This window comes from Panthera pardus, unplaced genomic scaffold, assembly GCF_024362965.1.
Source record: "Panthera pardus isolate Hobbes unplaced genomic scaffold, ASM2436296v1 HiC_scaffold_20, whole genome shotgun sequence".
Lineage (NCBI taxonomy): Eukaryota > Metazoa > Chordata > Mammalia > Carnivora > Felidae > Panthera > Panthera pardus.
Genome location: NW_026526766.1, coordinates 39814383 through 40051792, shown reverse-complemented (window position 1 = coordinate 40051792; position 237410 = coordinate 39814383). Strand labels below are relative to the sequence as shown.

General features: G+C 41.1%; 1 protein-coding gene across 21 annotated transcripts; it reads left to right on the top strand.

Moving 5' to 3' along the window:
• Positions 1-32523: 32523 nt before the first annotated feature.
• Positions 32524-232227, top strand: FREM1 (FRAS1 related extracellular matrix 1). Of its 21 annotated transcripts, XM_053907943.1 has the most exons (38): positions 65641-66004; positions 93304-93821; positions 98377-98471; positions 100594-100895; positions 102248-102444; positions 109137-109460; positions 111581-111689; positions 114711-114842; positions 117122-117466; positions 118085-118227; positions 125794-125987; positions 126680-126770; positions 129893-130060; positions 135398-135606; positions 138559-138652; positions 141784-142036; positions 147163-147357; positions 148456-148641; positions 155518-155714; positions 160029-160251; positions 164496-164640; positions 168482-168623; positions 171457-171652; positions 176247-176511; positions 184473-184887; positions 190926-191127; positions 191853-191997; positions 202558-202687; positions 205566-205638; positions 211490-211639; positions 213387-213625; positions 214712-214759; positions 215037-215201; positions 215386-215538; positions 215948-216063; positions 226943-227028; positions 228839-229056; positions 229166-232227. In XM_053907943.1, the coding sequence occupies exons 2-37, from the start codon at positions 93549-93551 to the stop codon at positions 229042-229044; spliced, it is 6606 nt and encodes a 2201-aa protein (XP_053763918.1). In that variant the 5' UTR covers positions 65641-66004; positions 93304-93548; the 3' UTR covers positions 229045-229056; positions 229166-232227. The 21 variants fall into 21 exon arrangements, 19 of the variants coding, with proteins under 19 accessions (XP_053763921.1, XP_053763931.1, XP_053763928.1 ...); XM_053907946.1 differs by lacking the exon at positions 65641-66004 and adding an exon at positions 32524-32614 and having other exon boundaries at positions 228839-232227; XM_053907948.1 differs by having other exon boundaries at positions 65640-66004; positions 176328-176511; positions 228839-232227.
• Positions 232228-237410: the final 5183 nt, after the last annotated feature.

Genomic DNA, 237410 nt, shown 5'->3' with positions numbered 1-237410 from the left:
TCCTATATTCTCCTTACTCCCTCCTCTCCACTGCTGTACCCTTGCATTGCTTTTATTATTTTCACTTTCTTCGCCCACCCCTCCGCACAGTTTTTTAACTGCCTACAGAGCTAAAGAATTAGTGAAATAGAGGTTTATGGTTTGTAACTTAAAAAAATAGTTTGAGGAGAGTGTTTACTTTTCCAAGGAAAAAATTGTGCTTTGCTTTTTTCTGATCTTCGTTTTATTCCCTAATGAAAAGCACTGGAATAAAATCTGGCACAGAAGAACCAGTACCTTAAATCTTAGCAATTAGTATTCCCTTGATTCAGTTTTCCCCTTTGGATCAGTTGACCTTGAAAGAAGAAGGATCTCCTGTGTCTTCTCTAAACAACTAAAGATGGGCAGTTGCTGTTGCCTCTATAGGTGCTCTTAAAGATGGAGTGTCGCTGGTTTCCCAGCTCCCTGTTTCAGTGTGTCGTTATTATCATGTCTACCCGAATTTTCTTGCCGTGTAGTTTGCGCTCACGTTCTTTTGGTTGAGCCTTAGCAGAAAGAGCAAAGGGACAATGACCTCCCAGAGGTAACAGTTCAAGTTCTAGAAAATGGCTTCAAGATCACCTTTGGATCTTTTATAGCACAGTCCATGGACAGAGCATGGGCTCTGGAGCCTGACACTTGGGTCCCTGGGCGAGGCATTTACACCCTCTCTGCATCCGATTCCTCAACTATTAGAGAACATTCAGGGGACTGTTGTGATAACGAAAGGTATGTAAACTGTCGGAACACTTAGCATGGCGCCCACATGTGGTGAGATACTGAGAAATGGGGGCAGACACCTCTGGAACCCCCACAGTAGGAGGCTCTGGAATGCTCCTGATTGTCCCTCCTACCTCTACATGACCCATAAACAGTGAGTGTGATCTGAGAATATTAAAATCAGAGAGATCAAAGAGCATTAGATATTGAGAGGAAGGGAGAAGCAGAGATAGCCAATTGGCCTCCATACCTCGTGCCTCTGTGCATAGGGACCAACCCCCTCTTTGGTAGATGTGTGACTACACTTGGGAGCTTCCCAATATGGATGTAGGAGAAATGGTGGACCTGTCATTTGCCGAATTAACTTTTTTCAAAAGGGCTATGGAAGAAGGCCTGCCCCTGGGGTTGCCCCTCCTCTGCCCCACCCCGAGGCATGGCACAAGTATCTGGTTGGTGAAGAAGCCCAGCAAATGTGATAAACTGACTTGCAGTTTGTGGTTTCGGCCTGTGTCAGATTCTGTGCTGACAGCTCAGAGTCTAGAGCCTGCTTTGGATTCTGTGTCTCCCTCTCTCTCTGCCTGCCCGTGCTGTCTCTCTCTCTCTCTCTCTCTCTCTCTCTCTCTCTCTCAAAAATGAATAAATGTTAGGGGTGCCTGGGTGGCTCAGTTGATTAAGCATCCGACTTCAGCTCAGGTCGTGATCTCACGGTTTGTGAGTTCGAGCCCCACGTCAGGCTCTGTGCTGACAGCTCAGAGCCTGGAGCCTGCTTCAGATTCTGTGTCTCCCTCTCTCTCTGCCCCTCCCCCACTCACGATCTGTCTCTCAAAAATGAGTAAAAAATGAAAAAAAATGAATTAACATTTAAAAAATAACAGAAAGAAGAAAAGAAAAAAAACCTGACTCTCTTTCAAGTGTAAGAGTCACACAAGACAATGTTCTGTGTGTTTGTGTGGTGTGCACGTGGGTGTGTGTCATAAAGCTCATAGAATCAAATTCTTCTCTTAGCAATACTTGAAATGCTTCTAAGAGTTAAAAAATCTCAATTACAATTTCTTGGTACTTTCATTAAATTAACCTTAAAATAGACCAAAACCAATGCAGTCAGGAAATGTTTTTATGGAAATTTATGTTGGCTAAACTCTGAAGGTTTCAGTAGGTCTTTTTTTTTTTTTTTTAATATTTATTTTTGAGAGAGAGAGTGCGTGTGCGTGCAAACAGGGGGAGAGGTGGAGGGAGGGGGAGACATAGGATCCAAAGCAGGCTCTTTACTGACAACAGAGAGCCCGGTGCGGTACTGGAACCCATGAACTGTGAGATCATGACCTGAGGCAAAGTCAAGCGCTTAATCAACTGAGCCACCCAGGGGCCCCGAAAGCGATTTACTTTCTAACCAAATAAACGGGAATGAATTCAAAAATTTCTCTATAATGACATCACTTTTACTTGCTTTTATTATGCTTTCCTGGGTAAAGGAAGGAGAGTTGTATTATGACTGGTGGCTGGGAATTTCCCCTGACCCAAGATGTGAACGTTATTGGTCGCAGCTATCGTGAACAGTTTCTATGAAGATAAAACTGCAGAAAATGGAATGCATTGGGCCAGTGTTGATTCCAAAGTAGAGCCATAATGCTTTCATAAATCGATGTTCTGTTTGCTGAAATTCATCTTTCTCAGAAATGCTTATGGATGTAGGGTCTCGATGAGTGACAGAGTGAGAAAATGGATCTTTTGAGGGATCTGTATATGGTGTAGTACAAGATCATTCTAGTGCTGTCAAGACAACAAGGAGATAGAAGTTAGACACCAAAGGGGGGCATATTAAAGCCGTAGAAAGCTAGTCTTTAAGGAAACCAAGAGAGGATGATACTGGTCCTCAGAATCCGAAATGGTATAAGAAACTGAGTTTGAGGGGCTGTCTTCAGGCCATAGACCTTAAAGATGTGATGAGCTAGGCTGGGGGAAGGGTCTGAGTCCATTCACTGGTATTTCCTTTGCCTCACAGTTTTAGGAGAGAAAGGAGGGTTAGGTAAGAGAATGGGATAGTGAGAGGAAATAATGGGAGACATAGTGTCCGTAGTTATCCTGTACTCCTAAACATCTTGCTGAGTAGCCCAAGAACGCAAGGCCAACATCACTTTATACCCAGCCCATTTCTCAGGACTGTGTTTGCACTCAGCAGCCTTGAGAGATAAGTAATGTCTGCCTCTGGGACAGAGTGGAGGCTTGCTTCCAATGGAATGATGAGTTCCACAAGTTCTGTGTTCCTTGCCTTTAGTGCCACCAATGTGTGCAGCAGTCCCTCTGGGACCTCTGTCCCTCTGTCCCTCTGTAGGATTTGGGAGACAAGTGACTAGTGCCAAATACTAATGCTCATACTGCATGCTTTGCCATGAGTAAAGTCCTTTGTCTCTAACCCAGAGATCTCGTGTCTTCTTCCAGCATCCTGGAAACAGTAATGAGCTTATTTATTATTTTGGAGATATGTTGAAATCAAGCCTCAGACCTAATGGAAAGGAATACAAATGTTTACAGAAAGGTTTTTTAATTCTTTTTAATGTTTATTTATATGAGAGAGAGAGAAGCAGAGTGTGAATAGGAGAGGGTCAGAGAGAGAGGGAGACACAGAATCCAAAGGAGGCTCCAGGCTCTGAGCTGTCAGCACAGAGCCCAATATGGGGCTCGAACTCACGGCCTATGAGAACATGATCTGAGCCGAAGTTGGATGCTTAACCAACTGAGCCACCCAGGTGCCCCTCCAGAAAAGTTTTGAAAGAACTTGAGTCTTCACTAATGTATTCTCTTTTTCTCTGTCCCTCATGAAGTTGTTCAACCATCTTAAAAAAACATTCATAAACTCTGAGGTTCTTGGCAATGCTATAGATAGAATTCTTGGACTCCTTAACTTTGACCTCCAAAGTCACTGAACTTCCTGAATTCTTCTGAGGCACATGAAAGACTTGATGAGAGCACTGATGTTTTTGATACTAGACTGATGGGGTCTTGGAGGTGGTCCAGCTATTCTTGCCTTTAGGCTATACTGAAATCTGGCTGTTTTTCCAATATCTCCACAGAATGAGTGAGTTTAGCCACATACCTTCAGGATTTTTTCCCTCTTAGGACATTTTTCTGCTTTATAATTTAAATAGAATAAAAAGAATGAAATGGCTTATCATTTAAAAATTTTCCTTTTGTGGCCTTCTGTGGGTATTTAGAAACGGATCATACCCTGAGAGAAAAAAAAAAATCTTGAAGTTCACTGTCATTGTCTTTTCTCAAGGCTGAATGGTGTTCCAATTTTCTTTAAAAATCTTTCACTGTGAATCTCATTCCTGTAACTATTTTCTGCTGGGTTCCTCAGGGAAAATGGGAAAAGAGCTTTACTTGTATGTGCTCAAGATCTTTTGATCTTGCTTAACCCTTACATACATTTTTGTTCTGCCAGAGACTTCTGTGAGTACCATTTTCTAGGGGTTGTATTAAGCTGATTCTTCAGTGGGATCATTGAGATGATTAAGTTCTAAAACTACTTCCAACGTAAGGTTTTTGAATTTATATTATTTGGGGATCCTATATCCCCAGTGCGTGTACACTTCTGTAGAGTATCATCATCCTCTATGACCAATTTGCCGTGACCAATTGGCATGACTAATTTGCCATGGTTTGTCTCAAAGACAAAGTGCTTCCAAAGATGCACTTGAACAGGAGACCCCGCCATTTCTACAAGCTTCCCTTATAGATATGCCTTGTCTTGTGCTTCAGTTTCTGGTAAACTCATTACGATTGATATTGTTGCAGTTAAGAAAAATCAGTTTTTATTTTAAAGGTCAAAAAGGAGCTCCTGTGTGGCTTAGTCAGTTAAGCGTCCCACTCTCGGTTTTGGCTCAGGTCATGATGATCTCATGCTTCATGAGATCGAGCCCTACATCGAGCCCCACGCACTGTCAGCGTGGAGCCTGCTTGGGATTCTCTCTCTCTCTCTCTCTCTCTCTCTCTCTGTTTCTCTCCCCCTACCCTGCTCATGTGAATTCTCTAAATAAACAAACAAACAAACATTTAAAAATATATTAAAAAATAAAGTTCAAAACGGAGCACATATGTATAGGGTCCCATGTATTAACTTTCCACCATAGTCTGATAGAGAAATACTGAAACCAAATTCTTTTCTCTCCTTTTCCCTTGAATTTTTCAAGCTGTGCAGCCAAAAACAGGTCATGGTTTTCCTTTTGACTTTCTCAGTCATTCACTCATCAGTCAACAAATGTTTATTTGAGACTTAGCTTGCACAGGCAGCTGAGATTTAATCATCTGACTGAGTATAGTAACTGATCGTGTCGTTGTTTGCCATCAATTCTTTATTTTTTCCCTTTCATTCCTTAGTGACCTTTCTGTGGTATAGGATTTCTTGGGTTAGTGTGGAGTTAACATGAATAATTATGCAAGCATGGCCTTTGAGACTATCTTGAGAGAAGATCATTAAAACTCTGCTCAATTAGCTACTTAGTCAGGAAGTTTTTTTTTTTTTCTATGAATTTTATTTCTGCTCTTAGAAACATTACTTTGGCTGTTACTGTAATCAACAGTTTTAAGAGTTATAGCTAGCAATCTACTGACCATTAAAGCATTGTATTTTGCCTGCAAATCATATTTAGCTGAACTTTAATAGCTTAAATGGAGTCAGAAAAATGATGTTGTAGAATGGCTTTTATTTCTATGAAAAGATATTTACCAGTGATGATTTTCATTTTCTTCCTCTGGCTCATATTCATTTTCTAATTGTTTTATTGTTAATGCCTATGAAACTGATGTGGAATCTATTGCTTAGAGTTATGGGTTTTTTTTAAAAAAAATTTTAATGTTTATTCATTTTCAAGAAAGAGAGAGACAGAGCATGAGTTGGGGAGAGGCAGAGAGAGAGGGAGACACAGAATCTGAAGCAGATTCCAGGCTCTGAGCTGTCAGCACAGAGCCCAATGCGGGACTCAAACCCATGAACTGTCAGATCATGACCTGAGCCGAAGTCTGATCCTTAACCAACTGAGCCACCCAGGTGTCCCTAGAGTTACAGTTTTTAATTGTTGAAAGGGTCAATACAATCCGATAAGGCTTCCTGTGATCTTGCCATATTTTGAAAAAACCCAGTGTCACTGATGTTAATATTGGAGTATGTGAAAAAACCACATTCTTGTTTATACTTTAAATCTTCTTGGCCTCCATGGCCACCGTAGAATCAGGTGACCAGATGTGTGTGGACTTCGACCAGCTTCCTGCAGGTACAGTCTGACTGCACCTCACCCAGGCCCTGTGCCACATGCCTCTCACTCTCTACCCCAGAGATTCTCTGAGACTGCAGCCTGAAACACCTAGCAGAAGCCCGCTGGGCATTCATGTGTATGTATGGTATCTGGGTGAGGGAGCTGTTGCCCCTAGAAATGTGACCCAAGGTTGATCCAGTTGGGCATGCCAGCCTAGGACTTTGACTCTTTCTTTTTCCCCAAGTAAGTAGATCTCATTATTTATTTAATTTATTTTATTGAGGTATAGTTGACCTACAATATTACATTATTTTCACATATACAGCATAATGATTCAACAAGTCTCTACGTTATGCTGTGCTCATCACAAGTGTACTACCCTCTGTTACCACACAGTGATATTACCATTGCATTGACCGTATGTCGTCTGCTGTACCTTTTATCATCATGACTTACTCATTACACAACTGCAAGACTGTGTCTCCCACTCTCCTTCACTCGTTTTGCCAATCCGTCTCACCCCCCTCCCCTCTGATAATCATTAGTTTGTTCTCTGTATTTATAGGTCTGTTTCAGCTTTTGTTTTTTTATTTATTTTTTTGATTCCTCATATAACTGAAATCATTTGGTATTTGTCTTTCTTTGGCTTATTTCACTTAGCATTATACACTCTAGGTCCATCCACATTATAGCATATGGCAAGATCTCATTCTTTTTTATGGCTGAGTAATATTCCATTATCTATCTATGTATCGATCAATCTATCACTATCTATTTATATCTATATCATCTATATCTATATCTCATATTTTCTTCATCCAATCCTTTATGAATGGATACTTGTGTTACTTCTATAGATTGGCTATTGTAAATAATGCTGCAATAAATGTAGGGGTTATATATCTTTTCAAATTAGTGTTTTCATCTTCTTCGGGTAAATGCCCAGTAGTTAAATTACTGGATCATATGATATTTCTATTTTTAGTTTCTTGAGGAACACTCATACTGTTTTTCATAGTGGTTACACCATTAGGGTTTCTTTTTCTCCATATCCTATGTTTTCTTCTAGGAGTTTTATGGTTTTGTGTCTTACCTTTAGGTCTTTAATCTGTTTTGAGTTTATTATTGTGTATGACGAAAGAGGGGGGTACAGTTTCACTCTTTGTTGCATGTAGCTGCCCAGTTTTCCCGGCAGCATTTATTGAAGAAACTATCTTTTTCCTGTTGCATATTCTTGTCTCCTTTGTCAGAGATTAATTGACTGTAGGACTTTGACTCTTGAAGGCATGGTAGAGAGATGCCAGGAGAGCCAGTGATTATTTATGTGATGGTGGATGTAAGAGTCCAGTGGTGTTAACGATGAGTGTCCAGTGTTGGTGCCCCCAGTGGCAGAGTCCAAAACCGTTCCCACGGAATGATTTTGATAGTCTCTCAACTGGTTACTCCCTTGGTTCCTGCCCGTATTTTCAGTTTTGCTTTTTACTCTTCATCTTAATTCTGTGAGCTATCCAATAGCTTTCCAGAAAACAACTTTTCTGCTTAAATAGTTTCTACTGTTTGCAACCATGAACTCTAACTTTGTAAAATGAGAGAGTTGGGCTAAAAATGACCTCTACATGATTGCCTTCTTTTCCACTCTATTATTACGTCGCTTCTGTTTCATCAATGTGTGTACTGTTGTGAAGTTTTTATTCTTCTTAATAAATAAAAGCAATGTGATATTCAGCTTAAATTTTTAGTTTTTCTTGGGGTTGTCTTTTGGAAAGATGAGTGTAAAGGGCAGAGAACTGTTAAGTATCAGTATGATACTGTTCTAGGATTTGATGCTTAACGGCCATGGGGCTATTTTATGGGTGTTTTGAATTAATTGTATGAACTAAAACTCAACTGGGTGATTTATGATAAAGCTACTGGAGTGCCTTTCTTTCTGTCCCTTCCTGTGGGTCAGTTAGTTCTGGGTGTTAATGAGCACAAAGGCGGAATGTAAAAATTTCCATATGTGAACAAAAAAAAAGGAAGATTTTGTTGCTGTTTTGTTGTTATATACTATTGACTCAGTTCACACACGGTGGCAGAAGGATCTGATATTTGCTGGTCTTTCCCAGACTGGAAGACAGCAGGAAGGATCTGGATGGATCTAAATGGGTCTGGTTAAATGATACAGGGAGGCCCAAAGGAAAGACCCACGGCCAGGTACTGCAGTCTGAGGCTGGAAGTCTATGTCAGGAAGGATAGAGAGGTGACCTTTGGATGGGAGCTCAAGATGAATTTTGGAGAAATGGAGATGTGTAATGGGGATTTTTGGAGAGAAATACTTTGTGTGTGATAGAAACCATCTCCATCTCCCCCAAGACATCACAAAATCCATATTGCTTCCTGATGTCTATGGGGTAGATAATCTCTTCTTCGTGGAGGAGGTGAAGTATAGGGTGAACAGGGAGACAGCATGAAAAGACAGTCAACACTTGGATGATAGAAATCAGTTTTGCAAAATCTTATAAATGTTATTTTTTACTGTCCTTAACTGGAGCTCAGTTGGAGCTGAAAAAGATTCATGCCCGAAGGCTCTTTTCTTATGTTAGATCTATTTTCACATATATTTAGTTTATTTCCATTAAGGGAGGACTAGCATTTCCTAAGGACCTACTGTGCTCCAGTCACTAAGCCAAGTACATACCGTGGTGGGGGAGTGGCTCAGTGGGAGTTCCCTACCCTGGTGGGAGAAGTATTGGGTAAGTGGGTTCATTTAGAATCGTCTGTGGATTATACTAACAAAAGACAAGTTGACTTTTAGTCAGTTTTATTATTGTTTCTAAATTCTCTACGGTAGTGTATCAACTTTTTACCTATACCTGGGTGAACATCTCTTTTCAGTACCCACCCTGGTATGCCACTGCTTTGAACTTTTCATATATTATCTATTTTACTTCTTTTTTAAAAAAAAATGTTTATTTTATTTTTTGAGAGAGAGAGAGAGAGAGAGTGCGCTTGAGCAGGGGAGAAGCAGAGAGAGAGGAGGACAGAAGATCCAAAGTGAGCTCTGTGCTGACAGCAGTGAATCTGATGTGGGGCTTGAACTCACGAACTGTGAGATTATGACCTGAGCTGAAGTCAGATGCTCAACCGACGGAGCCACCCAGGCGCCCCTACTTCTTTTTTTTTTATTATTTTCTTTTTTTTATTTTAGACACAGAGAGAGGGCACAAGTTGGGGAGACTGGCAGAGGTGGGGGGGGTGGGGAGAGAGAGAGAGAGAGAGAGAGAGAGAGAGAGAGAGAGAGAGAGAGAATGATTCCCAAGCAGGCTCCACATTCAGCACAGACGCCCGACCCAGGGCTCATTCCCATGACTCTGTGATCATGACCTGAACAGAAATCAAGAGTTGGGTGCTCAACTGACTGAACTACCCAGGTGCCCTTATATATTATCTGTTTCACCACTTAGAAGGATCCTACAAGGTGTTATCACCCATGTATTATAGATGAGCCTTGAAGGACACTCAAGGCTCACTCAAAGACATTGATGGACAAGAGCAGAGAGTCAGTATTTCAGCATATTAGGCATGCAAACCTGTGCTGTCCCCACTACATTGTCCTGTCTCCTCAAGGCAGCCTGGAAAATACATCAGGATGCAAGTTTTTTTCTGTTCTAGGATTTGGCAGATTACCTCTGCTCTCACTTTAGCTTCTCCCCTCATGGAGGGTAGTGTACCGCTTTGGGCAGTGTCCCTGATGACAAAATACTTTGGTTGTCTTTGGTGTATAAAGCTCTTATGATGTCAGCTTTGATTGTGAAAAGAACCATATACAAGCATTCACTAAATTCAGAACTACAAGACAGTACAGCTGTCCTACTTCCCTAATGTGCTTGGCTCACCCTCAGGAAATAAACATAAATAGCATTGTGACTGCTTTGTGATTAAAGGCAAGTCTCTTGCATGAAAAAATTTATCTCTTAAAAAGTGGCTTGAAGTAATCTAAGTATCATGATGAAGTATCAAAACTAATTTACTCTTAATTACAATGTGTCCTTTTTACATGCCATAGTGAAAGGATGTGTACACAAGAGCAGTAAATTAAGAGTTCAAAGCGGTTGAGAATGTTTGCTTTGGATGGAATTAAACATTCTGCAGCTATAGAAAGATCTGTCTTGACTGCTTTTGAATTGCAACATTGTTTTTCTGTTTAGCCCCCTGTCTTCAATTCTGAATATCTATTAAAATATATTTACCAAAGGTAGATTTGTTTCTCTTTGCTGTTTTTACAGTAAAAAAGGTTTTTCTTGCTTCTATATTAACACTAAAAACATTTTTGACACAAGTCTAAACAAGACAAATGTATGGATTAGATTTGTTCTGAAATAAACATGGCTTTAAGGCTTGTCTGCGGTAGTGGTAGCATAGGGAGAGGGAGAGAAAAAGGCATTTTGGCCTTTTCTAACATCCAAACACTTAGAAATATTTCTGGGTTAGTCACACACTCCTACCCAACCTCACCCCACCCCACCCCCCCCCGCCCCCAGCAGTACAGATATCCTCCTTCTTTGAACAATCATGCCATTCATCTGGAATCCTGTAACTCTTGTGAGTTGGTGGGGGAGGCGGCGAGAGGCTGGTGAAAACTTTCCTGTTTGCTTTCCATCTCCCTCCCACTCTCCGGCCCTCCATAGTTTGGGATGCAAGTTAGCTATGGGCTATCACCCTCTTAATCTAATTTTTTTTTTTTTTTTTTTTTTTTTTTGCCAATTAAATTATGCCACTGCCCTTAGTTTCATTTTTGTCCAAGTTTGGGCCATAGACCACCTGCACAGGCATGACCCAAGGTGCTTATTAGAAATACAGAGCCTTTATGAATCCATATCTTCATGGGTACAGCTGAGGGATCTGCACTTTGGCAAAATTTGTAAGCGCAGTGAAGTTTGAAGTCTTTGTGACCACTCAGCATTAACTAAAGGTTTAGCCATGTTGAATTGTTAGGCGACGACATCTTGGAGCTATATTTAGGTGATAATAATTTTAGCACTGGCTTAAAGTTTCGGTTCCACTAGGGTTTATTGATTCCTTATATTTGTGCCAGGCTTCTTCACGTACATCCTTTCACATGACAGTCGTAAGTTGTGTGGTGAGGTGAGTATTTTATCCCATGAGTAAAGATGAAGGAATTGAGATTCCCAGATATTAAGTGACTTGACCACCCAAGTTTATACAACTGGTTAATGGTGAAACTAGGATTTGGATCAGGTTTCTGACTCCGTAACCCAACCTCTTACCTTTCTCCCATGGTTGTTCTTTTGCTGAATTACAGGTGTTTGTTGAGCTTCTGCTATAGGACAGACACTGTTCTGAGTGAAAGGGGATGAAAAATATTTCCCCAGATCACATCTGAAAGGGAAAATGTAGACAATAACAGCTCAAACAGCAGTACCCATATTAAAGCAAATGCAACAAATGAAGATTCTAAACCAGAAAAATGACATTCTTACAATCTTTATTGTTACATAAAATGAAATTCAGACATTATTAGTCTTAAGGGCTAACAACGTCCTCAGTTCTATCTAGCAGAATGTGAGAATTGTCCATAAAATATTAATTACTAAGGATTGTAACAAGGAAATACGTCCTCTGGAAATTCAATTCTATCTCATAAATAGTCTTGGCTATGAACAACAGGTCAGATGGGAAAGAATTTTGAAGCTTTTTAAGCACTTAACCATGAGACACATTAAGCAAACATTCTTCACCTATCACCCTGAGCATCTCAGCCTCCAGATACATACAATGGATTCGGAAGAGAACAGAAGTCATTGTCTCCACTCTTGGCTTAGGTGATGGGGCTACACAGGCCTACTGCTCAGTATATTTTGAAACAAATGTCTTTCTGACATTCACCAGAGAGCGCATTTATTTATTTGTTTTACTTCGATGGTGGTTCTGGCCCCTCCTGGAAGCAGAATTAAAATGAGTGACTAGTGTGGAAAAAAAGAGAGACCGAAGTTTCTAGAACCCCCATGTCTTCCCTCAAATCCAGTGAGGTTACTTGAAAATAATGCTTGAAAACAATGCACTTAAATTTCCTTCACTTAGTTCCCCGTAGAAGTACATCCTTTGGGATTCACCTCTGGAGGCTTTTGAGGGAGTCGATGAAAGAACCAATCATGTGAGGATTATTTCTACATCCTCTCCACATGGCTTTAGCATCACTGTTCCTACTCTCCTAAGCTGTTCTGAGAGTTATTTACACCTAATGTTTGAGTGGTTTTGTTCTCCTGACCAACGCTGCCTGGAATGTCTTTCTCTCTGGGAATGCCCCGTTGACCCTCTGTGCATTGAGTTCAGATGTCGCTACTTCCTGGCCCCCTTCATTCCTGTCCCCCTTCTAAGGAGCTAACCATTCTGTCTCCCCTGCCCAAGCTCTGCGTCTCGAACCTAGCTTCCGCAGCTGAATTTTGTACTCTTTCCTTGTCTGCTGCTTTTGAGTTATCCTGAGTTATCATGAGGGTAATATTCATGACTTAGCCGTCTCTTGGTCCTTGCATTTGTCACAAGTGGGAACCACGTATAACATTTTTTAAATTCAGTCGAAACTGGTGTAAGTTTGAGATCAGTAGCAGGAGTATAGGGAATAGAATTCAGCCTTTAATACTGAAAAGGGGTTGTTCTAATCCCTGAAAGTGACTGGGAAGGTATGGAATCTGTCCTGGATGTCACTAAGGGATGTACCACTCAGTGTCAAGGGGGCTCAACAGAATTGGAGGCATCTACTGAAAGAAATCAATCTATTTCCTGCTTATACTGCCAAAGCAGTGGTAAATTCATCCAGGTATAATTCAACAGTCTCTTTATGCCTGGGTCTATTTATAACCTCTCACTGACACCCTACCCCATGCCCCTTTTTTCCTACACTGTGGTCAAGATTATGTATAGCTGAAGGTTAAGGCTCATCTCTGGACCATGACTTCACCAATACACTGCTAGACTAAGATGGGCCACCAGGTCCAATGTTTTGGATGTTTCCAAAGTCACCTCATCTTTGAGGTAGCTAGTGGAAGAGGAAAAGGTATCTGGAGCTTAACCTTCTCGCTTTACCTGAGTTTTCCCTTCTGTTCTAGCCCTTCATCTAGGAAGGACAGATATTTCTATGCTCCTCCTCACCACCCCCCCCCCCCCCGACTGGTTGGGACTTTGTCTCTGTCATTTTCTCCTCCTTCCCAGCCTCATGGTTTATTTACCTTTTATGATAAAAAGCGATCAGGAAGAAAAACTAGCTTCTCCATTAAGGAACAAAATTAGACAATTAAAAGTATTTGCTATATTTGTCCCTGCTTATGAGGCAGAAGCCCCTAGAATAGGTAGCATATCAAGTCACATCATTAATTTTCACCTTAGCAGGAGCAAATGAACAAAAAATTCCTCTTTTTGAGGGTCGTTGAAGTCAAAAAGTATCTCTGACCAAGAAAGGTACAAGCAAAACGGTAGGGAGATAAACATCACCCACTTCCCATGAAGATACTGAATGGGCCTGATTGACTGGTAAACTTATTCTTTTCACCTTGAGATTCAGACACAATGTGGGACCAACCTTCTTCATTTATTGACTTATGACTGTGCTCCATCCTGGTATTTGGAGCTAAGTCAGGAGATTTTATTCATCTCCTAACATGTCATTGATAAGAACATTTTGTTTTCCTGATACTGGTTTTCACAGGCATTTCCATGCTGTGCATCGCCTGGTCTGGCTTTTGTCAAGAAAAGACAGTCCACTCCAGCCCTTGCCAAATGTAAGATAACGATGGATGACCTTCTTTATGCTCCTGGGGGCTTGCACTTTGAGAAGAACTCCTGGGGGAGGCATGTGTGTGTGTGTGTGTGTGTGTGTGTGTGTGTGTGTGTGTGTGCGTGCCCACATACACGTGGTCACACATGTGAGGCCTTTGGTTTCTGCATTCTTTAAATCTCATAGTAATACTGTGGTTGGGGAATGAGTGTGGGACTTACCTGGTCATCCGTAGGAAGGGCGAGGAGGCTGGAAAAGCAGTCTTCGTGTGCGTGGGAACAAATGAAGTTCTGGCAGCTCTTCGTGCACTTAGCGGTGGGTTGTTTTTTTCTGATTGAGAACACCACTACTGGTGGAAAAAGCCCTTGTCTTACCAGTGGGTAAAAGCCATCTTTCTCTGGGAGGAAAAGGGAATGATGAATTGCTTTGAAAAATGTGGGGTCATGGCTATTTCTTGTCAGAGGAAAAAGGCGTAGTCTTTGTGGTCAGACCTGGATCTCAATCCAGGCTCCGTTCCATGCTAGCTGCATGATTTGGGGCAAATAACTCACCTCCTCCGAGCTTCAGTTTCTTCATGAGCACAAAGGCAAAAATAATACGTACCTCGCAGAGTTGTAAAATAAAGGGGGGGGGGGGGGTAGTTACAGAGCCTAGTACGTATAAGGCGTTCAGTGAGCTCCCTTTCTCCTGTAGATGTTTGCTTTTACACCCAGAAAATTAGTAAAGACAAACTCACAAGAGCTGATTTTTCTCTTACTAATCACCCACAGCAAATGGCAGGTGACTATTTTCGCAAAGTAAGGAAGTTTGTTTTATGAATTCCCCTCCTAAATAATCTTGAAGTGGTCTGTCCAAACATTTGGTGGGACACTTCATATCTCATAGAAGCTAGTTTTAGCAAAATGCCAAAAGTTACAGCTTGTATTAAAAAGGAAGAAAATGCGGGGCATCTGGGTGGCCCAGTCGGTTAAGCTTCGGACTTTGGTTCAGGTCATGATCTTGCAGTTCGTGGGTTTGAGCCCCACATCAGGCTCTGTGCTGACGGCCAGAGCCAGGAGCCTGCTTCAGATTCTGTCTGTCTGTCTGTCTCTCTGTCTGTCTCTGCCCCTTCCCCGCATGTGCTCGGTCTCTTTCTCTCTCAAAAAATGAATAAACATTAATTTTTTTTTTAAAAAAGGAAGGCAATGAGAAGCACTGGCCTATACATAAACATGGTGTCTTAGTTCAGGCTGCTATAACAAGATACCATAGACTGGGTGGCTTATAAATGGTAGAAATTTATTCTCACAGTTTTGGAAGCTAGAAATCTGCAATCAGTGTGCCAACATTGTTGGGTCACTGTGAGACCCCTTTTCCCAGTTGCAGACTTTCATTTTCTACTTCTATCTTTACATGGCGGAAAGAGAGCAGAAGAACTCTCTGGGGCACCTTTTATACGCACTAATCCTATTCATGAAGGTTCTGCCATCGTGGCCACGTTACTTCCCAAAGGTTCTACCTCCTGGTACCATCACATTGGGGGTTAGGATTTCAACATGTGAATTTGGCAGGGGGCGGAAAACACAAACATTCAGTCCATAACAAGTGGTGATTTCGTAACAAACTTGTCCAGATATAGTCATTTCTCCTTGGAAAGGAAACCACCAATAACAGAACATCTACTACATGCTACGTATTTTCATATACATACCTTCTAATCTATATGAAATCCATACAATAATTTTTTAAGCCTTGCCTGTGATCTTTAACAAGAAATACATTTTAATTATGTCTGTGTATATACTTGTATGTAATATACATAGATAACATAATTATACGCATATATAAAATGGAAGAAAAATTCATGAAACAATGCTTATCTTATGAATCTTGTAATGGACCCTTGATATTTTCTGTTCTATACTCTTTCATTTTGTTAAAATGTTAAGTGTACCTCAAAATGATGTTATGACCTGCTAATGTATAACAACTTGCATTTTGAAAAATTCTGTCCTACCTTCTAGGTACTGTTATCTACATTTTGTTTTTTACATCGGAACTGGACATTCAAAGAGCATGTGACATGTGTCCAGGCCATATAGCCAGGAAGTGTTGGGTTATGGATTTGAACACAGCGTTTTGATTCTGAAATCTGTTTTGCTTCCGTCACACTCCGTGGCCTTTTGTGAAACTTTCCTGTCTTCTTTTTTTGTGTGTGTATCTGTCTCCCAAACATTCTTAGCTGTTCAGAGGCCATGAAACCATTAGCTAGGGCAATCCTGGAAGCAGTTAAAATAATTGCACCAGACATGAAAGGTATAGCCTCTAGAACCCTCTTCTTTGCCGGGTTCTTGCTGAGTGCGCCCTGCATGCAGAAAACCTGGTCTCTTTATTCAGATGTGTTAAAATATCATTTTGTTTTTCCTTTCCAAAGGGAAGCACAAGCTGCTGGTTGAAACTGAGGAGAAAAATGCCTATTTACTGTTTGGCTTTCCAGTTTGCACCCACTTGGCCTAGAGAATGAACAAAATGAAGGCAACATAAAGAAGGCAATGTTGCACCCCTGGATTCATTTTGATGATTTTTTACCAACACCTTAAAGCAGACCAGAGAATGTGACACAGCCATGTTTTATAGTCTATCTTGTTTTTCCTGTGACATGTTGCTTTCCGGAACTCTTAAAAATAATAAGCTTTGCAAATCCAATGTAAAAAATAGCTAGTGTGTTTAAAAAAATCTTTTTTTTTAAGAGGGGGGTGGTGGAGAGGGGCAGAGGGAGAGAGAGAGATAGAGAGAGAATCTTAAGCAGCCTCCACGCTCAGTGCAGAGCCCAATGTGGGGCTCAATTCCATGATCCTGGGATACTAAGCTGAGCCCAAATTAAGAGTTTAAAGTTCATCCAACCCAACCAAAGGTTTGACGCCCCTATTTTAAAAAATCTTTTATTCAGAGAGTCTGGAAAGACCGTTACATGGCCTTGCCCCCATTTGCAGTTAAATGGAGAGAATTACCTTATCTGTGAGATTTTTCACTGAAGAACTCCAAGAGTCTGACAAGCCAAAGCCTGCCAATGCCTCAGACAGCAACTGCTTAGAATCTCAGTTAAGTCCAGGCCAGAGTTAAGCCTGGTTAAGTCAGGCATGTATTTTGACATTCTAATACTAAGCCTTCTTATTCAAATTGCCAGAATGTATAAGTGATTACTACAAAATTCTGTAGTTTTGGTTTTTTTCTTAAAGAACAGAAGAAGAAAGGAAGAAAGAGATTGCGGGCATTGATAGAACTCAACGGCCACTAAGGATTGGACGACTGCCCAGAAGACCAGAAAAATCTCTATTTTGACCGGTAAAATCTCTATTTTGACCGGTCGTGCCTTCAATCAATAAATATGTATCAGGTATTTACTGTGCACTGGATACAAAGGCAAGCTGTTTTTCTCAGGAAGTGTACTCATTGCAAAATTAATTTCTTTATATGTCCTCTGTTCCGGAAAGCATTTGGGTGACTGGGCGCTTCCTCTGAGCCAAGTTTCTGGTTCCAGTGCTCTGTGTAATGGCATCTCACGGAAGGTCACTGGAGGCCGAGTTGCGGGGATGGCAAGAACTGGGGTTGAGTGGTCGCATGGGACTTTGTTTAATGGGTAGTTCTTGGGGTTATGGAGACACACATAGTTTCCTCCCTGCATGTTGCTGAGAACAGTGACTACTACAATTGACTTTGTTCTGTAGAATAAGAGCCCTTTTCTTAGACTTATAGAACTCAAAGAGGGCTTGGGATTATGGTGATAAACTAAAGGGGCTCCTGATCATTTATGGCCTCTGTGTGTGTGTGCGTGTGTGTGTGTTCGTTTATTTATTTAAAAAAAAAAAAAGCATTCGTTTACTTATTAAAAAGAAAAAGCATAAAGCTGAAAACCAAAACAAAATATCCTTGCCGTCAAGGAGCATCCATTAACTTTTGACGCATTAGTGCCTAATCCAGGGTCTATGTTCCTTGAGAAGATTAATTATTTCCTAGGCTTCTTTACAGACTTGGTTTCTCTAGAATGAAGCATTCCAGAGAACTGTGGGCTCCATGTAAGAGAGCCCAGTGGGGCTTTTTAACAGTCCACTGGACTAACCTTTGTGTTGCAAGTGAGTTTTGGGGCCAGGATCAAGAACTCTTCTTTTAAATAAAAATTTTGTTGGGCACTCGCTTTGTCTGAAACAGACTCTACAAGGGCATCGTACCTGGAATACAACAGAAGCCCAGTGAATATATTTTGAAAAAAACGTAGGGATGGTTAATTCTTGGACCCCATCTCAGTGAAACTTGAAATCTAGTGTTGTAAGCAGACACTGATTCTCAGCGAATCGTTTATTCAGCAAATATCTATTAAGTGTCTGCTACTTTACAGGCACTCTCTGGGCTCTAGACAACAAGATCATGGTAACAGTGAGAAAAGTATTGCCAAGTTGAACCCTCAGTGTCAGAGTAATGATAGTAATACATGACTACTATTCAGTGCTTATTATGTACCAGCTACCATGCTAAGTGTTTTGCATAATTATCTTACTGAATCCCCCATGATACCCTTGGGTGGTATAGTTATACTATTTTCATTATTGCCTTATGTTTACAGTTAAGAAAACAGAGGCTGGGAGAGGTGAAGGAACTTGCCCAAAGTCATAAAGCAAAGAAGCAGCATAGCCAGGATTTCGGTCTTTGTGGGGCTCTCATCCCTCTGGCTTCTCACCTAAAAGTTTAACAATAACCCTTTGTCGTTAAAAAAGTAGCCCAGTATTCTTTTACTGGAAGGATTTCATAGGAGGAATGAGCCACACATCAGTTGATGGTTTATCTTGCCCAGGCTTATTTATGTGGGATTCCTGTTCAGGCCAGTGCCCACATTCAGAGACCTTGGGTAATAAGTACTGTGTATTTTATTAATGACTGTTCTTTACTTAACCCTTAGGAGTCTGTGTAAATCTCATCCTGAATGAGACTTGTTCTGAAATATTTCGTGGTTTTTATGGTACTTAAAGGCTTTTCCTGCCAAATCTAGAGCTTTTAATTAAAAGTGCAGTGCCTCGGAAAGGATGAATGCTCTCCCGGGCCCTGCTCAGACCCACTGTTTACCCTCTGGGTGGAGGAGAGGGCAGCCATGCAGCTGTCACAAGCGTCACTGCTGATCAGAGAGAAATGGCTTTCGTTTCCTTCATTTCCTACTCCTCCAGTCCTCGAGCACACACTTCCACTGCTGTGGTGGCTACAAAGCACTGCTGGGGTTGAATCTACTCAATGGTGGGGGCTGATAAGGGAGGCCGGTCTAACAAGTGGGCACAGTATTGGGACCTGCAGTGGTCTTCCTTCTTGAGAAGCAGAGCGAGTGGATTACTAATGCTCATCATCCTCTGTGCCGAGCTGATAATTATTTCCTGGGTCAGACTCTCGGAAGCCACTTCCTCTACCTCAATCCTTCGTTTCCCTGTCAAACGTCAAAAAAGAGAGAAAGGTCCCACTGAGTTTTCATTTGGGATTGGTCACAATGCTTCTTGTCTCCGTCTTCTGTCTCTCTGCCTCTACCTCTAGACTCTCTAGAGTCTAGGTACCAGACTCTACCATCAGTCTCTTGCCCCCACCCAGTCAGAGCAAAACCTTCCTTTGTTCAGTGCTCATGTCTTGTCTGTGTAAGTATCTACCTCATGCAGCTGCCATGAGAATGAAATGAGATAAATTAAATAATAAGGGAAGAACTTTATAACAGTTCTGTGGGCATCACTCCTAAGACTGATGTTGTGGGTGTACGACCTGAGCCTCTGTGCAGGGACCTGTGCTTAGAAGAGCCTGCACTTGCTTTAATGCCCTGCTGTCACTCTCTGGAAATTATTATTTTTTTAATTTTTATTTAAAAAAATTTTTTGTACATTTATTTATTTCTGAGAAACAGAGTGAGACAAAGTGAGAGTGGGGGAGGGACAGAGAGAGAGGGAGACACAGGATCGGAAGCAGGCTCCAGGCGCTGAGCTGTCAGCACCGTTCAGACGTGGTCTCGTCTCAGACCCGGTCTCAGACCCGACGCGGGTCTCGAACCCACAGACCATGAGACCATGACCTGAGCTGAAGTCGGACGCTCAACCGACTGAGCCACCCAGGCGCCCCTCTCAGGAAACTCTTAATAATTCCTGAACAGGGGGATCCTCATTTTCATTTGGCACTGGGTCCCCCATATCCTGTATTGGTTCCTGCTTAAGCTGCAAAGAGGCAAGACCATGCTTTTCCCTAGTACTGTCCTTCAGCGCGATCTTTGTTGCCGACGATAACATGGACACTTAATATCCCAAAGATTTACCTCTGGGACCATATGTTAGGATGCCAAGCTTTGTTTCCCTCTCTTGCCCCGATAAGAAAGCTAAAAAATAGTTGCCAGCTGGTATGCTTAAGACATAGCTGGCTTTCCCATACCACAAAGAAGTGTGAGCTCCTTTAAAAATCAAAGGATCAACGTTATTAGGGGATTTACAGCATTTTCAGAAAACATGCCACCAATGTTCACCTGCTTTTCTGATTCCTGGGGCAAAGGAAATTCTGGAGAGAAGCAGTGAGATCCTGTGCTCTCACATTTCAAAAAGAACTATTGTAGACTGTCATTTTTTTATTTTTTTTTACTTTTTTATTTTTTAAAATGTTTATTTATTCTTGAGACAGAGAGAGACAGAGCATGAACAGGGGAGGGTCAGAGAGAGAGACAGACAGAATACAAAGCAGGCTCCAGGCTCTGAGCTGTCAGCACAGAGCCCGATGTGGGGCACGAACTCACAGACCCGCAAGATCATGACCTGAGCCGAAGTAGGACGCTCAACCGACTGAGCCACCCAGGCGCCCCGAGTGTCATTTTTTTAAAGTTTATTTATTTATTTTGAGAGAGACAGAGACAGCATGAGCAGGGTGTAGGGTCAGAGAGTGGAGTGGAGAGACAGAGATAATCCCAAGCAGGCTCCACACTGTCAGCACGGAGCCCAACTTGGGGCTCAAACTCATGAAATGGCAAGATTATGACCTGAGCCAAAATCGAGAGTTGGACACTTAACTGACTAAGCACCTGGAGTGTCATCTTTATTCATGAATCCGTAAATCCCACAACTATGTCCACGGTGCCTATGAGGGTCTAGGCACTCTCTTGCTCACCATGAACATCACAAACCTGGCCTTTGCCCTCCTTAAGCTCCTGGTCTGGAGGGAGAGATCAGATGTTATAAGAAGTGCTGTGTACTGAGTACTGTATAGGCTCATCAGGGAGCATAAGGCAAATTGGGAATCCAGGGGGATTCTGGAGGAGAGGACTTCTGAGTTGATGCCTGAAGAATAAAAGGAAAAGAGGAATATGATCTCTTTAGCTAAAGTCAGCTAACTTTAGTGAGAGGTGGCCTATGGGTGTGAGAGACTTTGACTAGAGCTACACTAAGGATAGCTTTTAGGTCAGGTTGACCTGAGTTTGGGTATTATTTGTGTTGCTAACTAGCTGTGTAACCTCAGAAAAGTTCCTTAACTTCTCTGAGTCTCTAGTTTTCATCTGTGAAATGGGGATGATTATGAGTCCTACTTCACCTGGCTGTGGTCAAGATTGAGGAGTTGATTTCTCCCAAATCTAGCACAGTGCTTGACAAGGGGTAAGTGTGAAATGAATATTGGCTGTAATATTTCAAGACATAGTAGCCATTTTCTCATTTAAGACATGACATTCTGGGGCGCCTGGGTGGCTCAGTGGGTTAAGCTTCTGACTTCGGCTCAGGTCATGATCTCGCGATCCGTGGTTTCGAGCCCCGCGTCGGGCTTGGTGCTGACAGCTCAGAGCCTGGAGCCTGCCTTGGATTCTGTGTGTCTCTCTCTCTCTCTCACCACCCCCCCCCCTCAAAAATAAATAAAGATTAAAAAAAATAAACATGATATTCTGAAGCAATCCTGCAGAGACTGATTTAATAATAAGCTTGGTTTCTTGTCACTTATAGTTTGGCCAGACATTCACTGCTCTTTAGTGCCTCATCGTATCTGAGCAGCCTTTCTACTCAGGACGGGAAGCAGTTCTCACTTGTCGTCGATGTGGGAACAAAGCAGCCAGGTACCTCAGTGAGAGGGTCAGTGAGGACGTGAGATTTGCTGTGATGAGGGAGCCAGAGTTCTGAATCCCATCCATTGTGTTCAGTTGAGCTGCCAAGAGGAAATGATGTGGTCGATCTCATAGGATTAAAACCAGAGATCCTTATTAATATGGATATTCAAGAAGTTGAAGTCATAGCCCTGAGGAAGGAACTGGGGACCCTTGTAATCGGTTATATGCAATATTTTTGTGATCATAGCCGATAGCATCTAGAAGATGCTGAAAACATAAACCCCAGGGCTCACCCCTATCACTTGTCTCCTAATTACTGCCATCTGTTCTCGCCACTGAGTTCCCTGTGACACTGTCATACTTGCTCCATGATGCCCTAACCAGGTCAGCCTGCACAACAGCAAAATCCGTGACTGTTGTTTGTGGCGCTTTGCCTAACAGTCTGCCGATCGGAGAGTCGATTTCCTCTCAGAAATAGGACGCAGGACTGTTTGGTTTTTCTGGCCTGAAGTTTAAAGATGTTCTGAGCATGGGGCCAGGGGCCTTGGCTCTGATCTGGATCATCAACTTTGCAGAATTCATTCGGAAATAACGCTTTCTTGAAGCCCTCTGGACTTCTGCCCATAGCTTTGTTTGCCTCTCAGATCTATCCATGGATAAGTAATCAAAACCGCCGCCCAAAGCACTCTAGAAAAAGGCGGCTCTAGTCCCTGCAATCAGGGGAGTTACAACGTGATTGCAGAGCTGCAGCAAGCTCATACGAGAGCTAGATTTGTGTATCTGTGCCTGGTATGTGGGACGTCAAACCTCTGTGAGGAAAATGGAGGACGGCATTCAGGCTGCAGCTTTGATTACCATATGCAGTCCTCAGGTATCAATGGTCTAGAAGCCAAGAGTCTTATGGAAAAGCATGATTCGCCATTTGCTGAGTCAGAGTGAGTGCTCACCAGTGGCGATGACGATGGTGATGCTGTGTAGGGCCCGCTTGTTACCAGTGCGCATCTCAGAAATGATACGTGTCGTCTTCCCGACGACACACACATACATTATTGTTCCTTTTCACCGACGAAGAAACCATCTCGGAGAGATTGAGTGATTCACCCAAGGTCACACAGCCGGAAAGTGGCAAACGCGGTGTTGGAATTCATGACTACCGGTCGGCGATTTGCGGAATGTGTTGCTTCCTCTCTGTGTGATATTGCACGTGTTGCAGACATCTTAAAGCCTGTGTTTCCTTTTCTATAAGATGGGATAAGATGATAGGGTTGTTACAAGGATTAAAGGAGAATTAATAGATCAAAAAGGGCTTGGAAAACTGTAGAGTACTATTGCGTATTTTGATAGGATAAAGAAAACTTACAGATAATTTTCCAAACTTGTCCTGGGCTGTTTTATGCCAAAGCGGGCCTGGGATCCCTATATTAGAACTTGCTGGTGATACAGCTCTCCACATGTCCAACTTTTGTTATTTTTTTTTATTTAGTTAAAAAAAATTTTTTTAACATTTATTTATTTTTGGGAGACCAAGTGAGACAGAGCGTGAGCAGGGGAGGGGCAGAGAGAGAGGGAGACACAGAATCCGAAGCAGGCTCCAGGCTCTGAGCTGTCAGCACAGAGCCCGACATGGGGCTTGAACCCACAAACCGTGAGACCATGACCTGAGCTGAGTCAGACACTTAACCGACTGAGCCACCCAGGCGCCCCTTCTTTTGTTATTTTTACCACCAGTTGACTAGGTCACTCGTTTAAAAAACATTTATTGAGCTCATTTGTGTGTCAGGCAAAATGCTGGGTCCTCCCTATATGACAGGACATATGTCATCATGACTGCCACCTCATGGAAGTCACAGCTCTAGGGGGAGACTAGGATGAAATACATAAACAAACAAAAAAATATATAATTGAAAATTCTGATGCATGCTCTAAGAGGGAATAATGTTGTTATGAGAGAAAACCAAGAGTGTAGACATAATTAAAATGGGCCAGGAAATAACTTTTGAGGAAATGATTTGTAAACTGAAGGATGAGTAGGAGTTAATTGGGTGCACAGGCAGAATGCTCCAGGCATAAGAAAGAGCAAATTTTAAGGCCCAGAGTAAGGAAATAATAATACTTAATTATAGTAATTATAAACGCTAACATCTAGTGAACTCTTATGTGCCAGCAACTATATCAAATGTTTTACCAGTATTACCTCATTTTATCCTCAAATGCCCTCTGAGGTAGGTGCTATTTTTATTCCTAATCTACAAATGAGAAAATTGAAGCTAGGGAGATTAAGTAACTTTACCAAGGTCATATAGCAGCATGTGAGTGCTGGAACAGGGGTTTAAATCCAGCCAGGATGATTAAAAACTCACATTCGAAACTCAATCTTGGTTCAGCTAAGTAACTAAAAGTTGGTCAGTCCATCTGTTAGGGTTCAGTTGCCAACAACAGAAACCTCCTTAGCTAGTTTAAGGAAGAAGCGGTTTGTCAGGTACTCAGCAGTTTACAAAGAGATGTTCGGGCATACAGTCCAGGAAGAGCCTCTAGGGACAACGTCTGGCTCCCAGAACCACGTTGTTTCTTCTGTGACTGGGAAACTGCTGTTGACTGCAGGAAACCACCAAATCTGGAAGCCAACGACTGTAGAACCACACCAGTTCTGGCCCAGTCTGCACCAGCAAAATGGATGTTTCATCCTCTGTCTCTCCCCTCCTTTAAAAAAAAATTTTTTTATTAAAAAAATTTTTTAAATGTTTATTTAATTTTGAGAGAGAGAGAGAGAGAGAGAGAGAGAGAGAGAGAGAGTGGGGGAGGGTCAGAGAGAGAGGGAGACACGGAATCTGAAGCAGCCTCCAGGCTCTGAGCCGTCAGCACAGAGCCTGATGTGGGGTTTGAACTCACAAACAGTGAGATCAGACCTGAGCTGAAGTCGGACACCTACCCAACTGAACCACCCAGGTGCCCCCCAAAATAAGTTTATTTATTTTGAGAGAGAGAACCAGTGGGGGAGGGGCAGTGAGAGAGGGGGACAGAGGATCCAAAGAGGGCTCTGCTCTGACAGCAGACAGCCTGATGTGGGACTTGAACTCATGAACCATGAGATCATGACCTGAGCCAAGGTTGGACCCTCAACCGACTGAGCCACCCAGGTGCCCCCAATCCCATCCCTAACTGAGGTCCAAAGTCAAGTGCTTATGATTAGCAGGAGGAAACCACATGCTGGTCTCTAGTCACGAGGGGCATCTGGGAAATGTAATTCTTAGCTTTCCTGCTTTGCAAGGGAGTAGATGAGCATGGGTAGACGGTCCACAGGCTCCACATCATGCAGTGGGGCTAGAGTGCAGATAGAGATAGGTGGGGGGAGATGTAGTCAGGACCAGATCTGGAAGGTCTTTGGGCCATGTTAGGGAATTTATTTTCTATACAGAATACAATGGGAAGGAGGGCACCAGAATAATCAGGTATTTTTAAAAGAAGATCAGCCCTGGGGCACCTGGGTGGGTCAGTCGGTTAAGCATCTGACTCTTGGTTTTGGCTCAGGTCATGATCTCATGGTTTGCGGGATCAAGTCCCGTGTTGGGCTCTGTGACAGCATGGAACCTGCTTGGAATTCTCTCTCTCTGCCTCTCCCCAGCTCTCTCTCTCTCAAAATAAATAAATAAACATTAAAAGAAATAAAAGAAGATCAACCTAGCTGATGTGTGGGAAGTAGATTGGAAAAGACAGGAATGGATACAGGAAGATCATTTAAAGTCTATAAGATATAAAGAACTTGAAAGATTTAAATATGTTTTGGATATTTAATCAATAGGAAATGTCGTTGTGTTATGGGAATTCGGGAAGGAAAGATGTCAAGGATGACTCAGGTTCAGGCTTGAGAAACTGGGAAGATGGGGAAGAATTTACCAAGGCAGAAAAGTTTGGGGAGTGACTTGGTTGGGTGGGTGGGGAAGAAGTGGAAAATCATGAGTTCTGTTTTGTAGATCTCAAGTTTGAGCTATCTCTTAGACATGCCAGTGGGTGTGGTAAGTGGGCAGTTGTAGATGACTCTGGAGAAATATAGGAGTCATCAGCAGATTTATTTAAAGTCAAGAGACTGGGTGGGATCACCCCTGCACAGGGTACAGTGTAGGAAGAGAAGGGGGCTTGCACTGAGCCCTGAGCCGCTCCAACCAGTAGAGCTTGGCTAGAGCAGGTGGGCAAAGGAGAGTGAGAAAGAACCAGAATGGCAGGAGAGAAACACAAGTGAGTATGTAGAAGCAAGGGAGAGTATTTCATGAAGGAGAGTGTGGTCTTTTTAAGATAATGGTTTACTGGACTAGGCAGGATGGACATTTTGGTAACTTGGTGTTTTGGAGAGGGCTGAAGTGCAGAAAAGGTCTGCAGGCAACATTTCTGAGTCTTGGCTAAGAAGGAGAACAGCTGATGTCCGTAGGGGACCGTGACATCAAAGGAGGGGAGGTTGTGTTGTATGTGTTTTCAACCAGATGATACCAGAGCCTATAGAAGGTTTCTGGGAATGGCCAGATGAGGAGCAGCAAAGTGAAGGACTGAAGTTCCTGAGAGGGACAGAGGGGGCAGGGTCCTGGCCCATAGTGCAAAGTGATCTTGGACACTCTCTCCTACCAGGAATGAGTTAACAAAGGGGAGCCACAGCCACAGACAGCCTGGGGATTTGGTGGTGAGAGCATGTTGGAAGTCTTGTCTGTTGGTTTCTGTTTTCCCACTGAAGCACGAGGCAAGGCTGGGGTTTCAGTGACTGGGAGGAATCATGGTGCATCTGTCCAACGAGTCAGAGCCTGGGGTCTGGCACAGTCCCAGGGGCTGCTTACAACTTCCCAGCCGGAACAACGTGCATCCCTTTGTGTAATGTTTAGGTAACTAATGGACCATTCTGGTGCCTGTCCCCTGTAAAAGGATTTCTATATCAACATGAGTTGTCCTTTCCATCTTTGGAAACCAAAATCACCCAGCAAAACCCAAATAGTCATTTCCTTGCCATAATAAAAGAATATAGGTTCTTTTCATCAGACACACCGGTCTACATGTGACATGTATTTACTACGGACACTGAGTGCTCCCATTTGGGTGGGGAGAAACAGGAATAAATAGAAGAGTACAATACAGAATGAGAGGTCCTGAAGCAGGAGCGGGTGAACGTCAGGCATCCAGAGAACAAGGAAGAAGCCCAGCCCATTTATTCGCAAGCATATTTTGGCCCCTGGTTTCTGTGTTCTTTGTAAAATCTCCAGCTGCATTATTCACATCTTCCTTCTGCTTTCCTGCTGGGTAGAGATACTTGCTAATGAGAAATACTAGAATATTCAGAGCAGAAGGTGAGCATTACAGAGAATCTCCTGGCAGTGGGTCCTAATAGATGGCATGCAGTGTCTCGAAGTGGAGCATACAAATATCACATCATTGGAGGCATTTCAAAGGAAACAGAGCAAGTAGCTAGACTATATAGGATGGGGGCACCCTTGTCTGGCCCCAGACACGATGTCCAAAGGACTGTTTCCGATTGGAAGTTTCCAAGACACTGATTTAGCGCCTGTTAAAGGGCCCATGTGAGTGTGATTGAATATGAGATGGGACACATGGTTTGCTTTATAATCCATCTGAAGCCCTTACAAAGGCCAAATGTTTTGGAGGATGGTTAATGTTCTGGCGAAGGTCACAAAGCTTTAATGGGCAGGAAGCTCAGGCAAACTTTATTAAAATAGCTGTTCTTGTTTCGTTCCCTGAGCGAAACTGCGGGAGCAAGAATTGGAGGAACCCAGGTAATTATATTTCATTGCTTTTTCCGTTCTCTTCCTTTGATTTAGTCATATTTTTTAGACATTGCTTCCGCTATTATGTTAGCAGTTGGCTTGTCCCCTTAGCAACTGGTAGTGGAAGACATCTCACCTAAGGCTGTCTCACTCTGGATAGTTTCGTGTTTTTTTTCCCTCCCCTGCAACATTTGGCATCGACTTCTTTGCCACTTTTCAGAAGATGCGTCATTGTTTGGTATGTGGGTTTGAAAAAAAATTCCTTTTGCTTTTTTTTTTTTTCAGTCTTTATTTATTTCTGAGAGAGAGACAGCATGTGAGCAGGGGAGGAGCAGAGAGGGAGACACAGAATCCGAAGCAGGCTCCAGGCTCTGAGCGGTCAGCACAGAACCCAATACAGGGCTCAAACCCAAGAACCATGAGACCGTGACCTGAGCCGAAGTCAGACGCTCAACCGACTGAGCCACCCGGGCGCCCCATGAAAAAAAATTCCTTTTACTTTTAAGTGTTCCTTTTGTGTCTCTAATTATTGCTGTCGGATATCTCTATGGGATTCCTAGTTTTGCATGTTCCGCCTTTACAATTCATCTTGTGTAGGTTTCCATTGAGCTGAAATCCCCAGAAACTGGAGTAGAAGAAGATTGCTTTTTTGGTCTTCTTTTCAAGGCCACTACTTTGTCCTTCTTTGAGCTTGTTCTAATCAGTCCAACTTTATTTCAGATACTCCGAACATTTCGTAAGTGGTATATCGGCCACTTTTTGCCATCAACTGAATTTGTTTTAGCACCAAGAACCAAGGGGCTTTGATTATCAAGGTATTATCCATCTGTATAGATATTACCTTTTTTGAGCCAAGGAACTTTCTAGAATTCTCCTAGAAGGTTAATCAGGACTTTAACTTGGGACAGGGCACTTTGTAGAGTCTCTGTGGGGAGAGGATACCCTTTTCCAAGGTACTCCTTCAGCAAGGAGAATTTATGGTTGAGTTCAGAGTTTGCTTCACAACCTTGTTTCCAGGCCTTGCTATGTCCATCCCAGGGTCCTGCTCGATGATATTCCTCAAATCCCTTCCCTGCAAAAGCTCCCCCAGCTCTGCATCCAATGGAAAGAGGCTATGTTTTGTAACATGCAAAAAGGTACTGTTGTAAGGAAAATATTCTTTCCCATGATCCTTTCAGATATGGGCTGTCTTCTGGCAGATGAGAAGAGGGACAAGGTGACCCAGGCCATAAGACATTCTTCTGGCCCTGTCTTTGAACCCAGTTCTCCTGTTGTGGCAGGAGAGTAGCCTGAGTGCCATTTGAAGATCCATGGAGACTTCCTTGCCAAGCTGTAAATAGCATGTGTCCCTTCTACTCCAGGTTTGCCCTGCCTTCCCTGTCTTGAGGGCAGGTAGAAGTTCTCCACCCACTCAGGGCGGTTGGAGGTTTCTCCTTACTCTTCTGAACTCCGGCCCTCCGAATTCCCAAACCTCCAGTTTTGTTTTTAGGGTATGGGAGGTTCTCTGGGGCTGAGAGGGTAATTCTTGGCCCTTTGTTGCCTGTATAACCATGCCCACTGCACCCCATAGCTGTGTGACATTCAAGACAATGAGGGAGCAAAGGAATGACTGATTGTTCTAGGTCTTGGGGTCTGGTCTTCATTGACTTTTCCCATTGCTTAAAACTGTGAATGTTTATAAAGTAGGGTATTTGTGCACATGCATATGTTTTTATAATAGCAGTACTAAAATTACCAATTTTGAAAATCGGGTATCTCCACAGTTACAAATGAAGGTCACATATGCTGTGCCACTGTCAGACTTCCTCTTGGGGCCTGTTCACCTTCAGGAAGCCAAGGCTGCCTCTCAGAGCTGAAATAAAACCCTTGTTTTCTCTAAGCCTGAGCTCCTGGAGTTCCTAAACCTTCCCCCAAACACACCACAGACAGAAGAAACAAGTAACTAACAATGGCCTGAGAATAAACACTGCTGGACAGGGGAAACACAGACCATCCTCTTCAGAGGATGTGGTAATGGGAGAACGAATTTATTTTCTCTAATTGCATTTTTTTGAGAAAAAAAAAATTGCTGGAGGTAGAATATGGAGGAGAATTTTCTGGCTGACCAGAAGAAACATACCCCCAGAGACAGAGTTTAGCATGCTGGTGAATATGGCCTGATGGCTGGGGTGTCCTTGGTCTGGGCTTTCAAGGCCTAGCTGGGGACATAAGCTCCTGGGGAGTGTGGAAAGGGGTTGCCTCAAACACAGTTGCTTGTCTGGAATTGTGTGTTTTGTTTTGTTTTTTTTTTCTCTGTGACCTGCATATTAATGCTTAGGGCGTTCCGAGCGATAGGTTCTGCTCGAAGGCTGTGGGATGTAGTCCTCAGCCCTACCTTTACTCGGGGAAGAAAGGATCCCTGTCATTACAGGAATTTGTATATTTGGCTTTTCTGGGTCCTTGAGTTCCTCCTCTAGTGGACTCTCTTTGCGTGAGCTCCACAGACAAGCCCCAGTTTCTTTCTTGGGATCTGGCCCGTGATGGACTTGTTCTTTGGGAGTTTCAATATTCTCTTTGCCCACAGAGGCAACTCTACTACCTGGAGGGCTTGGGCTCTGCACAGAGGCGGACACTCTTTAGGCTTGGAGCTGTAGATCTTTTTGTCTTTTCTTTCTTTTCCGCGGATGAAGCATCTGCAGCAGCTGCCTCCTGCTGTTTTAAAATTTGTTCTTTGATAGAGCCTCTGGAAGGACCTGGGCATCAGGTTGGGCTTTCCTTACTACATGCCTCTCCTTGAAGGCCTCTGCTTTCTGAGGATGGCCTAGGAACTGGCGTCCTTGGTCCTGGTGGCCCTGGGACCTCATGGTGGAGAGATATAAGTTAACCCTCTTGGAACTGGGGGTTGAAGAGCAGAATCTTTCCTTTTCAAGCTCCCATTTTGTTCTTCCTGCCTCTTACATTGATGCTGAGAGACAAGAAGAATGAAAATCTGGGACCCATTTTTCCCTCTCCTCTTTCTAAGCAAGTTGAAGATATTCATTATTGAATGAATTCTGTGACTTTCTGCATTGATTTAATTGTGACTTATTCTTTCCATGTTATTCGTTGTTAAAGTGGATGGCTGTATTTTCTACTGATCCTTCCTCGAAAACTCAAAGACGTTTTCTGTATGTGATCATCATTGGTATTTCAGACAGCAGTCCTCTACTGAAGAAGGACACAGAATCTCAGATCTTTAAGAACATCTGTGCTCCATTCTATAGGATTCTGCTTTCTTAGTACAGATGCAGTAATATCTGATTAGAAGCTTGCAGGGGCTCAGCATTTCTTACAGATCAGTCCTAACAAAATGGGAAGGCTTGGCTTAGTGATACCTGAGATGGGAACACAGCTGATGAGTGATGTTGAGGACCTGTTTGCTTCAAGTGTTCCAGATTCTCCTAATAAGTCAAACTGAATCATGGTGTTTGGGGTTATTGAGAAGCCCTCTACCAGGTATTCCTTCACAGGTAGATGGTCTGTAAGCTTTGGAAAGAAGTCCTCATCACCCTTGCCCTGCCCAAGAGGCTCTCCTAGTCTAGCTGTCCTGATCTTTCCCTGGAGTTCCCATTCCAGGTGTCTGTCTGTTTCAATAATTGATTTAGAGAAATGGGAAGGAAGAGAAAAAGAAAAAACAAGAGTCAATCACTTTTGTGAGCTGGACCTATAATTCCCCTACTAGATTGGTGTCATGGTCTTTTTCAAATTTTGGACTCCACTGGAGGCAGTAACAAGACAGAAATAAGACGCCAATTCCACACAAATTGTAGAAGGTACAACCAAAGACCCAGGACCCACTAAAAGGCAGAAGAAATCAGCCAGGGTTCTCTACCATCTGAAGCATACTTATGTCTTGGGCAATGGGGCCACAAGTTTCCAGGCCCCTCATCAGAGGGTTATGGGGCAGCCACAAAGGGCTCTTGAGTACAGATGAGGGACAAAAGGGAGAACAGTGAACCTGTGACCTCTCTCCACCCAAGCAGGATCTACCACCTGCTCATGGCCACTAGATCTCTCCCCTCCCATGGTCTTTCTTGCTTTCGGTATATCATATATCAGTATATCATATATATGTATACACCTTTAGTGTAATTTTCTCCCTACCTCTCCCCCCTATAACTCAGATGTTAGCTGGTTCCCCTTTACTCTGTAGAGATACAGACTTGGACAGTACCACTTCCATAGCCTTTGGTGGTCTGACATTGTCTCCGGAATTTTTACCAATTCCCAGCGACTATTGTCTTTAACAGTTGTGATCCAATCATGTATAGAATCTATAGTGCATTTACTTGGAAATTGATCCTAAACATTAAATTTGAAAGGGTCTTGTATCCATCTTAATAATGGCTCTTTTTAATTTCCCAATTTCTTCAAAAGTTTTTTTCTTTAACATCTCCAACACTCCCCACCTCTCCAGACTTTTCCGTGATATGCATTTCTTTAATTAGAAAGACAAAACATTTTCTTCCAAGATAGTAAGTTTCCAGAAGATTTAGATATTATTGTTACATTTCCCTGGGTTGGGGATAGAAGTAAATATTTGCAGGTTGTGGAAGGAACTAGGAACAAATTGCTTTGTACAGATGGAGAAATGTCAAGGATGCATTCAATTCTTTCTGGAAGAAGGTGGACGCGCATATGCACATACATAAATACATATTGAGTGAAGTGGGGATATATGGCAAGTCGACATTTTCCTTTCCATGTTTTCTAACAATGTTAGTTCACAGACTCTGTTTTGTAATGAAAAGTATCCACCCAGATCCCATCAGAAACTAGCAGTTCTGAGTGCTCCCCAAACTCGTTACTACATGAAATCTTATGGGATGGGAAAGACTGGATTGTTCTCATTCAGGTGTTCACATGGTGTACCTTTGGCTTCTTTCTTTTTTTAGATGGTACCTTTTATCACTGAAAGACAAAACAATTAGGAGAATATAAGTTCCTAGAAACAGGGAAACCCTGTATATCATGAAAAGGACTATGAGCCAAGATCACATCCATCATCGTGAGTAAAATGTCTTTGATACTGTCTGAATAATTACGCACATGACTCGGGTTTATGATATTTAGAGATCAAATTACAGTCCTTGGCTACCCCCTTAATAGAGTTTTTGTTGTTGGCTCCATCAGAAAGAAAGTTTAAAGTTTGCGACTTGAATGCGACGTATTTCATAAATTCCACTAGTGATTTTTTTGTCAGTTTGGGTGCAGACCCAACTCTCACTGACTGAACAGGTTGTTCTGCTTCTGTTTCTTTGTATTTGTTGGAATAGGCAATGGCTACTAACTTCGCTCCAAGAAGAGTAATCTCAGTTGTAATTGCAGGAAAAATATTGACTGGTTTCTGGTTTTATTATGGTGTGCTTTCCAGTAAAAATTATTAAAACATGTAGATAATGCTTACCAGTGCTAACTCAGTAAGTGGAAAGTAACTGTTATGATTATCATTAAGCGAGGCATCTCCTAGTTTATTGAGCCGTTTTGGAGGCGGAGGCACTTTTCCATCTGTAACACCAGAAGCTATCTGGCCAATCAGGGCTAGATATAGCCCCGTAATGGACTGGGGATGCAGCAAAGGGTTTGTGCAAAATCGTCTGAAAGAATAACATAAAGGGCAGGTGAAAGCCCAGAAAGTCAGCAGGGCTCTGATGAACCCACAAAAATTGTGTTGGCTTTTTCAGGGCTTCTTCTATTGATGGCATTTATATCAAGAAAAAAGAAACATGCCAACAAAACAAACAGACCACCAAAGAAGAAACAAAAATAATAAAAAAAAAAAGAACCTACCCACACACATCCCTGCCTCCAGTGGGGACGAGGCACTCCTTGGCTTGTGGCCACCAGATTCCGGTGTCTGCCTCTGGTCTCACTGCCTGTTCCTCTTGTGTGTGAAATCTCCCTTTGTCTCCCTTTTTATAAGAGCATTTGTGATTGCATTTAGGACCCACCTGGATGATCCGGATAATCTATTTAAGAATTCTTAATTTAATGCCACTTGCAAAGTCCCTGTTTCCGTATAAGGCAACATTCATGGCTTCCAGGAATTAGGATGTGGATATCTTTGTGGGTCAGTATTCAGTCTGTCCCTCTACCTTTGTTCTCTCTTTCTCAAATACCGAGGAGTTGGATCAACTCTCGATTTTTCTTACATTCTCTCTCCTATTTTCCTCATCTGTCTTTGTGTCCTGCCTTCTGTATTTTTCACTCCTCAGTTATATTTTCTAAACCTTCCTTTTGAATTTTTAATATCTCCTGCCATATATTTAATTTCTAGACATCATTTCTTGCTTTCTTAATACTCTGCAAAATATAGCATTTTGTTCTTATTTCATGGGTATATAATTTCCTCAAACATCTTGTGGTTCCTGGCTATCAATTTCATTCATATTTAGGAGTGAGGCGATTAAAGATCTCTTATGTGTAGGCCTTGTTGCCAGGGAGGAATGTGCTAAGCCTTTATGGATAGTTTTCTTCAGCTGTTAATTTTCCCTGGAGAAGAAACCTCCAATAAGCCACGTGTAAGTTTCATTTACTCTGCTCTGTGACTCAGCTGCCATTTTCCGATTTGTTTGCCATCTTCTAAATTTTGTATTCATCTCTCATCTGGTGTTGTCATTTAAAAAAATTGAGATAAAATTCACATAATATGAAATTAACCATTGAAAATGTATAATTCCGTGGCATTCAGGACACTCACAATGTTGTGCCCCATCTAGTACTGAAACATTCTCATCATCCCCCGCAAAATCTCATACCCCTTAAGCAGTCATCCCCTATCTGTCCCCCACCCCAGCCGCTGGCAACCACTAATATGCTTGCTGTCACGATGTGTTTACCTCTTCCGGCGCTCTCTGATAAATAGAGTCATAAAATATGTGACCTTTGTGACTGGCTTCTGTCACTTAACATAATGTTTTCAAAGGTCTTCCACACTGTAGCATGTATTAGCATTTCATTTGTTTTTATGGCTGAGTAATACTCGATTGTATGGATGTGGCACATTTTGTTAATCCATTCATCAGTTGACAGGCTCAGCTGCTCTTGTCTTACTGATCTGGCTGAACAGACTTGTACCATTTTCTTCTTTGGTGACATTTTTGTCAGATTTGGGAGAGAAGCAGAGAAAAATATATGTGTTCAATCTGCCGTATTTAACCGGAAGTGTATGCCTTTGTTTTAAATTGATAGTGCAAATATATTTCGTTTCTCTTGGCTAACACGTATGTAAAAAAAAAAAAAAAAAAAATTGAGCATGTACATAACAAATTAGAACTGACCTTACCCTCTAACAGCAGTAAATAATTAAAAGCAATAAATAATTACTCATAGCGATTCCTTATTAAAAATTCATTTTCGTGTATTCTTTAATGTACTAAAGTTGGCTCTCCAAATGGCCCCTTTTAAATATTTGATTCTTATTTCTTTATTTGTACTATTTAATTTTCTTTAATTGCATATTATGTCTTGATTAACTCTCAAATTAGAGAGAATTGCCTCTAAAATTGGTCCTATCGAAGGAACTTCATGTACTAGAAGTATCAGAGGCTAATTTAAGAGCCCTACTTCCCCTTCGGCATAATTCTAGATGGTTTAATAGGGTAGGTTCTAGATAGAACCTCTTAGGTTCATTTCACTAGGAATACAACATTGGGTGATCTTAAAGATTTCATACTTATTGAGTCCTTTGTAATCTATTGTCAAGATAATATTGTAACAATAATGGAACTTCTGGAATACCAAAAAAAAAAAAAAAAAAAAAAAAGCCATCCACAATCACTCAATTGAAACTAAGGAGTTTTTAAATGCTGTTATCTAGTCCTTACATGTTTGCATTCCTGATGCAAACATACATACTATGTAACATACATACTATGTAACATTACATAGTTACAATCATTTAGATAGGTACAATTCAATATTCTGCTTTATTGAATACATTAGATTAGAAGCATTTGTTTTTATTGCTTTAAAATCTTCATAATCATCATTTAGTGGCTGAATTATAGTTCCTTGTGTGGGCACACCATAATTTACCTAATCGTTCTCCTAAGGTTAAGGTTAAGCATTTGGACGGTTTTCAGTTTGTGGAGTCACTGTGATACGTGAATGGGGGTACTTAATACACATTTAGGGAGAAAATGGCCCTATTTTATAGATCATAGGCTTTGTCTCAGACAAGCCTGGGTTCTGTTGTGTTGACTCAACTCTAAGCTTTGTGGCCTTGAGTCAGATTCCTCCTATTTATTGTTTAATTACAATACTTGATTGAGGTCTGTTTTACATGTAATAAAATGCACAGATCTCAAATGCATAACAGTGGATTTTTACATATGTAGACATCTATGTGACTGTATACCTGCCTCTTCCCCTTAGGTATAACCACTCTTCTGATTTCTAGCACAGGGATTAATTTTGTCTTTCAGAATTCATATAATGGAGTCTTACAGTATGCACTCTTTTGTGTCTGCCTTGTTCAATAAAATGTTTTTGAAATTCACCCATGTTGTATGTATCAGTCTGGGAGTTTGTTCTTCTTAATAGCTGAGTGGAATTGCATGGTGTGGGTATCTCACAATTTGTTTATCCTTTGTGTTGTTTCTACTTTGGGGCTATTGTGAATCGAATTGCCACAGTTGCTATGAATAATTTGTACAAGTCTTTTTTAGATGTAGGCACTCACTTCTCTTGGGAGTAGATCTCAGAGTAGAATTGACTTTACTTATTATCAAGTAAGCATAATTGGTGAGGTTGATAAATGTGAACAATATGGTGCATTCATGGGGTGGAAAGTATGTCAAGACCTGACTTGAGTAAATCTTTGAATTTTTCTGAACCTAGTTTCATGAATCTAAAGTAGAAATAGTAATACCTACTCTGAAGAGTTGCTGTAAAGATTAGAATATGTTAAAGTATAAAGTGCCTGGCATAGGATCTGGGGCATAGCAGAGTATTCACTAAATGGGAGCTATTATGATGATGGTGGTGAGAAGGTGATGGTAATATAATCTCTTTATATGCTCTGACGGGCTGACTTGTTGAGTTAAAATATAAGCCTAACCTCTTTCTTTTATCCTTGGAAGAATATTTGAAAACGTCCAGGAAGGTCCTTCTTAGATGCTGTAGACCTATGCTTCCCAAAAGGATTCCAGCATCCCGTCCCTGAAATTCTGATTTAATTTTCCAAGGGTGGGGGCCCAGTGGGGGCCCAGGCATCTATTTGCTTTAAATGTTCCTCTGGTGATGTTAATCTGTCGGGGTTGAAAGCCACTGCTCAGCAGAAGAATCCACTTACCTCTTGCCTCCTCAGACTTTGCCATTCTTCAGTTGTCTGAGGGTGCACATTGGTTGCATTCCTTGTACATTCTTCTCTGTGCTGAGAACTTCACCTTAGACCCTGAATCCATCTCTGAGATTTCCGTCTTACTGGTGAGCGCCCTCCCCTCCTTTCCTCTTGTTTCTCTGACGAATCTCAAGCCATTGATTGTAGAGCCTGTGCCTCCCATTTGCTGCTTGGTTCCAGTGTGAAAATTCGCCTTATCAATAGTTTGTTCTTGTGTCTCCCTCTGTTGTTACTTTTTTATTTAAAATAAATACAAATATGGCAAACTCCTACAACCTCTGACAGCTAGCAGCCTACATGCTTGGCTGCTTCCACCTTCAAGGTGCTGATTACTCTGGCAGACTGTTGAAAGTTGTGACTTAGGGAGAAGCTGGCTTTTCTTTTCTTTTCTTCCTTCCTTCCTTCCTTCCTTCCTTCCTTCCTTCCTTCCTTCATTTTAATTTTAGTGCATTTTCTCTCTTAATTATCTAGGTAATATATGTTTACTGTGGCAGAAGATTTGAAGAGTTAAGTCTAAAGCTCCAAACACAAAAACATAATTTTTTTGGTGCATTTTCTCCTCATATGATCAGTTTCCAGTTTCAGCTCCAACAATTGCTACATGTATATCCTTGGGTTATTTCATTTCCCGGAGTCTGTTGTCTCATATGTTAAAGAGGGATGATAACAAAAACTGGATAGAACAGTGAGCAAAAGACATGAAAGGTAACTCACCAGGAAAAGATTTAAATGGCCACTAAGCATATTAAAAACATAAGAAAAGCAATCTGCTTTACTCAGTCTGCTAATTTAAATGTTAACCACATCCAAAACACCCTCATGGAAATATCCAGAATAATGTTTAACCAAATGTGTGGGCACCCCATGGCTCGTCAAGTTGACCTGTAAAATCGACCATCACTGGGCCTATGAATAAAATAGGAATTGGAAGTTGATAGTGATAATAAATAAATGAATAGATAAGTAAGTAAAAGAAAATCTCTTCCTTAAAGGAGAAAGCCAGGAATGATAGAGGTCACCATTTTATGACCATTATAGTAATAGCCAATTCAGAACAACTATCTGTAAATGGTACAATAATAGATGAAAGTTGGATGAAGTGATGCATATATACACACTTTTTTTATTTAATTTTTTAAAATTTACATCCAAATTAGTTAGCATATAGTGAAACAGTGATTTCAGGAGTAGATTCCTTAATGCCCCTTACCCATTTAGCCCATCCTCCCTCCCAAAACCCCTCTAGTAACCTTCTGTTCTCCATATTTATGAGTCACTTATGCTTTGTCTCCCTCCCTGTTTTTATATTATTTTTGTTTCCCTTCCCTTATGTTCGTCTGTTTTGTCTCTTAAAGTCCTCATGAATGAAGTCATATGATATTTGTCCTTCTCTGACTAATTTCACTTAGTATAATACCCTCCAGTTCCATCCACGTAATTGCAAATGGCAAGATTTCATTCTTTTTGATTGCTGAGTAATACTCCATTGTGTATATATGCCACATCTTCTTTATCCATTCACCCATCAATGGACATTTGAGCTCTTTCCATACTTTGGCTATTGTCGATAGTGCTGCTATAAACATGGGGGTGCCTGTGTCCCTTCGAAACAGCACACCTGTATCCCTTTGATAAATACCTAGTAGTGCAATTGCTGGGTCATAGTGTAGTTCTATTTTTAGTTTTTTGAGGAACCTCTATACTGTTTTCCAGAGTGGCTGCACCATCTTGCATTCCCACCAATGCAAAAGAGATCCTCTTTCTCTGCATTCTCGCCAACATCTGTTGTTGACTGAGTTGTTAATGTTGGCCATTCTGACAGGTGTAAGGTGGCATCTCATGGTAGTTTTGATTTGTATTTCCCTGATGATGAGTGATGTTGAGCATTTTTTTCATGTGTCGGTTGGCCATCTGGATGTCTTCTTCGGAGAAATGTCTATTCATGTCTTTTGCCCATTTCTTCACTGGATTATTTGTTTTTTGGGTGTTGAGTTTGATAAGTTCTTTATAGATTTTGGATACTAACCCTTTATCTGATATGTCGTTTGCAAGTATCTTCTCCCATTCTGTTGGTTGCCTTTTAGTTTTGCTGAATGTTTTCTTTGCTGTGCAGAAGCTTTTTATTTTGATGAGGTCCCAGTAGTTCATCTTTGCTTTTGTTTCCCTTGCCTCCGGAGACATGTTGAGTAAGAAGTTGCTGTGGCCAAGGTCAAAGAAGTTTTTGCCTGCTTTCTCCTCGAGGCTTTTGATGGCTTCCTGTCTTACATTGAGGTCTTTCATCCACTTTGAGTTTATTTTTGTGTATGGTGTAAGGAAGTGGTCCAGGTTCATTCTTCTGCATGTTGCTGTCCAGTTTTCCCAGCACCACTTGCTGAAGAGACCGTCTTTATTCCACTGAATATTCTTTCCTGCTTTGTCAAAGATTAGTTTGCCATATGTTTGTGGGTCCATTTCTGGGTTCTCTATTCTATACCATTGATCTGAGTGTCTGTTCTTGTGCCAGTACCATACTGTCTTGATGATTACAGCTTTGTAGTATAGCTTGAAGTCTGGGATTGTGATGCCTCCTGCTTTGGTTTTCTTTTTCAAGAATGCTTTTGCTCTTCAGGGTCTTTTCTGGTTCCATACAAATTTTAGGATTATTTTTTCTAGATCTGTGAAGAATGCTGGTGTTATTTTGATAGGGATTGCATTTAATATGTAGATTGCTTTGGGTAGTATCGACATTTAACAATATTTGTTCTTCCTATCCAGGAGCATGGAATCTTCTTCCATTTTTTTGTGTTTTCTTCAATTTCTTTCATAAGCTTTCTATAGTTTCCAGTGTATAGATTTTTCACCTCTTTGGTTAGATTATTCCTAGGTATTTTATGGGTTTTGATGCAACTGTAAATGGGACCGATTCCTTGGTTTCTCTTTCTGTCGCCTCATTGTTGGTGTATAGGAATGCAACGGATTTCTGTGCATTTATTTTATATCCTGCAACTTTGCTGAATTCATGGATCAGTTCTAGCAGTTTTTTGGTGGAATCTTTAGGGTTTTCCATATAGAGTATCATATCATCTGTGTAGAGTGAAAGTTTGACCTCCTCCTGGCTGATTTGGATGCCTTTTATATGTTTGTGTTGTCTGATTGCAGAGGCTAAGACTTCCAATACTATGTCGAACAACAGTGGTGAGAATGGACATCCCCGTCTTGTTCCTGACCTTAGGAGGAAAACTCTCAGTTTTTTCCCACTGAGGATGATATTAGTGTTGGGTCTTTTGTATATGGCTTTTATGATCTCGAGGTATGATCCTTCTATCCCTACTTTCATGAGGGTTTTTATCAAGGAAGGATGTTGTATTTTGTCCAATGCTTTCTTTGCATCTATTGAGAGGATCATATGGTTCTTGTCCTTTCTTTTATTGATGTGATGAATCACATTGATTGTTTTGTGGATATTGAACCAGCCCTGCATTCCAGGTATAAATCCCACTTGGTCGTGGTGAATAATTTTTTTAATGTATTGTTGGAGCCAGTTGGCTAATATCTTATTGAGGATTTTTGCATCCATGTTCATCAGAGAAATTTGTCTATAGTTCTCCATTTTAGTGGGGTCTCTGTCTGGTTTTGAAATCAAGGTAATGCTGGCTTCATAGAATGAGTTTAAAAGTTTTCCTTCCATTTCTATTTTTTGGAACAACTTCAAGAGAATAGGTTTTAACTCTTCCTTAAATGTTTAATAGAATTCCCCTGGAAAGCCATCTGGCCCTGGACTCTTGTTTTTTTGGGGAGAGTTTTGATTACTAATTTGATTTCTTTACTGGTTATGGGTTTGTTCAAATTTTCTATTTCTTCCTGTTTCAGTTTTGGTAGTGTATATGTTTCTAGGAATTTATCCATTTCTTTCAGATTGCCCATTTTATTGACATATAATTGCTCATAACATTCTCTTATTATTGTTTTTATTTCTGCTGTGCTGGCTGTGATCTCTCTTCTTTCATTCTTGATTTTATTTATTTGGGTCTTTTCCTTTTTCTTTTTGATCAAACTGCCTAGTGGTTTATCAATTTTGTTAATTCTTTCAAAGAACCAGCTTCTGGTTTCATTGATCTGTTCTACTGGGGTTTTTTTTTTTTTTTTTTTTTTTTTTGGTTTTGATAGCATTAATTTCTGCTCTGATCTTTGTTATTTCCTGTCTTCTGCTGTTTTGGGGTATTATTTGCTGTTGTTTTTCCAGCTTTTAAGGTGTAAGTTTAGGTTGTGTATCTGAGATCTTTCTTCCTTCTTTAGGAAGGCCTGGATTGCTGTATACTTCCCTCTTATGACTGCCTTTGCTGTGTCCCAGAGGTTTTGGGTTGTGGTGTTATCACTTTCATTGGCTTCCATATACTTTTTAATTTCTTCTTTAACTTCTTGGTTAGCCCATTCATTCTTTAGTAGGATGTTCTTCAGTCTCCAAGTATTTGTTACCTTTCCAAATTTTTTCTTGTAGTTGATTTCGATTTCACAGCGTTGTGTTCTGAAAATATGCACGGTGTGATCTAGATCTTTTTGTACTTGCTGAGGGCTGATTTGTATCCCAGTATGTGGTCTATTCTAGAGAACATTCCATGTGCACTGGAGAAGAATGTATATTCCGCTGCTTTAGGATGAAATGTTTTGAATATATCTGTTAAGTCCATCTGGTCCAGTGTGTCATTCAAAACCATTTTTTCCTTGTTGATTTTTTGATTAGATGACCTGTCCATTGCTGTGAGTGGAGTGTTGAAGTCTGTTACTATTTATAGTATTACTATCAATGAGTTTCTTTATGTTTGTGATTAGTTGATTTATTTATTTGGGTACTTCCACATTTGGCACATAAATGTTTACAATTGTTAGGTCTTCTTGGTGGATAGACCCCTTGATTATGATAATGCCCTTCTTCATCTCTTGATACAGTCTTTAAAGTGTAGATTGTCTAATATAAGTATGGCTACTCTGGCTTTCTTTTGTTGACCATTAGCATGATAGATGGTTCTCCATCCCCTACTTTCAATCTGAAGGTGTCTTTAGGTCTAAAGTGGGTCTCTTGTAAACAGCATATAGATGGGTCTTGTTTTCTTATCCATTCTGTTACTTATGTCTTTTGATTGAAGCATTGAGTCCATTGACATTTAGAGTGAGTACTGAAAGATATGAATTTATTGCCATTATGTTACTTGTAGAGTTGGGAGTTTCTGGTGGTGTTCTCTGGTCCTTTCTAATCTTTGTTGCTTTTGGTATGTATGTATGTATGTATGTATGTATGTATGTATGTATATTTTCATCTTTTCTCCCCTCAGAGAGTGCCCCTTAAAATTTCTTGCAGGACTGATTTAGTGATCACAAACTCTTTTAATTTTTGTCTGTCTGGGAAACTTTTTATCTTTCCTTCTATTTTGAATGACAGCCTTGCTGGATAAAGAATTCTTAGCTGCATATTTTTCTGATTCAGCACATTGAATATATCCTGCCACTCCTTTCTGGCCTGCCAAGTTTCTGTGGATAGGTCTGCTGAAAACCTGATCTGTCTTCCCTTGTAGGTTAAGGACTTGTTTTCCCTTGCTGCTTTCATGATTCTCTCCTTGCCTGAGTATTTTGTGAATTTGACTATGATATGCCTTGTTGATGGTCAGTTTTTGTTGAGTCTAGGGGATTGTTACTTGCTCTCTGTTGTTGTGACTTTGGTTATTTTATTACCCTACTTACAGTAATATTTTGTACCCTCCACCAGATGTGCTTTGATTTGTTCCTTTGAGTAGCCCTATCTTTTTTCCAGCTTTCCCATTTTCTTCCTAGTAGATTCAGTCTCTTTTCCGCCTAGGCTCTGGTGTTCAAAGTCCTTTGGCTTTTACACTTCTTTGTTTGAGAGACATGGGACATATGGATCCTCCTACTTCTCTGCCATGTTGACCCTCTCCAGAAAGCAACAATAATCTTAATGATACTATAGTGATAATTTCATGTAAATATCCTCAGGTACTTTGAAATTTTTAATTTAATTCACCCCCTGTCCTCCCTCTCATCTCTTGCGACTTCTTTAGTTGATTACATTCACTTTCCTCCTGTCCGGCTCCAGCTGCAGGGGCTCCGTCGTGGTCACCTGGCACCTGCTGCCATCGCTCGTACCCAACCCCACATGCGGACACATAGGAGCGCAGTCACACGCGGCCGAAGGCGGGGCACTGAAGGCGTGCAGCTGTGAGAAGCTGCCGACACTGTTGCTCCAGCTCTTCCGGAAGCGCCCCTCTGGTTTTTGTTGAATCTAATGGGAGTCCTCTGTGCTTCCTGGATTTTGATGTCTGTGTCTTTCCCCAGCTTAGGAAAGTTTTCCGCTATGATTTACTGACATAACCCTTCTACCCCTATTTCTCTCTCTTCCTCTTCTGGGACCCCTATGATTCTGATGTTGTTCCTTTTTAATGAGTCACTGATTTCTCTGATTCTTAAATAGTGCTCTTTTGCCTTAATCTCCCTCCTTTTTTCCTGCTTTGTTATTCTCTGTAAGTTTGTCCTCTGTGTCACTGATTCTCTGTTCTGCCTTATCCATCCTTGCTGCTGCAGCATCCATTCATGATTGCAGCTCAGTTATAGCATTTTTTAATTTCATCTGGACTAGTTTTTACTTCTTTTATCTCTGCAGAAAGGTATTCTAATCTGTTTTCAACTCCAGCTGGTATTCTTATTTTCGTGATTCTAAATTCTGGTTCAGACATCTTGCTTGTATCTGTGTTGGTTAAGTCCCTGGCTGTTGTTTCTTTATGCTCTTTCTTTTGGGGTGAATTCCTTCCTTTTGTCATTTTGAAGGGAGAAAAGGAATTAATGAGGTAGAAAAATTAAAATTAAAAAATTAAAATTAAAAAAATATTAAAAGTAAAAAATTAAAAACACACACACAAAAAAATCAAATAAATGATGCTAGATCCTAGGTGTGTTTTTGTCTGGGTGTTGAAAGTGGCTTGATATATTAGAGAAAAAAGGGGAAAGAAGAAAAAAAAGAAAGGAAATCAGTTGAAAATTTGAAAAAATGAATACACTGAAGTAGACTAAAATGAAATGATGGAAGTAAACTAGAATTTGAAAAAATTTACACAGAAGTAAAAAATTAGTGGAAAAAAATTAAAGAAAAATATTTTTAATAAAAATTAAAAATAAAAATGAATTTTTTCTTTCTGTATTCATGAGAGAGAAATGAAAAAGAGAAAAAAAAGAAAAAAAAAGAAAGAAAAATGAATAGATGGACCAGCTAACTGAAATATGACTGAAATTACTTCATTTTCCCCTAAAAGTCAAACTATGAAGCGCTTTATAGTCCATAAACTAAGCAGGCAGTGTGACTTCTGTTCTTGAAGAGCGAGGTTGGCCCAGTTGGGCGGGGCTTAGTGTAACGGCTCCATTCTCCACTAGATAGCGCTGCTAGCCTAATGGGGTGGATTGTTGTGGCACTTGTAGGTGCATATGCACATGCGCGGAAGCGGTGAAAATGGCGTCACCCAGCTACCCAGTCTCTAGTATTGGAACTCTGTTCTCCCCGATCGGCAATCGTGCACCTGTCCTTTGTCTTCAGCTTTCGTCCACTCACTGCTTTTACACTGTCCGTGACCAAGCCCCAGGTAATACCTCTCTCCCGAGTTTTTTCTCAGATGTGGCTGTTTTCCCTGGCCCCTTACTTTTGAGTGACTGTGCCGTCCCTGTGCTGTCCCTCTGCAGAGGGTCTTACCGAGCAATGGCCCAGTGCCGGCCTCACCCAGGAACGTTCGCAGGACCATGCTGCTGCCAATGCCTAGAGACTGCGGCCAGGTGCCAGTGCACTCCAGGAAAAGTTCGCAAGATAGCGTGGCAGCAGTGTTTCAGGGATTATGGAAAATCACAACACACATCTGGCACTAGGCTTCACCCTTACCGACTTTGTCCCAGCACCAGCGAATGTGCCTGTTCTCTGGAGTCTGCCGGGCCCCAGTTGTCTCACAGCCTCTACCAAATGTCCTTCCGGCAGTGGAACCGCTTGTCCCTGTGTGGCCGGACAACCTCCCGGACCCCATTCTGCTCCTGGGGATTCGCCCTTGCCAGCAGAGCACCGCCAGGTATTGAGCTGCAAGACTGTGAGCTCCCCCTGTTTACAGTCTTAATGGAATTTAAACTCTCTCCTTTCTCCTTTCTCATTTCTATCTCCTTTCCCCCTTTTTAGTTCAATCCCTGTGGCTGTTTCCAATTTTCCACTTTCTCTCCAGCTGCTTTTGGGGAGGGGTGCTTTTCCTGTATTCTCCCCACTGTCTCCATCCTCTCTCCGTACGCAAAAGCCCCTCCGTGCCCTCCACAGCTTCTCTCTCCCCAAGTTCACCTCTCCGGGCCGTGTACCTGCTGGATTCTGTGGTTCATGTTGTGCAGATTGTTATGTTAATCCTCAGATCAGTTTTCTAGGTATGCAGGATGGTTTAGCTGGTTGGTCTGGCTGTATTTCATGGACGCAAGACACACAAAAAACTTCCAAGCTGTTCTGCCATCTTGGCTCCCTCTCCATGTACACATACTTTTAAGGAATCCAATCAACCAGTGAATCAATTAATCAATAAGTAAACAGGAAAGGTAACTCCACAGTGGAGAAACCTGACATCACCTCATGGCTTCGGCCACATTTAACATACCAATAATGTGATAAATCGACATCATGTATCTACTGATATGATGCACTGAGAAAGACACGATATCACCTATATAGTGTTCCATCAAAAGTGAAGACAAACACAAATTGAAGGGAAATCTACAAAATGCATGGCTTGTTCACTTAAAAAATGTCAATGCCATGGAAAATAAAGGCTGAGGAACTGTTTCAGATTAAAGGAAACTAAAGAGACGTAACATCTGAATGCAGTGAATGATCCTGGATTCTGGAAAAAGTGGCTCTTTAGGACATTACTGGGACAATATAGTCTATAACATATTGTACAAGCATAAAATTTCCTGATTTGATCATTATCCTGTGGTTATATAACAGAATGCCCTTGTTCTGAGGAAACACACAGTGAAGCACTTAGTAGTAAAGAGTCATGATGTACACAGTTTACTCAAGTTGTTCAGAAAATATGTATGTGTGTTGGGAGAGAGACAGACAAAAAGATAGAAAGAGACAGAAAGATAAACTAAAGTAAAGAAGAATTCTTTGTAGTATTCCTGCAAGTTTTCTGTAAGTGAGAAGTTATGTCAAATAGTTTAAAAGTTAAAATAAAGAGGGGAACCTGGCTGGGTCAGTCAGTAGAGCATAGATTTGACCCTTGATCTCAGGGTCATGAGTTTGAGCCCCACATTGGGTATAGAGGTTACTTAAAAAAAAAGTTAAAGAAGCAATAAAGCCCTTAAGTTATTGTCATGAGGACTAAATTAACCCCTAAAAAGATTTTAGTATAGGGCCTGGCATAGAAGGGAAAACTTAATTCATTGTTAATATTATGAAACTAATATGAGTGTAATATTAGCATATTAACATTTGATCAATATCAATTGATAAGTACTTCAAAGCCTTAATATCAACATATATCAAAATATTTGCTATCAATATTATATTAATATTTGATCAATATATTATATTTACTATATTGACAATAGCATTGCTACATTAATATTAATTACTAATATTCATACCAATATCAGTTTGCTAATAATTATTGCAGTAAATAATTTTATTAAAATAGCAATAATGATAATTATTATATTGTGGCTTGCTTTTTTCAGTTAAAGTATATAAGTAGCTTGGTTTTTAATGATGTGTGATATTTTATTGTTTGTATATACCACAATTTAAATTTTTTCTGGTTTTGAGTGATTGTTTTTCTTTTTCTGTTTTATTCTTTTATAAATAATATCTTGTTTATAAACTTATAAAATGATTTATAAAAATTATGAATTTCTGTCTCCTTTCCTGATTGTGTAAGACTGTGTCCTTGAAGTAATATTGCAAAGTCAAAGGGACAGACATTTTAAAACCTTTAGCTGCCAAGTGGCTTTCCAGAAAGACTTTCCCCAGTTTCTTTTGCTAGCAGGATATGAATGTGTCTGCCTTATCTCTCCCCACCAACATTGCATATTATCAATTATTCTACTGTTGAGAGAGGGCTAATTTTTAGGAATTAAACTGTGTGGTAGAACTTTGTTGTATTTCTGCATTGTACTTTTGTTTATTGCTTGACATTTTCCTAAGAATTACAAAAGAAAAACAGTGAAATAATTCTTTAAGAAAAAAAGAGATGATTTAGTTGGCCAAAGTAACAAAGGCACCAGTGTAGGTTGTATGGTTTCCATGTACACAAGGAAAATCATGCTGTCACCCAGGGAATTTATTTTTATTGGGTGGCTGGCCCTGAGATAGATTTCCCTTGAGGAAAACTGGTTTTGGGCATCAGGCAGACCTGGGTTCAAGTCTTTGTTCTTTCATCTCCTTGCTTCTGACCTTGGACAAGTTATTGAACCTTTGTAAGCCTTTTTTTCTACTGGCAAATGAGAATAAAAGTGCTTTCCTTTTGGTGTTGTTAGGAGGCTTAACTGAGGTAATGCTGGAAGAGTGCTTGGTAACTTACTATGTACTTTATAAATATTAGTTTTAAAAATTCATCATGCAATTACCTATGTTGTCAATTATGATCTTTTAAAAAAAATTTTTTTAACGTTTATTTATTTTTGAGATGGAGAGACAGCATGAATGGGGGAGGGTCAGAGAGAGGGAGACACAGAATCTGAAACAGGCTCCAGGCTCTGAGCTGTCAGCACAGAGCCCGACGCGGGGCTCAAACTCATGGACTGCGAGATCATGACCTGAGCCGAAGTCGGATGCTTAACCGACTGAGCCACCTAGGCACCCCAGTTATGATCTTATAATAAATAGAATAATGGGTATTGTGTGCTTATGCAGTGCCCTTTTATCTAAGTCAGGAGGAGAATATTGACAAAGGGCAATCCATAGAAAGCAAATTATCTGGGAGGCTAAAAGTTGTCCTGGGTTTAGGATCTATGACTCCAGTGACTCTAGCTTAGTAATGAACTGAACCAAGGGTCTGCATGTCAAGTGACCACATCCTAAATGTTTGATTACGTTCCTACACTTTCCCAGAAGGCCACCAAAGAACAGCTGCCTGCTAATTAGATGTGGAGCTAAGACTTTTAGATAGGAGAGCCTTCATTTGGTTTGATTCTGAAAGTAACAAAACCAAGTTTTGTTTGTATATAAAAATGCTGTAAAATGGTGTTTAGATTATTGAGAAATCAGACATGTTTGAAAAGATGTGGCCATTTCAAGTTTCTTTAAATCAGTTTTGCCTTGGGGGCAGATTGAAAAAAATATGTAATATATCCTGCCACCGAAAGACCTTTTAACAGGGAAGTCCTCTACTTTTGAGTGGATGTAAAGGAAATAACATTTCCCCCAGTGGTAGGTGGTTATCATTGTAAAACCAGATCATTAGTTGTAAAAATGCTGTTAATTTAAGGTTTAAAGGAATGGACATTGAAAAATTAAGTTTTTCCCCCTTATTTATCTCTCCAGGAAATAGTCATCATAAAATGCATTCCCTTGCCTCTTGATAGTTAGCAGATGCTACTATATCCCCACAAAACAGAGCCCAAGACGTCTAAGCCTATGTGGCAGAATCTGCCATAAATCTCTAAAGTTATTTACTTGGCCAAGACTTAAGTTACACATTGAAATTAAGTCTAATCTTAAAAGAAGTAATCCATATATTAATATTTAGGCTTACTAGTGAATAACTTGAAAACACGGGCTACAAATTCCTACTACAGAGTGGTAAGACAATGTGCTAAAATTATGCATTGATGCATAGAAATAGAGCTTGGATGGAAGAAGAAATTCCAACCCTATTTGTTTGTTTGTTTTAAGTTTGTTTATTTATTTATTTTGAGAGAGCAAGAAAAAGTGCATGTGGAGAAGGGGCAGAGAGAGGGAGAGAGAGAACCCCAAGCAGGCTCCAAGCTGTCAGGGCAGAGTCCGACGTGGGGCTTGAACTCATGAACCTGTGAGATCGTGACCTGTGCCAAGATCAAGAGTCAGACGCTTAACCAACTGAGCCACTCAGGTGCCCCCAGCCATCTTTGGATTTACCTTTTCTCTAAATTCCCATTTCAATCTGTGGAGTGTAGGGGCCATTAATTTACACTGAAGATAACTTTTTAATGCCGAGATAAACTCGGTGATGTCCGAGAATAACAATATGAAGGGTCTTCCTTTGCAGGAGTCTATGAAAAGGGATGGGGAGTTTTTTCAGCAGTGAAATTGTTTTTTCTCACCCTTTAGCTGTCCGGGAGTGCTTTATTGTGGCAGTTGTTTTGGGAGTGTTTGGAAGCACTGTAGGTCACATTTTCAAAGCTTGCTGTGTCTTTGAATTTTTTTGATGATCAAATGGTCCAGTCTGGGACTGTCGTGGTTTATGATTACTCTTGCTAAAGCTAAATTGTTGCTGGTATTTCATAACTTGCTTAGGCAAAAGTCCAATGTGGTGTTGAGTTGCCATTCCCTCACCATCTACGGGCACTCCACTTAGAGACTGAGGGATTTCCCCCTTCCTGTTCTCTTATTTTGTTCTATCATTCTGTTATAAAAACAGCTCCAAAGCATCAACATTTGGCCAATTTGTGATCTTCTCTTTTCATCATGATGGGGTGGCTTAATCCAGGATTCCCTAGTCAAGTTTAAGAAGATGGTTTCAAAAGAAAAATGATCCCACTCTCCATTCTAGCCCACAAACCCTGCCCCCTTTCCCTAATTCCACATAGTTTTCATTGTAATAAAATGACCAATATGATCTGAATTTTTTCAAATGTAAAAGTTGGAAACTCACACTTTAAGTGTCTGAGATTTTTTTGGAAGAGTCAAGAAAGCTCCTTGTTAGTTCAAGGTGTTGACGTATTTTTAAGGTATTTGCTTATTAATTAATATTAATATTCTCTCATATTTATGAATATTCATAGTCTTCCTAACAACCATGCTGTTCACCTATGTTAAAGATGCTTCTAATTACTTGGTTCAGTCACTTCAATTTATTGGTGCTTCTGTGAATATAGAAATAACAGAACTTGTTTTCATGATTTAAATCTCTCTTTTAGCTACTCCCAAATTAAAACTAAGATCCTTGTCTGCTTAAAACCAGATCACTTTACTCAGCAAAGAGAATTAAAATTTTACATCTGTATGCCATTTTTAACTGATTCCTTAAATTAAAAGTTAGCATGCCATTTATTTCAAGCAGAAATGGAAATATCAGGCATCATTTCACCATCCATGTAAGAAATGATTCAAGTCGTGGGGAAAACCCATCCAATTATACAGAAAAATATAAAGTTATCAGTAAATCACAAAACAACCATTCAACATCTGATCTTAGGAAATGGTGACAAAATGTGTCTTTCCTTTTTTTAATTTAAAAACTCAGGGATGCCTGGCTGGCCCAGTTGATGGAGCGTGCAACTCTTGATACTGGGTTGTGAGTTTGAGCCTCATGTTGGGTGTAGAGATTACTTAAAAATAAAATCTTCAAGAATGACGAATAAATAAATAATAAAAACTCACTTGGTTCTCATAAGGTATTTAGTATCAGTTTGTTGTGTTGAAGACAGCTTCCAATCCTTTCGTGGGTTACATAAGCTGACCTCTTAGTTCTGTCCCAGCAGATAATTTTCTAACCTAAATCAGACCATGCTTGCTTTTAATGAATGCAAAGACAAAATGGATGTCTGACTTTTTTATCCTTGAAAGGTAAACTTACTTCCAGAAATTTAGCTTCTCTTAAGTTACTTTCAGGTTTAGTGAGAATAAGTTTTAGAGAAAAGATGATCTTGACTTTTTTTTTTAATTCTTTTTTTTTAATTTTAAGTTTATTTATTTTTGAGAGAGAGACAGAGAGACAGAGAGAGTGAGCAGGGGAGGGGCAGAGAGAGAGAGGGAGAGACAGAATCCCAAGCAGGCTCCACACTGTCAGCATGGAGCCTGATGCGGGGCTCGAACTCATGCACCGTGAGATCATGACCTGAGCTGAAACCAAGAGTCGGAGGCCTAACCGACTGAACCACCCAGGCACCCCTGGTCTTGACTTTTTTGAAGGAAAAAATGCCAGGGAAATCATAACATTATGAATCATGGGGTTATAAAATACTCAGATTGAAAGTTAATTTGGAGATTATTTAGATTCGGTGCTTCCGTTCTGCTCCATGGAAAGCACACCAGACAGGAAGTTAGAAACATCTATGTTTCAATCCTAGTCCAGCGAGTTGGACTTGTGGTCATGGATCAACCACATAACTTCTTTGTGTCAGTTTCTTCATCTGTAGAATCTGAAGGATAATGCCTTTACTATTTGTCTCAGAGTTGTGAGAATTAAATAAAACTCTGCATGTAAATGCGGAATCATGAACTGTGACACTATTTGTGCAAACATAATAAATATATGCCTAGGGGCACCTGGGTGGCTCCATCCATTAGGCATCCAACTCTTGATTTTGACTCAGGTCATGATTTCCTGGTCTGTGAGATTGAACCCTGTGTCGGACTTGCCACTGACAGCATGGAGCCTACTTGGGATTCTCCCTCTGCCTCTCTCTCTCTCTCTCTCTGCCCCCCCCCCCCCACTGCACACACGTGCACTATCTCTCTCTTGCAAAGGAAGTAAACATTAAAAAAGAAAACAAAACAAATAGGGGCACCTGGGTGTCTCAGTTGGTTAAGTGTCCAACTTTGGCTGAAGTCATGATCTCATGGTTCATGAGTTTGAGCCCCACATCGGCCTCTGCTGTCAGCGTGGAACCTGCTTTAGATCCTCTGCCTCCCTCTCTATCTGCCCCCTCCTACTAGTGTGCTCTCTCTCGCACGCACGCTCTCTCTCTCTCAAAAATAAATAAAAACATGTTTAAAAACCCCAAATACATGCCCAATGCTCTTTGAGGAGAAAGTATGAGCCCTACATTCTATAATCCAGTTTTTGGCTTTTATAAGCCCTATTTTCTTCAATTCAGTCTTGGGCTAATATAATCATGGCTAAAGCCAGACTATTGTTCCAGAATTTGTTACACAAGAGGATTGAGAATGTCTCCAAGACATTTGCTTAGATCAGTAATTCTCAAACTTTTTGGTTTCAGAGTTGCTTAACACTCTCAAAAAATTACTGAAGACTCTAAAAAGCTTTTGTTTACTTGAGTTACATTTTTCTATCTATAGAGTATTGGAAATTGAAACCAAGAAATGTTAAAATATTTATTAATTTATTTCAAAGGAGCAACAATACATTTATACATGTTAAAATAAATATGTTGATGAAAAATAACCATTGTTTTGAAAACAAAAAATAATTTTAAAAGTGGTGTTGTTTTACATTTTTGCAGATCTCTTTAATGTCTGACTAAATGGAAAACAGCTGGATTTTCACATCTGCTTCTGCATTCAGTCTCTTGAAATACCACACATCATGCAGCCTCTGAAAGACTACCTTCTATACTCAGGAGAGGATATGAATAAATAAGAGAAAAAATGTTAATATTATTATAAAAATAATTTTGACCTCCTGGAGCCCCTGAAATGGTCTTGGGGCCCCCAGGTATTCCTGATTACTTTGAGGACTGCTAGCTTATTACTGAAAACATACACTGTATCCTGTGTTGTGATCCTACCCTGTACCTGATAGGATGAGGTACATCCTATCAGAATGACAACTGAATCTGATTTAGCAATCATAAAAATCTAGGCTATTGTTTAAAGACTTGATGAGTTAACGATAATCTCCCATGAACTTAACAATCATTCTTTTTGAAAAAAATGTGCTATAATTGAGATACAACGTTGTGTGAGTTTAAGGTGTACAACCTGTTGATTTGATATGTATTGTGACATGATTACCCCCATAGTGTTAGCTAACAAACACTTAACAATTATTACAGCGTAACATCCTCATTTGTTTTCAGGGGAACTGAGTTTTCTGTACTTCCCTTGTATAGGAAGGAATTAATGTATCTTTTTATAGTCAAAAAAGAAACAGGGCTCCTCCTCTGACTTGCTTCTCTACTGGCTTGTTTGTATGAGGGGTGCCTAGATTACAAACTTATTTCTTTAGACAACTTAAGAGGAACAATTTAGTTTGACACAAGTGGAAAATGGTATTATTATTGCAGGGGAGACCCAGGAAGGTAAGAAATTTGTCTTAGGTCATACAGTTGCCTGATGGGAAAATTGCAAACAGAACCCAATCTTTTGACTCCTTAGTAAGGCTTTTATCACAACTCATTTTCGACCCCTGGTTATATGCTCCCATAGGGACCTGAATGTCTCCTTCATAATACTTATCATGCTCTAATTTCTATTTCCTTGTCTGCCAGCCACCAGAAGGTCAGTTTCATGAAGGCAGGGTTCGCATCTGCCTTGTTTGTTACTGTATTCCTGATACATTGCAGACGCTAAATAATTCTTTATCATGTGAATGGCATTGTAATGAATGTGCAGAATTAGAGCAGGCTAGGTTTGGCCGGACTTGGAAGTTACTGTTAGTATTTGGAATCTCGCTTCAAAATGGTGTAGCTAAAATATACACTTCTTTATGACACAGCAATCTCACACTTGAAATACACCCAAGAGAAATTAGTCTATGGGTGCACCTAAAGACGTGTATCGGAACGTTCAAAGCAACTTTATTCATAATGGCCCCAACCTGGAAACAACTCACATGTCCATCAACAGAGAAATAGACAAATAGATAACTGATTATTCACACAGTATTCTATTTCACAGTAATGAAAAAAGAGAAATTGTTGGTGCATGAAAAACATGAATAAATATCACAGAACTTACGTTGAGGGAGATAAGCCAGATACAAGATAACGTGTACTATACGATTCCACGTATACAAGAGCAAGCAAAACCCATCTATAGTGTGGAGGCCAGAATCGGGGTCATTGCTGAGTGGCTGAGGAGGGTGTTGTCCTGGCAGGGAAATGAGGGAACTTTGGGACGCTGAAAATGTTTTACACCTTGATCTGAGTGGTAGTTACGCGACTGTATACGAGTGTAAATTCATCAAGCTCTACATGGAAGATTTATGTACTTTATGCTCTTTACTGTGTACATATTTTACCTCAAAATATGTTTTTAAGATATTCTAAAGCAAGTACTTTTTCTAGAAAACATTGTGAATCTGCCTTGTGGAGGAAAATTTACTACCCTCCTTTTTTTAAGTGTCTTGTTTTCTACATAGATGATAGGATTAATATTGATAGTTAACATTTATGGCAGATTTCTTCTGCTGTACTTAGCATGTGAGTGCTTTACATGCATTAGCTAATCTGATGGCATTCGCTCGTCACTTCAGAGGTTACAGAGGACTTTTTGAGCACATTGTTCCGTTCACCATTCATGTCAACTCCTGGAGGTGTCTAAAGGGTTCATCCTCATTTTGTACACCAGGTAATTGACGTTCTAAAAGATGAGGCCACTTCTCCAAGGTCACAATACTCATAAATGCCAAAGTTGTCCTGCTATCAGTAACTCGGTACATGGCTAAGCTACTCTGTTGTTCTTTCATTTCCACCATTAGTTCTGGAAACTTGGGCGTATCCCTGGGTTTTGAAATTCTCTTCTGTAAAATGAATACCACCACCAGTTCATTTCTGTCATCCCTTGAAACTCTGTGAATACACTCTGTGACTAGAAGCCTCAGAGATAGCCTCTTGCTACAGAAGCATAGCTGAAAGTCATTGCTTTTTCTGTCTGTGAGATGGACAGAATAATGTCAAAACTACAGTGTTTGACATGATCAAACAAGTTAATGTCTATGATATAGCTTTGGAACCGGAAGAAGCCTTTAGAACATTATATTGTGTGTATTATTTGCAATATTCACTTAGAATACTTAATGCTTATCTGAAGTCAGCCACATTGGGGTAAGTTAGAACATTCACATCTTTTTTTCTCTTCACGTGCTAAGTTAAAAGTGATGCCCATTGGATGCTGCTGTTTATGCATTTAAAATCCTAAGTAAGTGTCACTATAAGAACCCAGGTTATAATACACTTGATACAATACACTTTCTATTAAAGATGGTGAAGAACGGGATGCCTGGGTGTCTCAGTTGGTTAAGTGTTCGACTCTTGGTTTTGGCTCAGGTCAGGATCTCATGGTTTGTGGGCTCAGGCCCCACATCAGGATTCTCTCTCTCCCTTTCTCCCTGGCTCTCCCCTGCTTGTGTGCACATGCATTCTCTTTCTCTTAATATAAATAAACAAACTTAAAAAAAAGGGGTGAAGAATCAATTCTGGAGATGTCACTGTTTAATAAGATGAAAACACTTGACAAATACCCCTTGGTTCTAAGGTGCTTTTGGAGAAGTTGAGCCAGATAACAGATCAGTGGAAGGGCATGGGCCAGATAGCTGATAAATTCCTACTCCATTCACTATGGCAATGAGCACTGGTTTTGCTGATGTGTGGCTGGTCAGACGTTTCATGAAAAGAGTGCCTTAATAAATTTAGGTTTTGGGGCGCTTTGCTGGCTCATTCGGTTAAGCGTCCGACTTCCTCCACTCAGGTCGTGATCTCACGGTTGGTGAGTTCGAGCCCCTGTCAGGCTCTCTGCTGTCAGTACAGAGTAAACTTCAGATCCTCTGTACCCCCCTCTCTCTGCCCCTCCTCCTGTCTCTCTCTTTCTCAAAATAAATAAATCAAAACAAAAAAATAATAAATTTAGGTTTTGAGGTTTTCTGAGATGGAGTTTCTGGGATCCACTCAGATCTTTTTGATCCCTGGTAATCATCATTGTGCAGCCCTAGGTGTCATTTGTAGCATTTGAAGATGATAAAGTATCAAGAGTGTGTTTTAGGTTCAAACAATTTCCGGATGTTGTGTAGCTTAAATGTCCCACCACCTCAAAGTCCAAGAATTCTAAAAAGACATGCATTCCCATCCCTCATAAATAAGTGATTAAAAATTTTATCATACAAATAAATGATAAAAACTTATTTTTCATCCATGATTAGAAACTATTGTTAGTACTTGTCCCAGGCATCCAGTGCCTCCATCAACAACACTGATGCTAAAATGCTCTGGAGGGACCACAGTAAGAGACACAGAAGATGTCAGGAAATTCTCTGTCATTTTTCAGTGATAACATTTGTCAGAGGAGGATATTAGAGGATAGGAGAATACTGAACTGGATGCCTTTATCACTGACTGCTAAAACCCAAGGGAACAAGATAAAAGTACTCAGAGGCTGATAAGTAGGCTGCAAGAAACAAAAAGGGTGCCTGCTGGAGCCTGGGGCAGAATGTGAGAGTGACAGCACATTTACCAGGACTGAGAAGAGCGGGCAGCCCCCCCTTGGATTATCAAAGAAACATTCCCAAGGGCGGTTGATGGCGGCCACACATACTGGGTGTTTGTAGTATGTGATCAGGGATTGGAGGGGACTACTGAGGGCCTGCCATATCATACCAAAATCACAACAATGAGCCAGAGACAAGGACTCCTTCCGGTTTGGAGTGATCAATTGAATGCAAATCCAAGATTTGTTTAAACCGTCCAGTGGCTTTCCAATGCCTACAGCACAAAACCCATGCTCCTTGGCAAGACATTAAAGACTCTCGGAACTGTAAGCATTGCTTCCTACCTCGGCTTGAGCTCCAATTACCCTTGGCCTCATGCTTAAGCTGCCAGTGACACCCAACTTTGTGTAGTTTTCTACTTGCAGCAAATGACTCTCATCTCCATGCCTTTGGTCTTGCAGAGACTTCTTGTTAAAATGCTCGCTACCTCTTTCTATATCTGCCTTTTCCTTTTCATCCTTTTAGAGTCACCCCTGGAATGAGGTCCTCTGAGAATGCTTTTCTGAATGTTCTTCATGCACATCCTGGTTCAGAGCACGTCCTTGATTCTCCTGTAGTGTCTTGGATACGCATACTATCGTTTTACCTGCCATCTTTTAATAATTATTATTATTTTTACATTTGTAGTCCCTCTTTTAGATTCTAAGCTTCTTGAGAGTAAGGACTGTATTTTGGGGGAGAGACTTCTCCATGAGTGTCTTGTGTTTCTGCATGTCTCATGAGCAAAGGTATTGAGTGTCTTTATTTTGTACTACCCTTTCAAGGTTGTTTGAGCAAATAGCTTGCAAGGTAGACATAGCATCTCCTTCCAGAGCAGAAGGTAGAATTGTTTTTTTGTCCAGTACAATAAAGATATTGTCTTCTTCCAGGACAAAGGGCAGGCAGGTTTACTGCCCATAATAAAATATTCAGGTTCCCTAAACTGAAGGTTCCTCTTTTATAATGTAGATCACTACAGATGCAAGTACCTATATGACCTTCTTTACATCGTCTTGTGGGAGCTGAGTTTCAGGGAAGCAGTAAAAATGTTCATACACTGGCTATAGCTATTGCTACGAGTAATAAACTGTCCTTTGTCTCAGACCCATGAGTGTTCTGACTTCTACCAATATCCATGAAATTGTGGTAGGCTAACTTGTTAGTTGTCAAGGAGGATAGTATCCCAGACTCTTCATAATTCTTTACATGTGTTATACTCATTGTTATACTTCCAGCACTGAGCTAATGCCCAATATATGTAAGTGCTTAGTAAGTGTTGAATGAATGAATGAACTGACCTCATGCTAGAGAAAAAAAGCAAAACAGGGTAGCACAAGGTGATCCTTCCACTCAGATATCTTTGTAACTGCGTCTCTGCTTTCTGCTCAGCCACCTCCATTAAGCCTACAATGGACTTCCAACATGGCGCCCAGAATCTGTTGGTTTCCTAACTACGTTTTTGTTAATGTGAGGAGAGAGGGTCCAACCCTTCTGTGACATTGTTTTGGAGCATGTTCCCAAGTCATCATTGTCATCAATGCCATTTCGTACATGCTTACTGGGACAAGATACAGTGATAAATTTCATATAATCGAAGCTACATAATTTATATAATCCCTTTGAATTATCGGCCTTAAAAGTAGACAATATCAAAAGCAATGTGTATTACATATGCTCTGCAAGCCAGAGAATTGTACAGTGCAGGGATTCAACTAAGGAAAGACCATGCCGAAATACTTGTAGCCTCTTGTGAACGAGGCTTGATGTGTGTAATTTATGTTGGATATCCTGGAAGGGCTTTCTGAAATTGTGTAGTCTTACCTCATTCCCACATGGTATGGAAAATTTAGTCAAGAAGGTGAAAGAAAATGCATAGGGGCAAGTGCTCATAGCTAAGGAACCAGAGAAATTGTTGGTAGAAAAGCTAACTTGTAATTTTTTTTCAATGTATGTTTGTGTGTTTGTTTGTTTATTTATGAGAGAGAGAGAGAGAGAGAGAGAGAGAGAGAGAGAGAGAGAGAAACAGAAAATCCCTAGCAGGCTCCACACTGTCAGTGCAGAGCCTGGTGCCGTGCTCGATCCTATGAGCCACCCTGGTGCCCCAGAAAAGCTAACTTATAATTTTTTTGTGACTTACATAAAGCCAAGTTTATTTTGTGTGCTTGAATATCACATTTGCTCTTAAATATTACAGGCTATCAAGTGACTACTTTATGTACGAAATGTTTGAGGAGTGTGTTGACCTTATTTCAGAGAAGACCTCCAAAAGATTCCTAGACATGGGGCAGTGTTTCCAATTATTGAGAAAACAATTAATTTTAGAAAAATTTTAAATAAGTGCTCTTAGTTCTAAGATTCAGAAGTAGTGAGAGATAATTTGAAACTTTGAACCAAAGGAAACTATAAGAAAAACAACTTTTCATTATATCCTTTGCCCCCATCTCAAACGATTTGGTTGGGTGAGTTGATTGTAAGCAGGTTGGGAACCTGTAATTGAACTTGTCAGTAAAGATGTGAGGTTTTTTCCCCCTAAACAATAATAAAGAATGGTCATTGCATGATTAACCATTCTTCAAATTATGCCAGATCCTTAGTGATTTTAGGCTTGTGGGTTAAGAGTTCCTAGTGGATTTTTGTTTTTATTTATTTTAATGTTTCATTTATTTTTCAGAGAGACAGAGCATGAGCTGGGGAGTGGCAGAGAGAAGGAGACACAGAATCCGGAACAGTATCCAAGCTCTGAGGTGTCAGCACAGAGCTCAATGTGGGGCTCAAACCCACAAGCCATGAGATCATGACCTGAGCTGAAATCGGATGCTTAACTAACTGAGCCACCAGTAGGTTTTTTCTTTTTTTTTCAATCTGTGAAGAGTTATTCTTTTTTTAAAAAATCATCTTAAGTCATTTTTGAGTATACAGTTCAGTAGTGCTAAATATATCCACATTGTTGTGAAACAGATCTTCAGAACTTTTTCCTCTTACATATGAGAATCTCTTTCCCCATTAGATAGCAACTCGTCTCTTCCTCCTTCCTCCAGTCCTTGGCAACTACTTTTCTACTATGTGCTTTTATGAATGTGACTTCTTTGGTTAACCTCATATAAGTAGAATGATACAGTATTTGTCTTTTTGTGACTGGCCTATTTAACTTAGCATAACATCCTCAATTTCATTTATGTTGTAGCCTGTGACGGGATTTCCTTCCTTTTTAAGGCTGAATAATAGTCCATTGAATGCATACAGCGCATTTTGTTTACTCATTCATCTGTTGTTGAACATTTTGGCCGTTTCCACCTTCTGGGAACTGTGATAGGAAATATGCGTGTGCAGATATAGTTTCAAGACCCTGCTTTCAATTCTTTTGGATATATATGCCTTGAAGTGGGATTCCTGGATCGTATGTTAATACTATGTTTAGTTTTCATGAGGAAATTCCATACTGTTTTCTATAGTGGCTGCACCGTTTTCTGATTCCCACTGACAGTGCATAAGGGTCTCAGTTTCCCCATGTGCAATTCTTAATGACTGTCTTTCCTCCTTGAGAGATTCTCTGAGGATTGTGATCAGAGGCACCATTGCTTTTTTTTTTTTTTTAACTTTTGAGTTAAAAAAAAAAACCCATTTATTAGACTTTATTTTTTAGGTTCACAGTAAAATTGAATGGAAGGATACAGAGATTTCCCTCATACCCCCTACCTCCATATAGGTATAGCCTCCCCATTAACAGTATCTCCCACCAGAGTGTTGCATTTGTTAAAACTGATGAACCTATATTGGCACATCAGTATCACCAGAGTCTATGGTCTATATTAAATTTTAGTTTTAGAGTTGTACATTCTGAGTATTGGACAAATTTATAAAGATATGTATTTACCATTAAAGTTTCATACAGTGTGGTTTTAATGCTCTAAAAATTCTCTGTGCTACATCTATTCATTTCTCCCTACCCCCAACTTCTGATCTTTTACTGTCTTTATATTTCTAGAATGTCATATAGCTTGTATTAGTATAGTATGTAGCCTTCTCAGAATGGCTTCTTTGGCTTAGTAATATGTACTTAAATTGCCTCCGTGTCTTTTCCTGGCTTGATATCTCACCTCTTTTTTAAGCCCCAGAGGTCTTAGAGCAGTTATAGACAATATTCTATTATAATCATCGAACTTGCTAAGAGACCAGAGCTTAATTATTCCAAACCTCCAAAAGGAAGGATAATTATGTAACATGGTGGAGGTGTTAATTGTCACTACAATGGCAATCATATTGCAGTATATAAATGCATCAAATCAACATGCTGTGCACCTTAAATTTACACAGTGTTTCATGGCAAATATATTCAATTAAAAAACAACTTCCAGGGGCTCCCTACTGCTTCAAAGATCGAACTAGACCTCTCTCATGGTGCCTGCCTGTCCTGCCCAGCTGCTTCTCCATCCTCTCCCCGTGTTCCCATTTGGAAAAATGTCCCCTCACTCCACATTGTCCCGATGTGTCAACATCTAAAACTCCCACTTCTTCCCCAGTCGCCCTCGGATTTTTCTGCTAAAACTGATATGGAAAATTACTCTCTTCCTTTTGGATTCCAAGCCGTAGGAATGCAGGCCTGGGCCGCTGGCTGTCTTCTTTCTCATGAAAAAGCCTGCCCAACTACACGGATCAGGGTGAGCATTTCATAATATGTACATAAATGTTGAATCACTGTCTTGTACACCTGAAACTAATATTACATGTCCACTCTGCTTCAGCTAAAACAAATAAATAAATAGAAAAAGAAAAAGCTTGTATGAACCAGGAGAAAATAAGGTTAATATACAGAGTGAAGCAAACCAGAGCTGGTCAACGGAAGGAGACAGAACTGATATATAGTTTGAGCCCCTGGATCCACTCAAGGTATGAGAGTTGTCAGGATTAAATGAGTTAATAACTGCCTATATGTAAACATGTACAGAAGGGGGTACATGTTCAATAATTGTTAGCTGTCTTTAATCACATCCCATTATACAGTATTTCCCTATATTGCATTGTAAGATTTTTGAGAGCAGGCACTAGGTCTTACCCATCTCTGTCCCCCCCATGATCTGCACAGAACCTAGCTTATACTAAGGTTCAGTAATCCTTGGTGCAGATAATTTAATCGATCAGCTCATTCTGATTCATCTGAGACACATTCAGTGTGTGACTTCAGCCTCATCTTTCTAAAAAGTCTGGGATTTTGTTAGATTTGCGCCATTTACTTCTACGATGTGAGAAGCATCTTTTGCCTGTGGGTTTGTTGCTACTTTCAGAGCAGACAGTATTCTGACTTGGGCTAGGTTGCTGTGAGTTTTGTTTTGTTTTGTTTTGTTTTGTTTTGTTTTGTTTTGCTTTGCTTTAATGTAACAACTCTCTTTATTTTGATTCTTTATGATGCAAAATTCATCATCTTTTGAGAGAGCTGGAATTAGGAGGTTTTTTTTCAGAGTCAATAAGAGAAGACTCCCAACTCCTTATGTTATGCTTGGAAAGAGAAGATTGTTCCTGGTGCTAAGCTCTGAAGGACCAAATCACTCCCAAATCTCACAAAGATAGCTGAAAAGCAACACATCTTAAAATTAAATTGCTTATGTTGCCTTTGGTGCATTTTCCATTTTCCTATAAAAGTTGGACATAACAAGGATTCCTGATGATCTTTTCATGTTTTTAACGTGTGTGGGAAAATCCTAATCTCGGTTGACTTTAATGCTAGCATTTGAAGCCGTGTTCAAGTTAATTATTAACGAGAAAAATGCATTGCCTATTTGATTTTCAGTTGTGAGGCCACAGTAGAATGGAATGAGTCAGTTTATTCTGATTTCCTGCAGGAATTTGGTGGGCAAATGTGATGGACTCAGTAAAGCATGTGGTTTGAGTACCGGCGTTCATAAAATGAAAGGACCGAGATCATTAATTCTTTCAGATCTCCAGTGGGACTGTGGGCTCCAGACATAAAATAAAGTGCTGGGAGAAGGATTCCTTTGTTAACACGTGGATTACTTAGTATGTGCTCTGGAAAGTCTGTCCCTTCAGTGTCTCTCCCCTTGGGGTCACCCTCTTCCAGCACCCTCATTCAGAAGATCTTTAATAGATATTTTATAAGGAGACTCATATCTTTGACAAATAATACGGTTATTTTCTTTCTTGCCAATCCTCATGCCTTATTTTTCATTCTTGACTTACTGTATTGGTTAGGATTTCCTACCCAGTGTTGGATGGTGGGGAATGTAGCAGGCATTTTTGTCCTGCTCCTTCTCTAGTGGTTGCAAAATTTTTACCACGAGGCATAAGATTTCTGTAGATGTCTTTGATCATGTGAAAAGACTTCCATTCTATTCCTAGTTGGCTAATTATGGCTTTGGTTGTTTGTTTTTTAGTGAATGAGTGTTGAATTTTACCGAGTTCCACTCTTCCGCATTTATTAAGACAATAGTGTGGTCTTTTTGGTTCCTTTAATGTTATTAAACTACTAGATGTGTTCATTTTGAACCATCCTTGCAATGCTGAAAGGAACCATATTGGTTATAATATCTTTCAAAATACATAGCTAGGCTAAATTCGTAAAATATGTTATTTAGGATTTTGTACTTACTCTTTTAAATATTTATTTTTGAGAGAGGGAAAGAGAGACAGAGCGTGAGCGGGGGAGGGACACACAGAATCGGAAGCAGGCTCCCGGCTCTGAACTGTCAGCACAGAGCCTGATGTGGGGCTTGAACTCCCAGACCGCGAGATCATGGCCTGAGCTGAAGTCAGCTGCTTAACCGACTGAGCCACCCAGGTGCCCCAGGCACTTATATTTAAGAATGATATCAGTCTACGCTTTTCTGATTTCGCGGCTCTCCTGCTCTTCTTGCCTCGCTGAGGGGTTATTTCATTCCCCTTTTCAGTTTTGAACCCTGAGCTCAGCAAGCTGCTGCCTCAAACATCCTTGCTGGGTGGTGTTTCTGTTCTCTCCTGCTGTACAGGGTATTTTATTTTGCTTTGATTTTGTTTACGTTTTTGGTTTTAGGTTGATCTGTTTAAAGCGTGACCCTTCCACCCCTGGACTAAAAGTCTCGTTGCAGCTCTGCTCCCCATGGTCAGTGAGTTTTATAGACTCAGGGGAAAACCATTGTCCCAGGCAAGGTGCTTGGTGCCGTCGGGCAATGTTTAATAGCCAGACTCCTAATTCTCTTATGTAAGTTGTTGGTGCGGATGTTTGCATTCTTCTCAGAGAATGCTATATTCTAAACAGTTCAGCCAAAATTATACATGGTACAGTCCAAAAGGGTGTGCTAGTCTCCAACACGAGCTAATCTCCAAGGCACTTTATGTTTTTCACGTCACTCCAGCCCTAAGGTTAGAAATAGAATGAATTCTTTAAAATGCATTTTGTTTCAGCACAACAGCACATGCTTTTAGGAGAAGAGTTCTTTGTTGTTCCTTTGCCTGTTCTTTTTAAACCTTTGGCTTTGCGCTTCAACACGTTTGAAGAGTACTTCATTAAAGTTGATAATGGTATTATTTTAACAGCCCCTATCCATTTGTGGGAGATTTGAGAGAAAGAGTGACTTATATGTATAAGCAGGCACTTCAGATTTCAAGATATTTTGGCTAGCCTAACTCTATCTCTGTCTATTCTAGAAGTTCAGCATAAAGTTAGGCCAAGCATCATACGTATACTACTTAAACCTAAAGAAAATCGCATTTCCTGCAGACATTTTGAAATGCGTTTCCATCTAAGTTTGCTTGTTAGTTTTTGCTTAGAATGCTGCAGGTATTTTCTCCTCATCGGAGTGATGTAAAGCATTGATTTCTGTTTCTAGACTAATCCGTAAACTTTATTTAGCCCAGACATTAGGAGAAGCGTATGCACGCAACTACCTACTGCCATTCCTTTACCAAATGGATTTCGTGTCTCAATTAATAGTGTTTAGGATCATCTTCATTTCTTTGCAGTTAAGATATTCACAAGCTGGTACATTTTTAAATTCAATCTGAGAACCAAATTGTCTATCACACCGTGTTTCCTAACCGTCATCATTAATAAGGCATTTTATCTTGCCCTTTCAGGATTAGTACACGAGTCATACATTGTCACTATATTTTGTTTACTGATGGTGTTTAGCAAACACTGTTTGTTTACTTATATAGAGTTTAGTGTTTCTTCAAGAAGCTTCACCCATTTATTATCAGAGCAAATGGGATGAATCAAGAGATTTTTGAAGATTTTCGATTTCTAGTGACTTCACATAAGTGTATATGTATCCATAAAGTCTATGTAAAAGAAAAGAATTGTTTTTCCGTCTTTTGCATTTTTTCCTTCCACTCTTTCCTTCCTCGTGTAGTTTTCTGTCCTTCCTTTTCAATTTCCTTCTCTCTTCTTATTGTTCCCAAGGAAGGAGGCACGGTGTGGTGACCTTGTTAAGGGGAACCACAATCTAGGTTGGACTGGATTTATAGGGCCATGTGCTTTTGGCTAAAGTTTAGAATATCCAGACATGCCTCAATATAAACATTACCCCCAAAGTGAGATACTACTTCAACGTCTCTATTTATGGTCAATTTAGAAGTTAGGACAGATGGTATGCCATTACTTTTTTTTTTCTGGTGGAGATGAAATACAGGAACGCACTTTATTATGCAGTTGTTAGGGAACAAATTTCCACCCACCCACTGAACCCTGGCAGCTTTAATGAAATGAATTTCTGAGGGACATTTCTTGACCTGGGATCCAGCTGAATCGGTGGGGTCATGAACTCTCCGTAAATGAGATGAGGTTAATGGAATTTTGGTGAATCTTGAAAAAGAATCAAACACGTGAAAAGCCTTGTAGGCTGATGAACTAAGGTGGTGCTTCAAAACTGAAGCTCCTCTTTTTCTTTAAAGGCTGTGGCAAAAGTTAACCCCCCCCTCCCCCCCCCCCCCCCCCCCCCCCCCCCCGCCCTGTTCCCCTGCCTCCTCCTTTCTGAATGCTGAGCATCTTGTCTGACTTTGAATAAAAACCTTTCCGAAGGATTTGTTTGAAGAAAAGGGGTTCAGGAAAACACAAAAAGTGTCTGAAGAGTTTGAAGGGCCGGGGAGAAAAGTGTAGGAGTTTGCAGGTGGTGGGTGTTAGCATGTGTGCGTGTGTCAATATGCGTGGGGGTGGGTCTTAGCATGTGTGTGTGTGTGACATGTGTAAGTAGGCACACACACGTGTGTGAGGGCGTGTGAATATGTGTGCATGGACGTGAATGTGTCGGTGTGTGGGGATGTGTGTGGGCAGCCTGGGTGCGCCCGAGTGAGGTGTGTTTTGGGCAACGGGGTACATGTCGTATGTGTGTGTGTGTGTGTGTGTGTGTGTCCGTGCGTGTGCTGCATGTGTGTGAGCGGGTGTGCCTGTGTGCTGCGGGCGGGAGAGGCGGCTTGGGCTCAGCCAGTGGCGGAGCAGTTAGTACAGAACTAATAGTGGAAGGGGACGCTGGGGAGAGGGTAGGCAGAGGAGCAAGCGACCTGATTCACAAAAGCGCAGTTTTGTCCCCGCGGGGCCCCGACCAGCAGAAGGGACTGGAGAGCCGTGGCTCTCCGCCAGGGAGGTCGGGCTCCCCGCAGGCACCGCAGGCATCCTTTATCATGCCCTTCGCAGGGGGAGTCCTGAGGCTGGGCAGTCGGGAAGTTTCCGTAGCAGCAGCAGCAGCAGCAGCAGCAGCCTTGGAGAGGACCAGCAAGGACGGTGGAGTGAGTATGTGAACTTCAAGTCTCTATTTTCCTGTGGGGTGGGTTCATGGATTTTTAGCACAAAGAAAGCTCAAACTCAGCTGACCTGAAAGACTGGAATTTCAGCTCTTTCCTTTCCTGGGTTGTTGTCCTCCGCGCCCCCCCCCCCCCCCAAAACCCTTTAAACCAGAGATTACCAGGTCAGTGACTCTTACCGCCCGCCGGGGTTCGGGTTGGAGGGTTTCTAGCTTTTTAGCTTGGAAAGGAAAACCACTACCTGTAAGTATCTGCTTTATGTACTTCCTCTCAGCCTGACTGTGAATGTTCTGGTAGCAGAATGCCCCAGAGGTTGTTTGCGTGGTGGCAATCCCTTCCAGTAACCATGCGAGAAGTATGCAGAGTCGGCTTGCAAAAGTTTAATTCTCATGGAAACTCAGAAGGTGGCAGTTCGCACTGTTACAAAGCCATATGCTCAAGATGGGACTCTATTATGTAACATGGTTTATAACTCTCTTCTGAATCCATCCCAATGGCACTCACCAATGAAATCACCATTTTAAATTTTGTAATCCAGCCCCACCCCCCCCATCAGAATGTTTCTTCTCAGCTAAATGAAATGGCAAAGGGAAATGATGAAAAAATTAACACTGCAGATAATATCCTCACAGTATAAAGAGATAGAAATTTGCATGAGATGATTTTTGGATACCTTGCTTTAGTTTAGTTATAGTTGCATATATATTTTTAAAAGCATGGTTTCTATTTTTATGAGGATGAGAGGGAGTGTTGGAGAGGCAAAGAAATCATATTGTTCCGAAGTTTTGGACTGATTTTTAAGTTCTTTCTGCTCATTACCCAGATTTGGTCCAGAGACTTTCGTGCTATAGTGAATAGCTTCTTGTAGTTTTCATCTGGGTCACAGAAATAACTTCCCAGGCACTTAATTTTCCTTTCTGCTTTTTTTTTTTCTTTTCTTTTTTTTTTTTTTTAAACTCTTGTGCTCAGTCTTGTTGCCTGGTGTGAATTACAAAGCTTCAAAAGAGCATTTCCGGGGCTGGTTGGAGTTTATGGCCTGGGAATCTTGCTGGAGAGATTAACCTCTTCAGGGCTGCTTCAAAGACCAGACCTAGTGACCCAAATGCGCCTCAGGTTTCTGCTCTGGAAAACTGACACCACCATTCCTAGCTTTAGTTAAAGCTTGAAGAATTGCTTCCCAGTCCCCTGCCTATACTTGATAAACGCACCTTCAGTCCGATTCTAGGAAAATGTTAACCACCTTTGCTCTTTCTCTCCGCCAGGGATTCTCAGAGCTCAGAGTGCCACTTGGGTGCTTGCTGAAAGGCAGGTGCCTGGGCCACGCCCCCAGAGGATTTTCGGCCTGGGGAGGGGCTGGGAATTCACCTGGGTGATTCTGCAGTAGGTGAGATCATACTTGGAGAAGCGCTGGTCTGTGTTGTCCTTGGCAATTAAATTCTTGCCACGTACTTAGTTAATATTAAACCTCATAGCTAAATACTAAACTTGAGTTTCAGCTGATGTTGAATGTAAGCTATATGCAACATGGCTTTGCATGCTTGGCCGGTAAACCAGGGCTTTTAACCAGCCTTCCCACCACCCTTATCTTTGTTTCCTTGCTCCTCTTTCCATCCTTGCCTTTCCGTTCCCGTGAGTGAGGAAGGGAGTTGGGCAAAGGCGCCTACATGCCATGTTCCCCACCTCCATGTGTTGGGATGTGTGGTGTGACCTGACCCCACATGGCCAAACAGTGTTTGTCTTAGAAACTTTCAACCCAGTGCTGTTTTTTAATTCTTCTTCTTCTTTTTTTTTTTAATGTTTATTTATTTTTTAGAGAGAGGGAGAATCCACATGTGAGAAGGGGAAGGGCAGAGAGACAGGGAGACCGTAGATCTGAAGCGGGCTTTGTGCTGACAGCAGAGAGCCCAACATGGGCTCGAACCCACAAACCTGATCATGACCTGAGCCAAGGTCAGACTGGGCCACCCAGGTGCCCCTCTTCTTAATTCTTTACCAGCCTCCCAGGATGCTCTGCTTCTGGGGATGGGCTAAGCTGACTCAAGCTGAACTGAGCTGGGTTATTTCTTGGGACTGGTCAGGAGCAGTCTAATTCCTGGAAACTGAGTTTAGATTAGACCAACCAACAGGGATTGGGAGAAACAGGAAGTGATTCCTCATTCACGCGAAAGTCCTCATTTGACAACATCTGAAAGTGAGAACTCAGCCCCATCCTCTTCCCCAGTGACATTTTATGCCATTGTATGTTTGTAGTAAAAAGGAAATAGGACATGGCCATCAGCATCCCCTCCTTTTTTCCTCCCCTCTCACTCCAAATGTTTGCAGGTGCCTGCTTAGTGTCAGGTGCCCTGCTACTTTCCAGGGACTCCAAAAAGATCAGTGCATGGACAGAGCCCTTGTCCTCATGGTGTTTCGAGTGTTAGCTGTTGCTAGCCAGTCTTGGATGAGCCATCTAATCTCTCTAACCTTCACTCCCTCCATCAATATAACGAAAGCATTGAACTAAATGGATTTGAGTATCTTCCCAGCTCTGATATTCTGACATTGGTGGATATGTCTTTGCCTTCTAAACACAGGTAAGGGAGGAATGACATTTGCTTTGAAAATAGGCCCAAAGATTTGGCTCCCTGCTTCTCTTAAAATTCTTCAAAAATATCTTGTAAGTTTTCTTTCTCTCGTAAGAAACCAAGACCGCCGGTGTGGTGTGTTAGACAAATTTTACCTTTTCGGAGCGTGCAGCCCGTTCCTCACAATGGGGTCCTGTAACGCTCCAGAGAGGCTGTTTCCCTGGCCAGGTTACATAGGACAGCAGCCTCTTATCTTGTCTGAATCTGGTGTTGCTACCCTTTGGAGAGCTGGGTGGTCTGAACAGGGCTTGCCCGCTTCCATACTTGCACAGCTAGTAACCTGACCCTTTCATTCAAGTGATTTAATAGCTTTTGTGCTACCAGGCGAGAGAGGCTCAAACAGAGATCTTTGAGGGGCTGGGAAAAAAAAACAAAACAACAACTCCCTAATGAAATCTGCATTTTGTCTCTACTATAGTTTCTCTTACTGCCATAACTGCAACGTTTCAAAGGGTTCTCAAAGTTGGCCATCAAGATAAGAAAATATAGCTGTGATCTGTGTGTTTTTCTGATAAATGTAGCGTCCAGCTGTCTGAAGATACTATGTTTGGGTGGGAAACTACTCGCTGGAGGACAGAGTACAGGGATTTTGCAGAGTTGGGATATTTTCGTCACAACTTCTTGGCCTCTTGTTGGTGGGTTTAAAGGAGATGGCAAGATAGCCTTTGGTGTCACTCTTACCCCTCCCTATTTCTGGGGCTGCGTTTAGGATGTCAAAAATACTCCTTTTCTGCATCACGCAAATGCTTCTAAGACCGTATGCCACTCTTCACTCCCGATTTTATCCTTGAAACTTTTCTATCATTTAGAGGCCCGTGCAGATAACACTCTAGGACCCACTACACTCCATGTCCTTCTACTGGTGTCCCACATCCCCGGGAACCCATCTCTGCATTGTGTCAAGTGTTATCAGCTGCTCAGGGCTTACAGATGCTCCCTAAATTCTTCTTCAAAGAAATGTGCCAGGACTTTGTCTCGTGAGGTCACACGGAGGGCCATGGGATTTTCATTCCAGGGTCTACATTTCCTGTTAGCACAAACATTCCTCATTCAGTAAATTATGAGCCAAAACCATTGTGAGCCTAGGAGGATTTCAGAAAGGATGGTCGTTGCCAGATGAGAGTTTATCCCAATGTTTAAAAAGTTGCTAGGGGTGTCCTATCAAACCCCTTTTGTAGCCTGGATTTGTTTTTGCTGTTAAAGTGATTCTCCTCCTTGGGAAGACAACACCGTGGCACACAACAACGACACTTTAATTCTGTTTTCTGTAAATCTTCCTCTTTGTTTTAACACGGTAGGATGATTCTATTTCATCCAATAAGCATCGGTGATTGTTCTGAAACCAAAAGGTAGTATTAAGAGAAGAACCCAGAGTGGTGTAATAGAAAAAAAAGAATGACCTTTGGGGCGCCTGGGTGGCTCAGTCGGTTGAGCATCCATCCGACTTCGGTTCAGGCCTTGATCTCACGGTTCGTGAGTTTGAGCCCCACATCGGATCCTCTGTCCCCTCTGTCTCTGTCCGTTCCCCACTTGCACTCTCTCAATGGCAAACAGTAAAAAAGGAGGGTATGGACACTTACCGAATGTTCTTAAGGGCTAAAGGGCACTTGGAAAGCACCTAGCATGGTCCACAATGTACGATAAGTGCTCAATGAGTATTTCTTCCTTGGAAGAGGGCTAACACAGGTGTGAAGGCCAGAAGGAATCAAACGTGTCAAGCCACTCAGTTTATAGGTGCAGAGAAAAGAGAAATGGGAAACCAAGCTCTCTTCCAGATTTCGTTGCCTAAGCATAATAGATCTCAACCCACCACTTCTCTGGCCTTGGGTGTCTCATCCCAGACTACTTCTCACTTGATTCCTCCTCCAGGATGGTATAGACCCATGGAACAGACCCATGAGCGCCCACACTGTCAAAGCGATTAGTACAGAGAGAGCAAGAGCGACGTAAAAATCATTCTGCCTTCATTTCTTCCCGACCCTCCAGAAGTGAAGACTTTTATAGCCGTTTATGATAAATACATAAGGAAAGAAATCATTTTATTGTTTTGGCTGGGAGGAATTTGCTCCATTGTTAGCAGGCGGTCCGACGTCTAGGGGAAATGTTTGTTTGAGAATTTGAAACTCTGGGATTGCACCACGGTCAGCCTGTGAACTATCACCAAATAGAACGCCACAGCCGTTCAAGCATGCAGTGCTTCCCCCCCCTCACCCTGCCCCCACCCCTACCCCCACCCCCCAGATCTTTGTCTTTCTTCCACCAGTTTTTTTCTTATCGGCCCGGTGTTTGCATTGTGATAAGTGAGTCACTCAGCTAATATTTACTGAGCTTCTCTGTGCCAGAGAAGATGACCCGGACTGGAGGGACTTCAGTGAGCAGAACAATCATGGTTGTTATCTTCAAGAAGCCTACAGACTAGAGTAAAAGGTGGGCTTTTAATGAAATGACTGCGAATATACAATTAAATGCCTGCAGGTGTGCAGCGTGCGGTAAGGGTATTGCAGGGCTCTGGAAGCAGATAACGCTGGGCTGGGAGGCCGAGATCTGAAGGATGGATAGAATTTCGCCAGGCAAAAGGGAGTTTGGTAGAGGTGGGGAGATGGCATTCATGGCAGATGGAGCGTCATGGGCAAAACATATAAAGGCTCTGGGTTGGCAGCCCAGTGAGTTTAAGCAAGGAAGAGGGACTGGGTGACTAGCCTGTCAGTGGCAGGGAGGAGAATCGTGTGAGAAGAGGCCAGAGAGATGGGCAGAGGACAATCACGCAGGGAAATCCAGTCTCACAGTTGCAGGGGACCTCGGAAAGGACCGAATCCCACCCCCTCCCTAGGACAAGGATCCCTTTCTCTGGCCATCCCTCAGCTCTTGCCATTATCGGACAACTCTGAAGGAAAGTTCTTTCTAAAAGTAGGTTGCCATTCTACCCGTCGTCCCTGGTTCTGCACCCTGCAACCAGAAAATAAAGTCAATCCTCTTTCAAATAGTTTGAAGACAGACTTTTTTTTTTTTCCATAAATCTCTGCCAGAGGAGGTCTGCTCTTTCCCATTCATATGCACTTGATTTGGGAGAATGTAGTTTTACACGTGTGCTGCTGAAAGCGAACTTCCTGGCTTCCGTCCATGATTCTAGCCTCCGATTATTGAGACTGTGGGTTTTGATTGTGCCCTCAGTGATAACAGTCAACTTTTTTGGGATTTGCACTGTCTGTGAACTGGATAAGCTTGTCTTCTATATCTTTGTTTAGGAATTTGGAAAATTATTTAATCAGAGGAATGGAGCTATGGGTACCACTCAAGCAAGATGTTTCTCATAAGAGAAAGGGTGCCCCAACCTCTTTTTTTTTCTTTAAAAAATTTTTTAAAAATGTTTATTTATCTTCAAGAGAGAGGGAGAGACAGAGCTCAAGCAGGGGAGGGGCAGAGAAAGAAGGAGACACAGAATCTGAAGCCGGCTCCAGGCTCCGAGCTGTCAGCACAGAGCCCAACATGGGGCTCGAACTCACGAACTCGCAAGATCATGACCTGAGCTGAAGTTGGATTCTCAACCGACTGAGCCACCCAGGCGCCCTGTTTTTTTTTTCTTTTTAGAGAGTAACCTAGGCACAATATCTCCATAACCCAGACTCATAGGAGTGTTCAAGTTTAAATGAGAAGAGCTCAAAGATGTGAATGTGTGCTGGTGTCCTTGTTTTGACAAGAATGCTGAAGGCACAGTTCAATTCTATTTTCTGATTTCATTTATTGATACATGTGTTGAATGCATATCACTTGCAATACACAGTTTTGTTCTCCTTCCTTCTAAACACATAGATAAACAGCTACACCAACAGGTAGGCCCGGTGACAGGTTTAAATAAAATGTGATTCTTCTCCATTAGCAGGAAGGAAATCTTCCAAATGGAACGATCATGTCTTAAGGCATCTTGAAGGAAGCATTTCACGAGGTCTCAATACATAGGGATTTTAATAAGGATGGAAACAAAGACATTCCAAGCAAGGGGCAGACAAGAACAGGAGAACAGAGATGGGAAGGGTCCAGCAGGTCCTTGTAAGTGTGCAACTAGAAGCTATGGGAGAGGGTAGGGCTGTGGTTTGGGAATACATAAGCCTAGAGGTGTTAGCCAAAGGCTGTGGAAATGGATGTGTTGTGAGAAGCCAGCTGAGGTCACAGTTTTCAGAAGTGCCACATTTTTAGCAGTACAACATGACCCGGAGAAGATTAAAAAAAAAGACAATAGAAAGCAAAGGAAGAACAAATAAAAGAGAAGGAAGCAGTGGTTTGGGAGAGAAAGAGAACCGGGAGTACATTGCATGACATAGCCCAGGAGAGAGGCAATTTTGCAGAAAGTGTGGGCGGAGGGCACTGCTGGGTGCTGTTAAGGCCAGAGAGGATCGCTGGAGAAACATTTAAGTTGATCTATCAATTAGCAAGTCACTGGCAGCCTCTGGGAGCTATTTCAGTGGACTGGTGGCAGTCAACATCAAGCTGTCCTCTTGGGGAATGCAAGACGGTCGGGGGTGGATGGAGACAACTTTTCAAGGAGGTAGGCTGGTTGGTCCATATGAAGCATAGGATGGGAAAGGGGAAAAGAAAATGTCTGATGAGTAGTAGGAGTAATAGTCACAGCAGTAGTCGTTGTGAGAACACTAACATTTATTGAGCACACACACTGTGCTAGATGGCCACACAGGTTTCTTTTCATTTGATTCGCACAACACAACTACGCGTTGGTGTTTCAACCCCTTGTTGCTGGTAAGGAAACTGAGGCTAAGAGAGCTTAATTTGGCCTAGATGATGTCACCAGGAGGCGAAGGGACCAGCCTTCAAATCTAAGGTCGCCGTGTCCTCAAGTCTCACTGGGGTGGGAGCCTCTCTGTTTCAGGCTTGGTTTCTTCCACGGGGAGGGCCGCTGGTCTGCCGATCAAAGCCAATTTATCAAAGTAATAATGAAGACAAAAAGCAAACAAGGATGGGGATCAAAAGGGCAAATGCCCCTGAAGAACTGATTTCTACCAAGTATGGGCTAAATCTCTAGCTCATTTCCAAAATATAAAATAACAGTTTTTCACATAAAGTCATTGTCATTTAATATGCAGGACATAGTCGTGGTGTGGTGACTGGGTGTTCCAGGGCACCCGCAGTTCATTGCAAATTCCAGACCCAATAGCCTTTTCTCTTCCTTTCCTCTCCTTGCACTCTCCTTACTTTCTTCTTTTCTTGCAATAGTTGCCTCATCCGAAAAAAAATCCGACTCCTGCTAGCCACACGTCATGGCTCAGGAACTTTGATCTCCTCCCCAACTGTGGCCCCTGCTAAGATCCACGGACGTTCATACAGTAGATCAGAAGGAAACACCACAGCATTTTATAAAAATGATTTTTCTCAAATGTTGCAAAATGGTTGGCACCTTAAGCTCTTAGAATTCTTGAAACAACTAAAAATAGCTACTGCTGGAGGTACTGATTGGTGGTTAAGAGGTCACTGGAGGGTGAGTAATCAGTAGGAAAGGAACAGGAGTTGAGGGGCCGTAGGACTGGTCTTTCACGTTGGTTTTTATAGCCTCTTCAACTCTTGTTTACTATCTGTATTAATTTGCAAATGCTGTCATAACAATAGACTACAAACTTAGTGGCCTAAGCAACAGAAACTTATTTTCTCACAATTCTGGAGGCTAGAAGTCCAAGATCAAGGTGTCAGCAGGGTTGATTCCTCCTGAGACCTCCCTCCTTGGTTTGTAGAAGGTTATCTTCTCCCAGTGTCTTCACATGGTCTTCCCTCTGTACCCTTCTGTGTCCTCTAAATTTTTATTTTTATAAGGACACTACTTATATTGGATTAAGGTCTACCCTAATGACCTCATTTTAACTTAATTGCCTCTTTTATTTTTGGGAGAGCACAAGCGGGGGAAGGGCAAAAGAGGAGGACAGAGGATCCAAAGTGGACTCTGTGCTGACAGGCTGACAGCAGCTACCTGCTATGGGGCTCGAACTCACGAACCATGAGATCATGACCTGAGCCGGAGTCGGATGTTCAACTACTGAGCCATCCAGACGCCCCAACTTAAAGGCCTCTTTGAAGGCTCTATCTCTAGGGGTGCCTGAGTGGCTCAGTCGGTTAAGCGTCCATCTTCGGCTCAGGTCATGATCTCATGGTTCATGAGTTCAAGCCCCGCTTCGGGCTCTATGCTGACAGCTCAGAGCCTGGAGCCCACTTCAGGTTCTGTGTCTCCCTCTGTCTGCCCCTCCACTGCTTGCACTCTGTCTCTCGCCTTGTCTCAAAAATAAATAAACATTAAAAAAAATTTTTTTTAAAGGCTCTGTCTCTACATACAGTCACCTTCTGAGGTACTGGGGGCTAGGACTTAAATATATGAATTTGGGGGAACCAAATTCACCCCATAAACCTTATGCCACCACGTCAATCAAGGTCTCCTCCTGGAGGAGGAGGAGATCTTCCAAATTCTGAAGACATAACAACAGCAGAAAGAGAGAAGACCAAACCTGTGGTTTGATCACCCTGAGAAATCCATTTGTAATTCACTCCGGATTTAGAGCGTGGCCTCAGGGTGAGGTGACAAGGAAATTTCCTCAGGCAGGACTAGCTTGGCGCTTTCAAAACTTCTAGATGGAACCCACCTTATTTTTCTCATCGGGCTAAAAAGCCTGCGTAGTGCCAATTTAACGCTTCAGGTTAGGAGGGGGAAACGTGCTGTGTGTACCATTTTGCACTCCAGATGCTATGAGGCCTCGTACGTTGACTGTTGCTGGATTGCTTTACTGGGAACTACCAGTCTTTATTTACTCCCCGAGAAAGAGACATTTCCTGGGCTGGAGCTTTAGAAGTCACTCCGGTGCTAGGCTCCTTGTAGTGCATGGGAATCACAGGCTATGGGATTCATTGGTAGGAAGACGCAGGTCCTTGTGCATCCATTCCCCCACTGACGTGGCAAACGATGACAGCCACTCGACCTAATAGAGACGTATTCGGAGATCGTATGGTGTCGTGCAGCAGGCAGAACCTGAAGATCAAAGACTTCGAACTTTTTTTTTTTAATTTTTTTTTTTAACGTTTATTTTTGAGACAGAGAGAGACAGAGCATGAATGGGGGAGGGGCAGAGAGAGAGGGAGACACAGAATCGGAAGCAGGCTCCAGGCTCCGAGCCATCAGCCCAGAGCCCGACGCGGGGCTCGAACTCACGGACCGTGAGATCGTGACCTGAGCTGAAGTCGGACGCCTAACCGACTGAGCCACCCAGGCGCCCCAGACTTCGAACTTTTAAGACCTAGACTCTTCAGACTTTCGAAGACCAAGACTGAAGACTTTAAGACAATGCCGTGGTACAGAGCACACGTGCCCATGATGTGAGGGCAGTTGAATTTGTTAACAACAACGACAGGGGCGCCTGGGTGGCTCAGTCGGTTAAGCATCTGACTCTCGATTTCAGCTCAGGGCGTGACCTCGCGGTTCGTGGGTTCAAATCCTGCTCTGGGCTTCATGCTGACAGTGCAGAGCCTGCTTGGGATTCTCACTCTCCCTCTTTCTCTGCCCCTTCCCCACTTTCTCTCTCAGAATAAATATCATTAAAAAAAAGAACGACAACAGCAAATGCAATCTTTACAACGACCTTGTGAAATTGATATTATGGATTCGCCCTGTACAGATGGTGCCAGCAAGTCTGAGAAGGTTTATGTAACATTTATTCTGTATGTTGAGGTTTTTCTTGAAACACTAAGTTGTTCAAAGAGTGAATGGTTTGGTCAAAGGGCTTATCCTTAGTTCAAAGGCTTAATTGAGGTCTGCCTACAAAGAGGTGTGTGAGCTGAAGAATATGAGGTAAACGTGCAGTATTATCTGGCTTTTTCTGTATATAAAAAGAAAAAAGGCTCTATTTCCTTCAAAGGATCGATCTTTGTGTTTTCTTACTGAGTAGAAAAAGCCAAATTGTTTATCCTAACCAGAAGGCTGGAGGTAGTGAGATGGGCTTCAGCAGACAAGGTCAAGGTTCACAACTGTGTTAATAAATATTGTAGGAGGCATGAAATAATGGCCATTGTTTCACGGAAGCACTGACAAGAAGAAACTGGTACATTAGGAACACAAAAGGGAATTAGTCTTTGGAGTCACGTGAGACATTTTTAATTTACAGACCAGAAGGTCTGAATGTTTGTGCTTTGCGGCAGATGATTAACCAGATAGCCTCGAATTCCCTTCTCATCTGATCGATAATGACTTTGCAGGTAATGATTTTAGGGAGACCTATTACTTCCTGCCTAAAGCCAAAGAATTGTTTCTATCACAATATGAAATATACCGTGGGGGAAAAAAATCGTGGATAAATATTAGCCTTGTGGGTAAGAAAATGTATTATCGAAATACATGTATTTTACTGTGTCTTTAAAGACTCACAGCAAGGGAAAAGTTGGAATGCAATGGAAACTAGTCCTAGCACAAAATCTTACTGGTTCAACTTTATGTTAATTTCTTTTATTTTAGACTGTTTCCTTTCTAAGGAGTTTGCTAATTCGGGAAACCACTGCCTCATGTCTATACTTCTCATGCATGTGACTAGCTTCCTAGGAATGGTCTCCCAGTTAGGCTATTGGGAAAGGTTCCTTCATTTCTTCCCTGTCTGGGGCCATCCTGTCTCCCTCTCTTCTTCCCCATTGGTCCCCAGTCACCTTCAAACTGGATCTTGCCTTCAGCCTCTTCCAGGTGCTGGTCTTCTAGGTGGCACTCCAGCCCTCGTCCCACCACCCCACTCCACCCTGATGGTTTTCAGACATGCCAAAGGACCTACCTTCAGTCCTTGGGCACTAAAGCGCCCTTTACCTCTTCTACTCATAGGAGAAGAAAATCAAGTGTAGTTGTTTGCAGCAGTGATTCTCAATCCTGGTTGCTCATTAGAATCACCAGAGAACTTTTGATTTCAGATGGCTGGACCCCACCCAGATGAGTTAAATCTGAGATTGGAGATGATGCATGAGCGATCTTGATGTGAAGCCAGAGATGGGACCCCGCTGGTTTAGGAGAGACATTAGGGCAACTCTTTCACCTTGGTGTGTTTCTGGAACGTTGTCAGTGGTGAAGACCATCGTCAGCCCTCACAAAGGCTGTTCGCCTCCTTCCAGCAGTGAAATTTGGCTAAAGCCATGAGAAGGAAGTCTCTTTTGTAGCCAGTACTTTCCCTCAGACCTCAGGAGACATCGGGGTCAACCACCACACTGCGTAGCTCCGGGGGCCCCGTTTACTTTGTGGTCAGTGAAAACAGCACCACTGGGACCCCCGGAGCATGGTTACAACACAGATAGTGCCCTGGACTTTGGCGTACTAAACTGAGAAAAACCAAATAACCGAGTCTCAACTCCTTTGGCCAACACTTCAAAGGGCAGGTGTGTTAGTGTGATTTCCCCAGAAATATCTTCCACCGTGAGGAGTTTATGTAGTGCTCCGGGACATCACGGTGTGAACCGCATTTGTCAACTAGTCTGGACACGGTGCCTCTGGTAAATAGGTTCTAGACAAATGATTTGCAAGCCAACTTTTAAACATTAGTCTATTTGTGTCTTGGAGACTCCAAGAAAGTGTTTTAGCCAAGAGCCTTGTTTGCCCCCTATTTGTGTCTTTTGAAACGTCTCCCTGACTTGATGTGGCTTGGTAATTGTTATACGATGCCATGCTTCCGCAGTGCTGTATTCTTTTGCACCATGTATTCAGCAATAAGTCACCTAATCAGACGTTCAGATACTTTGTTTGCAGCCCGTGATGTTCACAGAGACTTTGGTTTTGGACTAGTACGGAAGCTTTTTCCCTCTCACTGTCTGAGAGCACTCTCCCACCCTCCCACTCACCAAAGCCCATCCCAAAGTCTGCCAAAGTAAGCGGATTAACGTTCTACTCTTCTTAACGCCATTAAGCTCAGCAGAACACAGACGCGTTAGGGACTCATGCATGTGTTGGAGAACTAATACTAGCACTGGGCTCATAGGTGGGGCGTCAGTGTGGGAGTGTCCTGTGGCCAGCAAGGCCTGATGGCGCTTGAGTAGCTGGATGTATGCAGATCAGGGAGGACAGAGCTCTACAGCATGGAGAGAATCACACTCAGTCCTGAACACCAGGAGGTGAGATGAGCAAGAAGTCACTGTGGTTTGCCTTGCTGGTTTTTCATTGTGAAGAGCCCTGCACTGGTCTATAGAAAAATTTCTAGACCTGTTGGGTGTTACTGGAGAGTCGATTCAACCTAATCATGGAACATGTCAAAGGATAGCTCAACTAGTAATTGTTTTACTGTTTATTTATTATTTTTGAGAGGGAGGGAGTGAGCGTGCACGCGCGAGTGGGAGAGAGGCAGAGAGAGAGGGAGACAGAGGATCTGAAGTGGGTTCTGCTCTGACAGCAGAGAGCCCAATGCAGGGCTGGAACCCAGGAGCTGCAAGATCATGACCTGAGCCAAAGTCGGTCACTTAACCGACTGAGCCACCAAGGCGCCTCTAATAATGTTTTTTAATTAATAAACTCTAGTTTCTGAGCTGATTTCGATTTACAGAAAAATTGAACAAGGTTCTCACGTACACCCCACCCCCTAGGTTTCTCCAGTCATTAACACTTTGTATTATCATGGTGTAGTTGTTAACAATTGATGAACCAATTATGATTATCTAAAGCCCATAGTTTCATTAGGGTTAACTTGCGATGTTGTACATTCTATGGGTGTTGATGTATGTTTAATGACCTGTATCCATTACAGTGGTAATTTTTCCAATAAGTTTTAGAAAAAAACTCTGGTTGGCCTGGGGCAGAGAGGGTAAGAAAGGGGACTGAGTTTCTTTGAGCCTTGCTCTGTGTGTGTGTGTGTGTGCATGTGACTGGGGGCTTTGGTTGGGCCATAATACATTTACATACATTACCACATTTAGCTATTTTAATGACCCTGAAAGGTATCAATTATTGTATAGGTGAGGAAACAGGCAAAGGAAGAATACAGACCTTGTTCAAGGAAGAAGTGGAACTAGGAGAAATCTGGTGGATCTGACTTATAGTTTGGCTTCTGTGGTTATCACTGTTGCATTTCCTTTCGTTTCAACTGTAATCCTAGAGCAAAGCATTAAGCCCTCCCTGCCCCCTTCCTCTTCCTCCTTCTCTTGTCCTATATTTACACAGTCATTTACAAAAAACAAATATGTGTGAAAAAAAACCCAAATATTTTTTTTTATTAATTTTTTTTAATGTTTATTTATTTTTGAGACAGAGAGAGACAGAGCATGAGCGGGGGACGGTCAGAGAGAGGGAGACACAGAATCCGAAACAGGCTCCAGGCTCTGAGCTGTCAGCACAGAGCCCGACGCGGGGCTTGAACTCACGGACTGCGAGATCATGACCTGAGCCGAAGTCGGCCGCTTAACCGACTGAGCCACCCAGGCGCCCCAAAACCCCAAATATTTGTAAAAAAAAAAAAGTGATATATAGATCACGGCTTAACATGCAAATTGTGCCAAGATCTTCAGCAGAGAAGAAAGGCAAGACTCATTAGAGTCCTGTGAAGTTTAATTATTTGTTGGTTTTAAGAATTGCACGTTCATTTTCTTGTAATGACCCCCATCTCCCAGAAGGACGGGTGCAGGTAGCTAGGCGATGGCAAGAGATGTTCACTTGAAGACCTTGTCCTGACTGAAGGCTTTGCCCACATGCTGGAAGGCCCCCTCCCAGGGAAAGTACTCTCGAACCAGCGTCTGGGTCTTCTCGCTGCCTGGATCTATGTATATCAGGAACATGGGCTTTGGAGCCTGTCTGCTGGGTGTGGAATGCCAGCTCAATCATTTATTAGCATTTGCCGTGGACAAATGACTTATCTGTTTCCTTAGAATAGAATCCGCTCCATAGTTGGTTGTGAAAATTAGATGCACTGAAACAGTGTCAGATGCCAAGTTAATGCCTAACACTTGATGGTGATCATGTTGGCAAGTAAAATTTGGAAGGAGAAGCTCCTTCCAACCCTAGAAGTCTGTGACTTTTGATGTAGTGGGACTTAGGCTCAAACGACATTACATCTTTTTTTTTTATCACTCATCACCTAGTTTCTGAGGTCATCGAAAACATTTCCATTTCAGCAGATCTTTTAACAAGACTATTTGTGATAGTTGGCCTCTTTTGTGCACCAGACATCCGTGAGTTTGGATTTTTATCATTAGCAATGGCATGCAGAGAGGATGATCAAGGTTATTGCAGTACAGCGCAAGGAGCGATGCTGGGTAGTCATTTTCTGAATGTCTGGGCAATCCTTTTCATGATGAAGTATTTCATCTCGAATAGTACAAGTTCTTTAAGTGTAACCTGCTGTGTTTGATAAACTCATTAGAGCATTTTGCTCACACGCTATTGTAGTAATGTCATTTTGTTTTTTAATTTTTTTTTAACCTTTATTTATTTTTGAGACAGAGAGAGACAGAGCATGAATGGGGGAGGGTCAGAGAGAGAGGGAGACACAGAATCCGAAACAGGCTCCAGGCTCTGAGCCATCAGCACAGAGCCCGACGCGGGGCTTGAACTCACGAACTGCGAGATCATGACCTGAGCCGAAGTCGGACGCTTAACCGACTGAGCCACCCAGGCGCCCCTCGTTTTGTAGTGTCAAGTACTTGATTATAAATCTCTCTCCTGCAGACCTCTGTTTCTCAAAGGTAGGGGTTATATCTCAGTTAAGTGTTAGGTGTCTGTTGCCTCTCCATTCATTTACACAACCGTGTTTCTGACATAACATCTACTTGGTGATTCTTTGACCGCATCACATTCTTTCTCTTCATCTTCCAACATGCGCCTTTCACCTTTCTAAGTCCTATTTGTTCTTTCTAATTTAGCTCCCTCCCTTTGTAGACCTCCCCTAGCCCCAGTCTCAAATGCCGCCCTCCTATTTATTCCTGTAGCACACAATGCAAGCCACCATTATAGCATTTACCATTCTTTTTGAATTCATAATTTATATGTCTGTCTCTCTCTATTACACTATAAACTCTCAAAGAGCAAGAGTTTGTTGTTTTTTTTTTTTTTTTGTCTTTGTAATCCTTAGTTTAGCCCTTGTCACAAATTGGGTATTGGACAATTGCTTGTACTACGAATGAAGAAATGAATTTGTCCTATTGAAACAGAGAACCAGGATGTGTTTTTAAAAAGGGAATTGTTCTCAGAAGATGACTTCTGAACGTGACTAAATGTGAATTTAAACAGAATCTTACTTTTGGGGGGCGCCTGGGTGGCTCAGCCGGTTAAGCGTCCGACTTCAGCTCAAGTCATGATCTCATGGTTCATGGTTCCAGCCCCGTATCAGGCTCTGTGCTGTCAGCCTAGAGCCTGGAGCCTGCTCTTGATTCTGTGTCTCCCTCTCTCTCTCTCTATCCCTCCCTCTCTCTCTCTCTCTGTCTCAAAAATAAATAAACATTAGGAGCACCTGGGTGGCTCAGTCGGATAAACGTCCGACTTCAGCTCAGGTCATGATCTCACAGTTTGTGAATGAGAGCCCCACGTCCAGCTCTGTGCTGACAGCTCAGAGCCTAGAGACTGCCTTGGATTCTGTGTCTCTGGCTCTTCTCCGCCCCGCCCCCCCAATTGTACTCTATCTCTTTCCCTCTCTCAAAAATAAATTAACATTAAAATAAATAAACATTTAAAAAATAAAAAAAAAAAAGAATCTTACTTTTGCACAACTGGGTGGTTCATTGTGAATTAGAAGATCCAGAATTCATTCAGGAAGAGGAAAACCAATTTCAGTCATGTGCACTCAGGTTGAGAAGGTCCTAGGAGTGAGTTTGGGTGGGTACACTGGTTAATCCCAGGTGAGGAACAGGTATAGCCAACCACAGTGAATGTGTTTTTCCTTCTGTTTAAGTTATTCAATTAAAACAAGCTGTTGTGAAAATTTGCATGATACAGCCCTCTGGCTAAAAGCAAAGTGAATGTAAATTATGGCCACTTCCTAATCTTCAAGGAAGTGCCTTTGATGGTTTAAGAAACTTCAATAGTCATTAAAAACAACTGTAAACCAAGAGCACAAAACCTTTTCCCTCTGCCATCCATTTTCTCTAGCTTTGAAGGTAGTTTTAGTGGAAGGTCTTTGTAGAGAAAGGCCAGATGTCTGGTTTGCAAAGAGTGGCCTGGAATTTGGATTTCTGATGTAGGTTCATTAAGTATGGATTTATCGGGTATGACCAGAAATTTTGGAGATACCATGTGGCCATTCTATATTTCAGTCCTTTTAATTCTCTAGCCTAGTGTTTCTTGAGTGATTTCTTAAAGAACCTGGGTTTTGTATGGGGGCAGGGAGGGTTTTCTATGTTTGCAGACTTTGTGCTTAAAGTTTTTTTTTTCTCTCCCCCTCAGGACTTCTTAGAGCCTCTGATATGTTCATATTACATTGTGAATCTTAAAACACACACACACACACACACACACACACACACACACACACACACACATACTTTAGCATTCTGTGCTTCAGATATATTTGGATATAGAAGACTTTTTTTTGTGAAAAAACTTTTAACATCTCCAAAATGTGTATTTTGAGAAACACAGTTTGCAAATGTGGCCTTTATTGGTGGGGTAGACAGTGAACTGTTGAAAAATCTGAGAATGGAAACCTAATGAGTTTGTGTGGTAGTCAAAGATCTATCTTTGCAACCTTGGTCTTGACAGCATAGCCTGAGGGAAGGCTTTCTCTCCACAGTTCTGGGAGTCTGTCAGGGTGTGCTGAGTTCTGGGAAGAAAGTACTGAAAGGGATATTTCTGGACTGAGCATCTGTGATTTAAGCGAGCTGCATGGGATAGTGGACATTGCTGTGGTCTGGATGTTAGCATGAAGATTCCAATCCAGGCTTGGTCTCCATCCAGATACCTGTGTAACCTTGGCGTTGAAAACTGATGAAAGGAGACGGTTTAGGTGATAGGAAACGAGCTTTATTTAACGCGCTATGAGGTGGACAGTCTTCTTTCAGAGAACTGCAAAATGGGGCGGAAGGCAAGACACTTTCATAGGATAAAGAATAAAGAACAGGAAGAAACACTTAGAAAATATCTGATTGCCTGGGCCACGTAGTCCGCCTCAATTAGGGTGAAGGCTCAGAATTGGCTTGGCCTTTGGGGGTTGGGGTGACTGACTATACTGCGTTTCTGGTCAAGCAGAGCATTTACAGGGACGCAAAAATTCTCTAAGTTTCGGTTTGCTGACGTGGCATCCTGGGCAGCAGAGGCTCCATCTTGTGCCTAGAAATTTCTTTCAACATTGGTAAAGTCACTTCTGCCACGGGACTTTCTTTCTTCTGTAAAACGAAGGGGCTCCGAGAAGAGAACCTCCAACTGGTTAATGGACATTAAAAAGAAAGAAATAAAAAGCAAAATGTCAAGTAAGCAAAGGAATGCAAGTTACATAGTGACAGGATCCCACATTTCACTTGGGAGGCGAGCACAGATTAAAGGGATGAAATGGACTGTGGGCAAGACTGGTAAGGGTATCAGATTAACACCATCTTTCTAGGAAGCGTGCACATCAGGAACTTCAAAATACATTTACGCCCTTTGAGCTTTTAATTCCACTTCTAGAAAGCTATCAAAAGGAAAGAACCAGAAAAATAAACTAATTTGTAATTAAGGATTTTTCATCACAACCTACTGACATGGTAACTTCTTCAGCATAACAGTGGAATGACGGTAGAAATCATAGCATATCCATGGCCTGGATATGGTGCACAGATGAAAAGTAAGATCACAAGGAATGTTTAATAATATGGAAAATGCTTAGACTAGAATGTTAATAGGAAAGGATGGGCCACGCTTTTTAGAGTATGATTTGAATTAAGTTTAAAAATTATATGTATATAGACATATATCTGAAAACCTAAGGATGTTTTCTTTGGGTGTTGGGAAAGTGAATTTTTTCCTTTTCTTTGTATTTCTGCGTTTTTATCCTTTAGTTAATACATATCTTTTATATTAATGGAAGAAGGTTATGTTCTTTCTTTGAAAAAAAATGCTTGTTTTTGAAAGAGAGCGTGAGCGGGGGAGGTGCAGAGAGAGAAGGGGACAGAGGATCTGAAGTGGGCTTTGTGCTGATAGCAGAGAGCCTGATGTGAGGCTTGAACTCACGAACCTCGAGATCATGACCTGAGCCAGTCAGATGCTTAACTGACTGAGCCACCCAGGCGTCCCAAAAGGAGGTTCTTAAAAAAAAAAAAAAAAGCAAATAAAATAAATAAAGAAACTGAAGGATATGGACTTTTTGATTTCTCAAGTTTCTGCTAAACCATACATTCTGCGATTTAGATTATATTGTAGGAAAAACTGCAAAGTGGAGGAAGCAGAATGTTATAAACAGAATCAACACATACTTTATTGATGTAATAGACTGGAATTTCGAGGAGGCCTATTTGCCTTGAGGTCTTTAAATTGTGCTCAAAGCGATCGGAGTTGGAGCACTAAGATGCTGGGAGACAGCTGCACTGCGCTCATTATCTGCTCTTAAAGTCACAGCTACTTCTTTGACAGAACGTTGCCTCCAGTGAAACGCTAACTTGGGCGGCAATCATCAATTGCTGTCGGGAACCATAAAGAAAATCGTTAAGGGTTGGCTTGCTGGAAGAAAAAGACCCCGGGGGAGGGGTGGTTAGTGAAGCAATTGCAAGGAATGTAAGATTTTGTTGTGATGTATAACAGTTGTTAAGCGCATAGGTCAAACTAGGTTATAGTCACAAAGACACAGACTCAAGCCCACGACCTTGGGCAAGTTACTTAACCTCTTTGCAGCTCCTTTTCCAAATCTGTAAAATCACTGTCTACTTCCAAAAAACGGTTGCGGAATTAAACAAAGATATATGTATTACTTTGAACAATGCCCAGCCCTTAATAAGCACTTAATCAATGTTAGTTCTTATTATGATTATTATGCCACTTCTGTAAGTCATTGTCTATGAAATCAGAAAGTCAAAAGTGCTTTGTAGGATTTTGTGAGAAATACGTGAAAACATACATATGTAAAGAATATAGCTTAGTGCCTGTATATAGTAGGTAATCAAAAAATGAGAAAAGGAAGATAAAAATTTGTTAAAGAAAAACAATCGTAGAAGCCACAAGCTATTTCTTTCTACTGCATGAGTCTGTTCTCCTTCTTTGAGAGAATTCTCTCTGGAAATCCTGAGTTGGACAAGATTGCCAAGGAGTTTTACTCTCGTGGGGTCGTTGAACAATTTAGAGCTCCATCAGAGTTCATGAGCTTCTCAGAAGAACCGTTATTAAGTCTGTGTCTTCCCAGCGCTTCTTTTGTGGTATGAGTCCACTGCTCTCTGTTGGAGAGAATAGGACGAGCTGGCCACGCACTGGAGGAAAGAGCCCTTCGCCAAGGACTCCAAGGGCTGATTCCCCCAGGCTCTCCTGCTTCCTTTATGACCTCAGGCAAACTCCTGGTTGCCTGTAACAAGAAGCAATTAGACTTCTCTCCCTCTCCCAGGGGGTGCTCAGGTCAGAGGAAGCAGTGGATCTGAAGACTTTGGTGAAGTCTGTGTAAGTCTTAATTTCCTCAACCAAAACGCAAAACAGCTGGTTGTTCTCTGTGGCCACAGTTCTCCTGACTGCCAGTTCATTGCTCCTCAGTGAAATCACTTGCTGTCACATATGATTTGGATTCAATTCAGTTGTCCTATGGATAATTATGTCCAGCTACAAGTTTTCACTTGAAACTTTTACATTCGATTTATATGGACTACTTTGAAAATTGATGTGGGTGAAAATAGTGATGATTAAAAAAAAAATCCATCAGAAAAATTCCATGATGGCTTCTAAGTTCATTCTGACTGGTATTTTCAAGATTGTAATATGAAGTAGAAGCTAGAAAAATCTCCTTGCCTTTCTTCAACATGCTAGGCAAGGATATCAACATCTCTCTGTTTGGGTGGGTGGGAATGGGTTGATTCTGAACTGGCTATTTTTAACTTAAATCCACCTTAATAGTTTTCATTTTGCACTCAGTTTCGTTATTTATTTATTTAATTAAAAATTTTTTTTTAACATTTATTTATTTTTGAGACAGAGAGCATGAACGGGAGAGGGTCAGAGAGAGAGGGAGACACAGAATCTGAAACAGGCTCCAGGCTCTGAGCTGTCAGCACAGAGCCCGACGCGGGGCTTGAACTCACGGACCGCGAGATCATGACCTGAGCCGAAGTCGGACGCTTAACCGACTGAGCCACCCAGGCACCCCTAAATTGAAGTGTAATTAACATAGAGCATTATTTTAGTTTCAGATGTACAATATAATAATTCACCATTTCTGTTGCTCATCACAATACATATATTCTTAATCCCCTTTACCTGTTTTACCCATCCCCCCCACTGATTTCTCCTCTGGCAACCACCAGTTTGTTTTCTGTGTTTAAGAGTCTGGTTTTTATTTGTTTATCTTTTTTTTCTCTGTTCTTTTGTTTCTTAAATTCTACATCTGAGCAAAATCATATGATATTTGTCTCTCCCTGATTGACTTATTTCATTTAGTATTGGATCCTCTACTTCCATCCATGTTGTTGCAAATGGCAAGATCTCATTCCTTTTTTATAGCTGAGTAATATTCCATTACTCAGTGTGTGTGTGTGTGTGTGTGTGTGTGTGTGTGTGTGTGTGTGTGTGTGTTTGTGCGCGTGCATATACCACGTCTTTATCCATTCATCTATCAATGGACATTTGGATTGTTTCCACACCTTGGCTATTGTAAATAATGCTGCAGTAATCATGGGGTACATATATCTTTTTGAATTAGTGTTTTCCTTTTCTTTGGGCTTATTGGGCTCTGTTCTTTCAGGTTTATTTTAATTTTTAAGGACTTGAGGGTACTTGTAAAAGCTAAAGCTGTGAATCAGGAGGTAATAGCCTCAAGTATGGGGAAGGCAAAAAGTTCCATTGTTTACATCATCTTCCCTTAATTGGTAACACTTACCTGGATCACTGAGAAGAGTATCAGGTTACACATAGGAGTCCCACAAACAGCAAAGCAAGCAAAAAAAAAGCTATGATGGAGTCTTGTGCTGGTGCAAGAGGAGGGAGGTACATCCCTTACCTTGTGTAGCTACGATTGCAACATTTTAAAGAGGAGCAGTGGTAAATATGATTCTTATCAGGCACATCATTGTCACTGATCACTGAAAATTTCCATTGCAGAGAGAGCCAGGGAATACAGGTAGGATCCATTCTTCTCTTGATGTGCACGGAATACCTTAGATAAGTGACAGGAGCATCCTGTTTTTTATTAACATAAAGAATACATGCTCCTCAGGTTAAACCCAATGTGTAATTATGAAGTAAATACTAGCTCACATTCCTTACCCCCCTCCACCAGGAAATGTTACTAAATTACTTTCTTCTGTTCAGGAAATTTACCAAGAAAGAAAGTTTGATTACAGAAACAGTTTTGAATTTTTATAAGGAAGCACTCAAAGCCAAGTGGTGCACCACTTTCCAGAACCTCTTTTCACCCCTTTTTATTGGCTCATACAGATATTATTTAGAATACCTGATTTCCACAAAAAGGAAAAAGGCAATGGTGAGACTCGGTCTGTAAGAACAGACTGGCTTTGCAGCCATGACATCAGGAGTTTGAAATGCTGAGAAGCAGCTGAACCACACAAACCAGCGGAGACAGGATTTGCTGCTATTGCAGGGTGAAATTAAATCTAAACTGGCTAAAAGTCAGTTTACAAGCTCCCTGGAAGAATTTAGCCACCTTTCTGCTTCTACTTTCGAGTGTTCCGATGGATTCCGATGGATTCCACTGCCCCAAGTGGGTGCTCATATCAGCAGGCTGAGCAGGCTGCGGGCAGATGGATTCTCAGGATCGGACTTGGCCCTATGCTGGGACCAGAAAATGGGGTTCTCAAGAAGAGCTATGTCAGGGTTTTGTCAAGTAAATGTTGGTTACCTCTGGATGTTGTAATTTTGTATCAGAGACAAGATAATTACTGCCATTTAATTTGGGGGGAGATTAAAGACCCAGCATCATCTGTGAAACCTTGTGTGATTCGGAGCCTTGGTTTCTTTAAAAATTTTTTTTTTTTTTACATTTATTTATTTTTGATAGAGACAGAGCATAAGTGGGGGAGGGGCAGAGAGAGAAGGAGACACAGAATCCGAAGCAGGCTCCAGGCTCCGAGCTGTCAGCACAGGGCCCGATGCTGGGCTCGAACCCACAAACCGCGAGATCATGCCCTGAGCCGAAGTCGGACGCTCAACCAACTGAGCCACCCAGGCGCCCCTAGAGCCTTGGTTTCTTTTGCAATTGTTCTATGGTTTTTGTTTGGTTGTTTGCTCTTTTCTTCTCCATCTGTTTATCAGAATCCTCTCTCTCCCCTCCTCTGCTGCCTTCTTCAAGTGAAAAATCAGAGCCGTATTTTCCACGGAATGTCCACGTGTTTGGTTTTCCCCAACCCCAAGAGAAAAATACAAGAGCAAAATTCAAATGTAAATAAAACATCAATACAGCATGCTCTTTTTGATCTTCATTGAGCCTAATTTTGCAAACTTCATTCAGGCCCCTTTGATTGAGGGATGTTTGGTTTTGAGCTTGGAAATTATTACTCTTGCACCCTTCATTTCCTCCCAGCTGTGTTGCTTCAGGTTGTTTCCGAAATATTGGAATTCAGTTTTTACTACTAGAGCGTGTCTTAAGATTATGAGGAAGAAAAAGAATAAACGAGAATGTGAGTAGAGCATACTCTGGCTTGTGCTGAGCCTGATTCTGCTGTCTTCACCAAGGCCCAAGTCCTGCCATTCTGTTTTTCTCCAGACAAGCTTTACTCTTATTCCTTTGATATACTTTGTAAAAATAACGCTACATTTGTATGGGGCTTAATAACTAGAATATTTCCACATGGGTTATTTCGTTTGGTCTCACTGGGAAACTGGAAACGAGAGGACGGATAGCTCCATTTTTCAAAGAGGAAACTGATGTTCACCAGAATCCAGCTTTGGGGGCATCTGCATGGCACAATCAGTTGAGCGTCTGCCTCTTGATTACCGCTCAGATCATGATCCCGGGGTTGTGAGATCGAGCCCCACATCTGGCTCCGTGCTGAGCGTGGAGCCTGTTTAGGATTCTCTCTCTTCCTCTCTCTCTCTCTGCCCCTTTCTCCCACTCGCACTCTCTCTCTCCCTAAAAAATTAAAAAAAAAAAAATAGTAAGAAAAAAATAACAGGATCAAGATTCGCATCTGTATTTTTGGAATTCAGGTCTATTTTCATATCATTGTGGCTCAGGGAACCACAGAAATAGATTTCCTCCTCTTTCTCTTATCTCTTCCTTATGGATAAACATTAGGATCTTGGTCTGTGTACTTAATATGATATAATTAGAGAATAAGCTATGGTCCCACATGCTATTAGGTGAGAAGACACAATATTTAGCTGATGAGTGACTAAATTAAATTAACAGAAAAACTTGAAGAATCAGGTGATTGACAGTTCAGTCATGAGTACCAAAATAAACCCCAAATAACAGTCGGTTAAATGAGAAAGAAGTTTACATTCTCTGCCATGTAAAATTCTGGAAGAATGGGCTGGTCTGGTGACTCTACTTTGCAAATGTCCCAGAGACCCAGGCCCCTTCTAGTCCACAGCTCTGCTAGCCTATGGTGTGGCCCTACTTCTTGTGTGCAAGGAAGCATCCTCAAATCTGGGCAGCAGGATGGAGTGAATCATAAAAATAGATCCATAAATAAAGATAAACATTCTCACCTTCATGAGGGAGACAGTAACAAAAAATACAGACAAGCAAATGAATTGTTAGATGGTTAGGAGGGCTAAGGTTAAAAACATAGCAGAAAAGGATGCTGGGGGTGGGAGTGTCATCATACTAAGGGGTGGTTAGGTGTGGTACGGTGCAAATGTGACATTTGATGGAAAACTGGAAGGCGGTGAGGTGGGAAGAAGGATATCTGAGGGAAGAATGTTCCAGAGGGAACAGCAAATGGGAGGGGTCTGGATGGGAGCAAGAGGAAAAGGCTAATCTTAATTTATTTGAGGAAAAGCAAAGATACTAGTGTGGCCAAAGCAGAAGAAGTGATGGGAAGACAGGAGGAGAAGAGAGGAGTAAGGGAGAAACGTTATATACATTGTTGCCTCATGGCTTTTATTTGAAGATGAGAAGCCATTGGATGTTTGGGGTGTGGAAATGACCCAAGTAATATTTAATAGGACCCATGGCTGCCACGATATGTTTTGAAGATGAGTGCATTCAATTTATATTGCGGTGTAAACAAATTCCTACAAATGCAATGGCTTAAAACAACACAGATTTCTTATGTCACAGTTTACATTGGTCAGGAGTCTGGTCACAGCTTACCTGGGTTCCCTGCTTCAGGCTGCATTCAAGGCATCAACTGGATGCCAGTCTTTTTTTTTTTAATGTTTGTTTATTTATTTTGAGAGAGAGAGAAAGAAACAGAGCATGAGCATGAGCGAGCAAGGGGCCAAGAGAGAAAGGGAGAGAGGATCCCAAGCAGGCTCCACGCTGTCAGCCCAGACCCCCATTTGGGGCTTCATCTCACTAATGGTAAGATAATGACCTGAGCTGAAATCAAGAATCTGATCTGGGCACCCCTGGATACCAGTCTTATTTGGAGGCTTGATTTGGGATGAATCTTCTTCCAAGCTAATTCAAGCTGTTAGCAGGATCCATTTCCTTCTGACACAGGAGCTCACGGAGGCTTGCTTCTTCAAGTTCAACAGGAGAGCCTCTAGCCCCAGTCTGCGGAGATTCTTACATTACATAGTGTAACCATGGGAATGACATCCCATCACCTGTGCCTTATTCTGTTGGTTGGAAGCCTCACAGGTTCTGCTGTCACTCAAGGGAAGGGAGCTTCTGGATGTTAGGAGGCTGGGATTATTGGAGGTCACCCTAAGGCGTGTTCACTGCGATGACAATAGGACTTTGTTACTATTGTTTGGATGTAGACCTAACACAGAGACAAAGGAGAGGAGAACTGAAAAAGTTGGATGCCATTAACTGAGATCCGGGAGAGGGAGGGAGGGAGGGAAAACCAAGAGCACATGTTTGGCGACACAAAGAATGAGATACCCGTTAAACGTCCCTAGGGAGATGTCGTATAGACAGTGGCATATGGAATCCAGAATTAAGGGAGGAGATTAGAGATATAAATTTGGGACTCATTAGCATATAAGAGGTATTTAAAGCCGAGGAATGAGATCCCTAGGGTGTGAAGGTAGGTAAAAAACATGTCCAAGGACTGGACCCTAAGCTCCCTGCATTAAAAAGTCAGGGGATCAGGGAAGAAGCAGTAAAGGAGAAGGGAGGTAGGTAATAGTGAGATAAGAGGGGTGCACAGAGCATGGCATCTCCCTCTTCTCTCTGAACGTGCTGCGTTTTTTGAGTAGTCTTGGTTGCCGAAAGTGCATTGAAACCGGGGTTGACTTTGTAATGAAGGTTCAACAACCGGGTTTGCGTTTGTGCCCAAATAAGCCAACCTAAGTCAGCCGGAGCGAGGCCAACACTGTCAGTGGGAGTGTGGGAAGTGTTTGAGTCAGTTTGAGACTGATACCATAAAAAAAAAAAAAAAAAAAAAAGCTGCTCTATAAAGTGTACACCCCCCTCAGATATCAGGTGACACATGTCACGTGCTACCTCAAAAGTGAAAGGTTTCAAACAATGACAAGGGAATGAATCTTCCCTTGATGTATGAGATGTGAACTTTTGGGTATGCCTTTTGATCAGACATTTATTTCAGTATCCATTGGTTCTGTACAGAAATTGATTGGCATCATTAAAATGTAAAGACCCCCTACGGGCATAAGAAACCACCATTGGTTCACCCAATCATACCCTGAACTTAAGGATATATTGCAATACATTGTACTTGGTAGAGTCTTGTCTGTTGTTAGGGAACACAGAGAAATAATCTTGAAATTCTAAAGCGGTTGAAGGAGAAACAAAGACCCCATTTGTGCAAATTCAGTACATTATAATGTAATTAGCATCATAGATAATACGAATATGCATGTATACACCGAGTTAGCTGTATCTATTGAAGCTATGTAACTTGATCCCTACTCCCTTTTACATGTAGACAGAAGTCCAAATGTTAACTTAGAAGATCGAATCTGTTCTCCAATTTCCACCCAAGTGTTTCTCAGGTGTCTCCTTGCCCAGCAAAGTCATAACTGTGGCAGGCGACAGATTAGGAGGCTTGTTTCTTATCTGGATAGAGATGATTTAGAATTAATCAGCTTTTAAAACAGTGTGCAAATAACCGACAGCTCTCTTGTACAAATTAGGCTGTAGTTCTCATTGAACTGACGAGGAAACAGAGCAGAGCTCAACTCCCTCTGAACGCGGTGACCAAACACTGCACTTGGGCCGTGAGGCTGGCTAGCTCCTGTTGGACCACACAAGTGACATCCCAACTGGGGCATGTCGAGCTTGGAAGCGGGAGTTACAGGCAGCGTAATGAAACGGCCTCCTTGCCTTTCAGATGGGCTGGAGGTCAAGTTCGTTTATTTGTTTTTAATTTAGCTGAACTTAGAGGCGGGTTGAAAGATGCCTTTGCCGGCAGGGATCTTTTGAATAGCTGCACAAACCTTTTGGTCTCTCTGTCGCTTCCCTCCAACCTCTCCTCTCGTTTGCAGGATTAGAAAAGCACTTGGGAGGCACATTCATCTTGCCGGCGTTGTCAGGAGTGATCAGCGAGTTTTATTAAAAGCCCCGGGACTGCCTGAAAAGCCTCCTTGTCTGAGTTTGAAATGAAAGGGGCATGTTAAGATCTTGGGGCACACTGTCGGGACCCCTTGCCCTGCCCCTTGGACTATGAGCTAACATCCCTGGGGGAAGCACAGAAGCCCTCCTTTGTTGAAGGGATTTCGCCGGTGGACAAATGGAGCTGGCCCCTGACAGCATGAGCTCTCGGAGCTGGGGAGGGCCCCGTGCCCTGCCGCCGCTGCTGCTGCTGCTGCTGTTGCTGCTGCCGGGCTGGGCCGGCCCCACCTTCGTCAGTGTTAACCGTGGGGTCAGGGTGATGAAGGGCAGCTCTGCCTTCCTGTTGGGGGATGACCTGAAGTTTGCCATCCCCAAGGAGAAAGATGCTTGCAAAGTAGAAGTCGTGATGAACGAGCCAATGACCCAGAGGGTTGGGAAACTCACTCCACAGGTAGGTTGTACCTGAGATTTTCTATTGAGTGTGTGTGTGTGCGTGTGTGTGTGTGTGAGAGAGAGAGAGAGAGAGAGAGAGAGAGAGAGAGAGACAGAAAACAAAGCGGTGACAGCCTTCCAAGGGCTGGAGTGGACAGTCTCTTGTGTGGTGTGATATGGTCAGTCTTTATGGGATTATTCCTGCCCCAAGTGACTTCATCCATTGCTAGTCAGGGTGCCTTTGGATAAGACATCAGGATTTCAAGATGTGTTTTAGGCCACACTTGTGACCGCAGGATAGCAAAAGTAAAACGTGAAGACATTTTCATCTCTGTCCATCACTTGAACGTTCCCTTAAGTAGGAGGACAGACGTGGAAAAAAGAGGTGAAAATACTTCACTTTAAATATTCACTATTCTTCAAAGTGCCTGGGTGGCTCAGCCAGTTAAGTGTCTGACTACAGGTCATGATCTCACGGTTCGCTTATGGCCCCGGTTTGCGAGTCTGAGCCCCTCATCCGGCTTGGAGCCTGCTTCGGATTCTGTGTCTCCCTCTCTCTGCCCCTACCCAACTCATGCTCTGTCTCTCTCTCTCTCTCTCTCTCTCTCTCTCAAAAAAATGAATAAACATTTAAAAAATTTAAAAAAATATTCATTGTTCTTTAAAAATGTCTGTCAAAAAAATATTTCCCTTTAGTCAAGACCTTGGAGACCTTGTCATTTAAGAGTACTCTATGCACAGTCCTTTTGTAGGATGAAGAGTTACTTTCTAATCCATTGGATTTTAAAAAGTCTGTGTTATATTGTATTTGCTTAAAGTAGGAGTTTATCTCTGTACAAAATAGGAAATTGCTTCTGGTTTCCTTACTTGTTCCTACTGTGGTTTAACTTCCATTGCAGACAAGTTTGAGAATATTCAGCACCGGCTGCTGCTGCTGCTTCTGGAAAAATACCCATTATTTGTGAACTGTGAACATGAATCTTCTTCTCCATTTGTCTAAAGAATCATATTGCAGGAAGTTATTCAACAGTGGTACTAGATGTTGTAGAGATGGGCTGGCGAGACTTAGATAGATGCTAACTCAAATGGGCATCTTTACTGCACTCAGAATACAGTCCGATTCAGAAACCTATCAGAATTCTATGGAGGGTCCTCACTTAGGGAGTATTCCTGAAGTGATAGCAACCAAATGTCTCTCTCCAATTTCCCAGGAGATTTTCTTTTGTAAGTCCGAGCATCCAATGGGCACCTGAAACCCGTCGGTACACAATAATGGCCCTCGCTCCGAAGGGGTTGTATTCCCAAGTGTTTGGTAATTGCAACATGACTTGCACTGTGGAAGTGTGTTTGATTGGAACTTACCAGTCGGGGAAGGAAGAGAGACCTGGGATAGCTCATATCCAGAGCTCAGATGTGCTTAATGCAATGAGTGGGTGACATGAATAAGTCAGCTGCAGAAAATGGAGTCCCAATTTCCAGAGTTAAAAGCACCTCCTTGGAGTTGTGGAGAGTAATGTAGGACCCTAATCCTAGAGCTGCACGGATATATGTGGGTGCCTTATAAAGACTGATGAATTCATCATTTGGAACCCTTCCAATCAACGTATTTTTAAAAATTGTTCAACATTTATTTAGAAGTGAGGCTGAATATCTTGTGGGGGAAGAGAAAACAATTCTTCCTGGTGCCCACTGGGGCAACCTGTGGTCCATCTGTATTCAGCTCTGGCCCCAAGCATATGGCAATTTGGGGAGAATATGCTGTTACTTAAGCCAGTCTCTGAGACGTATCCTCTCCCAGTCCCAAATAGCCTGTGACTTATACACACACTCATGTAGTACTTCCTCTGAAAGTAACAAAACTGTCTTCATTATTTATTTTTGGTGCCATTTTAATGGTCTTCACTCTTTGGCCGGCTCTGCGATACCAGAGGGCAAAAGGGGATCTAAGTTACTACAACTAGGTGAAACACTTATTTTCTCATAAGGATCGGAATAGTTCTCCAAGTCATCTCCATTCCAAACATTCTCAGATTTTAAGGCAAAAATCCAGTTACTAGGAAGAATATGGAGCAGAAACAACATGCCTGCCTGGTTGAGGCAAGTCTGGATGGGTAGGCTGGGGACGGGGCTCCGAAAAGCCCCAGGTTGTCCCCTCGTGTGCTGTGGCTTAGTGTAAGAAAATGTTCTGTGAGTGCATTTCCGTAGGTAAACCAGGCATCTCAAATGGATTTGAATGGTCTACAGAAAATGTGTGACTTACAGCTTCTAAAATTTATTGTGTGAAAAAAGAGGCCATTGAACTGTGGAACTTTATTATATTTCTGCCAAATATTGGAATTTTGTACCATAAGGAAACCTATATATCCAGAAAACTTTGTTTCTCAAATTGCCAGGTGATCTTCCCCGTTTGTGATGATACTTTCAACAGAAACCAGATTCCTAAGTAAAGTCTGGCTTTTTTTTTTTTTTTTTTTTGGAATATGTGCTTATTTTCAGCGCAGCCCTCCCCAGGGATTTATTTCTTATGGCGTTTTTGAAATTAAGCATAGCCAAATGCGTGTGCACACACACAAAGCCTAAACATTATTCTTTAATAGCACTTACCAGTAAGTCGAAAGCAAGGCTTATGTGAACCCATTTCTAGCAAGATGACTGTATTAACAACACCCCACTGTGTAATGAACGGTTTTATTTGATTTGCAGAGAAAATGTTTTGTTTAACATCTGTTCAATTAGTGTTTTCATTTCATTACTGAAGTTTGTCTTAGGACCAACAGGTTCATTTTCCTATTGGATATTTGGAAAGGGATTTCAACCGGCGCATGCTAGTACCTTCTGTTTAGATAACCCTCTTGATATAGTCAATTAGATAAGGTCGGTGGCAATATGTTTTCCTCATGTTTTAGGATGAGACTGCCTCATGCACAGCACTTCTCACACCTGTTTCAAAGCAAGAAATTTCCTGGGTGGAAAGCACCTCAGTGTAGAGCTGAGCTTGCTTTTTTGAGTAGGAAATACAGCAGTAAGAGAACATCTCTAGTTTAAACCAGTTTACTGTCATTAAAGTGAGTAATGAGTTAGGAATGTGTGACAATTTAATTATAAATTGTAATTGAAAAGCAGTTGAAGTGGAAAAAACCAAGGCTAGACAGTAATTAGAAAAGGATTTAGCTCTCCTTTGTTTTAGTTGGTAAATTTATGGACAATTATGGTTGTCGCCTTTTATAAAAGGAAAACATATTACGAAACATAAAACAGATGTTTCTTTTAACAAAGCAGATTGTCCCTTTATCACCATGACTATTTGTCAATGATATGGGGAAGGTCTTTCCTTTATCTCCTTCCTTGTTGTCAGTTAAAAAGAGGAACCAGTGATGTCTGTGGGAAAAGAAGATCATTGGTATTAGTAATAAAGTCTTCTCAGGGAGGATGATGTCTGTAAATGATTGAGCCTGTGACAAAGTATGAGCTAAACACCGTGAACTCAACAGTGATGGTGTGTGAATGCCTCAGGGGTATTTCTTAATCCTCTACCAAATGAGAGTGGGCAGAGCAAGAGTCATGGTGTGATGGGGATAGGAAATTCTTCTTTTAGAAATTAGGTTTCCCCAAACACAACAGTGAGCAATTTCCTGAATGGTTCTGAGTGAGGTGATACAGTTAATGATAATTTTATTTAATACAAGAAATTACCTTTAGTTTGCTCTGTGTCTCATCAACCATTTCCTCCATTATGTAACCAATAACACAGCCTTTTGCAAGTGTATGAGAAACACTTGTGGGTCGTGTTTGGCCCCGATCAACCCCAACGCTGTCCTTTGTCGGTGGTTCCAATTTTGAATATGAAAGTGCTCTCTGGAAAAGAAAGAAATGAAAGGAAAAGAAAAAATGCATAATATTTATAATACAGTGTATTTGAGGGGTAACACATGCTTTTTCATGCATACACCCAGGTAGACCTCTTTAACTCAATTGTTATGAACCCCTGAACATTGTGGGTGTATAATATTTTGATAAATGGAACCATATTTAAATTTTTTTAAAGCTTATTTCCTTATTTCGAGAGAGACAGAGAGAGGACGGGCAGGGGAGGGACAGAGAGAGAAGAGAAAGAGAATCCCAAGCAGGCTCTGGACCGTCAGCGCGGAGCCCGATGCAGGGCCGGGACTCGCAAACCGGGAGATCATGATCTGAGCCGAAACCAAGAGTCAGACACTCAACTGAGCCACCCAGGCACCCCAAATGGAACCATATGTTAAGTGTATTATAGACTATAAAAATCATTGTATCAAGAGATAATTACTTCTTAATATATCTGCTTAGATTTTCATAATTTCGATATTCTCAAAATAAGACACATTTGTATGAAAGCAGGATGGTGAGCGGGCACAGGGGTGGGTAGAGGGGCACAGTGGGTGGTGGTGGTTACAACGTGCACACACGCACACACACACACATGTGCACACCCCACTCACAGGCCATAATTTCCCCAGGCAGTATTCCACTGCCAGAAAAATCAAATCTTGTACCATTTTTTTTTCACAAATATTTATCCATTTTTTCACATGAACTAGGTCTTTGACTGCCATTTCCTTCCTAATGAAGTAAAGTATATTCACAATGGTTGCCCGATTCTTGATGAAGACACAGTGAAGCTTAGACTTTACAGGTAAGCAGCACACATAACCGTTCTGTGTACTTCTTAAGGCTTTATTTCTATAGATAGATATTATCATGAGGCTAGTTACTAGATTCCAAAGAAGACAGTCATCAGTAGAAATTGAGGACCTAAGTAGATGAGGCAAGAATTGTAGCTGACTTTCAATTACCTTGATTTGTATCATCGTCCTGGCGGCTTTTCTGCGGCACATTTCTGTCCTGCTTCCCTTTAGGGGATCACCTCCGGTGATCCACCTTCTTACTTCTGACAGGAAATGAAAATTGCAAAATACAGATTCCTAATGAGAAGTAGGAAAATGTATTCCAAAGCTGAAAGGTATTCTTCATTCTGATTATCAGCTGCTTAGTTCATAAGTAGTACAGTAGCTTCTAATTTTAAACATACTAAATGATAGAAGTGTTAAGAAAATCAATTATAAAGTACAGAGTGACCATGTGATCCAGCAGTCCTACTCCTAAATGTATAACGAGAGGAATAAAAACCTATATTTTCACTTGTCCACAAATCTTCACTGTAGCATTATTCGTGATATCTGAAAAGTTGAAATCCTAACTGATGAATGTATAAGCCAAATGTGGCATATCCATACACTGGAATGTTATTCAGCCATGCAACGGAATGACGATCTGATTCAGGCTACAGCATGGATGGACCTTGAACCCATCATGCTCAATGAAAGAAGCCAGACACAAAAGGTCACATACCTTTTTATTTATATGCAGCATCCAGAAAACACAAATCCAAAAACACAGATTAGTGGTTGCCAGGGGCTGGGGAAGGGCACATGGGGAGTGACTGTTAATGGCTATGAATTTCTTTTTGGCGTGATAAAAACGGTCTGGGATTAGATAGTTGTGATGGTTGCACAACCTTGTGAATATACTAAAAACCACTGAGTTGTATGCTTTAAAAAGGTGCATTTGAGGGTATATGAATTATAGCTCAGTAAAAAATTAATTTAAAAAGGAAGCTCATGGTTATGATATTACTCACTTCATAGAGGTGACTGACAATTCAGTAGATGGGATAGGCTTTTAGATAATTTTTTACTTATTTTTGTTGCTGTTATGAATATTTGGCTAAAATATCCTAGTGTGTATTTCCCTCAAGTACTACCGTAACACAAAGCGTTTTGTAGAGGACGCTGGAACAGTGAATCATCCTATAGACACTTATGATCACCTGCTATAGCTCACGGCCCTACGCTGGGCATAGGAAACCCGAAGGTGAGGATACATGGACCTAGCCATGCTCCTAGGCTGACCCAAAATAAGGGTAGATACTTGTAATGCAAAACAAGTCTTGAAAGAGAGGCTGGAACAAAATGCTGTGCTCAAAAAAAAGAAACAATACCCAAGGATCCCTTATAACCAGCACACTGGGTGGTTTGATCTTTCTACGACTGCAGAGTTAAAAAACGAACTTCGGACAGCTTGCCTGGAAGGGCTGGAGAAGCTGATGAGTTCTGACTGCCCCCACTCCTGGAGTTTCCAAGGGGCGGAGAGGGTGCAGGAGCAGGACCGGAGAAGGGCTGAGGCAGAGGAGCTGCTGTTGTTGGTCTCGAGGACATTCGAAATAGAATATTCAGAGGAGGTGGAGGCAGAAAAATCAGAGAACATGCTTGTTCCCTCCTCACCTCCTCTTCGGCCCCTTTGGCAAGCTACTTGACCTTTGTGCCTCGCTGTTCTCACCTGTAAATGGAATTAACAGTGCCTCTCGTGGGTTTCTGAAGAGCAAGAAGATGTTGATGCTGCAGAAACTCCTCACCCTTTCACTCCTGAATCGCAATTCGGCCCATAAACTGCACGAACTTGATACTCTTAAATGATACATGTGCTGGGAGTGAGATTCTGAGCTCCCAAGAAGTCATTACATATCAGTACAGATGACGGGTTTGAGAGAAGGTGTTGAAAGAAGGATCCCGGGGATGGAGATGGCGGGAAAGAGAGTCGACAGCAAGCTAAGGAGATGAACGGACGAGGACAGAGATTGGGAGTAGAAATCCAAACTCTTATAAAGGCAATCTTTAAGCTTCAAAGCAAGTCAGTTCACAGATACCAGAAGTATCTGAGCACCAGTACATACTGCCTTTGCTCTGTTCTCTCCACAGATTTACTGAGTCGGATACCTTCATGGAAACCTTTATCCTGCGGGTCTATCTCCTGGAACCAGACTGTAACATCATCCGTATGAGTAACAACGTACTGGAGGTGTCCGAATTCTATGGCCTGTCCCGAGCCATTGATAAGAACGTGCTCAGATTTGACTACGAGGGGGCGGCCGGCCTGGAGTGCACAGTCAGGCTGGATCCTGTGGGAAGCCGGCTGCCAGCCCACGGTCAGGTGGTCCTGCTGGAGCCTCGGCCAGAAAAACCTCGTGGAGATCAGCCGCACAGTTTTTTCCCTGAATCTCGTATGTATGTTTGAATACCTACCTGAATGTTATGAGAACTGATGTATCTGGAAATAGTCATTTTCCACTGGGACAAAAAGTTGGACTTGATCTAAGAACGTGTTGCTGGTTGAAACATGTCAGTTAGTGGGGAAGAGTATGCACTTGGGGATCCATACGACCTGGGTTTGAAAACTGCCTCTGCTATTTATTTCCTGGGTGATTTTAGGTAAGTTACTTAACTGCATCAAGCCTCTGTAAAAGGAGTAAGGAGAGTAGCTGCCTCACAGGGTTGTGGAAAGCTGGAGTAAATGAGACCCCGTGCGCAAAGTGTGGTTCACACCGTGTCTGGCTCACAGCAAGTGCTCCGTAATTGTCAGCTGTTATTATTCATGGTAGCAATGGCAGGGGTCGTGAGAGTAGTTGGTGTATTTATTAAATACTGTTTGATCATGAATAAGTCTGAGGTAGAGCATAGCGGTAGCCGTGGTTGAAATCAGGAAGAGTTGATGGACAATGTTCCTTCTGTTATTCATTTCATCAGTATATTTTGGGCACCTCCTATCTGCACAATAGTATTCTAGGCATTATGGGAAGGCCAAGAAATAGAAGGGATAATCACGATCACAGTAATGCCTTGAATTTGGGCCACAATTTACAGCTAAAGGCAGGCTAGCACACGAAGTGCTCTTGTTTAGGGTTCACAACCATCTGGTTAAGAAGTAGAATACTCATTTTGTACATCACTGGAAAAGTGAGTGGCCTATGTGTGTCATTTACCCCACAAGAGTGAACTATGAAGCCGGGCAGAGACAGGGAGACTATGGCAGAGATGATTATGGTTTTTAGTGGGAGAGATCAGGTTGGCTGAGGTGGTTACAGAGTATTTAAAGGGGGGGTTAAGAAAAGGACTAAGCGGACCTGGAAGGGTGTCTGGACTTGAGGGTGTGACGAGCACAGCAGGGAGAGAATTTCAGCGAGTAGAACAGCCTCAGAGAGACCACATGAAGAAGCCATGGAAGCGGATGCAGTGAAGGAAGGCCTGTGCTGGACGATGGGCGGCAGTCGTGACCCAGAGGCCTATCTGTCAAGGATATTCAAGCACCAGAACATGCATTTTATGATTTTTTTTCTCTCAGTGTGACTTTTGGTGGGCAAGGATCTCAGGAGACAACTGGTCAATTATTCTTTTCAGTAAAAGAAACAACAGGGTTCTAGAACAATGCCAGCCCTCTCCGTGAATGACTAGAGGGTATATGAGGGTGTTCGTGAGGCAGTGAGAGGGAATAACTTTCCATGGGAGGGAGGATTAGTTTTTTACATTTCACAGTCATGCTCAAGTGACTCTCTTAATTCAGTGCTGTCCATTCTAGAACTGGGAACAGACCTGAAGTGTCCAGGTGGAAGCTGTAGCCTGGGCCTGAAGAAAGCAGGAAGTATCAAAGTGAGCTGTGAGGAGTTCCTGCTGATGGGGCTTCGTTACCAACACACGGACCCCCCTTCTCCCAACATTGATTATATCTCCATCCGGCTGGACCTCACAGATGCCAGGAGTAAAATCGTATACAAGGTAGAGTTCGGGGTTCTGTGTCTGTCCCCCACCGCAGCAAGAGAGCCACCTCCATGGAGCTGCTCGTGCTGACTGCCATGCCGGGACAGACAGCTCCTGGGCCATTGCGGGTGGGACTGCCCAGTGACGCATGAGAACTGCAGGCTTGTTGGGGCGCCTGGGTGGCTCAGTCGGTTAAGCGTCCGACTTCGGCTCAGGTCATGATCTCACGGTTCGGGGGTTCGAGCCCCGCGTCAGGCTCTGTGCCGACAGCTCAGAGCCTGGAGCCTGCTTCGGATTCTGTGTGTGTCTCTCTCTGTGTCTCCCCTACTCACATTCTGTCTCTCTCAAAAATAAATAAAGCTTAAAAAAATTAAAAAAAAAAAAAAGAACTGCAGGCTTGTTCTGCCAGTGAGTGCTTAAAATTGGATGGAGCCTTCGTGCAGACTGTCAGTCTAGAATTTCTCCTCCCCGACTCTCCTAACTCTGCCACCACTAAGGCAATGGAGGAAGGACTGGGGCCAGTTACATGCTACCCTTCTTCTTCCTCCTCCCCCTTCAGTAGTCTTCAGCTTGTCATTTGATCTTTTGTAGCACCCTCTCTTTGAGGCTTCATTTCCCCCTTCTTTTATAGAACCTCTTTTCCCCCATTAGAGGAAATGAGGGGGCGCACACATCCACTAGGTAAGTCCATGGGAAACTAGGAAGAAGGGGAAACCTAGTCCCATTTTTACGAGTATAGTAGATTATATCCTTTTCATTCTTCCAGACTTTGAGATGGAGGACTAGGTCATCAAAGAGACAGGCAGTCCCCCCATGCCTCCTCCATCGCTCAATCTCTTTTAAATCTTCCGCCCTTCCCTTCTATTGACCTCACACTGACATGAAGGTAGAAGATGAAATCAATTTATATGAAATATTTAACATGCTACTCCACTGATTCATATACTCTAGAATCAGTTTATTTGGGTAGCTGAGCAGCTGTGCACCAGCTAAAACAGCTCAGATTTCATGCTGACCTAAGATGATCCACGGTAGCATTCATGAAAGACCTCCATCTTTCAGACTTTGACTTCTCATTAGGATTCCTCCTAAGAAACTCAGATATTGAACATTATTATCACCCCCCCCCCCCCGCTAAGGAATTGATAAGACAAGAAATGATAAGAAAATAATAAAGTAAGATCACAGAATTTTAGAATTGAGATAGATGGTCTGGTCAAATTGATTAGGTAAATAACGTGGAGAATCTTAAAGGATAGATTTCTGAGCCTCACAGTAGCGAAGAGCATGAACACTGGGCCCAGTTTGCCTGGGTTCAAATGTCTATTTAACTAGCTCTCTGACTTTGGATTTTATGCCTCAGGTGTTAAAACCTGAAAACAGGGATAAGAGAACCTACTTCTGAGAGTAAGCGAGAGAAATAAACAAGATGATACTTACAAAGCACCTGGCACATAGTAAGCACCATGCATGTTTTGCCAGTTAAAGAAGCTACCCAGGAAAAAATGGATCATCAGCTACGTTTGGAAACGACTTGTGTAACCCAACCCCTTGTAGGGTGGTGGCCAGAGAAATTGCATGCCTTGTCCATACATATGTGGCTGTATGACTGAGCCAAGACTAAATGCTAGGCCTCCTATCTGTAGATGTCTTTTTGTCTTTTTGACACAAAGCTTTCACTTCTATTGATTTCTTATCTCCATTAAAAAAATTAGACCCATTTTTCTTCCTGACTGATTTTTCTTCCTTTAAAAAATTTTTTAAAAAATATTTCTTTATTTTTGAGAGAGAGAGAGAGAGAGAGAGAGAGAACGAACCAGCAGGGCAGGGGCAGAAAGAAAGGAAAACACAGAATCCAAAGCAGGCCTCAGGCTCTGAGCTGTTGGCACAGAGCCCGATGCGGGGCTTGAACTCATGGACCATGAGATCATGACCTGAGCCGAAGTTGGACACTTAACCGACTAAGCCACCTAGGTGGCTCCCCTGACTGATTTTTTTTTTTTTTTTTTTTTTTACATCTCTATATTGAGTTAGGACTTTGTTTGTTTATATTTTCAGATCAGTTTGATTGGGATTTTACCCCTTTAAATGACCTTCTTGTTTTATTAGTTAACTTACTCCATAGGCAATTTGGCATGTCATAAAACACATTCTTTTATGAATATCAAAACAATATGCTCACTGCAGAGAATAATTTTTAAAAACCGCATAGAAAGCACAATAAGAAAACAAAACGAGTTATGTTTCAACCCTTTTATACACACACACACTTATACACATGGTAAGGAGACAGGTACAACAGTGTTGATTCTGTTTCATGCAACTAAATTTATACTATATTTGAAGTTTTAAAATCTTGTTATTTTATCATTTTTATGCCTGTACAGTCCATTCTCATCAAGTAACTAAATGACTTCACCCATAATTTCTTCTAGATTTTTAAGGATTTCTTGTTTACATTTGTTTTTGTAATCTACCCAAAATGAATTCTATAGTATTGCGAAACACAGGAACAGTTTTTTTCCCAAGTAGCCAAGATTTCAGCACTTGGTATTGAAGAACTAACCTGTTTCTCATTGATTTTTGATGCTGCTTCTATTGCATAGAAAATATTATGTACATGACTTCAAGGCTAGTTCTTTTGTTCCTTAGATTTGCCTACTTATTCTTGTGCCAGTATCATTCATTCTAAATATAAAAGGGCAATGATACACTTCAGTATTTTACAGGCAAGTTCTTCCTTATCACTTGTCTTCAAAGTTTCCTAACCCATTCTCACCTATACGTAGTTCTCAAGCCCTAAGTAGTTTTATCGGGATTGGATTAAAACTGTATGCTATTTTGGAAGTAATTGGAATATTAGAACATTTAGCATACTGAGCCTTCTTATCCAGAAATGAGGGATCTCGCTTCATCTAGGCAAATGTTCTTTGATGTGTTTCTGTAAAATTTGCAGTTTTCTTCATGTAAGTTGAGCATACTTATTAAGGCCTGTCCAAGGCAGTGTGCTTTTGGGAAATTACTATGAATAGGCACTTTCCCCTCCATTATATCTTCTCATTGGTTACTGATGATAAATAGGAAAGCTATTTTTTGGTATAATTTTCTTTTTATCTGGCTTCTTTCTTGAATTCAATTATTCCAAGAATTTTTAAATTCTTTGGGCTTTTGAAGACCATAATTATATCTTTCACTAATGATGATAATTTTGTCCTTTCTTTTTCAGTAATTATTCCTCTTATTTTTGCTATGTTCTCCACTGGTTTGGCCAGAATAATATTAAATATAATGATTCCTATAAGAATCCTTGTCTTGTATATTTTATCAATATCAACTGCCCACGCTGTCCTTTTTTAATGCCTTTTGCCTTGATTCGTCTTTCTTTGAAAGTAAGATGACCACTTCTGCTTTTTTCTTTACATGGTAACTTTGGATTGTCCCTTTGCTTTTAATCTTTGTATGCAATTTTATTCTAAATGCCTCTCCTATAAGGCATAAGTAATTAGCTATTTAATTTCAGAATATTTGTCTTGAACATGGGAATATAAGCTATGGTTTTATAATAATGGGTATAAATTTTTTCTATCATCTTGTTTTATGTTCTCTTGCTAACTAAAAAAAAATTTGTCTTGTAATATAGATTATATTTTCTATGCCTTTTTCTTCACTTATTTGAAAGTCGTTTATCTGACTTTATGTTTTACTGGGATTTAGTTCTAAAACTGAAAACATTGTTTAACTTAAGTTTTTAATATTTAAGACAAAAAATGAAATGAGTCTGTTTGGCTCCTTCCTATATATGATGAGGATCGGTCCTATTTATCCTTTCTTCTAGTGATTGCCCATCTCCCCACCTTTGTTTATGCAATCTGAAATGTTAGTTGTCTCCTCAGTGGCTCAGTCAGTTGAGCCTCTGACTCTTGGCTTCAGCTCAGGTCATGATCTCATGGTTCGTGGGTTCAAGTTCTGTGTTGGGCACGGCAGTCACAGCGCACGGAGCCTGCTTGGGAGTCTCTCTTCTCTCTCTCTCTGCCCCTCCTCTGCTCTCATGCACTCCTGTGCACTCGCTCTTTCTTCTGATGAAAATAAACATTAAAAAAAAAAATAAACATTTAAACATTTATAAGTAAACATTTAAAAAAATAAAATTTTAGTTCTAGCATTCAGTTATTATATTTGTTATTTCTTATATCATCTATCTTTTATTTCAAGTAAGCTCTTTTTGATGTTCATATCCATTTTGTTAACATGTCTAAAATAACATATTTATTGAGGCTTAACCCTAGGCTGAGATGGTCTTATTGTTCAGCACCAGTCCTTCTATATTGTGATTTTCCCATTCTTGAATTTTCCAATTATGACTCTATTTTTTAACGGCATGTGCAAAATAGATACTCTAAACCCTGAGATGTCTCAGTGTATCATTAATTTGTCTTCATAAAGCATGCAGCAGGAGGGGAGAGGGGTGATTGTCTCCTCTTTCTCTATTGTACTTCTCTCTCAGGAGTTTTGCTGGCTAGTTTCAGGACTTCTGACCTGGGGGGGGCCAGTTTTTGGGGGAGCGGTGGGGAGAGCGTTGAATGAGACACTGATAGAATATGACTTCATGCCCCCTAAGTCTGGCAAATGTTTCATAGGATGATTCCCACCTCCAGCTGCCTGTGGCAGAGATTCTTTGCCTTCTCACAGAGCTCCTAGGATGATTCCCACCTCCAGCTGCCTGTGGCAGAGATTCTTTGCCTTCTCACAGAGCTCCTAGGAGGATTCCCACCTCCAGCTGCCTGTGGCAGGGATTCTTTGCCTTCTCACAGAAGCACCCAAAAGGTCAGGGTCCAGGATGACCCCCCACCAATCCTCTGTCCCACTTGGCCCATATCTGGGGCACTCAGATATTTTTCTCTGCTGCAAACAAGGACTACAGGCAGATCCCAGAACAGACACCATTATTCTTCTGCGTCTGGCTACTTAGTTCCTCCTGTATGAGCATCAGTCCTTTGTGTTCTTACCTGTAAAAGATACATTTTAAGGCTGGTCTCAAGGAAACTTCTCTCTGGACACTGGATACCAGAGACAAATATAGCATTGCCCACTTTTCCGCTCCACGGAGGTGTGTGGGGTTGGGGACCAAAGGAGTGACTCAGCACAGCAATGCACTCTTCTCTACGAAGAAAACTTTCTCTTCCCCTCTCAACCCTTCTCTATTCTTGTAGTGAGTGAGAGGGTTCTAGAGTCTGGAACTGGTTCTAGACAATCTGCTTTCTAAATTCTGCCTATAGTATTGGTATCACATTCACTTTGAAATCTGTTGTCACTTTCATTGGAACTTTAGTTCAGCCTGAGCCAAAAAGAATTCCATTTTTAACATTTTGTTGCATACAGATTACAACTTCTAGTCCAATATCCAGTGTTCAGCATACTGAATGTGACTTATCTGGGGGTCCAGTATTTCCATTTCACAAATGGGTGGAGGGGGGAAAGATCTAGGAATTAAATAGCTTGATTAAAATCGTAAGTGCTGGACATAGAATCAAAAGGACATTTCCTTCTGATGCCAAAACTATTGTCCCTTTTCAACCCCGGCTACATGTTAGAGTCACCAGAGAGTTTTAAAAATACCAGTTTTTTCAGAATGCAAGCTGGTGCAGTCACTCTGGAAAACAGTATAGAGGTTCCTCAAAAAACTAAAAATAGAACTACACTATGACCCAGCAATTGCACTACTAGGCATTTATTCACGGGATACAGATGTGCTGTTTCAAAGGGACACATGCACCCCCATGTTTGTAGCAGCACTATCAACAATAGCCGAAGTGTGGAAAGAGCCCAAATGTCCATCGATGGATGAATGGATAAATAAGATGTGGGGTATATATACAATGGAGTATTACTCGTCAATCAAAAAGAATGAAATCTTGCCATTTGCAACTACGTGGATGGAACTGGAGGGTATTATGCTAAGTGAAATTAGAGAAAAACAAATATCATATGACTTCACTCATATGAGGACTTTAAGAGACAAAACAGATGAACATAAGGGAAGGGGAACAAAAGTAATATAAAAACAGGGAGGGGGACAAAACAGAAGAGACTCATAAATATGGAGAACAAACTGAGGGTTACCGGAGGGGTTGTGGGAGGGGGGATGGGCTAAATGGGTAAGGGGCACGAAAGAATCTACTCCTGAAATCATTGTTGGACTAGACGCTAACTAACTTGGATGTAAATTAAAAAAATAAGTAAATAAAATTAAAAAAAAATACTAGGTTTCTGGACATCTGGGTGGCTCAGTCAGTTGAGCTTCCGACTTCGGCCCAGGTCATGATCTCACAGTTCGTGGGTTTGAGCCCCGCATTGGGCTCTGTGCTGACAGCTCAGAGCCTGCAGCCTGCTTCGGATTCTGTATCTCCCTTTCTCTGTCCCTACTCCGCTTGTGCTCTGTTTCTCTCTCTCTTTCTCTCAAAAATAAATAAACGTTAAATTTTTTTTTTAAAAAATGCCAGTTTTCTTGTCCCTTTTTTGGAACAAGTAAATTAGAACCCGTGGAGATAGGGCTTGGGCATTTAGTGTATGTTTAAAACTCTCCAGTGATTCTCATGTGCAGCCAGGTTTCAGGTCACTATAGGACACACCGTTTACCATCCTGTTAACCAGATATGTGATAGCTTTACTTATGTTGTTTCTTCCCTCATATTTTCTTTCCCCTCCAAAAGTCAGAGAGTGCGTGGTTGCCCGTCTATATCAGAGCCGGCATTCCTAATCAGATTCCAAGGGCTGCGTTCATGGCCATGTTTATTCTGGAAGTGGATCAGTTCATCCTGACCTCTTTGACTACAGCCGTTCTGGACTGTGAAGAGGATGAGACGCCCAAGCCCTTGCTGGTGTTCAACGTTACTAAGGCCCCACCCCAGGGCTACGTGACTCATCTGTGGGATCACACCAGACCCATCTCCTCGTTCACCTGGAAAGATCTAAGCGACATGCAGATAGCCTATCAGCCGCCAAACAGCAGCCATTCTGTGAGGAGACATTACGAGGTAAGAAGAAAGGGAGACGAAGCTTCCAGCCTGTTTGGTATTTACAGAGTTCTCAGAGAGGCCACTTCCCTTAACCTTCAGGTGAGTTTGTACAGTCATTGCCTCAGAGGAGAATCCATCACGGTAAATCTGGAGGCTCCTCTAGATGCCTAGAGGAGCCAGGCAGGTGATCCAAAGAGCAAATCCGGCTGGGGTGGGGAGGCAGGGGGAGGGACACTGCAGGGACTGAAAAGAGCTGGCCGTTTAGAAGGCACAGGTGCACCGGGGCTCCGATGACTGCTGCCCTGTAAGAATACAGGCAAACAGACATACCGGGTAGCTATAACTCTTGCACTGCACAGACATTGGAAATCTGTAAATTTGTAAAAATGTTTCAATTTTTTAAGTGTATTTATTTTGAGAGACAGAGAGAGTGAGCAGGGAAGGGGCAGAGAGAGAATCCCAAGCAGGCTCTGCATTGCCAGCGCGGAGCCGGATGCAGGGCTCGAACTCACGAACCGTGAGATCATGACCCAAGCTGAAACCAAGAGACGCCAACCAGGTGCCCCTCAGTGTTTCGATTTTTAAATATATAATACATATTAAAAAAAATAAATATATAATACATACTAAGAGTTTTAAAAGTTTTAAAATTGTGCCAGCTACAAAATATTTCTGAGGACCACTTGTGGCCCAGAGCTCACCAGTTTGAGCTGGCATCCTTGAAAGCCTTCCTGCATTACAGAGACCATTGGAGTTAGAGATGACTTTGTCTACAATCCTTTCATTAATGCATTCTATTATTCCTTCTTGTTTCGGGGGGGGGAGTGTTTTACTGGGATCCTTACTTTTAATGAATAGCACTGACTCAGGATAGAAGACTTTATAGTCTCACTGGACGACTAATTTCCCTGTCAAACACTTTCTGTCAGGGAAGTCCTCTGCCTAATCTAAGTACCGTCTGCTACTATTCCAGCCTCTTTCCTCCTGTTTGGTTTCGGATGGGAGTTGAGAGCCGCTGGTTACAGTCTTGCACTAATAATGCTTAACCAACCTGTAGACCTACCAGTGAGTTGATTCAAACAGGATGGAAATTTTATGTTTTTTTTTTTTTTTCAACGTTTTTTATTTATTTTTGGGACAGAGAGAGACAGAGCATGAACGGGGGAGGGTCAGAGAGAGGGAGACACAGAATCGGAAACAGGCTCCAGGCTCCGAGCCATCAGCCCAGAGCCTGACGCGGGGCTCGAACTCACGGACCGCGAGATCGTGACCTGGGTGAAGTCGGACGCTTAACCAACTGCGCCACCCAGGCGCCCCAACAGGATGGAAATTTTAAATGAGCGGGTTGACACAGACTTGAGTTCAGGCTTATTAAGGAAAATGAGTGGCCCTGGGATTCCAAATTGTCCTCCACCGAATTTAGGCATTTTCTGCATTTAGCCTCCAGGGCAGGCAAAAGACTTCAGGCTACAAACGTCGTCCTTTTCTTTTCTTCATTTCCTAAGAGTAAATGGTGGCTGTTTTTTTTCATGCTTGCCCTCACCTCTCGTTCCTTCCGTATGATGAAGTGATTTCTCATCAGACGTCTGCTTTTACCTCGAGCTCATAAACAAAGCACAGCTACTCTGGCTGCTTCATGTATGCGTTTTCTGACATCGTACAATGTAATCTTAAAGCAGAACCTGTCCAAATGTGTGTTTTTGTTGTTGTTGTTGTTGTTAGAAGGTGACTCTCAATTTTCTCAGCGGAGATGAGGTGCTTTATAGACCCTGTGGGCTGGAAGCCCTGGGGTCACTCAGCCACCTGGGATGGGGTCCCCGAGAGCACAACCATGGCCAATGCTTCTGGAGCTAACCGCCCTTCCCTGGACTGTAATGCCAAGGAGGTCCATTCTTTCAGCCATGAAAATTCATAAATTACGAACTTGTTGTATGGAGACGAAAATTTTAAAATACTGTTAACCGAGGAACAAGATCTAGAGCCTGAAAAAGTGAGATGAGGTTGACAAAAAATGAGATCAGGCGACGGCTGAACCTATATCTGTTTTGCCTCCAGGTGTGATGTATACCCCGGGAATAATGGCATTTTGTAGCTATAAATTATCAACGTGTGATTCCTATGCAACTGTTTGTTTACAGGTGGAGGTGGAGGCTTACGACTTCTTCTTTGAGAGGAGCGCACCCATTACAGTCCACATCTCCATCAGAACAGCGGATACGAATGCCCCGCGAGTGTCCTGGAACACAGGTGAAGTTCAGTGTAAGGCATTAAGCAGCACAGCCCTGAAGGGAAGACAGGAAAAGTGCATGGGTCGGGAAAGAAAGGTCCTTTTCTTCCCATTTCACACATGAGGCAACCGAAACCCAGCCAAGTTAACGGTATCAGATAGTTGTTTTGTTTTGTTTTGTTTTTCCTGCCTGTGGGCTGAGAAATTTGAAACCAGGACTCCTGTGCTGTGAAGCCACGTTTTTTTGTTTTTTTTTTTTTTTTCCTCTGTAGGCAATAAGCCAAAAGGACACCTTTTAACTGAATGCGGCCAAAAAGTAACTATTTGTGATATTGAGCTACAGTTGGACTGAGAAGGAAAAGGTCTCTAATTCCAACCGTTCAGAGAAAGGGAAGGAAAATGGAGACCAATTCATTGTCCTGTTGTGGGGACATGCAGGGAAGCCATAATACACGAATAAGAGCTTAAACTGCTTTATTTGTTTTAAAAGAAGGTCACTTCCGAGTGGTCTTATGATGCAAGGTATATATTTAGATCAGATGTAAATGTGGAAGGTGAATGAAGATTTTTCCCTTTCCCGCTGATTCCATTGATAGCAGTCAAGACCTACTTATAAGCAGTGGTGGTAGGCTCTGTGAAGGGGAAAATATTTCTGTCTGATTTAAATCCTCAGGTGGTGGCTTATACTCTGTGTGTGTGTGTGTGTGTGTGTGTGTGTGTGCACGCCTTTGCATGCAGGTACACACACACACGTGTTTGTATGTGTGTGAGTTTGGGTCATGATGGAGAACATTGGGAGATGTCCCACTCTACCTCTGCTAGAGGGATAATAAAAGGAAAGAATTGGCAACCTGAACTTTATAATAATCATATACTAAGTGGATTATGGCTTGAGCACAGATTATTCATAGCCTGTGTGATCTGTGAAATCCAGGCTTGTTAAGAGAGCTCCAAATCTGGTTTTGGCTATTTTGGACATCAGAATCTTTTTTTTAAATGGAATTTTACTTATTATGGCTTAATATATGCTCATCATTGAAAACTTGGAAAGTGTATCAGACAGAATAAATTGAATTAATGGATAATAATAATAATAATAGGGAATGGATAGAAATGAATGAAATCATAATGGATGAATGAATGAAATAGTAATGAATGAATGAATGGAATCATTCATTACTCCACTGCAAAGACAGAATCACTGTTAATATCTTGTTATAATACACTTCTTGCTTGCTCTGTGTCCCGTGATGCCTTGTCCTATGTGTAGCACACAGTCTGGGCTTCAAAACCCTTTTATGAGTCGCAGAGATTATATGTGCTTGTCCTCCCTCCCTCCTTCCCTCCCTTCTTTCTTCCCCCTCTCCCCCCTCCTCCCTTTCTACCCTCCCCCTCTCTCTTTTTCTTTCTTTCTTTCTTTCTTTCTTTCTTTCTTTCTTTCTTTCTTTCTTTTCTTTCTTTCTTTCTTTCTTTCTTTCTTTCTTTCTTTCTTTCTTTCATTCTTTTCTCTTTCTTTCTTTCTTTCTTTCTTTCTTTCTTTCTTTCTTTCTTTCTTTCATCTTCCTCCCTCCCTCCCTTCTTTCCTTCCTTTCTTCCATCCATCCATCCATCATATCCATCCATCCTTTCATCATAGTGTATGTCTTATTCCAGGTTCCCTAGCAAACAGCCCCTGAGGCAGGTCATAGGCACTAACCCTATACTGAAAACAGGAATAACAGGGAAAGGAAGTTGTGGGGGAACAAATAAAAAGGGAGGGTGACTGAGCTTATCAGAAAGTGAAGTTGTTTGTTCAGTCAGGCTGGTGTTTCCAGGAGGAAATGGAAGCACCGTGTGTGGGAAGGGCCAGAGGTGGGCTGGGGAAAGGGTGAGTAGTCTCTCTCTCAGCTCCTCCCCGTCTCCTGTCTCACTGTGGTCAGTTTGCCTCACTGGATGTCAACTCCCCACATGTCCACGATGTGCTGCCTGGTCCTTCTTTGTAGCTGCTACAAACTTCTGGGGTCCCATGGTATAGGACCCAGCCACGGTCACAAGGGAGGTCATGCCAAAACCTGGCCCTTGCCCAAGAGGACGATTGACGTAACCAGTCTTATCAGAAGATGAGACAGTGGTGGCAGCCGGGACTTTACAATTGCGGGGACCCTTATGGGCTGCTGCAGCGAGAAGGCAGGCACACGGTCATAGCCAGGGAGGCAGGGGAAGCTGGGCAGGTTTAAGGGGAAATGTAAGTGGGTCTGCCAGTACATCGCCTTTAAGTTTTATCAACTTAAAAACCTAAAAAGCTTTGTTCCCTTTCAAGATTCTTGGCAATCTGTCAGCTCTTGGATCCACTGAGTAATGGGAACGCTTGATGATGCTCAGCTCCCTGTTTCTAACTGGAGTGTTCCATCCCGAATCTGTATCTCGCTGCTCTAAGCAGCACTTAACCCCCTCTCCCCAGATTTCCTCCAGCATACTGGGTCCAAGGAGAAGGTTTTATTTCAGTTCCTTTAGTTACAGAAGTTCCTTCTTTCCTAGAGCCTAGAATACAATTCAGCCCTCATTTCGAAGTGTCAGACACTTCATGTTCAATACCATTAACCACTCCCCTAACACAGTATTTCTGTATTTGCACACATAGCCATGATACATTCTCTGTCCTGTGGGCTACTGTTGCACTCATAGCTTATATGTAAAAGCTCTTCTGATTCTCTTGCCCACTTCAGATATCTGGATGTCACCTTTGAAAAATGCCTTGTGGACATTTTTGAACGAGACCCCTGTAAGCATAACATCTATTCTTTCCTTACGGGTTTCTTTTCTGGCACCACCGTGCCTCCAACTGATATATATCACAAGGAACCAGTTATCAGACCTGGGTTAATAGTATTAGATGCGGAAATGTTACTAAAAATAAAAGCTAAACTCCAGTTTCTTAAAAAGCTTTCAAAGATACAATTTTCAGCTGGTTTTGTGAGTGAAAATTCATTAATCTTGTCTTCAAGTGGGCAGGTTGGCACGTCATAGAACTTTCCAGGACACTTTTCTGTTTTCTCTTGTAGGTCTGAATCTTCTGGAGGGGCAGTCTCGGGCCATCACTTGGGAACAGTTTCAGATTGTTGACAATGATGACATCCGTGCTGTCCAGCTGGTCACCGTGGGTGGCCTGCAGCATGGACAGCTTACAGTAAGAGGTGAAAGATCAACCTCTGACCTAGAAGAGAACCCGAGTCTTTTCTCCAAAAGCAGATCATATTTAACAGGATACACATAGCATCTCTTGGGCCTCATTTCTTTTTTAAAAATTTTTAAAAAATACTTATTTACTTCATTTTTAAGACAGGGAGAGAGACAGAGTGTGAGCGAGGGAGGGGCAGAAAGAGAGGGAGACACAGAATCCGAAGCAGGCTCCGGGCTCTGAGCCGTCAGCCCAGAGCCCAACGTGGGGGCTCGAACCCATGAACTATGAGATCATGAATTGGACCAATACCGGACACTTAACTGACTGAGCCACCCAGGTGCCCCTCCTGGGCCTCATTTCTAAGCGAATTGTCATATCCGGAAAGCGTGGAGTTCTTGAAACCATTCGCTTTTGTGTTAGGGTGCTCCCATCAGTGGATGACAATTCACAAGCAGCATCTTGTGCTCGGCTCATTATTTAAATCTCACATGCCATGTAGGACTCCTTCTAAACATACTCTTTAACTGATGAGCTTATCCCAGTGGGAAGACAAAATATTTCCCTCTCGTTTCTCTGATTCAGAGGAATGTATTAAAGAACAGAAAAACTTAGTTTTTTAAATACTTGGTAATCATTATGTTATTAGTATAATTATGTTATTATGTTAATTATAGTATAACTATAAGAGTAGTAGTTAACAAGGTAATATCCCTAATAAAAATAATCCTGCTATCACATAACATAGTCCATTCCGTATAATGAGCTCAGAGGATTTAATTCAATTATCCTCTTGGTGTTCCTAACTATAAAGCAGAAAGAGAGCTCTTTTTTATTATCATTTGTGATTAGGAATTCTGAACTGAAAAGTGAAGTCATCCTAGGAGAGTAGGAGATCAGCTTAGGGGGATGTTCAGCTGCATGTAAGGAAAACCCAACGACAGTGACTTAGAAACTCAAGAGTAATTTTCCTCACGTGATAAGTTGCCCAGAGGTAGGCATTCCAGATCCATGATGCCACCAGCTCATTCTGTCCTGACAGTGGTCTCACGATAGCACCTACACCTTCAGACTTCCGGTCTGCATCCCGGGGAAGGAAGAAAGAGAAGGGATGATGAAAAAAGTTACGTCGCTTAATTTGTTTTCTTTAACAACTTTCCCCAGGAACCTGATACAGTGGGTTCCACTTAAATCCACCAAGTCACATACTACCCCCTGGATGCAGTGGGGTCTGGGAAACTGAGTATTTTCAAATGGTCATATTACCATTCCAAATAACACTAGGATTCTGGTACTGGCGAAGAAGCAGAAAGGGGCTATTGGGCGAGTAAACTGTGATGTCCATTGTACAAATGCTTAATCACTTATTCCAGTGGGCTTTGATAGAACCATAGTGTGGGGAGAGTACAGGGAAATCGGCCATCAAGAATTGTAATCGCTTATACAGAGTGAAGCAATGTGGAAATCAAGAGAAGAGTGATAGCCCATAATGACGTTCTAGTGCGGAGGAGGTAGAAAATCGTAGCATTTATGATTTGTGCAAATCATACTGTACAAAGCTTTCTACATTATACTGTACAAAGCTTTCTACATTATATCAGCTTTACGAAATGTAGTACTATTATTATTTCCACTTTACAAATGGGGAACCTGGGATTTAGAGAAGTTGACTTGTGTATGTACCTAGAAAGTGGCCGAACTGGGATTTGAACCCAAATACCTAGGCCATTTGGTAGCAGAGCTGTAGCTCTTGGGCAATAAGCCAGTGATTCTCGAACTTTAGCGTGTGTTAGACTCTCCTGGAGGTTTGATAAAACACAGATTGCTGGGTCTCACCTCCAGGACTTCTACTCAGTGGGTCTGGGGGGGAGGGCCAGAGAACTTGCATTTCCAACGACTTCACAAGTGGTGCTGATGCTCCTGGCTCAAGCCTGCTCCTCAGGGAAGTGCTGCCATGTTGAATGGCAATTAACACTTTTTGTCAGCTTACTGTTCTTTACGTTCTCTCATCCTTCCTAGGGAATATGAGGTGGGTCTTATTATCCCTGTTTTATAGATGAGTCTCAAATGAATTAAGTGCCTTGCCCAAGTCCACACAGCCAGTAAGTGTTACAGCCCCTATTCAAAACCAGTTCTGTGGTGGCCCAGAGCCCACTAAACAAGATTGTCTGTCTAGGTGAGGCAGGTATCAGCTGGCCCATTTCCTTCATGCCCTTTCTTCTATGGCTGCTTTTGCTGCAGCTGCTCCCTCGGCACCCCTTGTTCAGTCAGCCCCATCTCTGTTCTCTCCATCAGGGGGGAAAGGATTTCTCTTCACTGTGGCTGACCTTCAGGCTGGAGTTGTTCGCTATCATCATGACGACAGTGACTCCACCAAAGACTTTGTGGTCTTCAGGATATTCGATGGCCATCACAGCATCCGCCATAAGTTTCCCATCAACATTTTGCCCAAAGATGACAGTCCCCCGTTCCTCGTAAACAATGTAGTAATTGAACTGGAGGAGGGACAGACCATACTGATCCAGGGTTCCATGCTGAGAGCATCAGATATGGACTCCAGTGATGACTACATCTTCTTTAATATCACAAAACCCCCTCAGGCCGGAGAGATCATGAAGAAGCCAGGGCCAGGGCTGATAGGTAAGTTCTGAATAGTGATGATCGCTGATGTCAGAATTTGTGCAAGGGTGGACATCAAGTTTGTGAGGTGAGATACTGTTATCATTCCCATTTTGTGGATGGGAAGCCTGACACTTAGAAAAGTTAAACTAATCTATCCAAGATCGTGCAAGTAAAAAATTCCAGAGCTCTGTGTCAAGGTAACCATTACATTATGAAAAATTATGTCGGCCAAGCAGGATGAAAGAACAAGTAAGTTTGAAGAGGACTATTTGGCCTAATGCTAAATTGTTTATAAAGTAATTTCACGAATGGCGTTTGTTTATGCTTTATGAAAATAATTTCATAACTATTTCTTAAAGTAGGAGTAACAAAAGAGGGAACAAGTAGTTTAGTTAAGACTATGCGTCTTAAAGATATTTTTGTAATGCTCATTTTTCTACATATGGTAAGACAGGTGTAGCAACTTAAAATTTTCTGCTTATTATTTATAAGCTTTGATGAAAGTATCTAATGAAGACTCCTTGGCTGCATACAATATACTAGGCAGAGAATACTTTGGAGATAAGTCCAATATCTTTATACCCCAACACTTGGAAGATTGTTACAAAAGTATGTGGTATTTTGTGGACCCAACAGGCTATCCTGTCCCTGGCTTCCTTCAGAGGGATCTATTTAATGGCATCATTCACTATCGTCACTTTGGTGGAGAGATCTTTGAAGACTCTTTTGAATTTGTCCTGTGGGATAGCCATGAACCTCCAAATCTCTCAGTGCCACAGGTAAGAGACCATCTCTGAATACTTTCGCCAAGTCTTGTCCACAGATATCGGTTCTGGGTGGTGTTGTAAGAAAATACATGAAAACAGGTTTTAAGATCGAAAGTTTGAGAAGCAAAGGATTTAGCAAAATTAAGTCAAATTGTTTGCAACATGCCTTCTCTGCCATTTACTTTGCTGATAAGTTTTATAAATTTCTGTGTATGTAGCATTTCCAAGGTCATTTAACCATGGGTCCTTTTATATAAAACGCCTCCCCAAATCTGCTGACTTCATAACACTCAAGAGAACACTTTTATGTATGGCAGTTGAGGTGTGGTCTCTGAAGCTACATTGCTTTATGTTTCTCTCCTGTCCTTGACCCTAACTAACTGATTGACCTGTGCCTCAGTTTCCTTATCTGTAAAATAGATAATAATACAACTTCCTTATACAGAAATTGTGAGGGAAGTGAGATAATTACATAACTACATAAACAAACTACTGAGAACTTTCTGGCACATGGTAAGTACTCAGTAGATAAATTAGCTATTATTTATTATTGGTTTTGAAGAATTAAGTGTTTTACTACCACTCGAGTGTATCATTTAAGGATATAGGATGAAGAAATAGGTTTAAGGAGGCATTCTCATAAAGAAATGACAGAAAATGGAGTGTAGGATCTGAACGACTATAAAGTATAGTTTATAGGGTAGACGCCATGCAAAGAAAGGATGGTTGATGGTAGGGGTAGAAAAAGACAGCTGAAAATAAGAGATCACTTACTATACATGGTTCTTTTTGGTGAGTATTTTCTCCTTATTATCTTGGAAGGTAGCATGTGTAGAAACCTAGCAAATCTGGAACCAGCTCTAGAATGATTTCTTAAAGGGGCGCCTGGGTGGCTCAGTCAGTTAGGCATCTGACTTCTGCCCAGTTCATGATCTCACGGTTCGTGAGCTCGAGCCCCGCATCAGGCTATTTGCTGACAGCTTGGAGCCTGGAGCCTGGATCCTGGAGCCTGCTTCGGATTCTGTGTCTCCCTCTCTCTCTCTGTACCTCCCCAGTTCATGCTTGCACTCTGTCAAAAATAAATAAACTTAATTTTTAGAATGATTTCTTAAAGCATGTGTCCCTATTTGTTATATAATGTGTTCTTGTAATGCCACAGTCACTTACACTAGCCACTGCATAGGTGATTGAGCTATTCTTCTGTTTGTAACAAAAATGGATAATCAAGAAGAAGGATGTCAGAGAGCCCAGAAACTGAAGGAAGTAGGTGACCCCTGTTAAGAGGGAATGGAAAATGAATGAGAAATTTCCTTCCTTTCTTTCTTTCTTTCTTTCTTTCTTTCTTTCTTTCTTTCTTTCTTCCTTTTTTTTTTTAGAAATTTCCTAATTCATCTGCTTATTGAATACGAAATCAATTCCCTTAAACATAACAACACCCTCTTTTCGTCAATGTATTATATGCCATTTCTAGTTTACATTTTTGCTTGAGACCTTGGCTGACTTGATAATCTGAAACGGCAATTACTAATAGGGTTTGTTTTAAATCTTCTGTTGTATCTATTCAAACTGACCTGTTTCTGAGTAGAACACCATATCACTTTTAGCAGATTATGTGTTTGTTTTTGAAATCAAAAGCTCAGAACTTCTGCTATTACGTATTTTATACATCATAGATACAGATTTATTGATATTCATATCAATTGATAGAGATCAAATGGAGATGTGAGATCGCTCTATAATAAGGAAATGAAAACTGTATTGAAACAGAATTATTTGTGAATCTTGGCAAATAACTCAGACTAAACTCTGTAGATCCAGTTATAAGTTTATTCCCTAGGATGGTTAGATTTCTAAAGAAGAGGCCATAATTATGTTTTTCTTTGCTTTCATCTTCCTAATCTATGTTGAGAAAGAGAGAGAGACCAACTCTGTAAATTTGCTGTGTTTTCACATACGACTTATGCTTTGGCTCCTAAATATTCTCCAGCTCAACCTTAAGTGCCCACCTCTGTACCTGACATCACTACATATGTGTGTCTCAGCATTTTATTAATTAATTAATTAATTTATTTATTTATAATTGGAGTGAGAGAGCATGTACTCATGAGTAGGGGAGGGGCAAAGAGAGAGAATCACAAGCCCGCTCCATACTCCATGCAGAGCCTGACACGGGGCTTGATCCCATGACCCTGGGATCATGACCTGAGGCAAAATCAAGAGTCAGATGCTCAACCCACTGAGCCACCCAGGCGCCCCCATCAGCATTTTCAAGTCCCCATGTCCACAATCCATAAGACATTTGGAATATTTCCTCCCAGACTTTCACAAAACCACTTTAATTAGAATCTCTGAAGTCATCCCCAGCCCTTTTTTTTCCGTCTAATGTCTGCAAAACCCATCAGTCAGCAGGTCTTACTGAATCTACTTGATAGATTTCTCTCACCCATCTCTACCTCTCCACCCACTGCCAGTGTGTTAGTTCCAATTTTCATCTTTTGGGGAAGGGGTTATTATCAGAATCCCTCACATGGTCCTTTAAGAATAGAAGAGATCGGGTCACCTGGCCACCTCAGTTGGTAAAGCATGTGACTCCTGACCTCAGAGTTGTGAGTTTGGGACTCACATTGGGCATGGAGCCTACGGAAAATAAAGATTAAAACAAAAGAATAGAGGACATCAGCCACATCCCTGTAATTGAGGACGATTAAAATCCATTAATACAGTGTCAGGGTGTGTGGTAGCATTCATCTAGCCCCAGTTTTCCCCCACTTCTGAGTAGTGGCAGCTTTAGCTTCATCCATTTCTAGATGGACCTACTCTCAGCTCTAACATCACCTGCTCCAGCAGTCCTTCTCTGATGCCCTCATTCCACACCTCCTCCAGGCTGAGTCAACTTGTCCTTTTATGTTATCTGATATCAAATAACTATCACGTGAGGCCGTTATTTGTTTTATGGGATCAACTATAAGCTCACTGATGGGAGGAATCCCAAATTATTTATCTCTGTGTCTTCAGATATTGGTACCAGACTCAAAGTAGAACCTCAAGAACTGGTTTTTTTTGTTTGTTTTGTTTTGTTTTTGTTTTTGTTCTTGTCTTTGTTTTGTTTTGTTGTCCCAAAATGAACTCTGATTTTTCAACCTTTATTGGAAGTAAGAGGAAACAAGACTGAGACATTTGGTAGGAACTGGGGAAGGAGTGACATGGGGGAGGAATGAATGTAAAGCTTTATTCTTCAGAGTTTCTAGGAATTGGTGTGCGCATAACAGCAAAACAAGTATTTTGTGTGTGTGTGCTGGTAAGGGTTTTTGTGTTGTGAGCCCCCAATAGCATCATTGAAACTTGAATTTTTAAGGAACTTGCACGATCATTTAGTCTACTTGATGATTGCACCTTCAATTTGGGCAAGTATCTAGTCATGTCTTTCAGATGAAAACTCAACAAAATTTGTAAAATAGTCAACAAAATCTGCAGCCTTCCACTGTTAACTGAGAGTCTAGGGGCACCTGGGTGGCTCAGTCAGTTAAGTGTCCGACTTTGACTGAGGTCATGATCTTGTGGTTTGCGAGTTCGAGCCCCGCGTCGGGCTCTGTGCTGTCAGCTCGGAGCCTGGAGCCTGCTTCGGATTCTGTGTCTTCCTCAATCTCTGCCCCTCCCCACTCATTCTCTCTCTCTCTCTCTCAAAAATAAATAATAAAAACATTTGAAAATAAAGAAAAAAGAAAGTCTAGATAAGAAGGTTGCCTGACCGGAGCTTTTGTGATCAGAAGTTTCCACAGTGACTAAAAATTAACTCAGGCACAAGATTGCTTAGGCCACATTGTTGGAAAACTTCCTTTCATAGAGACAGAAAGCAAGGACCTCCTCAGATGAGACACAATGTGCTTAAATCAGGAAAGAAGTTACGTAGCAGGGATGCCCCTTTCCTCCTCTCCCCCTTCTCCACTGAACGCTCCTCTGAGAGGTCAGCTGACACACCAACAGCGTGTCTGCACATCTGCACAGCAGCAAGAAACACCCTCCCTCTTTCTTTCTTGGTTGTCATTACTGTTATCAAATAAAACCTCACCCACTCAATGTGCTTTTGGTGAAACGGGTGATGGCGATTAAGGAATGCACTTGTCGTGGTGAGTACGGGGTGATTAAAATAAAAACTAAAAGAAAAAAGAAAGAAAGAAAACAGAGAATGAAAAATAAGGCTAGATGAGAAAAACAGAAAGAGGACTAAGAAAAAGAAGAAGAAAGGAAGCAGGTACCACAAAGGCCTGTGGGTCAGGTAGAAGGGACTTCTCGTAGAGGTTCCTGGATCTGAGAAGTCGCGCTGGCTAATCTCAAAAGAGGATGCAAGATAAAGAATCAGGCAGAGCCCAAGCTTAGGCAGAGAAAGGATCAAGAAGCCAGGCTTGAAAGAAAGTCAAATACTAGCCATCAGAGTATCAAATAGCGAACCCGAGTCTGAGGGTCAAGGTCAGGCTTTGCCCTTCGTCATTTTGTGTACTGATATATCACTTTATGTTCAGATTTCCTCCAAGTCTGTTTGCAGGTGCTTGTGGCCATAAGTAGACTGGAGGGATGTAGGGGAATTCAGCCGCGACAGCTTAATGATTGGGCACTAGCTTTTCACTGTCTGGGAATGGGTATTCAATAATGTCATTTTTACAACCAAATTTCAGTACAATGAAAATTCTTTATTTCTCTATGGAGCTTGTTAAAATAGGATTTTTCTTACCCACAGACACACACACAATAATGGTTTAAACATGCATAAATATGTAAAGATGCACCAACTTAAATGATCATAAAGCATGTTGAAAAATGTGCCCACCAAGAATTACTACAGGCATATAAAAAAGCATACTTGTACATTCTTTTTACACAAAGAACACATTGGAGAATAAATTAGCATGGAAAGTGGTCTCTTTGAAGGCACAATAACTATTGTTTCCATATTAAATCCAGTTTTTCAATTAAGTGGAGCCTCACTGATCCACACTATGGCTGGGAGGTCCCGTAGAGAATTTCTGAACTTTGTAGATTAGCGAAAAACTATAATTGGGAAAAAAATTGTGACACAGACTCCAGGAGACTGGAGAAATGGCTTTTATTGTGTTCTTTTATTTTGATAACTGGCTTTAGTTTTTAATTATTGAAATGCTTCATAATGGAGTAGTACCTATGTTGGGTGCTTTTGTAACCGTAATGATGGAGACAGGGAATTAATTAATTGAGCATCTACTACCAGGTACTCCCTGTGCTACTAGACAGAAAAACTGAGCCCCAAAGGGGTTAGATTATTTGCCCAGGGAGCATAGCTTGTAGGTGACTGAGCTGACATTCCCAGTCTTAGTCATAGTAAAGCTTACCCATGTTTTAGTTTTTGCTTTGTATGCCAATTTAATGTTTATTTTTGAGAGAGAGAAAGAGAGACAGAGAGAGAGACAGAGAGAGACAGAGTGCGAGTTGGGGAGGGACAGAAAGAGAGGGAGACACAGACTCCAAGGCAGGCTCCAGGCTCTGAGCTGTCAGCACAGAGCCCGATGCGGGGCTTGAACTTGCGAACCACGAGATCATGACCTGACCTGAAGTCGGACGCTTAACCCACTGAGCCACTCAGGTGCCCCTGTATGCCAATTTAAAAAGGACTTTTTTTCATTTTCAAACTAAGTATTATGGACACCATTATTGTAGGCAAAACTAGCACTGCTGATCTGTGCTTCAGGAACAATATTAAAATGAATAAAACCGGGGTAAGAATACTCACTCTCCTGCATCAAGCTGTGTAAAGATCATGATGACAAATACTCCATTTCAAGAGAGAGTTAGTAGTTGCTTTCTCGCAACCAATCATGGATTATTGTAAAACATAATAATAGATGTCGTGATAAAAGCTGTTTGGCAAAGCCTCCCTGCCCTCTTGCATGGTTCCAAACCAGTGAGTATGACTTGAAGATTTTTTTAAATCACAGGGGCGCCTGGGTGGCTCAGTCAGTTAAGCGTCTGACTTCAGCTCAGGTCATGATCTCCCAGTTTGTGGGTTTGAGCCCCGCGTCGGGTCTGTGCTGACATCTCAGAGCCTGGAGCCTGCTTCCGATTCTGTGTCTCCTTTTCTCTCTCTGCCCTTACCTCACTCGCGCTCAGTCTCTCTCTCTCTGTTTCTCAAAAATGAATAAGTGTTAAAAAAAATTGTTAAAGAAGAGTTTTTAAAATCACAAATAGGGCATGTTGACTGAGTTAGCAAATGCTGAAGAAGTGCCTCCTACCTACAAATACCATGCCAGACGTCGTCGAGCTACAGAAGTGAACATAGTATTTACTGAGCACCTACTACGTGCCAGACATTTTATCTACATAGTGATATTTGATCCTCATAACAACTCTGTGAGGTTGTTGGTGCTGCCCTTAACCGATCAGTAAATTTGACGCTCAAGAAAGTTGAGTGAGATGTTCGAGATTAATAATAGCCACTAAGTGGTATACTTTGCACTTCAACCGTCTGTCCACTGACAAATTCCACGTGGTTTGCGTGATACTACGATTCTCCCCTTGTGGACCTTTCGGTCTAGGAGAGACTGACATGTAAACTACTAGCTAATAACACAAGGCGATGAGATAATATTGTTTGTTGAGGGCTAAGCACAGTTCAGAAACAGTTCATTCCAACTGAGACATCGGGCGAAGTTTTCAGAGGAGCCCTCAAGGGTGAGAAAGCCTCAGGTTGCTGGAGAGAACAGGAGAAAAGCACTGCGGATTGAAGGAACAACGTGATCCAGACCGCAGACACCAGCTTGAGAACTACAGCCCGGTACCGTGTGTACCTGGAGTCCTGGGTTCACGTCCAAAGGTGGTAAAAGACAGAGTTGAAAAATCAGGTGTGTCTAAACCATGGAGGTCTTGGGTGCCGTGGTGAGGAGCTGGAATAATTTAATCCCTCCCGAGTGGTTGTTTAGATTTTTGAGGCAATGCATGACTGATTTGACTTGCATTTTTTTAAAGAGAACACCAGAGGTATGTAACGTCTAGATTGGCTATTGGAGTTGGGGCTAACAGGAAACAGTTGCAATAATGTAGGGAAGAAGTTAAAAAGAGCTGGCGCTAGCCCAGTAAGAGTGGGGCGGGGGTGGGGTGCGGTCACAGCGCAGGGAATTTTGTAAGTGGAGACTCTGGGACTTGGAGACGTGTTATGTGTCGGTGGAGAAGGAGGAACCAAAGTCATGACAAGGTTTCTAGGAGTGATGACTGAACGGAAAGAGGTGGTGAAGAAAAGCACAGGTTGTTGGTGGAAGGGAGAAGCGGGAATAAAATCAGGAACATATTTTGTGTATTATGTGCCTGCTCTACAGCATTCATGACTGCATTAACTAGAATTGTGATAATTATATTCTTAAAATACAGCATAACATGGGTAAGAATGTTCCATTTTGGGCTCACGTTCTTGATAGCTCCTGAATCATTTCGATGGAAGTATATTGCAAACGGCAGTTTTTGAAAAGCAGCGTAATCGTGACTAGGTGATGGTGGGGTGTTTTCTTTGGTATCTCCTGGTATTTCAAATTAATGGCACAGGTAATTTCTTTCCAGATGGTGACCATCCACATTACTCCAGTGGACGACCAGCTTCCAAAGGAGGCTCCTGGAGTTTCTCGGCATTTGGTTGTCAAGGAAACCGAGGTGGCCTACATAACTAAGAAGCATCTATGTTTTATAGATACAGAATATGACAGGGATCTCGTCTACACAGTAACAACACCCCCATCTTTCTCTTTCAGCCACAGGTATCTCTATGAGAAGTCATCACCTGGGCTATTTGTAGAGGGTTGTGTTCAAGGATTGAGTTGCAAGTGTCCGTATACATATATGCAATTCAGCTGCTTTATTGGTCGGACCTGAACTTGTATTCAATTCCACATTTACTTTAATGTCAAACTTATCCCTTCAAAAGCTGTATTAATTGGTCAGTGACCTGCCATTTGTAGTGTCTTCAGCGTAGGTAAGCTTAAAATGGTCTTCAATCTTCTTTTCATACATTTCTTTTTTCTAAAGGGAATGTTATTTTTGTCTTTTCAATAAAATTTATTGAGTCTTCACGTTAGTTTTAGATGTTGCAGGCCACAAAATAGTCATTATTCTATGATCCCAATCAGAAAATTGACATGAACATACCTGAGGCTTGTGTCATATACACGATAGCAAGGAAATGTTTTTTTAAGGATGAGAAGAACGATTCCCTTCCATGAGGTCAATGTAGAAAATTCTGTACGGGCTTTCTGTAGTCATGAGAATGGCACTGATGATTCTGGACTGAAGACTAGAACCCCCCGACAGAAAGAGAAAATATAAAGATGGAACATTTGATTTCTTCTTACCATGAGCTTTTTTACCTTTAGAAAATTTGGTTGTGGGCTATCTGATTTAATGTTTCTTGCCTGGGAAATTAGCTGACGTGTTCTCCTGTGTCTCTCGTTAGGCATCTGGATGCTGGGAAATTATTTATGGTGGATAGTATTCCAAAGCTAACAAAAAACCCTGCAGCCCCGGGGCTGAGATCATTCACTCAGGTATGATGCTATGCTAAAACGTTGATAAACGTGATGTAAGTGTCTTTTTTTCCCCTTCCCCCTCCCTCTGTAAGTATCTTCTGAAAAGGAATGGCGCTCCTAGTCTTGCACTTGACAATGTTGGCCTTTGACTTCTGTCAAAAGCATCAAATGTTTGATGTTTACGTTCTTTCTGCTTCCACGCTTTTATTAAGCACGTGACATCTATTTGAAAATGTTTCCTTGCGGCGCCTGGGTGGCTCAGTCGGTTAAGCGCCGACTTTGTCTCAGGTCGTGATCTTGCGGTTCATGAGTTCAAGCCCCTCGTTGGGCTCTGTGCTGACAGCTCAGAGCCTGGAACCTGCTTCGGATTCTGCATCTCCCTCTCTCTCTCTCTGCCCCTCCCCTGCTCATGCTCTGTCTCTCTCTCTCCAGAATAAACATTAAAAAAATTAAAAAAAAAAAAGAAAATGCTTCCTTGAGCTGGATATGATTTCAAAATCTTGTTATTATTCAACACAGCCTTTTGCGCCGGGCTCTGATTTACAGACCTGGGTGCCTATGGTTCTATTCCAATAAATTCAGGTCACTCAATACCCTACTGTATTAGTTTCCTAGGGCTGCCGTGGGTACCACAAACTGGGTGGCTTCAAACAACAGAGATTTCCTGTCCCAAAGTTCTGGAGCTGGAAGTCTGAAATCAAGCTGTCTGCAGGGTCATGCTTCTTCGAGAACCTGTAGGGAAGCCTTCCTTGCCTCCTCCTCGCTTCTAGGGGTTTTCTGGCACTCTTTTGCATTCCTTGGCTTGTAGATCATCACTACAGTCTCTGCGTCTATCACCTGATGGTCGTCTTCTCCCTGTGTGTCTCTCTCTTCTTATGAGGACAGAAGTTCTATTCGATTAAGGGCCCGCCCTTCCATATGACCACACTTCATCTTAGTTTAATACAGTTACAACAACCCCATTCCCAAATAACTTCATATTCTGAGATCCTAGAGGTTAGGACTTCAACATATCTTTTTTTTTTTTTTTTTGGTGGTGGTGGGGAGGGGAACACATGCGATTCATAATATCTGCTACCTTCCAAAATCTTTCACCAACCTTCTCCCTCTTCCCTGGACTCTACCTCTGAAAATCACACTAATGGTGATGAATACTTAGGCAGCTGCTGGACTCCAGCTCCGGCAGGTCCAGGGGTTCCCGAAGGATGAACGGCGTCGCGAAAATAACAAATGGACCCAGACCACAGCAGTGTGTCAGACTGGCCACTTTATTGTGGCAAGCGTGGCATTATATTTGTTAGCAATTTCCTTATTTTATTTATTTATTTATTTATTTATTTATTTATTTATTTATTTATTAATGTTTATTTATTTATTTATTTAATATATGAAATTTACTGTCAAATTGGTTTCCATACAACACCCAGTGCTCATCCCAAAAGGTGCCCTCCTCAATACCCATCACCCACCCTCCCCTCCCTCCCACCCCCCATCAACCCTCAGTTTGTTCTCAGTTTTTAACAGTTTCTTATGCTTTGGCTGTCTCCCACTCTAACCTCTTTTTTTTTTTCTCCTTCCCCTCCCCCATGGGTTTCTGTTAAGTTTCTCAGGATCCACATAAGAGTGAAACCATATGGTATCTGTAGCAATTTCCTTATAACGTGTGTCATCTATGTTTTCTGGCATTACCTGATTCTAAAGATGTTCCTTTGTGTAATCACCCATTAAGGAACAACATAGTTATTTTCTTGTAACGTTCCCTCCTGCCCTTTCAAGGTCATCTAGCTCTCAACACCTCAAGGGGAACGTTTACAGGGACGTGACTTCTTAATTGTTCCTTTGAACCATTTGCGGTACAAGGGACAAAAGTATTCGCTTTGGTCTGGGGTGCCCGGAGGGAGCCAAGAGGGCCCTGGGAACCCACGCCTTATGCGCTCCCAGAGAGACAATGTATACCTAGGAACTAACGAACCATTCTGTACCTTAACCCACCAGGTCCAGTTATCATCTGGAATGCCTCCTGGGGGCCAAGTGGGCCTAGGGGTTGGAGTAACTTGTATCCGTAGATACATTCCTTTGTTGCCAGAGTGGGGATTTCGAACCCGTTTGTCCCCCTCCTTGGCTGGGAAATATATGGGGCCGTCCTTCCTTTAGGGAGAGGAGTCTTTATAGGGGGTGGCAAGGGCTGGATGTAGGGCTGCATGATTTCCTTGTGGAATCTTCTTTCTTTCCCCAGTGGTTCTTTTCCCGGGGGGCCTGTCGTGGGCAATTCCCCAACCGACAAATCCCCAGGTGCTTTCACTGGGAGGGGGGCTGCCCTGACCAACGCTAAGGCCAAATTATATAAAAGCAGGAGTCCGAGAAGCTTCACTTTCGGTGGGCCGCCATGCAGTGCCGATCCGTCCACCGCCCGGGGCCCTGCCATCAGGCTGGTTGGAGAGCTTGGCTTCCGACAGGCAGCAGCTACCCCCGTCCTTAGAGCTAATTCTGCCTTATCTCACTGCAGTTGGATGTTGCAGAGGAGTATGTAAACCCCATGTGCTAGGTACTATTATTTTATTATTTGATTTTGGTGATAAGGAAACAGAGGCCTTGCAAGTTTAAGTAACTGGACCAATATCACACAGCTAATTGATGGTGGAGCTGCCTTGAAATTAGAGCTTGCTTTCTTCCTTTCTTTTTAAAAATTTTTAATGTTTATTTATTTCTGAGAGAGACAGAGCGTGAGCAGGGGAGGGACAGAGAGGGAGGGAGACACAGAATCCGAAGCAGGCTCCAGGCTCCGAGCTGTCAGCACAGAGCCCGACGCGGGGCTCAAATGCACGGACTGCGAGATCATGACCTGAGCCGAAGTCGGACGCTCAACCGACTGAGCCACCCAGGCGCCCCAGAGCTTTCTTTCTTTTATAGAGTTGGATGGCTTCAAGCACTTGATATATTTCCTTAATTTCTTTGTTCCTTTCCCTCCTGGTTTTAGAAAATGTGATCTATAAAATAGAGCTTTTTGGAATCTTCACATTGATGATGTTGGCATTTGCAATTGTTGACGTCCACACGATGGTTTTTGAAGACCTAGCTCTCTGAAAGTCTCTGATTCTTACCGCTGGGTACCCACATGTCCATCTCAATTTGCCTTGTAGCATGCTGTGAACTACATGAAAGTGGCCTACATGCCACCCCTGCAAGATATAGGCCTCCATCCGGGACACGTCCAGTTTGCATTTTCTGTCAGTAACCAGCACGGGGGCACTTTGCATGGGATCTGCTTTAACATCACGGTTCTTCCAGTGGATAACCAAGTCCCTGAGGTAGGTACGATATTTGATATGAAAGGTGAAAAGGAAGAAAGACCTAATGAAAGAGAGGAAAGCCTTGAAGACTTACTGGAAATGATAACTTTTCTTTGGGTTATTTTATAGAACTTTAAAACAATTTTTTAAAATATTTATTTTTTGAGAGAGAGAGGGGGAGAGAGAGAGCGCGAGTGGGGAAGAGGCAGAGAGAGAGAGAGAGAGAGAGAGAGAGAGAGAGAGAGAGAGAGAGAGACATAGAATCCCAAGCAGCCTCCAGGCTCCGAGCTGTCAGCACAGAGCCCGACATGGGGCCTGAACTCACGAACTGTGAGATCATGACCTGAGCCAAAGCATCGGACGCTTCACCCGCTGAGCCACCCAGGCGCCCCTATTTTATAGAACTTAAAATTTTTCAGCTACAGTGGAGGAAAAAAAAAAAAAAAGCATGGGGAAGGGAGTCTTTCACCTCCCGCGAGACTTTCTAAAAGGTGAGATTTTTCCAGTTGCTGAATTTGGCATTATTTTTAAAGCTTTATCAAAATCCTTTTCATTTCCTTTCCTTTCCTCGGAGTTTCACATGTTGATCAGGGAAGGGGATTAAGTTGTGGGTCTCTCAGCAGCCAGAAGGGCTTATTTGCTCTCACTGCGGGCCAACTATATGCGTGCTAATCTAAATAAGCCTTTTAATTTTGCAAATGAATTAAGATGGGTTCTTCCATTCTCTCCTGCCCCCACCCCAGTGTTGACGTAACCATGCAAGCACTTGTGTCTCTCGTTGAAACTGAACTACAAAGGTGATGCCACCTTGTGCATCTTATCTGTGAGGCTGGACTTAATACTGAACGTTTGTGGGGCGCCTGGGTGGCTCAGTCGGTTAAGCGGCCGACTTCAGCCCAGGTCATGATCTCGCGGTCCGTGAGTTCGAGCCCCACGTCGGGCTCTGTGCTTACAGCTCAGAGCCTGGAGCCTGTTTCAGATTCTGTGTCTCCCTCTCTCTGACCCTCCCCCGTTCATGCTCTGTCTCTCTCTGTCTCAAAAATAAGTAAACGTTAAAAAAAATTAAAAAAAAAATGCTGAACGTTTGTTCCAAACCCCATCGGAGGGCTAGACTTAATTAGTGTGGCTCTTCTTGGGCTCATTTTCCCCTCCAAAGTGAAAGACAAAGTAGGATTACCGAATCATTAGGAACCAAAATGGACGAGAACCTGTACATGTTTCATGCCTAAGGAAAAACGTCACCTTCCAGGTACCCATGAGCCCCCTCACCATCTCTACATCTGCCCCAAGCTGGGGGGCAGAGGTCGCACGGTGAGGGACCAAGGGGCTTACCCAACCCCCAGAACTGTTCTGATAGATCCAAACCATACTTTTAATTAATGAGTTGACCAAATTTAAACATCAGGAAGTTTCATACTGACTCTAGATTTCTGGCTTCTCTTGAAAATTTGGAAATTCGAGGAATAGTGAATTCACTTATCCCCAGTCAGCAGTTGGACAGGGCCTGGTCTCCAGTCTCCAGAGGCCCCACCCAGCTCAGTACACTCATTTACATCGCTGGCCTGACCCCTCAGGCCTCTGAACTTGCAGTTTTTGGTAGAAGATGTACCACAGAGCTCACACAAAAGGCAAAAGAATCTGAACTATATTCTTTGATCCCTTCCCTGTCAGGGACCGCATCACATTCCCCGTGAAGAAAATAGTTTTGAATGTCTGGTAATCTGATTAGATTTTATTCACACCTTTCTTTCCTGTGTATGAGATACATGCCTGAAATAGCCCAGCATTTAAGAAGCCAAAGCTTTTTTTTAAAACAATCGGGGAGGGAAATGGTGTTTTATGCAAAGCAATCCAAACCTCTTGCTAGAGAAGAATGATCTGTGGAGAAAACCGAAAACAGTGAAGTGAACAGTTACTTCCCTCATTTGAAGGTAGATGGAATAGTTATCCTCATAACTAACGTGGCCTAGTGGCTTCTGTCTTTTTTCTATAGTGTATGGGGCAAGTGAAATAGTCCCTTAGAGAACTGAGACTATCAGAAATAAAATTAAATGAATAGCTCCAGTGAAACCAGTCACATGAGTGGTGAAAATACCACAGAGAGCTGGGTTGAATGATAACCACGAGGGGATCTTAATATGATGCTGATGAGAAGACCCCAAAACCTCAGCACTGGGTTTCGGCAGAGACTGAAACATTAGTGATGAATGAGTTTGGGCAAATTAGCCTTATGCTTTTACTTTTTTGAAAGTTGCCCTAAAATACATATATATTTTAAAACCATATAGTGTAGCGAAGTATATCCCTGGAAACATTAGCATCTTGGGGAATTAACTGATACAACTCAGGAATCATTGAGGCTGGCAGGCATGGACCTTGTTTCAAAAATAATATTCCTCTTTCCTCCTCTCTTTCTTCCTTCCTTCCTTCCTTCCTTCCTTCCTTCCTTCCTTCCTTTCTTCTATCTATCTATCTATCTATCTATCTATCTATCTATCTATCTATCTTTAAGTAGGCTCCACACTCAGTGTGGAGCCCAGTGCGGGGCTTGAACCCACCATCAAGACCTGAGCTGAGATCAAGAGTCAGACACTTAACTGACTGAGCCACTCAGGTGCCCCAATATTCCTCTTTTAATAAGAACTCCCTTTATTTCTTTCTCCTACAAACAGTAAAAACGTAGTTTCGACCACATGGAAGTATGGCATGTGGGAAGGATGGGGGTGAGTGGTTGTAGGGAGAAAAGTCTCTTGTTGGACGTTTTCCTTTCCTGGCGGCAGTAGTGTATTGAAGAATAGGAGGCAGCTATCTCAGGATGGTTGGTCTCTAACTTCCAGGATCCAGGGGGCTGCCTTGGGACAGCTGTGCCTTCTGGGCATAGGGATAGAGCAGGGCTCCGAGTGGAGGCCGAGTGGAGGCCGTGACTTCTTGCTCACTTCCGTTTCCTCTGCCCATCCCCCCAGCCCCCACTGCTCCCTTTACCAACTTTTTCTTCAGCAACATTCTCCTTTCAGAGAGCAGCAGCTGCTCTGAAGAGAGTGGCTGTTTCCTTGGAGAACACTGTATCCTCACATGGGTGGGGCACTCAGCTCAGACCTTCTGCAGGGGACCGTCAGAGCCCTTGACTTGGTGCCCCAACTCTATCTGCTTGCTTTTATCTCCATGAATAATGTAAATTTGGGAGAATGATGGGTTAAACAAGGTTCACCTATTTTCCTACTGCGGGATCTCAGAACATTGAATATGCTTATGTGCCTTATAAATCTCCAAGGTGAAGATTGACCTTGACTGTTTTTGAGACTTATTTGACCATAGAACACTTCTTGCCAAGTACCAATGAGGTAATAAAACATCCCAAGCCTTTCTTTCTTTCTTTTTTTTTTTTAAAAAATTTTTTTTTAACATTTATTTATTTTTGAGACAGAGAGAGACAGAGCATGAACAAGGGAGGGGCAGAGAGAGAGGGAGACACAGAATTGGAAACAGGCTCCAGGCTCTGAGCCGTCAGCCCAGAGCCTGACGCGGGGCTCGAACTCACGGACCGCGAGATCGTGACCTGAGCTGAAGTCAGACGCCTAACCGACTGAGCCACCCAGGCGCCCCCCAAGCCTTTCTAACTTGCTTTTTACTTAAAAAAAAAAATTAATGTTTATTTATTCTTGAGAGAGAAACAGAGAACAAGCATGGGAGTGGCAGAGAGAGAGGAAGACGCAGAACCCGAAACAGGCTCTAGGCTCTGAGCTGACAGCACAGAGTCTGACACGGGGCTTGAACTCACAAACTGTGAGATCATGACCTGAGCCAAAGTCAGACACTTAACTGACTGAGCCACCCAGGTGCCCCTAACTTGCTTTTTGCTTTTGAGTGAGTTGTGAATTGAACAGTAGCTTTTTCTATCATCAAAAGTTATCTTTCTGGCTTAATTATTTGTCTAATGTTAGTACAAATATATTTCTTGTGGAATCTTCAATTTCTAATCTTCAATTTCCTGCTCTACTTCTGTTTCTAAAATACTTGTTACCACTGACACTTAAAAACTCTAACCAATTTCCGAAGTCTTTAAGAGTTTTTAGGGTGAAAAGGAGACGAATTCTTTTCTCTAGGGGACTTTGATAGAATTGTTGTTCATTTTCTAGATAAAGGTGTATATATGTGTATGTGTATATATATATATATGTGTGTGTGTGTGTGTGTGTGTATGTATATATATGTATGTATGTATATATGTATATATATATACTGCTCATATGGGGGGTAACTATGGAGACAATCGTCATGGTGGCAGAGGAGGCTATGATCGGGGCAGCTACTGAGTCCCAGGTGGGGACCATGGGGGCTTCCGAGGGAGCCGGGGTGGTGGGGACAGAGGTGGCTTTGGCCCTGGCAAGATGGACTCCAGGGGTGAGCACAGACAGGATCGCAGGGAGAGGCCGTATTAGCGTGGCTCCTGAGGTTCTGCAACAGCTTTTCTTCTTGTACCCAGTGTTACCCTCATTATTTTGTAACCTTCCAACTCCTGATCACTCATGGGTTTTTTGTGTCAGACTATGTAATTGTAACCATACCTCTGGTTCCCATTAAAACCATCATTTTAATTAAAAAAAAAAAAAGAAGCATGGGATATATAGATATATATCGATATAGATATATATAGATAGATACGGATATAGATATGGATATAGATAGATATAGATATAGATATAGATATAGATATAGATATAGATATATAGATATAGATAGATAGATAGATCCAGCAATGGTGGGTGTGGATTTGGTGATGTATATTATTATTTTCTCCATTTAGTACCACCAACAGTAACCAATTTGATTGCTGCTTCCACTCTTTAGGGACCGAGGTAAATGAAATGTAGACAGTTTCAGGTTTATGAATCTGCCTTGCTTCTTTGTCTATATCAGTGCTTAGAATTGGAAAAAATTGGTAAAAAATAGTTTTCATCCAGTATGTTTAGCTATGACCTTGTCCCCTTTACCGCATTCTTTTTTTTTAATTTTTTTAATGTTTATTCATTTTTTGAAAGACAGAGACAGAGCGTTAGTGGGGGAGGGGCGGGGGTGGGGGGGACACAGAATCCTAAGCAAGCTCTAGCTGTCAGCACAGAGCCTGACAGGAGCTGGAACCCAGAGACCGCGAGATCAAGACCTGAGCTGAAGTCGGATTCTCAATGGACTGAGCCACCCAGGCACCCCTGCCCCTGCCCCCGGCCCTACCACATTCTTGAAAAAATTAATCGACCTGTGAAGGTGGTACTGGAAGTTTTCTATTTATTTAATGAGCTCTGTCTTCAGGGCTATCTCATGGAACAAGGCTTCGAATGTTTTCTTCCTTCGTTTTAGGTATTTACCAACCCCCTGAGAGTGGCGGAGGGAGGTCACTGCGTCATCAGCACAGAGAACATTCTGGTTTCTGATGTGGATACCCAACTGGACAACATCTACCTCTCCCTACAGAGACTGCCTCAGCATGGAAGGGTGGAGTTGGATGGATTTCCTCTAAACCCAGGAGGCACATTTTCTTGGGGAGAACTCCATGCCTTAAAAGTTAGGTTAGAACATTTCCTGGATTTTTTTTTCTTTACATGCTTTGGCCTTCATCTGGATCCGTTGTGAGGCAGAGTAAGAGGAAGAAGTTTTCTAATTTTTTGTGGGGGGTGGGGTACCAGCATGCCAGTGAATACTTTCAAGGGTCAGTTGAAAATGAGAAATGACAAATTTTAATTTCCCTCCAGACATTTTCTTTCCATCTGGCTTGCTGTACTGGTGGGAATGACTTTATGGATATTTGAGACACAGAAATTAGTTACCATGAATATTAAATTTGCTGCAACTGTACATACCACAAGAGGTGATAGCCAAACTGGATGAGTATAGACTGAAATAATCTATATGGCCAAACTACATAGTTGAACTTGGCTTTAAGGAGTGTCAGTTTCATAAGACTGGAAACTCTGGGATAGAATTCTGTTGATCAGTATCTTTAGTGTAAATTTTTATTTCATTGCAGTCAAATATGTGGGATACACCAGGGAGGCAGGGCATGGAGTGGTCCTTGGGTCTCCAACAGTTAGGGATAGAGCAGCTTGTGTCTTTCTTTCTTTCTTTCTTTCTTTCTTTCTTTCTTTCTTTCTTTCTTTCTTTCTTTCTTTCTTGTTTTGAATTTATTTATTTTTTGTTTAAATCCAAGTTAGTTAACATACAATGTAATAATGGTTTCAGGAGTAGAATTTAGTGATTCATCACTTACATATAACACCCAGTGTTCATCCCAACAGGTGCCCTCCTTAATGTTCATCACCCATGTAGCCCATCCCCCCCACCCAACACCCTGCCAACAACCCTCAGTTTGTTCTCTGTATTTAAGAGTCCCTTACGGTTTGTCTCTCTCTCTGTTCTTATCTGATTTTTGCTTCCCTTTCCCTATGTTTGTCTGTTTTGTTGCTTAAATTCCACATGTTAGTGAAATCGTGTGATATTTGCCTTTCTCTGACTGACTTATTTCACTTAGCATGATACACTCTAGTTCCATCCACGTAGTTGCAATTGGCAAGATTTCATTCTTTTTGATTGCCAAGTAATATTCCATTGTACACGTCTTTATCCATTCATCAGTCAGTGGATATTTGGGCTCTTTCCATACTTTGGCTATTGTCAATAGCGCTGCTGTAAACATTGGGGTGCATGTGCCCCTTTGAACCAGCATTTTTGTGTCCTTTGGATAAATTAGAGTGGTTCATTCCTTACGGTCCTACAGCAGTTCCTTGCCCCTTGAGGTCTTTCATTTTTTTCTACCTAATGTAGTTTTGTAAGAAACTTTCCTACAAAGTTTGGTAAAAATGCCTGCTTTGTAAAATAATGCAAGACATTGAAAAGCAAGGGTCAGGTAGACTGACATATGAGTTGACTTATCACTTATAAGTTCAAGTTGTAAATGGGAATTTTGACCTTTTAGAGGGTATTAGGCCTCAAATGCATAATTTCACACTTGGAAGTTGCTAGGAGCTAGGATTTGTGCAAAGGAAGATCAACTTTTATCTGAAGTTTAGTTTAGTTAAATTGTGTATTCACAGCCTCCAATATCCCGACCTCTTTCCACTACTCACTCTTATCCTCATTGAAATTTCCCTTTTTTAGACATCTCAGTTCTTAGCTAAATGTTAGAACAAGACCTCTGTTTAGGTGATTCTTACTAGGGAATGCGTGATGGATAGGAAAAAAAGTACTAATATTTGCAGCACATGTAATTCAAGGGCTCTTCTATAGACTTGGCAATTATGTTTTTTTCCTATTTAATCTTCACAGCAATAAAGCCTGATAAGGTAGATGGCTGTATTCTCATATTATAGTTGAAGAAACTAAGGCAGAAAGAGGTTGAGGTCACTCAGCTAGTATATGGAGGAGTCTGATTTTGAAAGAAGTTTTGTTTGACTCCACCGCCATGCCTTTGGATGTGCGCTCCTAGATCTACCTGGCCCTGGGTTTCAGCATGATAAGATAAGATTAGTACGTTTTCACATATCTATTTTTGTTGAAATTATCAGGGAGCGTAGGAGACAGGGTGTGGAAGGGATACCGAGGGGGGGAGGTGGACCTTCTTCACCATTAGAATAGAATCCCCAATCTGAGCCCCTCGCCAGTGTATGGGTGAGACTAGTCCTGAGTTAAATATCTTTTAGTCCTGGGATTTTTTTTCATATGTAAATGTTATATATGTTCGATTTACTATTTTTATGCAACTTTTAATTTCATTTCCTAAGACTTGTTTCCTATCTTGAACAAATCATTGGAAAGCTAAAAATGTGGCTCAATTCGATAGCTGTTTAGAACTTGTGGTAATAAGTAAGTAATAGATACTTGTGGTGTCACTACAATGGCTGCAGAGTAAATGGAAAGTCTTGAATTAGACGATTCTGTTACAAAACTTGACTGAGAATTAAAGAAAAGTAGGGCCACGCCTAGACCCCTAAAAATATTTTTAAGTCTAGAGAGATTCGAAAATCTTTATGGGTTAAATGGAAGAGAGCTATTAAGTAGAAAAGGGTAAATGGCAGGAGAGAGGCAATAAGTAATTCATAGATCAGAGTTTTAGAGAAGAGCTGAACAGATCAAAAGCACAGGCAGAAAGAATAGGGGAGGAAAGGGATCATCAAAATTCACACAGTGTCCCGCTTTTACCTGTCTACTGCTGTCTCAGTAACGGCCATGGCTCCAGCCTTGTTTCAGGTAAGTAAGCAGAACTACACCAGATGGTTCCCATTGCCATGGTGGCAACTTGGAGGGCTGCGTTTTGATTTGGGGGCAAATGATGAATGCATATACCACATATATGCAACTTTTGCATTCAGGGACCCTTGAGTAGTTGAGTATGTGACTTCATGATTATGCTTTGTTTTTTGTTATTTATTGACTGTGTGGCAAAAGCCATGGACGAGCTCTTGTGTCAGGCGTCTCCTACTGTCATGGTGGCCTTGAGGGGCTAGTGGCAAATATCATCCCCACAGGTATCGACATGATGGATCTGAGATACTTCAGGATGATATATTCTTGGAGGTCACAGATGGCACGAACTCAGCAGACTTTGTTCTACGTGTTGAGGTGGGTAGAAAGTTTCCTCCCTGGTTCATATGGGAATAAAACATCCAGTTTGGAAGCCTCTGAAGAGTTCCTGATAGAACTTAAAACATGTGGACTCCAAAGCAAGGGGATACCAGCTAAAGTCTGAAGGTAATAGGCAAAAGACAGCAAAGTTATATTGGTGAGATGGGCATACTGCTTTCTCTTTCCAATCCATTTAAAGATTGAACCGTTCTGACCTCAAATCCAGATACTTAATTTAAAAACCAATTCATTCTGTGTATAAATTGATTCTAACATTTTTGAGCTTTAACACTTAGAAATATTTGTATAGCACCTATCCAGGTTAGGCTAGTGTCACTGGCCTTTTCCTTCTCGAATGGAAGAAATCATGTCTTCATGTGTGTAGTGCCTCTTTGTGAATTCCTGTACTATATACTCCTTTCTCAGATCTGTTTGAAATAATTATTTTTCCCCTTTTGACAAATTATGAACAATCTGTGCATAAAGGTTAATGGGAACCCCTGAATTTCTCTGTTGATGGACCACTTAAGTCCACAGCAAAACCCATACGATTTATAGGAATTTATAGTTAGTGACAAAGGAAGGTCTAGAGAAAGAATTACGTTCTTCATTACTTTTATCTACCAAATTCTATTTCTGTTTGAATTTTGTCAGATCTTTGTGATATGAAATTATTATTAGTGGTAACAATGTGTTTGTCAGCTATTTTTACAGTTAGTAATTAAGAATGATTACATCCATCCAGTATTTTAATTTTTTTTAAGGTTTTATTTATTTTTGAGACAGAGAGAGACAGAGCATGAACGGGGGAGGGGCAGAGAGAGAGGGAGACACAGAATCGGAAGCAGGCTCCAGGCTCTGAGCCATCAGCCCAGAGCCCGATGCGGGGCTCGAACTCACAGACCGCGAGATCGTGACCTGAGCTGAAGTCGGACGCTTAATCTACTGAGCCACCCAGGCGCCTCTCCAGTATTTTAAAGAAGTAGACAGAGAGGGAATTATCTCCATTTTATAGGCAAGGAAACTTAGGTTCAAGAAGTTTCCATGACTTGCCCCAAATCATTCATGTGACTGTGTAAATAGTCTGTTTTATTGCTACGTTTTAGACAAAAGCCCATGGCTTGTGGAAGCCAATCAGAAGTACAGGTCATTTTTGGACAATTATGGGTGATTATTTTCTGTCCAGGAAGAATGTTTTAAATTCTGTTGCCTTTGGGCTTTATTATCCATTTGAAATCCGGGGCTATTTTGTATTTTGTCAGGTGGTCATCATGGATATATTGGTGACATTCATCAGATCGAGTCAAGAACAATAATAAAAAAGGTCTTTAATGAATCCACTCAGAGAACTTGAACAAAGATGTTGTTTCCTGATAAGCTTCGGCTCAGGTCATGATCTCATGGCTCATGAGTTTGAGCCCCGCATCCGGCTCTGGGCTGACAGCTCGGAGCCTGGAGCCTGCTTTGGATTCTGTGTCTCCCTCTCTCTTTGCCCCTCTCCCACTCACGCTCTGTCTCTCTCTCTCTCAAAAATAAATAAACATTAAAAAAAACCCAAGTACCTTCTACATGCCAGTTCCTATGCTAGATGCTTGGGGTATGATGATGAACATGGCAAAGAATGCCTCTGGACTGTTAGAGTTTATAGGCAGGGGATGAAGGCAGACATTAACGATTATCACTGAAATAATTAATTAGTTAAAAACTGGATGTATTCTACAAATAAATGGGATGCTGAAAGAGAGTAAATGGTGGAAGTCTCTCAGTGAATCTGGGTTGTTCAAGAAGTTTTCCCTGAAGAAGCCACATGCACCCTGAAGGATAGGGTAGCCAAGCAAAGCACTGGGGCAGAGCCTACCAAGTCACGGGGCAGAGAGAGCATGCAGAGATGATGCAAAGACCAGCGATGGGAGCAAAAGCACCCTCGTGCATGAAACGAGGCCTAAGGCATCCTAGGAGCAGTGCTAGGAAGCCATTGAAGGTCCCTATAAGGGGACCTGATGAAAACCACATTTTAATTTATTTATTTATTGTTTATTTATTTTGAGAGAAAGAGAGAGCACGAGCGGGAGAGAAGAGAGAGGGAGAGAGAGAGAATCCGAGGTAGGCTCTGCACTGTCAGCACAGAGCCCGAGCAGGGCTCGAACCCACAAACCACGAGATCATGATCTGAGCCAAAACCAAGAGTTGGACGCTTAACGGACTGGGCCACCCGGGAGCCCTGAAAGCCACATTTTAAAAGGAGAGAGATTTACAATCCGAAGAGAAACCAGAGTGATGAAAGCCACGTTTAAAAAAGATCACCCTGGTGGAAAGAAGGGGAGGAGGAAATGTGGCTTTGACAAGTATCGACAGGCTGGACTTGATAACTAAATGTGCACTGCACACACCAAGTTGTGACTGTGAACTTTGAGGCAGGGTGTCCTTCGTTCTGATTTAAAAGGCTTGCCTTTTCGAGTGTCTGCATCATCCTGTTAGATTCAGAGAGCCAGAGTGATCCCACATTGTTCTTCTTTCCTTTCGACTTGGAGGTTGTTGTTCACGATGATGAGAGAAAAACGTTTTGTCTAGTTGAATCCTGGGATTGATTTAATGGTTATGGAGTTTCAGAGTTAACTCAAAATGTTCGAAATGCAGCTGCTGCTTATTGTAAGTTTAGGGAAACTTCCTGGGTGGCAGGGAGTTGTTGGTGGAGGAAAGCTTTGTAATCGCCACATAATTTGAAATATAAATAACTTTGATGTGGTAAGTGTAAATGCATCAGACCACGAGGACCAAATTTCCTCTAGAATATGTGTGAATTTAACAAAAGAGGATAGGGACTTTAGTGAAGACTGCTGTGTATTACATTTATATTTTGTCTGTCTGGAGACAAATGAGAGCTTTGAGTCCCAAACCATAACCATACTCTTCCATTCCTACCTAAAATGTCTCCCATGTTGGCCATTTCTTGCAAGATGGTTCATATGGGGAAAAGACACAGGCTGCTTGGCCAAATTCCATGGCTATTGTTTCGTGTGTCTGAAAGATCGAAAATGCCTGTCATTCCGACTGTGAGCTATGGTTTGCCGGCTGGGCAATTTGTCATTGCCGCCTTTTTCTTGAAAACGTGCGTTGTTTCCCCCTAGGTATTCCCTGTAAATGATGAGCCACCACTCCTCAAGGCTGACCTCATCCCCATGATGCATTGCTCAGAGGGCGAAGAGGTGGTCATCACCTCTGAACACATTTCTGCTACTGATGTGGACGGTGATGATTCGAGACTGATGTTTGTGATCGCCCGAGCACCTCAGCACGGGCTGGTGAGGAAAGCTGGAGTCGCAGTGGATCAGTTCTCTCAGGGAGATGTCATCTCGGGGGCTGTGACATACAAACACACGGGTGAGTGACCGCACGGTGACCAGTGTGACTGGGGGGATGCAACAACTGAACGGAGTCTTAATGCCACTCCTTGCCAGGGGCTCTGATAGCCTTATAGTCTCTGTGCTTGCTCTCATTAAAAAAGAAGCAGCAGCAGAAGCAGGTGCGCCTGGGTGGCTCAGTCGGTTGAGCGTCCGACTTCGGCTCAGGTCGTGATCTCACAGTTCGTGAGTTCAAGACCCGTGTTGGACTCTGTGCTGACAGCTCGGAGCCTGGAGCCTTCTTCGGATTCTGGGTCTCCCTCTCTCTGCCCTTTCCCTGCTCATGCTCTGTCTCTCAAAAATGAATAAACGTTAAAAAAGAAATTTAAAAAGAAGCAGCAGTAAGAGCAGCTCGTATCCCATTTTTTTTTAAAGTAGAGTCACCATATTTAGAAGGATTTCTGATCTCAGTTATATGACCAATTTCAAAGAGTGGAGGAAGAGCCTGCATTATTGCTGCTTTGTTCTTGATGCTTCCAACAGACCTTCAGTTCACCCTGGGGTTGTCCGCATTCCCTCTTTGGTCCATCTATAGAAGATTTTATTTGACCATCACATCTTTGGGACCCATAAATCATAACAGAAATGCCTGAAGGAAGCTCCCTAAGAAAATTATATTATTAATTTTAAAAGTTTACTCGATCACCAGCTAGCTCCTAAGAAGTAACTTGTCTGCCTTTTGAGTTCCTGAAAAGCCAAGGTGATATCTTACGCTTTGTGTGACACCCACAGCACTACAGAGTGATGGACCCAAATTAGCGATGCGATAAACGCTTGTTTATTAGCCTCGTGCTTTCATTTCCGGCATCACATTATATTGTTACCCAGGTAGCATTTGTTCCTCATGTACAATGTTCAAATGGAGAAACTAGGAATTCAGTGGCTGCTATCTGCAAGGCATGGTGCTAGGCATTTTGGGCTACAAAGGAGTAAAATCCAGACTCAGCTGTGAAGGACTTTTGATTTAAATAGATAGACAGACCCACTCACGTGCAAAGATGATAGTGTCACATATCGGTACCTCATTAGTCGTTGCCCCTAGCATGTCTTCTGATCTCTGGGTTGAGGGCACCTCCTCAGTAATAATACTGCATATTTCCTCTGGTTACCTTTTATCACACTCTGCTACAATTTCATGTGTACTCATCCATACGCCCCTCTCATCTGTGGATTCCATGGGGAAGCATGATGGGTAGATAAGGCCAGGTGAGTGGTGGAGGGAATAAGAGGTATCAGGATTCAGATCATTCTCTTATTTGAAAGAACATGGGGAATACAAGCAACGCATGGGAGTGGGAACTTGGGGTGGGGGGATTGAGATAGGTAAGGATTAATTTGGAAGTGGGGGAATATTGTGAAATAATATTTTTTAAAAAATTTTAATGTTTTATTTATTCTGGGGAGAGAGAGAGAGGGCGTAAGCAGGGCAGAGGCAGAGAGAGAGGGAGACAGAATCCGAAGCAGGCTCCAGGCTCTGAGTTGCCAGCACAGAGTCTGATGAGGGGCTCGAACTCCTGAACCGTGAGATCATGACATGAGCCAAAATCAGATGCTTCGCCATCCAGGAGCCCCCAGACATCTTTTTAAAAAATGGTATCTCCTTATCTTCTTCTTTTTTTAATGTTCATTTACCTTTGAGAGAGCAAGAGAGAGAGAGAGACAGAGTACAAGCAGGGGAAAGGCAGAGAGAGAGGGAGACACAGAATCCAAAGCAAGCTCCAGGCTCTGAGCTGTCAGCACGGAGCCCGACCCAGGGCTCAAACCCACAAACCATGAGATCATGACCTGAACCAGAGTCAGGGGCTTAACAGACTGAGCTACCTGGGCACTCCTCTCCTTATCTTCTTAAGCGTGTTTAGTCTTGGGAAGGGTTTCACTGGCCATATCCTTGTCCTGGGGAACATAGTTCACATGTTCGATGTCTCTCAAGAGTCCGCAGTTTCATTTTGATTTCCCCAATAGATCTCATATAGATGGGCAGAAAAGGGGCCAAAGCCCAACGTCTATTGAGTTTCACGTAATTTTAACATTTATGGCAGGCTCATGCATACATAAATGAGGGGTGCTATGAATCTGTCTTCTCTGCCAGTGCCTTGCTCTAAGTGCTGAACAACAGTTTACGTATTTATAAATCTCTTCTGGTATGATGGCCACATAAGGGACCGTGAACTAATTTTTTTTCATGAGACCTACTAGGACACTAGGCACATTACTAAAGGTAGATGTTTTTTGTTGTTGTATTGGGGTTATGTTACTAAATTAGGAGAAATACTGCCAATTCAAAAGATGGTTGATTATTTGAATGATGTTTCTTTGTAATGTTCAGCCAATTATTCAATTGGTAGTAATTTAGCACTGCGTGGGAAAGGCTACAGGACCTGAAATTTCTGTGTTCTGTGCTTGCCTCTATATGTTGATTATAAAGGCCACCTGAAGATAATCTTGTCACCAATATTATTTGCTCTCCATGAGTATAAAAATAATACTACATGCTCATTTCAAAAAACTTGGAAAGTATGGAAAAGCATAATGAAGTTTTGAAAAATCTCCTATTTACCTCTCAGAGATGATCACTGTTAACATTTCAGTACTTTGTTTTCTTTTTTCCAATCATAATTTTTAACATAGTTGCAATCATGTGTGTGTAGTTTTATCGATTACATTTTTCATTGAGATTATCAGCTAACATGTTTATTAAAATATTTATTAAATGTTATAAAGTTATTGTAAATGTAAGTCTTAGTAATTGAATAATATCTTATGATGTAAAATTACATGATTAATTTACTATTCTCCCAACATCAAACATGAAGTCTTTAAAAAAATTTTTTTAGGGCTGCCTGGGTGGTGCAGTTAAGCATCCAGCTCTTGATCTCTGCTCAGGTCATGGTTTGTGAGCTCAAGCCCCACATGGGGTTCTGCGCTGGTGGTAGAGTCTCTCCTTCTCTCTGCCCCTCCCTCACTTGTGCATATTTCTCTCTTTCTCAAAATGAATAAACGGACTTAAAATGTTTTTTTTTAATAATGCCACAATTAACAGTTTGAAGTATACATCCTGTCCTTAGACTGTACTCCATTCAAAGTAGAGACTTGTCCATCCATGTTGTAGCCTTTTTTGTGCCTCGATTCTCAGCCTGCTTTTTCAGCTTTTCTGTAAATGTACCTAAGCTTCCACTATATCGAAATTACAGTTATGGAAGGTACCATGTTTCCTTTTTTTTTTTTTTTTAAGCTCCCTACTCTTCCTAGAACGATTTTTTCCACTTCTCTTCCTGCAGGTTCTCATTCCCCCATCTCAATTCTTTGCCTCATCTGCCTGGTAAAGTAATTATCATTTAATGCGTGGTATAAAGCCAGCAGAGCCATCTGGAAAAACTTCCCTGACTTTCCTTGCCATGTGTGCCTTGCCCCCATGCTACTGTCAGCCAATACTTTCATCTTCTTGTCTCTCAGCCCTCCATACATATTCAGGCTGAGATACGTGAATTTTCCATTTAATTGGACTTAATAGTGGCGATTTCATATGGTTCCTCTTAATACATATACACATCAATGATAGTCTAACCCAACTACATTTCTTCCTCTACCATTAGATTGTGTCAGTGCCTGACCCATAAAAGGTCTTTTGACATTTGACATTCTTTTGAACTGCCTGACATTTTCCAAATGTCTGCCTGATTCTCTGCTGGAGCACCCAGCCTACTAATTATCAGATACGAGCCACTAAATATATATTTATCAAGTGAATGAAGAATAAATAAGCTTTATGCCCATTTATGTTTTTATAAATATGAATATATGAGAGGCATCTTAATTTTTGCCGCTTCTAAAGTTAAAGCTGATTATTTAATTCTAATTCTCTCAACTTCAACTCTGTTTTTTCTTCTAAGCCTAGCTGTCTCATCCTTTAATCATTTGGTGGCTCAATAATATCATCTCTTGATTTTCCTTTCATTATTTTAATCAGGTAGAATAATGCCAAGCACAGTATTGTGTAAATTTGACCAATGTGTCTTGTGAAAATAGACGATGTCCCTGATCTTTTGTGTGCCGGTCTCATTAAAACTTCCAACGCTTGCATCCCTCATGACACTTTCAGTGTGAAGCATGAAAATTACCAAAAGCACTTCTGCAGAACTTTTCTGTCCCCTGGATAGTGAGTGCTTCTATCTTCGTGCTGTTAGTTAGTAACCCAAGAGCACATTGGCTGGTTTACTGATAAACTATCAAATCCTGACGTTTTTTTCCTTCTTTCTCCCACTGCTTACGTTGGGGGCCATTTTGTTCACCTTTCAATTTTTATTAATTTTTTATTGAGAGAGAGAGCATGCACACACGTGAGCAGGGGAGGGGCAGAAGGAGAGGGAAAGAGAGACTCTTAAGCAGGCTCCACGTCCAGTGCCCATGACCGTGAGATCATGACCTGAGCCAAAATCCAGAGTCAGATGCTTAATCAACTGAGACACCCAGGTGCCCCACGTTGGGGCCATTTTAAATCCCATGAGCATAAGCCCTAAAGAGTAAAAGGGAAACAAAAATAAATGCCATTTCTATGCCATGTCACGTTGCTATTTTGTTAGCATAACGGGGACAATACTAAAACAACAAAAATGTGGATTATCTTTCTATTTTGCCTTCCCAGCTTCTGTTTCTTATAACTGTGGTGTGGGTGATGTGTGTTCACTTAAGGTAGTTAATGTAAATGGGAAGACAATGTACTTGGAAGGACGGGGGTGCCTTCTACTCTCCCTGAGGTGGGTCCTATCACTAAACACTTATGAAGGAAGAATGAAACCTTCCCTAGTCAAGCTTTGTGCCTCTCCCATGTTCCTTTATGAACGGTCAGACCCTTGTGAGCCCCTTTTTGCCCCTCCATATGGTGATAGAGGGCTGGCAGAGATTTCACTAGAGGCAACAGATGGGCAAGCATTTTTTCATTATTTTCACGACTATTTAATTTCCTAGTGATAAAATTGGGTTTTATATTGTAGCCACATAAGCTCCTTTCTTTGCCATTCTATGCTTGTGGAAGAGGTGTAGGTCGATTTCATCTTAGTATTCTGTGTTTTTTACAAAGTCAGGTTTCAGCGACGGTGTGTTTTCCAGGTGGTGAGATTGGCCTGGTGCCTTGTTATGATACCATTACATTGGTGGTTTCGGATGGAGAAGCTGGTCCTTATGTGAATGGCTGTTGCTACAATGGGCCTCATCCATCTGTTCCTGTTCATGAGTCCTTTCCAGTGTATGACCTCAACATCACAGTACACCCAGTGGACAACCAATCACCTTCAATTGCAATAGGTGACAATGTTTTCTTCTATTAAAGTTCTAACATCTCACCTAGTGTCATAACTGTGGTTTAGTGAAATACTATGCACTTGAATTATAGTTAAAATAAACTACAGAATTGCCTATGATAATTGCCTCAATGCAAATCTGTGGAAAACTCAAAGCGTATAAAAGATTGCAGGGCAAAGGAATTTATTTGTTTCAAAATTTAGGTAATTCTGTGTGGAGAGAGAGTGCAAGTATGTTTGTGAGTGTGTGTGTGTGTGTGTGTGTGTGTGTGTGTGTGTGTGTTATGGGATCAGGACAACATTGGAATCCTCAAATATTCTGGCTTTATTTCACATGGGGAAATATCATTTGTCTGCTGGAGAGAGAGTAATTTATTTTCTCCATAATAATTTCTATTAGAACAGAATGAAAATACCAGAGAGACCATTTATATACATTTAACCTTATTTGCTTTTTAGAAAGTCATCGCTTCATAGACATTATGTATATGTTCTGTTGCTTAGAAAAAAAATACGAGCATATGTATGGATGTTATTGTAATTTGCAAACTATCTCCCAAGCAATGTTCTGGAAAGGAAGCTTTATCCCTGCAGAATAATTAAGCACCAAGGCATGGAAAAAATGTTCGTTATGAGTAATTCATAATAGCTTGCAGGCAATTAACGCTCTGACAAACAGAGGTACCAACTGATCTTGAAGAGTACATAAACTACATTTAGTGGCTTATCATTAAAACAGTTTGGCAATTCTTATTTTCATTTGTCACTTCTATAGACACACAAGGGAAATCAGAGTTCCTTGAGAATGACTAAAGGGCTGTACTAGAGCATTTAGTATTTCTGCTGTCTTTCCATTATTGTCTGGCTTGCTTGTACAAGAAAAAAATATAATTCCATAAGTCAAATTAAATTCCACCCATTACCCCTGAATATTTTCACTGTAAGGAGAAATTATGCCAGAGGAAATGAACATCTCCCATGGAAGCGTATTTGCACATGGGAGGCTCCTCTGAATTGGAATTACAATCACTCCCTTTTGTCTTCACTATTCTGATTAGGGGATTTCACACTAAGTCATAATTGTGTTATTATTTGTATGCAGGTACCATGTTCGTTGTAGATGAGGGTTTCTCAGCAGCCATTACCATTAACCATTTGTCCGCCACTGACCCCGACACTGCAGCGGATGACTTGGAAGTTGTTTTGGTTTCTCTTCCCCAGTTCGGCTACCTTGAAAACACTCTTCCTTCTGCAGGTTTTGAAAAAAGCAATATGGGCATAAGCATAGGTAAGTCATGGCTTCGTGGCTAGCAGTCACTTGCCTATGTCTATGTATCTGACTCGCCAAATCATGCTTAACGACTGCGTAAGGACTTCAACATTGTTCAGAGCACTGTATACGTTCAAGGAATTATTATTATAGCTGATATTTTTGAAAATTATTGTTTTTATCTTAATTTTCTGTTTTGAATTTCCTTATGTATGGGAGTTTACTTCAAAGTAAGTGGAAATGTCACATAGGAAAACTATAAGAATACTGAAGAAGGAATGTTTTATTTAAAAAAAAAATTTTTTTTTAACGTTTATTTATTTTTGAGACAGAGAGAGACAGAGCATGAACGGGGGAGGGGCAGAGAGAGAGGGAGACACAGAATCGGAAGCAGGCTCCAGGCTCCGAGCCATCAGCTCAGAGCCCGACACGGGGCTCGAACTCACAGACCGTGAGATCGTGACCTGAGCTGAAGTCGGAGGCTCAACCGACTGAGCCACCCAGGCGCCCCGAAGAAGGAATGTTTTAAAAGACCTTCATAGCAACCCAGAATACTGTGATATCATAAATCTGGTGGAGCTCACAGGTCTCATTCTCCTAACCTTTTAGCACTTTTAAAAGACAATGGCAGAAAAGATCAGGACACGTATCATGGGTGTAACAGAGAGAGAGAGTGAGCCTGAGATGTTGAAGGTGAGGACTTTAATTTTGAAAACGGAATGTATCTCAGATATTTAAATATTTTTTTTTTAACGTTTATTTATTTTGGAGACAGAGAGAGACAGAGCATGAACGGGGGAGGGTCACAGAGAGAGGGAGACACAGAATCTGAAACAGGCTCCAGGCTCTGAGCTGTCAGCACAGAGCCCGACGCGGGGCTCGAACCCACGGACCATGAGATCATGACATGAGCCGAAGTCAGACGCTTAACCGACCGAGCCACCCAGGCGCCCCGTATCTCAGATATTTAAATAGCTCTTGTATTTCAGACAATAACAACGAAAACAAAAACATTAATAGAGTGACTGAATGGATAGAAAAAAAACAAGACCCAATACATGCCGCTTGCAAGAGGCTAAGTTCAGCTTCAAGGACACATATAGGCTCAAAATGAAGGGATGAACAAAGATATCCCATGCAAATGGAAACCAAAAGACAGCAGGGGTACTTACAACAGATAAAATAGACTTTAAATCCAAACTGTAGCAAGAGACAAAGAAGGTCACTGTAAAATGATAATAGGGTAAATTCATCAGGAGAATAGAACAATTATAAATTTATATGCATACAACGTTGGAGCACCTAAATATATTGAGCAAATACTAACAGATCTGAAGGAAGTAATGACAACAATACAATAAGAATACTTGGGTACTGAAGTCCCCCACTTTCAACAATGGATAGATCACCTGGATGAAAAATCAACAAGGACACAGTGGACTTAAATTGTACATTAGAGCAAATGAACCCAATAGACATACACAGTATATTCTATCACCCGATGTGTCACAAAACAACTCTTAGACAACTTTGAAAGACTGAAGTCATACCAAGTATCTTTTCTGACCACAATGGTATGAAATTTAAATCAGTAACAGGAGGAAAACTAGAAAATTCACAAATAAGTGTAAATTAAGACACTCCCGAACAACCAATGGTTCAAGGATGAAATTTTTAAAAAAATCCTGGGGTGTCTGTGTGGCTCGGTCAGTTACACATCTGACTCCTGATTGCAACTCAGCTTGTGATCTTACAGTTTTGTGAGCTCAAGCCCCATGACGGGCTCTGAGCACTGATTGAACCTGCTTGGGATTTTTTTTTCTCTCTCTCCCTCCCTCTCTCTCTGCCCCTCCCCCATTTGTGCTCTTTCTGTCTGTCTCAAAATAAATACATAAATAACCTTCAGAAAAAGTAAAAGTAAAAAATCCTATGATTTCTCATCACAAGGAATATTTTTTTCCTTTCTTTTCTCTCCTTTTTTTAAGGATTTTATTTTTAAGTAATCTCTACACCCCAAGTGGGGGTCGAACTTACAACCCCAAGATCAAGAGTCTCATACTGTACCAACTGAGCCAGCCAGGTGCCCCTTTTTCTTTCTTTCTGTTAAAACTGTATCTATATGAAGAGATGAATGTTAGCTGAACCTATTGAGGTAATCATTTCATAATATACGTAAATCAAACCATCGTGCTCTACACCTTAAATTTATACAGTGATGTATGTCAATTATTTTTTCATACAACTGGAAGAAAAAGATATTTTAAAAATCTTGAAACAAACAACAATGGAAACATAACATACCAGAATATATGAGATGCAGCGAAAGCAGTGCAAAGAAGAAAATTTATAGTGATAGGGCCTACATTAAAACATTATCTCAAATAAACAACATAACTTTATAACTCATGGAACTAGAAAAACAAGAACAAAAGAAGCCCAATTAGCAAGGGGTGCCTGGGTGGCTCAGTGGGTTGAGCGTCCGACTTCAGCTCACGTCACGATCTCGCGGTCCGTGAGTTCGAGCCCTGCGTCAGGCTCTGGGCTGATGGCCCAGAGCCTGGAGCCTGCTTCCGATTCTGTGTCTCCCTCTCTCTCTGCCCCTCCCCCGTTCATGCTCTGTCTCTCTCTGTCTCAAAAATAAATAAAAAACGTTGAAAAAAAAATTAAAAAAAAAAAAAGAAACTAGGATATGGTCTTTTAAAAAGATAAACAAAATTGGCAAATCTTTACCTAGACTTGCCCTGAAAAAGAGAGGACTCAAAATTTGAAATGAAAGAAGAGATATTACAACTGATACCACAGTTATACAGAGGATCAGAAGAGGCTGCTAGGAACAACCATACATCAACAAATTAGACAATCTGAGAGAAATGGATAAATTCCTGGAAACATACAACTTACCAGATCTCAGTCATGATGAACTAGAAACCCTGAATAGACCTATAATAAGTAAGGAGATTTAATCAGTAATCCAAAACCTCCTGAGAAAGAAAAGACCAGGACCAGATGTTTTTGCAGGTTCTATCGAACTTTTAAAGAAGAATTAACACTATTTCTTCCTGCACTCTTGCAAAACATTGAATATGAGGAAAAACTCCCCAACTCATTTTATAAGACCAGCATTACCCTGATACCAAAGCCAGGTAAGGATACTGTAAGAAAACCATAGACCAATCCCTGAAGAATGTAGATGCAAAAATTCATCAGAAAATATTAACAAACTGAATTCAATGGTACATTAAAAGGATCGTACACCGTGATCAAGTGGGAATTCTACCTGGGATGCAAGGATGGTCAGCATATGTAAATCAATAAATGTGATACACCAAATTGATAGACTAAAAGTCTATGATCATCTCTATAGATACCGAAAAAGCATTTGACAAAATTCAACAATATTTATGATAAAAACTATCGACAAATTTGGTATCGAAGGTATATACCCCAATGTAATAAAGGTCATATATGACAAATTCACAAGTGGCAGCATACTCTAAACGGTTAAAAGCTTTGCTTCCAAGATGAGGACAAAAACAAGTATGCCCACTCTTATCATTCTTAGTCAACATAGTACTGAAAGTCCTAGCTAGGATAATGAGACAAGAAAAGGAAATAAAAGGTATCCAAGTAAGAAGGAAGAAGTAAAATTGTCTCTTTTTGCAGATTATGTGATATTACATGTAGAAATTTCTCAAGATTTTACTAAGGGGTGCCTGGGTGGCTCAGTGGATTTCAGCTCATGTCATGATCTCACAGTTAATCGTTTCAAGCCCTCTGACGGGCTCTGCATTGACAGTGTGGAGCCTGCTTGGGATTCTCTCTCTCTGTCTCTCCTTCTGCCTCTCCCCTACTCTTGCATGGGGGCTCTCTGTCTGTCTGTCTCTTTAAAAAATGAATAATTAAACTTGAAAAAATTAAAAAAAAAAAGATTTCACCAAAAAACTATTAGAACAAGTCAACAAAATAAGTCAAATTTTAGGATACAAAAACAACATTAAAAAATCGGTTGTATTTCTATATACTAATGATGAACTATTGAAAAAGCAAACAATTTCATTCACAATAGAATTGAAAACAATGAAATACTTAAGAATAAAATCAAACAAGGAAGTGAAAAATTTATATACCAAAAACTATAAGACATAGAATTGATGTCTTGATGGAAGAAATTGAAAAAGACATAAGCAAATGGAAAGATATATTCATAGATCAAAAGTGTTAATGTTGTTAAAATGTCGGTACTACCCAAAGCCATCTATAGCTTTGAAGGCAATCACTATCAAAATTTAAATGGCATTTTTCACAGAGACAGAACAAACAATCCTAAAATTTCTATGGGAGCACAAAAGACCTTGAATTCCGAAAGCAATCTTGAGAAAGAATAAAGCTGGATGCATTATGTTCTCTAATTTAAAAGTATATTGCAAAGCTATAATAATCGAAATGCTATGGTGTTAAAACAGTATGGCATAAAAATAGACATATAGATCAGTAGAACAGAATGAAAGAGCTCAGAAGTAAGTCCATGCAGGGGCACCTGGGTGGCTTAGTTGGTTAGGCATCCAACCTCGGCTCAAGTCATGATCTCATGGTTCGTGGGTTTGAGCCCTGTGTTGGGCTCTGTGCTGACAGTTCAGAGCCTGGAGCCTGCTTTGGATTCTGTATCTCCCTCTCTCTCTTCCCCTCCCCTGCTTGTGTTCTCTCTCTCTCTCAAAAATGAATAAACATAAAAAAATTTTTTTTGAAGAAGTAAGTCCATGCATATGTGGTCATTTAATTTATGACAAAGGAGCCAAGAATATACACTGAGAAAAGGACAATAAATGGTGTTGGGAAAACTGGACAGCCTCATGGAAAAGAATAAAAATGAACCACTGTCTTATGCCATGCAACAAACAAACAAACAACAACAAAAAACAAAAAAACTCAAAATAGATTAAATACTTGGATGTAAAACCTTAAATCATAAAGCTCCTAGAAGGAAACATAGGTGGTAAACTCTTGACATTGATCTTGGCAGTGGTTTTTTGGATTTGACACCAAAAGCAAAGGCAACAAATGCAAAAATCAAGAAAGTAAGACTACATCAAACTAAAAAGCTTCTGCAGAAGAAGCAGTCAACAAAATGGAAAGACAACCTGCAAGATGGAAGGAAATATTTATAAACCATATATCTGATAAGGGATCAATATCTAAAATGTGTAAAGGACTCACTGATCTAACTCAGCAGCAAAGAAGCCCAAACAATCTGATTTAAAAATGGACAGAAGACTTGAATAGATAGTTCTCCAAAGAAGACATACAGATGGCCAATAGGTACATGAAAAGTGCTCGACATCACCTATCGCTAGGGAAATTCCAGTCCAAACCACAATGAGATATCACTTCCCCCCTGTTAGAATAGCTCTTATCAAAAAGACAAGAGATAACAAATGCTGGTAAGGATGTGGAAAAAAGGTAACCCTTTGGGCATTGTTGGTGGGAATGTAAGTTGGTATAGCTACTGTGGAGATTCTTCACAAAATTAAAAATAGAAGTGTCATATGATCCAGCAATTCTGCTTCTAGGTATATATTCAAATGAATGAAAACAGGATATCAAAGAGATGTCTATATTCTGATGTTCATTGTGCCATTATTGACAATAGCCCAACACATGGTAACGACCTACATGTCCGTTGATGGATGAATGGATAAAGCAAACGTGATACAAATACATGATAGAATATTATTCAACCACAACAAGAAGGAAATCCTGCCATTTGCAAAAAAAAAAAAAAAAAGAAAAAGAAATATATATATATGGACTTTGAGAGCATTATGTTAAGTGAAATACATTAGAGAAAGACAAATACCATATGATCTCACTTATATGTGGAATCTGAGACAGTTGTACTCATAGAAACAGAGTAGAATAGTGGTTACTAGGGGCTGGAGGGTGGGACAAGTGGAGAGATGTTGGTTGAAGGGTGCAAACTTTCAGTTATAAAATGAATAATTTCCAGGGATCTAAGGTATAGCATGGTGACTCTAGTTAATACTGTATCGTATGCTTGAAAGTTGATTTGAGAGTAAAGCGTAATGTTCTCACTGTAACAACAAAATGGTAATCACATGAAGTGAATGATGTGTTAACAAACATTATTGTGGTAACATTTTACAACGTAGGTGTGTACCAAATCATCACATGGGAAAACTTAAACTTATGGCGTTGTATGTCAATTATATCTCAATAAAGCTGGGGGAAAAAGATTTATTGCCCTAAAGGTACGCATTTGGCCTGTGACTTAATGCTCAACATAGAGCATTAGAGAGAGAGAGAATCCCACGAGGAACAGTGACAGGAAAGGAGAGAGAATCCTGAAGTGGGGCTTGAGCTCACTCGATGTGGGGCTCGAGTTTACCTGATGCGGGGCTCAAGCTCACCCAAAGCGGGGCTCAAGCTCATGAACCATGAGACCATGACCCAAGCTAAAGTCAGAGGCTTAATCAACTGAGCCACCCAGCACCCCGAGATAGTCTTTTTCTTATCCAAGCATAATAAGAACTGTTTATAGGAGCAGTGGTTTTAATCAAGGGAAGGTCTCTCTTAACGTTCATTCTAACCATATAAAGAATAGTCATGAAGTCCCTACACATCCTGGTTAGCAGTTATCATCTTTCTGTTCTCCATGCAGATTTTAATCCTTCCTTATGATTTATGGATATCTGTTTTTTGTTGATGGCTGACAGATATTACAGCAGCCCCCGATAGCTGATTCTTGGGTCAACTGCAATGATCTCTTACTTGCTTTTCTTTGAAATAAGCTATTGTGTTAAGGATTAAGGATCAGTAGGTTGGGAAAAAAAAAAAAAAGTTTTTCTAATTTACCTGCTCCGTGTTGGTATGCTCTAGCTTCGTTCCAGTGGAAAGACATGAAGGCTTTACACATTAACTATGTGCAATCCAGACATCTGAGGGTGGAACCGACGGCTGACCAGTTCATGGTGTATGTCACAGATGGGAAGCAACGTTCCTTGGAGATACCGTTTCACGTTATAATCAACCCCACAAATGATGAAGCTCCTGACTTTGTAGTGCAGAATATTACTGTAAGAAAGATACCAGAATTTTCCATTTCTTTTTTTTTTTAATCATTTTCTGATTTTATTTTCACCTAGCTCATTTACATTGGTCCAGGTGTCCTTAATACATTAAGTTGACTAGAAATGGGGAGAACACTAACTAGATTATATAATGCAATTACTTGAAAAACATGGGTCTAATAATAATGATGGTGATGATAGTAATAATTGCTAACATACAGAATTGCATCAATGCGATTACAGTTGCATATATATTATATATGATATAATATATAATATTTTATATATATATATATATATATATATATATATATATATATATATATATGTTAGATGGAGTTCTTACTGGGTTGTAGGTACTATTTCAAGTCCTTTACATGTGTTCATATTGAATACTCACAGTAGGCTTTTAGGGTGATGCTATTGTTATTGCTATTGAGTAACTGAAAAAAATGAGGCATAAAGAGGTTAGCTTAGTGGCCCAAGATCCCAGGGCTTAGAAATAAGTGGCATAAGGAGTGGTACATGGGAAATTTGCACCCAGGCAGTTTGATTTCCATAGCATGTCCTCTTAACTAATACTGTAATGACAAGGACTCTTAATTCACATATATTAAGGCATCTTTTTATATAACTATTTATAAAAGTATATGAAATGAAAAAACTATAATTTGAATCATGCTTTTTATGTAGTTTAAAAAATATTTTTATGTGAAAATGTTTGTTAGTTTTATTTAAAAATTCAGATATATAGTTAAAATGGCCATGATATCACTCCACAGATAACACCTCTTGTCTTTAAAAACATGGTAATAAAAATATATAGTTATACAAGTTAGAATATTGAGAAATATACACAATGAAATATGACAGTCTCTCTCTTCAACAGCCCCTACCCAAAGCCACTCCCCATTGACTGCATTTTTAGTAATCCCTCAAAAATAATTTGTGCACATGCCAGTGATGTGTGTGTATGTATGTGTATATATATATATATATATATATATATATATATGTATAATATATGTGCAATTTTTCTGTATGTTTTGCTTACAAATCAGGGATCGTATTATACCTACAAATCTCTACTTTAAAAAAAACCTACTTATGTATATTGGGAAACTTTTCATATTAGCATATAATCTTTTAAAACAATTCTATTATTTATATATGATTGTTTAATTCAGACATACGTATAGCAAATCTTGATTAAATGGATGAGCACAGGCTTTGAAATAAGACGGACTTGGGTGTTGCTGTTTACTAGTTGTGGGGTTCTGGACAAGTTATTTTTTCTTTATGCTTCTCTTTCCTTATCTGCAAAATGTGCATCAAATCCTTAAGGGGTAGCCATGATGATCAAGGTGGCCAGGCACATACTAGACCCTTAGTAAACAGGTGCCATTTGTATTATTGTTATTATGTTTGTCATCTTTTTTTCAGACATTTCCCAAAGCACATATGATCTATTTTGAAACCATTATCTAGCCTTATTTGTCACTAAAAATTATCAAATTCTGAATACAAAAGTCTTTATTTGATATGCATTTTCTTTTTTTTTTTTTTACATTTATTTATTTTTGAGAGAGAAAGAGACAGAGCACAAGTGGGGGAGGGGCAGAGAGAGAGAGGGAGACACAGAATCCGTAGCAGACTCCGGGCTCTGAGCTGTAAGCACAGAGCCCGACGCGGAGCTCGAAATCACAAACCATGAGATCATGACCTGAACCAAAGTTGTACGCTTAACCAGTGGAGCCACCCAGGTGCCCCATGGATATGAATTTTCTACTGATTGTTCACAGTATATGAGAGTCACCTCACAATGAGATTTGAGAGCCAGCTCCTGCCCTTCCTCTTCTATTGGCCATGGGTTTCTCTGGAGAGTACTTCGGTAATTGAGAGAGAGGAAAAACTGTATAAATGATTCCTTCTGTACTTAACTCTACTGTTTTGTATCTATCTAGGGTTGGAGTTTCTGAAATAATTAAGCCATTGGGAAATTGTCCCTTGCTCTTCTCTAAAGTAATCATGCTTCTTACCTGTGCACTCCTTAGAGAAGCTGTTGAAGAGTAACAAATACAGACCTCCATTGTTATTGGCAAAGCTGGCTTTAAGCTTCAAGTGACTTTGTTTTTGTTTTTTAATTTTTTTTAATGTTTATTTATTTTTGAGAGAGAGACAGAGAGAGACAGAGCATGAAAGGCGAAGGGGCAGAAAGAGAGGGAGTCACAGAATCCGAAGCAGGCTTCAGGCTCTGAGCTGTCAGCACAGAGCCCGACACAGGGCTCGAACTCACAGGCTGCGAGATCATGACCGGAGCTGAAGTTAGACGCTTAACCGACTGAGCCACCCAGGCACCCCCAAGTGATTTTTTAAAATAGTCATATTTATTTTGCTTTCTTGTGGAAAAGTATTTCTCTTGTAGACAGTCAAGCTTGATCAAGTCAGGATGCAACTTGCACAAAAAAATGAGGTTTTAGTTTAAGATATTATAATCCATTTCAAACTGCTCTGCAAGTAAGCTTCTGCATTTTGTGTATATTGATCTAAACCTTTTATTTACAATCTCAGTCAATGAAGTGTACAAAAAGGAATCCCAAATGTTTTCAATGGAATTTTTCAGTCATGTTGTAAAGTAATTTATCATTTTATAAATGAGAAAGGTTGCCATAGAGTGAGTCCAAGAGTCTTAAGCTTTAGGAAGAAGGGTAATTAGAACATATTTTAGGTTGCTTTATTAAAATTCTTGGAGAAAAACACAAGTTATCATGAAAGATAATTTCATAATTATATCATTGCACATTAAATTATGATGCCATCTTAGTCCTTAATAAGTAAGACCAGCGGCGCCTGGGTGGCTCAGTCAGTTGAGTGTCCAACTCTTGATTTGGGCTCATGGCATAATCCCAGGGTCATGGGATCGAGCCCCACGTTGGGCTCCACACTGAGCATGGAGCCTGCTTTAGATTCTGTCTCTTTCTCTCTCCCTCTCTCTCTCTCTCTAAAATAATCAAATCAAATAAAAAATAAAATAAAATAATGTAAGGCCAGATACAAAAAAATCAGCATCATTTTAGCCCAAGTATCAGAATGGCAAGTGATTCTTCTTCATCCAAGTGCCGTGGAGACTTGTGGCAGGAAGGCTCTCTCAGTAAGAGAGGCTGAAGAGAAAGGACATTTTCACAAATCTAAGCCATATGTATCCTTCATGGCTAACATGCCCACCCAGCCATGAAGACATTCCTGGTCTCCTCCACCCTTTTACACTTCTTGTTTAACCATGTTTAGTAACACTAGATATTTTCTTCCTTGCAGTATAATTATGGACGGAGCAGCCTTCACAGTCTCATCTACCTTTAATTTTTTAGCATATTCATATCCTCACAGCATGAAGCACAGTGCATCGCAGATTCCCGATAGACTTCTGTTAAATGTATATGTTCTTCTTATTTATAGCTTGCTTTATTTCAAAATAGGGAACAAATATTTCTTTTTTCTCTTTATTCTCACTATGGGATGGGAAAAAGATCAAGACAGCTAAGTACCATGTCAAGTTCTAAATGGCTGCATCCTACCTGAAATGAAAAACATTCAGTTCTCTTTGTCCTTAAAGAATGATTAAACCTGAAGTGGGAGGTGGGGGTGGGGGAGGGAGTTCAGGAAAATTAGAGGCATGAGGATTGGAGAGAGAGGAGGGACCCAGAATTAAAATAAACACCATTATGCTTCCAGAAGCATCCTTCTCAATTGTTGTTGATTGCAATTGAAATACAGAAGGTCTTCCCACAATGACCAAAATTAGAAACCTAGCCCCCCCACCCCCGTGTGAATAGCTGATATTTGTACTGTTTCTAAAGCAGAAACTTAAGAAATATGAAAGCAACGAGGTCCAGGAGGTGAAAATAACAGATTAGGTTCTGAAGGTGAAGGGTCTACAGTTACTTTTACAACTGAACTCTGTAAATTCCAGAAAGCAAACATTCCTTTGATTGCTTTTTCCCTGACCTTTGAATTATGCGGGGAAAAATTGTGTGTGTGTGTGTGTGTGTGTGTGTGTGTGTGTGTATCCTCTGTCCTTTATGGAAATGAATAAAATGCTTTGAAGTAAGTCTTCAGAGAAAACCGGAGAGGGATTAATAAATGTATTCTTTTCTTCCAAAGTCATGTTAAACAAGCCATTTCTTTTTAGGACTCATTACACACAAATTTCGTAGAAATTTTTCAATAGAATATCTTAAAATTAGTTCTTTTGGGCAATTTCCTAGCAGAAAGACAAATTTTATTTCTACACAACTGAGCTTTTGACTTGTTTTTGTTCAGGTGTGTGAGGGTCAGAGGAAAGAGTTGGATACCTCCATCATCAATGCTGCTGATCTAGACGTTCCCAAGGACTCCTTGCTGTTCAGCATCACTCATAAACCACGCCATGGCTTCCTCACCAACGGGATGCTTAGCAAAGAGTTTCCTCCAAATAAGCAGCCTGCCAACCCCAGCCAGAGGCATGAACTTATTCACAGCTTTTCCTTGGAACTTCTCAAGAATGGTATATCACGTTCCACTTCGTTTCATTTGTTCTTGTTGATTTCCTAATTTAGCCCAGAAAAGATAATAATAACTCACAGGAATAAGAAGTGAAGAAATGGCCTTCAACTACTGTATTCATTTATCTCTCAAGGGTTTTCTCTGGGCTCTGGATTAATGTAGGGCATGAAGCCTCGGCTAGAGAGAATGGGTAGTTGAAAAGGAAATAAAAATGTCTTCTTTCACTTTGGGAGCATCAATAAAAATGATACTTGTGATTTGGGGTATTTTAGCTCCAACTTTTTCATGTCATAATGAAAAATTCCTTTTTAAAACTACTGAGATCATGGACCTAAATTTGAAGAGATTTGTCTGCCAAAATTTCTATGTTTGAAACGAATATAGAACCACATATAATAACTCATTATTCTCCGTGGAGATAATTTGTTCTTTAAGGAAATGACACGTTGGAATAGCAGCCTGAATTATTTTTTAATTGCTCTTTCTAAAAAATCAATTTTATCCCATTTTCCGAATATAAACACACTTTTGAATATTGGAGAAAAGGATGGTTCTAGAATCACTGCCTATTCTCACTCTCCTTCCTGCCTTCACATATCGTTTCCCCAACCTGAACCCCCTTTGCTGGGCTAGCCAACACTGTGCCTTCAGAACCAGGTGACCTCTGACCTCCCCGTGGAGCACCCCCTCCAGGACTCCAAACTCTTCCCTTCCTGTGCTGGTTTCGTCTCTGGGCCGGTTCAACAGTTATTCTGTCTGAATTTTTCCCTTCCCCAACCAGGATAAGTGCTCTGCCTCCAAGTTTATTATGCAATAGTTGTTCAATGTCACATTTGAACTTGAAAAGCTAATTCATATATTTCTTAGTTTCTATCAATTGCAAAGAATGAACTCCTGGCACTTAAGTTGATGATATGACCGAGTTAATAACCATGTGTATCAAATAATACAGTATGTTGTGACAATAGTTTTTTTCAAATTTAAGACAAAGGAAAAGAAATAATTATTCAAATTTTGCTCTCAAGAAAGTCTGTTTTCTAATTAGGTTAAATATTATTTATTATATTCTTAGGTTAAATAAGTAGGCAAATTGTGTAAGTTCGCACTTATGCAATGATTTTGAAGAAAAAATAAAAACAGTTTACATGAATTAATCCTTTGGTTAAAAGCTTGGTGGCCTTCTCAGAGACTGGATTTTCATCTTTATTCTTGATTCAGTTAGGGCTACATTTGGTTTAAACTTTAGTATATTCTCACATACATCCCCCACCCCCAACATACAGAACTTACAAAACTGCTACCACCTTATGTAATCTGAGGTTTTTTCTTATCAATTATGAGAAACTTCTTAGTTTTTATTTATTTATTTTTAAAAGCCCTTGACTTTTTATTTTCTTTAATTAAAATTTTTAAAAAATGTTAATGTTTATTTTGAGAGAGAGAGAGAGAGAGAGGGAGGGAGGGAGGAGGAGGGAGAGACAGTACGAGCAGTGGAGAGGGAGAAAGAAAGAGAGGGAGTGAGAGAATCCCAAGCAGGCTCTGTGCTTTGAGCGCAGAGCCCCATGTGAGGCTCTATCTCATCAACCGTAACATCATCACCTGAGTGGAAATCAAGAGTTGGACGCTTAACTGACTGAGCCGCCCAGGTGCCCCTAAATTTCTTACTTTTCAAATGTTGATTGAAAAACATGGTTTGTGATAACTCCAGCTTTTCATTGTATGGATTTACTGTCCTCTCCTTTCATGCAACTATCTTCCATTTTTAAATATGCAGATAGCTTTTCATTTCTTGAATTTACAAACTACACCTAAACATATCTTATGTCTATTTTTGTAACATAAATCTCAGTCCACATCTCATAGAATTTTTTCGCATAAAATTTTATAGTGAGATTATTTCGTAAAAAGAGGTGAGCATTTATAATACTTTGAGGGAAAAAATTGCCGTTGCATGATACGCACGACCATGCCTATTTTCCTAATCAAGAATGAATAGTTTTAATAACTTGTGCAAATGTGGTAGTTGATAACAGTCTCTTATTGTGATCTTATTTTGAAATTCTCAGATTATGAGTAATTTACCATAGTTTCATGTCCAATTAACCATATATGTTTCACCTTTTGGAAACTGCTTGATAGTGTCCTTTGCCCATTCTTCCATTGACTTACATTAACTTCTAAGAGATCATTAAATATTTGATATTTCACATTTTTGTCACACGTTACAGACAAGTTTTTCTAGATTTTATTTGCCTTTTAATTCATGGTTTTTAAGTACAGAAATCACAAACTGTAAGTAGTGAAATTTATCATTATTTTCCTTTACATTTTCTTTCTTTTGTTTTTATAATAGGAAGACATTCGGCATTCAGAAATAAGATATAATTCACATGCCATAATATCTATCCATTTAATTAAGCCTAGGATTCAGAGGTCCTTAGTATATTCATCATCATGATCAATTTTAGAACACTTTATCGTCTCCTAAAAGAAATACCATACTCATTAGCAGTCATTCTCACTCTTTTCTTCCTCAGCCCTTGGCAACCAGGAACCTATTTTTTGTCTCTATAGCTTTGTCTATTCTGACATGTCGGAATCATATAAATGGAACGTATGATCTTTTGTAACTGGTTTCTTTTATCTAACATAATGTTTTCAAGATTCGGCCATAGTGTAGCACAAGTCAGAACAACTCCATTCCTTTTCATTGTCAAATAATATTCCATTGTATAGACGTGCCACATTTACTTGATCCATTCATCAGTTGATGGGTATTTGGGTCACTTTCACTTTTGACTGTGAACGTTCATGTATGTATACGTTTTTTGTATGGATAGATACTATCATTTCCCTTGGGTTTGTATCTGGAGTGGAATTGCTGCGTCATGTGATAACTGTGTTTAATATGCTGAGGAACTGCCAAACTGGTTTCCAAAGTAGCTGCATCATTTTATATTCCTACCAGTAATGTGAGAGTTCCGATTTCTCTGCATCCTCACCAATGTTTGTTATTGTCTATCTTTTTATCATAGCCGTCCTGGTGGGTGTGAAATAGTACATCATTGTGATTTTGATTTCATTGCCCTAATTGTTGATAGCGTTGAACGTCTTTTCATGAGTTTGTTGGCTATTTGTCTATACTCTTATATCTTCTTCGGAAAAATGTCTACTCAAATCCTTTGCCAATTTTGTAATTGGGTTGTCTTTTATTATTGAGTTGTAAAAGTTCTTATTATATTTGGAATAGTAGACCCTCCCTTATCAGACATATGATTTGTAAATATTTTCTCCGGTTCTGTGGGCTGTTTTGTGCTTCCTTGATAGTATCATTTTTAGCCTCAAATTTTTAATTTTGTTAAGATCTAAATTATCCACTGTTTTTGTTTTGTTTTGTTTTGGTCACTTGTGCTTTTGGTATCTTATCTAAGAAACCATTACCTAACTCAAAGTCACAAAGATTCATTGTTATATTTTCTTCTAACAGTTTTTCTAGTTTAGCTCTTACATTTAGGTCTATTATCTATTTTGAGCTAATGTTTGTATGTAGTGTGAGGTAGGGATCCAACTTCATTCTATTGCCTGTGGCTGTTCAGTTGTCCCAGTAACATTTATTGAAAAGACTATTCTTTCCCCATTGAATAGGTTTTGTTCCCCTGATGGGATTCAGTTGATTGTAAATTCATGAGCTCATTTCTGGACTCTCCTCTATTAGATTAATCTATACGTCTATTCTATAACAGTTACACATTGTCTTGATTACTATAGTTTTGTAGTAAGTTTTGAAAATGGGAAATGTGAGTCTCCAACTTTGTTCTTTTTTAAGATTATTTTGGCTGTTCTGGTCTCTTGAATTTTCATATGAATTCTATGTAGGTTTTTTAAAAAAATAGTTTTATATTTAAGTTTTGATTCATCTAGAATTTATTTTGGTTATTGGCTTGAGGTAGGTATCTAACTAAAATTTTCTCCAAGTAATAAACCATTGTTTTCATACAGTTTATTAAATAATATATCCTTTCCTCACTGATTTCTAAATAAGAGCCTTATCAAATACTAAAGTATTTAAATACAATTTTTTAATGAACTAAGAGGGCAATCTTACTTTATAAAGCAGTTTAATTTCACCCTATGTAGTGATTAATGAACTCTTGCTGATACCAATACCTTGGAAATTAAAAGAGATTATGTGTGTTTCAGAATGGCTTAATCATAAGATTTACTTTCTTTTTCCCCTTCTTCCAGGAATGAAGTTGATGTATGTGCATGATGACTCAGAGAGCCTTGCTGATGACTTTACAATACAATTGTCAGATGGGAAACATAAGATATTAAAAACGATTTCAGTAGAAATCACCCCAGTTAATGATGAGAAACCAATGCTGAGCAAGTAAGCTACCTGAAGAATCCTTTTCAGATGCTCTAGAAAATTCTGAAGTCTGGAAGATTAGGTGCAGATGTAATGTGTGTCTTCCAGAGAGCAATGAGTCTTTGACAACTCCTGTCTTTCACAACTTGTCCCAACTACTCAGACACCTAGAACCATGAGTGCAAATGTTAGTTAATACAACATCTCCCTAACAATTCTTAGGTACACCCGTTAATTATTTGATTTCCGTCTAAAAGTTCTACTTAGTTGTAAATAATTAAGAATGACTGAACCTACAATATGGAATGAACGGTGTACCAAGTATTTGAACACATGTATATATACACGCACCTGCATGCGCACACACATACCAAAGTGCAATAGATGTGTAGATTTAACTAGAATGTGGTCATATTAACTGCAGACAGTCCTCCCTGTGAAATTGATCACCCTTTTACCTAAGAGTGGCTGAGGGAAATATATACATGCCATTTCTATCATCATCTTGGTATTTCAGTATCCACCAGTCCCCTGTGTTCCATATGGATCAACTCTCCCCTGCTACCTGATATCAAAGTGATCACTTAAATGATCATTTAAAAATTCTGCGCTGATAATAATTGCAGACTGTCTCAGTATCTCCCTCTGCAGTTGATCAGTTTGAAAATAGGGTACAGAGGCTTCATCAATTATATTTCTATAGTTCTAGTCATTTCTCTTATTACCAGCACTGTACAAGGGTAAAACTTTAGAAGGCTCAACTTTCTCTAATGCTGGATGCAGAGAAGTGTCTGCTTCTTGGGACCTCTTTGACCACTTCACCCCAGTATTCAACGGTGCAGCAGTGAGAGGCATTGTGTAGACAGTCCTAGCTTTTCGCAGGAAGTGAATAACTTCCTAAAAATGTGTAAACCCCCAAAGTCTCCTCCACTTTGCAGAAGTGAGGACCTCAAACAGGTCCCTTCTCTAGCCTGCCATTCCTTCGTGGGCCATCAGTAAGGTCCTTGAAAATCATCATGGGAAAAACTGATGATAGTTTTTTGGAGGGTTGCATCTCGGACGTGAGTTTAACTAAAAGTATTCAGAAGAAATTTTCATTTTCTATTATATAGGTGGAATGTTGGACTGGCATGACCTTGATTTATAAAAGTGAAAATATGAAGGGTATTGTAGTAATATGAATCCTCTGTCTTGATGACCTCACTGCATCTGAGAGGAAGAAAGAGAGATTAAAAACTAGTGTTTATTAAGTGCTTACTATGTGACAGACACTGTACTGGATCCTTTTACAGAATGTATTTCCTTAAATCCTCGCCAGAATTATGGGAAGTAGGTGTCATTATCCTTACCAAGAAAACTGAGACCAGAGTAGTAAAATAACAGGACACTCACTCACCTCTGTCTGACTTACTATTTCCTGCTATGTTCTTGCCAATAAACTGCCTGGGATAGTTCATCTACAGAATTGCCAAATCTCCTTCAACTCTCTTCCAAGTCCCTTCTTTTCTTTTCTTTTTTCCTTTTCTCCTGTGGAGCGGTATATTCCCCCTTCTTTCCCTTCCTTGTGTATCCTTGGGTGGGTCACCTTTTGCCTCCTCCCAGAATGTGCTCCATTATTTTTTTCTCTCACATCGTTAGTCTTTCCCTTTCCGTTCCTTCTGCTAACAAGGACGGGATGTAGTTAGTGGTTAAGAGAGCAGATTCTGCAGCCAGACTGCCTTGGTTCAGCCACTGACCAGTTGTGTGGCCTCGAACTTGTCACTTAACCTCTCCCGGCCTCTTTGTCAGCCTCTTTGTCAGTGGGGATAATAACAGCATCCTTTCCACAGGGTTGTAGCAAGGCTTAAGTGAATTAAAAGACGCAAAGGTGCTTGAAAGACTGGCCAGTACCTAGTGAATGCTCCTGAGTGTTAGTTATTACCATTATTGCAAGCAGGTATTCTCATCCTAAAAAACTAAAACTGCAAAGATGACCCAGTTCCTCATTTATTTCAGTGCCAAACTATTTGGAGGAATCAGCTTGTGCTTGCTTTGGCCATTTCTGCCCAACCTCCCCCACTTTATTAAAGCTGCTCCCTTAAAAGTTACCCTGGGCTTTCCCAACGAAACGAATGGCTCGTCTTACCTTGCTGGACCTCGTTAGAGCATTTGGCACCATTTCTTTGATAATTCCTTTTAGATGCTGTGGTAGATACTTTTGGTTCTCTGGGTCATGCTCTCTTAGCCCCCTGGCCCCTCCCCCCACTCTGATTATAGTCGCTCTTGTGGCAGAATGTACCACACACACTGTTGGGGCCGCTTTACAAGTGCCCTCAATGTGTCACCTCACTTGCTGTGTCGCACAGGGATTCTCTGAAGCAGCACTGGCTCATTCCGCCCACGTCCAGACACCGCTGAAAGCACTCTGATGGTAGCTCGTAGCCTGTGGGAGCTAGTGGATGAAATAAATGTCCCACACTTCCATCCTTCAGCAGTACAATTTGAAGCATATTCTACATGATTCTTCAAAGGACCCTCAGGAGCACTGAGCCCCATTGCTGGAAAAACAGCTTTTGTTGCCTTTCCCTCCTGCCCGGTCTCACTCCTCGCCTCTTTCTCTTGCTTCCTGGGATCACTTCCCAAATAAATTACCTGCACCGCAGTCCTTGTCCCACACTCCCTTTCAGGGTAACTCAGACTATGACATAATTTCTTCTCCTTTGGCCCCTCTGACATTTAATTCTGACACTTTCTTCCTGCCAAACTCCTTACCTTCTTCGTCACATTGGCTTCCTTCCTGAATTGATTAATCTGTTTCTGTCAATGGCACCACTAATCTCCATAAGCAACCAGTCAACTGATTCGTGAAGCTTCTAGAGTAATGGGATTAATATTCTCTAGGAAAGAGGTGAGTAAAAATCCCTTGCTACTGCCAGGGAAGATGTCAGTCCTGGAGAGGGTAAGAAAGTCACCTAGTAAGAGTGGTTAGAACTGAGGTGTCTGGGCTCTGGCTTCTCAGCAGGGACACAGAAGGCGGTTGGAATGCCGGCTGGTCCTTTAACTGCATCCCAAGGAAACGTCCGGTTTTTATTGGAAACCAATCTGTCAAGTTGGACAGAGTTTGGCCAAAAGCTAGAAACACAGGTGGAAAGAAATCCCTTCCTCACTTTGGTGAGACCGGGGCAAATGGCTATGTCGGCCGTGGAAGGAATAGCACCAGAGAGGACCTGAGAACCACAGTAGAGGCGTTTATGGTGGACACAGCAGCCACCTTCTCTTCAGGACACCACGGGCTAACCTGGCCGCTGGAGCACTTGGAAACGATCAGTCGCTGTGAAGAGAAAGCTAGCTACTCAGAACGTCACCAGGGGATGGGGGAATGATGTCCAGGGCCGTGGATGGCCCAAGTGTCACCCAACTCATACTGGTATTTCATAGAGGGTACCAGAACACCCGTGGATAAGCCATTTAATCTCTTTACGTAAGTTTTTGTTGGTGAAATTAGAATGATAATACCTTGGCTACTTAGGTCCTGAAGCTGTTGTGGTAGCAGATGAAATATCAGACACCAACCCACTTTATAAGAGAAATTAAACATAAAATTGTGAAGTTCAATGCAGGTTAACCGTTAGAAGGATTTAATTACCTCATTACCGTCTTCATCGTTGCCGACTGATTGTCTTTTTAGGACGTTCAAGTGCAAAGGGAAATGAGAGCCCATTTCACAAGTCCGACTCATCACTGGATGAGTCCACATACGTGGGATGTGGACTATCATCCCCTCATTGTTGAAGATTGGGAACTGTAATAGTCATTCCGAATGACCCCTGTGAAAGCAATGCCTTCTATTTTCCTGTCAACCTCGACATCTTCCTTTTTACAGGAAGGCTGAACTTACAGTGAAAATGGGTGAAGCTCGAATTGTTTCTAGTGCCATTCTTTCGGCCATAGATGAAGACTCACCCAGGGAGAAGATTTACTATTTATTTGAAAGGCTTCCCCAAAATGGGCAACTTCAACTTAAGGTTAGTGGCCTTTTTACTTTTGTTTTTCAAAACTAATCTGGCAGGTATAAATTTTCTTAATACACAGATTTCTGTAACTGAATTTATTCTCTCACAGCCATCTTTTGCCCAGAGGTAGAGAATTTAATTTTCTTGGTTTGGGGTGAGCTCACACTCTACTCAGTTTTCTTTACTCAACTGAGGGTATATTCAACCAGTAATAAGGTTCTTTATTGTTCCTTGTCCCCTGGGATTGTACTTAAATTTTGGGAGAGGGGGTTACTGGGGTAAATCAAATTGTCTAATTTCTGGTGAGAGCCAGGCATCCTTTGAGATATCTTAATTCCCACCACATTGAAAACGTTTGTAATAAACTACTCTGAAGAGCAGTTGTTGTGGATATTTACAATCTGATTCTAAAGTTCATATGGAGAGGCAAAATACGCAAAATAGTGAGCAAAAAGGAGTACACAATTAAAGTAATCACATTACCTGACTTCAAGACTTACGATAAAGCTGCATTAATTCAGTTAGTGTGGGTTTGGTGAAAGAACAGACAAACAGATCAGTGGAACCGAATAGAGAGTCCAGAAGTAGACCCTCCCAAAAATACAGTCAGCGGATCTTTGGCAAAGGAGCAGAGGCAAGACAGTAGAGAAAAGATACTCTTTTAACAAATGGCGCTGCTCCCCAGTCTGATTCAGACTGTGTGCATGACAACCACGGAGTAGCCCGACACAAATTATGGATCAGTCACTTGAAAAGGTCACTTGAGTAATCCATCAAAATGTTTATTTGAATGATGGATTAAAGCCAGCAACAATAACCACCAACCATCCCCAATGTGATTATTTGACTGAGTGCTTAACTCATAATAGTCCTAGAAGAGCAGCGAGGATTCATTCTTCGTGGAACAGCTTGATTGTCTTAGATTGTAGGCACCATAGAGAATCCGAATGAAGAGCAATCGCTGATTCACTTTGAGGTACAGCTGTGTCCTTATTTCATTTCAAAGAGTAATGAAGCAGAAATACAGTGAGAGCTCACACATTTGGGTAGTATGGGAACTGAAGTGTTTTGGGTGTGTGAAAATCCAGATGGGTCCAGGTTCCCGGTACGGCACCACCGAGTCTCCCAGCTCCCTTGGGGTGTTCCAAGTCTCTTCAAGACCCGGGACCAGGACTCTAGGATTCCTGGACTTTCTCAAGGGTTCTTCTATTCTGGTTGACTTTCCTTAGCTGGCCCCACCTTAAGCCTGACTCTCTTCCTCTTTGGGGGCTTGCAAAGATTTTCATCAAATCAAAGCTGGCATTTGGGAGGGCAGATGGGGAATTGTATGGAGATGGGAGATAGCAAAAGAGATCTTCTTCTGTATTTGCTTTCTCAGAAAAGATTACAAGAGAGAAAAGTTAAATAGAATTGCAGGCTGTCCAGTTTAAAACTCCAAGGAGACTGTTTTAAAAAATGAAACTTGGGGCGCCTGGGTGGCGCAGTCGGTTAAGCGTCCGACTTCAGCCAGGTCACGATCTCGCGGTCTGTGAGTTCGAGCCCCGCATCAGGCTCTGGGCTGATGGCTCAGAGCCTGGAGCCTGTTTCCGATTCTGTGTCTCCCTCTCTCTCTGCCCCTCCCCCGTTCATGCTCTGTCTCTCTCTGTCCCAAAAATAAATAAAAAACGTTGAAAAAAAAAAAAAATGAAACTTGCGGGGCGCCTGGGTGGCTCAGTCGGTTAAGCGCCCGACTTCAGCTCAGGTCACGATCTCGCGGTCCGTGAGTTCAAGCCCCGCATCGGGCTCTGGGCTGATGGCTCGGAGCCTGGAGCCTGCTTCCGATTCTGTGTCTCCCTCTCTCTCTGCCCCTCCCCCGTTCATGCTGTGTCTCTCTCTGTCTCAAAATTAAATAAACGTTAAAAAAAATTTTTTTTTTTTAAAATAAAAATGAAACTTGCAAACAGATCTTAGGTGGAAACACATAATGAGCTTGGTTGTTACAATATAACTAACTTTCACCCAGTGAGCACTAGGACAGAACATACCTCTGTAGAAACATCAGATGAGCAGAAATATTAAAGAGGAGGAAACTTGATCAAATAGGATAGAAAGGGAAGGGGTAACACGATGAAGGGAGGGCAGGACAAAGCATTTTTTGCTAGGAACTGAGAATCTGTGGAATGACGTGTCAAAGGAAAGAAAAAAAACAAACAAACAAGGTTTCACATTTTTATTTTAGTCTCTTAAACCAGACAAGGAAAAGCACGAGATAATATGGTAGAGTAAATTTGTAAGATGACATTTTTCTTGAATTATGTCAAGTAACTTTTATGAGCTATTGTTAGGGAAAGCTAACTGGGAGTAAATACATCCATTCTATTTTTTTTTTTTTCTATTTCAGATTAGTCCAGTGATAAACAAGTTTGAAAAAAAAATAGGTTTGATTAATTGTACAATGATAGGACCTAGGGAAAAAAAAAAAGGAAACCTCAAATGAAACACATTTAATTTTTAAAGAATCAATTTCAGAAGCTCGATTACCCACCTGCTCTCATTCATTGGAATATTCAATCAGCTATGATTGCTTATGATAAATACCTTGGAAGTGGCACTGCTGTTGAATTGCCACACGACTGTCAAAAATCCTTTAGTTGAAGGTAGTTCTTTCCCCAAGGTCTTAATTTGTTTTAATATATTTCTTTGAAAGGAAAAAAAATAAGGTAAAATGGCAAAAAAAAAAATTGCATCTGGAGATTCCCTGAAATATCATTTATATTGGAGGTTTACAGGGGACATGGAAAATGTCCACTAACACAGCTTGGAAGGAAAACACCACGGGCGGCTGACTAACTCTGGCACCTTTCAGCTAGGGAGGGACTGGGTCCCTCTCCACCCTGGCATGAAGTGCACTCAGGAGGACGTCGATCTGAACTTGTTGAGATACACACACACCGGGGCGATGGACTCCCAGAACCGAGACAGCTTTACCTTCTATCTCTGGGATGGTGACAACAGGTCACCGGCATTTGACTGTCACATCACCATCAAGGATATGGGAAAAGGTAAAAGCATCTCTATCAGGGTTATTGGTCCGAACTGAGCTGCTGGAAGCACTGAAAGGTTTTCAACTACCTTCCTTCTTTCCTTCCTTCTCCCTCCTTCTGTCTTCCTCCCTCTCTTCTTTCCTTTTTGCCTTCTGTCCTTTGTACCTAAAATTCCATCATTTACGATTTGCTTCTTTGACTCCTCACCCGCTTTGCCTGGGAGCTACAGGTTTCATGACAGAAGTCCTTCTATTTGTTATTTTTAGTTATTTTAAAGAGCCTATTGGAAAGCCAACCTTGCCCACAAGATGGCTGCACAGGCTGCTTAAAACAGTCAGGGTTTTCTGCTATAAGTGAAAGTTTACCAACTCCATGTGATAACTCTAATTTTATCACCCAGAAGTGAATTATTACTTGAAAATGAAGTTTCATGGGAAAAACATTTCCAATATAATAATAAAAAAGGAAATATAAATATATTTTAAGGTTGAAAAATTATAAAAAGGAACTTTGTCATCGAAAAGGTTAGGCTGTTGCTCTTTTGGCCTTGAAAGTGCTGATACAGACTCTTTTAGGGGCAAGGGAGAGCATGATGAGATACTAAGCTTCTCTTGAATTAAGCAACCATTTGTATAATAGGACTCAGCAGTGTATAAATGGTAGCAGGAGGAAGGTGAAAAAAATACTGGAAAGGAAGTTCAACAGGGCAAAGTGTAAGCCCTTTGTGCCTAGCTGTCACTACCCCATAATTTTGCTTAGAGTTTAAGTCTTCACTTACTGGAGGAACATTTCTTGTTCCTCTGTAGAGTCCCAGAATCTCTGTACTTCTAGGACCAAGCATATTCTCGAATCTCCAGTACGTTCTTGAATGACCGAATGCTTCCTTTTTTGCCTTGCTGCCAGGAAGCTCTGAGTGCGGTGTAAACCTTACATCGTGTGTGATAGAATTACAATTGCCCTGAACCTTTTCTCTTTTTAATTTCAGTCAGCTTGATTGATTTTAAGAAGTTTTTTGGGGAACATAAAATAACATATTTCATTTGCTTGTTTCCTGATCATAAAATACGTTCCTTGAAGACGTCCAATAGGTAACCCTCAGATAAGCTAGACACATTTCTTTCTCTCTGCAAAAGTAAGGCTACTGCGTTCATCATAAATATATGTCCAGGCAAAATATAATGCAAGTACTCTATCAGTGCAGACAGCTAACGTATTAGGACAGCCTGCCCTTGGCTAAGCATGGCACATTCTTGAGGGCGGAGGACGGTTCTGTCCTACCCAGCCATCTAGGGTTTTTTTCCAACCGGAGATTCCTTCATCTCTGAAGCCCTCGGAATCCCTCTGGAAGTGAAACATGAAGGGAAATGAGAGGTTGCCTGTCCTAGGCATGGAAGTGCCTGTCTTCGACACATCCCAGGGGCGGAATCACAGTCATGCACCACATTAAGAGAGGCCGGGCAGTAGAAACTCTAAGTGATGTGCCCAGGATGGAGAGGAAATGAGGCTGGTGAGCCCCTGGTCAGTCTCTGCTATGACTGACATGGGATTCTCTCATCTTTTTTAAAGTTTACTTTATGTATTTTGTGGGGGGGGGTGGGGCGAGAGAGAGACTGACTCTCAAGCAGTCTCCACACTCAGTACGGTGCCCCAGGTGGGGCTCAATCCCATGAGATCACAACCTGAACCGAGATCAGGAGTTGGACGCTTAACCAACTGAGCCACCCAGCTGCCAATGTGGGATTATTTTCTTTCTTCTTTTTTTTTTTTAATTTTTTTTTTAACATTTGTTTATTGTTGAGAGACAGAGAGACACAGAGCATGAACGGGGGCGGGGGGGGGGGGGTGTGAGAGATGGAGAGACACAAAAATCTGAAGCAGGCTCCAGGCTCTGAGCGGTCAGCACAGAGCCTGACGCGGGGATTGAACCCACAAACCGCGAGATCACGACCTGAGCCGAAGTTGGACGCTTAACTGACTGAGCCACCCAGGCGCCCCGGGCTTATTTTCTAAAAGGATTTGTGAACACTTGTATCAAACAGATACATTACCCTATCAACATTTGCCAAAGTTCCGAATTTCTTCTCTTTGTTTTTTTTTTTTTTTTAACATCATGATATGTTTTATATATACACAGTGTTGTATTCTTATTTTATTTATTTATTTATTTATTTATTTATTTATTTATTTGTTTATTTATTTATTTTTACCTAGTGTGAGTTTTCTCAAGTTGTTAGCATAACTTTATGACCGTAATTGTTCATCTCTAAAGAAAACTACACTGAATAATCACACGAAGCCATAAATCTGATATTGAGCATTTGCGTTATCTCCACTGGGGAGCGATTGTAAATAACATCAGGCCTTCCATTGGTTCTGTGTCTTGTGGTTCGCACACTGGCAAAAGTGATGTGGAGATCTCTGAGAGACACTTAAAGGGACATGGTCTGTAGTTGGCCCCAAACCACACTCTGCCATCACAGTGCTGAAAACCTGTAATGAGGGTAAGCCCAGATGCTCCTTCCGCTTCTACTCCTTGGGTCATTTTTGTGTCCTCAGCTTTGTTCATTCTTCTGCTCCCTTGATATGTTCTTCTTGACCCCCATGGGGCAAGCCTCATCTGGGACTCAGGTTTCGATTTACAGTTAGGATGGGTTTTCATTCTCCATTGCACTTATGTTGGATAGCACGTTGAGTTAAAAGCACAATAATAGACCAAAAGACCAATTTTATCATCTGAAACAGAGTTTCTCAGTCTTAGCGCTATTGACATTTGGGGATAGAGAATTCTTTGTTGTAATGGACCTTCTTGGGCATTATAGGAAGTTTAGAAGCATCTCTGGTGTCTACCTATTAGAAGCCCATAGAAACCCCCAGTTATAACCACCACAACTGTTTCTAGACATTGCCAAATGTCCCCTGGAGGCCTAAACTGCCACTCATTGAGAACCACTGGTCTAGTTGTACCTCCTTGATATTTTATTTTTTTTTTGTTTCCTCATGAGACTGAATGTCTTTTCAAATTTTATTGGCAATTGTGTTTTTAAATTTAGAAATGGCTTGGCATTTACTTCACACGTACATCCTTTTGGACATTCATTCTTTTCGTGCTGATATTTAAAAAAAAAAAAATTTTTTTAAAGTTTATTTATTTTTGAGACAGAGAGAGACAGAGCATGAACGGGGGAGGGTCACAGAGAGAGGGAGACACAGAATCTGAAACAGGCTCCAGGCTCTGAGCTGTCAGCACAGAGCCCGACGCGGGGCTCGAACCCACGGACCGTGAGATCGTGACCTGAGCCGAAGTCGGACGCTTAACCGACCGAGCCACCCAGGCGCCCCTCGTGCTGATATTTAAGAGCTGCGATATCGTACAGAAAAGCAGCAAAATAATCTAGGGTTCAAGTTTGTGTTCTTGAGTCAGATGGCTTGAGCATAAATTCTATCTCTGCCTCTTATTACATGTATCATTGTTAGCAAGTTGGTTAGCATTTCTATACCTTAGTTTCCTCATTTAGAACCTGGGGAATATTATAATACGCTACGTCACAGTTGATGTGAAGGTGAAAAAGCCTTACCCCTGTGCCTGGCACAAAGTAGAAAGCTCAATATCTGTGTTGTGATCATTTTTTAAATGAATGAGGTGAACAAAACTGGATTATAATCCTTAGTTTGTAAAGCTGCACCATTAGTCCCCACATGACCCTCTTCTACGTCACTCATTTATACAATTCGTTCGCTCATTCATTTATTCTCTTTGAAATACATAATACGCTCCTGTGCAACCGCCATACAATTCAAGGACTGGAACATTAACAGTAATAAACACCTACCTATGTGCTCTTCCCACCCTCCAGAGAGAACCGTCCTCCTGAATTCTGTGTCCATATTCTGACTTTTGTGTATGGTTTTCTGGGACGTGCTCAGGCAGCTAACCATCGTCAGCAAGCTACGTCTGTGCTGTTGCACGTAGCGGTAGTTCACTCATTTTGCTACCGTACACGATTCAGCTGTCTGATTAGACTCTGGTTTGTTTACATATTTACCTTTTGCAAAGGCATTTGGGTTGTCCCCAGCACTTTCCATTGCGGCAGGGTTGCCCTGGCTGGCCTGGTCCACGTCTCCTGGGTGCCAGAGCGCGCATTTCTCCCCAGGACACAGCTGGAGTGGAATCAGGGGGTCAAGACGTCTGTGACTATTCTACTCTTTACAAAATAATGCCAAACGTGTGCCAATTTACATTCCTACCAGAATCGTGTGCAAGATTCTACATCCTCTTCAACGCTTGGTATCATCAGAATCCTAAACGTTTGCAAATCAGGGAGTTACAAGATGGTTGTAACTTACTGTGATCTTGATTTGTGTTTCCACAATTATTTATGAGACTGACCTTCTTCTTTGCGTCTTTATTTGGCCATATGTGTTTCCCCTGCTGTGTCCTATCTGCTCTTGTCTTTTGCCTCATTCTTTCATTACTCACGATTATATAAACCTTTCTATGCCATATTAGTTTTGATTTCTGCCATTTGGCCTTTGCTTTTAACCTTTACCTTGGACTTTTTTTTTTTTTTTTTTTTTAATTTGGGTCTTGACCGCAAGCTCTTCTGCTCTGCAGGCGACATTGTCATCCTTGCAAAACCGCTTGTGGTGTCTAAAGGTGAGCGAGGTTTCTTGACGACCACCACTCTCCTTGCAGTGGATGGAACAGACAAACCCGAGGAACTGCTCTACGTCATCACTTCCGCTCCACGGTATGGCCAGGTCGAATATGTCCGCTATCCTGGAGTCCCCATTACAAGCTTCAGCCAAATGGACATAGCAGGACAGACAGTCTGTTATGTACATAAGAGCAAGGCGGCTGTCTCCCATGATGCCTTCAGGTGAGCCCCAAGGAAACTTTTCAGAACCCCTTCCCTGGGTGAATGCTTAGAAAGACAAAAGGTGGCTGAAAATAAGTTCTCTTCCAACTCTGGTATTGTGCTAGTCTTCTACTGCCGAGATGCATGAAAATATGCAATTAAAAGGACAACGGCAAAGCAAGGTATTAGGGCTGTCGTTGACAAATAAAGCACATCTAAATGCCAGCTTTCTAGGAGGAATGTGAAGACCGGAGATCCCAGGTAAAGAGAGACATAGAAAACGAATTTACTGCTTTTTTGGAGTATCTTTTTCTATCTGAGGAAAGGTATTTAGTAAACATTTGGCAAAAGCAGACACTGCCTTTTGACACGATGTGTTCCAGGAACTATATCATAAATCGTGTTGTCATAAAGTGGATCATGTTTCCCCATAGAAACAGTGTTATAAGGGGGGGGGGGTGCTGCTGTGTACCCGTTCAAGAATTCTGTATCAAACACATCATTGGAGTGAAAAACAATCTGGTGCAAAGACAAAGATCCAACATTAATGAAAGTCTGCACTCATTTAAAATATTGAAATCTGTTTCCAGTCACATAAAGCAAGACAAACTCTAGAGAATTTAGCAGTTCTCAAAGCTGGCTGAACTCAAGGTCCTTGATAGAAATCCAGGTGCCCAGGCCTGGGGTGAGAGTCTAGAAATCTTGGACTAGCCTTTGGAGGAATCATGCTACATAGGCATTCCTGAGTTTTACCAATTAAAATGGAGGCCCTGAGGGCATTTGCCCATATATGAAGAGCTTCTGACACCCGGTACAATCTTCACCATGTCAGAATACAGCCTTCAATGGGGCGCCTCGCTGTCTTCAGTCAGAAGAGCATGTGACTCTTGATCTCGGGGTCGTGAGTTCGAGCCCCACGTTGAGTGTAGAGATTGCATAAAAATAAAATGTTAAAAAACAAAAAGGATACACCCTTCAAAAGAGCACTGTCACTCATGTAAATGTAACATACTCCCATGTTATTCATTGGGTTCCCGTAAGTTATCAAGTGCACTGATACACGCATGCCCCAACACTACTCTCCTCTGCCATACGTTCTCTCTAAATTCAATATGTCTGCTATACTAAACATTGTTTCAATGTCAGGAAAGATGACTTTGCTTGAGATGACTGGGATAGTCAGCTGTTAAAAAATTGGGGGAAGTTTGAACTAACAGAATCTTTTTTTTTTTTTCTTTTGACAAATGTCCTTAACAAGCAGATAATCGTTTGGTTGATCAATTTCTAAATAACAGTTCCGTGTTTGAGTGTTGCTAGGCACTAGCCAAAGCATCATATGTGTGGATTCCTTTTTTTTTTTTTTTAATTTTTTAACGTTTATTTATTTTTGAGACAGAGAGAGACAGAGCATGAACAGGGGAGGGGCAGAGAGAGAGGGAGACACAGAATCTGAAACAGGCTCCAGGCTCTGAGCGGTCAGCACAGAGCCCGACGTGGGGCTCGAACTCACAGACCGTGAGATCATGACCTGAGCCGAAGTTGGACGCTTAACCAACCGAGCCACCCAGGCGCCCCAGTGTGGATTCCTTTTTATGCCGGTTCTTTTGCTCCGGAAGTGGTATAGTTTTAAGACCACTCTGCGGTCAACTCACACATCCTCCAGTGCTCTGGTGTCCTGTTTGTGAAAGGGAATGATGTGCATAGTACGTGTTTCATGGGAGTGGTGGGAGGTTTCAGTGAGTTTATGCATGTAAAGTACTTATAAAAATATGTGGCACACAGGAAGAATTAAATAAGTATTAGCTGCTCTTATGGTTATTATTATTATTATTGTTATTGCTACTGTTATCATTATTTACTATATTCTTTCCTTGGCTCCCTTTTTCTGCCAGTCTTTACAACACCAAGATTATTCTTGAAGGAGGAAAGAAATGACAAAGAAGAACAATGATTGTTCTTTTTTTCCTGGTTACTTATAGAGGTTGGGTGCTTCTTGGCTTAATTCATGTATAGCAGATTCAGGGCCTATAATTTTACACCCATTTCTGGAACGGCTTGCTCCTTTCCATTCCCGCTTTCCCCAGTCAGGACTCATGGGACAGTTTGCTGAAGACATTAATGACTCTTTGGAGAAGCCAGTGACCCTGCGGGAGAAGCCAATGAGTGAATGCATCTAGATGTCCAGAAATCAAGCTTAGGTATTAATCAGATAGTGGTGATGAGCTGCAAACGGAAAAAAAAAAAAAATGTCTGTATGGGAGGATTGATGATACTCTAAAATTTTCCTAATTCACAGCCATAGAAAGTCATACTAGATGACATTTTAGAAATCATTTATCCTAGGGATTTTTAAAATATCTAGATCTTCAAGAGATTTACCAGGAGGATTGATAAAAACACATTCTTGGCTCTCACTCCAGAGAGGTGACTTTGCTAAATCCAGTCTTGGGTCAGGAATCTGTAATTTTAAAAGCGTTGGGGATGGGGGGGGCACCTGGGTGGCTCAGTCTGTTAAGCATCCAACTCTTGATTTCAGCTCAGTTTCATGATCTTGTGGTTCGTGGGTTTGAGTCCCGTGTCTCAACAGTTTTTAACTGTTCTCCCATGTTTTTTAACAGTTCTTCAGTATTAACTGCTTTCCTTTTCAGCAGACAGTACTGGTTAAAAGGGGTCCTTTTAAATACACTTATTTAAATACAAGAGCGACTGATATAAAGCAAAACAGTTAAGTCATACGAGTACAGGTACTACAAGAATATGGCAAAAAGGTGTTGTTTGAATGACTCAAGACTAGGAGAGAAGGGTTGGAAAACATTGATGTGTAGGAAAGCTAGTATCGCTTGAATACCCGCAATACGTCAGGCAGGGTACTAGACTCTTTTTTGTCTCTCCTATCCTTTAAGCCTTACACCACCGTCTCGAGATCTCGAGATGATTTGTTCCCATTTTTGGCATGAGAAAACCAAGGTTCCAAGAGGCATAGAGAGGCATAGAGGCATAGAGAGGCATAGAGAGTCATAGAGGCATAGAGGCATAGAGAGGCATAGAGAGTCATCTACATGGACATAAATGAGTATCAGAGCTGAATTTGGCCTCAGATCTCATTTTGAAGAGATTTCTCCATTGTACCAAAACTTCATGGAGAATATGCACCTGTGGGAAGAAATCTCCTCTATGTGTCGTTCTGATGTTTGGCCAGCAGTCTTACATATTTATGATGGAAGAGCCTAGCATCTGCCGAAGACCCGTGTTTTAATCTTGTCGTTTCACCAGCCCGGCCGTGGGCTGCCGTGGTGTTTGTCAAGTGGAGCTAAACCAAAGCCGAAAGTCCGTTTTAATGAAAGTGTGACTGTGGCGCTTTTTAAAATATGAAACACACGCAGCCAATCTGATCACCTAAATTTACGTTGCTTGCTGTTGAACTTGGCAAGGAATTTGGCTGGGTAGAAGAGGGAAATTCTGCGGCAGAGGATTTTTCCTTTCCCCCTTCTCTTTTTAATGGAAGATACGGCAGGATTAATGAAATGGGGGAGTTTAATGGTCAGGTTTTACCTTCTGCAAAAGTATTTTGTGAATCATAAATTTCTCCTGCATTGTTTGGTGCTGCTGGCCTGGAAGAAAGATATGGCAGCACATGTTAGGACAGATGACACCAAGTGATTAGCAAGCTGACTTCAGCTGCTGGCAGTCGGGTACTAAAAGAACATGCTAATGTCCTCCATTTTGACATGCTGGCTGGACTTTTTTTTTTTTTTTTTTTTTTTCTCCTTCGGAACTGGCTCTATTTATGATTCCATTTTTATCTTTTAAATGCCATGACAGATGGCAGATTCTTCAGCCAACTCTAGTGCCAGGAAATGCAGAAAGCCTGAAAGCACCCTGGTAATGGTGAAATCAGACCAGGCAGGCACCCCCTGACAAATCGGAGAGCCATTCCCCAAATTTCACGAGAACCGTGGTCATCCTGGCTGCGTCTCTTCTCAGGGGGGCCTAATAAAGGAAGTTCAACAAAACGGATCCACAGAAGGAGCTGCTGCCTTGATATCACCAGCTTCTTAACCTTGGGACGGATGCCATCATAGCCATGGCACGGTTGTTTGCAAACTTGAAAACGTATTTGGGAGGTTTCTTTGCCGGGGTGTGGGGGAGAGCATTTGGAAGATCATCTGGTCAACCTTGGCAGACATGAACAGCACTGACCTTGTTGCCCTTGTTCTGCTAGGCTTATTGTGACTGGGAAGCCAACCATGACCGTTCACCCTGTCTCCCTCTGACAACGTTTCTCTGCCCGTGACTAGTTTGCATTGTTACTCGTGAAAGTGGCATGATGTGTTTGACCCAGTCAGGGTCAGAAATGTCATCCTTTTCACCACTGGCTTATTAGCTTTCGGTCAGCACAGACAGCTGCCTCAGTGTCCCAGCTGGGAACACTGGCCTCGGTCAACATATTTCTTACTCTTATATGGTCCCTGGCTTGCTTGCCGTCATTCCCATCTGTCTGATGGCAGGCTGCCGATTTCCGACATGGTCAGATCCCCATCATCAGGCAGGGAGGAGTCTGACATGGACAGCCTGAACCGCTAGACAACGTCAGTGTCCTCACACAGGTCATGCGTTTGTAGATAACTGCGGCTGTCCTGAGACTGAGCTTTGAGGTGTTTTCAGAATTCACTCTCCAGGGAGGAAAGTCAGAATGCCCCCCTGTGACTCACTCGAGTCCCCTTTGAACTCCCTTTCTACTGATCCCCATCTCTCCCCTCCTTTCCCCTTTCTTCTCCACCCATCTCTGACAGGGTGCTTTTAATGGGTCACAAATTCTTTAATTCCACTATTTATATGAAAAATGCATGTCCTTTGGCTTAAATTTGTGCTAAACCATACACAGCTGGCTTAAAACTTCCCAGAAGAGTGTATTTTTGAGATAGGGATCGGGTAGGGAATAGAGAGCCACTTTATTTGAAATGGGAGGCATGAAACATATTTCTGGAGGGGGAGAGTGGAAAAAAGACAAATTGGAGGCCCAGAGGGAATTACGGCCACCTTGCTTGACTTGGGGTCAGATGATAGGCTCCAGGGAGGAAACCTGAAAAAGTAACAGGTAAACAGTGGAATAAAAGCATAATTCCAAGAAAGGCTTTCCCTGAGAAACAGATCGTGATTTTTATCTTAAAAATGCGTATCACTTGACATCTGAAACTGTCAAGGTGACTACAAAGTACAAGCTGAAGAGCACACAGATAGTTTTCCGGGTGCGTTTCTGTTTGCTTTTTCAAAAATAACGAATTTTGCAAACACTCATGAGCCAGCAGTGACATTGCCCTATTGGCTTAGAACACATTTAGCAAACGTTTAGCTTTGCAAAAGAAAAGCTGCTTGTTTTATTTTAAGGAAAACTAGGCAATTTTACTCAATCTGCAATTCTAAAGTTACGGTCTTTATTCAGACTGTAAAAATAATGCTATGGAGAAAAAAACCCAGGTTATATTCTTTGCAAATCGAGGTGTGTGAAATGTCAAAGATCTGCTTTATTTGTAATATTCCACTTGGCAATTTCACTTAGCAAAAAGGAATAGATCCTTTTCCTGTGCATCATGTCATATTTTCTTGGGAGGCAGGCTTATCAACTAGATAATTAGAAAGCTCAAAATTTGAGCTTAGCCTTCAGAGTAAAATCTGTGCTCAGCCAAACCTCTCTTCTTTTCCTTTTCGTCCAGCTGCTCCTTTTGCTGAACCCTTTGCCTCAGGCAGGCTGAGGCTGTTATGCTCCTACAACCTGGTTTCAGGTTCTTTCCTATTCAGAAGCAAAGCAAACTGAAAATAAACTGAGGGTCGATGGGGGGTGGGAGGGAGGGGAGGGCGGGTGAGGGGCATTGAGGAGGACACCTGTTGGGATGAGCACTGGGTGTTGTATGGAAACCAATTTGACAATAAATTTCATATTAAAAAAAATAATAATAATAATGGAAAAAAAAGCAAAGCATCAACCCTTAAGCCCTGAAGGACAAGACACATTTTTACAAAGAATAAAGAACTTATGAGTCATATTCGTCAGATTAGTAAAATAAATAGAAACCTCATATCTTCTCTTATTAAAAAGAAACCTCCAAAGAAAATTCTTATATAATTTAAGGTTATATTCTGCTAAAACATTCTTTTTAGAGATTTTTACATCCGTGGAATGCAAGAGTGTCTCCTCCGTGAATATTTCTAGCAACCACGGTACATGGAGAAAAATTGATAGCTACAACTCCGTGATGATTTCGCAGTATATTTCCTGGGTCTGTGGTGCGTTTGTGAGTTACATTTGAGAGTAGTGGTTTCCTAATATTTTGGAGTTGCCACAGCGTGTTCGCTTTGCTTAATTTCATGATACTCTCAGTTGCCCTTCAAATCAAACTTACACATCGACACATTCTTTTTTTTTTTTTTTTTCATTTTTAACGTTTATTTATTTTTGAGACAGAGAGAGACAGAGCATGAACAGGGGAGGGGCAGAGAGAGAGGGAGACACAGAATCAGAAGCAGGCTCCAGGCTCTGAGCCATCAGCCCAGAGCCCGACGCGGGCCTTGAACTCACGGACCGTGAGATCGTGACCTGAGCTGAAGTCAGACGCTTAACCGACTGAGCCACCCAGGCGCCCCACATCGGCACATTCTAAAGATCACTTCCGTTAGTTTTATTTTGACTTTGGCAGTGGTGGGTGGAATGTGGTTTAGTGATCAATAAAATCAAAAGCACATTAGGGTATCATACATCCAAGGTCATGTGAGAGATTTTGCTTACTTTGAATTGATATCATTTGAGCTTTCTCTTCATCATTCTGCAGTGGCACTCAGGTATACCAATCTGGTTTTGTGGTCTATTAAACTGGCCCATATTATAAACTCTGCAAGAGCAGAAGGTGTGGGGTCCAACGACCTGGTTCTAATCCCAGCTCTGCCTCCTACCTGCCTTACGATCTCCCACTACATTCTTTACTTTCTGCTATAAATGTTTTTCTTTAAATCAGGAAGGTAATTTTTGTCTAGCATAACTCCCATATATACTGTAAAGGGAAAATGTAGGCACACAAGAAAAAATGTAAGGGATTAGAACATCACATGATATTTTAGAGCGGGATGGTCCTTTGCAATCGTCTGGTCCATCTTTTAGTTTACCGAAGAGTGAAGATGAGGCCCAGGAAGGGGAGAGGAGTTACGCTCATAGCTGAGTCATGTGACTTGCCCATGAGAAATTTACCGTGAAAATACATGAATAAAATGAAATAGCCAAAATGGGCCACTGGATTGGCCCCCCAATTATCAGTCTTAAAGGCTTGGCCCATTAAATGCCTACAAGTAAAATACAGTTGCAAAATTATGAATATGTAAAATGGGTCTACTCTTCAGACTCATGCAGTGGGTCTACTGGTATGTGAAATTCCTATGTAGGGCAAGGAATTCTACTAAATACTGACTATACTGAATACTGATGAGCCTGAGGAATACCATTGGCAGAATTAGCCTACTCTATCACATGAGTCTGCCACCAATGTTTTTTTTAAGTTTATTTTGAGAGAGAGAGGGAAGGGAGAGCACAAGTGAGTGGGGAATGGGCAGAGAGAGAGGGAGAGAGAGAATCCCAAGCAGGCTCCACACTGTCAGCACAGAGCCTGACCCAGGGATCCATCTGAGAAACTGTGAGATCACGACCTGAGCCAAAATCAAGAGTCAGATGCTTAACTAACTGAACCACCCAGGTGCCCCTGCCACCGACATTGTTGAGAGAATACATTTGGATGTAGTATGTACGTAGTTTATGTGTTACCTAGTGACTGGTTTAATGGCTGAAATGGCATCCTTCTGAAAGATCTGCCCTTGAGTTTTCATTTGAGCCCCGACAGAACATGTCCTTGAGTAAAGGTGTGAATTGTTATCATTTCATTCCGGTAGATGGTGACACGAGATCCCATGCTGAAGGCTGCCTTGCCTCTCTTTGCCAGATTCATTGTCAGCAATGGGCTGCAGACCAAACAGGGGGTGTTTGAGATCACACTGGAGACCGTGGACAGAGCCTTACCCGTGGTGACCAGGAACAGGGGGCTGAGACTGGCCGAGGGGGCCACGGGCCTGCTTTCCCCTGACCTCCTCCAGCTGACCGACCCTGACACCTCAGCGGAGAACCTCACCTTCGTGTTGGTCCGGCTCCCACAACATGGCCAGCTTTACCTGCGGGGGACAAAGTTGCTTCGGCACAACTTCACTCAGCAGGACGTGGACAGCAGGAATGTGGCCTACAGGCACTTGGGAGGGGACTCCCAGGTTGACTGCTTTACTTTTGTGGCCACAGATAGGACAAACCAAGGCTTTGTTGTGGATGGGAGAGTGGGACAAGAACCTGTTACATTCACCATCCAGGCAAGTATGACAAATCCCCGGTTCATTGCCACAGGTGTAGAGAAAACAACTTTGGGACGAATTATTTCCTCCTTCCCTTCCTTCTTTTTTTTTTTTTTTTAATTTTTTTTAACGTTTATTTATTTTTGAGACAGAGAGAGACAGAGCATGAAGAGGGGAGGGCAGAGAGAGAGGGAGACACAGAATCTGAAACAGGCTCCAGGCTCTGAGCTGTCAGCACAGAGCCCGACGCGGGGCTCGAACTCACGGACCGTGAGATCATGACCTGAGCCGAAGTCGGACGCTTAACCGATCAAACCACCCAGGCGCCCCCTTCCCTTCCTTCTTTTATTCACCTGTGTACCGTGCAGTGTGTTTACAGCATGCCAGGCACTAAGCAAGGCACCAGGTGTATTAATACGGACAAGACAGATGTGGTCCCCACCTGCCAGCTAATGACCAAGAGTCCATGGTAGGACAGAAAGGAGCAGGAAACATGGGCTTTGGAGTCAGACTTGACTGGGTTGGAATTTCTATTTGCCATTTATTAGCCGTGTGACCTTACGAGAGTCGTTTAACTCTTCGAACTCAGCCTTCTTTGAAAACCATGCCTTACAGCATCGTGGTATCCAAGGCGCTAGTATATTCCCTGAAATATATTAGATACTCAATATCTTGTAACTAGTGTTGTAATATCTAACTGTACTATTACGGTGATGCTTATTGGTCCATATCAGCTGCTGGCATTTTAACGGTTTTCGATTAAACATATGAAAACATACAAGGCAGCATCGATAGGACACATGAAATGATGATGAGAGACATAATTGCAGCAGTTACAAGTTCTGGAGTGTTAACTGTAGGGCAGGCCCACTTTACGTAAATCTCATTTCCTTCTCATGAAAGGGGCAATTTTATCGTTTCCATTTAATAGGTGTTCGGAAATTCACAAGTTAAATACCTTGATCGAAACCAAATGAGGACCTCTAGTCTTTCTGATCTCAAATTCTGTGTCCTTTCTCTGGCACTACTCTGCCACATTTATGTTACCTATCAGGATGATTTTGGGAGGGCATCATGTGTTTTTCTTTTTTTACTCAAAACACATCAGGCATGTTCTGTTTCTTAAACCCTTGAATCCACTCTCTTGGGATGTAGTTTATCCTGTTCTACACACTTCCACCCACTGTAAGAAAGCTAAATCTGTGTGTTACTTCAGGATACCTTCTGATTATGCGAAATAATAATTTTCCCTTGCTCTTTAGTCCCTGTGTTGGTCAGGATTTTCCAGGGAAATAGCGCAGACAGGATGTATTATATAGAGAAAAGGAGGGAAAAAAGAAAGAGAAAAAGATTTGTTTTTGGAAATTGGCTCACAATTGTGGGGTCTGACATGTCCAAAATCTGCAAGGCAGGCCGGGAGGATGGACACCTCATCAGGAATTGATGTTGTGGTCTCCATCCCAAAGGCAGTCTGGAGGCAGAATTGCTTCGTATCTAGGGGACCTCGGTCTTGTCTCTTTAGGTCTTCACCAGATTGGATAAGTCCTACCCACACTGTGGAGGGTAATCTGCTTTACTCAAAGTCAACAGACTGAAATGTCAACCACAACTAAAAAATACCTTCACGGCAACATCTCGCCTGCTGTTTGACCAAATGAGCATCGTAGCTAGCAACCTTGACGTATAAAATTAACCATCGCAGTCTCTATCTAAGGTGGGATTTGAGTAGAAAGGTGGTGAACCATGATGATGTGGAGTGGTTGCTGGATAAGTCTTTGTCTCTAGGGAGGTCCAGAAAATGTCCTGAAATTATGATGCACTGGGAGAAGAGAGAAGGTACTGATATCATTGACACAGCATGAAAGAAGTACTTTGTATGTAGTGACATTATGGGTTTTTTTTTTTAAATGATATGTTTTCATTGTTATTTGTCTCATCCCACTCTCCAGTCTATTAATATATTTTTTCCTGACCCCTGACTCCTGACTCCCCGCACTAGGTAGAGGAATGTCATTGTGCTGTCCAATCAGTATTACTTTTCCGGGTCTATTTGGCTGCATATTTGTGGGAGTCATACATTCTAAGTACAGGCCTCAGAGTTCCTTCCTACCCCCAGAGTAGAGAAGGAATAGGGAGTAGAATTTAGAAAAGGTATCAGAATTTAAATCAGTCCAGTCCCAACAACATCATCATCTTACAGAACATGGTTATTATAAGAGGGTGATCTCTTGAAAGTTGCAGAATTTACTGATAGGAAAATGTTGGATATACGCTGTGAAGGTTCTTTTTCATCCAAAGGACAAGGTTCTCTTTGCCAAAAAATACTATTATGTGTAGACAAGGAAAGCCTCAAATTTTCTCCCATAATTCTCCCGAATGTTCTGGTCTTTCTGAGCAGAGGGGTCAAGCAGTTTAGGAAGTAAGTGGCCTTCTTTTCTTTAAAAAAAAAAAAATGTCTTGGGCTCCAATATTTTAAAGTACTTCTGGTATGCTAAGCCAGAAGACCTGTTTTTGAAGAAACCAGAAGTTTAATGAGATTAGGGCAAGTAGGACCCAATACACAATAGGAACCATGTAACCAGAGATTACTTTTTTTTTTTTATTTGAGAAAGTGTGAGTTGGGGAGAGGGGCAGAAGGAGAGAGAGAATCCCAAGAAGGTTCTACACTCAGCTTGAAGCCTGACGCAGGGCTCAATCTCCCTACTGTGAGATCATGACCTGAGCCAAAATCAAGAGTTGGACACTCAACTGAATGAATCTCTGAGGTGCCCCCCAGAGCTTAAATATTAATGTGTATTTTTTTAAGGTTATTTATTTACTTTGAAAGAGACAGAGAGAGCTGGGTGGGGGGGGGGCAGAGAGAGGGAGAGAGAATACCAAGCAGGTTCCACACTGCCAACATGGAGCCCATTGTGGGGCTCAGACTCACAACTGTGAGACGATGACCTGAGCCAAATCTAGAATCGGACGCTTAACCAACTGAGCCACCCAGGCTCCCCAAATATTAATATATATTTTTTTAAAACAAGTGATCACAACAGGCATTTATTCCTTTTGTAACACTTCTGTTTTTACAGAAAATATATTTTAAAAAAAACATATCTACACTCAGCTGGTTATAATGTTGAGGATTTCTTACATGGCTTCAAGTATTTTTACTTTTCCTTCTCTGCCATTGACCATCCCTTCCACTGGCCATCCTCGTTATAGGACTTTCTCCCCCCAAAAGGCCATGATCATGATTTGACCTGCCCACCTCCCACCCAAGTGCATAACTCTGAGGTTGTTGTCCACACTTTTTAGGAGAAGGGAATGACTGTAACTTTTGGAAATTGTTGTTGCTTTTTTTTGTTTATAAAGTAATTGTTTATTATAAAGAATTCATGAGCTGCAGAAAGGGACAAAAAAAAAAATCCTTCACAATCATACCACTCAAAGATAACTAATTTTATGAGGCACCTGGGTGGCTCAGTCAGTTGAGTGTCTGACTCTTGATTTCCGCTCAGGTCATGATCCCAGGGTCGTGGGATGGAGCCCTGCATCAGGCTCCATGCTGACCGGGGAGCCTGCTTGGGACTCTTTCTCTCTCCCTCTGCCCTTCCCCCACTTGTGCACTTTTTCTCTGAAGGATACTATATTTCCTGTCAAGCATATTGCCTGTTTCCACTCTTCCTTATGTTACAAAAATTTCCTAATGTTATTAGATCTTTCTCGAAAACATAATTTTTAAAGGTTGAATAGCACTCAGTGACAGGAAGAGATGGTTTATAAATCTTCTGTTGGACTTCTATTTTGTGGATTTTCAAAATTGCTACTAAAAATTATATTTTAGTGAATATATACACACATTTTTGTATAAATCTAATCATTTCTACAGGACATACTCAAGAAAGTGAAAGTTTTGGATCAAAGTATATGTACGTTTTTAATATATACATATGCCAAATTTCTCTACAGAAAATTTTCACTAATTTGCACCGCTACCCGCAAAATACAAAAATGACTGTTTCCCCAAGTAGTTACCAACATGATGTATGATTATTTTTTGAAACATGTTTAATGTTTATTTATTTTTGAGAGAGAGACAGAGAGAGACAGAGACAGAGTGGGAACGGGGGAGGAGCAGAGAGAGACAAAGACACAGAATCCGAAGCAGACTCCAGCTCTCTGAAGGTGCCAGCACAGAGCCTGACCTGGGGCTCAAACCCACAAACTGTGACATCACGACCTGAGCTGAAGTCGGAGGCTTAACCAACTGAGCTACCCCGGTGCCCCTGATTATTTTTGTTAATAAAAAAAAAAAAAAAAACCTGGCCAACCTGAGAGGAAAAAAAATACTTGATTGTTACAAAACTCCATGTAGAAATACACCATGAAGCATGGTATTTCCCCCACCCAATTAAAAAAAAAATGTTTTGGGGTGCCTGGGTGGCTCAGTCGGTTAAGCGTCCGACTTCAGCTCAGGTCACGATCTTGCGGTCCGTGAGTTCGAGCCCCGCGTCGGGCTCTGGGCTGATGGCTCAGAGCTGGAGCCTGCTTCCGATTCTGTGTCTCCCTCTCTCTCTGTCCCTCCCCCGTTCATGCTCTGTCTCTCTCTGTCTCAAAAATAAATAAACGTTAAAAAAAATTAAAAAAAAATGTTTAAAACAGGTTTGTACAAGTAAATGCTTACCGAATTTTGTCTATGTCTGTATGAACATATATGTGAACAAAAATGTATTACAGTCATCTCTTATTCTGCAACTTATTGGTTTTTTGTTTGTTTACCAGTTGACACTAAGTTGTGGAAATTGCTTATTATCAGTTCCTTCTACCTCTGTTTTTTAAAATAGCTGAATGATAGCTTAAGTATATCATACCGAACACAAAATAGAGTCTTGTCACGGCATTTATTCTTTACTTTGCTAGGGTGAACCAAGATTTACAATAGTATCCTTTTTGGGTAAGTGAAGTTGATAATTCACTGGCTACGAGATCGTGTTCCTGTACCTGTTGTTTGGTATCAGTGGTGAACTGTGCTAATTGCTTCGAACTTGCTCCTTCCCTAACCTACAACGGTTGTTTGCAAGAGGGTCCGAGCTTCATTCCATACCTGAAGGAGTGTTTGAACCTATCCGCCTCTTTCACTCGTAGGTCATTGCCCCTTCACTATCTTCCCAAATGGAGTCTACTTGTTCAGTTGCCTGGTTCTCATCCTCAGTGGAACAAATATGCAAATGCCTATAAATAAGCACCTTTCAGAGTGCCTGCGTGGCTCAGTCAGTTAAGCGTCTGGCTTCGGCTCAGGTCACGGTGTCATAGTTCATGAGTTCAAGCCCTGCGTCGGGCTCTGTGCTGACAGCTCAGAGTCTGGAGCCTGCTTCAGATTCTGTGTCTCCCTCTCTCTGACCCTCCCCTGCTCGCACTCTGTGTGTCTCTCTCAAAAATAAATAAACATTAATAATAACAATCACCTTTCATTTTTTTCTCACTAAGTATTTCTAGTTTTCACACCACATTTTTTTGCCATTTGAACAAAGATGTGCCCCCCCAAAATAATCAGTGCATTCGTGATGCATATCCTTATGTGTATCTTTATAACCTTATTTCTGTATATCACCAAGCGCTGGGAAAATTCAAAATTCCTCCTGTGGAGCTAACTTTACGTTTGCAATACAATTCTTGGGTCAATTTTCATGTATTCAGTCAACAAATATTCCTTGAGCTGCTGTCATGGTTCAGGCACTGTGCCAGGTGCAGGGAACGCAGGGGGTGCGGGTACGGGTGGAGACATAACGTCTACCGTCAGGGAGCTTATGTCCTAATAGGAGAGTCAGACAATGGACAATTCACAAAGCTGAGTCAAAGTTTATAATGGAAAGTTAGCCTCTGCTCCAGGCACTATGATATTTACTGAGGATATTGTGAACAAGCCAGCCTTTAGCAGAAATGAACAAATGAGGAGGATAAATAATCTGAAATTTGGGGTAGATTATCATTGTTGACTATTAAGATCCTATGTTGCTTGGAGATGAGAAACCTTTGTCTAAAAGCGTATGTAATTATTGACTATCCAGGTTGACCAGTTGGACAAAACAGCCCCCCATATCACACACTTGCACTCCCCTTCTCAAGTGGGGCTCCTGAAAAATGGCTGTTATGGGATTTACCTCACTTCCCATGTGTTGAAGGCAACAGACCCTGACACTGATGACGATCTGATCATCTTTAAAATTCTACGAGGCCCCCAACATGGACATCTGGAGGACACAACAACGGGTACTGCCTTCCTTGATCCTTGTAATCGCTCATCTTAAAATACCCAGTAGCTGGCAATGCGAGAGAGTAATTTAATTAAGTGTTGGCCCATTTGGTAAACACTCCCCAGGGCTTACTGATAGATGCAGTTTGTAAATCAATATCGGTGCTAAAGAGGGTTTGAGGCTGAGCTTCCCTAAATTCATCTTGAGTGGGGGAACCAAGTGCTGATACGCAGCTGTTTATTGTTTATAATTCTTTATATCAGCCAGATTGGAATATAGTCAGAGGAACACAGAGTGTCAGGACCAAATTCATATTTGTGAGTAATTTTTTTTAATCAGGAGTTCTAAATGATATCAGTTCATGAAACAAAGAAATACAATTGGGAGGGGGTAGGATGGTTTCTCCAGGATTGTATATTATTTTGCTTCATGAAGACAATGATCAAAATGTGTCACTAAAAATAATGGCACAGAATTTGAGATTTTATTGCTGTATCTTCCTACTCTCCCCTATTTTTTGTATTTTCTTTCAGACAATATTTCTGAGCCAAAGTAAAATTTAAAGCCTAATATAATTTTATTGCATATGAGTTTTAAGATACTTGCCGCAATGTTCATTTCTTTAAAAATGTATACTTTGGCTGTTTTTAAAGCTGTGCTTAAAATGGGCATACAATTTATCAACTTTTATTTAACGTTTTGTTTGAATCCCTGTGAAATGTATTCATTTCTTTTTTATAGGTGAATTTATCCACGAGAAATTTACCCAAAAGGACTTAAACAGTAAGACCATTCTTTACATCCTAAACCCATCTTTGGAAGTTAATTCAGATATCCTGGAATTTCAAATCATGGACCCCACAGGGAACTCTGCCGCTCCTCAAATGTAAATTATTTTGCTTGTTCAGTGGTCCTGTATATAATGTCCAGAATGTATCTGATTATGAATGTGAAATATTCTTCTTCAAACAAAATATGAAGATCAATGGACAGGCCATTTTAGAAGCCCACAGAATTTATTTTGGAGAAAGAATTTTCTTTCTCATGGGTGATAATAGGAAAGCCAGTAGTCTTATAGAAGATGAGAATATTAGAAATTTAAGTTATATAGTGCTGGCTCATTCATGTTACTCATGTAAATGCTTACACTTCTACCTACACACACACACACACACACACACACACACACACACACACACAGAAGTTTCTGTCTTGACAATTCACTGACATTCAGGACTGAGTTTGCAGGCTCATGTACAAATCGTGCAGCAAGAGGTCACTCTAGGACTGCGTTAGTAACCAGAGTCTTCTAAAATACCTACAGCAGGAAGAATGGGGTAGTCAGGAAGTGTTAGCAAAACGTCTCTTCCCTTCCAAAGAAACGAAAAATCCAAATGATTACTTGTGACTGCATCTTTAAGCTAATAAACCTATCGCAGGTAAGATGAAGACAGCGTAAAGGGGAGAATAGACAAGTAGTGACGCTTAGAAACGTACAGAATGTACAACCATCAGAGTAACAAATCCTCACAATTACAAGATGAATGACTATTGTAATATTTCTGACGGGGCCCCTGTTCTAAACTTCTCTTGAGTGTAGACCCTGAATAGCTTACCAGCTAGCAAAAAATCACAGAAAGGTTATTTATAGTCCAATTCTCCTTGTGCTGTGTTTTTCTTTTGAATTTTGACACTCTTCCCAGTCACCTTATAGAAAAGTCGCTTATTTATCCTAGTTTCTGTATTTGCTTCCATCTAATCAAACTACATGTCATAAGCTGGTACAGCCCCCTTATGGGCTTTTTATGTCAGAATATAGACAGAGAAAGAAAACAAATTCGCCTCTCTGGTTTCCATTCTTACTTTTTCTGACCCTGGATTGTAGTTCCAATTGTTGCCAGCAGAGGTCTCTATAGTCATTGTTAGAAAAACGCATTCTCTTTACAAAATTCATTCCCAGAGTCCCACCTGCATGGCCCTGGCCCTGATATAAAGTACCTGCCCAGATTTATAACCTTCCCAGATTTTTATTGAGTGGCTATTATATGCCAGGTTCACAGTAGCAGAAGCTGGGAAATACGCATGGAGAAGGAAAACCTGGGCCCTGACATGAAAATATAATCATGAGGTTATAAACTTCAAATGGATGACCACCACCCATTAAACTGATCTTGTCCGAAAGAAACAATTCCTTGGCATTACCATCCTTATAGAAAATATATTACCTAACTGCAATTTCAGACAAATGTCTTCCAATTCTCAAGAAAATGAAAAAAAAAAAACAACCCTGTTCCAAAATCATTAATAAATTGATTACATTTGCTTTTATTTAAAAAAAATATTTATTTACTTAAGTACTCCATACACCCAAGATGGAGCTTAAACTCAAGACCCTGAGATCAAGAGTCGCACGTTCTTCTGGCTGAGTCAGCCAGGGGTTCCTATATTTGCTTTTTATTTTATTTTTATTTATTTTTATTTTTTAAAGCACACACTTTTTAAAAATTTATTATTATTATCTTTTAATGTTTATTTTTGAGGGGTGGGGGAGGGGCAGAGACAGAGAGAGACACAGAATCTGAAACAGGCTCCAGGCTCTGAGCTGTTGGCACAGAGCTCAAGCGGGGGCTTCAACTCAGGCCACCCCAGCGCCCTGCCTGCTTTTTTTTTCCTTTTTTTTTTTTTTTAATTTTTTTTTTTAACGTTTATTTATTTTTGAGACCGAGAGAGACAGAGCATGAACGGGGGAGGGTCAGAGAGAGAGGGAGACACAGAATCTGAAACAGGCTCCAGGCTCTGAGCGGTCAGCACAGAGCCCGACGCGGGGCTCGAACTCACATACCGTGAGATCGTGATCTGAGCCGAAGTCGGACGCTTAACTGACTGAGCCACCCAGGCGCCCCATGCCTGCTTTTTAATAGTATGACTAAAGAACAGGAGTATTGATCAGACTTGCTGTTGACCGAATGCTGACCCCTATTCCTCCACCTGTTAGCATAGCATGGCTGACGATTTTTTTTCTCCCAAAGTGGTGCTAGATTGATATTGTTTCAACTACGTGCCCTTTTCATTCCTCAAGGTTAGGGTTTTGCTTTTGAAGATGATTTGTGTTTTAAAATAATTCTCAAATTCAGAGGAGAATCACAGAAGAATTTATAATCTTAATCGAGGCTATTTTAGATAGATTCCTGCTTCTGTGATATGTTCTCATGTACCTTGCTGAAGATATTTCTATTTCAGCTTGAAATGATGGGAACCAGTGGAACAAGATGATATAAAATGTGCCTACCAAGGGTGAACCCAGAAGTAATTTTGATTTGCTTCTGACACATATCACATTGCTTTCTTTCGAGTGGTAGGGGAGGGTAGAAATTACTCAGAATTTATGTTCATAATTTGTGGATGGTATAGCTGTCCCTTACCTCATTTGGAAGTAGATGTTTTTGGAACAAGAAGCATATTATTCCAGTAAGCAACAATTTTGCGAGTAGCTATCTGTCTTTCCAAAGCAGCCTGCAAGAACGTAGTTACATGTACAATGTATGTTATAGGCATTTGCAATACAGTTGTTTTCTGCTCTATTCCCTTACTCTTCATTTTAATGTCACAACCACCTATGAGGTACCATCATAATCCAGAATCAATAGGTGTGAAAACTAAAGCGCGTTGATGGGAGGTGACTTTTCAAAGCTCATGTAACTAGTGAAGGAGCTGGGATTCAGACCCAGGAAGGATGCTCTAGAGTCCATGGTTTCCTTCATCGTACTAAAGAACTTCTGGCCCACTCTTTAATTTTTTTTTTTTTAACATTTATTCATTTTTGAAAGACAGAAGCAGGCAGGGGAGGGGCAGAGAGAGAAGGGGACACAGAACCGGAAGCAGGCTCCAGGCTCTGAGCTATCAGCACAGAGCCTGATGTGGGGCTTGAACTCATGAACCCCAAGATCATCACCTGAGCCGAGGTCAGACGCTTAACCGCCTGAGCCATCCAGGCGCCCCACTTCTTGCCCACTCTTAACAAGTCTGCTAAACTGGCCTATTGGGAAAGGAGCAGCAGATTTGTCTTCCTTCTTTCTCTCTAGTCATTGGCCACCCAGGCAACAAGAAGGAAGTAATACTTACTCGTTAAGGACTTTAAGTTTTAGCTTTTTTTTTAAAATAAATTACAGCTATCAATATTAATGTGCAGTCCATGTCCAACCCAATGGGAATTATGATACAGATAACAAACAATAAGGCACCACACTTAGAGCCAAAGAACAAAACAACAGGGCTTGAGCTTTGGCTATGCCATTGACCTAGGTGATCGTGCAAGCCTTAGTTATCTCATCTGTCAAACGAGGGCCAATACCACGATTTATTTAGAGAAACAAATGAGATAAGGCGTGTGAGAGCATCTTGCATCTTTCAAGTCCTTGACCAATGTGACTTGCGGTGGTGATTGCTGTTGTTCATTCATGTGAGTACAAGATTGATTGTTTGAAGAAGTATCATGATTCACAAAGTAAACAGTCAATATGCTTATGAATGACTAAGCGAAGTCTTTTGTAATTTCGTGTTCTTGTTTGGCTGAGACAGGATTAATAGATTAATATTCCATGCATTTGGAGGGGGTGAAAACCTTCTGTAATAAAGCTAAAGGGACCACTGGTGCAATCTGGAGCAGAAAGGAGGCTCTTTTACAAAAACCAAGAAGGACCCATGTTCAGTGGGATTGTTCAGGATCTTGACTGCTAGTAAGTTTTTTGCTATTGGAACATTTCTATAGAATGTCAATAATGAAGGGTCATGAGATATTCCATTAGAAAAGGTGTTAGGATGGGGCGCCTGGGTGGCTCAGGCAGTTAAGCGCCTGACTCGGTTTCAGCTCAGGTCACGATCTCATGGTTTTTGGGATCAGCTCCGCATGGAGCCCCACATAGGACTCTGGACTGACAGAGTGGAGCCTGCTTGGGATTCTTTCCCTCCCTCTCTCTCTGCCCCTCCCCTGCTTGCATGCACATGCTTGCTCTAAATAAATAAATAAAATAAATAAGTAAATAAATTTAAAAAAAATAAGGTGAAAATGCAATTTAAAAAAAGGCGTTAGGAAGTCTTGATTTGATCAAGTTGTGGCTAGCTGGCTAGCTAGTTTGTATGCTGTTTAACTGCATCACAACCTAGAATTGCGGAGATGCTTGTATGGAGTGGGAGTTTCCGAGCCAGGGAAATATTATACAGCATATCTCCACTTGATTTGACTATAGAACTACCACCACCCCACCCCAGAATAGCTCACGGAACAAATTTTGCATGGGATACATTTGGGAGACATTTTATCGTAAATAGCAATTATTTCATCACACTAAAACCCATGGAAATTTGCATAAAGATTTCGATTTGGCTAAGTGCCTAAATTTCAGGCACAGTGCTAGGTGCTTTCCCATATGTTGTCTAATTTAATCTGCAAAATACAGTCCTCTGAGGGTGATAAGGAAATTAGGCTCCACGCATTTAAGTAATTGGCCACAAGTCGCTAAATGAATGAGCGGCAGAGCTGAAAGTGAACCCTGACCTCACGACCTCAAAGTGAGTGCCCATCTCATCGGCTCGTGCCTTGGCATGACTCACACGTCATACCTGTCTTCTAGCCCTGCCCCAATCTCAGGATGGTCTGCAGAGCTCCCAAGCTCAGCTAACAAGGTCTCGCTCTGTTCCTCAAAAACACCTTTGCAGCCCACAGGTGCAGCCAACTTCTGACCGAGGCAGTTTCTTAACACATCTTCTACATTGACCTCTTTCATGTGCCCACTGGGGGGGAAAAAAAAGTGAACTTAAAAAGAAAAGTTGACCCAGGCTGAAGTTCTGCATAACTCTGGGCTGCTTCTCCAGCTGCTGCATGATTCCAAGGACGGATTCTTCTCCTCCCTCTGGCTACCCTTATTCATTCTTGGCTTCAAAAGAGAAAGGACAAAGAGATCAAACCGAAAAAGAATTTCTAACAGGCGCACCCTGCAACGTTTTAGCAACTTTTATGAAACACCTTGCGGGGGAAGAGGTTGAAACTATGTGCTAGGTAAAGATTTCACATTATACCTGCAAGCCAGGAGTTAAAGTATTTGTCTCCCGGTAGATCTAAGAACACGCAGAGGAAGGGAAGGGAAAAAAATGGCACTTATTAAGCACCCACTGTGTACAGGTGCTTTATACATACTAATGAATTTTAATTTTCATCATTTCACAGGAGTATCATTCTCCTCGTTTTAAACAGATTACAAATGGAGGCCTAGAGAGACTGGGTAACTGACCATAATCACACACTAATAAGTGGTTGCAAGATGTGTCTGACTCCAAAGCACTGGTTTAGGGTACTCACTATCCTGCCTCCTGGCTAAACACCGTTTTCCCATTACCATGAGAGAAAGACAGCATCAAAAACACAGGTGTTCATAGCATTAGATTATGGAGATTAATAGCATCCTCTTTGAATTGATAAGTCTTAGAACACTTGGAAAAATATTTTTTAACCTTTCAATTTTCTTAAGTCATATGCTACTTGATTATAAATGAAGAGCTAGTCGTAAGAATAATTTACTCACAATTTTCGCTTCTGTAAAACCTTTCACTGAGAAACTCAAAATACTTAATGAGTATCCATTAAGGCTCATTTAACCCCTTTGAAGTACAGACTCATCATTATTTACTTTGGGAAGTGAGGAAACTGAGGCATAGAGCAGCTAAGTACCTTTTTCCCACACTCTTGTTAACCTAGATTAATGTCCCAGATCCCAAACTGGGGTTTTAATCCCAAGTGGTTCTTGCAGTTCATTGTTCCTTCATGTAAATGAGTCAAGTAGCCGCAAAATAAAATATCAGAAAATGTACATATATTTTTACTTTACTGTAACACTATTGAGAATTTGGGTAAGATAATTCTTTGCCATGGACTAGGGGAGAGCTGCGGGCAGGCAGGGTGTCCTGTATATTGTAGGATGTTTACAGCATCCTTGGTCTCTACCCACTAAACACCACCATCACCCCCTTCCCAGTTGTGACAATCAAAGCTGTCTCCAGACATTGCCAAATGTTGAGAATCATGCACATACCTTAGAAATACCGTAGATGTGTGTTAAGCAATCATTCTTTATGATAGAATGTTCTTTTATCAACGCCATCTTTCTCAATACTCTTATAAAATACAAGAATAGCTAAAGAATCCAGAGTAAGGGCCAGAAAGAACATGTGAGGATCATCTATCCTAGATTTTTTTTTCAAATTTTATGATTTAACATCAGTTAATAGGGCTGGGGAGAAAAAAGGTTTCAGTGGTCAACCTGGCCTGGGAAACAGTGGGTAAAAAAATTCCTTCCTTCATTTAACAAGTATCTATTGAGCTCTTACTATTTTCTGGTCATTCTCCAGGGGACTTGGGACTGTATCAGTGAACCAGAGGCCTCTGTTTACTTAGGCACATACTTCATATCTAAACAAATTAGGTACTATGGTCTGTATGATACTACTTTGGAAAATGACTACTTTGGAAAATTGGTCAGGATAAGGGGGATCGTAGATCCAGACTTTGGGGATGGATTGACTTTAAACTGGGTGTTTAATCTCAATTTTTAAGAGTCTCTTAAACTGAGGGTTGATGGGGGGTGGGAGGGAGGGGAGGGTGGGTGATGGGTATTGAGGAGGGCACCTGTTGGGATGAACACTGGGTGTTGTATGGAAACCAATTTGACAATAAATTTCACATTAAAAAAAATAAAATAAAATGCTAACTATCTGAAAAAAAATAAATTGGGTGCTTAAATGGCTTTTCTGGTATTCATACCAAAAATTGGTGAAAAATCAAGAAAAATGTTATCTGAGAATCAACTATGTGAGATCTATAATTAAAAGTATAGTATATCTAATACTATTATCTAATACTATTACTTATAAATTATGTCCTATACATCCTTAAATCAGTATTATACTACACACACACACACACACACACACACACACATACATCCCTCTTCCCTCTGGAGAGGCCATTGTTAAGATATTTATAACCATGTCACTGCTTGTATGTGTATGTAAAATATAAAAAGGCAATATGTAAATTTAAAATATGTGCCAAAGTAAAACAAAAGAAGAGGCGTAAGAATGGAGATGGGAACCTCAACAAAGCAAGACAGCTGTCTTATGCTGCACTTCAAGATCCTGTTGTGCACGGTAGAGGGACCAGAAGCCTCATGACTTATAATCTGGTTTAATCTCTACTGTTGCATTCTATGTCTTCCACTCACAGTAGTGGTTGTTGGAAATTCAAATTCAGTTTCCACGTTATATCAAATTTCTTATTGTGATCAGTACCCCACAATCACTGAGGGGAGTGTTTCTCAACTGAGGATGATTTACCCCTAAGGGACATTTGGAAATTTCTGGAAACAGTTTTGATTGGAGGGGCCGATGTGACTGCATCTAGCAGGCAGAGGACAGGGATGATTCTAACCATTGTATAATGCACAGAACAACCTCAGTTACTATCAGGTCCCAATGTCAATGGTCTCCAAGTTGAGAAACCATGGCCTAGGGAATTAAGGAATTCTCACTTCTTGCTAACTGACTTGAAATGATTGCCATATGGTCTCACATAAAGTGTGTCCATAAACTTCATTTCTGACCTTAGATTGAGCTTTGCTCAATGGCAATAGGAGAAGGGAGGGATCGTTAAAATGTGAAGATCTGACCCAACTCTTGTCTACATAACACCTACACATCCAGAGCTTTCCAAATTTCTCTCGTGGGCTCCTGCATCTGGTTATCTACATGATGCCCAGCATACAGCTATGTGGCTTCTCACAGGGAGAATTCCTAAGTGATTGACTGCATCTCTTTTCTTTTAGGTGTTTGTGTAGAATTTAAGCAAGTCTCAGCAATAGAAAGATCTTCAAAGTCAGTACTGCAAAAACCAAACACATTCAAAACATGTGTTGCACATATCCTGTAGGTATGCGTGTGCTTTGTGATTTAAATATTTTTCTGGAAGGCATATAGCGTGGCTTACATTTCATGGCTTTTCAATGGGTCTTTATTATTTATAGTGAGGAAAATAAAACTAGAACAGTGTGTGATGACAACGTTATCCTGTAAGCAGTATGCAACTTTCTAATCGTGCATCAGGGAAATGTGCACACTTTCCCAAACGCCAAAGCCCTTCGTGCATTGAAGCTGAACAGCACTCTTTGTGGTCCCTTTATGGATCTAGATCAGCAATCAAAATTGCATTTAGCTTTAGGCTTTGAGGTCGCCTGGGTCTGCAGAGTGACATTGATGAATTTTTGCTTGTCGTGGTTCGTATTAGCAGTAGATGGATTCTCTGAAGAGTGGACGTTGAAACTCATTTAAACCTTATTGAGACTTAGCTGAAATTCATTGTATTTATCTATTTCACTCATTCCCATTGCTTTTCTTTCCTTCCTGTTTCATCTTTCCTTCAATCCATCTTGTTGATTTCCCCCCCTTCTCATTTAGCGGGGTCCTTAAAGATTCTTGGCAATATGTGGTTTTTATGGCATTTGTCATATTCTTGTCACTTGTTATCTTCTGGTTCTTTTATTTTTATTTTTATTTTTTTAACGTAATTTATTGTCAAATTGGTTTCCATACAACACCCAGGGCTCATCCCAACAAGTGCCCTCCTCAATGCCCATCACCCACTTTTCCCTCTCCCCACCCCCCAATCTTGTGATTCTTTAAGCATAGCCATTTATTTCTTTACTTCCTGACAGTTCCATGCCAGAGTTGAAATCAGTTACATCAAAAACCCATGAAGATCCCAAATATTTCTAATATGAGGATTCTGTTTTCACGTCAAAATTTTATGAAGCCCGGCAAGCCAGTGACAATAAATTTATGTACTGACTGAATAAACATGTATGTTCATATAGATTTATGAACCTCTCCCATAATCCCATGCTCCCACACCACCTTGTCCCACTGGCCCCTTGTCCTTGGAGTAAGAGACAGTGCTATTGAGTTTATCTTGCTGGTTCACTTAGAGTACGTAACTGTGACACACGATTGGTGCAAAGACATGAAGAGGTTATGAGGGGATACCCTTACTCTTTAATGTGAATGGTCCCCAGGAAAGCCTGAAGAACTCTGTGGAATTTGGAGACTCCATGCCCTACATGGTGGCACCCAGGATTTCTAGTTCTGCAGGAAAAAGTTGTAAAAAAAAAAAAAATACATTTAGAAATCTAGAAGAAAGAGCCTACATCTAGTTGGAAGATTGAGAATACAGTAAGGCAACCACTGAGGGTTTTGAAAATGTATAATGAAAGGGAAAAGAAAGGAACAAAAGTAATGAAGTGTGTTAAATGATGATAGTGAAGATGGCTTGTGTCTTATATTGCTGAAGGTTGCAGGGGTGCAAAAGGTAAGAGCACGTTTGGAGAGAAATGTTTAGGTAACCAACTTCACATCTTCTCACCTCAAAAAGGGAAATGTAGGGGTAAAATTGTATTCCTCTGCTTGAGCTCAAGCGACAGGAGTCATGAAGGACTTCAACTGGGAAGAAGAGTGGTACAGAAGGAATGGAACATTTGGCTTCAGATGTAGGCTGGAGATTTCAACTCTGCCATCTATTAGCTTTGTCATAGCTTTTTGCCTTTAAGCTGATTATGGAACCTCTCTTAAGCTTGGTTTTCTTTTCTGAAAAAAAGAAAAAAATTCTCTATGTATTATGAGGAGTAAAGTAGACAGCTTCCATCCAATGTTGGGATCACTAAATCTCTTGTGGGAAAAAGACCACCCCTAGTTATCAGGTTTATTCAGTTGCATCCAAGCTACATGTCAGTCAGCCCTTTTATATGTGCAGAAGAAGGAATAGATAGTGGTTATAAAACCCATGCACATTTTAATTCCTGGGCACATCCTGAAAGATAACAGGTTATTAAACTGAACCTAAGTTCAGAGATATGCATCTGGAGTTCTTGATGTACTAATGAGGGCCAAAAAATAAGAGAGAAGATTTCCTATCAGTGGTCTTTCCCAAAAAACAAACAAAACAAAAAAAAGAATGTCTCCTTGAACTTCACAACTGCTGGTTTATTTCCCTTCAGAGCACTCAGATTTGAGTCCCTTTCTTGTCATTAATAACTGGGGGACCTCTGACAGCTTCTTAACCTTAGTTTCTGCATTTGTAAAATAGAATTCTAACATTTACTCTTTCTGCCTCATGGCATTTGTTGTAAGCATCAGATGAGATTGTTAGTGAAATTTCTTTTTGAACTAAAAGGTACCAGGTAAGTGTAAGGCATTTTTAACACTGTTGTACGTTGATGAACCACGTCTGTCACCATGAGAGGAACCTCCCACCATGAGTTCCATCTCCTACCAATCAGAGGATCCCTACTGGCATTTACTATGCATTTTTAAAAAATTATTTTCTCTTTTCTTTTCCTTTCATGCACAGTTTGGAACTGAAGTGGTCTCATATTGAATGGTCACAGGCTGAATATGAGGTCTGTGAGACTGTGGGCATATTATCCTTAGAAATTACCAGAAGGGGATATTCCATGGACTCAGCCTTCGTGAGTGTAAAGGTAACAAGTCTAAAATATAAACTTCCAGGCTAAAACTTGGGTTGCTGGTTGGTGCCTTTCATGATTTTCTTAAAGAGAAAACCACAGTAACCAAGGAGATTTCAAATTGCAGGATTGCCACGTTTATTTTGGAGATTCTGCATCAAACATCTCCTTGTCCTTCCACCTTTTATCTAACTTCATTAGCTCCTGGATAAGGAATTTCTAACTCACTTTTAATTTTTAAATCTGGTTACTAAGTCCTGAAGTTTGATTTTACAGGGAGATGGATCCAACCTAGTGAACCCTGGCCAAACTCTGCTTTGGAAAAGAAACCCTGCATGTAAGACATTCAATGAGGTCTCCAGACCACATTTCAGCCCCCAAATGGCTTTCTCTTAGTATGCACCAGGATCGCTTCGTGTGGTCTCAGTGGATGAGGAAAATCAAGGGACAAACTTAAGAGTCACCCAGATTGGGGCGCCTAGGTGACTCAGTCAGTTGAGCATCCGACTCTTGATTTCAGTTCAGGTCATGATCCCAAGGTCATGGGATCGAGCCCACGTTAACCTCCATGCTGAGCATGGAGCCTGCTTGGAATGTCTCCCTCTCTTCTTCTCTCCCTCTCTCTCTCTCTCTCTCTCTCCTCCTGGGCCCTTCTTCTGCACTTGCATGAACTTTTCTCTCTCAAAAATAAAAAAGAGTCACCCAAGTCAAAATTAAGAGAACATTTATCAATCCAGGCCTCTGAGATATAAAGGATACTCAGTAATCACTTTTAGATTGATTAGTCAACTTGCTATTGCTTTCCATAGACACGGACCATGGAGCACAACCGAAGACGTCTAGAATTGAAGGAATTTTTTTTTTTTTTAGGAGTTGCCATCACAATACCACTTCAAGAGAATGGCAGCTTGAAAAGCTTTCACAAACTAACAATGGCAAATGAGCTTTGAATACTGCTCCTCAATCTCCTGAAAAGGGCAGTGAGTGATATTAGCTTTTGGGGGAAAAAAAAAAATGGTCATCTCAGTTAAATCTCAATTACAATAATCAATTCAAATCACCCTCAGAACCTTGTGCACCTAAATTCTACCATATCCACATTTGGTATTTATCTTTCCAGATTGTTCACACAAAAAGAAATCTGTCCGAACGGTTTTCTAATAACGCTTTGGTCTTCTACAGACAACACCATATGCTCGAGTCTAGAGTTTTGGGCCATATACCATTCACCTTGCCAGGTAGAAAGAACATATGTGGTGTGACAGGGAACCTTTTGTCTCCCGAAGCTGAATGCACACTGTGAGCCTGCCAGCTGAGTGGCCAGGCCTTCATCAAACACAGCCCTGAGCCTCCAGGGACAGCTCTACCTAGAGCCCAGGTGCTGCTTTCTACCAGAGCTTACTGGCGTCTTGACCAGAAGCAAAGAGAAAGCGCTCTCCCCTGTGTTGTTTGTGCTGGTTCGAACTGTGCACCTTCACCGAGATCATTGTTCCGACCACCTTTTCTCAGACCATTCCTTTTCCCACATCGGATTCTGCAAACCCAGTGGTGGTAAATACTAAGTACTTGCATGTGCGCGGAAATGTAACTTCCAGCATATGGTAGATACAGGAGAACGATGGGCTGCCTTTTCGCAACGAAAGGTGGTTCAGGAAGAGCCTTGGCATCGTAGGCCAAGAACAAGTGGAAGCCTGGGAGGAAGTACCCTCTTCAGCAAAACGTTTCCACTGCAGGCCCATTAGCAGATCTCGGGGCCTTTGATTACAAATGGAGGTAGGATCTAAAGCCAGAAAAAATGGGAACTTTTAAGTTTGCAACTGTGCACTTGATTTCTTTGTTGGAAAGTGAGGAAATATAGTAACTCCCTTTCTGGGCCATCTCAGATGTCTAAAAGAGTGCAAGGTAACAGCTGCTTGTTGTGCTTACGCAGGGTTCTCATCCGATGACCTTTTTCAAACTCGCCAAGGACACTCTTCTTAACACGTATTTAGGCTCCCTCTGGGGGAAGATAGGTCGTGACTTGAGAGCCCTAAATCCCCTCTGGTTTTTAGCCCTACGAGTGGGGAACAGGAGATCAGTAAATCGTCTCTTTAGAGCAATTGTTGTTGTTGTTGTTGTTGTTGTTGTTGTTAGCAACTTACTTGATGGAGCCTCGAAAACCCTCAGTCCTGCGTGCGGATTGATTTTGCGTGGCTGTTCACCAGGGCTGTCACCCTCGTGGAGCTTTCATTCACTTCTGTGAAGTGAGATGGTTTCCCCCAGACAGGAGAATGGACGAGGCCCGTTTCGGTTCAACCTGTCAAAGTCACTCAGTGCCCTGGAGCTCGTGGGGTACCTCACAGCTACTTGTCTGGTGCTACTTCTCCTCCCCCCGCCCCTTCCCTCCCAGGCACTATTTCAAAGCCAGGTTGGGGTAGGAGGAAGGTAAGGTAATAAATGGATACTCATAGCAAAGAGAAAAATATTGTTTAAAATTTATGTTGCTTTCTCCAAAGACCAAATCGTTTAGAAAGAAGTGAAAAGGAAAAAAAGAAAAAAAAAAAGCTTTACTTTTACTTCTGTTGATATTAGTCTAAGAAAAAAGTTAACTTTAAGGAAGATCCATGTAGCCTAGATCTAAAATGGTTGATTATAATTTTTAAAAAGCCCTTATGTTAAAAACAGACTTAAGAGCGTGAATTTAAGGGCACCTGGCTGGCTCAGTCAGTAGAGCATGCGACTCTTGATCCTGGGGTCATGAGTTCAAGCCCCAGGTTGGGCATAGAGCCTCCCTAAAAAAAAAAAAAAAAAAAAAAAAAAAAAGCATGAATTTAATCTGTTATGATACTAGACTAGATGTTTCTCTATTAATATTTATTTTTCTTAAAAAAGGATATTTTTTTTCCCTCTTAAGGTCAAGCAAGTGTCTGCTACAGTTGGAAAAGACTTCACTCTGACTCCATCTAAACTGATTCAGTTTGACCCAGGTACATTTCGTGTCTATAGTTTGTTTCCCGTTTTTTGTAAGAACGTGTGGAGATTATGGGGACTTACTTCAGCCCCTGCAAGAGAGATCTGTTTGGCCTTGAGGTTTTGCCCTTCGTGTTTCATTTAATCGCAAGTGAATATTCGTTTAAAATGAGAAGAAAACTCATAACGAATAAAAAGTAAATATCCGGGCCAATATCCAAAAAATCCAGAAAATCATTAAAAAAATTATTTAGAGTCCTAACCCAAAGCTGAAATAGCCTCATATTGTGATGGAAATTTTCAGAATGTCATATTCACATGAGGCCATTTCTACATGATTTCTCTTGGAATAGGTTGCTTTGAGGAGACTGCGGGGAAGATTCATTAGATAGCACATACTTTGTTTAAATCTGTGGAAAAATTTTGCTAGGTGCAAAGGGGGATATAAAAATATGGTGCCGACTCTTAAAGGCATTCTATTGTGTGGGAAATAGAGCCGTGAAAACAACTCACTGATAGTACACTGGGACCCAAAGGAGGAGCCATTGTTCTGGTTGAGGGGAATCCTGGAAGACTTCCCAGAGGAGGTGATATTCTGAGCAAGTAGGAGAAGAAGGAGAAGGGGACTTCAGGGTGAGCTGTGCCTAAAGCACTAAAGCTGGACCAACACCTTCCTTCCCTGGCCTCTGTAGAAGGGGCGGGTAACTCTCCTTCACTGCACCGCATGGTTCTCTCTCTTTCCCTCTCGTCTGGGATGGGCATGCATCACCTGTCCAGGGGCAAATGGAAAGGGCCTTGAGAAGCAGCCAGGGCTCGTGGCTTGGTGCTCTCCTGCAGAGGAGGTGTTCTGCCCTCCGAGAACATTCCACCAAGTCAAGACCCTTGCCATTATCTTGCCACTGACACATACTGTTTCAAGCAAAGGCAGAACAAAATGGCCTGAATATCATCCCTGCTCCAGAACTGACAACCTTAATAGTAAACATAGAAAAGAAATGCCTTTCTGCAGTCCACCACAAGTAGCATGATGGTTTGTGACTAGTTTGCTAAGGCTGCCCTTACTAAGTATCACAAACATGGTAACTTAAAAACAGAAATTTATTTTCTCACAGTTCTGGAGGCTATAAGTTCAAGAGCAAGTTGTCAGTGGGGTTGATTCCTTCTGGGGGCTGTGAGAGAGAATCTGCCCCATGCCTGTCTTCCACGCTCTGGTGACTTGCTGGTCATTGGCATTCCTTGGCTTCTGCGGAATCCACACCAATCTCTGCCCTTGTCCCCAACATGGCGTCCTCGTGTATGTGTCTGTGTCCAAATTTCCCCTCTTTATAGGGAAATCAATCACAATGGATTAGAGGCCCACTCTAGTGTGACTTTATCTTGACAGTTACATCTGTAATGAGCTTTTTTCCAAATAAGGTCACATTCTGAAGTACTAGGAATTAGGATTTCAACATACAGATTTTGAGTGACCCAACTCAACCTATAGCAATGAACCTTAAATTTGACATGAAACAACCCAGATATCGCGTTGGCCTCCTTCGTGTGATATTTAAGTTTGACTTGCGTAAGTTTGTTCTTCAAGTGACCTACTTTGTAGAAGAGCTGTTTCCATTATGTATCTGATGTTTACCCACAGGTGGCCACAGGCTCTTAGGTTCTGGTCAACCCTAAGATGAAAGGATTTGGGGCAATTGCTCTGTGTATTCCCGTTTTGTACTTCATGTTAAGGCAGTCCCAGCCTTTCCACTTAAAAAAAAAAAAAAAAAAGATTGATTTATTTATTTTGAGAGAGAGAGAAAAAAAAGTGTGGGGGCGGGGGGGCGGCAGGTGGCAGAGAGGGAGAGAGAGAATCTCAAGCAGGCTCTACTCTTGAGCCTGGGACTTGATCCTACAACTCTAGGATCATGACCTGAGCCAAAATCAAGAATGGGATGCTTAACCCAATGAGCTACCCAGGCACCCCTACAACTTTTCCACTTTTTGAGAGCCAAGAATCGTTGTTATATGTCATCTTTATTATTTGAGGTCCGTTTGTCACAAGATCTGGAGTGATTCTGGCTTTTAGTAGAGTTTGAGCAGCCTTGCCGGGTACTCTGTTGGGATTGACAGGAACTAAAAAGTATCATGTTTCGGGGAACCTCTCAGAGGTTCCACTGGATAAGACAAATACTGATTTGTCTAGAAGAGTTTACATGCTTTTGTGAGTAGATACTAGACTTCTGGAGCATCTAACTGGTCATGAATTTGGGGATTATTTAGACATTTTAAGAAAAAAAAATCTTGTAAGTTAGAAAGAAACAATCTTTGCCCGTTCATTGTTTTAGAATTTATTAGCCAGAAATGGTTTCATAAATTGAAGGCTTGCTTTAGAACATTTCAAAGTTCCCTATGTTCACAGGTCCTAGAAATGTTTATATACTCCCATATTGTTTTTTTTTTAATTTTTTTTAATGTTTATTTATTTTGAGAGAGAGACAGAGTGTGAACAGGGGAAGGACAGAGGGAGAGGGAGACACAGAATCTGAAGCAGGCTCCCGGCTCTGAGCTGTCAGCACAGAGCCTGATGCAGGGCTTGAACTCACGAGCGGTGAGATCATGGCCTGAGCTGAGGTCAGGTGCACCACCAAATGAGCCACCCAGGCTCCCCCACTCCCATATTGTTAATCCTTGCCTCTTCTGGGTCTGGTTGTCCCCATCCCCATTCCCCACCCCCATGCCCCACCCCCATGCCCAAAGCAATCTGCTTATTTGCTTAAAAACAGCAGCCTCTATGAAGGGCGAAGAAACAAAGCGAGAAATCAAAATTGGTGGGCTATTGGAAGGTTTGAGAATTTTTAGGAGGGGGTGGAGAGAAACGGGGTCCTTGTTGAGACTGGTGAGCTATGCCTTGCTGCCATTGTACTGAACCCAAAGCTAATTCTGCTGATTTAGCATTCAGCTATTGTGGCTGATCTTGATTAGAAGTGTAAATACTCTTAAGGAAAAGATTGTTGTCCTTTCAAGTATGTGTTCTTGAAAGGTTTGCTGCTTTCCTAATTGAACGACTAAGTCATTCCTAAGAGTCAAAATGTTTTCCAAAGGAACAGAGCTCTAACATGGCATTTACTAAAAAACATTGAGCAAATGTCTTTCCATCGTAAAATCCGCTTTGCAGGCAAGTATCCAGTAATGGACCTACTCTGTAAAGTGTGTGTCTGCATAAAATGACACCTTTTCTTCAACGCCTTTTGTTTTATGGGAACAGGAGGCCGGTTCAAGCCTTCTGAAATTGCTTATAATCTCAGTGATTTAACAACTACTTTGCACCTTGAAAATGGGAGAGGAAGGAAAAAGAAAAACCCAGAAAGTTCTTACTTCCAATCTCGTTAACCTAGAAAAGTTGGTTCTATGTGCACACCTGGTAGGCATAGAAACAAAACTGAAATGCAAGCAAACCAATCAGAAAGTACTTAAATGAAATTTGGAATAGATTTTCTCTAACCATCTGGTTCTACTCCATAAGGTCATAGAACAATGTTAAGGTGTTTTGGGGGGGGGGGAGGTAAAAGAGGTACTATAATGTTTTTAAAACATGATTCTTCAAATAAGAGGCAATTGGTTGGGACTTGGAATTCTCTGTTGTTGTTATTGGACTTTTATTTGGATAATGCTTGACTTTTGGGGTTTTGAGAGTCAAAACAGTTCTTTGAATATTAACATTCTTAGTATTTATATACTCTCTTCACTGTCTGGTCTCTTATCCCTTCATGCCAGGTTTATTACAACGGCTGCCTCTGTGGTCTCCCCACTTCTAGCCTCTTTGCCCGCCTTCCTGGGCTCCTAAATCTTTTTGCGTAACACTCAGATTCATTTTTCTAAGACATTCATTTTCAAGGGCCTTCCCTGTTGCCTATGGCTGAAAGTCTGAATCCAGCCACCTGGTGTCCAGGGCTCTCTGCCTTCTGGCTACATCCCACCGTTGCTGCCCTCCTACCTCCTAATGCCTGGCGTGACCTCCCTTCCAGCCAGCTAATTTGCTCAGCCTTCCCTGTTCAAGGCCTTTGCTACCTTCCTGCCTTTGCTTGCGCTGTTTTCCCACTTCCTCCCTCCCAAGCCTACCAACTCTGGAGCCCACGTGCATTTAGTATTTACCATCCATCCTGTATCTTTTGGCGGCTAATCACACATAGCCTTGAACAGTGGACTTTTCTGACATTTACATCTTGTCTCTTCAAAGAGATTTTAATCCTTTATGTCAGGGCTTGCCGATGTTGTACCTCTGGTATTCTCCATAGCAGCTAAAGCAAAGGTAAGTACACGATAGAGACAAAAATGTATATGTATAGGTTGATTTAATCCGTCCATGAGGTGGGAATTATATAGTATTTTATGTTAGGTGTTTCAACTTCTGTTTTTGCAAAGATCGCGAAAGTAATTGATTTATGAATCAGTTGGTATGGATAACTGAAATTGGCTGTCAGCTTGGGTTGTTTTTTTTTTTTTAAATAAAATTATTTCAAATATACTTAATTCTTTCTCCCCTCTAAGGGCAGCCAAGAGTAGGATGGGTGAACAGTTTCCTCTTTCCATTGAATTCTGCTGGGGGATTGAAGAAACTTTGATTAGATCCTTAAATCTGTAGGTGACACGACCTTCAAACAGGTGGCTGTCATATAGATGGACCAAACGAGAGGCATAAATCTGCAGCAGACAATCTACAGGAAGACAAGAATCCAGATTTTCGGAAGAGAAGGCTAGGAAAAAAAAAAGTTTGACTGCTTATATAGATGGGTTTATGGGAATAAGAGTCCTCACGTAGCCAATGAGTAAATGCCACAGAGTCAAGTTTTCAAAACTTAGTCCTGGAAGGTTAAACCATAAATTTGTTTTCTTTTTTTCCCCTCAACCTGTAGCCTCCTTTCCCTACCGAACAGTACTTTTTTTTTTTTTTTAACTCCTCCCACCATTTTTTCTTCTAAATAAACTAAATGGGGAGACCCTGTAATCCATGCCATGGAAACTGGTCAGGATTAGACAGTCTCACAAGATTCTTCCAGCTTTCGTATTTCGTGTTTCTGGGGCTCCTTTGCATCCCACCTTAGCGGTGACAGAATGGCTGGGGATATGTTTGTAAGTTCCAAACCGTTTGGGATTAAGTTCACAAAGTTACTGTGAACCGAGCTTGCTTGTAACTCCATGAGCAGAGGCAGACAGAAAGGGAAAACAACAACAACAACAACAACAACAACAACAACAACAACAACATTGGCTCTATTTCTAAAACCCCCAGCCCATAAAAACTCTCTAGGAGGATATCAAATACTGAGTATTACATCATTAGAAAAAGCATTTGTGGGCTAGGAGGACCTCAGGAAGTGGAACAGCCGATAGAGGCAGCTGTCTTCAGAAATCAATCATTTCAAGGGTTCCATGAATAGTGTGAAGTACCATCCAATAATCACTTTTAACTGCCTGTACCAACCTCTTAAGATTTTTGGAACTATTAAGGTTTTAAGATTGCAGTACTTGTTTATTTCTAAGAAGAGAAGGGGCAGGTCGGGGCGGGGGGGGGGGGGGGGTGGGTGGAATAAGCCTTGGATCTCATCGACTAACCATTTTTTTTGTTGTTGTTGTTCATCCCTTGCCTAATGCGGCTCACTTTTTTTGTTACAGTGTTTGCATTGAAACGGAATCATCATTGTCCAGGAACAAATGCGGTCTTTTAATATTATTTGGGAGAACAGCAGGACCTCAATGTGTCGGGAGCAGTACAATAGCTCACTCGGGCTACTGCAGCCTTGCTGTAGACATGTTAATTAATATATTTCTCTGACACCTAGGTGATTGAAATAGCAATTAAAGAGTAATTAAAATGTTTACTTCTTGTAGGAATGTCAACTAAGATGTGGAATATAGCAATTACCTATGACGGATTAGAGGAAGATGATGAGGTCTTTGAAGTAATTCTCAACTCCCCCGTGAATGCAGTTCTTGGCATAAAGACAAAAGCGGCAGTGAAAATTTTGGACTCAAAAGGAGGTATTCTTTTGATCCTCATCTCGAAATCAGGAGCGGTCCTGGCGCTCTGGCTGCTGGCTTTCAACAGCCAGTGTGCCTGATAACGCCTTCAAATCAGAATGCTTAATTTCTTGTCAAGAAAGCAACCTCGGTCGTGTTGCAGGCCCTTTATTCTGCTTTTCTGCTTCATGTGGTTTTCGTCCCGCTAAGAACTCTCGTTTGAGAAAGGCAACAAGTCAGTGCCGTAGTTGTTGTGTTGTTTTTTTTTTTTTCTCCTACCCGTTTGTTGTTCTCACCGAGGGGGAAACAATGTTGGTGAGAATCTATCGACAATTATTTTCCCCCAGAGTTTGTAGGGCTGTAATTATCTTCCTCTGTGGAAGAGAGCTCTTAATGCCTAAAATCTGAGCCCCCACTGTAGTGTGACCAGGAAAATTCTAAGAGAGGAAGGAATTGGAGAAAAATAGACGTGAAAGATGCAGGTGGCTAGGGGATTCAGGAGCAGCTGGAGAATATTAATGAATAACCTTGGAGTGCAGAGCCAAAATAGGTCCTGGATAGTATATGCAAAAGAACGACCTGTGAACTAAATAAAATAAAGACCAAGCACAGTCCTTGCTGCTCTGATTTTTTTTCTTCCTGCCAAACCCTTTCTACTTACGTGTCTATTTAGCATTTGACAAGTGTCCAGTTACCATGCACAGACTTAGACCCCTGATTTTACACCTGTCATGCCCCATGGTATGTTTTCCTTACCTGAAATCCACTCTCTCCTGTTCTTTCTCATCCTATAATAAAATATAGACATTATCCTCTTCCCTTTATAATACTCATGTTTCCACAACATCTTTTCCCACCATCTTTATTGCCAAATTCACTTGTTTTTCAATAGAATTTTCTGTTCACAGGAAGTACATACAATATGTGAACTCCACGCTTTAGACATGAAGTATAAAATATCCACATGAGGGATCGGGGTTTAGGTTTTTGTCATACTTATTGGGAATGTTTCCCATAGAAGTAGCTCCAGTAAGGTTTATTGGATATTTGTTCCGTGACAGTTGAATGCTCATTTTTATTTATTGTATTATTTTTAAAATTTTTTAATGTTTATTTTCTTTTTGAGAGAGACAGAGAGAGCATGAGCGGGAGGGGGGCAGAGAGAGAGGGAATCACAGAATCTGAAGCAGGTTCCGGGCTCTGAGCTGTCAGCACAAAGCCCAACGCAGGACTTGAACTCACGAACCATGATATCGTGACCCAAGCTGAAGTCGGACGCTCAACCGACTGAGCCACCCAGGTGCCCCTGAGTGCTAATTTTTAGAACTGTTACTTGATTGCACTTTTCCAACAGTTCCAGTTTCTACCTCTAGGAGACTGGGGAAAGGATGAACCCTTGGAAGTGTTTACGGAGTGATGCTTGGTCAGTGAAATAAACCTGATCTATTGAGGAATTCTGGAACACGAAGTGAGGCCGTTTCTCAAGTATGTGGCATGATTATAAAATCATGACAATGGTTTCCATTTGTGGTTTGTGAAATCATCGTCCTGACTTTATAATCGCCCTGTAGATGTGCAGAAGGGCACGGCTCTCCTGCACGGAAACTGATGAAGAGTAGAGGAGTTTCTGGCAAATGGCAAAAAGGCAACATCTGGTGGGAACACCATCCATCTCAGTTCAATGACAAGCTGCCCCGCGGGCTGTGTCGACGTGATCACTTATCTGTTTGTGTACAATGAACTGACCTGCCATCTTTCATGCCTCCAGGACAGTGCTATCCTTCATATTCCTTCAACCCAAACAAGCACAGTGCGTGGGAGAAGGGCCTTTGGCGCCCACTGTCCCCAGGGTCTTCCTCACCCGCCTCTTCTGGTTCCTTTCATCTGGAAAGAAGACCCCTTCCGTCTTCCAAGCGGCCAGCAGTCACCAGGGGAGACACTCTCCAGGGCTTTGCTTCCACAGATCTTTCTCGTATGAAGCTGAGGACCCAAGGGAAAGGCAAAACAGTAAGGATGGGGAGCTTCGGGGATGTGACGTGTGGAGTACATTGTGAAAGAATCAAAAAATACTAATGAGCGTTCCCCAACGCTGCAGAAGCTGTTTGCTTCTCATAATGAGTGGGAGCCATGGTTCTGTGCCCAATCAGACAGTGTCTTTTGTATACAGATATCAGAATGCTGCCACACTTCCTTCATGGTACTACTTGAGGTGATGGATATGCTGACTCATCCATATGGTTTCTGCTTTGGTTCCTTTTGTGATCAAAACAGATAGGGAATGACCAGTGACCCTGGAACAGAATGAGATTATGTGATCTACTCGGGTGTGGAAACTGTGATGTTGACCTTATTAGCCCAGAATTATAATCAGGCAAACACTCATGAGTGTATGTGCATTCCTCTGTGTGTGTGTGTGTGTGTGTGTGTGTGTGTGTGTGTGTGTGTTTTCTTAGACCGCTGGGTACTATTGACATATCACCAAAGTAAGGATGTCTTTTCTCCATAACTGAAGCTATGAATGTCCGAATCAACACTGATAAGTTGTGAATAGGTCCAGTGATTTTAAAAACTCTAATGATTTGATCATGGAAAGTTTTTTTTTTTTTTAATGTTTATTTATTTTTGAGAGAGAGAGAGAGAGAATGTGGGGGGGAGGGACAGAGAGAGAGGAAGAGGCTCTCCACTGACATCAGAGAGCCCCATGTGGGGCTCAAACTCAAACCACAAGATCATGACCTAAGCTGAAGTCAGCGCTTAACCAACTGAGCCACTCAGGAGCCCCTGGGTATGGAAAGTCTTAAGAAACATACGAGTTTTGTTTCTTTCTTCTTCTTCTTCTTCTTTTTTTAATGTTTATTTATTTTTTGAGGGAGAGAGAGAGAGCCCGATGCGGGGCTCGAACTCACGGACTGCAAGATCATGACCTGAGCCAAAGTCGGACACTTAACCGACTGAGCCACCCAGGCGCCCCTTAGGAAACATATGTTTTAAAAATTTTTAGACACTAACAAGATCTTACTGAAAGGGTTTTACCCCAGTGCTAGTTATTTTTCAAGCCAAGTTTATTCATATTTTGTATTTTATTGATTTCAGGTTCTTCCATCCTCTGTTTATAGAAATGGAACAGACATCATCTATAATGTAAGCACAGTTTGAGAGAATTACTAAATTTCTTGTATTTATGGATGCAAAACATTTAGCAAAATCATTTTTCTTCTGCATTTATGTATTTCTCTTAAAAGCCTGTTTTGAAATTTGTTTCAGAGGCTTGGATGGCCAGGAAAGAAAAAAAACACCACAAACTTTTATCTTTTTTGCTTTAATCCAAATTTTGAGTTGCTCATTTTCCCGACAAAAGTTTTTGTTTGCTACCTGGGTGTTCATGTTTTCTTCATTGTTGCTTTCTGATTTCCTCAAGTATCATGGAATGGTTTCCCTGCAACTACAGGATGATAGTTCCCCATCTCGCAAAAGGAAGGCCAACATATCCAGTATTAATCAGCCACAGGAGACAAGCCAAGGGGCAGAACTGCCTCAGGCAGATAAGGTGGAATCCACAACTGGCTCGCACTTCTCCAGACAGGTAGGAAAATCTTTTTACTTCCTATTCACCTGAGAGCCAGCTGTTTGCTGGGCCATAAAACTGCCTTCTAGCTTGGGGACTGATTGCTCAACACCAATACTACCTAACAAATGAAAACCTAAAGAAGGTGGGTGTGTGCTTAGCTTACATGAAGTCAAGTCTACATCACCTCTCCTTCCCACAGGCCTGGTTGCCCTCATTTCCAAAGAACTGCACACTGGAATTAAAGGGACTCTTCCACTTCCAAGAAAGCCTCCGAAAGCTGTACAAGTGTGATGGGATTACCTGGAGAGTGTGGAGCCCCCAAACCGAGGTGGGACCCGGGATGAACAGCAAAGTAGCTTTGCTGGCCGTATGCTCTGTGATAAGCTGATAGCAAGTGATCTGACACTTCGTCCACCTGCCCTTGTCACACTTGGAAGGTGAAGAGGAAAATAGGGCCCAGGTGGTGTTTTACAAATCACAAAGCACATTAGGTAATCGATGCAATTGAAGAAGGTGTTTACTCGTGTCGTTTAATCGTCAGAATGTCAAGGGTGTAAAATCGAAACAGTGAGGACTTCAGTGGTGTTTTCTGTAGAGAGCCATCACATCTCTCAAGGTGGAGAATTGGGATAAGGGCCGACCTCCTTTCTGGTGACAAAATGACTCTGTTCAAGATAGGGGACTCATAGATTCTTTGTGCGGAGAGCAGGCTATAGATTTTAAAGACTGTTATCATGTCAACATGGACAACTGTATTTCAGGAGGTGGAAGGTGGATCCTGCCCAGCTGGGTGGCACCGTCACTCAGGCTACTGCCACTCCGTGATCACGGAACAGAAAGGCACCTGGGACACAGCAGCCCGAGCTTGCCAAGAACAGTAAGAAACCCTATTTCCTGTTAATTAATGTTTTCTTTCATACCATTTCTCTTTTTTCTCATGCAACTTCGGGGTCGCTTCTTTCATTCAAGCGTCGAGTGTCTGATATCTACTTGGTTTTGTTTTAGGAACCCCAGGAGAGTTCTGTAGTTCAGGATGGATTTGAGATTGACCTTGATAATGTATTTTGACTTACCGCTTTTATGTGAAAAATGTGCCGTTGCCGAAGTTCTAGTTTTTAGCTTTTCTTGATCTTTTGGAGAAAGTCAGAAGGAGCTTTTCTGAGTCCACAGCATTGTAGTTTCTATCATTTTATTATTAGTAGTATTAAGTAAGGATTCCTGCCCACGAATTTGAAAATACATGGAAATGAAAGGATCAGATCTATGACAATGCAAGAGACATTGATGATTGTGAAGCCAGACAAGTTGGACAAAAGGTCAGTGGGTCCGTGGGCAATGGGACACAAGATGACTTGTGGTCAAATAATGACAACAAATTTATCTATTCCAGAAAGACTTTAAAAATGCATATGTGCCTATCCCTGACCCCCCCTTTTCGTCTACCTGGATATTATTCGGCTAATATGCCCCAACCGCTGGAAACTGAGACTAGAGAAGTCTCTGGTGAATAACAGATTTTGCACTTCATCAAATTCAAAAAATTATGCTCCTCTAAAAACACTATTAAGAGGGGCACCTGGATGTGTCACTCGGTTAAGCGTCCAATGTCGGCTCAGGTCACGATCTCATGGTCTGTGAGTTGGAGCCCCGCGTCAGGTTCTGTGCTGACAACTCAGAGCCTGGAGTCTGCTTCAGATTGTGTCTCTCTTTCTGCCCCTCCCACACACACACACACACACACACACACACACACACACACACAATCTCTCTCTCTCTCTCGAAAATAAACATTAAAAAAGATTTAAAAATAAATAAATAAAAACACTATTAAGAAAATGAAAGAGCAGGGGCGCCTGGGTGGCTCAGTCGGTTGAGCGACCAACTTCGGCTCAGGTCATGATCTCACCACTCGTGAGTTCGAGCCCCGCGTCATGCTCTGTGCTGACAGCTCAGGGCCTGGAGCCTGCTTCGGGTTCTGTGTCTCCCTCACTCTCTGCTCCTCCCCTGCTCACACTCTGTCTCTCTCTCTCAAAAATAAATAAAGATTTAAAAAAATTAAAAAGAAAAAAAGAAAATGAAAGAGCAAACCACATTTGGGAAAGCCAATCTCAAATCGTGTATCTACCTAGGTCTCAAATCCAGAAAACGCAGACAATTCCTATAAATCAATAACAAGAAGACAACCTGATTAAAAACATAACAAATGACTTGGAGGCTTCACAAGAAAAGATACACAATTGGTCAATAAGTACATGAAAAGATATACCACCATTAGACGTCAGGGAAACGCAGATGAAAACCACGGTGAAATACCATTTCACACCCACTGTAAAATCACCAAGACTGCCAACGTCAGATGGTGCAGAGCCAATGGAATTCTCACGTGTGTTGGTGGAACGGTAAAATGGTACCACCGCTTTGTAGAACCGTCTGGCACTTTCTTATGTTTACACGCATTTACCCTGTGACCTGACATCTCTACTCCTAGGTATTTACCCGAGAGAAATAAAAGTAGATGCTAAAAACAAAAAGGGGGGTGGGGCATTCACAAGAATGTCATGGCAACTTTTTCCATAATAATAATGGTTCGGGTCTGGGGCACCTGGGGGGCTCAGCGCTTGATCTCAGGGTCGTGGGTTCAGGCCCCGCACTGGGCTCTGTGCCAGCAGGGAAGCCTACTTGAAAAAATTAGCTTAGTTGATTTATAGGGGTGGTTTATGTTTTCTCCATCAACAAGGAAATAGATAAATTTTCTTTTTTGATCATTTATTTTATAAACGATAAAATGGAATGAACTAAAACTTCCAACCATGTGGATAAATCTCAAAAACACGTAGAGAGGAAGCAGCCCATCATAAAAGAGTAGAAAATATATGATTTTTTGATACGAATAGGAAAAACTAATTTATTAGTTGGTGTTAGAAATAAAAAAAAACCTGTTATCTCTGGCAGGGATTGTAGGGTGACTAAAAAACCATGAGGTAGTAGCATGAGGTAATATTCTAGAATGATGGAAATGTTCTATGTCTTGCTCTGGATGGTTGTTACCTGAATACAACTGTTAAAGTTCATTGAATTGAATACTTAACATTTGTGCATTTGATTCTATGTAAGTTATAACTAGTTTTTAAAAGGCTAATAAGGGGCGCCTGGGTGGCTCAGTCGGTTAAGCGGCCGACTTCGGCTCAGGTCATGATCTCGCAGTCCGTGAGTTCGAGCCCCGCGTCGGGCTCTGTGCTGACAGCTCAGAGCCTGGAGCCTGTTTCAGATTCTGTGTCTCCCTCTCTCTCTGCCCCTCCCCTGTTCATGCTCTGTCTCTCTCTGTCTCAAAAATAAATAAACGTTAAAAAAAAAGAATTAAAAAAAAGGCTAATAAAATATTTTAAAAGTCTATTTTTTATTTTTTTAAATTTCTCATTCTTTTTAAAAAATTTGTTAAATTTTTATTTATTTATTTTTGAGAGAGAAAGAGAGAGAGAGAGAAAGCACAAGTGGGACAGGGCAGAGAGAGAAGGAGACATAGAATCTGAAGCAGGCTCCAGGCTCTGAGCTGTTAGCACAGAGCCCCACGCAGGTCTTGAACCTACAAACCGTGAGATCATGACCTGAGCTGAAGTCAGACATTCAACTGACTGAGCCACCCAGGTGCCCCTAAAAGTCTACTTAAAAACTGGTCAAATTGGGGAGCTTGGGTGGCTCAGTCGGTTAAGCATCCGACTTGAGCTCAGGTCATGATCTCATGGTTCACAAGTTCAAGTCCTGAATTTGGCTCTGTGCTGAAAGCTCAGAGCCTGGAGCCTGTTTCAGATTCTGTGTCTCCCTCTCTCTCTGCCCCTTCCCTGCTGTCACTCTATCTCTCACTTTCGAAAATAAATAAATGTTAAAAAAACAAAAACTGGTCAAGTCAACCACCATTTTCTTCACTAATGTATTTCATGTCTTAAGTATAAGTATGGGTACCATAGAGGTTAAACAGTGGCTTTCAGGCTTCTGTTGGTGAGTAGGTGGTATAAGATAAATTAAACTATTTTTTAAAATCATATAAATAATTATTGCTTAAATGCATATATTCCCATAATGTTATATGTTAGGAAGAGTTATGACATCCTGTCATCCAAATAACTGGTGTCTTACTTTTATTTAAAGTTTGTCTTAATGCTTTGAAAGCTCGGGTAGGAAGACTGGCATAGGTCTTTCTCCCTGCCCCCCCCCCCCCACCTTGAAGAAAAAGCTTTGCTGTGGAATCAGAACCTCTCTGAATTAGCAATGAGAAGATTGCAACTTGCTACGAAGGGAAGGATATGGTTTCTTTCCTGATGAAAGTGAAAGCAAGTACAGAAATACAGTTATGCTGCAGCCAGGGTTATCGAGATCAAACTGCCATGGGGATTTGTTGGTAAAATATAGATGAAAAGCAAAAGAACCCCCACACCTCAAGTTTGAAAGCAGCCTTATTGTTTATTTTCCACTGTTACTCAAATAGCAGTGCAAGTAACTCCGCTGGCCTATAATGAAGCTTTAACTGGTCCTTCATGTTAGAGAAAAGTAAGGACGTGTATAAGCGACATCTTTCCATCCATCCATCAATGTTGGCATAAGGTCACCAAGTATTTTTGCTTAGAAGGACTGTTCTTTACTCTGATATTATGATCTTCTAGCTTTTTGGTGTCAAAACTCATTTCTTTTGAAATAATGGCAATTTACGGTAACATTGATACCTTTATGGTGACTAACCTACATGAATCCCCCAACATATATATTTTTTATTTCATTGATCCGTCTCATTGCAGCTAGGTTTTAATGGTGAGTACAAAAAGTGGAAAGACTGGAAATGCAGATTGGTGCAGCCACTCTGGAAAACAGTGTGGAGGTTCCTCAAAAAATTAAAAATAGACCTACCCTATGACCCAGCAGTAGCACTGCTAGGAATTTACCCAAGGGATACAGGAGTGCTGATGCATAGGGGCACTTGTACTCCAATGTTTATAGCAGTGCTTTCAACAATAGCCAAATTATGGAAAGAGCCTAAATGTCCATCAACTGATGAATGGATAAAGAAATTGTGGTTTGTATACACAATGGAATACTACATGGCAATGAGAAAGAATGAAATATGGCCTTTTGTAGCAACGTGGATGGAACTGGAGAGTGTGATGCTAAGTGAAATAAGCCATACAGAGAAAGACAGATACCATATGGTTTCACTCTTATGTGGATCCTGAGAAACTTAACAGAAACCCATGGGGGAGGGGAAGGAAAAAAAAAAGAGTTAGAGAGGGAAGGAGGCAAACCATAAGAGACTCTTAAAAACTGGGAATAAACTGAGGGTTGATGGGGGGTGGGAGGGAGGGGAGGGTGGGTGGTGGGTATTGAGGAGGCACCTTTTGGGATGAGTACCGGGTGTCGTATGGAAACCAATTTGACAATAAATTTCATAAAAAAAAAGAAAAAAACCCCAGAAGTGGAAAGGCTAGTTACACATCTATTAATCTAGTCATACATCTATTAATTTTATACATCTGCTCATCCCAATAATAAACTTAAGGCCCAAATTATTTTAAAAGCCTAGCTACTTCCTCATGCATTTGACCTAAGATTTCATCTGCAACTTGGGTCGAAGCATTGTACCCTGACCCTGTTACGGCAGCCTGGCCTTGCCGGTGCTGCCTTCCTTTGATATTACCCCTTATTGTTTACAGAATTCTTTCACATATAGTAACTGATCTGATCCTCTCATCACTTCTGTGGCATTATTGTCTGCAGATAAAACAGAAGACATTTGGGGGAGCAAAATCACTTGCTCGTGATCACATAGGCGAGTAAGTGGAAGCCACAGGACTCCCATTTTCTATGACACTCTCCAAAACAGCTCCATAAACATAGGGACTCTCTCATCTCAGGTGAATCGACAGCACAGCTATGTTGAACTAACCTAAAGCAGGTTCCCAAATGGAGTATTAATATTTTGTATCTTTCGCGGCACAAACGTGTTATGATTTTTATTAAATTATGGAGTCTAAATTTCCTTTGGATTGGAATCAAAGTTACCTTTCACAGCAAACCTAAGGTACAATCAGGTTCTCAGTTTAATTCACTGCATTCAACAAATATTTGGGTACTTACCATACTAGAAATATCTAGACAAGACTGCACTAAAAACTTTTTAAAAAATGTTTATTTACTTTTGAGAGAGAGAGAGAGACAGAGAGAGAGAGAGAGAGAGAGAGAGAGAGAGAGAGACAGAGTGTGAGCAGATGAAAGGCAGAGAGAGGGAGACAGAGAATCTGAAGCAGGCTCCAGGCTCTGAGCTGTCAGCACAGAGCCCAACGCAGGGTTCGAACTCACAAACTGCGAGATCATGACCTGAGTGGAAGTTGGACACTTACCCAACTGAGCCACCCAGGCGATCCCAGACTGCGTTTTTAAAAAAAAATTTTTTTAACGTTTGTTTTTTATTTTGGGGACAGAGAGCATGAGTGGGGGAGGGTCAGAGAGAGAGGCAGACACAGAATCTGAAACAGGCTCCAGGCTCTGAGCTGTCAGCACAGAGCCCGACGCGGGGCTCGATCTCACGGACCGCGAGATCATGACCTGAGCCGAAGTCGGACGCTTAACCGACTGAGCCACCCAGGTGCCCCCAGACTGCATTTTAAAGTCTTATCCCCCAGTATTGGCCCCACAAGCCAATAACTAAATCATTCTTCATTCATCAATGAGCTTCATAGAAATTGACAGCATCTTTCTCCAGATATGGCTGTCCTTACGGCAAGTCTTTAAACGCTGCATTTTACATCAGTAGGGTGTTTCATACAATCCTGACAATTCCTTCCCACATCTCCTTCTCAGAAAGCTCTATTAAGAATGTGAAAGTCACTAAATTTAAATGGTAGCATTTAGCTTTCACTGAGTTGATGTCTTACTGTAGATCTAGTTAAGAAGTTCTCTGGATCTCAGTGCAACAATGTGAGGTACAAGCAGTATTTGTTGATTGCATATATGAGAACATAAATGGTATTTAGAAATAGTATAAACAGGAGGATAGTTTGTGCTAGAATAACTATTATAACATCTATTATAGTACTGATGGAAAATTTCCATCTCTCTTATTAATTCAAGGATATTAAAGATCATATCTAGTAGATCAAACATGATGTTATAAGCAGGTTCAGAAGTAATTTGTTCAATTATTTTTGAAGTTATTTTGATAAATGCTGGTCTCAGGGAATTGTTTTAAGCTCTAAAACTGTGATTTCTTTATAGATATTAAACTGAGAAAGCTTTCAGGACAAAAATAATTAAGGACAATTGGAGTTTTTCCATCATATTTTAGAAAGAAACTAATTATGTATCAGTAATATAAACTCTTTCAAATTGCACATTATCTATTTGCCAGAATGGTCCAGAACTTAAAACGTCTATCAAATACCATTTCTGATGGTATCCCAGAATGTGTTAAGAGAGGTAAGGAAACTGCGTGTGTGTGAGATTTTTAAAATATCACGAAAAGCTTTCATTTTGAAACTTTATTTGGAGAAGATGAGTATGAATATGTGATCTGATTGTATTTGTATGACACTTCAATATGCATCGCATCTCAAAAGGACAAGAATGATTACCCCCAGGAACGGTTGATAACTAGTTACATTTCACAAAATGTACATTGGTAACTCGTTACATTTCACAAAATGTCTAGGGGCGAGTGGAAAGCAAAACTGCAAAGGAAAACGAAAAGATCTCCATAGTCCTTTGGTTTGGTCCTTCTGCAAGGAACATTTTTGGGCAGGAGGCCCCCCTCCTCAGGGTAATTTTTCTCTGAACCCCGAGACCTCCTCTACCAGTCATTGTGTTTTTGTTCACCTGTTGGGTCTCCGTGCCTCCCTTCACCTATTCCCTTTCAGGGTCATTTTGTTTTGTTCTTCTCCACCATCTTCGTCTTGAACACCAGATACTCTTCACTATATCATACACCTGAATCTGATATAACACTGCCTGTTAACAATACTGGAATTAAGATAAAAAAAACTTAATTAAAAATATGTATATAAAAGAAAGAACAACAGATATTCTGGGAATCATCAATTCCTTCTGTGCTATAAAACTTACAGTTTTAACATTTCGCAACCTGGATATTTGCCTTCCTGTGACTTAATTTTAGGAGAGGTTTTTACAGTTTATAATTAGAGTTACTATTAATACTAGTATGTTTTTGATTTGGTATCAGGGATCATTATTCAATTCTGGGCTGCGTTTCCTGGGGCTCCCTCCCTTCCCTGAAGATCCTTTCCTAAGGGTCGTTTACAGCACCCATGTTTCAGGAAGAACAACAAATTTGGCTTTACTCCTTGTCCCTAATCAGATTGCTAACTCAACTCAATCTTTATCTCCCATCTCCTTTCCTCTCCATTGGTGTTTTATTATTTTTCCAACTCAGAGGAGCCAGACTCCTAGATTAGGTATTTCTTGAATTTACATATTGTAATCTCATCTGCTCGTTTCCTTAGGCAGTCATTGTACATTGGTAATTCTCTTATTATAAATCATTATCTATGAAACCATTTTGTTTTCCCACAGGAGTGTCTGGAACCCCTGCTGGCCTATCCTTAAAGAGTTGCTCTGAAGTACATCTGTACTTACTCAAAACATTTCAAAGGAGTAGATGTGTATTTCTTTACCTAGGCAAATCAAAGTTTCTGTTTTTATTTTTTTTTTAATTTTATTTATTTATTTATTTTTTTTTTTGGTGAACAATATAATTACATTTTATTTAATTTTTTTAACTTTTTTCTTTTTTTTCAATATATGAAATTTAAAGTTTCTGTTTTTAACACTATACTTTGAATGCCTTCAAATTGCAGAGCTGTCAAAAGATTTTTATTTATGTGTCTCTCTTTTTTTTCATTTGTATATCTCTCTATATACATATCTATATAAATAACGTTCATGCCAGTGAAAATGGATTTTACAAAGTCTGTTCTAACGATAGTTTCAAGAATCTTAAAGCAAGAGGAGACGGTAAATATCCTTGAATGAGACCTGTTACTGCCTGATGATGAAGGCTCCAGTTGTATCCGTAAAGGAATTAGAGGCAGAGCGGGAAGAGAACGCAGGTCTCCCACACTCTGTTCAGTACACCATGTTGAGTGAGGCAGCCCCGTGAGCCTTCCCTTGGCCTACATTTAACACACATTTGATACTCTGGGTTCTAAACCCTCAACACATTAGAATTACCATATTGGATGTGAGAGGAAGGGAAGAAGTTGTGCCGTCAAATCTGCTGTAACTGTCAGACAGGAGATGACAGTAAATAATGAGGTCAGAGCCCAGTCACCAAAACCCAAATCCAGCAGGCTGAGGCCACTAGGAGAAGGGTAAAGAAGAGAGCCTTATGTATCTCAGAAGTCCTAGAATTTACCACTGCATTATAGAACAGTAAAGTACTGGTTTTAGTGGGGAAAAAATCATTAAGAAATGGATAAATTATGTTCACCATAGGTGATCTGGAAAAGCAGAGAAATGCCTCTGAAGTTTGGAAAGACAGGCAAAATGAATAAAATTCAATTCAACAGTTTTCTAAACGGGTACAAGTATTACCAGTTTTGTTTCCTACTTTTAAAAACATCAGTGGATATTAACCAGACAAGAACCTGGTGGCTTTGTTTCTTGTTTGAAATTTTCTGTATTAAAAAAAAAAAAAAGAACAAAAGAAAAAAATAATTACAAGCCTTTTACTGAAGGCATTTTAAAGAGCTTTTAATGAGCACTGTTGGAGAATTAGAAACAATCAAATATTGCTTATAGGAATAATTCAGCTAGCTAAAAAAATAGTTCATAAAGAATTCTCATGCCAGTTATAATGTCTATCATCAAAAAGATAGGAGATAACAATTGCTGGTGAGGACGTGGAGAAAAAAAAAACCCGCCGTGTACTAGTGATGAGATTGCAAATTGGTGCAGACACTGTGGAAAACAGTATGGAGTATCCTCAAAAGATTCTAGACAGAACTACCTTGGGGCGCCTGGTTCGCTCAGCCAATGGAGTGTGCGACTCTGGGTTGTGGCTCAGGTCATGATCAAGCCCTGAGTTGGGCTCTGAGCTGAGTTTGGAGCCTGCTTAAGATCCTCTCTTTCTTTCCCTCTGCCCCTCTCTTCTGCTCATGCTCCCTCGCTCTCTCTTGCTCGCTCTCTCTCTCTCTCTCTCCCTAAAAAGAAAAAAAGAACTACCAGATGATCCAGAAATTCCATTTCTGGGATTATATCTGAAGGAAATCAAAATAGAATGTTGTGGAGATATCTGCACCCCCATGTTGTAGCATGTTTATTATTTATAATAGCTGAGGCATTGAAATAACCTAAGCTTCCATCGACAGATGAATGAATAAAGAAGTTGTGATACACATACACACACTCAGGAATATTATTCAGCCATAAAAAAGAAGGAAATCCTACCATTTGTAACAACATGATATGCATCGAGAGTATTATGCAGGGGCGCCTGGGTGGCGCAGTCGGTTAAGCGTCCGACTTCAGCCAGGTCACGATCTCGCGGTCCGTGAGTTCGAGCCCCGCGTCAGGCTCTGGGCTGATGGCTCGGAGCCTGGAGCCTGTTTCCGATTCTGTGTCTCCCTCTCTCTCTGCCCCTCCCCCGTTCATGCTCTGTCTCTCTCTGTCCCAAAAATAAATAAAAAACGTTGGGAAAAAAAAAAATTAAAAAAAAAAAAAAAAAGAGAGTATTATGCAAAGTGAAATGAATCTGATAGAGAAAGACAAATACTATACAATCTCACTGATATGTAGAATCTTAAAACAAAACAAAACAACAAACTCACAAGAAAAAAGATCAGATGTGAGTGGCAGAGGCCAGGGATATGGGGTGAAGTAATTGGATGAAGGTGGTCAAAAGGTACAGACTTTCAGTTATAAGATGATTAAGTAATGGGATATCACATACAATATGAGGAATGTAGCTGACACTGATATATGATATTATATGATATTATATGATATATGATATATGAGAGTTATTAAGAGAGTAAATCCCAAGAGTTCTCACCACAAGGAAATAATTTTGTTTTTCCTGTTTTTTTCTATCTATACGGGACGATGGATGCTACCTAAACTCACTATGGTAATCATCTCACAATGCATATGAGTCAAGTCATTATGCTATACACCTTAAACATAAAAACAATTCTATTTGGGGGGAAAATATGTATGATTATAGGACTATGTGCTTTAACTTTTTTACAGCCTATGAACATTTCATTCTCATTTCACTGAGTATGATCAAAGGGTCACAATTATTGGGATATTTGATTAAACACACCAAGCGCAAAATGTCGGCCTTGAGTAATTTTATCTGAATAGTCTGCGTTACCTTACTGGTCAAATTAACTGGATACTTGCCAAATTTATGCCATTTAGAGATAGACCCTCTGCGAGAGGAGTAATATTTTGGCATTAATTTTTATAAGTAGGTAGTTGCTGACTTTTCTAAAGATATTTAAACACTGTTGAATTTGTGCCTAGATAGTATAAAAAAACATCCTTTCTTTGCTGTTACCTATCCCACCCTACAGATAGTCGTTAAAATAAAAAAAAATGAAAGAGTATAAAAGTCTTGGAAAATTTTCCGTGTGTGTGTGTGTGTGTGTGTACACTTTTCTATTTTGAACAGATTTGATTTCTGTTCTGCATTCCATATCAACAGGAGTGTTGGAGTCCCTGTCACCAATGCTTTCCTTTTTGTTTGTTTGCAGTCACCTGGGCAGCCTCGTCACCGTTCTCTCCAGGCAGCATATGCGGTGGCTGTGGGACATCAGCGGACGGAAGCCATTTTGGATAGGCAAGTGTCTGCGCTGAGGAGGGAGGCAAGAACATGAAGGAGGCGTCTCCCTCCCATGGGCCAAATAATTGTGGTTTACAGTAACAGGCAACAGTTCGATGATTGGACAGTCTATTTTTTTCTTTTTTGGAGGGGGCACCCAGTGGATGGTCTGCCTTTTAAAACTCATTTTAGTTACACAATGCTTTCATTTTTGGAGATCTATCTCAAAGAAATAATAAGGGATGTGGCTTGGATTATAGGTAAGAGAATTCAACAAATGGTATTTCTAAAAGTAAAAAATTAGAAACACTTGTCAATAGGGGATGGTTAAATAAATTATAGTATAGCCACAAGAAGGAGTATTTAATATTTAATGCTTTTGTAAGGCATAAAATATTAAAGACATAACAAAGTGCTTTATGTTTATTATTTCATTCAAGAAATACACGTTGGAAGCATATTATATATAAAATACATAACGTATTGCATTTGTGGCAGGTGCTAAGTAAAAAAGCAGAGTCCACAGCGATATGAAGCAGAAAATAATTATGAGAAAAAATTTATATACATGTGATATATATATATGCATATATAAAGAAATACATTAAAGAATTAGAAATGTTTGCAGCTATTGACAAGTATAGGCGATCTTAATTTTATCCTTTGTTTTCTGAAGTTTTAACATCTTCTTCAATTTTAACAAGAATACAAATCTCTTCAGATTCTATTTTTAGAAGTAGAATTCTCAGGGTGCTTCAAAGTCACCCTCTGACCTTGAAGGTAATGGATTTCAGGGAACTGTACTAAACCCAATCTTGGCTTCTCCGAATCTCTGTAATACATAGTACATCTCAAAATTCTGAAATTTTCTGAGAGTATTAAGCTAAAGCTAGAGGAGACATTTTCTTCACTTCCACAATGACTGATTTCAAGGCTCTGTTCCCACAGAATACTTAGGCATAGCATCTTCTGATCAAAGATGCAAGGAAACAATCCGGAAGGAGATAGTTCATTTTATTCTACCCCAAAATATTGAGGGAGGCTCACTCAGGAGGTTATAGGTTATGCAGCTAAGACTATTTTCATGGTTAAATTTGGTTGGGAGATGTCAGATCATGGTGTTACAGGGGATTCTTTTCTGATTTTATTCTCTTTATTTCTATTATGAAGGAGAGTGAGGAGGAGGAATGTTTCTTTAAGAAAAATTACAAAAGCTTTGCAACACTGAAGTGTAATTTGTAAAATTGCCAGTGGGAGTAGAGAGGCAAGTTGAGAAAAGCTGCTTTTTGTTGGAATTATAGCAGACTGAAAAAAAATCTTACGTTCCAGACTAAAAATAATATCTAGTTAAGCTACTCTCAAATATGAAAACCAAGAGATTTAAATAGCAAAGAAGAAGAACTATAGACAAGAGTGTAACCTGTTTCCCTGGGATAGGAGTTCTGCCTGTGGAATAATACGAATAATAATTGCCATTTATTAAACATGCATGCGTGCTGTGAAATGTACATGCATTATCTTATTTCATACTGAAAATGGCCCTCGATATACTATTTTTATTCCCATTTCTTAGATGAGGAAACTAAAACTCAAAGTGGTTAAGTAACCTGCCCGAAGATGCTCAACTAGCAAGTGGTAGATCGAGGATTTGGATTCGGATCGGCCAAATGTTCTCAACTGTGTCTTAGGATTCCCAGATCCTATTCTGTGTTTCAGAATGTAGGCTCATGTTTGTACATGATTGCTGAGATTAGAGCAAGAGACTGATGTGATATACCCAAGCATAAATGTAATAAAATAATTTGGCACATTCTTTGGTTCACATCAGGTTTGAATGACCAAGTGCATGCTGGCCACTGGGAGTGGATTGGTGGTGAACCTGTCATCTTCACCAACTGGAGGAAGGGCCCCCCTCAACGTTCAAAGCCTGGGAAGAACTGTGTTTTGGCTCAAAGACAAGGGAAATGGCAAACGCAGGACTGTAGCAAGAGCAAACCGCACAGTTACGTGTGCTCCAGGAAACTTGAAATGTAACTAGCCTTACAGGTGCCCACTTGGAATTTCTCACCTATTTATTTACAGGATTTGTACATGTTGTTCAATAGAAGACAAGGTGTCATGATTGACTGGGTACATTTTTTTTTTTTAATCATAGTTTATGAGTGATTCTATCTGGTAAAAAAGGAACATAGAAGAAGAGTTCCAGGAAGATCGATCAATGAATATTTCTTTAGGGAAGACAGACAATTCTTGGATTTCAATACATTTCAGAATAAATGCCTGAAGTATTATATGGTCCAAGATTTGCTGATTCCAGGAGACTCCCATCCTGACCCTACTCCATATCTGAGTCAGTACCAATTTCATGGTCCTTGGATTTTTTTTTTAATCCCAATATCTCAAATGAGCCCATTCCAAAATCTGTATTGCTGGTGCTTCTCCCACTTCAGTCTGAGTAAAAGAAATTCTACCGGTTCCTTAAATCACAGTTGAGGTGCCATCGTTGCTTTGTCCCTTTGGAGGTCTTTCACATGTGAAACCTAAGATAAGAGGCTGTGGATAAAGAGTATTGTCCGTGGTGGAAAAGGAAGGCTTTACATGGGAGAATCTCACAGATGCAAACTCATTTGCAAAGCTCTAGTTCAAGTGAGAATTCAGAGGCTACCAGTACCCCAGAGGTCTACCCATCACCACTCGTGAGACAGATTGCTTTCTTCAATGAAAATGTTGGCCTTGTACCATTCCAAAGCCAATCATTCCATTTCCCTGGCCTTACGGATTCATGAGAAATCTGAAGCCACACGAACCTCTCTTTTCATTTGTGTGTGTAGTACACGGTGACATTTCTCAAGGACGTTTGAAATAGAGTATATGTGAATGAGGGTTACAAGTTGGGAGAAAAACGCTGCTTCCTCAGAAGTGTCCCAATGAACTATGTTGATGAACAAAGAAAAATAATACTGAAAACAGAGCCCTTGAAAACCTATATTCTCAGGAAGGATTTTGATATAATTTTGAGCCCTGAAGTCTTTAATATTTGTAGAAATGGCACGCTAAGTTGATTCGCTAACATAAAGGTACCTTATTAATTTATAATATCAGCAGAACAAAACATTTTTGTACCAGTGAGACGTGTTGCAGCCGTACAAGAACTCCCATCTGAAATCAAGGTTTAATTACAGGAAATTAGAAATTTACTTCTGAAGCGTTCGCTCTAAATTTTCCTCTTCACAATCACTGAAAAGAACGGTTGTGCCAAATGTAACTTTCTCTCTGAGCACCGGTGTAATTTCAGCATCAAAATGGGGTTCCCAAGTAGACGAAAGCTGTGGTGCAGGTTTTATTATAATAACATGTTCAGTAAAACTAAAATAAACTGAAGAGATTCAGTCCGGTTTCTGGATATAACGCATGACCAGCTTGTTTCATTTCTGCTCATTTATCAAGATTTTAGTGATTAGAAGTATTTACAAAGAGCAGCTGGGATAAAGTTTAGGCATTAATGGCATCGCGGAGTCAGAAGGCTCCTTACCTTCGGTATCACGAGTAGTCTGGACTGATACAACATCCAGATCTCTTGTATGACACAAGCATTCTCTGGTATTTAACCAAAAGATTCAAAACCCACCCTCCATACCAGCTCCCATCCTTTCTGGTCCACGGGCCTCTGCAGTGCGGGCAGGTGAGATGCCAGTTAAAGAAACGAAGAGTTGTTTACCTAAAGAGGTCCATCCTAGGAGGGAAAGTAAAAGTTCAAGAAATGGAGAACTCAGGGGCCACTTCTTCCTACTAAAACCCTAGGACTATGTTAACTAGTTAAAACTGGGAATCCAGAACCATGGCTGTTGAGTAGAACCTGGTCAGTGCGGTAGATTTTATCATACTTTTCTGAAATGACAATGATATGTAAGTGTAATTGCAAATGTTAGCACAAGGAGAGGGTGTTTTGATTTGTATAGCAACTAGAAATACGAGAATAATATTTTTAAGTATTCCTGCTTGTGAAGGCAGCAATCAGGTTGTAATAGCCAAGTAATTGAAAGAAGATAACAAACAAGCATTTGGACAAGTTGGGGAGCTGGGCAATATTTATCATGAACTTATTCCTTTCTCATATTCCTTTCTCCATTCCCCTTTGACTCAGGGGGGAAAAAGAAGTAAATGATTGTCATCTGAAAAATAAACAGACAGACACACACACACACACACACACACACACACACACAAAAGCAAAAAAAGGAGCGGGGGGCACCTAACTGGCTCGGTCGATGGAATGTGCAACACTTCATCTTGGTGTTGTGAGTTTGAGCCCCAGGTCGGATGTAGAGACTACTTAAAATCTTAAAAAAAATTTTTTTAATGTTTATTTTTGAGAGAGAGAAAGAGAGAGAGAGCACGAGTGAGGGAGAGGCAGAGAGAGAGGGAGACACAGAATCTGAAGCAGGCTCCAGGTTCTGAGCTGTCAGCCCAGAGCCCAACACGGGGCTCAAACCCACAAACTGCGAGATCATGACGTGAGCTAAAGTGGATGCTGAATCGACTGAGCCACCCAGGTACCCCAAAAAATAAAAGCTTAAAAAAAAGTAAATTATCGTCATGTTCTCTCTGTCAAGATCGGTCATTGTCACCTGTCAGGTTCTGGTGGGAGCAGGAAGGAAGGAAATGGTGTAATGGTAGAACAGGAAGGGGAGATTATAGGAGAAAGGAGAGAAGGGTTGAGCAGAAGAGATGGGACAGGTGGTAGCTAAGAAGGAGAGCATCAGAAAGAAAGACTTACGTGCCACCCGGCTCTTCTCCCCAGATTCGAGTACCTTAGGAAAAGTCCCCTCTATCCAAGAGCATCAACCCAGCTAAACAGTGTGTAGCTTTTCAGTATCCTGTGATGTTTGCTTTTTAACCAAAGCATACATATATATACATATATATGTATGGCATATATTTTGCTAAACATAAACTTAAAAACAGATGATAATTATTTAATCTCCTTCCAAGGAATGGTAAAAATGAACCAGGTGACCTTTATTTACATTTCCATTTTTGTATATTTTTAATACAGTCAAAAAGAACACACACATGTTTTTTCATTAACACTATGGTTCTGTATAATTCAAACCAAGAACTGGTGCTGATTAATTTTTGCAACAAAGCCGCATGTTCAATGTACTGTTTCTAGCATTGTATCAAAATTAATAAAATGATCTTATTTCTACTTCTGAACCACTGTTGCTTTAATTTTTAACATTTTATATTTATTATTTCATTAAGTTTATTTATTTTGGGAAAGACAGAGGAAGTGTGAGTAGGGGAGTGGCAGACAAAGGGGGGGGAGAGAAAATCCTAAGCAGGCTCTGCACGGTCAGCACAGAGCCCGAGGCTGGGCTCAACTCACAAAACTGAGATCATGACCTGAACCGAAATTCGCTCAGACGCTTAACTGACTGAGCCACCCAGGAGCCCCTAACGTTTTGTATTTACTCTATCCACGGTAAGAAGGGATGGGAAAGAAAACTCAGCATGTCTTTTTTATCCTTACTGTTTAAAGCAAACTTTAGTTACATGGCTTTCATCCATCTACTCAGCCACCCATCCACTCATCCATCTACCATTTATTCAACAAATATGGAATATTACGTGCCAATCCTACTAGAGATATTATTGTGAATGAGATAGGAAAATAAAAATATAAAAGTATAGCGTATACATTCAAATTTCTTTTTTTTTTAAGCATGAAACTTTTTTATCAGGGAGGAAGTCACAGTGAAAACCATTGATTACATTATCCCTTTTCAGAATTGAAGGGAAACACACCCCCATATGGAGAGTTCAGGCTGTCTTTTGTAATATTTCTCTCCTGATTAAGAAATTGGTATTACTTCCTGAGCTTATAATCAGGTCAAAATGTTACGGAGAGCAGCTGTCCCAAATTTCCTGCCTCCAGATCAAGTTAGGAACTAAAGTTTTCAAATCTAGCCGATTGATCTTTGCAACAAGACAAGCAGTATGTGTCTCTGTGTCTTTAAGTTACTCAGAGGAACAGGATAAAGAGAGAACAATCATATCATCTCACCTAGTATCTTTATTGTAGAGCAGAGAACACTGAAGCCTTTAGAAGTTAAAGTGAGAGGGGCGCCTGGATGGCTTCCTCCGTTGAGCATCTGATTTTGGCTCCGGTCTTGATCTCGTGGTTTGTGTGTTCGAGCCCCGCGTCAGGCTCACTTTGGATCCTCTGTCCCCCTCTCGCGCTCTCTCAAAAATAAATAAAAGCATTATTTAAAAAAAAAAAGATGAAGTGGGGAGAGATTAGCACTAGAACTAGAGATTTGCAAATTGTAGGCTGAATCTCTTCCAATTATTCAACCTATTCTAATTATTGCCACTCTGAACAAATGGTTTGCTTAAATTCAAGTACAATACCTTTGAATGATGAGTATTTTTGACATATGCTTGACAACATAACTTTAAGTAAAAGAAGATGGACAGGAAAGGTCTGTGTACTGCATGATCCATTCATATGAAATGTCCAAAGTAGGCATATTTATAAAGACAGAAAAGGAGCTTGGTGGGTGCTCGGGGGTGGGGGAGGGGGAAACTGAAACTAACTGCTGATGGGTACAGAGGCTCTTTTTGAGGGTATGGAATGATCTGGAATTAGTGGTGGTGGTTGCAGAACATAGTGAATATGCTAAAAACCACTCAAGCGTGCACTTTAAAATGTTGAGTGTTATGTTATAGGAAGTATATCTCTCAAGAACAGTGCTATTAAAGTCACCATGTAAAAATTTATTTTAGAAAGCTATAAAGGGGTTGATATATTTGCTGTGTGTTTATCTGATTCATCCAAGATACTTTTTCCAGTCTTTGCCTCATGTCTCACCCAGTTTTTTGTTTATTTATATAGTTGGTTAAGGGGAAGAGAATGTTGATTGGACATACTTTGTAACTTACAGTATGGCTTTATTGATCTTCCTCCTTTCTCTCCATTAATCACGGAGGGCTGTTACTGATGGCGGAGTGTGTCTGGATATGTGTAATGTCCAGAATGCCCTGATTTTCTAAAAATAATTCTACAAGTCTTTAGAACAGGATCATGCAGGAAATGAATATACCCTCCTCGTAACTTACACACATAACTGTTCATTTTGAACAGTTTTTATAGGTCTTATAGTCTCCTAGGCAATAAAGCCTAGTTTATCTTAAGACAGAAAGGAACAAAAATCAACCAACACTTCCATTAAGGGCCTTATGGTAACCCGCAATACTTTTTCCAAGCAACGAAGTATGAGTTCACCTTTTGCTTCTATCCCCATCTGTATTTTTGCTTCCCAAAGGCAATCAATCCCAACTTACTCTACAGAAGAAAAATGAAAAAATATATACTATCCCAAAACTAGTCAAAAGCAAGCTGAAGCAGATATATTAATATCAGAGTAGATTTTAGAGCAGAATATCATCAAGGTTAAAGGAGCCTATTTTATCATTTAGGGGGTTAATACATCAAGAGGACATAATAATTCTAAATATTTATGCATCTAATAACCATGTTTAAAAATACACAAACAAAAACTGATAGAAATCAACAAATCTACAATTATATTAAAAAATGTTAATACCCTTCTCAATAATTAATAGAACAAGTAGGCAAGAAATCAATAAAGATTGAGAAATGTGGATACTGTTAACCAAATTAATCTAACTGACATTGCTAGAACATTCCACCCAACAGCAGCAGAATAGATATTTTTTTCAAGTGCACAGGAAACATTGCTGGGATGAACCATATTCTGGGACATGAAATGAGTCTCAATAAATTCAAAAGGACTTAAGTTATACAAAATATGTTCTCTGATCATAATGGAGTTAAATTAAAAATCAATAACAAAGATATCCCTGGAAAACCCCTATGTGTTTGGAAACTAAATTAGAAACTTCTTCAACTCATGGGTTAAAGAAGAAATCAAAGGGAAGATTAAAAAGTATGGTGAACTGAATAAAAACGAAAACACAGCGTATCAAAGATTGTGGGATGCATTTCTCAAGGCATTACTTAGGAGGAAATTTTATCACACTAGATGTATTAGAAAGAAGAAAGGTCTTAACTTTAGCTTCCACCTTAAGAAAGTAGAAAAAGAAGAGAGCAGAAATAAGGAAATAGAAAATATCAGAGTGAAAATCAACGAAATGGAAAAAAGAAACACAATAGAGAAAATCAATGAAACCAAAAGCTTGTTGTTTTCAGAATATTGATAAAATTGACAAATCTCTACCTGGACCAATCAGAAAAAAATGAGAGAGAACACAGATTACTAAGGCCCAGATAGCTTCACTATTGAATTTTACAAATATTTAAGGAAGAAGTGGCACCAAGTCTACAAAACTCATCCAGAAAATCGCAAAAGAATACTTTCTGACTCGTTCATTCTGAGGCCAGGATTGCTCTGATACCAAACCATTAAAAATATTATAAGGAAACTACAGACCAATATCCCCCATGAATATAGATAGAAAACCTTTAAACAAAAATTTACCAATTCAAAGCCAACAATATATATGAAAGGATAATACATCTTGATCAAGCCACGGTTAAGAAAATGACAGGCCACAGTCTGGGAGAAAATATTTACTATGCATTTCTCTGATAAAGAACTTATATCCAGAGTATATAAAAGAAACCCTCAAAAATCAATAAGAATTTTATTTTATTAATTAATTTATTAATTTATTTATTTATAATGATTTTTAGAGTTTCTTTATTAATTTTGAGAGAGTTAGAACTTGAGCAGGGGAGGGGTAGTCTCCCTCCTTGTCAGCACAGAGCCTGATGTGGACCTTGAACCCACAAGCCGTGAGATCATGACCTGAGCTGAAATCAAGAGTTGGATGCTTAAAGTGAGCCGCTCAGGTACCCCCACTAATAAACAAATTTTTAAATGGGCAGAAGATTTGAACGGATACATTACAAGAAGATCTATATAGATGGCAAATAAGTAAATGCAAATATGTCACCATATTAGTCATTAGTCATTAGGAATTGTAAATTAGGACACCTGGGTGGCACAGTTGGTTAAGCGTCTTGACTTTGGCTCAGGTCATGATCTCACAGTTTGTGGACTCTGGCCCCATGTTGGGCTCTGCACTGACGGTGTAGAGCCTGCTTGCTGCTCTCTCTGTCCCAACCGTGCTTGTGTGTTCTCTCTCAAAATAAATAAAAATAAGACTTAAAAAAAAAAAAAAAAAGAAATTGTAAATTAAAGCCACAGTGAGATACACACCTGTTAGAATGACTCAAATTATGAAGACTGACCATACCAAGTGTTGGGGAGGATGTGAAGAAATTACAACTGTTATGCACGCTGGTGAAATATAAAATAGTCCAACCACACCGGAAAACAAGGTGGTAATTTCTTAAAAAGTTGAACACATGCCTACCATGTGATCCAGCCATTTCACTCTTAGGTATTTACCCAAGAGAATGGAGTGAATATTACCATTCACAGAATTATCTATGAATGTTCATAGCATCTTTATTTGTAACAGTCAAATAATGTCCATTATTGTGTGAGTGTATAAACAAATTATAGTATATCCTTGCAATGAAATCTCTCTCGAAATAAAAACAAATGAGATATTGCTACAACAACATAGATGATTCTCAAAATAATTACGCTGAGTGAAAAGAGATTGACAAGAAAGAACACATAGTGTATATGTACTTCATTTATAGAAATTTCTAGAAAGTGCAGACTTCATAGTAACAGGAAGCAAATCGGATGTTACCTGGGAATGGGAGAGGAGGATAGGAAAAGGCAGGGGAAAGGACTGAAAGGGGACAGAAGAAAACTTTTAGGGGTGATGGACATATTCACTATCTTTTTTTTTTTTTTTTTTTTTTTTTAGAGAGAAAATAAGCAGGTGATAGGGGCAGGAGACAGAGAGTGAGAGAGAGAGAGAAAGAGAATCTCAAGCAGGCTCCCATGCTCAGCATGGAGCCTGATGACCCAGGGCCCAATCCCACAACCCTGGGATCATGACCTCAACCGAAATCAAGAATCAGATACTCAACCGACTGAGCCACCCAGGTGCACCCATATTCACCATCTCAATTATAGTAATAATCTCACAGATATACATATATGTGTCTAAATCTATCAAATGGTACACTTTACATGTTTATTGTATGTCAATTATATTTCAATAAAGCTGTTTAAAGAAAGAAACAGTAAAGTAATTTCTACCACATGGAAATTTTTCAAACGGAAAGAGAGCTATAAACATAACGATATCTTTCTTTCAGGGCAATAAAATATTAGAGTAAAATTATATGACTTAAATATCCAATGACAGAAGAATGCTTAATGGAAGAGTATATTGTCTCCATTAAAGTGATAATTCTATCACATAAT

Excerpts from the sequence above, each read along its gene's own strand:
- FREM1 (XM_053907946.1), top strand. The coding sequence starts at position 93,549 with ATGGAGCTGGCCCCTGACAGCATGAGCTCTCGGAGCTGGGGAGGGCCC. Across the intron at positions 205,639-211,489 it reads ACTGATTCAGTTTGACCCAG|GAATGTCAACTAAGATGTGG; the intron begins GTACATTTCGTG and ends TACTTCTTGTAG. Across the intron at positions 211,640-213,386 it reads AATTTTGGACTCAAAAGGAG|GACAGTGCTATCCTTCATAT; the intron begins GTATTCTTTTGA and ends TCATGCCTCCAG.